Genomic DNA, 285,866 nt, shown 5'->3' on the forward strand with positions numbered 1-285,866 from the left:
GACGTGTGGGAGGGTTTCCCCGACCATGAACCTATTTAATTCATCAGTCTGACCTTATAAAAATAAACAGAATGGCAATGGACTGTTGCAGATTCAGCCAAGTGGTAGCCCTGACCACAGGTGCCGTGCAGGTGTCATTGCTAGCACAGACAGATCAGCACAGCCTCAGGGTATAGCCTTCCATCTGATCACCATACTTTTTCATCCCTATCAAGGACCATTTGCATTCACAGGAAGGGCCAACAGTACACACATATGGTCTTGTCCCAGGCCAATGGTACCGTTCCCATCCTTTGTCATCACAGAGTCTGAAGGGGACTGGGCCATCTGAACGTCTTGCAGAACACTGCACTGGTTCACGGTGTCAATGACAATGTGCTAATCAGGATAGATGAGCAGGTGGTGACAAGTACATGGAAAACTTGATGAGACATATGTGCTCCAACGGGCAGAAGATTAAACCCTATGAAGAATTAGGGGCTTGCCACATCAGTGAGATTTGTAGAGGTCTGGTGGTCTGGGGCACACCAGAACATCCCCCCGCACACTGCATCCCAGAGGAGCAAGCACAATGCTTAGAGGCCTCTTTGGGTTCTGGAGGTAGAAGATTCCACACCTGGGAATGCTGCTCTGACCCACATATCTCGGGGTCACATGACATCAAAGGCTGTCCCTCAGGCTATGGGACCCACAGCTCCCATGATACTAGAGGCATACCCGGTGGGAAGACATGCTGTGTGAAGCTTACAGCAAGCTCTGGTGGGAAAACCACAAAGTATACCCCCTAGGGTTCTGGAGCAAGACCAGGCCATCTATAGTAGAGAACCAGACAGCATTCACAAAGCAGCACTGCCAGGCTACTGGACCCTGGTAGAGATGACTGGGGGACATCAAGTGACCATGAGGCCAGAGCTCAGAGCTGCCCCTCGTGAACTGGGTTCTGTCAGGCCCTCTAAGATGTAAATTCAGGTGGGTAGGCCTAGTAGCAATCCACTGTGAGACTAAGCAATCCATTGTAGATCCACGTCACCTACCACTGCCACAGCAGCTCCTCTGCCTCAGTTCACACCCATGCCCATGGGCAGCTGGCTCATTACATGAGCTGAGCTGGTTCATTACATGGGTCAGATGTGGTGCCTGGATGTGCAGCGGTCGCATGGAGCCCTTGAGGATGAAAGCCGCAGGCTACAGATGGTGGAACCAGAGAGGGGAGGAGACTTGTCCTCAGCGATGTCCTGAAGCAGATGCCCCAGCAATGGATGCCTAGTGATGTGGGAAGAGCAAACCCCAAGGTGATGTGTCCTGGAGCAAGTCCAGCATGACTGTTGGCCGGGATCCCAGCTCCTCACTCCCCAAGCCTGTCCCAGGCTGCCCGAGTGTCCTCAAGACAGGGATGCTGCCTTTCCTCAGAGTAAGCAAAGCTGCAGTCTTTTTGTAACTGAATGTCCAAAGTAACATCCAACCACATTTGTCCTATGCTGTTGGGAGGAGACCACACAAGCGTGTGAATACCAGAAGGCGAGGGCCATAATAGAGGCTGCCTACTCACCCCACCCACCTTTCCATCTCTCCTATCCTGCCCCCCTCCACCAGTGTTTAAACATGCCCAAGAACCTCTCATCTGAGAAAAAGCCACATCCCACTCCAGTGCCTGTCCCAGCTCTCACAGTCCATTCCACACCTGGGAATGCCTCTCTGACCCATACATCTCTGAGTGACATAAAAGCGCTCCAGCCTCCAACTAGTAACTCACATTCACCTTTCTCACTTCCCTGTATCCTACCTGTCAACACACTTCAATGTGGTGTCTGACTCTAGACACTCTAGACATCCCAGATCTGCTATCGCCAGGGCCACTAACAGCTCCTAGTCCTCATCAGATGACCTCTGGGCAGCCAGCTGACCCCATCCACCATCTCGACTGCTGTCTTCAGTGGCCTTTGGAAGGGCTCCTGATAATCCCCAGCCCTGCTAGGATCTCCTCTCCTTGAGTGTGGGCCGGACATCAGGACTCACTTCTACCTAACAGAATATGGCAAAAGTAATGGAATATCACTTCCAAAACACGGCATCTGTCTTGAATGGCCTCTCTCTCTTGTTTGCTTGCTCTGAAAGAAACCAGCTGCCAGGTTGTAAGCTGCCCTGTGGAGAGGCCCCCACCCAAGAGCCAGTGGGAAGCTAAGTCTTCAGTCCAACAGCCTATGAGGACCTGAATCCTATGTGAAGAAAATTGGAAGGGGATCCTCCTCAAGATGAGCCTTCAGATGAGACCGCAGCCCTGGCCCATACCTTGACTGCAGCCTTGAAAGACCTGGAAGAAAAGGCACCCAGCGGCATCATGCCCAGATCCCTGACCCACAGACACTGAGATAATGTGTGCTAATTACTTCAAGCTGCTAAATCCCAGGATAATTTTTTTTTTTTTTGACACGGAGTTTCACTCTTGTTGCCCAGGCTGGAGTGCAATGGCGTGATCTCAGCTCACCGCAACCTCTGCCTCCAGGGTTGAAGTGATTCTCCTGCCTCAGCCTCCCAAGTAGCTGGGATTACAGGCATGCGCCATCATGCCTGGCTAATTTTGTAGTTTTAGCAGAGACAGGGTTTCTCCATGTTGGCCAGGCTGGTCTCTAATTCCCGACCTCAGGTGATCCGCCCACCTCAGCCTCCCAAAGTGCTGGGATTACAGGTGTGAGCCACCGTGCCTGGCCATCCCAGGATAATTTTTTATGCAGCAATAGATAACTAACACAAGCCCATGGAGTCTCTTCAACTTTACTCTCAGCAGCTCCTAGCATCCCAGGTGCATCCTTCACATCCTTTGTTGGTGTCTCTTAACTGTTGAGGTTTCCCAGGTCTCAGGCTTAGACCTTCTCGTCTCCCTACACTCACTCTGGATTATACAACCACTCCCAAGGCAATCTACAGCTGCAGTCCAAACTCCCCCTCAAGTCCCACACATGGATATCCAACAGCTTCCTGGATATGTCCCCTCGGCCCACATTCAGCACAGCCCCAAACAAACTCATCTTATTCCCCCTTATTGTTGGTCTTCCTGTGTGTTCCCATCTCAGCTATCATTCCCCTAGCTAAACCAGGATCCTGGTGTCATCCTGCATGCCTCTTTTGCTGTACTCAATCACCAACACCAATAGACCCCACCTCCTGGCTGGGCACGGTGGCTCACGCCTGTAATCCCAGCACTTTGGGAGGCCAAGGCAGGCAGATCCACTTGTCAGGAGTTGGAGATCAGCCTAGCTAACAATGGTGAATTCCCATCTCTACCAAAAATACAAAAATTAACCGGGCATTATGGCGTGCATCTATAATCCCAGCTACTCAGGAGGCTAAGGCATGAGAATCACTTTGGGAGGCGGAGGTTGCAGTGAGCAGAGATCGCACCACTGCACTCCAGCCTGGGTGACAGAGTGAGACTCTGTCTCAAAAAGAAAAAAAAAAAGAAAGAAAGAAAAAGAAAAAGAAAAAAGATCCCACCTCCTAAACATCTTGTATTTCCAGTTCTCTCCATCACTCCTGCCCCTACCCTGGGTCCCATGCAGAGATGCTTATTCACTGCACAAAGTGCCTGGCTAAGAGGGCTGCCATTCAGCCCTGCCTCTGCTCACTAAGGCTGCCTGTAACTAGACAAGAACCACAACAACCTCCTCATTTGCTGCCTTCAACCTCGTTCAATCCACTTCCACCTGGTAGCAGCCGGAGGGATTCTAAAACACACACCGGTTCACGTCTCACCCTGCTCAAAATGCTTCCATGGTCTTCCATTGCCTTCAGAATACAGAATAGTCAAACTCTCTAGAAAAACATCTAGCTCTTTTTTGATCCGGATTTTCTCTCCCTCAAGTCTTGTCCATTGCCCGGCATCATAAGCTCCTAGCCTTAGTTCTTAGGCAGGGGCTTGCACATCCGGGCCGTGCCATACCCTCTGCAGCTTTGCACATGGCATCCTTCTATCTGTAACATTCTCCCTGCGTCTTCGCTCCCCTGGGCAAGGATAACTCCTACTAAAGCCTCAGATGTGACCTCCTACAAAAATCCCAGAGTTGTCCAGCTGCTTGAAGCATTGAGCCTTTGAGCTTTGGGAGAAGTTAAAACATTCTGCTCCTAAGACAGTAAGAAGGCGTCAGAAAACCAGGCTCTGGACCTCTGTTGCCTTGTCAGTAAAATGGCCCTGGTGTGATCGAGGTCACGTAGCTAGCAAGTGTCGTCGGGGGGCCCTGGAACCACAGCTCCTACCTCCACCCCGGCTCCCACGCCAGCTCAGGAGAGCGCACGCGCACAGCGCCCCGCCGCCCACCTTCAGGCTCTGGGCGGGACCTCCGGGCGGCGTGGGCGGGACCTCCGGGCGGCGTGGGCGGGACTCGACTCTTTGGCCCACCCCTCCGTGTCCCCGCTGCTCGCCAGTGGACGCCGACGTCATGACGTCGCGTTCCGTAGGGCTCTTACCCGGCTTTGGTGGGTCACGTGAGCTACTTTTCGCGCGAAACCTGGTTGTTGCTGGAGTGGCTGAGAGGATCGTGGTACTGCGATGGCGGTGAGCGCGCTGGCGCGGGGCGGGCGGGATGGTGCGGGCGCCGGGGTCATGGGTGCGGAGGCTGCGCGCTTCCCGTACTCTTGCCCCGGCCCGGGTCGGCGCTCTGGGTGAGGTGGGGCCCCAGGCTCTGGGGCGCAGCTGCTTTCTCGCCTGCACCCCGCGTGACGCTAGGCCACCTGGCGACTCGTCTCCCCACCACTGACCTGGGGCCCTGGGCTCCCTAAGCCGCGCCCGACCCGCTCAACCCCTGTCCTTTATTCACCGCACACGTGCTTATTGAGCGCCATCTGTATGTCTGGCGCTGAGTACAAAAGACAGGCCCCCATCTCACTGCACTTCTTAAAACTTTTTTTTTTTTTCAATTTCCCGATGATCCTTGTTCTGAACGCTACACTTACTTTCGTATTACCTTCTTGTCCCTTTGTCTTGTGTACTGTCTGTTTCACATCTGAGTTCCAGACCTCTTGTTTTGGTGGCTCTTCTATGCCATCTCTATCACAATACCTTGCACACTGTGTGTGCTGAAATAGCTCTAATGCTTAAGGGGGAGATAGTAAACAATAAACAGGTAAATAGGCAAATGACATAACCTCAGTGGTTTTTCATGGAGAAAGCACGGTGATGTGGGTGACCCGCTATTTGAGCTGCCTCCTATTTGTTTGGAAGCCACTGGCTCGGATTGCCCAGCAGAGAGCATTCCAGCTGAGAGAACAGCAAGGGCAAAGATCTGGAGGCTGGAAGGGGATTGGTGTGTTGGAGGACAAGAGTCACAGGTGGAGAGAGAGGAGGGAAGAACCCTGATAGTAAAAAGGAAGCTGTATCATGCCTCACCAGCTTCTTAGGTTTCTGACAGCGGCACCTTCTCTTGCAGGAATCATCGGAGTCCTTCACCATGGCATCCAGCCCGGCCCAGCGTAGGCGAGGCAATGATCCTATCACCTCCAGCCCTGGCCGAAGCTCCCGGCGTACTGATGCCCTGACCTCCAGCCCTGGCCGTGACCTTCCACCCTTTGAGGATGAGTCTGAGGGGCTCCTAGGCACAGAGGGGCCCCTGGAAGAAGAAGAGGATGGAGAGGAGCTCATTGGAGATGGCATGGAAAGGTAATTTCAATCAATGCCCTGGACTCAGCAGACAATTTTGCAGAGAGCCCATTGTGTGTCTGGTGGCCTGGCTTTGGGAGCTGGGAACAAATGAATCTGATGGCATTCTTGCCTTTGAGCACAGGTTGATCCAGGGTTCTGGGGAGACAGGTTTACAGAGCCGTGACATAGGTTTCTTTAACTTACTGTATGTAACTTGGAAAGACTAGACCCTAAGGGTTGGATAAGCCTAACTCCATAAGCACCCCAGGTAATGCAGAGCTCTCTAATCTGGAGGACTGCAACTCAAAAAGACAGGAAGCAGGAAGCCCAGTGTTTCATGGTAACTTTTCAAAGGAAAGGTGCATGGGGGAGGAGGGATCTGATAAATAAAGTTTTAGAGTCAATCAGCAACCGTTTATTATACGTAATGTGCACCATGCCCTTTGTTAGGAATGGTCTTGTTTGTTAGTAAACATGTGTTGGCCGGGCATGGTGGCTCACACCTGTAATCCCAGCACTTTGGGAGGCCGAGGTCGGCGGATCACCTGAAGTCAGGAGTTTGAAACCAGCCTGGTCAACATGGTGAAACCCCGTCTCTACTAAAAATACAAAAAATTAGCCAGGCGTGGTGGTGCATGCCTGTAGTCCCAGCTATTCAGGAGGCTGAGGCAGGAGAATCGCTTGAACCCAGGAGGCGTAGGTTGCAGTGAGCCGAGATCACGCCACTGCACTCCAGCTTGGGCGACAAGAGTGAAACTCAATCTCAAAAATAAATAAATAAATACATAAATAGGTTATCAAGACTTAATGCTAGGAGAGTGGAGTAAGCTCTGCGCATGAGCAAGGCTAGATTTCTACTCCTGCCTTACTCTGCGTTTCCAGCTGGGATCTGGTAGATATGTCAGTAGCGGAGTTGTGTGAATGCCCAGGAGCCTCGTGGAGATGCTCCTTTTGTGCCTTTCCAGCCTTAGCGTGTGTGAGAGTACTGTGCAGGGCGTCCTGCCATCCCTAGGATGTCAGACAGCTGAAGGGCTTTCAAGGGCACTCCAGACTGGATGGATCTTTGCTGTTACCAGTACCACCCCCAACGATGAGACTGCACATGCTGTAGACTGTAGAAGGAATGAGGAGTCTTTGGATAAATCCGCCCTGGACTTGGGGTCAGGGCATGGGGCCTGGACAGCTTCCCCATTCTGCTCAGTGGAGTTGTTCAGGCCGGATGCTCCTCCTCCGCTGTGTCCTCTCCCTGTCTTGACCCTTTCTCTTTGCTTCTCTTTTTCTTCAGAGAGTGAGAGGCCCTTGGCAGGGGGCTTCTGGGTAGAGGTAGCTGAGGGATAGCTGAGCCCAATTACATTTGTTTTTGTGGTTTTTCAAAAAAATTTTTATTGGGCTATAGTTTTTAGAGTTTGCCCCTTGCAAAAATACAATTCAATGCAAATTCAGTGTAAATTTCCTGAATTATGCAGGCTTCACCACAATCCAATGTAAGAACAGGGCCATTGTCCCATTGATGTCCCTCCTGCCTGCTTATAGTTCATTCTCAGTTCTTACCCAACCCACGGGCAACTGAGAATCCACTTACTGTCTCTAGATTTTCTAATCTGGTAATTTCATATAAATTGAATCATATTATATATGCCCTTTTGTGATGAGCTTTTTTCACTTAGTGTGGTTTTAAGGTCTTTCTGTGTTGTTGCATGTGCAGCACTCCATTCCTTTTGGTGGCTGAATCATATTTCTTTGTGTGGAGATAACACATCCATTCATCAGTTGATGGACGTTGGGTTCCTCAAGCCTTTTGGCGATTATGAATAATGTTGCCATGAACATTCATTACAGGTGTTTTTTTTTTGTTTTGTGTGTGTGTGTTTTTGTTTTTGTTTTTTTTTTTTTCTGAGTTTTGCTCTGTCGCCTAGGCTGGAGTGTACTGCCACAATCTCAGCTCACTGCAACCTCCGCCTCGCAGGTTCAAGCAATTCTCCTGCCTAAGCCTCCTGAGTAGCTGGGATCATAGGCATTTGCCACCACACCCGGCTAATTTTTGTATTTTTAGTAGAGACGTGGTTTTGGTTTTGCCATGTTGGCCAGGCTGGTCTTGAACACCTGACCTCAGGTGATCCATCTGCTTCAGCCTCCCAAAGTGCTTGGATTACAGGTATGAGCCACCGCACCTGGCCTGTTACAGGTTTTTATGTGAACAGGTCTTTAATTCTGTTGGCTATGTAGGAGTGAGATTGTTGGTCTTGTGTTGAATCTTTTGAGGAACTGCCAGACTGTTTTCAAAAGCAGCTGCACCATTTTGCATTCCCACCAGCAACACACAAGGGTTCCACTCTTCCATGTTCTTGCCAACACTGGTCTTTTTAATTCTGGCCATCCCTGCAGGTGTGAAGTGGCATCTCATCCCTGATGGCTAATGATGTTGAACATCTTTTCGTACGTTTGATTGCTATATGTGTATCTTCTTCAGAGAAATCCTGGACCCACTTTTTAATTGGGTTGGTTGGCTTTTTATGATTGAGTTGTAAGAGGTTTTTTACTTATTCTGAATATAAGTCCTCTATCAGACATGTAATTTGCAGTTATTTTCTCCTCAATCTGGCTTGTCTTTTTCATGTTTTTAATGTTTTCTTTTGAGGTGCAAAAATTGAAATTTGATGTCCAGTTTACCTTTTTTTTTTTTTTTTTTTTTTTTTTTTTTTTTAAAAAATTTGAATTTTTTTTTCGTTTTTTTTTTTTTTTTTTTTTTTTTTTTTTTTGGTATGAACCAATTAGAAGTTTGCTGAGGGCATTTTGTGTGACTTGAGATCCAAGGAGAATTGGACCGATACCTTTTCCCTGAGAACACGGAAGAAATCAAACCTGGTCAACTCTGATATCTGCCTGGCTAGGTTCTGTTTGGGGCATCAACAGCATAAAAAGATGTGTTCTGACAGTAGTTTGACAACATTTATTGCAGAAAAATAGTAGCAGTTTCTCTTATCACCATTTAACTTGAAAAAAGGAGAATTCAAGGGGATTGTCTTGGGAAGGTGGTATGGCATGGGAGAAGGAGCTCTGGGCTTGGACTGTATTTTGACACCCAGGTCTGCAGAGCGACCATAGGCAAAAATCACATCTTCTCCTCAACTACCCATTTCCTCATCTTTCAGATGGAATAACGGTATCTCCCTCTCAGGAAAGAGAGCACTGCAGGGAAGTGCTTTGCACTCATTGGGTGCCTTATTAAGGCATTATTTCTCTTCGGTATCTGAAGGAAGATAATGTGGAAAATGTGTGTCTGATGATCTTGGAGTAGCTCAAAGGGTTGAGACAGTGGGTGGCCATTTCAGAGGGCTGGTTTGACTGACTGCGTAGAAGCCAGGACATCAGGTTGTTGAAGGCAGCATAGTCAGAGATGGGGAAAGTACAGGGAGAATTCCAGCCCTCGCAGGGAGTTGGGTTAGCTCTCTGAAGCCTTTTGGTCTAATGTTTTGTGGTTCCTTGAATTCTTTTATCTTACTGGGTGCATAGAACCTCTCTGGAGATCTACCTCCCCTTTTGTAATTGTGGTAAAATACACATAACAAAATTTACCTTTTTTTTTTTTTTTTGAGACAGAGTCTCACTCTTGTTGCCAGGCTGGAGTGCAGTGGTGCAATCTCGGCTCACTGCAACCTCCGACTCCCTGGTTCAAGTGATTCTCCTGCCTCAGCCTCCCAAGTAGCTGGAACTACAGGCGCCCACCACTGCGCGTGGCTAATTTTTGTATTTTTAGTAGAGACGAGGTTTCACCATGTTGACCAGGATGGTCTCGATCTTCTGATCTTGTGAGCCACCCACCTCGGCCTCCCAAAGTTATAGGCATGAGCCACTGCGCCTGGCCTGAAATTTACCATCTTAACCGTTTTTGTTTGTTTTTCTGTTTTTTGAGATGTTTTTCTGTTTTTTTCTTGTTGCCCAGGCTGGAGTGCAGTGACGCTATCTCGGCTCACTGCAACCTTGCCTCCCGGGTTCAAAGTGCTAGGATTACAGGCATGAGCCACTGCGCCCGGCCATTTTGTTTGTTTGTTTGTTTGTTTTCTGAGACAGGGTCTTACTCTGTCACCCAGGCTGGAATGCAGTGGCATGAACATAGCTCATTGCAGCCTCAAACTCCTGCACTCAAGCAATCCTCCCACCTCAGCCTCCTGAGTAGCTAGGACTATAGGCATGTGCCACCAGGCCTGGGTTATTTTCTTTTTTTTTTTTTTTTTGAAATGGAGTCTCGCTGTGTCACCATCAGGCTGGAGTGCAATGGCACAATCTCAGCTCACTGCAACCTCTGTCTCCCGGGTTCAAGTGATTCTCCTGCCTCAACCTCTCGAGTAGCTGGGACTACAGGCGTGTGCCACTACACCCAGCTAATTTTTGTATTTTTAGTAGAGGTGGGGTTTTACCATGCTCGCCAGGATGGTCTCTATCTCTTGACCTCGTGATTTGCCCACCTTGGCCCCCAAAGTGCTGGGATTACAGGTATGAGCCACCGTGCCCAGCCATTTTCTGTTTTTATAGAGATGCGGGTCTCACTATGTTCTTTTTTTTTTTTTTGAGACGGAGTCCCGCTCTGTTGCCCAGGCTGGAGTGCAGTGGCGCAGTCTCAGCTCACTGCAAGCTCCGCCTCCCCGGTTCAAGTGATTCTCCTGCCTCAGCCTCCCGAGTAGCTGGGACTACAGGCGCCCGCCACCACGCCCGGCTAATTTTTTTGTATTTTTAGTAGAGACGGGGTTTCGCCGTGTTTGCCAGATGGTCTTGATCTCCTGACCTCGTGATCCACCCACCTCAGTTTCCCAAAGTGCTGGGATTACAGGCGTGAGCAACCGCGCCTGGCCGGGGTCTCAACTATGTTAAGGCTGTCCTTGAACTCCTGGGCTCAAGTGATCCTCCTGCCTTGGCCTCCCAAAGTGCTGGGATTATAGAAATGAGCCACGGTGCCCAGCCATCTTAACCATTTTTCTGTGTATGGTTCGGTGGCATTAGGTACATTCATATTGTTGTGCAGCCACACCGCCATCCATCCACAAAAGTCTTTGCAGTTTGAAAACTGAAACTCTGTCTCGGTTAAACACTAACTCCCCATTCTTCCCAGTCCCTAGCAACCATCATTTTACTTTCTGTTTCTATGAATTTGACTGCTCAATGAGTGGAACCATACAGGATTTGTCCTTTTGTGCCTGGCTTCTTTCACTCAAAATCACGTCCTCAAGGTTCATCCATGTGCCAGCATGTGGCAGAGTTTCCTTCTATTTTAAGGCTGCATCATCCATCATATGGACAGATTGTGTTTTGTTCATTCATTGGAGATATTTTCTGAGCCTTCTGTGTTTCTGACCTGGAAGTGCTGAGCCTACCCACATTGGGGCTCCTGAACCTTACTCAACAGGCCCAGTTCCTGGATGGGGTTTGGTGCTTCGGGTTTTTCTTTTGGTCAGTAACCACATCTGTTTTGGGGCTCCCTCAGGGACTACCGTGCCATCCCAGAGCTGGACGCCTATGAGGCCGAGGGACTGGCTCTGGATGATGAGGACGTAGAGGAGCTGACGGCCAGTCAGAGGGAGGCAGCAGAGCGGGCCATGCGGCAGCGCGACCGGGAGGCCGGCCGGGGCCTGGGCCGCATGCGCCGTGGGCTCCTGTACGGTAAGTCCAGGTGCCTGCCTGCCCGAGGGGCTGGGAAGCTGGGAAGGAGTCCGGGAGGGGAGTAGAGGTGCTGGAGATGACTACAGTAGCAGGTGTCTCTTGCCTCCCCAGACAGCGATGAGGAGGACGAGGAGCGCCCTGCCCGCAAGCGCCGCCAGGTGGAGCGGGCCACAGAGGACGGCGAGGAGGACGAGGAGATGATCGAGAGCATCGAGAACCTGGAGGATCTCAAGGGCCACTCTGTGCGCGAGTGGGTGAGCATGGCGGGCCCCCGGCTGGAGATCCACCACCGCTTCAAGAACTTCCTGCGCACCCACGTGGACAGCCACGGCCACAACGTCTTCAAGGAGCGCATCAGCGACATGTGCAAAGGTGTGGCTTTCCTCAGCTCCCGCCTCAGCCCCTGTAGTACCTCCATAAATCTTCCCACAGAAAGTTTTCCCAACCCAGTGAACACGTGAAGTACAGGGCATGTGACTGAGAGGTCTGTCAGAGAAACCAAAAGGATTAAGTTTTGCATCAGGGCTCTCCTGCTGGCTGTGCAGTGACCACATCTGGGCCACCAAAGCATTTTTTTGATAAGCTTGTAAATGGACAGATTTTATATAAAAATCTGGATTACTACTTTGATATATGTAATAGGAATTGTCTTTTTTTTTTTTTTTGTGACGGAGTTTCGTTCTTGTTTTTGTTTCCCAGGCTAGAGTGCAATGGCACAGTCTTAGCTCGCTGCAACCTCCGCCTCCAGGGTTCAAGTGATTCTCATGCCTCAGCCTCCCAAGTAGCTGGTATTACAGGCATGCGCCACCACACCTGACTAATTTTGTATTTTTAGTAGAGACGGGGTTTCTCCATTTTGGTCAGACTGGTTTGGAACTCCCGACCTCAGGTGATTTGCCCACCTTGGCCTCCCAGAGTGCTAGGATTACAGGTGTGAGCCACCGTCCCCAGCCAGGCATTGACTTTTAAAAGGGACGTGTAGATCTTGATTCCTGCAATTCCTTCCCCTGCTTTTGTCCTGTGTTTGACAGTTTATTCATAGGTTTTCTTCTAGGCTCTTGTAAGGCATTTTGTGTTTATAGTTCTGTAGGCACTCTGCTCGTGTTTAACCCCCCAGCAACTTTGTGCACCATGTGACAGGCCCATTTTACGGAGTGGAGAGTTGAAGCTCAGGCTATGTCACAGCGGAAGTGTGGTAGACCTAGAAGTGAAAGCTGGACTTTCTAGGTCAAAGTCAATGGTCGGGGTGGGTAGGCCTCACTTCTCACACAGACATTGTTGCCGTCCAGCCCTGTTCTCATGCTTCTTTAACTCTCTTCCCACCATGCCTCCCTCTAGAGAATCGTGAGAGCCTGGTGGTGAACTATGAGGACCTGGCAGCAAGGGAGCACGTGCTGGCCTACTTCCTGCCCGAGGCGCCGGCGGAGCTGCTGCAGATCTTTGACGAGGCTGCCCTGGAGGTGGTACTGGCCATGTACCCCAAGTACGACCGTATCACCAACCACATCCATGTCCGCATCTCCCACCTGCCTCTGGTGGAGGAGCTGCGCTCGCTGAGGTGAGCTGAGGGCAGGTGAGGATGGCAGGTCTGAGCTCAGTGCTGGGTAACTCGGTCGTGATTCCAGAGCGCGCTCGTGGTGTGGGCGGGGCGGGGTGCAGCCAGCAGCACCCTCATCGCAGGTGAGTTGTGGTTGCGCAGGAGTGTGATGGGAGGGATCTTCCCAGGCGGGGGCTGGGCCCAGTTTCCAGGACAGTGTGTTGGGACACCCTCGTCTGCAGCCTGGCCTCACCCTAGCTCACGGCTTCTGATGCTCCCTCTGCCTCTGCAGGCAACTGCATCTGAACCAGCTGATCCGCACCAGTGGGGTGGTGACCAGCTGCACTGGCGTCCTGCCCCAGCTCAGCATGGTCAAGTACAACTGCAACAAGTGCAATTTCGTCCTGGGGCCTTTCTGCCAGTCCCAGAACCAGGAGGTGAAACCAGGCTCCTGTCCCGAGTGCCAGTCGGCCGGCCCCTTTGAGGTCAACATGGAAGAGGTGAGAGAGGCCACAGGGCCTGCTGCCAGCTCTCCTTAGGGGTGCCCAGTATGCAGGGCCTTACTGGCCTCTCAGGCTGTGGAAGACCAGTGTGGGCAGCCTCAAGAAGCAAGATAGAATTGTGTGTTGGCCACACCCTGGGGTGGACCCAATCTGTCTGGCCAGTGAGCTTAGTTTGGCCCACACGGTGTTTTTAGGAATTCAAGTCAATATTTAGGTGGGGCAATTTTGTTTAAACCATTCAAGTTTATGGCTCCTCTTGAAACATGGGAAGATCTGGCAAACATGGGAAGAAGCAAACAGGTCCTGCTTCTTGCTAAGTTGCTCCTTCAGAATGTGTGCTTACCAGTCTCCAGGGGGCCATCACTTGCGTGGGGCGGCTGCAGTCCTATCGGGACTTCCCCTCGGCTTGTTTTGGGGACCTGCCTGGCTCATATGGGGCCTCTGGACCATACCAACCTCTTGCACCATATTCAGGAGATGCTGCCAAAGCCTCTGGCCTTAAGGTCTTAGGCACATTACATGTGCCTTTGTACTTGAGCTTCCCTGTCTGTAAATGGGCTTGTCGTAGTCCCTGTGGTGGCGCCCAGGCCCCCTGACTGCCTTGCTGCTGTGGCTGTTGGCTGTCCTCTTCTCACCGCTCTGCAGTTCTGAGAACTGTCCCAGCTCGAGGCGCCTTGCCAGAAAATGCCTCAGAGGTCCCACCTGTGGCCATCTACAGCCAAAAGCTGACCCCTGCCTCAGGTGGGACAGCTGCAGGCCAGATGCCTGCTGAGCCACGTCTTTGCTCACTCTTCCCATGCCCTGTCTGTCTCCCTCAGGCCTTGCTTCTAGGGACCTGAGATAGTACCTGGTAGAGGGTTAACAGTTACAGCTATCATTCATGGAGTACTTATCAGTGCCAGGTAGTGGGTGGTTTATTACCTGGTCCTTTTTCACAGCTTGTGAGGCAGGAACTGTTACTGGCCCCACTTTTCCGAGTGTTTAGAGAACTGGCTGAGGTCACCCAGCTAGAATGTGGATCAGAGGTCCACAGCTCAGGCATCTTGATCCAGAGCATGTGCTTTTTAACTGCAGTGCGTGTTGTGAGATAATGGACACGAAATGACATGGCACAGTGCTAGCCTGTGATACTTGACAGTGACAGCCAAGACTTCCTGTAACTTACATTTATCAGATGCTGGATTAGGTTGATGTATGTTTGACTTGCTTTAATTCTCATTGTGAGGTTGCAGAGAAGGCACAGAGAAAGGAAGTCACTTGCCCAAGATCACACAGCTTAGACACAGAACCAAGGCAGCCTGGTTCCAGCATTGGTACTCAAGACAGCTCAGCTGTACAGCATAGAGCAGGTGCTGAGTCTGGCAGTCAGAAGGCATCCCAGAGGGATGGTGGCAGGAGTGGGTACTGTCCACTGATGTGCTAAGTAGCCATGAACTCATTCCTTGCTGTCTTTGGCTCTCCATTTGCCACTCAGGAGTCGGAATCCTGCCTGTTGTCCCGCCTGGTGGGGGGTCAAGGTTGGGTGACATAGTAAGTCAGTGCTTTGAGGCCTTCTCTGTGTCCCTCGCAGACCATCTATCAGAACTACCAGCGTATCCGAATCCAGGAGAGTCCAGGCAAAGTGGCGGCTGGCCGGCTGCCCCGCTCCAAGGACGCCATTCTCCTTGCGGATCTGGTAGACAGCTGCAAGCCAGGAGACGAGATAGTAAGTGGCCAGGGGTAGGCTGGAAGGGAGCCAAGTTGCAGAGGGAATTGGCAGAAGCAGTTGTGGCTGGGCTGGTGGAGGTGTGTATGGTCGCAGGGGCACTCAGGCTAGCATCTGTTTTTGCATGGCTGAGGCAAAGAACTTTATCTCCTCTGGTGGATGGGTTGTTGGAATGGTGGGTTTAGGAGGGCTTTTACTGAGTTACTCATCTTGATGTCTGTAATGTGGAGCACTTGCAATAGGAGAAATTGGAGGAAGGCAGCACGGAGGTGGGCCCCCACTCTGCCTGTGGCCCCTCGGTTAGGCTCTGACTTCTTGGCCCCTCCCTTTCCCCAGGAACTGACTGGCATCTATCACAACAACTATGATGGCTCCCTCAACACTGCCAATGGCTTCCCCGTCTTTGCCACTGTCATCCTGGCCAACCACGTGGCCAAGAAGGACAACAAGGTCGCTGTAGGGGAACTGACCGATGAAGATGTGAAGATGATCACTAGCCTCTCCAAGGATCAGCAGATCGGGGAGAAGGCAAGTGGAAGGCAGGGGCTGCCAGGATGCTGTGAGGGGACATGGAGGTTTGCTGGGGGTGTGGCAGGCATCTAGGGCTCACTGCTCAAACCTTGCCTTATTCCCCTGGAGCTCAGTTAAGCTTGTCTGGAAGGGAGGCCCTGTGCTCCAGGGAAGAGGTAAACTCGCATTGGGGATGGGTGAACCTGGTTCTGGTTCTACCATGGGCCAGCGAGGTAGTGGGATAACTTGGATGACCTCTCTGAGCCTGTGTGGTGGGGAGGAGTCCCCTGCTGAGGATAGGGTTGCGACGAGAAGAGCTCTTCCTTTAGCAGATCATTTCGAGCTGTGGTTTGAAATTGGAACAGAGGCAGGCAATAGGATAATTTGTGTCATGAGGGATTCCTAGGGATCCAGTTGTGGCCAATGGGAGATTTTTCAGAAAAACAACCCAGAATGGTGGTGGTGTTTTGTTTAGTTTAGTTTTGTTTTGTTTTGTTTTTAAATAGAGATGGGAGTCTCACTATGTTGCCCAGGCTGGTCTCAAACTCCTGGCTTGTCTCACACTCCTGGCTCAAGATCCTCCCACCTTGGCCTCCCAAAGTGCTGGGCTTACAGGTGTGAGCCCTTGTGCCCAGGCAGTTGGGCAGTTGGTTTTTAATGTAGACATTCTTACTGAAGGATGAGGAGATGGGGGTTTATGTTGCAGAAATATGGATTACTTAAACAGAACGTCAAATTTTTGTTGATAAAAGTCCTTTGCTGTTTCTCCCACAGTACCTCCATCCTGCCCCAGAGCACTGCATGTTCTCAAGCTCACTGCTCTCCCCTTTCTCTTCCTTCCTTCCTTTTTTTTTGAGATGGAGTCTCTGTGTCACCCAGGCTGGAGTGCAGTGGCGCAATCTCAGCTCACTGCACTCCTGGGTTCAAGTAATTCTCTTGCCTCAGCCTCCCGAGTAGCTGGGATTACAGGCACGCATCACCACACCTGACTAATTTTTGTATTTTTAGTAGAGACAGCATTTCATCATGTTGGCCAGGCTGGGCTCGAACTCCTGACTTCAGGTGATCCACTTGCCTCAGCCTCCCAAAGTGCTGGAATTACAGGCACGAGCCACCACGCCCGGCCTTCGAGTCAACTTGAAGTTCAGTTTTTAATGCAGAGCAGTTTAGTTTGCCCTTTAGCCTCCACTCTTCTGCTGCCCTCTGGCAACATAAAATTCAGATCCCATTTGGCTTCTTCAGCGAACTGGATGATTTCCTTCTGATGTATGTTAACCCCCCAGGGACAGGAGCCATCGCTGGCTTAATCACCTCTGTCCCCAGAGCCTGGCTGCAGGAGGCCCTGAGTAACTCTGAAGGAATGGATGGTGGGGTAAGGAGAGCTGCATCCAGGCTGCAGGCCAGCTGATAGGTTGTTTTGGTTGTTTCTCTCCATCCACCTTCCCCTGAAGCCTGTGGAGCCCCCTTTCTTGGTTTCTTTGTGGCATGGCTATGGTTGTCCCTTCCTTTTCCTCCTCACCCATCACATTTACCCATGTCTGCCTGCCCCTTAATATTCCTACACATGCATGGTTTGTTCTGTTCCTTTCTTTACTCCTTGAGGCATGTTCTGCAAGTGGGTAGGGTAGTTTTATGTCTCGGTTCCTTTCCTCAAGTGTATTGCATGTCTTTGCATCTACTGTGAGAAGCTGCTGCAGGCTAGATGCAAACCCAGTAGGGGCAAAGCATCCAGCATTTGTGGGCTTATACATTACTGTCATTGTTCAGGAAAGCTCCAGAAATGCATCCCTGGCATGGGTTGGTATTGGTGCCATTCCTTCCCAGCTCTTGGCCATCTAACCTAGTCTGTGAAAATTTGGGGTTCCCATAGGAGAGGTGGGTGTTTCTCAGCCTCAGGAGGCCAGGAGCTTCAGTTCAGCCAACACACATTCATTCCTGGAAGACCTGCTAGGGCCAAGTTCTGGGGATACAGTGGTGAGTAAGTCAGATATGACACTTGTGCTCAGAGCTCATCTTTTACTAGGGTTCCCAATAATAGGAAATAGACAAGATCTTTTCACGTAGTTTTACGTGCGATCAAGACAGTCACACAGGCAAAGAAAGCCAGGACCTCCTAGCCTTCTACCCTCACCACCTGCAGAGGCTCATGAGTGCTACCACGGTGGACACCTTTGCAGAATTTCATCCAGATGTTTGAGCCAATTTCTTCAGGCTTGGGTGGACTTGGCCCTGTTGGGGTCTTGCAGTCCCTAAGCAGCTGGGCCACCTGTGTCCCACATGCTTGTCTGTGTCTGTGCCTACCACGCCAAAGGAGCTGCATGCTTCAGGAACACCCTTCTGGCACCTTCTCTTTGCCGTGATCTTCAGCCACTAATCTCCCACTCTGTTGATTGAAGAGGTGAGAGACCCATAGGTGAGCGTGTGGTGGGCATGGCATGCCTGGGCACTAATATGGCATCTGCCAGGGCCATCCCCATGTGCCTGTGGAGCCCCAGGTTCCAGAACGACTTGTTCCCCAAATGGAGGCAGCCCTGCCCCACTCCCGTGTCTTGATGCCTGCTATTTGTGTCTACATTGAGCACCTTCCTCCTTTACTTGTCCCCAGCTGACTTCTGTCTTCTACAGATTCCACCTCCAGCAGGAAGCCCTGCAGACTTCTGCAACTGACTTTTCGTATTTGTTTTTATTTTGAGTAGTTATCCTTGAGGGATCAGGAGGCTTCACAAAGAAATCCGGGTGCTTTTTGAAAATCCAAGATCTGTGGGTGCTGGCTCTGTGTTCCTCTCTGGTAGTGCTGATGGAGCTGAGGCATAGCTGCCCTTGCGGGCGGGACCTGTGTCCCCAGGTTTACTCTGTCTCCTACTCTGTCAGTTTCACAGCCCTGCCTGCCTTCCGTGGGCCCTGGACACTGATTGGGTAAAGTATTAAAGAGATCAGGGTCATGCCCAACACTTAGATTTTAAAGAACTAACAGAAGCAGCATGCAGTCTGAAGCCAGATTTTTTAGGTTTGAATTTTGGCCTAATCCTTAGGATGGTCAGATGAGTCACCCTTATCTATAGAAATGAGAGGATGAGAGTAAACACTCATAGAGATGTTATAAAGATTGAATAAATCAGTGCATATAAAGTACTTGGCTCTTGGCGAGTGCTCAGTATCTGGCTGTTATTGCACATGGCTACAAGAGTTAAACTATTTGTACAAAAACTGGATGGAAGAGCCTGTGACAGGCGTGCAGAAAGCATAAGCAGCCAGTAAGTAGGAAAAAAATAGCTTGGAGCCTGGTGCTTTAGGAATTTTACATAACGTTATCTCAGGCTCATGGTACCCATGCAGGTGGGTGCTTTCTCTCTATTTGCTGGGTGGCACTCACAGTACCCACTCAGTTGGGCACTCTATCCCTGTTTGCTGGGTGTGGAGACTGAGGAGTGCTAGGAAGCAGCACAGCTAGAGCCATGAGGAGCATGAGCTTTGGCTTCAGATGCATCTGGGGTCAAGTCTTGCCTCTCTTCTAGGAGAAAATGTTTTGACCTGAGCCTTGGTTTCCTCTGTAGGATGGAGAGAAACAGGGTTATTATGAGAATTACATGAGGTAATTCATGGAAAGCACTGTTATTCCCTGGCAGGTCTGGGATTTGATTCTGCCCCACTTTCTAGCCATTAAATTAGCCTGTTACTCTCTCCTGGAGTAACTGGGTCAGCAGTGGAAGGCACAGCAGGCAGTGTAGGCATTCGCACATTTGCGCTCCTTGCCCTCCAGTCCCACGGGGAAGTCCCCCTGGATGCAGTGGTTGCTTTACAGGAGGGGGATTGAGTTGGGCAATCTGCCCTGCATAGCAAGCAGGAAGCGTTTGGCCCTGGAGGGAGACATTACCTCATCCTGCAAGGTTGCTCGCTACAAAAACTACACAGGGAAATGAGCTGGGTTAAGAGGAGTCAAGGACTGGCAGTCTTGGCACATCCAGCACGAGGTGTTTTGGGGCGTGAGAGGTCCGTGGAGGTTTGCCCAGCATCCGCAGCACAAAGTAAGGGTTTCATAAGGGAGTCATTATACTTACTGAAGACTTAGTATCTGCTTGGCATTGTCTAGGTAATTTCTAGATAGCAGTGGTCCTATGAGGTAGGTTTCATCTGTGCCCGTTTTACTGATGAATAAACTAAGGCACAAGAGGTTAGATAAGTTGGCCACAGTCACATAGCAAGTGGCAGAGTCAGCAGCCTGGCTTGAGTCCATGCTCCCAGTGACTGTATTGTGCCAATAGTTGGTGAGTTTATTTGGTTATTGTGAGTTCCGTGGGCACTCTGTGGCATAAGGCCTGGCCCACATTTTAAAACACTGTACAGAAAATTTCAAACAGGTATGTGGAATGGTGTAATGAACTTCGACTATTTGTCTTAGTCCATTTTCTGCTGCTACAACAGAATACCATAGACTGGGTAATTTATAATGAACAGAAATTTATTGGCTTATGGTTCTAGAGGCTGGGAAGTCCAAAATTGAGGGCTGGCATCTGGCGAGGGCCTTCTTGCTGTGTCATCCCATGGCAAAAAGGTGAGAGTTAAAGAGACAGTGAGAGCCCAAAGGGGGCCAGACTCATCCTTAAGGACCTACTCCCTGGATAGCAGTGCTTTTATTTTCCATTCATGAGAGCAGATCCCTCATGGCCTGATCACCCCTTAAAGGTCCCACCTTTTAATACTGGTAAATGGGGGATTAAGATGCCAACACATGCTTTCTGGGGGGGTACATTCAAACCGTAGCATGCTACCCAGCTTCCACAGCTGTCATAGTCACAGCCAATCGTGTTTTCTTAATGCACCACCCATTCACCCTTAGTATATTTCAAGGCAAATTCCAGGCATGCTGTTTTTTTCTGTAACTACATCAGTAAGTATATGAAAAAGAAAAAGCTCTTTTTGAATAAAGCTAACCACACTACCATTATCTCACTTTAAGAGATAATTAACAATTCCTTAATATTCAGTATTCTGTTGGTGTTCACATTTTCCTGATTATCTTACCCCTTCCCCCTGTTTTTTGCAGCTTCTTGGAGTCATTATCCAAATAAGGTCCATAAATTGTGATTGGTTGATGTCTCTTAAGTCTCATAATCGTTAGATCTTTTCTCTATCTCTTTTTTTCCTTGTAATTTTTTTTGTGAAAGAAACTGGGTCATTTGTCCTGTTGAGCCTTGCAGTCGAGATGTTACTAATTATGTCCCCATTAGACACATGCCTCTGTCGCCTGTGTTTTCTGTAATTTGGCAGTCAGGCACTGAAGCCTAGTCAGATAAATGCCTGCTTATTTTCTTTGACTTACTAGTTTTAAAAATAATGAATTGGTTCCCAGGTGACCTGGGTATCATAACAGATGAATAGGCCCACCGGGTGTTGAGGTTTCCACGCTGCAGGTGTCATCCCTACGATGCTCAAGTGTCCCTTTTTTGCCAGCGTGAACCTATTCATGTTGGCTCCTGAGTTCTGTTGACATGACCTTAGTTGTCTTTGAGTGCTTTTTTGCTTTCTGGTAGAAGATAACGCAGGCTTCTTTTGTACATTTCCTGCCCCAGACCTGGAATCGGACATTTCTCCAAGAAGCCCTGTGGGAAGTGTTGCTTTCTTTCAGAGGGAGATACCTCTAAAGCTGTATGAATTTGGTGGTGCAGGCAGGACACAGGATGGGGGTCTCCCCTACACCTTCAGGGCTGGTTTTCCTGCCTTAGTGCCCTCTCCCCAGGGGAGGGCCAGTGCTTTCTGAGCTCCTTTGTCCTGTAAAGAGGGAAGGATGTGGGTGTGGCCAGTGCAGGGGGGTATGAAGGATGAAAGTCATCAAAACACGGCTGTGCTGCAGGTAGAGTTGGAAGCAGTCTCCTACAAGCAAGAAATGTCTTTGATGTCTCTGATTCTATCTTTAAAATTCATGAAGATTTTGCTCTCTCCCTGTCTCTTTCTTTCTCTCTCACACACACACTGAAATAGAGAGAAATGTTCCAGTGACTCACCAGTTAGAATTACTTCCTGGTGGACACATCTCCCAGATGTGCCACATTGAATGCGTTGATGAGGCAGGCACTTGCATGAACTGTTGCATTTGTACCCACCCTTCTGTGAGTTGGGTGTTGCCATCTCTCTTTCCATCATGAGGAAACTGAGGCTTGGGGTAGGCCAGTGCCATGACAGACCTGGTTCTCGTCTCATTTCTTCTCTTGGTCTGTGATCTTGGGAAAGGCCTTTCTGAAATATGTCAAGATTAGGGGTTCAGATTAAGATTCTTCTAATCTCCAAAGTTCTGTGATTCTTGGGAAGAGCAAACTAATGAAAAGCTTTAGAGTCGGGCACGGCTTGATACCAGGGCCTGATGCAGTTGCAGCAGTTGTGGAAGTGGGTATCTTTGAGCTGGGGAAGTCCTGGTTCCCTGATGCCAGAGCGTGTGGGTGACCTACTCTGTGAGTATCTGTTCCCATTTCTGTCATTCTCCCTCCCTTTCTCAGATCTTTGCCAGCATTGCTCCTTCCATCTATGGTCATGAAGACATCAAGAGAGGCCTGGCTCTGGCCCTGTTTGGAGGGGAGCCCAAAAACCCAGGTGAGCACCCGCCTTTCCTCTGCAGAGGTGTTAGCAGCTTTCTCTTTGAGGTGCCAGCATTCGAAGAATGAATGACACGGTGTTTTTAAAGCCTGGGTGCTGGGGAGAAAGAAGGTATTAAAAGATGGTCTGGCTAGGTGTGACTTGTTCTTCAAGGGAGAGGGTGGCCCTGAGTTGGGCATTCTGGGTGTCGGGCTGTTGGTCAGGGAGCCAGTGTCTGCCTGCTTTTGTGATTTAAGCAAATGAGTCTTTGCTTCTCTTCTATTTAAAAAATACTTTGTCTTTTAAAAAACTGTTTTAAGTACAAAAATACTATTGACACATGGGTATGTATATTTATATTACACTTTTATAGAACACTAAAAGTCACAGGTGAGGCTGATCTCCCCATCGACCTCCCCTTCTCATCCTAGTCCCTCCCTTTGTGGCCATTTACAATTACACAGCAAACACAGGGTTTCATGACTACACGCATTTATGTGTACAACCACAGCATCCCCTGTGTGTGCCCAGTGCTGTGCCTGTGCGAAGCGCACCCCGCCAAGCTCTCCCGCTCAATGCCACACTGCGGCATCTTTTCTTGTTAGTGCATACAGAGCAAGTGCATTCTTTTAAATGACTCTATCGTGTCACCGGATAATGCAGTTTATTTAGCTCTCCCTTTGGAGAACACCTAGATTGTTTCTGGTATTTCACATTCGCCAAGGACATCTCATGCATCCCTCCTCTGCACCCATGTGTGTGTCCCTGGGAGTGCCCAGAGTGGGACTGCATGGCGTAGGGTATTGTATCCCTTTCGAGAGAGACTGTGCCTTACCATTCATAACAAGTAGACTGAGGAATTGGTGGAGGATGCAACTGTGCCCTCCTCCTCTCACTTCCCACTCTCCTCCTCCCCCGCTTCCACTCGTCCCCTCCAGGTGGCAAACACAAGGTACGTGGCGATATCAACGTGCTCTTGTGTGGAGACCCTGGCACAGCAAAGTCGCAGTTTCTCAAGTATATTGAGAAAGTGTCCAGCCGAGCCATCTTCACCACCGGCCAGGGGGCGTCAGCTGTGGGCCTCACGGCATATGTCCAGCGGCACCCTGTCAGCAGGGAGTGGACCTTGGAGGCTGGGGCCCTGGTTCTGGCTGACCGAGGAGTGTGTCTCATTGATGAATTTGACAAGGTGGGTCCCTGGGTCATGGAGGCTGATGGGACTCGGGGTGTGTATGTGGGATTGGGCCTTAGCGAGGGGAATGGTGTTAATGGGATGCATTGGGACCTCATTGGAGACTTAGTGGTAGGAGCACGAACCATGCTAAGGGCCGGCCATTTTAATCTTGCAGATGAACGACCAGGACAGAACCAGCATCCATGAGGCCATGGAGCAACAGAGCATCTCCATCTCGAAGGCTGGCATCGTCACCTCCCTGCAGGCTCGCTGCACCGTCATTGCTGCCGCCAACCCCATAGGTGCAGCAGGCACCCTGACTGCTGGGGCTGGGGTGGGACACAGGGAGGTCCCACCTGCTTGAATCGGGAGCCCACTGGGTCCCCAGGAGCCGATCTGAGGAAGTCACTGGGCAGCAGAGGGTTCCCCTCTTCTGCATATCCTGCCAGAGTGGGGAACAGTGAAAGTGGGACCTGGGACACCTGGGTTTCCTGTCGAGTCATGTTCCTGGATCCACCTTGGATGTTCTCAGAAGGCATGGGAGGAGAGCCCAGTACCCCACTGGCCGGGATGGAGTTGGCTGTTGGTCTCAGCAGCAAATGCTTGAAGAACCCAGGCTCTGTCACCCACTGTGTTCTTGGTTTTTCCTTCCGGGGAAGCAGTTGTGCTTTCTGTCTAAACTAGGCTATTTTGGGCATTGCTTGGGGTAAGCTCTTTGCTGTCTCAGACAGCAGGTGCTAAGTACCCACCCATGTCTTCCTCTTCCACTGCCCTTACCCCCTTCTGCCATCAAAGTGGCCTGGGGTCGCTGAGACGGGAGGATAGGGGAATCCACCCTGATAGAGATGCTCCCCTGTGTTTTAGGAGGGCGCTACGACCCCTCGCTGACCTTCTCCGAGAACGTGGACCTCACAGAGCCCATCATCTCACGCTTCGACATCCTGTGTGTGGTGAGGGACACCGTGGACCCAGTCCAGGTACAGCTCGCATGTGCCCGGTTTCCATGCACTGTGGTTTGGGGACCTCAGGTGAGGCTTGGTGTCATAACGGTGTGCCCAGCACAGGGGAGGGGCGCTGCAGGGGCCGTAACCTGTTTTCCAGGCCTGTTCCCTCAGTCTCTTCTCATGTCCAGAAGTCACCCTGATTTCTCTTTCCTTCACAGCACTCCCAACCCCCACCCGGAATAACCCACAATCCACCAAATCCTGTTGTCCCAACTTCTGAACCTGCCCGCCTCCCTCGCTTCTGCCTCTGACCTGAGGCACTACCATCATCTGAATTGGCCTCCTGGCACCCACGTAGACTGTCTTCCAGCTGAAGGCATAAATCAGATCAGCCCCATCCTTAACAACTGCTCAAGGCTTTCTGCTGTCACCAGAATAGAATCCATGGTCCTCCCCTCCAGCCCACACCCACCCTCTGTGCAGCTACCTCCTCCTTGCTCCCTTCTCTCACCTGCACCTGCCCTTCTGTCTCTCAAAAGGGCCAAGCGTTGGGGGCTCTCTTACGCTCCTTGCTCCTGGCACATGCGCTCCCACACTGTCACGTGACTTGCATCTCAGCATTGTCATCTCAGTTCTCTGTCCTTCAGGGATGAGCTTTGCCGGGCACCTTTAGCTAGAGGCATCTCCTTGGTCCCTTGATCCCATCACTCTATTTTTCTTCTGAGCATACTTTCCATAATCAATTTTTAAGACTATTTGTTTCCCCTTGTGGAGGTGGGCCCTGTGGGGACTCTGTCCCATTGTCTGGTTTGCCCCCCACACCCAGAACTGCCCTGCACATGGTCAGTGTAGTCAGTCTTGTTGAAAGAGCGTCACCCTTGTAGGGCACACATGCAGCTCTTCTCCAGCCACTGACCTCCCCAAGGTCGCGCACACCCACAGTCAGACCCACCCTCTCATGGCTTGTCTTAGGATGAGATGCTGGCCCGCTTCGTGGTGGGCAGCCACGTCAGACACCACCCCAGCAACAAGGAGGATGAGGGGCTGGCCAACGGCAGCGCCACCGAGCCCGCCATGCCCAATACATATGGTGTGGAGCCCTTGCCCCAGGAGGTCCTGAAGAAGTACATCATCTATGCCAAGGAGAGGGTCCACCCAAAGCTCAACCAGATGGACCAGGACAAGGTGGCCAAGATGTACAGTGACCTGAGGAAAGAATCTATGGTGAGAGCCCAGGAAGAGCCGGGAGGTGCGGTGCAGAGAAGGAAGTGCAGTGTGAGCCTTCTGACCGATGCAGCAGGGGCGGCGGCTGGTCAGTCCAAAAGGTGCCAGAGCAGGGAGGCATTAAAAAAAAATGAAGGTGCCAGGCATGGTGGTTCACGCCTGTAAATCCCAGCACTTTGGGAGGCCGAGGTGGGAGGATCATGTCAGGAGTTCGAGACCAGCCTGACCAACATGGTGAAACCCAAAGAGGCAGGAGAATCACTTGAACCTGGGAGGCAGAGGTGGCAGTGAGCTGAGATCGCACCTCCGCACTCCAGCCTGGGTGACAGAGTGAGACCCCATCTCAAAAACAAAAAACGAAGGTTGGGTACAGTGATTCATGCCTCTAATCCCAGCACTTTGGGAGGCCAAGGCAGGAAGATTGCTTGAGGTGAGTTCAAGACCAGGCTTGGCAACATAGTGAGGCCCTTTCTCTACAAAAAATGTTTTAAAACTTAGCTGGGCCTGGTGGTTTGTTCCTGTAGTCCCAGCTACTCAGGAGGCTAAGGAAGAAGGATCTACTTGAGCCCAGGAGTTCAAGCTACAGTGAGCTATGATGGCACCACTGCACTCTAGCCTTGGTGACAGAGTGAGACCCTGTTTCAAATAAAAATAAAAACAAAAAATGATAGGTATTAATATATACCTTAACCATTTTGTTTCAGATGAAATTTAAATGTGCATTCATTTGTCTCGGTATAGGGCTGGGGCCTTAATTGTTGACGTGCTTATTAAGTTCCATATTGACTTTGTGTAAATGTCATGCAAATGAACAAAAGTTCTTTGGCTCATTCATAGTGGAGCGGAAACTTAAAGGCAGCTTGCAAGCCATGGGAATGCCGAGTTCTTGTAGATTGCTGCTTCAGCCACACCCAATCAACACAGCAGCTTTTTAAATTTCTGCCTTTTAATTTTACCAAGTTTTTTCAGATCATTCCATTTAGTTTTCCTAAAAACAACTACTTTTTTTTGCACTTACATTGCACAGGATTATTCGATATTTAGTGTGTGACAATAACCAATACAGCTTGCCACAAATATAACAGCCTCTGAGATGTATAGAAGTCAGCTGGCGGGAGCAGAACTGTGCAGGTGTGATGGTGACAGGCGGTAAGCATGCAGCGTCCACCGGCATCCTCCAGTTTCGAGGAGGGATAGGAAGTGTGCATTCACTGGGCAGCGCAGTCAAGCATTCTGCATTTCTGCTGTGGCGCTGTCAGATGGGTCGTCTTGGCTCTGGGTGCTAAGAGCGCCGATGTTTTATTTTCCTTGCCTCTCTTTCCTGCCCGTAAAAGACCTGACGTGCTTCTCTCCAGGCGACAGGCAGCATCCCCATTACAGTGCGGCACATCGAGTCCATGATCCGCATGGCGGAGGCCCACGCGCGCATCCATCTCCGGGACTATGTGATCGAAGACGATGTCAACATGGCCATCCGCGTGATGCTGGAGAGCTTCATAGACACTCAGAAGTTCAGCGTCATGCGCAGCATGCGTAAGGTGTGTTCCGAGGTAGGGGCCTGACGGCAAGAGAAGGAGGCCGATCACACGTGGGTATCCGAGGCTCTGGCCTGGACGTGAACCCAGCAGCGGCAGCCTGTCTGACCTGGGTGCTAGCACATCGGGTAAAGGGAGTGTGGCAGGCATAGTGGGAGCGGGTGTTTGACTGAGGCTTTTTTCCTGCAGACTTTTGCCCGCTACCTTTCATTCCGGCGTGACAACAATGAGCTGTTGCTCTTCATACTGAAGCAGTTAGTGGCAGAGCAGGTGACATATCAGCGCAACCGCTTTGGGGCCCAGCAGGACACTATTGAGGTTCCTGAGAAGGACTTGGTGGATAAGGTATGGGCCCAGAAGGGAGGTGAGGGTCGGGGTTTGCTGCCTTGGGAGCTGCCAGTCCCCTGAAGGGGCTCCGTCATACTGGGTCGTGAAGTGGGTGGGCTGTTCATTGAATGCTTACAGTCTGTTGAGTCCAGTTCTGTGCCTGTAGTCTGACAGCAGGGGAGTGAGGTGAGTCTTGTTACTGCCTTCCTGTTGTACAGAGGGGGAGACAGATACAGGGCAGCCAAATAACTTGTCTCAGTTTACACGCGCAGCTTGCACAGCAGAGATTTGAAGCCCCTTAATCGGCCTCTCCACTCCTGTATATTTTCCTCCCATAAATAGAGGTGATGGTGTCTGAAAGTGCATTGTATATGGGTGCTCTGGAAACAGCCTGTTCTCACACCACTGATGGTTCACTGGACACTTCCTCCTTGCAGGCTCGTCAGATCAACATCCACAACCTCTCTGCATTTTATGACAGTGAGCTCTTCAGGATGAACAAGTTTAGCCACGACCTGAAAAGGAAGATGATCCTGCAGCAGTTCTGAGGTCCTGCGTCATCCAGAAAGATTTGGTTTGAGGCAGTCAGACTGAGTGATCAGTGCCCTCTGTGCTTTATGGGCACAAAACCAGAGCACTCCATGAACTTGGGGTGCTAGGGTCAGGGCTTGTAGCAGGATGTCTGGCTGCACCTGGCATGACTGTTCGTTTCTCCAAGCCTGCTTTGTGCTTCTCACCTTCTGGGTGGGATTCCTTGCCAGTGTGTCTTACTTGGTTGCTGAACATCTTGCCACCTCCGAGTGCTCTGTCTCCACTCAGTACCTTGGATCATAGCTGTGAGTTCAGGATGCCTGCACGTGGTTTAGGTGTTAGCCTCCTTACGTGGATGTCAGGAGAGCTGCTGCCCTCTTGGTGTGAGTTTCGTATTCAGGCTGCTTCTGCAACCTTTGGCCAGAGACCTGGTTGAAGATGTTTGTAATCTTTTCAGTCTCCTGCAGGTTTCTGTGTCCCTGTGGTGGAAGAGGGCACAACAGTGCCAGCGCAGCAGCCTGGGCTCCTAAGTCGCAGGGATGGGATGTGAGTCATGTGGATTATCCACTCATTACCAGCTGCCATTGCTGCCTGTTTCCCCACTCTCTTATTCGTGCATTAAGTTTGGTTTCTGTAGTTTTAATTTTTAATAAAGTTGAATAAAATATAAACGCTGGTATCTGTTGGCTTCCATTCTGCTTTAATAAGTAACCTGGACTTCCTCTGAAGGCCCTTTCCACCTTCTCCCTTTAGAGTTCTGTAGGAGATAGGTTGGGTTAAAAAAGCTGTTTTGTTTGTGGATGTAGAGAAAGCAAAAATGATATGGATGTCCCCATGGAACTTGGTTTGCTGTTACTGCCTCTGTGATATCTAAGTGGAATTCATGGAAATCTTAGTTAGACATATGTATAGAAGGACTAGAGGTGGTGTAGCCCACCTCCCAATGGGGCAGTACCATCCACCACCTCACCCAGAGATGCTGATGGGCTACCAGGATTGCAGTTCCCAGATGGGGTTCTGACATCTGTCTTGTCCAAGTTTTCCCTTCTTGAACTTTTTTTTTTTGAGGTAAGTTCTCAATCGCCCAGGCTAGAGTGCAATGGTGCAGTCATAGCTTACTGCAGCATCGACTTCCCGGGCTCAAGCAATCGTCCCGGGTAGCCTGGACTACAGGCATGCACCACTACGCCTGGCTAATTTTTTTAAGTTTTTGGTGGCAATGAGGTCTCACTATGTTGCCCAGGCTGGTCTTGAACTGGGCTCAAGCGATACTCCCACCTTGGTCTACCAAAGTGCTGGGATTACAGGCCTGCGCCACCATGTTGAGCCTGGAGTGACTTTTTAAAGGAAAAGGTGCTGGCCACAGGAAAATGGGCTGAAGTATAGGGCGGGGCAAGAAGTCTGTGGCCAGAGTCTGGGTCACACAGGACTTGTGCTCTAAGGAGGTTCTAGTCCGGCACAGCAGGCAGCCAGCAAGAGGGTGTTCAGGACAGCAGCGGTCCAGCAGTCTTGGAGAGCTGGCTGGCTACCAAATCATACTGAGAGGAGAAAGGGCGAAAGAGTGGAGACTTGGGTGATGGTGGAGATGGGGGAAAGTGGACATAGGTGTATTTTGCAGGTAGATTAGACAAGATTTAGTGATGAGTAAGATGTAGGGGTGGAGCAAAAAGGAAAAACCCCGGATGACCAGGTATGTGGCTGGGGAAATAGGTTGAAGTTTAGTAGGGAAAGCCGGGAGCTTCGTTTCAAACATGTTGGCTAGACAGGCCTTTTAGGTCTCCAAGTAGAAATGTGAAGTCTGCAGGCAGGTTGAGTCTGGACCACTGAGCAGAGGTGTGGGCATAAGGGGCAGTCATCATAGCTGCCACAGAGGCAGGCCACTGAGGAGAGGTGTGGGCATGAGGTGCAGTCATTGCAGCTGCCACTGTGGGGCTGAGTGCCATCACCCCCAGAGTGCATAGAGAAATGATCCGGGCTGGGTACGGTGGTTCATGCCTGTAATCCCAGCACTTTGGGAGGCTGAGGTGGGTGGAGCACAAGGTCGGGAGTTCAAGACCAGCCTGGCCAACATGGTGAAACCCTGTCTCTACTAAAAAAATACAAAAATTAGTTGGGCATGGTGGTGTGTGCCTGTAATCCCAGCTACTCGGGAGGCTGGGCAGGAGAATTGCTTGAACCCAGGAGGCAGAGGGTGCAGTGAGCCGAGATTGTGCCACTGCACTCCAGTCTGGGCGACAGAGCAAGACTCCATCTCAAAAAAAAAAAAAAAGAAATCTGGAAGGCTACGTGACACCCATCATTTGAAACAGCAAAGGAGACAGGAGGAAAATGTGGCAGAAAAACCAGGGGAGAAGGGTGTTTGTGGAAGCCAGAAGAAGAAGAAATTTCCAGAAGATTGAGGTCAGTTGGCCAATGTAGCTGAAAGATCAGGTGAAATGACAAACCTGCCCACTACCATGTTTCATTGAATGTAAGATGCCATTGAAGATAACAATCACCATTTTATGTGCTTCTGAAGAAAAAATGTAAACATTTATAATGATGTCATCAACCTTCAGACATCCTTATTTATTTATTTAGAGACTGAGTCTTGCTCTGTCGCCCAGGGTTTCTCTGTCACCCAGGAGTGCAGTGGTACAATCTCAGCTCACCGCAGCCTCCACCTCCCAGGTTCAAGCAATTCTCTTGCCTCAGCCCCCTGAGTAGCTTGGATTACAGGTGTGCGCCACCATGCCCAGCTAATTTTTTTTTTTTTTTGTATTTTTAGTAGAGACAGGGTTTCACTATGTTGGCCAGGCTGGTCTCAAACTCGTGACCTCAAGTGATCCACCCACCTCAGCCTCCCAGAGTGCTGGGATTACAGGTGTGAGCCACTGTGCCCAGCCAGACATCCTAGTTTAGATGTGCACCTTTGAAATACAAGCTTTGTGGTAATGTGGGAGTTGCTGTGGCCTCGTCCAGCAGTTTCAATCCCTTGGTGACAGTAGAAGCCAGGTTGGAGTGCAGGTAGAATAAACGGGAGGTGAGGAGGTAGAAATTGCACATGGAGAAAACACATGAGAAGTTTGGCTCCGAGGAGCGTGTGAAATGGGACAGCCAACAAGGTATACAGGACCACAGTGAGGCTTTTCCATTGGTGTTTACTCTAGGACTGGAAAATTAGATTTTTTTTTATTCTTGCGATAGAATTTATTAATGGATTAATTTGAAAGATAATTATGAGTGAAAAAACAAGATGCTGAAGGATGTGATACATATATGTAAACATTTATAATATACCGATATTACATAATATGTGTGTGTATATATGTGTGTGTGTGTTTGTATGTTAAAGATAATATATGCCAGCGAGGTGGCTTATGCCTACAATCCTAGCACTTTGGGGGGCCAATGTGGGTGGATCGCTTGAGCCCAGCCTGGGAAACATAGTGAGACCCCATCTCCACAAAAAATACAACAGTTAGCTGGGCGTGGTGGCAAAAACCTGTAATCCCAGCTGCTCTGGGAGCTGAAGCAGGAGGATCAGTTGAGCTTGGGAGATAGAGGCTGCAGTGAGCTATGATGGTGCCCCTGCACTCCAGCCTTGGTGACAGATCAAGACCCTGTCTCAAACAAAAAAACCCAAGATAAAATGTGAGCTTGGGTATTCTTGTGTTTTTTTACAGGTTGATTGAGATATAGTTTACATACCACATAATATAAAATGTACAACTTGGCCGGGTGTGGCAGCACACACCTGTAATCCCAGCTACTCAGGAGGCTGGGGCAGGAGAATCGCTTGAACCCGGGAGGAGGAGGTTGTAGTGAGCCAAGGTCACGCCACTGCACTCCAGCCTGGGCAACAGAGCAAGACTCCATCTCAAAAATAAATAAATTAATTAATTAATTTAAAAATGTACAACTCAATGGTTTTAGCACATTTGCAGTTGTGCAAATTATCACACTTTTACATTTTCATCACTCCCCTCCTTCCCAAAAAAACCCATACCCATTAGCAGTTACTCTTCTTCCTCCCCCACCAGCCCTAGGCAACCACTAATCTGCTTTCTATTGCTAAAGATTTACCTATTCTGGACATTTCATAAAAATTGAATCATATAATATGTAGTCTTTTGTGATGGGCTTCTTTCACTTAGAATAATGTTTTCGGCCGGGCACGGTGGCTCAAGCCTGTAATCCCAGCACTTTGGGAGGCCGAGACGGGCGGATCACGAGGTCAAGAGATCGAGACCATCTGGCCTGAGTGAAACCCGTCTCTACTAAAAATACAAAAAACTAGCTGGTGGTGGTGGGCGCCTGTAGTCCCAGCTACTCGGGGAGGCTGAGGCAGGAGAATAAGCGTGTGAACCCAGGGCTGGGCTGCCCAGTGAGCTGAGATCCGGCCACTGCACTCCAGCCTGGAGTGACAAGTGAGACTCGTCTCAAAAAAAAAAAAAGAACCGCGTTTTCAAAGGTTCATCCATGTCGTAGCATGTGTGTCAGTACTTTATTTCTTTGTATTGCTGACCAACATTCCATTGTATGGGTATGCTACATTTTATTTATGCATTCATCAGTTGATGAGAATTTGGGTTGTTCCACCTCTTCATTATTATGACTAATGCTGCTATGAACATTCCCATAATGTATTTGACTAGACATATGTTTTCTATGCTCTTAGGTATGTATTAGGAGTGGAATTATGAGATCATAGAGGTAACTCTTTTGAGAAACTGCCTATGTCCAAAGCAGCTGCACTGTTTTACACTCCCATCAGCAGTGCACGAGGAGGGTTCTTTCTCTACATCCTATATAACAAGTGGTCTCTCTTTTTTATTCTAGCCACCCACCTTAGTGGGATGTGAAGTGGTTTCCTTTTTTTTGAGACAGAGTCTTGCTTTGTCACCCAGGCTGGAGTGCAGTGGTGAGATCTCAGCTCACTGCAACCTCCGCCCCCTGGGTTCAAGTGATTCTCGTGCCTCAGCCTCCTGAATAGCTGGGATTACAGGCATGAGCCACCACACCTGGCTAATTTTGTATTTTTAGTAGAGATGGGGTTTCTCCATGTTGGTCAGGCTGATCTCGAACTCCCGACCTCAGGTGATCTGCCCCCCTTGGCCTCCCAAAGTGCTGGGATTACAGGGCATGAACCACCGTACCCAGCCTGAGAAGTGGTTTCTTACTGTGGTTTTGATCTGCATTTATCTGATGGTTAATGAGATTGAGCATGTTTTCTTGTGCTTATTGACATTTGGAGGAATGTATATTCAGATCTTTGCCCATTTTTAAAAATTGGGTTGTCTTTATTATTGACTTGTAAAAATTCTTTGTATATTCTAGATACATGATTTCCAAATGTATCTTCCCATTCTGTGAATTGCCTTCACTTAATTTTTGTTTTCTTTTTTTGAGACAGGGTCTCACTCTGTCACCGAGGCTGAAGTGCAGTGGCACAATCATAGCTCACTGCAGCCTTGAACCCCTGTGCTCAAGCCATCTTCCCACCTCAGCCTCCTATGTAACTAGGACTACAGGTGTGTGCCACCATGCCTGGCTAATTTTAAAATTTTTCATAGAGATGGCCTCTTGCTTTGTTGCCCAGGTTGGTCTTAAACTCCTGGGCTCAAGTGATCCTCCCACCTCAGCCTCCCAAGTAGGTAGGATTACAGACATGAACCACCACACCCGGCTAATTTATTTATTTAGAGATGGGGATCTCACCAAGTTGCCAAAGCTGGTCTCAAACCCCTAGCCTCAAGTGATCCATCCTCCTGCCTCAGTCTCCCCCAGGTAGCAGGGATTCCAGGTGCATGCCACCATCCCCGGCAGCTTTAGAGTTTTCTTCATTTAGATCTACATATCTGGTTTGGTTTATTTCTGGTTTTTAATAATTGTTGCTGTGATTGCAATCTTTTCTCCTACTACATTTTCTAAGTAGTTATTGAGGATACACAGAAAAGCTATTGATTTCTGTATGTTATCTTGTATCCAGCAATCTTGCTGAACTCATTGGTTTTCAATTATTTTGCCAACTGATGATCTTGCATTTCCTAGATAAACCTGCAAATAATGAGTTTTACCAAGTTTTCCCCCAATACTTTCATCCCATTTCTTCTATCAGGCCTTGTTGCAGTGTCCCTTATAGAACATCGAATCATTGTGATGGTAGTGAGGATTCTTTGGTTCCATTCACTTAAAAGAGAAAGTTACTAATGTTTCATCATTAAGTATGGTTTCACCATTAAGTACGATAATAAGGGTTTCTGGGAGATACCCTTAATGGAATTGAGGATGTTTCCTTACATTTCTTGTTTGCTTCTAAGGTCTTTGTTTCTTTTAACAGAAAAACAAAACAGAAAACCAAAGGAATGCTCCTTTCATCCTCAGAGGAGGAAAGAAGAAGAGGGAAGCTGGGTGGACACACCCTGGATTTCTCTTTTCCAAGCCCAGCCGACAGCCACTTTTCTAGTACCCCTAACACCCATCAAATAAAAGGTGCTATATTTTGCTCATGTTCTTTCTTTTGCCTGGAACCCATTTCTTCCCTATGCTCCTCCACCCCCAACTCCTATTTTTCCTAAGTATTAATATTTAGCCTGGAAGAGTCCCATGAGATCATCTCCAATGTCTGATGCTATCCCCCTGCATAGGGGGGTGAGGATATACTTTGAAAAAGCATATTCAATATAATGATTTGTTATTTTAAAGAAATGTTTTCCTAATATGCTATATATAAAGTAACATTCCACAAAATTATGGTTGCTGTATATTTAAGCTGCAGTAATTCTAAAAGGGTAGTCAGGGCTTTTCTCTCCCTTAAAGAGGCTGAGCTTCTTTCTCACTCAGGAACTCTATCAGTGGGCTTTCCCCTCTGCCTTGTACGTTCTCTCCCAAAGCCAATCTCCTGCCTAATACCCACTCATCCTTCCAGATGCCAGCCAGCTTACCTTAAATGCTGTTTCTTCAAGAAGGCAAGCATAAGGTTCCCCTCTGTGCTGTCTCCCAGCCTCTTACATTCCTTAACAGACTACCAATTGCAATCATAGGAGCATTTTGTTTTGTGTATCCATTTTGTTTTTCAGTCTGTTTTCTCTACTAGCCGAAACTATGAGGACAAGGGATGTGCCTGTTTTATTTACCACTACAGTGCTTGGCACATTAAGGAGCTTCAGTTGCCAAAATGGAGCGCATGTTAGAGAAGTCAGCACTGCTCTCATAATCTAAAATCCCCCAGTTAGCAAATGGGGCAAGTGGGGCCCAGAGGTGAGAAGAGATTTCCTCAAGGTCTCGAAACCAGTCTGAACCTGAGCCGGACTGCCTGGCTCTAAACTCCAGTTCTTTGCTCTCAGGTTCGCCTTCAGGGCTCGCCCAATCTAAGTACCCTGAGAAGTCTTTCCTTACCCCATGCCTCTGTCCACCCTCAGTCATTTCCCCGCGTCGTCCTCGTCCCATCAGTCCCATCTGCTGCAGTTGCCCACTCTGCTTCCCAGGGAACGGGTGACGGCTCGGGGAGACAGAAGCACCCGGGCGCGAGGTGCGAGGCCCGGGTCTGCGGGCGGCCGGGCCAAGCCCCCGAGCCTCCGCGGTGCTGATTGGACGGCCTGGCGTGGGGGGGACGGGCGGAGGGGCGGCCACCCGCGCGTCCGCTTAGTCTCCGCGGGGGCGCGCCCGCGGCACGCGGCCGGGCGGGGCCGGGCCTGAGTGACGGCCACGTGAACCAATGGGACGGGCGCGCGCCGCCGCCGCCGCCCGCGGCCCCGACGCGGGCCCGGGCGCCGCGCCGCTGCGGCTGCGGGCGGCGACGGCTGCACCATGGGCGAGCTACTGCGGGCCGCCCGGCTGCCGCCGCTGCTGCCGCTGCTGCTGCTGCTGCTGGCTGGGGGTGAGTGCGCTCCGGGCCCGGGCGCGGGCGGGCGGGCGGCGGCGCGGGCGCGGTGCTGGACAGCTCCCCGGGCCGCCAACAAAGGGACCAACGTGCGGCGAGGCCGGGAGCGAGCGTGTCCCGGCCGGGCCGCGGCGCCGCCCCGACACGCGCGCACGCGGAGTGGGTGCGTGGGGGGCCGCGGCGGGCGCCTGGCGTGCGGGGCGACCCCTTGACCGAGGCGCGGCGGTGAAGCTGGGACACAGCACGGTGGTCCCCACGCCGTGGCTCGCAGGGGCAGGTGCGCAGGCTACTGCCTCGCAGGCCGGGGGGGCGCGCACGTGTGGGTGTGCATGTGTGTGCGTGTGCATGTGTGTGTGCGAGTGTGTATTGTGTGCCTGCGCACTCGGGGGAGGGGGCGTGTGTGACAGCTACGCGGGGAGGAGGCTGCATTGTGAAGGTCCCAGGGGCCGCCGGCGGAGTGTGGGGCGGTTCGCTGAGGCGCGGGTGGCTGTTTACGCGTGGCGTTGCCGGGAGGGAGTGTGAGTGTGTCACGGTGAATGGATATTCTCCACTGTTCTGGGCGACTCGATTAGGAGCTGACAAAAACGGGCGTACAGCCACGGAAGGCCCGTGACAGCACACGGCGGGAGGCTCCCACGCAGCTCACACACGAGGGAGGTGTGAGACTCGGATGTGTGGTTTCCATTCAGCAGCGACGCCGGGCGGCGGGCCGTGTGGGTGCGTGGCGGGCTGGGGGTGTGGCACAGGTGTGAAAGGGATCTGTCTGCCTGAGAGAGAAAGAGACGGGCCTCCTGATGGCTTCCAGTGCAGACGGGGATTTAGTGGAGGGGGTGTGTAGGGAGGTGGGCATGGGGTGTGACAGCCCATGAGGCAGGCGGCCACTATGGAAATGGCGGGGAGAAGGGCTGTCTGCAAAGCTGGGTCAAATAAGGTCATAGCTGAGCAGCTCCTGCACACACTGGCGCAGCAGAGGGAGTGTGTTACGGTGTATGTTAAGGTGTGACTGGTGCTGCTGGAGGAGTACCCGGGTGAGCAAGTGTGCATGTGTGCCTGTACACACTCCGGATGAGCAAGTGTGCATGTGTGCCTGTACACACTCAGCCAGCTGTGAGTAACTTCACTTCTAATGCACACATCAGAATAGCGCCTTAGTATGATGTGTGTATGTGCATGTAGGAGTGTGCACAGGACATTTCCCACACAGCCGGCCCATGAAGACACAGGCACTTTGTGTCCAGATGTGTGCGAGTGAAAGAGAAACTACTGAAAGGTCTCTATGGGAATGGAGGAACAGTCTTTGCTTGAGATGGGCCATGACCCTGGGGCTCCGAGTGGCAGAATTCCAGGGTAAATGGCTGGGAGAGGAAAGCAGTCCCTCACACATTCCTGTGCATGTCATGGGAAGGCTCAGTTCAGGGAGGGTACACTTTCTCCACGGTCAGTCTAGGGATGAAGAAAGGCCCTAGGTGGTGTGCACAGAAAAACATGTCCATCAGTGTTGGCTCAGACACTCACACAAACCCACCCGTTCCTTCAGCCTTAAATCCTCTTTGGAAGAAGGCGACTTTCAACAAACAAACATCAATCGATCGATCTGCTACTTCTTTGTGTGACAGTTGTAAACCAGAACTGGCCAGCAACATCCGTAAGGACCCAGGCCCAGCTGTAACTGCCCATGTGCTTATGTGACCAGCAGTGAGGACTGTGGGCAGCCTGCCTCCCTGCTCCTCTCTCCCATGCATGCTCTTCATGACGCACTTCTTAGCCCATGCTTGGAGGCCATGTGTGTGTGTCTAGCAGTGTGTCTCTTTCTTACACACCTTTGTGTGGAAGCTCTTCGGAGACCTGTCGGCGTTGTTTCTCTGGTGCTTACGGAGTGGAGGTAGCGTAACTGCTCGGCAGTTCCTGTTGTCGCTGACACTCAAGGGTAAGGAGCTGTGTGACAGATGCTGCATGGCCCCTCCCATGTTGGTGTCTGCCAAGAGCTTAGGGAGACTGGACTTCAAAGCCCCTGCTTAGGGGAGAGATGGGGTGTAGCTAATGGTGAAAATCAGAAAGGAGGTTTGCACCAGGAGCAGATTGCAGGGACTGATTTGGAAAGGTACAATAAAACATGAGGATGGCTGGGGTCTTGTTTTTTTCACCTCTCCAAATGTCAGCCTGCTTCCTTTCCCTCTTTCTGTGTTTGTTTGGGTCGGATTTTCAGTTCTTTGAGGCTGATCCCCTAATCCTTTTCATGTGCCGTCTTTTTCTCTCTCCTCTGTTGGGTGTGATGATGTAACAGAAAATTATAAGTGCTGAGGGAAAAAGGAAATCAATCACACGCAGAGTGTAATTCTGAAATTTTAAGTCAGGTGGGGTCTCAATTAAGGTAGATTAATTATTAAGTGCAAAACTAATTATACACAGAATGGCTAGGTCTCAGCTACTATTTTGGTGTCATCTTATGGTGGGCAGATTTGAAAAGAAGTAACCTCTTGTAATTACTTAAATAATTACCCATTGCCAAGGCCTTTGAAAATATCAAGGTCTATATAAAGACAAAACAGTTATTAGAGGGAAAAATAACTTTAAGAAAATGAAACTTTTTACTGGAAAAGGAATGAAAAACCAGAAAATACCAGATTCCTTTTTCTTTAGTAGGGTTTTCAAAATCTTTGCCAATTCCTATCAGACCATTGGTAAGGGAAGACAAAGAAGGAAAGGGAGAGATGTTAGAGGAAGGTTGTGGGTTCCTGGCTTGACAGCTGAGAGAGCCTAGAGAGGTGGGGGCTCACTGGAGCCATGGAAATGACAGGGAAGAGGCCTGGCAAACACACCAGACCACAGTCCTGTGCACAGAGAGCTGGACTGACTAGAAAGTTTTATCCCCTAGAGTGGGGAAGGAAACAGGCTCCTCTGGGCACACTGACCTGGAGAGGGCAGAGCAGTCTTCTTGAGTTCCAGGCCACTCCGAGGAGCCAGAGTAGGGTGTAGACGGCAGCAGCCTCCCCCTGCCATGCCACAGCCTCTCCCTGCCGTGCCACAGTTCAGCTCTGAGAGAGAGTGCCAAGGTTTGAGAGACAACCCGTGTTTAATCCTTCAGTGGTTGTAGAGAGTGAATTTCAAAATTCTTAGGGAGAATCAGTTTACCCTTTTCTAACAAGGCTGAAGTAATATCTTTCCCAGCATACCTGCTGGAGGTTGGAGCATGCAGATAAAGATCTCTAGTTCATGGCCCTCTCAAAGGCAGGCTGCCCGGGTGCCCTGGGAACCTATACAGTGCGTATTATTTAATTGTTATAAACGTTTTCCATCAGTTGACTTTTTTCTTCCTGGAATGCATAAATGAGTTTTTCCAGATCTGTTTCTTGTATTTTGGCTCCCTGCCAGCCCTGGGGATACTGCTTTTGCAAAGCAGTCTGTTGCATCGGCTGACATCCCCTAAATAACTTAGGATTTCACTTCCCAAGAGTTGGTAATTTTCCTGAGGGCAAAGCCTGTCTCTTGTTCATCTGTCTCTTGTTGCACCCCCAGGAAGGGCCTAACACACTGTTTGGCACAGAATAGGAGCTCAGGAGTGACTATATTTTTCTTTGTAATCGACAGTCTAATAGAAATTTTACCTCTAATAAGAGCACAGCCCACCTGAAACCAAAGTTCAATTGTAATTGGTATCACATCTGATTGGCAGTATTACATGATTCTGATTCACTTTTCAAAAATTAGAAAATAACTATTAAATAAGTACAGTTTATAGATGAAAAATTTCCAAACACAGGAGCCACCTGGAAATGTAAATAAAGAGATTCTTGCTGCTGAAAACATTGGGAGTCACTTTACTAATTTGGTCTTTTTCAAGAGAAGAGGTTCCTTCAATTGATTGGATTGGTTGTGGGGACCCTGGGCAGTGTTTGGAAAGGGGTATCTGCTAGTTTTCAGCTCTGGCTTCTTTCCCTGGCCCTTAAAGCGCATGAAATATTTAAGCTGTCTTACATATTATCTTCTTTCTTGTATCCTTTGGAGGAAGGAAGGTACCCAGCCCCACAAGTAATAGCTTTCCATTCTTCCTCCTGGAGCATCCGCAAGACCTTTTTGTGGGGGAGAAACCAGCTAATTTCAGCTCCTCTATTAACTAGCTGTTTGACCTTAATCCCACAAGGCCTCAGTTATTTCATTTGTAAAACAAGAAAGTTGGACTAGACTACTAATTATTTATTCATACCTTTATTGAGTCCCCAGTGTGTGTAAAAGGTTGTGCTAGGCACTGGAATTCCAGAGTGGAATTGACACAAGGGACTTCTCATTTACAGTGGAGGCTCTGTGAAGGTCGTTACAATTTGGTGAGAAAAGTGGAGTGAGAGTAGTTTGTTGAGAAGGCTGTGATAGAGAGGAGTGGTGCCTCATCCAGACTTGGAGTGGCCACAAAAAGCTTCTTGGAAGCTGAGACTGGAGGCAGGAGTGAGAATTAGCAGGTGGGTGGTGGGACAGAACAGAGATAGGGAGATATGGATGTTCAAGCAGAAGAGCATGTGCAAAGACCCAGAAGGCAAAAGAGACGGCTGTGTTCTGGAAATTGCAGGTAGTCAGTTTGTCTGAAGCATAGAGTATGATTGGGGAAGGTGGGGACAGAGAGGGGAGAGGAGGTAATGGTCAGTTTATGAGAGCCTTCTCTGCCTTTTCAAAGGATCTGACCTGTATGATAGAATGATAGAACCAGATTTGCATTTTAAAAAGACCTCTTGGCCGGGTGTGGTGGCTCACGCCTATAATCCCAGCATTCTGGGAGGCCAAGGTGGGCGGATTACTTGACGTCAGGAGTTTGAGACCAGCCTGGCCAACATGGTGACACCCCGTCTCTACTAAAAATACAAAATTAGCCAGGCGTGGTGGCACATGCCTCTAATCCCAGCTACTCCGGAGGCTGAGACAGGAGAATCGCTTGAACTCGGGAGTTGAAGGTTGCAGTGAGCTGAGATCGCGCCATTGTACTCCAGCCTGGGCAACAAGAGAGAAACTCCATCTCCAAAAAAAAAAAAAAAAAGCTGACCAGGCGCAGTGACTCACACCTGTAATCCCAGCACTTTGGGAGGCCGAGGTGGACAGATCACCTGAGGTCAGGAGTTCGAGACCAGCCTGGCCAACATGGTGAAACTAAGTCTCTACTAAAAATACACACAAAAAAATAAGCTGGGTGTGGTGGCAGGCGCCTATAATCCCAGCTACTCAGGAGGCTGAGGCAGGAGAATCACTTGAACCCGAGAGGCGGAGGTTGCAGTGAGCCAAGAATGCGCCATTGCGCTCCAGCCTGGGCAACAAGAGTGAAACTCAAAAATAAATAAAAATGAAAAAATAAAATCAGTAAAAAGACCTTTCTGAGCGTTGTCACTCAAAGTGTGATCCAGGGACCAGCAGTATCACTCACACCTACTGTGTCAGCAGACTCGGGTGACTCACACACATTTCAGTCTGAGCAGTGCTGATTAGAGGGCAGTGTGCGGGACAGATGGGTGCAGGGGGAAATGCTAGGGGTTTGTAAAAGAGCTCTCTTTTTCTTCCAGCGGTGAAGCACTATGAGGACTGTAATTCTAATGGAGGCGTCTCTCATGTCTACACACTTATATTTCCATATCTTCCCTGCTATTTTCTTTATCGTGAAGTGTGGGGCATTTCAGCCGTGTGGCCCCCTGAGTGGCATGGTTGTCTATCCTAGAGAATGGGAAACTGAACACATGTTCCTGAGCTCCCGGTGCTGTTATTTCCTCCAGCCTCCTTTCTCCTTCACAGTGTACTGAGCACAGTCAGTACAGTGCCATGAGCAGCTCTGTTAGTAGCTAACTTTGAGATCTCTCTCCCTGCCCTACTAACCCTGTGGCTCAAACAGAGTTATATGGTCACTGTTACACTATTGCATAATGATTTGTTTTCTTGCTGGTCTCTGTAGTAGAAACTGACCCTTCTGGGGGCAGGGACTATATCTTTCTTATTTCTGTACCAACATAGCCTTGGATCATGCCTGGTCCAAAAAAGCATTTAATAAAGGCTTTTCGGTTGAAGAATGAATGAATGAATGGATGAATGAATGAATGGAATTTAACCATTTAAACACTACTCTGATCCAAAAGGAGAACTCGGTTTATAATTTTTCTTAATGTATCAGTTGGCTATTTCTGTGTAATAAATCACCCCAAAATTTAGTGGTTTCAGATTCTCAATTCTCGAGATCTGGTCCCTGGACCAGAAGCATCACCTGAGAACTTGATAGAAATGCAAATTGTTGGGCCCCATCACAGACCAACTGGATTCAGAACTCTAGGGTGGGCTTAACAGTCTCTGTTTTAACAAACCCTCATGTTGATTCCATGCTGGTTCGTTTGAAAGCTATGGATTTAAACAGTAGCCATTTATTTAGCTCATGATTCTGTAGTTTGGCAATTTAGACTGCAATCAGCTGGGTGGTTGTGGTCTCAGCTGAACTCCTTCAAGTTTGTCATCAACTGTTTATCACCTTTGCTGGTCTTGTCTGGCTCTCTCACTTTGGGACTTCAGCTAGGACACTGAGCTGACCTGGCTGTCTTCTGCATGGGCTCCCGTTTTCCTGAAGGATAGCCTTGAGGAAAATCCTGAGAGAATGGAAGCATTCAAGGTATCTTGAGGCCTAGCCTTGGAAATGGCACATCATCTTTTCTCCTGCGTTGTCTTGTGTAGTAACTCACAAAGGTAGCTCAGATTCAAGGAGTGGAGAATTAGATTTCATCTCTTGATGGGAGGAGCTACAAAGTCTCATTGCAAAGATGTGTGTTATTGTAGGTTATTAATTGGGACATCATTGGATAACCCCTCTCAGGAAGAACCTTAAGAAGGTACTGTTTTGTGGTAGGACTTGGCACACTGTCTCTTTCCCATCTATCTAGTAGGGGATAGATACTGCTTTCTTCTGTAATATTTGGGCTAGGAAAAAATCCAAGAGTAGCTTAGGGTCCCCCTATGATGGAAAGAGGAAACTAGAGTGGAAGAGGTCATGGGAAAGTCTGGGCTAGAGGGAATCCAATATTCTTAATTCATCCTCTCCCAGGAACAAAGGGGAACTTCAAGGGGAGTGGACCCAAAATTGATTGTCTTGGCTTTCTCTGGCTTTTAAATGCCTTTGGCTCAAAGAAACCACAAAATATGAGATGGTTGTTTCTCTGTTTGAGTCAGGGATTCAGACACAGGCTCCGGGAACATGGCTTCAGCTTCATGGAGCCAGGGCCTACCTGGAAGCAGAATCTTTGACCATGGACGTGGTGCCGAGGCGAACAGAAGACATTCTGGATGGGGTGTGATGGCTTCTTGGTTTGGACTTGGCAGAAGGCATTCTCCTGTGAGCAGTCCTCAAAAGCATTGGCAACACAGCAGTGCCATTGGCTCCCACCTGCCCAGGGACACAGCATGCCCGCCCTTTAGTTATTTTTTCATTTTTATTTTTATTTTTTTGACAGAGTCTTGCTCTGTCGCCCAGGCTGGAGTGCAATGGCACCATCTTGGTTCACTGCAACCTGTGCCTTCGGGGTTCAAGCGATTCTCCTGCCTTAGCCTCCTGAGTAGCTGGAGACTATATGTGTGTGCCACTACGCCCAGCTAGTTTTTGTGTTTTAGAAGAGATGGGTTTTGCCATATTGGCCAGGCTTGTCTCAACCTCCTGACCTCAAGTGATCCTCCCGCCTTGGCCTCCCAAACTGCTGGGATTTATAGGTGTGAGCCACTGCACCCAGCCCCACCCTCTAGTTATGATGGTACTTTCTAAAGCTCAGAGTTGGACGTGTGAATTATTTTATTGAGAGACAGAGCTTCACGGGATCTTAAAGGCTGGCACAGATGTTACTAGCCCTGGTCAGATGCTAAGGCTCTGATGCCTCCTTAGCCCCAGCGTTGGCTTTGAGGCCACATAGAATCACTCTGATCTTCTTATTCACATCAACCTTTTAATGTATTTGAAGATACCATGGTGTCTTTTAAAATTTTTTTTCCCCAGGCCATGAACTTCACAGGTCTCTGTTTTTTATAAAGGATAATAACACAATATTTGTAGAATACTTTGGTTTGTGAAGCTCTTTGTAGAGCAGCTTTCACACATGGCTCAGGAATTACCTCATTTGGTGCCCCTCACACTGGAGGCATGGTAGGAAGTGCTGTCCTTATTACACAGAAGAGTAGAGCAAGGCTGGTGGTGATGAAGTTGCTCAGCCAGAGAAGCCAGAGTGTAACCTATTTCCTGGTACCAGCCTTTCTCTCCTGTTATAGAATATCTTCCTGTCTCTGACCTCAGGGCCTGTCTATCTTCCCCTGTAGTCTCTACTCCCTGTCCGCCATCCACACAACCCAGAATACACCCCTATGGCTGGATGTGGCGTTCTTGGCTGAGAGTTGTCTGGCTGCTGCACGGTGTGCACAGACTCCCTCATACCCAGACTCACAGGACAGTCTGAAACGCTCATTTTTTTCAGTGGCCAGTCACAGTATTGGCACATATCAAGCTTAGGGCCTGCTCAGCAAAGCACATGGCACCAATAATATTAGCCCTATTTTTATTATAAACATCACTAAAAATTGCCATGTACTACAGTCAAGTCAGGTCACAGTAGGCATCTGGTGTAGAGCAAGAGGAAGACTGTGAAATTCCCTGTTCCCTAGATCCTTAAATGTTAGTCTTAGAAAATAATTCAGAGGTCATTTCATTTAGCTTCCTTGCCTTTCTGGTGAGGAGACTGAGACCCAGAGGTCTTGAGCAGCTTTCCAGGAGCCTCACAGCAAGTTAGTAATTTGTGTGGTTAGGTCATTAAGTTAGAGGTTAAGTTGTGAAACTGGCAAATAGGGCTATATTCCTGTCCTTAAAGAATGAGAGTGAAAGAAGAGGAAGAAGGCCTCCTTTAATTTGTTTTCCTGTCCATTTATTTGCTTGTTTTGGTAAATTAGGAGAGAGAGAATCCAAGATTCTAAACAAATACATCAAATTACCAGCACTGGGTTGGGTTTGAACTGTGTGACCTCATGTGGTTTTTTAAAAGACTACGTTTAGAGGCTGGGCTCAGTGGCTTATGCCTGTAATGCCAGCACTTTGGGAGGCTGAGGAGGGCAGATCACTTGAGGTCAGGAGTTCAAAACCAGCCTGACCAACATGGCGAAACCCTGTCTGTACTAAAAATACAAAAATTAGCTGGGCGTGGTGGTGGGCACCTGTAATCCCAGCTGCTCGGGGGGCTGAGGCAAGAGAATCACTTGAACCTGGGAGGCAGAGATTGCAGTGAGCCGAGATTGTACCACTGTACTCCAGCCTGGGCAACAGAGCAAGAGTCCATCTCAAAAAAAATCATAAATAAAAAAACTAAAGACTATATTCAGGATACTGTATTGCTGAAATACAAATCATATTCTTAATTCAGTTTTGGAGAAATTTCAGCCAAGGATGGAAGCCTGGGGAACACCATGTTCATCCAATCATACAGCTAGGTCCTTAAAAGCATGGGCCCTGTCTTCACTTCTGTTTGTAGCCCCAAACATGCAGCACAATTGCCAGCAGAGAGGGGGTACTCAGGAGGCGCTTTCTGAGTGAGCACATGCGCAGTGGAACGCTGACTCAGTGATTCCTCTTTCTCCCCTGCCTGTCTCCATCTGTCTCCCCTTGCCCCTGCCATAGGGAAGTCTAAGCAATTTGGCCTTTTTGAAATGAAAACAGCGTCTCGGAATCCCCGCAAAGCCTCTGGGTGTTCAGGAGTGTCCACTGAAGTCTCCCCCTCCCCAGGACCTTTGTCATTTGAGACATGCTCTAACCTGGCACCAGTCTTTGTCTTCTCTTGCCTCCCCTGACTGTCTGGCTTTTATGTCTGCACAGGAGCGTTCCTGGGTGCCTGTGCGGCTGGGTCTGATGAGCCTGGCCCAGAGGGCCTCACCTCCACCTCCCTACTAGACCTCCTGCTGCCCACTGGCTTGGAGCCACTGGACTCAGAGGAGCCTAGTGAGACTATGGGCCTGGGAGCTGGGCTGGGAGCCCCTGGCTCAGGCTTCCCCAGCGAAGAGAGTGAGGAGTCTCGGATTCTGCAGCCACCACAGTACTTCTGGGAAGAGGAGGAAGAGCTGAATGACTCAAGTCTGGACCTGGGACCCACTGCAGGTAGCTCTTCTTACCGACAGAGCATGTGTTGAGTGCCAGCCAAGTGTCTAGGCAAAACACCAGGTGACCATTTCCTTGCCAGAACCATCTCTTCTCTCTCCCTACAGTTTTTACCATGCTGCTGCTGTTTACCTGCACATCAGAGCTAAGGCTCTGGGACCCTGAGTGTCTCACAGGCCCAGGAGGCCCTTTCTCTTTAATATTAACCACTATTTAGGGAGCCTTTATTCTGTGCTCATTTAATTCAATCCGATGCTTATAACCTGAGAGATAAGTAATATGACCCCCCCTTGTAGACAAGAAAACACTGAGACTGAGAGGTTAAAAGCTGGCCTGAGGTCAAACAGCGGCTCAGATGCTCAGTCATGATTCAGACCTATGGCTTTCCAAGCCCTGGGGCTCATTGTTTTGTTTTTCCCTACTGCTCTATGCTGTCTCTGTTGAAGATTGCCACGAGGTCAGCTGATCCGTGTTTCCTTGAGTCTATCCGACCAGCAGTTGAGGCATTCTAACTGCCCTTCCCTCAGTCATGCACCAGAGCTGGTGTTTGGGTTTACAGAGCCCAGCTGGTGAACATTTGGGTCCTGAAGCAAGCCTGAGGCCTAGGGCTCCGGGCTGAATGCCCGCCGCCATAAGCTGACCCTGATGCAGATGTGCAGGAGCTTGCAGGCAGCGCTGCCAGCCATAGCCGCTCCACCAACGTCCTGGGCCAGCAGGGGCCCATCTCTCAGCAGGGACTGAGGAATTGGTGTGATTGTGTGTGCACATGGGGCAAGGTGTTACAGAACTTAACCTTAATGTTTCTTTTTAAATTAGATAATATTTATTGGATATACTTTTTCTAATTATGAAAGAACACATGAACATTGTAGAAAATCTAAAACGCACAAAAATAATAAAATAAGGCTGGGTGTGGTGGCTCTCATCTGTAATCCCAGCACTTTGGGAGACTGAGGCGGGTGGATCACTTGGGGTGAGGAGTTTGAGATGAGCCTGGCCAACATGGTGAAATCCCGTCTCTACTAAAAATACAAAAATTAGCTGGGCATGGTGGCAGACACCTGTAATCCCATCTACTCAGGAGGCAGAGGCAGGAGAATTGCTTGAACCCGGGAGGTGGAGGTTGCAGTGAGCTGAGATCGCACCACTGCACTCCAGCCTGGGCGACAAGAACAAAAATCTGTCTCAAAAAAAAAAAGAAGAAAATAAAAACCACCCATAACCTGATAATTAAAAGATAATTACCATTAGTAGTTTGGGGATACATCGTTCACTTTTATATTCAAAATAGGATTCGCAAGAACATTTTGTTTTCACTCAATATATTTCATAAGTATATTTCTGCATTGTTAAATATCCATTTGTAACCTGATTTTTAAACATGTTATTATTTATTTATTTTATTTTTTTTGAGATGGAGTCTCGCTCTGTCACCCAGGCTGGAGTGCAGTGGCATGACCTTGGCTCACTGCAACCTTCATCTCCCGAGTTCAAGTGATTCTCCTGCCTCAGCCTCCCGAGTAGCTGGGATTACAGGCATACACCACCACACCCAGCTAATTTTTGTATTTTTAGTAAAGACAGGGTTTCACCATGTTGGCCAGACTGGTCTCTAACTCCTGACCTCAAGTGATCTGCCCGCCTCAGCCTCCCAAAGTGCTGGGATTACAGATGTGAGCCACCTCTCCCGGCCAACATGTTATTATTTATTTATTTATGTTTAGAGTTGAGGTTTTGCTCCATTGTTCAGGTGTGATCATAGCTCACTGTAACCTCGAACTCCTGGGCTCAAGCGATCCTCCCACCTCAGCCTCATAGGTAGCAGGGACCACAAACGTGCCACCACGCCTGACTAATTTTTTCATTTTTTTGTAGTGATGGGGTCTTGCTATGTTGCCCAGGCTGGTCTTGAACTCCTGGGCTCAAGTGATCCTCCTCCCTTGGCCTCCCAAAGTGCTCAGATTATAGCTGTGGGCCACTTTGCCCGGCTTGTAACCTGATTTTTTTTTTTTTTTCTTGAGACAGAGTTTTGCTCTTGTTGCCCAGGCTGGAGTGCAATGGCGCCATCTTGGCTCACTGCAAACTCTGCCTCCCGAATTCAAGTGATTCTCCTGCCTCAGCCTCCTGAGTAGCTGGGATTATAGGCATGTGCCACCATGCCTGAATAATTTTGTATTTTTTTTAGTAGAGACAGGGTTTCTCCATGTTGGTCAGTCTAATCTCGAACTCCCGACCTCAAGTGATTTGCCCGCCTCAGCCTCCCAAACTGCTGGGATTACAGGCGTGAGCCACTGTGCCCAGCCCTGATTTTTAACAACTACATAATATTTCATCATGTGGGTCATCAAATTTATTAAACTGGTTCCCTACTGTTGAATACTTAGGTTGTCTTCAGTTTTAATGCTGCGACAAATATCCTTATACATTTTCACACCTTCCTGGTTGTTTCCTTAGGATTAATTTCTGGAATAAAATTGGTAAGTCAAAATATGTATCAGGGCTGGGCATGGTGGCTCACGCCTGTAATCCCAGCACTTTGGGAGTTTGAGGTGGGCAGATCATGAGGTCCGGAGTTTGAGACCAGCCTGGCCAACATGGTGTAACCCCGTCTCTAATAAAAATACAAAAATTTAGCCAGGTGTGGTGGCGGACGCCTGTAATCCTAGCTACTTAGGAGGCTGAGGCAGGAGGATTGCTTGAACCTGGGAGGTGGAGGTTGCAGTGAGCTGAGATTGCACCACTGCACTCCAGCCTGCGGGACAGAGCAAGACTCCATCTCAGAAAAAAAAAAAAAAAGATGTATCAGTCAGCATCCCACACAGAAACAGAAGACACAATCAAATTAAGACAATCTAAGGAGAATTTGTTTATAAAGCAGCAGATTTATGAAGGTATGGGCTGGATACGGGTGAACCACCAAAGGATCTGTGGCTAGCAGCAGCTGAGCGCTTACCATCTCTAGGCACAGGGAGACCAGGGAAGGGATGAAGATGGGAGCCTGCAGGGAAAGTGGTGTAAAGAGGTGGCCAGATACAGGAGGAGACCGAGAGAATGAACACCGCATCCCCCACCAAATGTTCTCTCTTTCCCTTGTCAATTTGATAGGAAAAATTATAATGGCCTTTGATTCTAGTAAATTTTAACTCATATATGTACAAAATATATATGTACATTCATTATATATAGAAAAAAAATAGCGACCACTTATCACTCTTCTTTTTTATTTGAAGCACAGTGTAGTTAAGAGAACAGGCCTTGGAGTCAGGAAGGCTCCAGTGCTGTCATTTAACAGTGGCACAATTTTTTGTGAGTAACTTACCCTAAGCCTCAGTTTCCCATCTAGGAATTGGAGATAATCATATACCCACCTCACAGGGTTGTGGGGTTCACACACCATCATATATTTCGAGCACTTAACTCAGTGCTTGGCACATTGTTAAGTGCTCTGTGAGTATTAGCTATTATTATTACTTTTCTATTTTTTTCTATTGAGTCTTTAATTTTTTCTTATCCCTGTACAAATCTGAAAAAGGGTACTAACTTTCCTCTGACATACATAGAAAACATTTTTCCAGTTTGTCAACTGCTTTTATTTTGATTATAATTTTTGGCGTAAAGAAATTAAATATTTTATGAGCTTAAAATTACTTTTTTTTTCCCTTTGAGATGGAGTTTCACTCTAGTCACCCAGGCTGGAGTGTAATGGTGTGATCTTAGCTCACTGCAACCTCTGCCTCCCAAATTCAAGCAATTCTCCTACCTCAGCTTCCCAAGTAGCTGGGATTATAGGCACATGCCACCACACCCAGGAAATTTTGTATTTTTAGTAGAGATGGGGTTTCACCATGTTGGCCAGGCTGGTTTCAAACTCCCGACCTCAAGTAATCCACCCACCTCAGCCTCACAAAGTGTTGGAATTACAGGTGTGAGCCACTGCACCCAGCAAAATTACTTCTTTTAAAATGTTTTTATGTGTTTTTCTTTACTTTATGATTAGAAAATACTTTCTGCCCTTGAGATACATGCACCTTTCTTCCTTCTATTCTTTTTTTAATGTAAATTCTTTTTTAAAAATTGTTTTTATTTTTTGGACACAGGGTCTCGCTCTTACCTCAGGCTGGAGTGCAGCAGCACAATCTTAGCTCATTGCAGCCTTGACCTCCTGAGCTCAATCGATCCTCCTGCTTCAGCCTCCCAAGTAGTTGGGACTACTGGTGTACCCCACCATGCCTGGTTAATTTTTCTGTTTTTTGGTAGAGATGGGGTTTTGCCATGTTGCCCAGGCTGGTCTTGAACGCCTGGGCTCAAGCGATCCACCTGCCTCAGGCTCCCAAAGTGCTGGGATTACAGGTGTGAGCCACCACGCCCGGCCCCTTCTATTCCTTAGCTTAATTTTTTACATTTAAGTCCAATCTAGCTATAATTTATTTTTGTGTATGGTGTAAGATAAGGATCTAATTTTATTTTCTCCATACAGATCATCTGTTGTCATGGCAGCATCCATTGATAAATCTGTGCTCTTATCATTTTAAATAAATGGTATTTTGTTGCTGCTGTTGTTTTGAGACAGAGTCTCACTCTTGCCCAGGCTGGAGTGCAGTGGTGTGATCTCCGCTTACTGCAATCTCTGCGTCTGAGGTTCAAGTGATCCTCCTGCCTCAGACTCCCTGGTAACTGGGATTACAGGCGTGCCACCACACCCAGCTAAGTTTTGTAATTTTAGTAGAGATGGATTTTACTGTGTTGCCCAGGCTGACCGAACTCCTGACCTCAAGTGATCCACCTACCTCAGCCTCCCAAAGTATTGTGATTACAGGTGTGAGCCACTGTGCTTGGCCAAGAAATGATTTAAAAGAAACTTTTACATTGTACCAGACAATTCTTGGATCTTTGTCTGGCCTTTTCCTTTTGTTGAGACTGTTGAGCGTCAAGTGTGGGGTAAGCAGTCACACAGAGAGCCTTGGCCTCAGGACCACAGTGGAGAGCCCTGAAGCCTTGATGAGCTCAATTTGTTGTCCTCCCCCCTCCCCAGGGGATTCATTTCCCTTTCTTTTTCTTTCAGTTCATGTCTCTTCCTCCCCCATTGGCTTCCCTAGGTCTCATAAGAATAAAAATAGCTCTCATTCATTCAATATGAGCCATGCATAGGCCTTTGCCTCCATCGTCTCTAGTCCTCACCACAGCTGCACATGGCATGGCTGTGAGGTGGGGATACCAGTCGCCCTACTCAGGATGGGCAGGAGGCCAGGGAGGTACAGGGAGGAGGGCAGGAGGCAGAGGAGGTGCAGGGGGGGAGGGGGGGAGGCTGGGGAAGGGAAGGGAGAAGGGTGAGAGGCCAGGGAGTGGCAGGGAGGAGAGCTGCTTCAGTCCTGTTCCTCATTGCTCTTCTCCAGACTTGTCCACTTGACCACAGCCCTTACGTTTCCTCAGGTCAGTCTCTTCTCCATACCACCTGACCATGATCTTGTGAAAAAACTGGAGTTGCCCATCTTCTTCTCAAACAGACTAGCGAAGAAACCCCTTCTCAAACCCCAGTGCTCACAGGTTAAAGGCTAAACTTCTTAGCATGGCAGAAAATGCTCTTGACATTCCAGCCCCAGCCTTCCCCAGCCTCTTCTCCTTCCCTGCTCCAGCATGCATCTGATTAGCTCATCATCAGCTTGTTCTCTTCCTTGCTTGGCAGAGTTGAACTGAGGTATGGGGAAGTGGGGTGCTTTGCCCAAGGGCACATGGTTTGAATGTAATGGAGCTGGATCTAGAGTCAGTGTCTTCTCACTGACAACAGCCTGGCCTATTCCCTAAGCCTATGAGGCACTTCTTCCTCTTGTCCCATCTGCTTGGGAAGCTCTTCTCCATCCCAATGTCCTAGTGGAGGTGTATTTGACCTTCAGCACCTAGCTCAAGAGGGCTAGCCTCAAGAGGCTTTTGCCAGCTCTCCCCAGTGATCAGGACCACTGCACGTGGTCATGCTGGTGGTGCCCTGTCCAGGGCTCCTGACCGAGCATGGGAGTTGGAGCTGAAGTCCAGCATACGCCCTGCCCATCAGGCCATGGGCTGGGTGGGAGGAGTACCTTTTTCTAATTCATCTGCCCAGAGGGGACATCGCCATGTACTGGCAGTGGCCCTGAAATCAGGCTAGTCACTCACCCCTGCTTCTGTTTTCTCGCAGCACCTTGATGGCACGTGATTAGGACATGACAGAGGAAAGAAAGTGGCTAAGGTGGCAGGCTGACAGCAAATAGGCTGGTCTAGGAGGCAGCCCAGGGGACAGTGGCGTGCCCCACCCCACTATTCTCTTCTGCTCTTGTACCCCAGAGTCACAGGCTTCTGTCTAGGGGTTCTTGGGGAGAAGGAGGTGGATCACCTCTTGGGGGTTGGAGGAACACAAAGGAACCTTGAGAGGCCTGCCTGGGTCGGGAGTCCTGCAGAGTCCAGAGTGACTGTACCAAGTGCTATCCTAACATGGCTATTAGGGACATTGAACTGCGTGCAGCAGTAGGAGGGACTGTTGAAAACTATGCTGCAAACAGGTCAATCTCAGATTGTACCCTTTTAATAATTGTGACATCAGTTCATGTATTCAACACTAGGTATGTGCCTAGCACTATGTTAGGGGTTGTGGGTTCTTATTTAACCTCCACTGAAAAATGTTTAAGTATATATTCTTACTTCCATTTAGCTGATAAGCAAACCTGAGGCTTAGGGAGTTTGAATTTACAGCCCAGCAAGTCAATGTAACAATCAGGATTCAAACCCAAGTTGTTACACTCCAAAGCCTCTCTGCTCTGTCATGTCACCTCTCAGCACAGTGATTTTACTAGAGACTAGCACTAATGTCATATTCTGTATAGTACTTGTCACCATTTTTCCATAGAATTTTTTTGTTTTTGAGACAAAGTCTCACTCTGTTGCCCAAGCTGGAGTGCAATGGCGCGATCTTGGCTCACTGCAACCTCCGCCTCCCAGGTTCAAGTGATTCTCCTGCCTCAGCCTCCTGAGTAGCTGGGATTACAGGGGTGCGCCACTATGCCCAGCTAATTTTTGTATTTTTAGTGGAGACAGAGTTTCACCATGTTGGCCAGGCTGGTCTCGATCTCCTGACCTCGTGATCTGCCCGTCTTGGCCACCCAAAGTGCTGGGATTGCAGGCGTGAGCCACCATGCCTGGCTCCATAGAATTTTGAGTTAGCTCATTTGAACTTCACAACCACTCTGTGAGCTCAGCCAGGTGGCAGTTATTCTCTTTGCTTGACAGATGGTGAGCCGGGCCAAGGGAGGTTCAGACCTTTGCCCAAGGCCACACAGCTTGTGTGTGACAGAGCCGAATCTGGAGTTGGTGTCCCTGAGCACTGATGCCCTGGGCCTAGCTTCTTGCCAAGGGAGCACATTGATGGCACATGTGAGACAGGAAACCAGTCCATTCTGTTACTAGGACTTTGTCATACATCCCATTTCTAGTGTGTTGGGCCTCAGGTAGAGCTGATGCCTTCCTTCTCCATCTGTAGTGATGGTCCCCAGGCCCAGTGGGAAAAACAGCTGGTGGAGTTTCTGCTTGGTGGATAATGAACAGTGTGACCTTGAGTGGGTTGCTTTTCTAATGTTGGCTTCAGTCTCTTCATCTGCAAAATGAGACCTGGGAATAATAGATTGAAATGTTTCCAGCTTGAAAATATTATGATTCTATGACATTTCAAGTGAAAAGAGCGACCTCAACAAAGCAGGGAAAAAGACATGGAATGCGAATTGCTGCTCCACCAGCTAGCATCAAGCGAAGTTACAGCCTGATCAGTTAATTCATGCACAATTATTAATGATTAGGAGCAGTCTGTCAGTTTACCTACTCATTCGAGACTGTCCCCACTGTCCCCTCCAGCCCTTTCATTTTCTAAGCTCCTTAAGGAAATTGTCTTGCATGCAGTTTTAATTTTCCTAGTGAGTGAGCAAATTAAAGTGTTCTGCAAGAAACACTTTAATCTTTGGGGTTGGCAAGTCCTAGATACCCCACTCAGATGGGCTCACAGGCCTGTGTGATAAAAGGGGACTTTATTGGCTGAAGAACGGGGGTCCAGGAATGGGCTTCCTGCTCCAGCACTCAGCGTGCCGCCCTCCACGTGCTGGAGCCTGCCCTGCCCCATCATTCGTGCTCAGCTTTCCCTTGCTGGCTTCGTTCTCAGGCAGGCTGGTCCTGGGTGCTGGCTTGGAGAGCCCCAGTAGCTGCACACTGTCGTCCTATCACTCAGCACCCTGCAGAAAGGGAGGTCTGCCTTCCCATCACTTCAGGAACAGTCTCTGGATGATCTCGCTGAGTCCCGAGCTTGGGGATGGAATTTGACTATCCATGCCCATGTTGAGCTGTCCCTGAAGCCAGGGGACATTCCAAACCAAAAAGAGAGGAGGAGTGTCCCCCAGAGTAGAATTGAGGTGCTATTAACAGAAAGAGAGCATGAGACAACAGTACTGCACTTGAGTAGGGAACACTCATAAAGTGCCTATATGTCATTTTCACTTGGATTTCTTTTTTTTTTTTTTGAGATGGAGTCTTGCTCTGTCGCCCAGGCTGGAGTGCAGTGGCGCAATCTCAGCTCGCTGCAAGCTCCGCCTCCTGGGTTCACACCATTCTTCTGCCTCAGCCTCCTGAGTAGCTGGGACTACAGGTGCCCGCCACCACGCCCGGCTAATTTTTGTATTTTTTAGTAGAGAGGGGGTTTCACCGTGTTAACCAGGATGGTCTCGATCTCCTGACCTTGTGATCTGCCCGCCTCGGCCTCCCAAAGTGCTGGAATTACAGGCGTGAGCCACCGCGCGCGGCCCACTTGGATTTTTTTTAACCTCACAGCAACCTGATGAAATCTGTAAAAGCAGGCATGATTATATCACTGTTTTACAGCTAGAGAAGCCGGCTTAGAGAGATTTAAAAGTGGCTCTAAATGACACAGTGGCAGAACTAAATCTCAAATCTGAGTTCTACTTGAAGACCTGCTGCTCCCCTCAATACAAAGTCCTTCATTAGGCTACTTTAATTATCATTGCTGTAATCAATTTTGGAGAAAGCAGACCAACAGAGCAGCTGTCTGCTGGGACCTGGAAGTGGTTCCTGTACAGCGAAGCCTTGTCGTGATTGTGTCTGCTGTAGAATGATTTGACCTTCTGGGTCATTGCCCACACATCAGGCGTGTCCATATCCTTAGGATGGGCTGATAGCTGTGGAGCCTGTGGACAGAGCAACAAAGAGAGCACTTTTACTTAGCCACCAAAACAAAAGCCTTGTCATTCTTGTTCTATGCTAGTAATAAATATCAACATATAAAAATTTAAAACTGCAACTAAAAGAAGAAAATAAAAATCACCTATGATCCAGTCATTCAGAGTCAGTGAATGTTAATGTTTTGGACTATCTCTTTCTGGACATTTTTTTTTTTTTTTTGAGACAATCTCACTCTTTGCCCAGGCTGGAGTGCAGTGGTGTGATCTCGGCTCACTGCAACCTCCGCTGCATGGGTTCAAGCAATTCTGTCTCCTGAGTGGCTGGGATTACAGTCATGTGTCCCTATGCCCAGCTAATTTTTGTATTTTTTTTTTTTTTTTTTTTGGAGTCTTGCCCTGTCGCCCAGGCTGGAGTGCACTGGTGCAGTCTTGGCTCACTGCAACCTCTGCCTCCCAGGTTCAAGCAATTCTCCTGTCTCTACCTCCTGAGAGCTGGGGCTGCAGGCATGTGCCACCACCCCCGGCTAATTTTTGTATTTTTAGTAGAGCCGGGGTTTCGCCATGTTGGCCAGGCTGGTCTTGAACTCCAAACCTCAGGAGATTCACCTGCCTCGGTCTACCAAAGTGCTGGGATTACAGGCATGAGCCATTGTGCCTAGCTCTTTCTGGACTTTTTTTTTTCCTTTGTAGGCCATATATAAAATATACTTTTACAAAAAATGGACAATAGTGGACACTGTGGTGTACACATCTTGCTGTTTCACTTAGAAACCTCTTTCCAAGCCAGCACACACAGCTCTGCAGCCTGTTCAAGGCTGCCATGGTCTCCCAATATAAGGCAGGTCTGTCATTTCTTTGGGCAGTCCCCTGCAGTGTGGGTGCTGGACCCCAGTCTTCTGTTACATGGACTGTGCCATGATGGGGATCTATGAAGCCACATGACTGTGAGCATCCCTAATCGTCTCCTTAGGGTACCTTTCCAGAAGTGAGATTATAGGTTCAGAATATTTGTCTTTAAAGCTTCTCGTTCCTATGACTCAGTAGCCCTCCAGAAATGTGACCTGCTTTCCTTCCCATCTTACACCCTTCCAATACTAGGCATGAATGACCTTGAATATATACATATACTTGTCAGGTTGGTAGTCCAAAGACTGGCATTTTGCAGTTTACTTTATATTTCTTTGATGACTATTGAGGTCGACTATCAAAAAGTAGTTTAAAGCCAGGGGACAATTTTCAGTGACTTGACATTAACCTAAAGGGACATTTAAGGTGATCTTTTAAGGACTCTGGCCCTTTTGCCTGTTCATTGATATTTCAGCCTGTGCTGAAGTTCATCCCTGGGGTTATGGCTGCCCTGAGAGACAGAAGAAACGTCCAGTGTGACCTTGATAAATTGGGGAAAGAAACCTATATAGAACTGTGATGAAATATAGGAGGAAAAAATGATCTATTTAGGGAACAAAGCCAGCACCATAATGAGTTTAAAAGAAAGGGGACAAATAAGGCCTGGGGGACCCAGGCCTGGTGCTTCATCAGGGTGAACTGGAGCTGCATTTGAGCCAGCACCGACCCATCACAGGGGGCGTGGGAGAGCTGACCTTACCAGCTGTGATAAATGACAGTAGTGCCACCGGAGTGGAGAAACCCCTTTACATTTTGCATCGGTTAGTCTCAAGTTAGTGAATCTTGTTCAGTTTTCAATAGTTAATTCAGCAAATGTTTATTGTGTACCCCCTGTGCTGATTTTGTAACACTCTTAAAACTGTGGTGAGGCTGGGCACAGTGGCTCACGCCCATAATCCCAACACTTTGGGAGGCCAAGGCGGGTGGATCACCTGAGGTCAGGGGTTCGAGACCAGCCTGACCAATATGGTGAAACCCCGTCTCTACTAAAAATACAAAAATTAGCCAGATGTGGTTGCGGGTGCTTTAATCCCAGCTACTTGGGAGGCTAAGGCAGGAGAATCACTTGAACCCAGGAGGCGGAGGTTGCAGTGAGCTGAGATCGTGCCATTGCACTCCAGCCTGGGTGACAAACCGAGACCCTATCTCAAACAAACAAACAAACATACAAAAAAACCACTGTGGTGAATCCAGAGTTTTCACAAGGGAAGGATGAAAACAGGAAGGTTGAGAATAAAGAATAATTACAGTTGCTTAGCCCCAAGAAAAGAGGCTAGGTTTGGGGGCAACTAAGAGACTATGTACATTGTTTCCTGTGAAGGCGATGCTAGCAGGTGCTGCTCACTTAACATATGAAACAGAGATGGACTTGAGTTGTAAAGGAACCATCACAGCTGGGTTTAGGTAAATGGGGGTGTAGGGGTAAGTCAATAACACAGAAATGCCTCTCTAAAGAGACCCAGCCATATTCTTGAAGATAATTGCCAGCTCATCTTCTCTAGACTCACCAATGTCTGCCAGAGGGCTGAGGCCTCATCAGGTAGCCTCCTGTGGTCCCTTCCCATGTTAGGACCCTGACCCTAACCACGGATACACCTGCCATGAGCTGGGCTGTGTGGATGCTGAGAGGAGCAGAAAACATGGAGGGTGACAGAAGGAAAGTGTGCCTTCTGTGGGGTGGGTGTTTTGCATTCCTGATGCCACTTCATCTTTGTAACAACCAGAGGTATTAGCCTCACATCATGGAGGGGTGGGTGTGCGGCACACAGAGGCAAGTGTCCACCCAGAATTCCAGCCCGTGCCTGCAGAACCCTGAAGCTTGGCCTGGGGCTCTTAACGCCAACCACTCTTGTGAGTCAAGCCCAGCTTTAAGGAGGCCGGCTGTGGCCACAAAGATGCGGGCAGACTGGGAGGAGGTCATGATTCTGCTTGTCAGCTTGCTCCTGTCTAGCATCCCAAGCCAAGCCTGGGTGCTGGACTAAATGACCAGGATGTGTCAAAAGACACTGGCTTTAACCACACAAGAGTCTAAGAGTCTTACAACTTTACAACTGTGACAAGTCTAATATCACAACTTAGAGCAGGTATCCTCCCCTCCTGTGCTCCCTCATCTGGAAAAGGCGAGAGATGGGCCCTTTGCTCTCGCAGGGCCTCTGTCTACCTGTAAAATCCCCAAGTCTGGGATTTGGAGACCCAACTGTTCAGAGGGCTCTGGGGAACATGTGGTTTCTGTGTAGAGCCACCAGGGGGGGCTGTGACTTCACAGTGCCATTCCCAGCAGTTCCAGGAGGGTCAGGAGCCCAGGAGCCTAAGGTTATCCTGCAGTCAATCCAGGAGGTGCTCCAGGGCTCTCCTGTGCAGTGAGGGGGACAGCCCCAGGTGACTTCCGAGCTGCAGCTTAGACATTCGTGGCTTCCCATGCTCCGAGGCCCAGCCCGAGCCTCTCCCTCGAGGGCCTGAGTCTTGGACGACCTTTCTCATCCTTCAGTGCCCCAGCTCTTCCTGACGACAGGGACAAATCCATGGAACCAGCCCTTAGACTTCCACGTGTCTCCAGTGCGTCTCCCGGGCGACTCTGCTTGCTTACACCTGTGTCCAAGTGTGGGGCTCTGGAGGTACACCTTGGTCCCAGACATGCTTTTGGGGTTTGGCTACAAACTAAAAGGGCTTCATGGAGGAACCTCTCTCCTGAGCCTAAAGTGGATGGAGTAGGAAGGTATTCCCTGGAGCGCTCAGCTGGTCAGACCCTCCCTCTGGAATCACAGCTGTCCGCAGCAGCAGGGCTGAGGGTGCGGGTGTCAAGGACTTGCCCTGGGTCACTGAGGGCGGGCTGGGAGGGCAGGGAGCCTTGTCGTTGTCCCCTCTCTCCTCCCTCTCCTCTTGCCTATCCCCTCTCTTTACTCTCCTCATCTCCATCTCCCTCCTTTTCCTGCTCAGCTTCACTTCTTTGTTTCTCTTCTTCCATTGTCGATTTGATCCTTTTTCACCTCCAAAGTGCCTGCTGAGGCTTCCTCTCCCCTCTCAACACAACGAGTTCCTGGAAGCCTGATCTGTATTCCTTGGACACATGAGTGGGAAAAGCACCTTCCTCCCTGTCTCTCAAGACTGTCTTACCTGCTTCAGGGCGGTGTGGCTCCTTCCTGCCACAGGGCTCTGCGCTCTCAGCCAGGATAGCCTGCCCTGTCCCTTGCCATGTTTCTGTGCCCCTCTTGACAGCTCAAGCGTGTTCACTGGCTTGTAGTGAAAGTCAGTGTCTCAGGACGGGTGCAGGGGCTCACTCCTGTAAGCCCAGTATTTTGGGATGCCAAGGCAGGCGGATCACGAGGTCAAGAGATCAGGACCAGCCTGACCAACATGGTGAAACTCCATCTCTACTAAAAATACAAAAAATTAGCTGGGCATGGTGGCGTGCGCCTGTAGTCCCAGCTACTCAGGAGGGTGAGGCAGGAGAATTGCTTGAACCCAGGAGGTAGGGGTTGCAGTGAGCCAAGATCGTGGCACTGCAGTCCAGCCTGGGTGACAGAGCAAGACTACATCTCAAAAAAAAAAAAAAAAAGAAAGTATCTCTCACATGTGCACACTCTCTCTGTTGCTCCTTATTTAAAAAAAAATTTCAATTTATAGAAAAGTTGAAAGAATAATTCCATCCACCCCTTGCTCAGATTCCCCCATTATTAACGCTTTGCTGCATTTGCTTTGTGACTGTATATGTGTGCATGTATGCATATGGAGACGCAGATCTGTACTTCTTGCTGAACCATTTGATGGTAAGTTGCAGTTACTCCTTTGCTCCAAATACTTCAGTGTGCATTTCTTAGGAACAAAGCATTCTGCCAAAAACCACAGCAGGATGATCAAAATCAGGAAATTAACACTGATATAATATGCTTCTGTAATTACAAACTTTATTCAAACTTTGCCAGTTTTCCCAATAGTGTCTTTTATAGCAAAAGAAAAAAAGAGCAGGATTTCATAGTCCACTGTCTGGTCCAGAATCATGTACTGCATTTAGTCAGCATGTCTCTTTTGTCTCTTTTATTCTGGAAAACCCTCTAGTCTTTCTTTGTCTTTCATGACCTTGACATTGTTGGAGTATAGGCCAGTTATTTTGTAGATTGCCCCTCAATTTTAGTTTGTCTCAAATTTTCCCATGGTCAGATTCGGGCTCTGCATTTTTGGCAGGCATATTGTGGACGTGATGCTGTATCTTCTTTTTTATTTTTATTTTTATTTTTTTAAAAGAAGTCTCGCTCTGTTGCCCAGGCTGGAGTGCAGTGGCACGATCTGGGCTCACTGCAAGCTCCGCCTCCCGGGTTCACACCATTCTCCTGCCTCAGCCTCCCGAGTATCTGGGACTACAGGCACCCGCCACCTCGCCCGGCTTGATTTTTGTATTCTTTTGAGTAGAGACGGGGTTTCACCGTGTTAGCCAGGATGATCTCGGTCTCCTGACCTCGTGATCCGCCCGTCTCAGCCTCCCAAAGTGCTGGGATTACAGGCTTGAGCCACCGCGTCCGGCCGATGCTGTATCTTCTTAGTGAATCGTAAGAAGTTAACTGAGTGTTTACTCTGTGGACTGGCTCTGCTCTTGGGTAAAGCCTGGCTTCTTCACTCTTTATTCTCAACTCACATTTGGATCCAGTCTTACGGGCTCTCTCCTGGGACCCCTGCTTTCACACTGCTGGTGTTTGCCCTGCAGCTGCCCACACAGACGCCCCTTACCCCACTGGTTCCTAGTGTGTGCTCCCATCAGGCCTCCCAGTAATTCTGCTTCTATTTTAAGAGACATTTGTAATATTAAGATCATATTTACACTTGTCAACAGATGACCAATCCCCTCCTGCCTTACCCTTTTTCCTGGATTTTCTTTGACTTAAAACTCAAGTGCTTAGGCTTTAGTTACCTTCAGTATAAAAAATGAAAAATAAAAACTCAAGTGTTTATGCTGCTCCTCATTCTGTGGAGAACACTTCTACTTTTCCGCCATTTACCAGGTGAATTGCTTTTATCATACGAATGGCAGAGATGTCAGCTTTTAGTGGCTTTTGCGCCTATAATCCCAGCACTTTGAGGGCGTGAGCAGGCTGGATCCACTTAGCTCAGGAGTTTGACCGGGGCCTGGCTAACAGAGAAAACCTCACCAAAAACATGTCTTTTCTTTTCTCTTTTTTTTTTTTTTTTTTGAGACAGAGCTCACGCCCCAGGCTGGAGTGCAGTGGTGCAATCTCGCTCACTGGAACCCTCTGCCCCCAGGTTCGCTTATTTCCTCGCGGCCTCAGCCTCCCTTCAGCAGCTGGAATTACAGGCACCTACCACCACACCTGGCTGATTTTTTGTATTTTTAGTAGAGACGGAGCCATCATGGCTGTGGCTGGTCTTGAACTCCCACCCCAGGTGATCCACTTCTGCTCTCCTGCCTCCTCCCCTTCTGGATTACATGAGCCACCATGCCCAGCCATAATACAAAGTAGCCAGCCATGGTGGTAAGCTTGCATCCCAGCTTCTCTGTAGAGGCTGAGGCAGGAGAATTCATGAACCTGGGAGGTGGAGGTTGCAGTGAGCCAAGATCACACCACTGCATTCCAGCCTGGCAACAGAGCCGCAGACCTTGCCCAAACACACACAATAATAAAAGCAGGAGGAGGGCGGAGGACCCCCACAGTTAACTGAGGTTTACTTGTGGACTGTGCACAGGGTCACCTCACTGAACCCGACCATGCAGCCTGCAGGTACCACTGTTATTCTACGCTTGGCAGTGGAGACATGTGGAGGTAAAGCAACATGTCCAAGATCATACAGCTGATAAGCAGTGAAACTGAGACCACATAGTAAAAAGAAAAGGAATACCAGATCTTATACCTGGAAAAGAAAGGAAAAGGACTGTTGACTGCTAGTGAGCGCGTTTATGATTTGTCGTCACTGGAGTGAGAGGCTGGAAAAAAAGCAGGGGCTCTGGAGAATATAAATTAGAGCCTTTTGGCATAGAGAAAAATAGATGCAGCCTGTGAATAAGCACTGACCAAGGAAGAAGGTGGAAAATGATGAGTCAGAGGCTGACCCTGAAGGGACTGCATTTGAGAGGCAGGAGGAATTCATAGAGAGAGTAAAGAAGTCTGTATAGTGACAGGTGGCCTCCTTTTTTTTTTTTTTTTTTTTGAGACGGAGTCTCGCCTATCACCAGGCTGTAGTGCAGTGGTTGTGATCTCAGCTCGGCTTGCAAAGCTCCTCCGGCCCGGTTTACCATTCTCCTGCCTCAGCCTCCCTATAGTTGGGACTACAGGCTCACACTGCCACCGGGTTAAGTTTTTATTTTTTTTTTAAATGGAGCCCAGCTTGTCACCAGGCTGGAGTGCAGGGCACAATCTGCTCACTGCAGCTCCCGGCCCCTGGTTCACGCCTATTCTTCCTGCCTCAGCCTCCCAGTAGCTGGGACTACAGGCGCCACACTGCTACCGCTGTTTATTTTAGTAGAGACGGGTTTCACCATGGTCTCGATCTCCTGACCTTGTGATCCGCCCGCCTCGGCCTCCCAAAGTGCTGGGATTACAGGCGTGAGCCACCGCGCCCGGCCTGTATTTTTTTTTTTTAGTAGAGACGGGGTTTCACCATGTTAGCCAGGATGGTCTCGATCTCCTGACCTCGTGATCCGCCTGTGTTGGCCTCCCAAAGTGCTGGGATTACAGGCTTGAGCCACCGCACCCGGCCGACAGGTGGGCCTCTTACTCCCTGGAGGCACAGGCCCTGGTGTTTAGGAGGCAGAAAAGTTCAACAAACACACATTGCTCTCCTTTCTACTCTGGACCAGGCACTATGTTAGGTGCTGGGAATGTGGGAATGAAGAAAATCACTTTGCTTGGCAACAAGAATTTGTAATCTAGTGAATCCTGTTTTATTCTTATTTAAGACAGTAGAGTTGTTTGTAATGCCATTGTGTTACATAAGACACATTTATCAGAACTATATCCAAAGCTTAAAATACCAGCGATATAAAGAACCTTAGAAATCATATATACTATCGTCTTCGTTCCACATAAAAACTGAAGCCCAGGCCAGGTGCAGTGGCTCATGCCTGTAATCCTGGAACTTTGGCAGGCCAAGGCAGGAGGATTGCTTGAGCCCAGGAGTTCAAGACCAGCCTGGGCAACACAGGGAGACCCCATCTCTACAAATAATTTTAAAGAATTAGCCAGATGTCAGGCGCGGTGGCTCATGCCTGTAATCCCAGCACTCTGGGAGGCCTTGGTGGGTGGATCACGAAGTCAGGAGTTTGAGACCAGCCTGGCCAACATGGTGAAACCCTGTCTCTACTAAAAATAGCTGGGCGTGGTGGCGCATGCGTGTAGTCCCAGCTACTCGGGAGGCTGAGGCAGGAGAATTGCTTGAACCTGGGAGACAGAGGTTGCAGTTGAGCCAAGATCGTGCCACTACACTCTAGCCTGGGTGACAGAGCAAGACACCATCTCAAAAAAAAAAAAAAATTAGCTAAGTGTGGTGGTGTGTGCCAGTAAGTCCCAGCTACTCAGGAGGCTGAGGCAGGAGAATTGCTTGAGCTCAGGAGTTCGAGACCAGCTTGCACAGCGTAAAGATACCCTATCTCTACAAATAATAACAAAATTAGCTGGGTGTGGTGGCACATGCCTGTGGTCCCAGCTGCTTGGGAGGCTGAGGTAGGAGGATCACTTGAGCCTCGGAGTTTGAGGCTGCAGTGAGCTGTCATGGCACCACTGCACTCCAGCCTGGGTGACAGAGTGAGACCCCGTCTCAAAAACAAAACAAAATATCAGTGATACAACCACTGCATGCACAGATAAGTTAGTGGCTGAGTCCCAGATCATGTTGCCGACAGTGTGACCGATGATGCATCTCTGAAGAGGCTGTACACAGTTTAGGGAGTTCTGTTGGTGCCCTCTGGAGATGTTGGTGCTCTCTCTGACTTTTGGAAAGTCAGCACCAAATTGAGTAGAGGGATTGTTTTAGTCAACTTGCCCTCCCAGGACCTCCCTACCCTGTGGGATTCTGCTGATGGGTGTGTCACCATCCACCATATTCCTGCCATATCCTAGGCTTCATTGAATCCATCAGCTATTTTAAGTGCGTCCTGAAGGTTTCCAATATGCCTTTCCTCTGAACTTCACCATCTTTACTAATGGCTTGGCTACTCCGGCAGCTTCTTCCTGTTGGCCCTCCAGCTCACACATCTGATTACTTCTCCTTCAGAGTCATCTCTTAAATCTGCTCTTTTCTCATCATTTCCAGTGTCGTCACTGCCATGCATCTCTCCTGAACCACTGCAGCAACTCCCTGACTTTTCTGTAAACTTTCATTCATCTACTCCTTCACCTAATCTTGTAAATTGCTGTCAGATTAATCTTCCAATAATGAAATATGCTTGTAAGGGATTTATGTTGTATTTCCTAGGCACCCATCTGACTCCTATTCTGTTACCCAGTATTCCTATCAAGTAATCATCCAACCCATTTCAGTTATGTTTTCATGCATTATATTTTAATTTTGAATAGATCTGGCTATTATAAAGTTGTTACATTGAAGCAAAATATTTTTATTCTTCTATATACTTGTTTTATGGGTGTGGTTTCCTCCTGAATCTTTCTGAAGATATTAACAAGAAACTTTTCTGAATTCTCTTTTGTTAACTAGACTGACTCTTCCTAGAGGTCAGTTGCTTTACGGTCTCACCCTCATGCTTCTTCATCAGGCTGGCTTTCTTAAAATATCTTGGGAACCTTGGTTGTTCTTTCTTTCTTATTTATTTATTTATTTATCTGTAGTGACCTCACTACAGAGCATGACATCAGGTGGAAGAGGGGGAGGATCTGCTACTCAAAAAGTCTAATTAACAGAAGTAGATTGGATAGAATATTCTAATTGTTGAAATACTATAGTGAGCTTTCAGTTGTCACTAGGATTGTTCAGCTTCTAAGTCATACTTTTTATGACAGGGAATCAGTTTTTCTTTTTGAAGTAATCCTTCTCAGAGCTCTCTCTCTGTGTTCTAATTTGAACCAATTGCTTTCCAGACTTACTGCACAGTTTCCATCCTGAGATATATTTTCATTACATTCCTCTCATGTTTCTTGATTTCCCATGTCTTCTTTTTTGGGTTTCTTAGAGAACTTACTTAGATCTCTTGGAATCTGTGGATAATAACACTTTTAAATCTTTGCATGTATGAGAATGTCTTTATTTTGCAATCACACTTGAGTAGTTGTTTAGTTGGGTATAAAATTTCAGGTTCAAAATAAACATCCCTCAGATTTTTCAATGCATTTTAAAATTCTTCCTCTTGGCTACTGATATTAATTAGAAGCTTCGTGATAATTTGATAATCTATTTCTTATTCCTTTACAGATAACCTCTTCTTTCTCTGAGAGCTGTTAAGATTTTCTCTTGCTCCTTAGAATTCTAAAATGACATGAGAATGAGGCTAGGTGTGAGCCTTTTATCATTCACCCTGATGATATAGCCTTTCAATGCGAAGATTCATGTTGCCAGCTCTGGAAATTTTTTTTCTTTGTTTCTCTCCATTATTCTCCATTTTATTGCTTCTGTCTTTCTGGAAATCATATTAGCTAGGTATTGGATCTCCTACATTGGTTGTCTGTATCTTTTAACTCTTCTCTATTGTCTTTTCCCTTTTGCCCTAGAGGCTTTTCCTTGACTTTTTTTTTTTCGAGCCATTAAAAATTTGAATTTTCAATCTGCTGAATTTTTAAATTTCAACAATCAACTTTCAATATCCAAGAAATTTTTCTTTTTTAAAGATTACTTGATTTTCTTAGTGGCCTCTTATTTTAGGGATGCAATAGTTTTGAATCTTTCTGAGGATACTAATTAGATTTTTTGAAATTACCTTCTGTTCTCTGAATTTCCTGTGTTCTGCATCCTTGCTCCCACAGTTGTGCCTCTTCCTAACTCTGGGTAAGAAAGCCTGCCCTCCCCTGCTGTTTTTTCCTATGTTTACTTTGGCTGAGGGGTTATCTGTTCCTATAATCTCAAATGCTTGCCATGTTCCCAGAAATTTCTCTAAAATGTTTTTACCTTCATTTTGACCGTTAAAATTTTTCTTTTGTCGTTTGATAAAAATTTTGGAGGAGGCAGTAAATGAATACCCTTAGTTCACTATCTTAAAGTGTTCCCACCACTCCCTTTCTAAAGAGTATTTTAAAACTACAATATTTATTATTTTGAAACAAAATGGCAGCCAATAAAAGTTGCTTCCTAGATATAGCTTCTGATATTTTGAATGAATTTCCAAAAAACTTGTTCTGTAACTTTCATACATAGTTATTCGGAAGAGGCCTAGGGTTCATTGAAAAGCCAGAAAACAGTCTGATCTCCAGGAAGTCTCCTAACTTCTCTGCTTCAAAATGTAATTCCCAAGGATGACAGGGAGAATAAAATCCCCTCTCCCACTGCCAACAGTGACCCTGAACATTCTGGGAGGCCCTGGAAACCTCCGGGCTCAGCCCCTGGCCTCTCTCTGGCTCTCCCTACATCTTTTTCATTTCCTGTCTGGGCCTAAATTACAGAAAAAGAGCACAGTTTAGGAACAATGGTCATAATCGAGGGGTCTCACTTCTGTGATGAGAGGGCTGTCAGACCTCCTTCGGGAACTCCACCAAGAAGACTCTCATAACGACTCACTAGAAAAGGAGTAGGGGGACCTTTCCTAGTGGGTTGTTGTGGGATCTTCTTGGTGAAATCCCTGGATGAGGACAAGCGAGCACATTACAAACACAGTGGAGAATATATACCTCAAACTACTCATGGCTCTTTTGGAGGGATGCAATATACAAAACTTTCTACATTCCGCATTGAGTTTTGGTGATAAATTTGTATTATTTTATCATCATAAAGGAAACAGTGACTAGCCTTGTCCCTGTGTCCCTCCACAGTCTGCTCCCCTGGCCTCACCTCTTGGTCATGACCTGATGACTTCTGCCCCGTCAGTGTATTGTGGTTCTTTTATGCCATCTGCCCAGTAAATATTGAGTAAAGCAATAAATGATGAAACAAGTGAATGAACTTTTCATCTCTGTCCTTAGATTATGTTTTTCCTGACTTAACTGAGAAGGCAGGTTCCATTGAAGACACCAGCCAGGCTCAAGAGCTGCCAAACCTCCCCTCTCCCTTGCCCAAGATGAATCTGGTTGAGCCTCCCTGGCATATGCCTCCCGGAGAGGAGGAAGAAGAGGAAGAAGAGGAAGAGGAAGAGGAGGAGAGGGAGAAGGAAGAGGTAGAGAAACAAGAAGAGGAAGAAGAGGAGGAGCTGCTCCCTGTGAATGGATCCCAAGAAGAAGCCAAGCCTCAGGTCCGTGACTTTTCTCTCACCAGCAGCAGCCAGACCCCAGGGGTCACCAAAAGCAAGCATGAAGACTCTGGGGACCAGGCCTCATCAGGTGTGGAGGTGGAGAGCAGCATGGGGCCCAGCTTGCTGCTGCCTTCAGTCACCCCAACTACAGTGACTCTGGGGGACCAGGACTCCACCAGCCAGGAGGCGGAGGCCACAGTGCTGCCAGCTGCAGGGCTTGGGGTAGAGTTCGAGGCTCCTCAGGAAGCAAGCGAGGAAGTCACTGTGGGAGCAGCTGGTTTGTCTGGCCAGCAGGAGGAGGTGCCGGCCTTGCCTTCATTCCCTCAAACCACAGCTCCCGGTGGGGCCGAGCACCCAGATGAAGATCCCCTTGGCTCTAGAACCTCAGCCTCTTTCCCACTGGCCCCTAGAGATGTGAAACTGACACCTTCCTCTGCTACCTTGGGGCAAGAAGATCTCAACCAGCAGCTCCTAGAAGGGCAGGCAGCTGAAGCTCAATCCAGAATACCCTGGGATTCTACGCAGGTAAAGTGAGGGGCATGCGGGCCACCACCCCGCACCTTCTTCACGGAGCCTGGCCATCCCCAGGGCTGGTGTGGCATGGGGGCAGGATCTGCCAGGTTGAGGAGGGAGGCCCTTTCCATGGCATGTAGATCCCCATGGAACTTGTGGGGATGCAAACCTCAGGGCCAACAATGGGTGTTCTCCCCACACTTCTCTGCAAAGGCCTTCGGAGAAGCTTGGTGGCCTGGCCTGGGTTTCCTTTGTTCAGGTGTTACCACTACCACCCTTAGACTTCTTTTGTTTTTTTTTTTCCAAGATGGAGTCTCACTCTGTCGCCCAGGCTGGAGTGCAGTGGCCATGATTTTGGTTCACTGCATCCTCCACCTCCCAGGTTCAAGCAATTCTCATAACTCAGCCTCTTGAGTAGCTGGGATTACAGGTGTGTGCCACCATGCCTGGCTAATTTTTGTATTTTTAGTGGCGGCGAGGTTTCACCATGTTGGCTAGGCTGGTCGGGAACTCCTGACTTCAAGTGATCCACCCGCTTTGGCCTCCCAAAGTGCGGGGATTACAGACATTAGCTACTGCGCCCAGCCCACCCTTAGACTTCTGCACTGATTCTACCAGCAGCTAGAGCTAGTGGCTGACCTGTGCTTTCCCCATCCCATCTCACCACCCTCCTTCTCCCCACCGACACCCACGTGCACAGCAGGCACAAGTCAGTGTTCACACCCACTGACACCACAAGGAAAGGAAAGGAGCCCTAGAATATTAACGATAAACTTGCCCTTGAAAGCCAGCATGTGGGGCAAGCTCTCTGCAGCCTGGCCCCTTTGATATAGCCCCCTTTTTCCTGGGAATAATGCCTGGCCTCCTGCTCTCACTCAACACATTCCCTGCTTGGTCCCCAAAGACATTCGAATTTGTACTCCTCGGCATGGTGCCTCACAGAGGCTGTCAGCAGCCCCTCGCTGTAATACGCCTCTGCTGGCCTCCACCTTCCAGCTTCCCAGAGGGCCTCCGACCGGGGCTCTTTCCCCCGTGCCTTTCCTATGCCTTCGTAACTGTCGCCCTGCTTTCTGTCTCCTCACACAGGTGATCTGCAAGGACTGGAGCAATCTGGCTGGGAAAAACTACATCATTCTGAACATGACAGAGAACATAGACTGTGTGAGTGCCCAGCCAGGCTCCGAACCACAGGGAAAGGCTGCAGGCAGTGGGCAGGGTGGGGGGGTCCCAAGGCTGCGGGGACAAGCAGTGCACGGGAGGAGGCTTAGTTCTTCAGTTGGTGGCCCAGGGATATACCAGCAGCCACCAACATTACACACAGAGAGCTTTCGTATTTTAAAATTTCCGAAGGCTCTTTGGTTCTTGCCTCCCTCTCTTTTTAATTTAAACGAATACTTTGTTCATGTGTGCCCTATCTTATCTCTCCAGTGATATTGAAACCTTTCTGTCTTTTTTAGAGTTGTTTTCTCCCTGTATAGGTTGCTTTTCTCCGTTTTGGGTCTCAGCCTTTTCATATATATACATGCTCTCCACACGTCTGGTGGAGTTTGTTCACAGCTTTCTCTATCAAAAAACTGGCTGGAAGCTTTGAGCATGGTGCTAGGGTTTGTCAGCTACGGCTTCTCATGAGAGTGGTCTGGCTAGGCCGTATCACTTAGAAATTTGTAATGGCAGCATTGTTAGGGCCTTCCTCCTGAGGTGATTAGAGTCTTTGAAAAGGGAACTTCTGTTCTGTTGGAAGTATAACAAGTTGGTTGTCAGTGTTCTGGGAGCCAGGGTGGAGAGAGAGGGCTGGGTGTTTCAGTATTATAAATATGTATCCATAAATATCAATATTCATGTACCGTCTCTTCCTGTTTGCAGCGTGACCTTTTCCCTCCCCAAAACACACACTTGTGTCTGATGCTCTCTAGGTCAGAGACCCTCTGTTTTATCCTTTTTAAAGAATAAACTTCCAGTCTTCTGCCAGGGAGAAGGGACATTTCTTGGCTGTGCAGCATTGCAGGAAGAACTAGGGACCCAGCCATTTCTTAAGCAAACTTTTTACCAGTTTATATTTTTAGTAGCCCTGATCTCAGCTCACTGCAAGCTCCGCCTCCCGGGTTCCCGCCATTCTCCTGCCTCAGCCTCCCGAGTAGCTGGGACTACAGGCGCCCACAACCGCGCCCGGCTAATTTTTTGTATTTTTAGTAGAGACGAGGTTTCACCGTGGTCTCGATCTCCTGACCTTTTGATCCGCCCGCCTCGGCCTCCCAAAGTGCTGGGATTACAGGCGTGAGCCACCGCGCCCGGCCTTAAGCAAACTTTTGACCAGTTTATATTTTTAGTAGCATTTTCATCCCCTCTTCCAAAGGTAACCAGGGCCCCTATTCCAGGGCATCTGGGGAGTGTCAATCAGTATGCATCTGACTGCTTCTCAGCTTTCCTCATTTTGGCTTAGGGTTTGGCTCTTTAGAGTTTGCTAAATTAGGAAATTCTAACTCACCCATCTGCTTCCAGTGTCTAGATTTTGTTGCTCTTGTCTCCTCTTCTGTTTTACTTTGTCTCTGTGGTTTTAGGCCTTAAATTCTTTACTCTTGTTAGTGGGCCTGGGCAAGACTGAAGGGACATACATGCATTTAATCCAAAAGTCCCCAGCAAGGTTGGTTTCCCCCACCATGACTATACTGATGGATCTTCACCTAAGTGATGTGTGTTTTCATCCATTGCAGTTATTATTTTTACTGATGCTCAATACCTCATCTTTGGTCAGGGAAAGCCTCTTTGAGTTGACCTCTGAGTCCTTTTGACCAATCTATTAAGTGTCTGATTGCCTCCTTGCTTTCTGGAATAATAAGACATTCCAGGCTCATCTTCCTCCCCAGACATGGAGCCCTCTCATTCCCTTCATTGGGAAATGGTACGTACATAAAGACCACAGTATGGGTACTTAGGACCCTTGGGCATATTGTGCGTATTTGAACAATATAGCCTAAAGTTCATATCTTTTTTCCAATCAATACATAGATACTAAGATGCTTTTATTCTGTTTTCCCTGTTTTTGTCTTCTGTGTTATTCTATTATGTGACCTCCACTCAGTCATTATTTTTTATGGTAGATTTTTTTTTATTGTAGTAAAAAACATAAAATTTCCCATTTCATCCTTTGTAAGTATAAGTTCAGTTGTGTTAAGTATATGTACATTGTTGTGGAACCGAGCCCCAGAACTTTTTCATTTTCAAAGCTGAAACTATGTACCCATTAAATGACTATCTGTTCCCCAGCCCCGGCACCCACCATTCTCCTTTTGGTTTCTATGAATGGGACTACTTTGGATACCTAATAGAAGTGGAATCAGACAGCATTTGTCATTTTACATCTGGCTCATTTCACTCAGCATAATGTCCTCAGGGTACATCCATTTGGTAGCATGTGGCAGAATTTTCTTCTTAAGGCTGAAAAATATTCCATTGTATGTATATGCCACGTTATTTATCCACACAGCTGTCCACGGACACTTGAGTTGCTTCCCTCTTTTGGCTGTTGTGAATAGTGCTGCTGGGAATGTGCTGTGCAAATATCTCTTCAAGACTCTGTTTTTAATTCTTTTGTGTATATACTCAGAAGTGGGGTTGGTGGATCATGTGGTAATTCTATTTTTAATTTTTTTGAGGAATCTCCATACTGCTTTTCGCTATGACTATACCATTTTACATTTTCACCAGCACTAGGGTTCCAGTGTTTCCACATCCTCATAAACACTTGTTCTTTTCTGGTTTTGTTTGTTTGTTTGTTTTGTTTTGAGACGGAGTCTTGCTCTGTTGCCCAGTCTGGAGTGCAGTGGTGCGATCTCGGCTTACTGCAACCTCCACCTCCTGGGTTCACGCCATTCTCCTGCCTCAGCCTCCTGAGTAGCTGGGACTACAGGCGCCCGCCACCTCGCCCAGCTAATTTTTTTGTAGTTTTAGTAGAGACGGGGTTTCACCGTGTTAGCCAGGATGGTCTCAGTCTCCTGACCTTGTGATCCTCCCGCCTCAGCCTCCCAAAGTGCTGGGATTACAGGCGTGAGCCACCGTGCTCAGCCCTTTTCTGTTGTTTTAAACAGTGGCCATCCTGAGGGAAATGAGGTATTTGGTTGGTGCAAAAGTAATTGCTCTTTTTGCCATTGAAAGTAATGACAAAACCCGCAATTACCTTTGCACCAACCTAAATGGTATCTCATTGTGGTTTTGATTTGCATTTTCCCTGATGATTGGTGATGTTGAGCATTAGTCATTATTATTAACAGTCAATGCTTACTATATTTTATCAACATATTTGTTAGTTTCTTTGCCAGATTCATCACTTGTTAGAATTTTTTCAAACCATTTGAGAAAAAGTTGAAGACATTATTTCCTTTTGTCCCTACCCCCAAATACATTAGTTTGTATTTCCTCAGAACAAGAATATTTTAGATAACCACAATGCAATGGTCAAAATCAGGAGTTAGCACTGCTACAAAACTATTATCTGATCACCTACCTTATTTCTATTTCACCATGTTTCCAATAATGTCCTTTATATTTTTTTCCCTCCCAGTCCGGGATAGAATCCATGGTCATGCATTGCATTAATTGTCTTGTCTCTTTAGTCTCCTTTAATCTGGAATAGTTCCTCGGCCTTTCTTTGCATTTAATGACCTTGACTTGTTTGAAAAATGAGAAGAATAAATGTGCATTAAAAACGATGGGCTATACAGAGAGTACATATTCAGAAAAAGACAGGGAGAAAAGTGCTGGCAGTCTCTTGGGGAAAGTTTTACACGTTAGAACTACAGGAGTTCCAGGAGTTCGGCCCTCAAGATCTAGAGAAAGTGATGCAAACTCAGTGGCTTCTATTTTACCTAGATGTCACAGGTAACACAGAAGAAACTGGAAAGAAGTCTAGTAAGGAAACCTATAAGAGGAGGCAGAAAGATAAAGTAGTAAATCCAGAGGTGGTGTTTTTGAGTTCTAGAAGGCAAAAGAAATCCTTACTGTAGAGATGCAAGGATCTGAGCCTTTGAGGCTCAGAGAGGTACTTTTTTTTTTTTTTTTTTTTTTTTGCTCACATCACAGAGAGCTGACAAATGGCAGAAACAGGATTTGAACCAATGTATTTATTTATTTTTATCACCCAGGCTGGAGTACAGTGGCACAATGTCAGCTTACTGCAGCCTCAACTTCCCAGGCTCAAGTGATCCTCCCACCTCAGCCTCCCAAGTAGCTGGGACCACAGATGTGCACCACCACACTTGGTTAATTTTTTTGCATTTTTTGTAGAGACAGGGTTTGCCGTGTTGTTTGTGCAGGAGTTGGAACTCCTGGGCTCAAGTGATCCACCTCCCTTGGCCTCCCAGATGTTGGGATTACATGAGCCACTGCACTGGCCAGAGCCCAGATTTATTTGATTCCAAAGTCAGGGCTTTTCCCCCTTGCCGTGGACATTCAGTTTTCCTGTCTACATAGTAAGTGGTATGACATCTGCAGTCATCAGATCCTCCCACACTGATGTTGTGGATCTCTGGGCTTAAGCCAGGCTGACATATGTACCCAGGAAAATGTGGGGTGTGCAAACACAGCAGATCACAGAGCTGCAGCACAGAGAACAGGCACTTCATGTGGCAGGAGAGTGCTTGTTTTGTAACCAGGGGTCTGTGGGTCATGGTGCACATACCCTTGCTCCGGCAGAGGTGGGCATGCTTCTCCCCCGATACTCAATCAGTGAAGAAGGTAAGAACCATCACAGAACTAGGGCTTTCCTAGCTGCTCTGTGGCCATCTCCAGGTACCCATCTTCTCCCACATTTAGAACTCAGTTGGCTGGCTGTTAGACCAGTGAGTGCCAAGGCTTGAGCCTGAGCCTGGCATTTGCCATGGTAACAAAGAACAGAGGCCCAGCACTTCAATCCCCCTGGTAGACTTTAGGTTGGCATGACAACTAGGGAACAGCTCATTAGCCTGGGCTCTAACAGAAGGGAGATTTGGAGTGGCAGGGGATCCTGCAGGGCTGGCCTAGTGAGATGCCTGTGCCTCCCAGTGGCACTGGCTCTCAGCTGCATAGCAGGGCACTGTGAAAGAGCTGAGCACCTGGGAGAGAGGTATCTGCAGCAGGCTGTGGAGGCTAGGAGCAGGGAATGTGCGACTGTGCATGTTCAGGAGGGAAAAGGCTGCTGGGGAGGAGCCAGAGTGAGGAGTAGCCACAGGGCCAAAGGAGGGTATCTTCCTAGATAGGGCTGGGCAGGGACAAACGGCAGGACGTGAAGCAGGAGGCAGGGTTCTGGCCTGTACCCCAGCCTGGGCTCCTGCCACTCGCTGAGTTTCTGTTTAAGGCCAGGCTCTTGTTTTTGTTTTAAATTGTGGAATTACATATATATATATATATACATGGTCAAGAAAACCTCAATACAAGCGATGAGAAAAGGTCTCCTCATGCCCCTCCCTCTGTCCCAGCCCAGCTCCAGGGGCTCTAGTTCCCATCTCTGTGTTTGCTTTTTTGGCCTCCACCGCCTACACAAGAGCACACAGATGGCTTTCCCCACTCACCAGCTTGGGGCTGCATCTCTGTGATGACAGGCGAGAGGAGAGCCAGGTTCTGCCACTTCTGGCCCCTCCCCGATTTTTGGTAGTTATATGGTGCACACCTCTTTGTCCATCACCACTCCCACCCTCCCGTGTGTTCATCCCCAGCACCACACACTTGAGCACTAGGCACAGGGAGCAGTTCTCCCATAGGCCTTACCACTCTGTGTACCTAGTTTCTGGGTTTGTCACTGTACATGGCGTGTGTGTGTGTGTCCCTGCACCACTCAACTGCATCTGTCTCTGGGACGGGCCCCTTGACTTTCTCATGGCTAGAAGCCAGGGCAGGAAGGAGCACCTGGTGTAAGTGAACAAATGGGTGTACATCTTGGGGTTCCCACATTCCCCAGCTTGCAGCTCTCAAAGGGTCTCCAGAGCTGACCAGAGCTGCCTCTCTGGGAACAGCCAGAGGGTTGAGGGTGAGTACGGAGCTGGGCCTAGAGGCAGAGGGCTTAGTAGAGCCCCTCTCCTTCACTGAACCCGGGGGGCTCTTTCTGCCCTTGTAGGAGGTGTTCCGGCAGCACCGGGGGCCGCAGCTCCTGGCCCTGGTGGAAGAGGTGCTGCCCCGCCATGGCAGCGGCCACCACGGGGCCTGGCACATTTCTCTGAGCAAGCCCAGCGAGAAGGAGCAGCACCTTCTCATGACACTGGTGGGCGAGCAGGGTGAGTGAGGGCAGGTGATGGGAGGGCCCAGGAGGGCAGTGGGAGGTAGGCGGCCCCTGAGGGCCATGGGAAAAAAGTACACGCATAAGGGCTTCGAAACTTGGAACTCCAGGACAGTAGTTTGAGCTACTTAGTTTAGGGGTCAAGGTGTACCCACCAGCTTGGGTTCTGGGGACAAGGAGAGGGGTGTGAGAATGAAGGATGGGAACAGGAGGCAGGGGAAGAGGTGTGGTCCAGCACAGGTGGGAGATGAATGGACACTGTACCTGGTGTGGCAGGGGAGAAGGGGTGTGTTCAGAAGGCAGTGTGTGGCCTTCGCAAGTGGCTGTCTGGTATTATACAAATCGATGTTCTAACAAATCGATGCAGTGAAAAGCATGTCTAGGAGCCCTCTCCTAGGGGGAGGCGTGTGCCTTGAGGATCTGTGTGCAATTTGAGCCAGGAGGGGAGGCAGAGGCTCAGGCCAGCCATTGGAGTGCGGGGCCAGAGCCCTTGGAGGGGCACCTCAACCATGGCTGCACTGATAGTGGTGTTTCTTACCCCCCAGGGGTGATGCCCACTCAAGATGTCCTTTCCATGCTGGGTGACATCCGCAGGAGCCTGGAGGAGGTAAGAGTGCAGGGACCTGGACCTGTTAGCGTCTAATATGCTCCCTCCTGTCTCTGTTCCTCAAAGTCCCAGGAGGCTGCCCACATCGTGAGGTTCAAAGGAGCATAAGACAGAGCGTGCTCTGGGTGGGTCCCTTGCTTCAGGCCTTCCTTAGACATGGTTTTGTGGGAAAGACGGTGCACGTGCATGCTGCCAACCAATGGTGCAATGCAGGCAATGGCCAGGGGCAGAAAGGGGCCATGGGGGTGCGGGGGGCTGTGCTAAGAGGCTGACAGGAGAGGGCCCAGAGAGGAAGGGTCTGGGGGGCAATGAGGGTTAACTGGGACAGTTAACCGGGTGGACAGTGGCAGAGACGCCATGCAGCCTGGTGGGAGGGGACAGTGTTATGGGTTCCAGAAACCAAAAGAGCAAGCCTGGGAGACCTGGACATGTGACTTGGCGTGGATGTGTGAGTCTGCTGGTGCTTGCACAGCCAGGCTCTGCGCTCCTGCTGCGGTGAGATGCGGCACCTGGGGGCCAGGAGGCAGCCCTGCCATCTTGGGAGGTGCCCCCATCCAGTGCAGTCTGCTGGCTGCCTGGCCCAACCCGGCCAACCTCTCCTACCCAGCTGCCACACAAGCTTGGATGGGATGGCAGGGTCCCCAGTCCTCCTGCTCCTCACACCACCTTGCCTGTGGGGTCCTTCCGTTCCTCATCTCGCTTCTTCAGGACAGCCACCATCTCCAGCAAAACTGCCATTGCTCACTGTAGAGTCCAGTGCCCTGTCATCAGCCCTCTCCACTCCTGAAGGTGCTGCCACTTTTGGCAGGAGAGATGAGTGGCATAATCCTGGCCACCTCCTCATCCTTGCGTGCCAGGGGAGCGGAGGCCCTGGTGGTGGTGCTTTTCTGGTGAGCATGTCGAATGCCCACTGAGCACCACACCGTGCAAGGCTCTCTCCCTCAGTCCTCGCCACCACCCCTTGGGGTTGTGAGAGTTAAGTGGGGCACCTGTTGAGTACCAATGGCGTCCCCATGGAAGATGAGAGCCGAAGCGGGAGAGGTTAGGTGACCTGCCTGAGATGGCACCTCTGGTAAGCAGTAGAGCCAGGCTTTGCAGGAAGCCTGATTCCGGAGCCTGGGCCTTTCACCACACTGCTCTACTGCCTGGAGGGCCACTGAGGCCCTTCCCAGTTCTGGAATCGTGGGTCCATGAACACTGGGGCTGCTGGTGGAAGTGTGAGCTAACCTTGACCTTTTATACAGTCCTCACCCTGCTTTTCACTGCCCCTGAGTATTCTGGCCTTACTGGTCACTTAATTCAGACTGACTTAGCCAAAAGTCATGCTGGGTCTTTGGAAATATACTCAGGTGAATCTAGCAAGAAAAACTGACCCTTGATAACAAAAAATTGAGAAAAGTACTGGAGATACAGATGGTTCACAGAAACTAGGGAAGAGCTGCAACGTGGCCTCAGAAAGCGGGGCCTGGTGCAATCTAGGCCTCAGCACTGGGAAATGCCCTGACCCCTCACCTGAGGAGTCCCTGGTGGTACTCGCCTTCCTGCTTCTCTCTGCTGAGATGCTGATCTGTGGAGACAGCACCTGCCTGGCCCCTGGCACCGATCTCCTTGGCCAGAGAAGGCAGGACTGACCATGACAACCTGCAGTGTGGAGGGGTGCAGGCAGCTACATGCCAGCAGTGAACACGCCGTGGGAAGGGAGGAAGCTGGGTAGCCAGGGTGGCCACGCATGTGGCCTGCATGCCCTCGGTATCCCTCCCTGCACTGGCCCTGGCATCGGGAAGGTGACTATCCCACCCCTCCCCACCGAGGTGGAAGCGGTTGTATGGTGGAAGATGTGTGGGGGGCTCTCATCTTCTTGTCTCTCTAACTGGTTAGGGATAGGTGTGGGGGATCTCTCTAGTTGGATGGTGTCCAGCAGCATGGGTCCACTCTCACTGGGGGGCTACGGCCACAGTGAGGTCACACTCAGCGGTTGGGGCAGAAGCTGTGGTGGGATGTGAAGGAGGCTGGGAACATGGGCATGGGGTGGAGAGGCCTATAGCTGTGCTGAGACGAACAGGATGAGCATGGGGTAAAAGCAAGCCCAGGCCCCAGGGAACTTCAGGAATTGGGAGTGCCAGCACCTTCTAAGCCTGCTCCCCCATCCCCACCCCTGAGCCCAATGCAACCACCCCAGAGAAGCCATGGCACCCCAGGACCTCAGCTGAAGAACCTGGCCCCTCCTACCCCCAGATTGGCATCCAGAACTATTCCACAACCAGCAGCTGCCAGGCGCGGGCCAGCCAAGTGCGCAGCGACTACGGCACGCTCTTCGTGGTGCTGGTGGTCATTGGGGCCATCTGCATCATCATCATTGCGCTTGGCCTGCTCTACAACTGCTGGCAGCGCCGGCTGCCCAAGCTCAAGCACGTGGTGAGTGTGGGGACAGGTGGGGCTGGGGGCCAGTGGAGAGGAGAGTGCCCATCGATAGGTGTCCTCATCTGCAAGGGGAGGCAGTGACTCTCCTGGGAGCACAGGGTCCCTTGGGTGAAGCAGCTGGTCAGCCTAGCACTGCTGCCTGCTCTGCAGGCCACGAGCCCCAGGACAGGTGCTGGAGGTGCAGGGAGTCAGGGGGCTGCTAGCCCCACCAGGGGGCCCCTCCCTGGCACCACCAGCCCCTTTCCAGGGCAGGCACTGCAGGGCCTGAGCACCTGGATACCTCACCAGAGACAGGCTCTGCATTGGTGATGCCCAGGGGTCAAGGAGAGGCTCCAGCAGCCTGGAGGCCTCCCCAGGAGGAAGAGAGCAGTGCCCTAGTGATGCCCCCTGCCCACCTCGCAAGTAGAGTCTTCTTAGGGGGCTGTTGGGGTATCGATGACGTCAGGGAGACCACGGGGCTCTGTAGTGCCAACGATTAGTAGATTTATTTTGAGAAAGGAGTTCAGCTGCAGCAACAGAAAAGAAGGATGTGGCACCTGTGAAGGCTGCCGCGGGGACCCTCTGGGTGGGGTTGCACAGACGGCCGCAGGCCTGGAGCCGTCTGGGGGCCGGCTCGCTCGCCCACGGCCTCTCCCCACCCCGCCGCAGTCGCACGGCGAGGAGCTGCGCTTCGTGGAGAACGGCTGCCACGACAACCCCACGCTGGACGTGGCCAGCGACAGCCAGTCGGAGATGCAGGAGAAGCACCCCAGCCTGAACGGCGGCGGGGCCCTCAACGGCCCGGGAAGCTGGGGGGCGCTCATGGGGGGCAAGCGGGACCCGGAGGACTCGGACGTGTTCGAGGAGGACACGCACCTGTGAGCGCAGCCGAGGCGCAGGCCGAGTGGGCCGCCAGGACGAAGCGAGGTGGACCCCGAAACGGACGGCCCGGAGCCCGCACCAGCCCCGCGCCTACCCGGGCCGCTCCCGCAGCCTGGCCCTCGGCGCGGGCTCCTCCTCCCCGCTTCCCCCGACTTCACACGGTGGCCTCGGACCAACTCCCTCACTCCTGCCCGAAGGGCCGGCCTCAGAGCCCGCCTTGGCCCCGCTTTCCTGCCCCTGAACCCCGGCCCCGCGGGCGACGGGCGACGGGCGGCGCTCCCTGCGCCCCAGGACTCCATTAAACCTGCCCGGAGACCACGCCGGGCCCAGCACGTCTGCCTGCCCGACTCTTTCTTATTTCCGGGGTTGGGGCGGGGCGGGCGGGGGACCCCGGGGCAGGGGCGGGGCCGCGGGGCGGGGCTGGGAGGCCCGGGCGGGCGGGTCCTCCGGACGCCGCTGCGGAGCGGGGCGGGGCTGAGCTGAGCGTGTTTACATCCGCCGGGTGCGCAGCGTCGCCGCCCGAGGTCGTTCGGCTTGGGTACGAGCCTCAGCGCCATGGACACCAGCGACCTGTTCGCCAGCTGCAGGAAGGGGGATGTGGGCCGAGTGCGGTGAGGACCCCGCAGTCCCGGGGAGGGTGCGGGAGGTGAGGCGCCCTCGGAACGCCTCGGGACCTGGGACGTGCGGCTGGACGGCCGCGGAGAGAGGCGGGCGCCTCGGTCGGGTCACAAGCCTTCGGAGCGCCCCCGCGAGGCTGACCGCCTAGACCCCGCCGCAGCCCCCCAGCGGAAGCGCGCTGGGGCAGGGACAGTGATGGCCATTGACCCCCGGAGGGCTTCCTGGAAGAAGGGACTGCTCCACGGAGGCCCGAAGGCGCAGAAGTGGGCGGAGAGAAAGGCGGGCCACTGTTAGCCCTGGTAGGGTCCGGACGTCAGACCCCCGGGCGCGGGCCGCGGGTATAGGTCTGGGACTCCAGACGCGGCCCCTTACTCTCATGCTCTCTGGACCGGCGCGGGGAACACCTAGAGCCCATAATCGGCCTCCGGTCCTTGATGATTCGGAAACTCCTGACGCAGCTAAAGTGAATCTGGCGCTGAGATGGCACCTCCAGGGGCTGGACGCGGAGGGAAGGGGTGCCCAGTTGGGTTCTGGGGCCCTTCCCCTCCTTGGCCTTCCACTATTCCGTTTGACCTCCTTTTCCCTTGGCCCCTCCTCCCCCTTGACCTGGTGCTAATTGACTACTTCCACCTCCCCTGGGCTGGCCCCAGGCTGCTGTACTCCCGTAGCATCCCTGGGCCCCTCCCCAACATCCCGTGCCACTCGAGAGTTAGTGCATAGTGTCAACGGTGCTTCCACGTGCAGCCTGGAGGCCTCCCTCGGGCTGCCCCCACCTTGGTGGGGCTACACTAGCGTTGGCGACTCCCCTTGCTCACCTTCCGCATCCCATCAGTTGCTGTATCCCGCTACTCCTGCCTTCTAGAATTATGTGCCCTCCACACCACCAGGAGGCCTGCAGCAGCTTTTCCCCAGGCTCCCTGCTTCTAGCAGGGCCAGTTTCTTCCTGCAGTAGAGAGCTCTGGTGGGAGCGAAGGCTCCATCACCTCCTCTCTCTCCCAAACGCTGAAAGGTCAAAGGTCCAGCCCCAGCACTGGCGCTGGCCTCTGCCCCTGTAGCCCATCGTCCCCCAGCACTGATGGCACACACTGTTTGCCTGTCCGACCCCACCTCCACACCCTTGCCTGCACTTTGCCTCGAGTGCCTCTCCTGCTGTGATCTGCCTGTCACCTGCCCTTACCTGGGGGTGGCTTCCCCAGACCAAAAGGGATGTTTTCCCTCGGCTCCCTTCCACGGGCCTTCTTTCTCAGACCATGAACCCGTCCTGACCCAGGCTCTGACCTCCTTCCTGCCCAGGTACCTGCTGGAGCAGCGAGACGTGGAGGTGAATGTGCGGGACAAGTGGGACAGCACCCCCTTGTGAGTGCTGGGGAGAGGGGTGCAGAGGGTGGGGGTTGGTGTACCCCTTCAGCGCTGAGGACTTGCTCCCTCCCTTCAGGTACTATGCCTGCTTGTGTGGGCACGAGGAGCTGGTACTCTACCTTCTGGCCAATGGTGAGAGCAGGGAGCCGGGCTCAGGGGTGTGCGTGGGTGCATGCATGCATGTGTGCAGCGTTTCCCCCAGCTCCCTGCTTCTAGCAGGGCCAGCTTCTTCCTGCAGTAGAGAGCTCTGGTGGGAGTGAAGGCTCCATCACCTCCTCTCCCAAACGCTGAAAGGCCAAAGGTCCAGCCCCAGCACTGGGCCTTCATACACATTTGCAAAGCACCACGATTCCTCTCTTACCACTCAGTAGAATCAGCAAGTACTGTTAGCGCTACTTTAAAACCTTTTCTCTGTCCACCCTCCCCATCTCTACTTCTATGACCTGGGCCCAATCCTCAGCATTTCTCCCCGGGCACAGTGCCTGTCTCCTCTCTTGCCATTGCAGCCAAGTTCTAATTCTAATCTCCCTCTTTTCACAATGAATCTGAGTGGCTAAAAATCCTCTAGCGAGTTCCCACTGCCTCTAGGACACAGTGAGCCTGCCTGGCCATGCCCAAGGCTCCACAGGGTCTGCCCTCCTGCTGGCCTCACTCCCTCGGCTCTCTCTGCTTGCTTGCTGCTATACTGGCCTCACTGGGGCTTCACTGCTACGCATGTGCCTGTCCCTGCCCCGGGGCCTTTGCACCTGCGGTTCCTCCTGCATGGACTGCCCTTCTGCAGACATTCACATGGCCCACTCCCCCACTTCATTCAGGTCTCTGCATGCTGCCACCATCACAATGTGACCTTTCATGACTTTCCTTCATCCAGTGCCATTCTTCATCCTATTTTGGTTTTCTTTTTCTTTTTTTTTTTTTGGAGACAGACTTGCTCTGTCACCCAGGCTGGAATGTAGTGGTGTGATCTCGGCTCACTGCAGCCTTAACCTCCCAGGCTCAAGTGATCCTCCTGCCGCAGCCCCTTCAAATCTTCCAATAGCTGGTACTACAGGCGTGTGCCACCGCGCCTGGCAAGTTTTTGTTTTTTTTTTTTTTTTTTGCAGAGACGGAGTCTCACTATGTTGCTCAGGTTGGTCTCAAACTCCTGAGCTCAAGCGATCCACCTACCTTGGCCTCGAAAAGTGCCTGGATTATAGGTGTGAGTCGCCATGCCCAGCCTTGTTTTTCTTAATTAGTCCCTGCCATCGTTAGGTAGTGCGGTCATTGTCCTGCCTCACTAGAGTATAAGTTCAGCAGGACAGGGACCTGTGTCTCGTTCACTGCTGTGCTCCAGTGTGTGGGACAAGCCCAGCCACCGAGTCTGCTCTCTGTTCTGTGTAGTCTTGTCTTCCGTGTGAGCGAGTATGTGCCTGTGTGAGTGCGCACAGACATGCCCATTCGTCTAGCCCTTGACTGGGAGGATGTTGGGTCAGAGTGGGCCCAGGGTAATTTGGGAAGGCATTGCCAGAGATTCGGAGCACCATGTGTGGGAAGGTAGGGAGGAGGGAGAGGGAGATTAGAATTTCCCCAGGCCCCTTCCCTGCTAACTGGTGAGCGCTGCATCCCCCAGGAGCCCGCTGTGAGGCCAACACCTTCGATGGTGAGCGCTGCCTCTATGGGGCACTGAGTGACCCCATCCGCCGAGCTCTACGCGATTACAAGCAGGTCACAGCTTCCTGCAGGAGGCGGGATTACTACGATGACTTCTTGCAGCGGTGAGTCAGGGCACACGAGGGGTGCAGCATGGGGTGCGGTGGCCGTGGTGAGTGTGGAGGGGTCTGCTCTGTGGCCTGCCCTGGGCTCTGGGTGCTTCAAGGAATGGGGTGGGGGCTGTGCCAAGCATCCTCCCTCCCGGCTTGTCCCTCCCCAGGCTTCTAGAGCAGGGCATCCACAGTGATGTGGTCTTTGTAGTACACGGAAAGCCATTCCGGGTGCATCGCTGCGTCCTGGGTGCACGCAGTGCCTACTTTGCTAACATGCTGGACACCAAATGGAAGGGCAAGAGTGTCGTGGTTCTCAGGCACCCACTGGTATGTCCCTTCAGGGTGGCAGAGGGGCATGGACTGCCCAGGAACAGCAGGGGGTTGTGCTGGGTGGCTGCCTCTGACATTCCTTTCTGGCTTTCTGCCCACAGATCAACCCTGTGGCCTTTGGGGCCCTGCTGCAGTACCTGTACACAGGTGACCCCCTGGGTCCAGGGTAGGAGGAGAGGGAGTGGGCTGTCCTTCTGGACAGCAGTACACCTAGGTGTCGCTGGGCTGACCTTTAACCTCTAGACACTTCATGGTCCCCCAGGGTGGTTCCAGCTGCCCCTCGCGTTGGGTTGCAAGAGAGGACTAGTGTGTCTGTTCAGGAAGAGCTTGTCCCACCCATATGCTGAGCCTTTCCCGTCTGTTCCCTGGGGCCTGTAGAACTCAGGCAGCAGCTCTTGATGGGGAAACCAAGGTGGCAAGTGGGTCCAGGAGTCCTAGCCCTGCGGCCAGGTGGCCAGGTGGGAGGGGATCACTGTTTTTCTGTGGGCCTGATGACAGCTCAGGTCCCGCAGGCCCTCATCCTCCCCACTGCCCCCAGGCCGCCTGGACATTGGTGTAGAGCATGTGAGTGACTGTGAACGCCTGGCCAAGCAGTGCCAGCTGTGGGACCTGCTCAGCGACCTGGAGGCCAAGTGCGAGAAGGTGTCTGAGTTTGGTGCGAGCAGGTTTTGGGGCCCGGGGCCATGGGTGCCGCCTGGTAGGGCTGGCCTGGCTCCCTGAAGTTGTTCTTCCCCTGTAGTGGTGTCTAAGCCAGGCACGTGTGTGAAGGTGCTGACCATCGAGCCCCCGCCTGCAGACCCCCGCCTCCGGGAGGACATGGCGCTGCTGGCTGACTGTGCTCTGCCCCCTGAGCTCCGAGTAGGTGCGGGGCTGGTGGGCAGGAGGGGCATTTTGGGATGGCAGGCTGTGACAGGCAGCCCAGATACTTGGGCTCAATTTCTTGTGTGGCCTTGGACCAGTTACTTCCCTTTTCTGAACCTAGTCATTCACTTCTGTGAACAACTGCTCTGATGGGGTCACACTCTTCTGTACCCCAGGGTGATCTTTGGGAGCTGCCCTTCCCTTGTCCTGATGGCTTCAACAGCTGCCCTGACGTCTGCTTCCGAGTGGCCGGCTGCAGCTTCCTCTGCCACAAGGTGCCTGCGCCCTCCTGTTGCCCCTGGCTCCAACCCGTTGCCCTGAGCCCCGGTCTAGCTCCTCAGGAGACAGACCCTGGCCCTCACACTTCCTGAGCCCGGCCTTCCCCAGGCCTTCTTCTGTGGCCGCAGTGACTACTTCCGGGCCCTGCTGGATGACCACTTCCGAGAGAGCGAGGAGCCGGAGACCTCAGGGGGCCCCCCAGCCGTCACCCTGCACGGCATCTCACCCGACATCTTCACCCACGTGCTCTACTACGTGTACAGCGACCACACTGAGGTGGGGGCTCAGGCAGAGCTGGGGACGGCACACAGCCTGTGCTGCCATGGGCTGAGAGGGAGCGCCAGGGCCTTGGGGGTCTTTGGGAGGGCCCAGTTGGCCCCATGATTGACATTTTGAGAAGGCTGGAGGGGAAGGATGTGGGACTTTGGATTTTTCTTTCAGGCAGAGGGAAGCCTTGTTAGGCTCCAGAGAGAGGGTAAGTGACAAGGCCTATGTCACAGGCACTCCACACTTGTCAGCCACTTGGGGTCCTCAGCTTCTCCAGCAGGAGGGTGGAGGCTGGGTGGGGACAGCTTCCTCCCTCTGCGATGCTGCAGATCCCTGGGGTTCTGGGTTCCTAGTCTCCTCTTCCCTTGCTGCCTCCCTCTGTCTCCAGCTGCCCCAGGGTCTCCGTAAGCCAAAGCTACAGGGCAGCAGCAGGGTGCTGAAGGTTTGATCTGCCAGGGTGTGTGTGTGTGTGCGCGCGCGTGCATGCACGCTATAGAGACCCCCATATCTGGTGGCTTGAAGAGGGGAGTTTGTTTCTCCTTCACATCTGACTGAGGTGGCTGCCCCAGGGCAGGTGACTTGCTGAAGACCAGGTCATCCCTCCATCTTGCCCCTGTATGCCTAAGGGTGAAGGTCAAAAACCCTTGTCTCTAAAGGTGAATGGTTCAGGTTCTGTGGGCCATATGGCCCTGTTGTAGCTAGTCAACTCTGTAGTGCAAAGGCAGCCAGAGACAGTACAGAGATGAGTGGGTGAGGCTGCATTCCAATAAAACTTTATTTGCACAAACAGGCTGGATTTGGTCCGCAGGCTGTAGCTTACCCACCCTGCCCTGGGGCATTGCCTTTGGCCATGGAGATTGGGTCCTAGGTAAACTCATGCTCTAGGAGGAAGAGGAACACAGGGCAAACAATGTTGTTTTTGTAGAAGCTACAGGAAATTGCACACACCACTTCTTATGTTCCCCTGGAGAGAACTTCGTGCCTACCTGCCAACAAGGGAGGGTTGGAAAGTCATTCTGTGGCCAGGGCCCTGTTTTGTGGGGGAAGGGTTTGAGGAAGCATGCTGGGGGACAGAAGGCAGTCCCTACTGCTGCTCTACCTCCAGTGGCAGCTCCCTTGTCCATCCCTCCCTGCGACCTAACAGCCCCTCAGCCTCCGTCCTTCCCACCTCCTCTACTGGGCAACTCCTGCAGCTCAGCCCAGCTCTCTGGCCCCTTACCAGGGGTTACCTTTGCCCACCCTGGAGAAGCTCCCTCCTCAAGGAGCCTCGCCACCCCAAGGGCACCTTGTCTCAGAGTGTGGCTTGGGCTCCTAACCTGGGTTGACACTGGTTGAGCTGTGTGACACTGGGTGAGCTTTGTGATCTTGGGCAAGTTACTTAACTGCTCTGTGCCTCTAGAACATGGGGATAGCACTCATTGTCACTTCCTAAGGCCTTGTGCAGATGAATGGGTTACCCAGGTAGAGGAGGTGGCATGGCACATGGCACAAGGCCTGTAATGTGGTCGCAGAGCTTCCCTCGTCTCTGTCTGCAGCTTGTTCCCTGTGCCACCCAGGCTCTGGCCCGAATATGAAGGCTTCAGTCTTGCTCAGCACAGGATGTACCTGTAGGTGGGCTCTGTGTCCCCACAGCCTCTTGAGAGGGAGGGAGCGGGTAGACAGTCTCCCACCCCAGCAGGGTCCCTGCATGGGTCTTGACTAGCTGCCTCTGCCCCACCATTCTGACAGCCCCCCAAGGTAGGCATGGTTATCTGTACCTCATGAACGGGAACTAGAGGCACAGGAGGTGCAGTGACTTGCCCAGGGCCCCACAGCTAGAAGCGACAGACCCAGGTCTATGTAACTTGGAGCTCAGACCCTGGCTCCGGCGAGGGCCCTGCCTCCCACCCAGCCTGCCAGCCTGCTCAAGGCTTGAGAGCACACCCACCCCACAGTCTTCTGCCCCCTGTGCGGTCCTGCAGTTCCCCTTACCCCCTGCCCACACATGCTCAGGGAACTCGTACTCCCACTGGAAGCCTTCCCACCACTGCCCCACAACCCCCACAGGCCCTGTCCTTGGCCATTGGGCCCTGGGAGCCCTTGGTGACCTCGGGGGGCACCTTCATCCCTGTCTCCACTGCAGCTGTCCCCTGAGGCGGCCTACGACGTGCTGAGCATCGCCGACATGTACCTACTGCCAGGCCTGAAGAGGCTGTGTGGTCGCAGCCTGGCCCAGGTGCTAGACGAGGACAGTGTGGTGGGTGTGTGGCGCGTGGCCAAGCTCTTCCGCCTGGCGCGGCTTGAGGACCAGTGCACTGAGTACATGGCCAAGGTCATTGAAAAGGTGGGCCAGTGGGCTGCAGCTGGCGGGAGGGAGTGGTGAGAGGGCGGGCACCCCTGCACTGAGCTGGCCCTTCCCGCTCATAGCTGGTGGAGCGGGAAGACTTCGTGGAGGCGGTGAAAGAGGAGGCAGCGGCTGTGGCGGCCCGGCAGGAGACGGACTCCATCCCGCTGGTAGACGACATCCGCTTCCACGTGGCCAGCACGGTGCAGACCTACAGCGCCATAGAGGAGGCGCAGCAGCGGCTGCGGGCGCTCGAGGACCTGCTCGTGTCCATTGGCCTGGACTGTTGAGCCCCTGGCTGGGCAGCCCCAGGGGCCAGGAGCTCCCTTGGAGACAAGCATGTGTATGTGTTTGTGTGCAGCTCATTTTCCTGCTCCCTACACATTGAGGGCTTCATGGTGGGTGCAGGGGGCTCAGTGGGGCTTCTCTTCCCTCCATGAGCCTGGAGACCCCAGGGGAAGATGCATTTGGGATGAGCCCCCTCCCCCCAATGCACAAGCCAGCCCCCAAGATCCTGGGGGTGGGCACCACTCAGGGAAACCTGGGGTGGGGGTGGGCTTTCGTCTTAGCACTTTCCTTCCCCAGATCCCCCTCCCCACACCACCCCAGTCCCAAATCCAGTCTTGTAGCCCTCACCCAGCCCTGGATTGCTTCTCTAAGCCGGTGTTCCCATGCACAGGGCCATTCAGGAAGGGCTGGGGGAGTGTGTGTGGCAATAAAGCTTGAAGGCATTGTGGGAGCATGAGCCTGTGTCCTGGGGTACAGCTTGGGAAGACTGGGGACTTCTGGAACCAAAGGAGCTAGTGGGACCAAGGAAAGAAGCTCCAGAGTTGGGGGCTCCCAGCAGAGGCTGGCCCAGAGCCCAAGGGCCAGAATACCTGGCTGAGCAGACTTAGAGATCTGCCACTGACCCCAGCGTGGCCTGGGCCCAGCCTGGCTCCCTCCCTCCCTGTGTCCATGGAGGCTGGTTGTGGTGGGCCTCATTCCAGGAAAGGGCCAGGACCAAAATGACCATTTTCTCTCAGCCCAGTGCCAGTCTTTTCCCCAGGGAGGCCCTTGTGGCCCTTCCTGCAGGGGCTGCCACCTTATTACGGGAAGGTGAGCTGCAGGGGCCAAGGGAGACCTTTCTTCTTGGCCCTCTGAAGGTTCACTGAAAACTTGAGTAAGAGGAGAAAAGACATGCAAATTTATTTAGCATGTAGACATGGGCATCTTCAGAATGAAGACCCAAAGACGGGAAGCTGTCATTGTTAAGCTTAGGCTCAGCAAACTGTGGCCAGCTGAGTAGAAATGGGATTGGCAAAAAGTGCAGGATCCAATGCTGACAACAGGGAAACGCAGTCAGGCCTGTCTGGATTCTTCTTGGTCTCTCTGAGCAGCCTGCCTGCCTGTCTTCTGGGTGTGGGGCAGGACCCCCTGGAATGGGGGGGGGTCTTACGACCTATAGTCAAACAAGGTGGGTCAGACGCTTATGGCTACTTTTTACACAGATAAGGCAGAGGGAAAGTGAGAGTCCTGTTTTTAGGTTTTGTGGCTGGCTCTGGGGAACAGGGGCTCTGGTTTCTAGGGCCCGCCCTAGGGGAGGAGGGATTCTAGTTTCTGTGGCTAGCCTCGGGATGATGAGACTGAGAGACAGGGGCAAAAGGTCAGAGAGAAGCTCCTGCTTCTGAGGTTGCTGCTTGGGCCTTCATTTTGGGGTATTTGAGCCCCAAGGGGGTTTCTCACGATGCGCTGCGCTGCAGGCCTGTGGACCCCCCAGGCCTCTCTACCTTCTAACCTGGTTAAACTCAGTCACGTCACGGCCCTGGGGGAGGAAAGGAAGGCTGGTTCTTTCACAGGGCTTCTAATATCGGGGGGTCTCCACCCTTCCTGCAGTTATTTCACAGCTCTTCATGCCTTTTTTTCTTTTTTCTTGAGACGGATTCTCGCTCTATCACCCAGGCTGGAGTGCAGTGATGCAATCTTGCTTGGCTCACTGCAACCTCCACCTCCCGAGTTCAAGCAGTTCTTCTGCTCAGCCTACCAAGTAGCTAGGATTATAGGTGCACACCACCATGCCCGGCTAATTTTTGTATTTTTAGTGGACACAGTTTCACCATGTTGGCCAGGCTGAGCTTGAACTCCTAACCTCGGGTGATCCGCCCCACGAAATGCTGGGGTTACAGGTGTGAGTCACCGCGCCCGGCCTCTTCATGCCTTTTTACTATGTTATTTTTAGATTTTTTCCTTTTTCCTCTCCAGTGCATTTTCAGCCGTGTTGCACTGGCATGTTGATCATCGCATGGGGGAGATTGTAGGTCTGAAGTGACCACTAGTGAAGGATGAGCTGGGACAAGTCATGGTGCAGCCTGCAGGAGGTGATGAGTGTGTTAGGGAGGTGAGGAGGGAAGGAGTCCCCGGGAGGGCCTGTGGGTGGAGGTTGTAGCTTGTGCAAGGGCCTAGGAGCCTGAAAACAGCCTGAGATGGGATGGGCTGGGCGGGGTCTGCGCATTGCCAGAGCTGAGCTGCAGCCAGAGGCCCAATCCCCGCTGCTGCTCTGCCTTTCACTGCTGGCCACAAATTGGGGGTGATTATGGCAACTCCCTCTTAACTAGTGTTTGACCTATCCTAAGCCTGGTGTGTTTGTTAAACAAAAGCTGAGTCCACCTGGTGGGTGGGAGGTGGGAGCAGGGGAGTGACAGGGGCTCACTCTGGTTGCCCTGGGGCATACAAGAAGGGAAGGGTGAGGCCAGGCTAGTGGCCTAACACCAGCGGGTCTCACCTCAGAGCACACACAAATCCTGGTGTGCCAAGAGATATTTAAATATTTAAAGAAAAAGTTTTATTTCCTATGCATTTCTTTTCATATGCGTTAGGGGAGAAAATGAGCTACTACATGAAACCTTTTTTTTACAGATGTTATTATTTGAAATCATGAAAGTTTCCAATCTTGAACAAATTTTAAATAAAATCCCTAGTGAGAGGGCAGTTTAAGGAAAAATTATCTGGAGTTGGGGTATTTTAGTGGTTCACTGATACAGCGGATACAGCCAGGTGTACCAGCTATGGCATCTGTTCGGAGAGAGCTGTAATCTGAGAACTACCACCCCTCAGGAGCTAGGCTGTGTGGTTGTGGGGGCAGCATTCCCCAGCCACACCACACCGTTCCTCACTTTATTTTATTTATTTTTTTGAAATGGAGTCTAGGTCTGTCACCCAGGCTGGAGTATAGTGGTACGATCTCGGCTCACTGCAACCTTCACCTCCTGGGTTCAAATGATTCTCGTGCCTCAGCCTCCAGGGTAGCTGGGACAACAGGTGCCTGCCACCATGCCCAGCTGATTTTCATATTTTTAGTAGAGACATTGTTTCACCATGCTGGCCAGGGTGGTCTGGAACTCCTGACCTCGAGTGATCCGTGCACCTCAGCCTCCCAAAATGCTGATATTATAGGCGTGAGCCACGGCGTCCCCATTCCTCACTTTAGTCTCAGTCAGAGAAGCCAGCGCGATGGGGAAACACTTGTGTAGGAAGGTGTCCAATGCGGTATTGCAAATCAACAGGAAACATTGCCAGCAGCCGCATCGAGCAGCAAGTGGGGAAGGAAGTGAGAGAGCATGGACGCGCAGAGCTTCCTGTAGCCATGAGAGTGGTCAGTGCAGCCTCCGCATCCACAAGGAAAAGGTGGAGGACATTCAGGCACTAAGGGGTGCTCCCCAGGCTTATATGAGAAACCTGTGGCACAGACAGCCACACAGGAGTAGTGAACTACAACCATGGAATTTGAAATTTAGTGTCTAATACTTGGTTCTAAAATTGGGTTGATTTAAATTCAGAAGTGTGCCCTACTCTGACAAATGTTAAAATAGACTAACAGAAGACACATTTTGACACAGAGACCCTGGGTTTGAGACTCCTCCATTATCCCTAAACCAGAGGAAGAGTTACTGTGTGAGAGCTGGGGATATTTGATCTGATTTCTGTTTAGTTTCTGTAATGTAGCTTGGCTACCTTTAAAATTAAAAAAATAAAAATAAAAACCATGTTTATCTCTTACTTTAATTCATTCCTACTCCCAGGTGAAAAAAAATTATTGTTGAATGAAAAATATTTCCATCATGTGTTATTGGAAAAATTATATGTGTGCTCTCTCAACTCAAGATACCCCCAAATTTTTAACAGATAGAAAAATAGACTCGGTGTGGGGGTTCACGCCTGTAATCCCAGCACTTTGGGAGGCTGAGGCAGGAGGATGGTCTGAGCCCAGGAGTTTGAGACCAGCCTGGGCAGCACAGTGAGACTCTGTCTTTCCAAAAAATAAAAAATTAGCTGGGCATGGTGGCACGAGCCTGTAGTCCCAGCTACTCTAGAGGCTCGAGCCCAGGAGGTTGGGGCTGCGGTGAACTGTGATTGCACCACTGCACTCCAGCCTGGGCAACAGAGTGAGATGCTGTCTTAAAAAAAATAAAAAGAAAAAGAAAAATCAATTGAACAATGACAAAATGAGCAATGATGGAAAGGAAATAAACTCCATTTTGCACAGGAAAGGTAGTGTAGGGATGGCTTATTGACCCACCAGAAGAGGAAGAGGAGTGAAGGTGGAGCTGGGCAGCCCTCTACCTAAAGCCCCAACCCTGACAGACTGCCCTCTCCCACAGCAACTGCTGCTCTGGGGTTCCACTCCCTGCTGTGGCTGTTCGTGGACGCTGTGTCATCCCCTGCTGACCCCTTTAGTGACACCATCCTCGGTTAGGTGCAACCGTTTCCTGCAGGGCCCCGAATGAACATGCCCTTCACCCCTGTGTTCCAGCCATCCTGAGAGTCTCTCAGTTTCGGGGCCACCCTGAGCTCTCTGCACCTCGAAAACTCCCCCCCCAAGACCCCTCTGCTGTGCCCCCAACCCTGGCCCGCTCCTGCTCACCTTTAGCTTCTGGAGGGCTGTGCTGGCAGCCACTGGGTGCCCATCACTGTTAGGCTCTGGGGTGAGAGTCTGTGTTGCCCGGGTCCTCGTTCTGTGAGGGCGGCCCACCTTGTTCTGCCCTGGTCACTGTTCCTCCCAGCACTGGACACCGTGCCTGGCGCATCACAGACGCCCAGTAAGGAGCTTGTGATGAGCCTGAGTGTTCATGGAGGAGGCTGGAAAAGCCAACAAATGCAAACATTGTTGACTCTAGGTTTGATACAGTGAAGTTCCGGGCAGAATTTGGTTGGCCGTAAATAGAGCATGAGGGCCTGGAGAAAAGGGGCTGTCCTTCAGGTCTGTGCATCTTTGGGGGACCTTCTGCACAGAGGCCAGGTGCCACCCACCCAGGGCCTAAGTGGTTTGCAGGGCCCACTGCAAAACAGCACGTAGGGCCCTTGCTCAAAAAGCATTAAGAATTTCCAGAGAGCAACAGTAGAGCATTCACCCAAACGCACGGACCTTCTAGCGTGGGGCCTGGGTCACTGCATGGGTGGCCAGGCTGCAAGGCCAACTTGCATCCACACCCAGTTTCCAGCTCAGTGCCTGGCCCAGATAAAGCCTTCCTGCCTCCTTCCTCCCTCCTTCCATCCCTCTCTCCCTCCCTCGGCCACTCATTCATTCCTTCATCACTCCATCACTCATCCATTCTCTCACTCACTCATTTCCTCGTTTATTCATCCCCCTCACTCATGGACTCATCCATTCTCTCATTCATTCAACCCCTCACTCATTCCATCATTCATTCTCTCTCACTCATTCTTTATCATTCTCTTACTCACTTCCTGTCATTCATTCCCTCATTACACATTCCCACGCTCACTCATTCCCTCATTCATTCATCCCCTCATTCCCTCATTCATTCATCTCCTCATTCCCTCATTCATCTCACTCATTCTTTCATTTATTCACCCCCTCACTCATTCACTCATTCATTATTCACTCACTCATTCATTCCCTCATTTATTCATCCCCTCACTCACTCACTCATTCTCTCATTTCCTCACTCATCCATTCTCTCACTCATTCACCCATTCATTCACTAACTCATTTCCTCACCCATCCATTCCCTCATCACACATTCCCTCACTCACTCATTCCCTCATTTATTCATCCCTCACTCATTCACCCATTTATTCTCTCATTTCTTCACTTGCTTATTCATTCCCTCACTCATCCATTCTCTCATTCATCACTCATTTCCTCACTCATTCATTCCTCAATTCATCCCCCTCATTCACTTTCATTCACTCATTTCCTCACTCACTCATCACTCATTCAATTTCTCACTCACTCATTCCCTCACTCTTGTTCCTTCATTCATTCATCCTGTTCACTCATGCTCTCACTCACTCATTCATTCCCTCACTCATCCGTTCGCATTCCCTCACCACTCATTCCTTCATTCATTCATCCCCTCACTCATTCACTTACTCATTCTTCTCTCACTCGCTCATTTCTTCAATCACTCATTCAATCCCTCATTCATTCACTCACTTCCTCATTCATTCCCTTGCTAATTCACTCCTTCACTCATTCCCTCATTCGTTCACTTATCACTCACTCATTCCCTCATTCATTCATTCACTCATTCTGTCATTTCCTCATCCCCTCACTCATTCGCTCATCCATTCATTCACTCACTCATTCCTTTATTCATCCCCTCATTCATTCATTCATTATCTCATTTCCTCACTCATCCATTCTCACTCACTCATTCACTCATTCTTGCATTCTCTCACTCATTTCCTCACCCATCCATTTCCTCATCACACATTCCCTCGCTCACTCATTCCTTCATTTATTCATCCACTCACTCATTCACTCATTTATTCTCTCATTTCTTCACTTGGTCATTCATTCCCTCACTCATTCATTCTCTCACTCAGTCATCACTCATTTCCTCACCCACTCATTCCCTCAATTCATCCCCTCATTCGCTTTCATTCATTCACTCATTTCCTCACTCACTCATCCCTCATTCATTCACTCATTACTCATTCCCTTACTCATCCATTCTCATTCCCTCACTCACTTATTCATTTTCTCACTCACTCATTCCCTCACTCTTGTTCATTCATTCATCCCCTCATTCACTCATGCCCTCACTCACTCATTCATGCCCTCACTCATTCATTCTCACTCACTCCGTCATCACTCATTCCTTCATTCATCCCCACCCATTCACTCATTCTCACTCATTTTTTCATTAATTCCTTCCTTCATTCATTCATTTTCTCACTCACTCCTTTCCTCATTCATTCATTCCCTCAGTCATCCATTCTCTCATCCCCTCACCACTCATTCCTTCATTCATTCATCCCCTCATTCACTTACTCATTCTTCTCTCACTCACTCATTTCCTCATTCATTCCCTCATTTCCTCATTAATTCCCTTGCTCATTCATTCACTGTCTCACTCATTCACTCACTCATTCATTCCCTTGCTCATTCATTCACTCACTCATTTCCTCACTCATTCAATCCCTCATGCATTCATTTTCTCATTCATTCACTCACTTGCACAGTCCCTCACTCACTCATGTCAGTGCATTTTTTACATTTTTCTCCCTCAAAGAGGAACCAGAGAGATAATATGGGGCTATGGTAGGTGCTCTCTGTGGGAACCTAGGCTCAGTCAGCACCTGAGCCTTCACCTGCCCTGCATGGGATGGGGGCTTGGCTCCTCCTGAGGGAGAGGACAAAGAGAACACATCATTCTGTCACTCACTCATTTATTCACTTACTCACCCACTCCTTCCCTCCCTACCCTATCAGGCAGGTCTTTCCAGGGACCCTCTGGGAAGCAGGCAGAGGTGTAGTGCAGGGATATGCCCTTTTGCAGTTCACATGGGAGGGGACAGAGTGCTACCAAGCAGACAAGCAGAAGATCTGTCATGTCAGATGTCAACAAATGTGCTGGAGGAGGAGAAGGTAGGGCAGTGCCTGGGGGAGGGCCTCACTGAGAAGATGGCCTGCGAGGAGGCTGGCATGATGAGGACCGAGTGGACATGGAGGATTGGGAGAGGGGAGGCAAGGAGGCCAAAGGCCCAGCGCCCGTAGGCTTCAGCAAGAACCATGGCCTTTATTTAGGTGAGATGGTGGCCACCGGAGGATGTTGAGCAGAGAAGGGCCACAGTCTGACTCATACTTTAACAGCCCTCTCGCCTCCATGTGGAAACAGACTGGGTGCAGGCGAGAAAGCAGGGCCTGCCAATGAGGCCGCTGCTGCCGTCCCTCAGACGCTGGTGACAGCTGTGCAGCTGGAAGGAAGCTACAAGATCTTGGTCACACTTAGGGAGAGTGGCTGGGCCAGGTGTGGGTGTGGAACGGAGAGGGGCATGGAGGATGCCCAGCAGCAGGAGGCCGGGTTCCCTATGCTGAGGAGGGAGGGCTGAGTTCGGACAGAGCCCAGCTTGTGTGGGGATAGGTTTGGCATCTACATGGGGCCCTGGAGAAAGCACAATCCACCTGAAGCTGGCGCGGGGAGGGTGGCCTGGGCTCCGTCCGCCCCAGCGGTGGGGCAGGGTCTGCAAGTGGATGTGTGTGTTTAGAAACCTGCTTCAAGCGTGGATGGGAGAAGATAAATTCCACACGCGCTGACCCAGGCTGGGAAGCACTGCTGGAGTTGGTATCAGGTGACAGGAGTGGCTCGGGCAGGGATCAGCCTGTCTGAAAAAGGGCCTGCTGTGCTCTCGGCAAGGAAGATTGCCATCCAGGGTCAGAGGCTGCTGTGACGGACAGACAGACGCCATTCCGAAAACATCGGATTTATTAGGATTAGCTGTAGTGTACACTGATTCCTTTAGCTCTAAACGGATACGTATGTGCCCCGCAGACAGTATACACACAGGGATGTGACTGAGCCACAGTGACATAGCAAACCCAACAGCTGGCTGTGAAGCCGTCGTGATCCCAACAAGGTCTATGTTAGCAATTGGTGAGAGAAGAGAGTGAGATAGGACCCAGGTGGGCCTGGGGGTGGAGTCCGAGCAGAGCCTGTGGGTTTTCAGAGTACCCACCAGTGCTCCCTCGGTGAGCCCAGCACCACCTGGAAGCGGGGGAAGCTGGGTCGCTGCTGGAAGGGAGGGAGGCTGACTCTCTACTCCTCGCGGCTGTCACCGGCTACAGGCGGCATCTTTCTGTAAAATATTTTTCAGGCATGAAACCCATTTCTGTATGGACTGGGCCGTGTTGACGGTGGTGCTTGGGCCTTGTGTGCCAGACCTCTCTGGGTCCTCTCCCTGACCTTGGCCTTCCTCTCACCTTCTCGAGGCCAAGCTATGTGAGACCTGGCATCCCTTCCAAACCTCAGTTCCTCCACGGCCCTGCGCCAGTGCGACTCCAGAGCTCAGAATGTCAGCACAGAGCCGTCGATATCGAGAAGGAACTCAACGCAAGACTTCACAGCTTTCCAAGGACGGGGACCAGCTCTGGAGTGGCCACGCGTGAGATGTCAGGCTCGCTCACGCACAGGGTCCTGTGCTGGCTCCTGACCCAGCAGGGGGACACGGTGGGCAGATGTACCAGCCCTTCCGGATAACGTGAAACAGTCTCAATTTCAGGAAAGTTTTTCTTTTAAATATTGGTGATTCTTTAACCAGGAATGCAAATGCTACTAAAGTGCTGTGTGTGTCTCTGTGAGAGCCTTCATATAAATAAATTCATGCATCTAAAGAGTCCCTGGTCAGGCCGCATGCCGATACTTAATTTGGGGAATGGCGATGCCATCACATGCGTCTGGGGGAGGTGGCAGGGAGGCGTAGGGACTTTGTGTGACCTGCTTTGTCACAGCTCCTGGGAGAATTACAGATCTGAGCCCAGGGCATCTCTTGGCTTTTGGAAAGGGTTCCTGCTTTTCCCGAGCTCCCATGGCTGCCCTGCTGCCGGTGCTGACCGAGCAGGCGGGGCTGGCTTTCTCTCTCAGTGCATATTTTACATTTTTCTCCTTCAAAGAGAAGCCAGGGAGACAAGCTGGAGCTACAGAAGGCGCTCTGTGGGGACGTGGGCCGGGTCAGCACCAGAGCCCCCACCTGCCCCTTGTGGGGTGAGGGCTTGGCTCCTCCCCCAGGGCACAGAGTGATCTTCAGCAGGGTGACCCGTTCCTGGCTCTGTCACGGTGTGATCAGGGCTGCTGGAGGGAGGGTGGAGGGGCACACGCTCCAGGAACCAAGGTTAGCCTCCAGAACAGGGCCTAGGAGAGCAGTGGCAGTTCCCGCTGCTGGAGGAAGAAGGGCGGGAGCCCCCAGTGCCTAGACTTCATGTTGGGGTCCTGGTGGGAAGTGGCCCCCTCCTCTGTGGCCCCAGAACCCCTAGATTGCACCTTCTGCAGGGCTTCAACGGTGGCAACGCCCTGACCAGGGTCACGTTTGCACTAAGGAGCCTCCTGAGGTAACAGCAAGTCCCATTTAGAAGGTGAAAGTATTCCCCAGGCGGGTGGTGACCCCCACTTATTGCTGGGACCAAGTGAGGCCAAGGGCAGGGCTGGGGTGGTGTTGGCACCTGAGATGGGCAGGCTAGGGCCAGGGCCTCGACTCCGAAAGAGTGGCTGATGCCAGCCTTGGCCTTGGGTGAGGCCTGTCAGGGCTGGGAGTGCCTCCAGTCCCTGCTCTGGGTCACCGAGTGCTCCATGTAGACCTGGGCAGGAAGGCCTGACCTGCCACTGTGCGGGGCCTCTCTTCTCCTGCCACCAGAGGTAGCTGTGCTGCTAGCACTGACACTCCCAGGGTAGCTCTGGGCCATAGGCAGGCCCTGGCCCAGGCCCAGGGATCACAGCCCCATAGGCTGTCACTGCTCCATGGTCCCCGGGGGACAGGGGGTGGCACAGGAAGGGCACTGGGCCTTGCCCATAGGAAAGGCCCAGCCAAGTCCCCTCTTGGGGGCTGCTGGCTTAGCTCCTGGAGCACAGGGCCCTCTGGCCCCACCACTGCCGGCCTAACCTGTCCAGTTCTGTACAATAGCATCAAGCTCTGATTCCTTCAAACTCCCCTTGCTCCCTCCCACCTACCCACCAAAATAGTCTCTGCTTTAAAATATATATTATATATTAGACATTTCATCTTCAATACGATTCTCTAACAGCATCAGGTAAAATTAGTGACTCCAGAGGAAAGGCAGCCTTTGTGACTACAGACAGCACTCAGGGGCCAACCTGCGCCTCTCCCTGGCAGGAGGGGAAGGGCAGAGGACAGAGAAGAGGCTCGGTTTCCTGCTCAGTTATATTTCTGGGCTAAGCCTCACCCTCCTCCCCTCTGCAAAGCCTGGCCTCAGGGTAACAAGGAGCCCACAAAGTCATGAGTGGCTGCTTATTTTGAGGAAGGGCTGGGCATTTTCTGAGCCTCAGAGGGGCACGTGAGTCTGCCCCGGGGAGCTGGCCCCTATGGAGACAGCAGCCACCTCATCACACAGCCAGAGGAAGGCCACCAAGTGGAGGCCGGTCAGAGAGGGCGCTGGGGCGCGAGTGAGGGTGGGCAGGAGGGAGGTGCCTCCAGTTATTGCAGTCTGGTGTCCTGGGAACACCAGGAATTCCTGGAACCCCTGTGGGAGCTGGGAGAGGCGGGCAGAGGCTTGGCTTTGTTTTCAGTGGACATTTTAGCACATTCTCTGTGGAAAATTACCTGGGACCTTTCTCTTTTTTTGCATAAAGTGTCTACCCATTAAGATAGATCCAGTGTCTGATAGCGTAATGTATAACAAAAATGTCTTTTTGTTATTTTTTAGTAAATTGTGCTAGAGATTTCTCCAATTTCTGATTTTTTTTTTTTTTTTGCAAGCCACATCGGAGAAGCCATCTCTGCCCTTCCCCTGCCTGCGTCCCCCAGACCATGAGCCGGGCACCGGCCAGTGCATTCAGGGTGGGGATGCAGTTCCTGCCGTGGCTGTCCTTTGAGAGACCCACATGTTTATTTCATGGAAGACGGAGTTGGTGACTTCAGGAAGCTCTTTGTGGAGAACGTGGTAGGCACCTTCATAAATCTGCAGTGAGGAGAGACATGGAATCAGAGCTGCACCACCAGAGGCAGGTGTGGGGAGTGGAGACTGCACGCAGTGGGCAGGGTTAGGAGCATTCTCCAGACCCTCTCCCTATGCCCGAGGACCTGGCCCTGACCTCCCATTATTAGGAGGCCAACACCTTTCTATCAGATGATGGTTCAAATGCGTTACAATGTCCCAACATGTTCCCGAACTTCCTCTCTCAAATGCAAACGTTCCCTTACTCCACATCTCTCCCCATCCCTGGGCCCGTTTCTGTGTCTGAGTCAGGCAACCTTCTCAAAAGAGGGGGTTCCACTCCTGGCCTCACATCCTGACCGCCACGGGGTCCTCAGCTCATCCCAAGCTGACTTCCACCCCTGCCAACCCACAGTGGCTATCCTGGCGAGGTCTCCAGGGACCTCTATTGCCGTGGCAGGGGACACTGCGCTGGTCATTCATAAGCTGCTCACTCTCACCTTCTAGAAACACTTTCTTCTTGTGGTTCCATGGCTTTAACTTCTGATTTTCTTTCGACCTCGCCAGCAACTCCTTCTCAGTTCAGGCTTATCCCACCCACTGGCCTCTGCAGGCAGCTGGACTACGGGCTTGGCTGTGCCCTCCTTCACTCTCCCTGGTCACCTCGTCCAGTCCAGTGGTTTTAAAATCCATCCTGGGCTGATGACTCTGGAATTTACATCTCCAGCCAGACCTCCCTTCTGCCTCTAGACGGCTGACCTGCCATCTCCATCTGAATTCCTGGCAGGGACCTCCAGACTTCAGTGCAATGCTAATGGGCATCTCCAGGTAGACTCCAGCCATTGCTCACATCAGTCTCTCTGCCTGGCATTTCTCGTCTCATTACAGCCTCCTCATTACTGCAAGCCTGAACCCAGGGTTCATCCTTCATGACAGTGATCTCACTCTCTGCCGTCCTACCTGGCTTCCCCTGCCTTGGTTGTCACTGTCCCCTACCTCCTTCTTACCCCAGCTCCTGTCTCCCCAAGGCCACTGGGGGATGCTTTTAACATGAAAATCAGAGCATGTTACTTCTTGGCTCGAAATGTTCAGGTGGCTTCTCATCTAACCCAGAGATGAAGTCTAGATTTCCCAGGTGGTGGGGCTCCCCTGCCCCCCTACCAGCCTCCCTGCCTGGTGCATCCTCACTGGCTGCTCTTCTTGTGGCTGCGTGCCTATGCCAGCCTCAGGTCCTCAATCTCTCTCTTGCCTCAGTCTGGAAGGTTCTTCCACTGGCTGTTCTCACCAGCAGACTACAGGCCTGGCCGTCCCATCTAAAGTGTTGCTTTCCCCCCTGTCCCCCTCTATCCCTACACTACACTCTGCTGAGTTTCCTTAGGGGCACTGAGTTCTCTCCATCATCATCCTTTTCATTTATTTGTTGATTGCTTCAGGATTCAGGTTCCGGGGGGGCAGAGCAGAGCCTTTGCCTGTCTTGTTCTCTGGGCCTGACAGAAACTTAGGGCCCCATAAATACTTGAATTAAAGAAGGGATGAATGGCTAGCTGGGTAAATGAATGACTAATCTTAGTGGACTCCTTTTGCAGGGATTTACAAGGGTTCACATTGGTGTAAGGGAGGTCTGAGTGATGCTCTCACAGATGAATGCAGTGTTCCACTGTGGCTTTTAAAAAATCTATTTTGCTGGGTGTGGTGGCTCATGTCTGTAATTCCAGCACTTTGGGAGGCTGAGGCGGGAGAATCACCTGAGGTCAGGAGTGAGACCAACCTGGTCAACATGGTGAAACCCCATCTCTACTAAAAATACAAAAATTAGCCTGGCATGATGGCAGGTGCCTGTAATCTCAGCTACCCAGGGCGCTGAGGCAGCAGAACCGCTTGAACCTGGGAGGCAGAGGTTGCAGTGAGCCGAGATGGCGCCACTGCACTCCAGCCTGGGCAACAGAGGGATACTCTGTCTAAAAACAAAAACAAACACAAACAAACAAAAAAACCCAAAAAAGATATATAGTCTTTATGTCTAATATTGCAAGCCGCAGGGCCTGTCCTCAGGGTCCCTGTCTGCAGGGCTAGCTCTGACAGCTCCCTTCACAGAGCAGGCTCTGCCAAGTCCTGCCAGCACCTGTGTGCTCTGAGCCCTCTGGTGGCCATGGCTCCCGGGCTACTGCAGCCACCGCTGGTGCAGAGGGAGGCTTGGGCATTACACGTGTCCTTGGAGCTTGGACATGCCTCTCTCTCGGGATATTTATTTGCTCAGTACCCAGTTGCAGATTCTTTTCTTGCCTACAACATCTTTTGATTGTTCTTTTTTCCTTTGAGGCTCATTCATGCAAAACAATTAGCAAATGACTCGTGTGTTCTCTTGAAATTCATAGGCTCCTGGGATTCCTTTTATTTATTTATCTCTCGGTCAAGCAGGCTGTTCCCTATCCTGAGATCTGGGAGGTGGTCCTCGGGGGTCTTGGCAGATGTGCCCCAAGGGGTGCTGCCTCACCATCCTCCCTCCACCTTTGGGGGAAATGGGCAAGTGGCAGCCACTCACCTTGAGAGTCTTGTCCTGGCTCTTGGCTGACTCCATGAGCAGGTAGGCCCCTTTGCTGTCACACAGGCGATCGGCAGAGCCCTGGAGCAGCAGGAAGGGCACTGTCAGCTTGGGGAGGGCGCGCTCCACCCGTGAGACGGCATTCAGCAGCTGGATGCCAAAGCACACCTTCAGCCCTGCCCGGCAGATCAAGGGGTCTGAGTTATAAATGTCGACCTGGAGAAAGAAGGAGAGGGTTCCATCAGCATGGGCAGGGCTCACTTCCTTAAGCCAGACCTATTTCCTGGTAGATTTCCTTCTGCTCTGGCCTGAAGGGTTGATTCCATTCAGGTCAGCTGGGCTTGGGTGTGGCTCTGAGGGCCAGCTGTGTTCACCCACAGACTTCATCTGCACCACTGGCAGTGCGTCTCCTTTCAGGCTTGAGGGTTTCACATACACACGGGTGCCTGTAGAAAATGTCAAGTATTGGCCGGGTGTGGTGGCTCACACCTGTAATCCCAGGACTTTGGGAAACTGAGGCGAGCAGATCACCTGAGGTCAGGAGTTCCAGAGTAGCCTGACCAACATGGCAAAACCATGTCTCTACGGGTTTTTTTTTATATTTTTGTAAAAATACAAAAATTAGCTGGGCATGGTGGCGGGCTCCTGTTATCCCAGCTACTTGGGAGGCTGAGGTGGGAGAATCCCTTGAACCTGGAAGGCGGACTTTGCAGTGAGCCGAGATGGTGCCACTGCACTCCAGCCTGGGTGACAGAGCAAGACTCGGTCAAGAAAAGAAAATAAAATTTCAAGTATTAATTTGTATTTTTAAAAATATAAGCGACAACATATTGTTCACATCAATTATTTTATTAAAAAGTAGCTCTGCAGCTGTTTTAGCATTTGATTTTTGTTCTCTGTCTCCACTGATGTGGTGTGCACCTGGTGGAGTGGATGAGGGGCAAACAGTAAACTGCAGGAACAGTTTACTGGGGTCTGTGCTGGAAAGCGAGGGCCTGTGCTAGGAGCCCCCGGAGGGGCTTCAGCCAGGCACTGATGACGGGCTTTGGGGTGAGGGACACCCAAGTGCAGGTCTGGCTGTGGTGGGCTCAGTCTCTGTGAACCTTAAGGCTACACAGGATGGTCAGAGGCTCTGACAGGGAGGCCTGGGCCCTGGCTGTGCCCAAGGCCATCTCTGCCCCTCTACAGGACGTGAGTCCTCCCTCCTCAACCACCGGCCTGTGGATCTTGCCTTTCAAGGGGCTGCTCTCTCCCCTGTCCTTGCTGTCCTTGGCCTGTCTGGGTTTCTGGCTTCAGTCTTCCCGCCTCGGTAGGGACAGCTCAGGCTCCACTGCCCTGATCTCTAGCATCTGCCCGACAGGATCAGGGGATAAGTTTCTAGGTCTCTCTCAGGCCCATAGGGGGCAGGAGTGAGCCCCGATGCTTTTTTTTTTTTTCTCTTTTGAGAAGGAGTCTCGCTCTGTCACCAGGCTGGAGTGCAGTGCTACAATCTCGGCTCACTGCAACCTCCGCCTCCAGGGTTCAAGTGATTCTGCTACCTCAGCCTTCGAGGTAGTTGGGATTATAGGCGGTGGTCACCACACCCGGCAAATTTTTGTATTTTTAGTAGAGACAGGGTTTTGCCATGTTGGCCAGGCTGGTCTCAAACTCCTGACCTCAGGTGATCCACCCGCCTCAGCCTCCCAAAGTGCTGGGATTATAGGCATGAGCCACTGCGCCCGGCCCCATGATGCTTCTTCACTCACGTTCATCATCCTTGCCAGTGGGTTCTTGGTGGGTTGGGGAGGGTCCACGTGGTGAGGACTGGGTGAGGGTCAGAGAGCATGTGGGGACGAGGAAGGAACATGCTGCCAGCTGCTCCCCGGGCAACCAGGGTGCCCACTGTGTCAGGACTCAGCATTTCCAAGAACTGGGCTACACCCCTTCCATTACCACCCCTACAAGGCCTTGGCCAGAATTCCGGACCACACCAAGTGGGAGAGGCTGTCCTGCAGTCACCCCTGCCATCCCTGGATTCCTTCCCATGCTGGGGACTGAGCACCAAAAACCAGACCATTTGTGTAAAGCCACACGAGACAGATTAGCCACTTCCTGCAGCTGAGCTGGCATGAGTCCTGCTGGGCCAGGCCATCTGCTCGGAGCCTGAGAGGACACGGGACTGGCAGGGTAGTTCATGGGGGCCCATGGCCAGGCCCAACCACAGGGGGTGCTTCCCCAGGGTCAGCCAGGAGCCATGAGGGAAGGAGGGCTGTAAGGCCTGCAAAAGAGCCCGGGGCTTGGGGTCAGTGGAGTCCCCAACAGCAGCGCCATCTACCAGCTTGTGCTGGGCTGTGACATGCAGGGTCTCACTGAGTAATAAAATAATAGCTACATCTGAGCTCTGTCTGTCTGCCCAGCACTAAGTGTTTTTGCGTGCAGTAACTCACTGGGCCTCCATAACTCCCCTGTATAAGGAATTGCTCTCATTCTCTCCATTACACAGAGGAGGAAACTAAGGCACAGAGAGGCTTGTCAACCTGCCTGCTGTTAGTTGCCCCAATTCTTGTTCTCCCCTACAGAACCTTGATGTTTCTTTGGGTATACAACTGCTCAGAATAAAGACTATATTTCCCAGTCTCCCTTGCAGCTAGCAATGTGACTTGTGGTCACATGACCAAGTTCTGGCCAATAGAAAGTAGGCAGGCAGGGGCTGTGTGCACACTCTGGGTCTAGGTCTTATTTTCTCCTTGCCCCATAGAAAGAGTCAGGGCCATGTGGACAAGGTTCGCCCCTGGAAGCCAGAGCAACAAGATGGGTGTCCTGATGCCGAGAAGTCACACCGTCTCTTGGTTAAGCTGCTGTTGTTGGGGGTATGGGTTCCAGCAGGCTGGCCATGCCCTGGTCTGGGCCACCACAGGGCTTCTGTGGGATCTGTGGGGTGGGGGCCACACCCTCGACCCTGCTGCCAGCAGTCTTACAACCGCCTTCTTCCTGCAGCAGGCCTGCTGCTTTACCCTGCTGACCCCGAGCGTCCTGGGCACAGCAGGCCCTTGGGGACTCTGCTTCTGAGTTTAATTGCACTGATGGCCAAGCGGCTTCCTGCTCTTGGCTTCATTTTCCATGTCTTGATCACGTAGGCCCTGTTTACACAATGGCCTATTCTGGGCCTGGGGCCCAGCCACCAGATGTGTCAGGGAAAGGGTAGGCCCCTCATGTGAACCACAGCCCGGACTGGGGGTGAGGGGCAGAGGGAAACTGGGACCAGGAGGTGGGGGAGGGCTGTACCACATGGGGAGATTGAGACACAGAGGGGCCAAACCCTCCCCTCAAGTGGCAGTTCTGGCCCAATCACAATGGCCTTGATTTTTTGACAGCTTAAGATCTCAATCCACCAAAAGTCCTAGGAATGTGTCTTGTGGCTCCCAGGAAGGAGATAGCCAGGCCCCTTCCTCCCAAACCAGGCCCAAGCCCAGAACATGAGCCCATTCATTCAATATGGACCAAAGAGTCAGTCCCCAAAGATTCCACACTGCATGATTCCACTGATATAATGTTCTTCATGTGACAAAACTAGAGAAACAGAGACCAGACTCACAGCTCAAAGGGCCGAGGAGGGTGTGGGGCGAGTGGGGAGTGGATGCGGCTGCAAAATGGCAACATGAGGAGTCCTTGTGGGGATGGAGCCATCTGTGACTTGACTGTGTCAAGGTCAGTATCCTGGTTGTGATACTGTCCTGTCATTTTGCAAAATATCACTGCTGGGGGAAACTGGGTAATGGATGCATGGAATCACTGTATTATTTCTTACAGCTGCTTGTGAGTTACAGTGATCTTAAATGAAAAGTTTAACTAAAAACTAATAGCAAAGGCCCATGTTTAGCTCACCATGGCTCCCACCAGCTGAGACCAGGGTCTGCTGGGGACCCGGCAGCTGGAAGCAGGAGCCCAAGCTGGGGACCCAGGTCCAAGTGACCACTCCACCGCGGCTCTAGAGAACTGATTTCCTGGGGAGCCCCCACTGGCTGAGAGCTGAAGCCTTTTTTCCCCCGGGGTGGGGTTGGGAGTATAGTAAGGCTCTACTCCTTCCTGGGCCTCAGTTTCCCCATCAGGGGACCCCAAAGGCTCCTCTTGGGTGTTAAGTTTCACAAGCTGGCCTCCTGTTGAGCTTGACAGCCAGGAATACACCAGCTGGGGCTTCTGAATTTCCAGCACCGTCTCACTGTGGGAAGAAACTTTGCACTAAAGCGCAGTAAATACAGCTGCAATCCTCAGCTGGGAGTTTTCTTACACTTATGGTTGAGCAAAATCGAGACACAACCCCTGCAGTCAAATCTCTTGACCCATTTTTTTAAAAGCATTCCCTGATGAAATGCAATATCACAGTTTAATTAGAATACTATGAAAAATAACTCATGCGTGGAGCCCTTGACTCTTTACTAGGTGCTGTAGTAAGTGCTTCACTCGTACTTGCTCATTTAATCTTCACAGGAACCCTGTGATGTAGGAACTATTATTATTACCTTTTTACATATGAGGAGACAGGCTCAGAGAGGTTAGGTGACTCACCCAAGGTTACACAGCAAGTAAGAGGCAGAGCCAAGGTAAGAAACTAGGCACTCTGCCACTGCCATCAGCATTCTTAGCCACTTACCATGCTCTGCTGCCTGTCTCAAGAGGAGAAGGTGAAGGTCAGTGCTGGGGTATAGACAGCCAGGAGCTGTGCAGGTGGCAGGGGCACTAGCGCTCTCAGAAAAGGCAATAATGGTCCCTGATGAGGACCATAAGTGGATGGGCCTGAGAGATGGTGAAGTGATCTGGTGGGGCCCAGGGGTTACCGCCCTTCACAGCCAGCCAGAGGAGATAGGGGAGCCCCTCTGGGCACAGACAGGCATGTGTCCCCCTGGATGAACCCCTAATCACAGAGAAAGACAACCCAGCAGGCTTCGTCCCTGTAGATCTGTCCACAGCTGGCTCTTCCTGCCTCTCCTTCCCTGCAATCTCCTCCCTTTTCCTATGGAAGCCTCACCCTTCCATCTGGGCTTTAGAGCCCATCCCAGAATTCCCACCTTCTTCCTCCGTTGTTTAGATCTCTCTTAATCCATCCCTTTCCAATACAGGGAACTCGGATAGCCTTCTCTGGCATAATAGAGAAAGAGTGCACGGCCGGGCGCGGTGGCTCAAGCCTGTAATCCCAGCACTTTGGGAGGCTGAGACGGGCGGATCACGAGGTCAGGAGATCAAGACCGTCCTGGCTAACCCGGTGAAACCCCATCTCTACTAAAAAATACAAAAAACTAGCCGGGCGAGGTGGCGGGCGCCTGTAGTCCCAGCTACTCACTCGGGAGGCTGAGGCAGGAGAATGGCATAAACCTGGGAGGCGGAGCTTGCAGTGAGCTGAGATCCGGCCACTGCACTCCAGCCTGGGCGACAGAGCGAGACTCCCTCTCGGGGAAAAAAAAAAAAAAAAAAAGAGTGCACGACAACTCTACCTGAGTGATCTCTGTGAAATTTAGAAACCTGCAGGAACCCTAACAGGAACTGGCAGGTCTTTGTAGAGACGATGTCATTTCCCACCTTTGTCTTGAATGGCCAGAGACATAATTTGTGGTGGAAAGAGCTGGATGAGAGAGAATCCTCTTGTGATGGCTTCTGTCTCCCATCACAAACGGCTTTTCAGCCCCTTGCTCTTAGCTTAATTAACATTGTCTGCTCCACTTTCAGGCCTCAGCTCAGCCTTCCCAGACCCCCACAGACTCTGCTGCCCCAAAGCCCTTCTCCCATGCCGCACTTGGCCTGGTCTGCAATCAGCCCATCTCTTTCCACGTGTCTGCCCCACTTGAGGGTCAGTGCTCTGTCCTGCCCTCTGCATGTCCTGCACAGTGGCTGGCACAGGGAAAGCCCTTGGTAAACTCTGGTGCTATGGATGAAGAGGCAAACCATTCCCTAATCCAGCCCAAGAAGTAGCACCTTTGGGTACTGAGAGACCTCACTCATGGCAGCTGAGAACTGCTGGCCGCCTCCTGGCCAAGCGAGTGTCCACAATGGGAATGAGACTTGGGACCCTCGAAAGCAGAGGCCCTTGTCATTTCATTCAGTGAACGACTTTTCTGCGTGCACACATGGAAAGCCCCCACAGCACGCTTTTGGAGCTGCTTGGCATTGCTTTCCTTCAGTGCATCATGCTGAACCCCAGGCCCATGGAATATCCTAAACGCAAATAAGAATATTTATTAGGGCGTGATGGTGCATACCCGTAATCCCAGTACTTTGGGAGGCCAAGGTGGGCAGATCACCTGAGCCCAGGAAGTCAAAACCAGCCTGGGCAACATGGTAAAACCCTGTCTCTACAAAAAATACAAAAATTAGCCTGGTGTGGTGGTGCACACCTGTAGTCCCAGCTACTGGGGAGGCTGAGGTGGGAGGATTGCTCGGGCCCAAAAGGTGGAGGCTTCAGTGAGCTGAGATCACGCCACTGCACTCCAGCCTGGGCAAGACAGTGAGAGTCTGCCTCAAAAAAAAGACAAGAAACAACAACAACACAAAAAAACAGCAACAACAAAAAAAAACAATGTCAATGTCCTGTGGAAGTTGGCCTGAATTTGGAACATGCTGAAGGCTGGAAACAGCTGTGCTTGGCGTGGCTCTGGTGTGCTTCCTCTCCCACACATCCCCTCCCAAGCCTGTAGCACCCTGGTCACTGCTGTCAGCTCCCAGAGGGCTCACGGCATTGGGTCCCTGCCAAGCAGAGGTGGGTCCCTGTCATGCAGGGGTAGGTCCCATTTCAGACTCTCAGATCTGTACCTGTCCCCCTCTGTGAAGAACCCTGTGGTACTTCCCACAGGGGCTGCAGGGCAAAGTCCTAACTTCTTGGTATGGCCTGCGACACCGCCATCCCTGCCCTCCCTTAACACTCCCCACTCCCCTTGACCCCAGGGCACTTGCACAGCATGTCCCCTCAGCCTTCAGACCCCTTCCTTGGCTGCCGGTGGAGTTTCTCCCTCCCTATCAACCCTCGGCTCAGCTGCCCTTCCTCCAGGCAACCTTCCCTGGTCCCATGTGTGTCATCCCTGGACCCCTTTCCTCATGTGCTTGTCACCTGCACTACAGACTGGCCCCGACACCTCCATTTCCACCATCCCCTTCCATGCCCTTTCTCTTATCTGCCAGCAACCCTGTTTCCTCTCTTCAAGGCCCAGGTTAAGCGTTTCCTCCTGTGGACAGGTGCCCAGACACCCTTGCTGACATCTGCGCTTCTCTCCCCGGGCTCCCGTATCTTTGCCAACACCTCCTTCAGTGGGCCTCTCTCAGAGCTGTGATAGCAACAGCTCTCACTTGTTAGGGTCCACACTGTGCTAGGTGGCTGTGCAGTCATCTGGAGGGATCTGAGGAAGGGCAAGACTGAGTGTGGCTTCCAAGGTCACACTGAGGAGATGGAGCAGGGTCCAGACTCAGGTCCTTTTGGAAGGCTGTGCTCTTCCCACTGAGCCCACCGCCCCTTTCCCCTCTGCGCCACCGCAGCTGATGGGCCTGGCCGGCAGGGACAACAGGGCAGCCTATAGGGTGTCACAGCCTCCAGCTCTAGCCTGGCCGGAGTGGGAGCCCTGAGAAAGTTTGCTGGTGTGGTGAGCTGCCTGCAGGGTGCCAGAGGGGAGATAGGCCCTGCCTGACTCAGCAGAAAGCCCCTCCGGCTTGATAGACCCAAGCAAGCCCTGCCTACCAGGAGGCCTGAGTCCCCACAATGACCTTACCCTGCCTTGGGCCAGCCCTAGCTGGCAGCCAGCCTCGGTGGCTGAAATTCCTGAACCACACCAGGGCCATTTGGAAAGAAGATGTTGCTGCACATTCTTCTCTCCTGGAAGCTGCAGTGCCATTTTGGACAGAAAGAGGATAATCAAGGATCAGCCTACATTTCTGAGTTGCCACTTAATCAAGGGTGTGCAAATTAATGAGCATTCTTTCCTCCAAATTACTTTTTACTATGAAGGCTTGAACTTCTGGACATCCTGGCATTTGTTTGTTTGTTTGTTTTTGAGACTCCCTCTTGTCACCCGCTGGAGTGCAGTGGTGCGATCTCGGCTCACTGCAACCTCTGCCTCCCAGGTTCAAATGATTCTCCTGCCTCAGCCTCCTGAGTAGCTGGGATTACAGAACACGCCACCATGCCCCACTAATTTTTATATTTTTAGTAGAGATGGGGTTTCACCATGTTGGCCAGGCTGGTCTCGAACTCCTGACCTCAGGTGATCCACCCACCTCGGCCTCCCAAAGTGCTGGGATTACAGGCATGAGCCACCGCACCCGGTCCTAGCATCTGCTTTTAAGAGCAGTGAGCTAGGAATGGCTCTGCAGGTCGCAGCCCTGGCAAATGGGGAAAGCTGTTTGCATAGCCCAGTGCCACCACTGTCTGCTCCCCCAGGATTCCTTCTGCAGGGCTCCAGAGTCTTCACAACCAGAAGTGACGCAAAAAGTCAACCTCTCTTTGTCCTTTGGAGTGGAGGGCCCTGGAATGTGGTTCTGAACACAGAAGTGCTCCTGGGTGACCACCAAGGGAAAGGAAAAAGCAGCCACCACATTCTCCACCTTCTCACAGGCTCAGGGATTTGAGGAATAATAAGAGAAACAAGAAAGAATTCCCGGGTCTTGCAGGATCACTTTCATAAGTACTGATCACAGAACAGCAAAATCATGCAATCTCGAGTCTTAAAATCAAACGGTGACAACTGTGGAAATTGGAGCATGGACTAGATCGAGGACAACAAGGAGGAATGACTGTTACTTTTCCTAAATGTAAAAATGGCATGGGGTCCTGTGTGAAAGCCTCGTTTTGAGTCCTTCCTCTTGGGCAACCCAGGCTGAAGTATTCAGGCGCATTCAGGATCATGGTGTCTGCAGTTTACTTTCACGTGGTTCAGCCAAAACACGGTATCCACATCATGACATTGGATTTGGCAATGACTTCTTGGACATGACACCAAAAGCACAGGCAACAAAAGAAAAACAGATAAACTGGACTACGTCAGAAAGAAAAAAACCCTTATGCCTCAGAGGACATTATCGGCAGAGGGAAAAGGCAGCCCACAGAATAGGAGAAAATATTTGCAAATTATATTTATATGTGGGGTTAATATCCAGATAAGGGGTTAATATCCAGAACATATACAGAACTCCTGCAACTTAACAACAAATAACAAACAACGCAATTAGGAAATGAGCAAAGCAAACAATGGGCCAGACAATCCTAAGCAAAAAGAACATAGCTGGAGGAATCATGCTACCCAACTTCAAACTATATTCCAAGACTACAGTAACCAAAACAGCATGGCACTGTTACAAAAACAGACACATAACCAATGGAACAGAATGGAGATCTCAGAAATAAGACTGCATATCTACAACCATCTGATGGTTAACAAACCTGATGAAAACAAGCAATGGGGGAAGGACTCCCTATTTAATAAATGGTGCTGGGAAAACTGGCTAACCATATGCAGAAAATTGAAACTGGACCCCTTCCTTTCACCATATACAAAAATTAACTCAAGATGGATTAAAGACTTAAATGTAAAACCCAAAACTATAAAATCCCTGGAAGAAAATCTATGCAATACCATTCAGGACATAGGCACGGGCAAAGATTTAATGATGAAAATGTCAAAATCAATTGCAACAAAAACAAAAATTGACAAATGGTATCTTTTTTTTTTTTTTTTTTTTTTGAGACAGAGTCTCGCTCTGTGCCCCAGGCTGGAGTGCAGTGGCGCAATCTCGGCTCACTGCAAGCTCCGCCTCCCGGGTTCACGCCATTCTCCTGCCTCAGCCTCCCGAGTAGCTGGGACTACAGGCGCCCGCCACCGCGCCCGGCTAATTTTTTGTATTTTTAATAGAGACGGGGTTTCACCGTGGTCTCGATCTCCTGACCTTGTGATCCGCCCGCCTCGGCCTCCCAAAGTGCTGGGATTACAGGCGTGACAAATGGTATCTAATGAAACTAAAGAGCTTCTGCACAGCAAAAGAAACTATCATCAGAGTGAACAGACAACCTACAGAATGGCAGAAAATTTTTGCAATCTATCCACCTGATAAAGGTCTAATATCCAGAATCTAAAAGGAATTTAAACAAATTTGCAAGAAAAAAACAACCCACCAATAGTGGGCAAAGGATATGAATAGACACTTTTCAAAAGAAGAAATTTATGTGGCCAAAAACATATGAAAAAAAGCTCAACATCACCATTCATCAGAGAAATGCAAATCAAAACCACAATGAGATACCATCTCATGCCAGTCAGAATGGCGATTATTAAAAAGTCAAGAAACAACAGATGCTGGTGAGGCTGTGGAGAAATAGGAACACTTTTACATTGTTGGTGGGAATGTAAATTAGTTCAACCATTGTGGAAGACAACAGAAACACCATTTGACCCAGCAATCCCTTTGGGTATTACTGGGTATACACCCAAAGGAATATAAATCATTCTATTATAAAGATACATGCACACATATGTCTATTGTAGCACTATTCACAATAGCAAAGACATGGAATCAACCCAAATGCCATTCAATGATAGACTGGATAAAGAAAATGTGGTACATATACATCATGGAATACTATGCAGCCATAAAAAGGAACAAGATCATGTCCTTTGCAGGGACATGGATGGAGCTGGAAGCCATTATCATCAGCAAACTAATGCAGGAACTGAAAACCAAACACCACATGTTCTCACTTATAAGTGGGAGCTGAACAATGAGAACATATGGACACAGGGAGGGGAACAATACATACCAGGGCCTGTTAGGGGGAGGGGCACGGGGGGAGGGAGAGCATCAGGATAAATAGCTAATGCATGTGGGGCTTAATACCTAGGTGATGGGTTGCTGGGTGCAGTAAACCACCATGGCACGTGTTTACCTGTGTAACAAACCTACACATCCTGCATGTGTATCCTGGAACTTAAATTAAATTAAAAAAAAAAAAGAAAAACAATAGACAAGAAATAGGAAAAAGAAAAGAAATGGGCAAAGGATCTGAAACAAACATTTCTCTAAAGAAGACATACAAGGTCCCAGCACAGTGGCTCACACCTGTAATCCCAGCACTTTCGGAGGCCGAGGTGGGCGAATCACCTGAGGTCAGGAGTTCAAGACCAGCCTGACCAACATGGAGAAACCCCGTCTCTACTAAAAATACAAAATTAGCCTAGTGTGGTGGCACACGCCTGTAATCCCAGCTACTCAGGAGGCGGAGGCAGGAGAATTGCTTGAACCTGGGAGGTGGAGGTTGCAGTGAGCCAAGATTGCACCACTGCACTCCAGCCTGGGTGATGAGAGAGAAACTCCGTTTCAAAAAAAAAAAAAAAAAGAAGAAGAAGATATACAAAAGGCCAAAAATCACCTGAAAAGACACTCAGCATCACTAACCATTAGGGAAATAGAAATCAAAGCCACAATGAGATGCCACTCCATACCCATTAGGATGGCTACTATCAAAAAACACAACCTAACAGATGTGGACAAGGATGTAGGGAGCCCTTGAGCACTATTGGTGAGAATATGAAATGGCACAGCCACCGTGGAAAACGGCAGCGTGGTTCCTCCAAAATTACCAGCGGAATATGGCCCAGCAATCCCACTTCTGGGCACATGCATACCCAAAAGAATGGAAGCAGGGTCTGGAGTCGATATCTGCACCGCCACGGGCACAGCAGTGTTATTCACCTCTCAGCCAAGAAGTGTCTTTGGGAGAGCTTTGCTTAGGCTATGTTCCCGCGGGAGCCCAACTGAGCCCACATCTTCTTTCTTTCCTCCACTGCCAAGGCCCTACAATGTGCATGTCCCATGTACCCACAAAGGTACTTGAGAAAGAAGCTCAGATGGGCCTACTGGACACAGAGAACTCCTCAGTGTGTCCTGTATCTTGGTGGCAGCTGGGGCTTCCCTGACAGTCTCTGCAGTCCCTGGTTTTCTGCTGCCATTAAAGCATCCAACTTCCAGGACCTGCCTCTCGTGAGCTCAGAGCCGTTTCTCCCAGCCTTGGTGGCTAGTAGGAGTGGGGCTGGGAGCAGGTCCGGAGCTGGAACATCTACAGAGGGTGGTGCAGGGTGCAAAAGCAACGTAGCGCAATTCACACGCTCCCCCGCCACCACCCCACATGGAGCCATATGCCCAAGAGACTTTCTAGTCCTGTTGTTTTTTTAGAGCATTGGGAAATTTTTAGCTGCAAATACTGGTAATAAGATTGTCTCAAATAGACAAGTATGCTGTGGGGAATGTAAGTGATGAACGATGGAGAGCCACAAAATAAAATCTGCTAGCCAAACCGAGTTTGCTAGAAGGTTCTTAGCTTGTTCTCGGAGGGAACTCCCATGGGAGGCTGTGTCCTGGGGACAGGGTGGGAGGCTGAGGCCCATCTTTAGCTGTGGTTACGTTTAAGTCGAAGGCCTCAGCACGGCCGAGCTTTCTGAGACCAGGCAGGAGCCTTCTGAGGGCCTCTGGGCAGCATGGGTGCAAGACAGGCAGGCAACAGGGGGACCTGGAGCCGACTCCCCGACATTGGGCACATCCAAAACACCAGGCAGGGGAGACAAGAAAGGAAGCTGAGTGACCACTCCTTACGGCACCTGGGTGCTCAGAACTCAGCATGTGGCCTGTCTGAGGGAATATAAACTGGCAGATGCACAGGGAGGGCCTCCAGGGTGTTTATAAAGAACAGAGACTGGGCTCTAGAAGACAAGTGGCCTCAAGAGACAAGCAGCTGAGGTTCCTAGCGCAAGGTGTGCTCAGAATCATGGCCTCTTTGCCTCCTGCCTCCACCCCTTCCACAGCCTGGGAGAGGAAGCAGTGCATTCCCCTGAGTATATGGATGGCTGAGGGCATGGGCAGATGCTGAGCAACCTCTTCTCCTCACCTCCTCCCACAGCGTCCTTGGCCATAGAACTCTTTAGAATCACATTCAAGGCTTCTCAGAGTAGGAGGGGATTCATCACATTCTGATAAAGCCTTTTTTGGGGGGAATGATTAACATGTCAGTATTCTGATGTTCTGATCGGGGTCCCTAAATGCATTGACAAACATAGTAAATGTCTGTGTAGCAACTTCTTTGTTCCTTGGGTTTGAGTGCCAAGGGCACTTGGCCCGGAGTGTGTTCTTGGGCAAGTGACTTGCCTTCTCTGGGCCCACACTTCTACAACTACAAATACTGGTAACAAGACTGACTTCCTGGGGTCATGGTGAGACCAGAAGGGCTCTAGTGTCTGGTACAGAAGAATGATGCCATCATTGTGCATTGGGTAGTGCTGAGACAATAAAAAGTCTTCTCATGCCTTTTTTCCCAAAGGCTTCACACATGCAGGGAGAATGTGGCTCTATAGGGTGGCAGCTGCGGGGCAAGGCAAGTGAGGAGAGCCTGCTAGCAGTGCTGGGTGGGTTGTGAGAACGCTTGTCACAGCAAACACCAAACATTCTGCTTTTGACATTCCGGCAACAGAGCCAACCTGATTCCCTTCAGAGAGAATTCCAGATCTTCCCTGGGACCTGTGCACCCTCCTGTCCCAGGCCCCTGCACCCTCAATTGCCGGCCAGTGGCCCATCCCCCGTAGTCCTGCTCACTCAGCTTGTTAGGCAAACATTTCTTTGCGGTTTGAGGCTTTTATAGCTGCAGGGTTCCATGGGAAATGTCTTAGCTAAAGATGTGCCTCAAGACACCCTGATGTTAGATGCCTTTCCCAACACATTTTCCCCTCGGCGTTGCTATTTTTAAAGCTCAGCAGAACGTTCAGAGGGAGATGCAGAGCTGCAGCAGGCGAGGGAGGGAAAGGCGTGCTCTTGATTTTTTCCGACTGCAGTCCAACTTTGGGGCTGACCGGCCACCTCCCTTCCTCATGTCTTCTCAGCAGGGACATTTATTAGTGTTTCTAAATAAGTGATGACCTGGCCAGCCAGAAACCTGAGGCAGGAGGGCTCGGACAGGGGGCTGTGAGTGGGGCAGGAACAGAGGAGGGGAGCCCCACCAGGCACTTCTGTCCTGAGTAAGGCTGAGGAATATCTCATTATTGCAAAAAGGAGAGAAAAGATCTGAAATTGGATGCTTTTAAACAGAGAGGGTTTGGAATCTCTTTTTAGTACCTCTTTTTTTCTTCCTCTTCGCCCATGTATTTTCAGGTGTTCAGATAAACAACTTGGATTTGCACCTGAGTGCTTTGTCTCAAAGGGAGGCCCCTCCCTCCCTGATCCATCTTTCTCAAACCTACTGTTGTCCTGGCACCGCTGCCACAAAGATCACTGGTTTTACCAGAGACCACGCCTTCAAGCAGGAGCCCCCGCCCCACACTCTGTTTCCCTGACAAAGTGGGTCCCATACACAGAGCAATGGCTATGGGATGCGTGGACCAGCAATCAATTGTAAAACAGGAAACAGAGCTTAATTATCATAATTACTAGCTTGAGGGAGGCACCAAAGCATGGACTTTTGAATAAAATGGGCTAAAATCCCACCTCTGCCCCTGACTAGTTGTGCCATCTTGAACAACGTTATTTCACCTCTCCAAGCCTCAGTTTCTTCATCTGTGAAATGGGGTTAATGTCTATCTCATTCATGTCAGGATTAAATCAAACAGTGTATATTTGGCTTTGGTCTTTCTAGGTCCTAAAGTTGTGCTCTTTCACCGTATGAATCTGCTTTTTGGAATTAAAGATTTTTCCTTTACTCAGATATTCTTTCAGAAAGACCAGGGGCCACACATTGGCTCCTGATGGGCCCAACTTGGCCCCAAGATGTGGGTTTGGGAGGCACTGTGGGCTTTAGAAACCAAATTATATTAGAATTTTAAATTAACGTGGATGGGTTGAACAGATCAGATGCCCTCTGGCTCCGCACAGGCCTCATGGCTCGCTAGTCTCTCACCAGTCTGATTTTTAAGCAGTTGGCCCTCAGAGGCCTGGGAGTTTCAACCCCTGATCTAGAAAGTCTCTTTCCTGCACACCACGGGCTATTCCTCTTGAGTTGCCCACTCTCTAAGTGACTCAGAGGGCCAGGGGGCCACATTTTATAATGAAACTAGAGTCCAACAGCCCACGGAAGTTTGGGAACATCCCCAGAATGCCAGAGCACTGCACTCCACTTCCCAGGGCCCTTTAGGGAGCCAGTGATTCAATGATTTCAAACTCCTAAAGCAAGAGGGCAACTAAGGCAGAAGAGTGGCAAACTTATTTGCTTATTCATGAAGATTATTCTGGTGTCTTCTGGATGCTTCCTACCCACTAGCTGCAAGCCCACAGGAACCCTCTCCCATACCTAGACAGAGCACAGCTGGAGACCACACCTACCCAAGTTCCCAGGCTAGCCTCACCACTGGCTGACCCCAGGCAAGTCCTCCCATGTTATGGGGCTCAGTTCGCTCATCTGCAATATGGGTCTGTCCTTCCTTTGCTACCACTATTCTGAATTACTCCCAGGGATCCCCTTCCTCTACTCTCAGTGGGTGGGGATAATACTACCCTCCTTTCCTGGACAAATAATCTAGGCCTGGACAATCAGTCAGTAAGAATCAGCCCTGAGACTTTTGCTGGAAAGAGGTGCTGTTTTTCCACTGGGGTTGCTCAGATAAACCTGCTGGTGGCCCTCTTGGCCTTCACTGGGGGAAAGCCTGTCTGGGAATGAAGCCAAACCAGGGGAGATGAGAGCTAGGGAGAGACCGATGGAGAATAAGACTTTCGACGCCCTGGATTCAGCCATGTCTGAAGCCTTCAGTTCCATTCACCACAAAATCCCTGCTTTTGCTTAAATCACTTTGACTTGGGTTTCTGTCTCTTGCAACCAAGAGACTTGACTGGTACATACTCAACTTCCGTTGTCGGCTCCTTTCATGTTTAGAACACAGCTCAGGCATCATAGCCAACCCACCCTTTTCACCCAAACCTGAAGCCAACCATGTCTCACGCACCACTGTGTGCTCGTCACTTTGCATGGGGCCTCGGTGAAAGGGCAGTAGAGAATGCCAAGGCTGGAGCCAAAACTCTGATTCCCTATGGGGGCAGCCACCCAAGCTACCCCTGGGGTTTTGGAAAGTCTCTCACCTCTGTCTTATTCCGAGAGAGCACGCTGGAGTCGATGGGCCCGAGGGACAAGTTTGGCAGCACAAGGTTGAGCACTTTCGCAGCAAGGACCTAGCAGGGGAGGGAAAACAAGAGCTGTGAGTACAAGTGGCATCCACGCCCGGCTCTTCCGCAGTGACAGTTTACAGTACATTAAAAAGAGTGACGCCCAAACTGAACATCAGCCAGGTTCATCTCCCAAGCCTGCATCCTCAAGCCTGCATGCCCAAGGACTCTCCCTTCTGACTCAGCCTCTATTCAGCCTGGCTCTGCTCCACCTGGGAGAGCTGGCCAGGCAGCCACCATGCCCAAGGCGGGAAGCCACGTCTGAATTTTGCCTGCTCTATACCTCCCCATGATTGCTCATGGGTTGTAATTTTGCATCACTGGCAGCAGCTGTCCGGGCTGAGCTCTGGTACCCAGGCCATTTCTCTGGGGTACTGAAAATACACAGCAGGCGCAGAATCACCCAGATCAGCTGAGCACGAAGCAGGACAGCGCGTAAGGGCCCACAGGAACCACACAGAGGATCTGTGCATCCATTTCTCTCGGGGGGCAGTAGAAATAGCACCATCTCGATGAGAAGGCTGTGTGGCAGAGGGAAGGAGAGCTGGGTTTGATTCCTAGCTCTGCTGACTCGTGAACATGGGCTGGAATCTCCACATCGCTGAGCCTCCATTTCCTCAGCTGCCAGTGGGACCTTGACCCTCCCCCAGAGGACCACGGGGAAGGTGAATAACACCCTGTGTGCAGAAGCCCAGGGAACACAGCAGGAGCTTAATACATGCTCACTGAACTTGAGCCTGATTCAGGCCCAAACCTTCCCACCCCCTCCCCCTTTTCTCCTTCTGGATCTCTTGTTTTCCCAGGAAAACAGAGAACCCAGATCTCACACTTCTGCCTTCAGAGAGGGACAGTTTTCATTTCTGCAATGTGCACAGACATTTGGGGATGAAAGATGCTATTTCAAAAGTGAGCCGTGAAATGCTGAAATTAGAATCGGACGGAAGGTGGCAAGCAGTGAATTCTCAGTGCACATCAAGGGCACAGGGCCCATGCTCAGTACCCTTGGCAGAGGGCAAGGGCACTCATGGGCACCGAGGAAGCACCTTCTGGTGCATTGGGCACAGTTTCCCGAATTTTTTCTTTTTTTGAGACATAGTCTTGCTCTGTTGCCCAGGCTGGAGTGCAATGGCACAATCTCGGCTCACTGCAACCTTTACCTCCTCAGTTCAAGTGATTCTCCTGCCTCAGCCACCTGAGTAGCTGGGATTAAAGGCACGCGCCACCACCCCTAGCTAATTTTTGCATTTTTAGTAGAGACGGGGTTTCACCATGTTGGTCAGGCTGGTTTCAAACTCCTGACGTTGTGATCTGCCCGCCTCGGCCTCCCAAAATTCTGGGATTATAGGAGTGAGCCACGGTGCCCGGCCAGTCTCCCGATCTTTATAAAAACCCTGGGAGGTGAGGCTTCATCTCCACTGAACAGGTAAGAAAATGGAGGCTCAGTACCACGAGGTCCATGGGAGGGGCCCCGGGCTGGGGGGCCACTTTATGTTCTTATGCCACATGGCCTGCATTACGCTGTCTCTGTCGCTGTCTATGTCTCTCTCCGCAAATGTGACCCAGAGCTCTAACCTTCCCGTGGGTCTCAACATCAGCGGCCGCTGATGTTCTTTTGGGGGACAAGATTGCTGTGCTTGCCCACCCTCCCTGTAGGCCAGGGCTAAACGTTCCTGTGTCCTTGGCCTGTACAAGTGCGGTGTGACCGCCCACCACGATTGTTTCTCAACCATCTAGTATCAGGCAGACAGCAAAAAACGGGCTTTTCTCCTAAAGGGCTTTGCTCCACATGCATGAACCTATTCAGAGTTCCATGCGGTCAACTCCCCTTTTCTCAAATGGTGGAAATCAGTAATTCCTTCTTAGTGCAAAGGTGGCAGCCCCCTGCCTCTGAGGAGGAAGCTCACTGCCCTCCAGCCTTGGCATCCAGGCAAGCAGATCTCATTCTGCAGCTGCCACGGTGCCAGGTGCTTTGCTGAGCCCTGGGGTCTGACTTTGACCATCTAGTGTAGAAGCATGTGGCAGCCTGACTTCGAGCACTGTGCAGGGGCATGGTGTGTCTGCACAATCAGAAGCCTTGCAGCGTGGCCATGATGGGTCGGGAACATTCAAGAGTCCAGCTGGTGTCATGGGCCAGCTCCAAGAACAAGCCTGGGAAAGGAAAACTTGGAATTCTGGGAACTCTGCACAAGGATTAGGGTATTTTCAAACACGGCTCAAATGTCTGTGAACTCCAAGAATTGGGAGCTCATCTGCATTGGGATCTGTGCTTTCAAAGGTTGAAACAATCTAAAAATGAGAAAATGGAGTGGATCAGTGCATAAAGGCAGTGGGCTGTGGCTCTGTGGCCTTCACTAGACTCTGGCTGTGTAAGGACGAGTGTTCCAGGGCCTCAGCTCTCTCCTTCAGCAGTAGTGATCAAGGGCCACACTGTGAGGGAAGACTTTTGTGTTCCACAGTTATGATGAACTCACTTCTAGATATTCTGCTGTTCTCCATACCCCATCCCTTCTGCCTGACACTGACAGTGTGTGTGTGCATGAAACACCACAAACACCTCCTCCCAGTGCTGCCCTGAGAGACTCTGATTGTATCGGCTGAAGTGGGGCCCTGGCATCAGTGCCTTTTAGCAATTCCCTAGTGAATCTGTGTGCAGCCAGGGCAGACGTGGGGCTGCCAGCTGTGGGGGGATCCCCGCCACGCTCAGGGACTGCAGCAAGGCTCTGTGTGACAGGATGGTGTGCAAATGCCAGGTTTGCAGGCGCTGCTCCCAGGTCAGCCCACCTGCCTGCTGGGGCCTGCACAGCCTTCTCAGGGACATGGCTGTTTTATGTAAGCCAGCTTCCTACCCATTCCCTGACCAGATGGCTCAGAGCCAAGAAAAGGCCCAGGGACCCAGCACCTCAGCAGTGCCTGCCACAGAGGTGAAAGCAAGAGACCACCCAGCATCCACGCCATTTCGTTCAAGCCCACCACCAGATTTCTCATTGTGCCACCATTTGTGTTTTGGGGACCCATCACCTGATTCTGCGGGGACCTGGGCCCGGAGGTGCCGGTCCATTTTCAAGATCGGTCATTTGTGAAGACAGACTTACCTTCATCCTTGAACATATGTTTCTGCAGCTGGCACCTTTTAACCCAAAAGTTTTATACCAAAAAGCAACAAGGCCTCTACTTCCAGGCTCTGGAGAAGATGCTGACAGCTTAGGATCAGCGCCTCAAGGATCAGCACAGCTTGAGCCATCCTTGAAGTGGTTTCACAGGGGATGGGGAAGGGGGAACAGAGAGCCAGAGAGAGCCTGCCTCCAGGAGAGAATTACAGCAAGCCCTATTCTGTCCTCTCACCCAGCAAGCCTGATTTTCTTCCTCCATGAACAGAGGAACTTTTGCAGTTAAAGGAAGCTTTTAAGAAAAGAGCTTCATAGGAAAAAAAAAAAAAAAAAAAAAAAAAGAGGAGAGCCACTTCCTGAGACGTATTTGCTTTAGAAAATGAACAATGCAAGGGGCTGCTCCCTGGAGGGAAGGAAGCGATTCCTGGCAGCGGAATGCCTCACCATCCCCTTCCAGGTACAAAAAGCCAAGGCCCGGGGGCCTCCCCCTCCTATAGCTGTGAATGATCTATTGCTGAAAGCGCAAACAGGAGATGTGGGGAGAGCACATCCTGCTCAGGAGTGGAGGCAGAAGGTGACTTCCGCTGCATGCATCCAGCTGAGCGCTGGCTGCCCAAGGACTGATGGGGCAAGCAGCCACCTTGCTCCCCTAAAGGAGCTGCTGCCAGCAGGTTCAGGATGAGGGAATGCGCCTAAAAGGACAAGCTTGTAACAGTAAAACTCCTGTGGCTGATAGTGTAGATGAGGCACTGGTGTCCTAGTGATAACAACTGGTTGTTCTATCACGAATGTAGATGGAGGAACACGCCCTCCAGGAACGCCTGGTGCAGATTCTGCAGACTTTTCCCAGTGAATGCGCACACAGGCGTGTCCTGGCACTAAATCCCTAGGAATGCCACCCCAAGAACAGAAAGATCTCAGTGCATAGATGGTTGCTGAACCCCTGGGTGCAAATTACACCAGAGAGAGTGTACAAAGAGGCAGGAGGGGACCCAGGTGGATATACCATTCACAGGAAAGGTACAGAAAGAGAAACCCATGAAGGAGACTTCTAGAGTCCTGGGATTCCCTTAAAACGATCTGTAATTCCCTGTCTTCCCAGGAAGATGGAACCGTCTGTACTGTTCTGTTCCTTCAATCCAGTTGGCATATGGCAGCGGGCACAGCACACCCATCCCAACATCCCAGGGCCTCCCTGCTCAGTGTGGTCCTCACACCAGCAGCACCAGTGGCTCCAGGGTCACCCGGCTTCTGGGTCAGGGTCTGTAGCTTTGCAGGGCTCCTGGGCATTCGTGTGCGTGGTGAAGTTTCAGGGGCTGGCAGTGTGTGTGTCCATGAAACACCACAAACACCTCCTCCCAGTGCCGCCCTGAGAGACTCTGATTGTATTGGCTGAAGTGGGGACCTGGCATCAGTGCCTTTTTAAAGTTCCCTAGTGATCCTGTGTGCAGCCAGAGCAGAAGTGCTTCTGACAGGCACTGGCTAGGATGGGGGTGCACACGTTCATGCAGGGCAAGCTGCCCTTTCAAAGGAGCCACCATAAGAGATGTTTGCATGCCCTGACCTTCAGCTCTTTTTCTAAAATTGCATAGTAAGTTCCAAGCCACATTTCCAACAAGACTCAATTGTGTAGAGGCAAAACTTTTAATGATAACTTCATGGCTTAAAAAAAAATTAAGTGTTTAGCCTCTTCCCCACAAAAGCCCCAAGAAAGAGGAGAGCTGCCACTCAGGGGCAGGATGCTTTCAACAACCGCAAAAGAGATCCCCTTTCCCTGCTGCTCGTTTAATATTTGTTGATTTCATGAGCCTAATCTCTCTTGAAGGAGGAAAGGGTAGGATGGGAGTAGAAAGAGCTAAGCAGAGGAAGTGGATTGATTGTGCACGAAGGAAGGCAGAACGGTTGAGCAGGGGACACTGAGGTCACATAACGAGGAAGCAGCGGGGAAGGAAGGAGTCATGGCAGGTCCCACACCTGGATGGATCACATTGCCAAGGTTGATCAGATGACTACTGCTCCCGCTCTCCCACAACCTCCACCCTGAGCTGTGAGCATACCAGGGAAGCCTCAGAGGGGAGTTGCTCACCCAAAAATGATTTGGAATCCAAAACTGTAACGTTCTTGATGCCTTTTCCATCGAATATTTCAAAATCCCCGAATAATCCTACAAGAGCATTAAGAGAGCCTTGGATCCAGCTCAGGAGAGAGGAGCCCTTGAATGGCTCCCCCATTGAGGTGAGACCCCCTGCACCTGCCCCATGACCCTGGCAAAGCCAGGTTTGTGCAACCACACAGCTCCCAATTATGCCAGCTCAACTCAGACCCCAGGGGTCATCGCCTGAGGATAAACTGGGACCAAAACCCATGACAAATGGCTACACAGTCACTGGACCCCAACCCCGGAAGAGACAGGTGATGAAATGGAGAAACCAGACTCGGAGACATGAGGCAGGCACATTTGGATTTGAACTTTGATCCTGAATCCTTGAGAAAGTCTATGATCTCAGTTTCTTCATCTATAAGACAGGGATAATTAAACTAACTCTGATGGGATGCTGGGAGAGCCGCATGAGACCCAACTGCTCTGGAGCAGGTCCCTAACTCTCTTCCTGGCTTCTGGCCCTAAGGAGAGGCCCAATAAATAGGTGTTGGTTGACTGAACGAGTGAGCAAATGTCATTCAAAGTAGAGGCTTCAGGAAAAGCACGTGACATGCAGCTTTGCAACAAATGATGCAGTCACCCACAAACAGGGCAACTCTCCCACAGCTGAAGTCAACATCTTGATGAGCAAGAGGCTTGAGGGGCGTTCCTGCTGCACCATCGTGCCTGTCACTTTAAATACTAGAGACAGGCACAAATGCCTTTATTGATCCAGAAGGTTTTAATGGCTCCCTGTGATCATTTCTAAGTGAATTTCACTTCTGCCAGTGAAAGCCTTGCCATGAGGAAGGCAATTACAGATGCTGTTTCCTAAGTGGCTCCCCCAGGCTGACCTGTGCACAGGAGGCTAGGACCCTCCCGCCTTCCACGGGGCAGCACTATGACAAGGGTCATGGGACGGCCATGCGGGGGACACAGCAGGGACCCTCGGGGTTGCACCAGATTTTCTTGAGAGCGAGAGGACACCTTAAGGCCGTCATAAAATAGAAAGTGCTGTGATCCTTTGCCAGTGACCCTCGCTGGGAAGGCCAGGATACTTGTTTTCTGATAGATCAGGGGCTCACCAAAGATGTGTGGCAGGAGGCTTGCTAGGAAGACAGCTGGTTCCTGGAAGCACAGGTGTCTAGAAAGTCCAACACCTAGCTATTAGCTATTAGAGAGCAGGTGCCCGCAGGACAGAGGAGAACTAACCCCCATGGCGGCTCATTGCTCATTGCTGCTGCCCAAAGGGCCAGTGCATAGCTAAGTTCTGGGATCCTGGGTCCAAATTCACCTGAAGCTTGAAAGAGTGGCCATGTTCAACTCGTTTCCCCTCCATCCCTGCAACCTCCCACTGCCCCAAGGGCCTTCTGGATTCTATGGCTAAAACAGATGAGTGACATTCAGATGGGAGCGGGCTCTGTCAAAGGAAGCTGATTTCAGGTGTGTTTTGGGGTGAAAGGGAGTATCCTGGCACGCTCGCTGGCCTGAGCTCGTGCTCAAGCTGACCTTGAGCAAGGCATTTGGCCTCGTTTCCTTGTCTGTAAATGGGGAATAATTTCTCCTCCTTCCAGGGCAGTGCTGGAGAGGAACGGAGACAATGCACGTCAGGCACCGAGTACTGGGCTCCCAGTGGCAATCCCCTTCTCCCTACTGGGCGAAGTGCCCTTCTTGGTGGGGAGTGGAAGTATCTTGAAGCACTGGCTGACTCCTGCATCCCTGCCCCGGGAACCCAAGGGCAACCTTGGCAAACAGCGAGAGGTCATTTAGAACGATTACTCCCGGTAGGCTGAGACCCCCATCCCTCAAGCTTAGCCCAGGGGGATTTTTCTCTCCCAAGAGGCTCCCAGAGAAAGGAGGGGCCCTGCAGCCTGCAGTTGCTCCTGAGTGCTGTCCCAGACAAGTAAGGGTGGGAAATCTCGAGGGGCGCCTGGAGCTTGACACTCTTCCAGCTGGGGGGCCACAGTTCCACCTCTGTAGCCAGGCACGAGCCGCGAGCCACGGTGAAAACTCCATGGAGCGACCTCACAAATAGCCAGATTTGTTCTGATGCGTGGAGGTTTCGTTTCTGAATTTCTGCCTCTGCCACTTTCTCTGTGAAACCACTTTCTCAGCAGAGACAATGTTTGGGGCCCCCCATCCGTCCTCATTGTCTCATCTCCAGGCTAAATATATCCCAGCTTGTTGAAAACCAGCATCCACATAAGAACCAGATGGTGGCGAGATTTAGGAGGGTGGGGGCGATCTGGCGTTCTCACATTGCAGGGGGTGGGGGCTGGCTGTCTTCCACAGGCCAGGCTGTACTCATAGACTGGGCGTCTCATGCTGCCCCTTACTAACCGGGGGAGTTGCTCTAGAAGGTGCCTGGTGCCAGGAAACTGTTGAACGGCTTGAGGGATTGAGCACTGTCTGAGGAGTCAGGAGGCTGGGACTTGACTCTGCTCTGCTGCTACTCACAGCCACACTCAGGGAAGCCCCTCACCCCCACCACCAAACAGATTTCCCATCCAGAACGCAGGAGGGAGGAGGTGGGCTCTAGGAATTGTTCCATCATTGAGGCTCATAAGAGCAAACAACTGGAAATGACCCCAGGGCACCCTCCCTAAACCAGGACCTATCCCTGCAGTGGGACCCGTGGTAGGTCCTGATGGGGAAGGAGCACCAAAAGGTTGCTAAGTAAAACCACAAAATAAAACCCAAAACCCACAAAAACAAACACACCAACCAAAAGAACAAAAGCAAACACAGAGTACCCCCGACATGCATGGAGCAAGCTCCCATTTGTGTGAAGAAGAAGAACAAATGGAGTGAGCGTTGACGGGAGATGCAGAGACTCTCGCTGGTACCATGGGTTGCTGCCCATGCCAACGGGCAGAGAGACTCTCCCTGCATCCTCTTTCATATCTTTTGAATTTTGAACCATAGAAATGTCTTATTCTTAAAACTTTTAAATGACATTAAAAAATAGATCCTGTGAGACTTTCAGGAAGGTTGTCAGACAAGACTAGAAAATGTGCCAAGAGTGATGAAGCCTTCCAGGGGCAGGGTGGACGAACGCATCATGGACTTTGTCAGCCAAAATTGCCAGAGATGCAGGAGCAGCAACAGATTTCAGGGAGTGGAGGCTGGGCCCTCAAGTCTGGGGCAAAGGGAAACCTAATTTGTCTTGTTAATAAGAGGAGACCTGTATTCCCCCAGGGGCAGCTGGCTCCTGATGTCACAAGGTGATCCATTAGCACAAGGCTTTGAAAGGTCACAGTGGTGGCCTTGCCCAGAAGTGCCCCCTCCCCTGGTCAGTATGGAGCCCAGGGGGCTCTGGGAGGAAACCTTGTTCGTTCCACCTCCAGGACCACCTGCCAGGGTACCCTGGTGCACTTTATCTGAAAAGTCCTGCAGTCCCTGGCTTTTTTGTAAGGGAAAACACCGATTGCAGAAACATCACTTTCTCCCCTGGGGAAATATCCTAGATGCGGAGTGGGCAGCCCTGGATTCCAACCCATCACAAGGGCTGCACAATCCTGACCAGCCATTCATCCTTCCTAAGCCCAGGTTTTCCCATCCGGAAAGTGCTTCTATAACCTGCTCCTGGGCTGGAGGGGAGTTAAGTGAGACAATGCCTGGGAGAGGAGCACAGTGCATGCCTGGCATTGGCTGAATTTTGCAGACCTGCATACAGCAAATCTCATGGAACACAGCAGGAATGCCCTTGATGCTGAGTCTGGGCCTGCTTATTCTACTTAAATAATTAGAACCATAGTCACGGGAGATGTTGAGTAGGTCATGCCTCCCCCAGCATGTTCCAATGATGAGGTAGTGCACATCCAGGCATTGTGATGCTAAGGGACCTCGATCACTCTGTGACAGACCCCTGGTACTGTCCCACACTGCACTGAAATTCACTCATGATAGTCGATTTCAGTAAGTCCGTGATTTCCTTAAACTGGAGTAAAATTCAAATGAGATATCATCCATCTCTCTTGCAAACTAAATAAATCATCGTTCTCTGGCTAAACTATCAGATGGTCCCTGATTTCTCTTTTGCCAAGCCCAGCCCCATTTCAGATGGCTGAGATTTTCTGTATTTAATTGAAAGACTATCTCTAGAGCCAGGAGCAAGTCTGTGGTCATGGGCTGAAGGAAACCCTTTGAGGATGTTGTTATAAGGTTTTATTCCCTGTGCTGTGTTGAGGAGAGTGGGGTGGGGGAATAAGAGCTAATGTCATTATTTAAATGATCCCATAGTCCATAGGGTAAGCCTGTGGACGATGGCTGCCCAGCGCACCTGGCCCCATGACCTACTGCCTCCCCTCTTTCTCTTTTGAGAGTCTCTGGAACTGGCTCAGGAGGCAGCAGCCCCTGCCCAGCACTGGGGTGAGACTGAGGATTCCCTGTGGATACATGGATTCTCCACCCTCAATGGGGCTATGCATCTACCTTAAGTCTGATGCCCTCAAGGCCGGGTCTAAACCAATACCTTGTCAACAAGCCTGAGTCATGAGCAAGCAGCCCTGCTGAGGCCACTGGTTTCATCTCCTTTCTCAGGGAGAGAAAGTGCCTGCTCCACCTCTAGGTATCATTGTTGGTTCATTTGCCTTGGCAAAAGCAGCCCAGAGTCCCAGCACCTAACGGGGTATGTAATTTCTGTGGGTCATTCCAACCAGGAGAACAAAATGACGGATCCCTCACAGTCAGAGGTCGAAAGTGCCTGGGGCGGAGGAGCGCGGCAGTGAATGCGACTCCGTACTGCAGTTAGGAGTACCTGCAGTTCCTCTCACTGCTCACTTTCTGCTGAAGTTGGCAAATAGTCAATGAAAAACAGCCCAGGCCTTAAGTGTGACTTGTTAACAAATGTGACTTTGCTGGACTAATAACAAGTCTAACCTCTTCTCCTTTTAAAGTTCATCAACAAAACATGCACAAACAGGAAGGCATTATCCTTTGTCTTGGGGGAAAATGGCACCTGCCTTTAGAAATTACAGAACCCCGGTGGCAACAGTGTGGGATATTTGTCCAAACCCTTACGCAATACTGTCTGAGGTCCAAGGATGGCCTTTGGCCCTTTTACACAGACTCAGGCTCCAAATGGAAGCCCCATGTCCCGGGAAACCTGCAGGAATTGTACAGACTGGAAGGTCCTTTTACCTTGAAAGTTGTTGCAGATTCAGGATTGGCAAGAACCAGAGGTGAAATGAGTACCATGCCGGCGAAGTGGCCCGGCCTCTCTGCGGCCGTGAGGATGGCGATGGCACCTCCCTGTAATGCAGAACGGGCAGAGCTGCTGTGTTCGGCTTGCAACAGCGCACACAATTCTAATAAACATGACCAATGCCATAATTCTAATAAACATGACCAATGCAGTCCTCTTAAGCTGCAGTCCTGGCCAAGAGCCCTGAGGAGGACTACCTTGGAAGAGGCACCATCAAATGTTGGATAAACTAGATCTGCAATTATTTTATTACACATGTTTTTTTCTCTGGGTTTTCCAAGAGCAAACATTTCAGAGAGTTATAAATAAGGTTCCTGCCTGTGGGCCGCAAGTTGAACAATAACACATTCCCACTTCATTTCAAGCCCAAAGCTGGCGGAACCCCAATTCATCATCCCGACAGGCTTAATAGGAGGGTTGTTTTCTTTCTTTTTTTTTTTTTTTTGGTGGGGGGTAATGTGATCATAATAATAGATTGCTATACTATACTTTTTCCTGGTTTAGTAAAGGTCCTAGAAATTTAAATTCCAAGAAAAATGGGAGTGAATGTGGATGGTGCTGGAGAGAGGCCTCACCTGTTTGCTAAAGCACAAAGGTGCTTAAAAGCAAGGGTTGCAACTGCAAATGCTCACAGGGGCTGGACAGGTAAGAGAAACTTAAGGACAGAGCCAGGCAGTGACCAAGGGGCGAGAGGCAACGCCCACCCTGGTGAAATGTCCCCAGGGATATAAATTCAGGCAGTTCGATACCTCTTGGTCAGCCAACCAGCCTACTTTTTCTGTAGGTAGATTTGACCTGGAGGCTGCCAGTTTAAGGGCCGCGATTTAAGATTACATTTGCTCCATTACATTTTAAGACGATATTTGCTCGATTTACGTATTTAAAAGGTGGAAGGAGTTGGAATAAGCTTTAAGGAATTTTTTCCAAGGGGACCCTTTGTCCCTAGTTATCATTCAATTCTGAAAAAAGCACACAAGGTTTGGGGACATTTCGTGTGCTTGTTATTGATGAAGGAGCTATTCCCCCCTCCAAGAAGTGGCTCTTAGTAGCCTCACTATGAAATGGCACCAAGTGGGCCAAAGAGCGTTGAGAAAAAGATCAGTTTTCCAAAAGGCCACATACTCAAGCTGCTCAGTCAGGACCGGCTGGCAGCCTCCCTTGTTTCCTAAGCACGGAATCGCCCAGGAACTCCAAGTGCAGTGCACAAAGGGAGACATCATGTCAGCAGGCAGAGAGCAGGGGGAGGGGTGAGGAGTCAGGGCCACCCCCTTCCCCCTGCAAGGCTGGAAGCCAGGGTGGATGTGATGTGGGTCTTCTGTGGTCTGCTTACCATGGAGTGGCCCAGAAGGAAGACAGGAAGCCCAGGGTAGTCTTTCTGCATGGAATCCACATGCTGCAACACATCTCTGACGAAAACGTGGAAGTCAGACACTACCATCCTCTCCCCTTCGCTCTGTCCATGGCCAACTGGAAAGGAATGGGAGATGAGAGAGAGCTGCAGTTACCAGGTTGACTCCTGCCCAAGCCCAGAGGTCTCCTCACTGCAGTCACCCGCCTCTCTCTCCTGAGCGCCTGAACGTGTCACCTCATTTTAACTATTTCCGGCCACTCTTGAATGTTGGAATTCTTCTCTCCCACTTTTTATGGATTATGAAACTGAGGCACAGAGTGGTTGAGGAACGTGCCCAAGATCACACCACTAGGAAGCGACGAGCCAGGATGTAAATACTACAAAGCCTCCCTTGGGGTTGGTTTCCAAGGAAGGGAAAAAGGATAGGTGCACAGAGAGCCTCAGCATGCCCAGTTTTCTGCAAAGTGGCCAGGAGTAAGACGAAGATGGCTCAGAATTTTCCTGCGTTTTCCCTGTTCCTTGCCCCTGGCAGCTGTGCCTGAATATTGGCCTTTCACCAGGTAGAGTGGTACACTTAGCCCCTCATCTTACAGCTTTATGTGAAGATAACATGACGAACATAAAATAATATGCAGTCATTGGGTGTGCTTGCCAGAAAGCTCTCGACGAAGCTGCAGTGAAACTAGGTCACACTCTCTCCCTCTTGGGTTTAATCTGTCACCTATTTGTGCTGTTCACCCGCTTGTTCTTTCCTCAGGGCCCTCCACTTTCTCCCTCTTTGAAGGACATCAGTCGCTATAGAAACAACTCACTGGCTGTGGCTTCACATTCAGGCTGAAAGCAGCTGTGATGGTTTGAAAATTGCAAAAAAGAAAGCGCTTCTGGAGAACTGGGACCACACAGCCAGAGGGGCTGCCCAGACCTTCCCTGCTGAGAGCCTGAAGCACTCATTAAGCCTCTGCCACCTCTGGGGAGGCTGCTGCACTAATAACGGCCACCACCTGGAACTGACAGGCTGCCCAGACCTCCAGCTTGGAGACCCTCCTGCTGTCAGGCCCCGAGCTGCCGTGTTTCCCACTGGCCTGTCCCCCTCACCCACCTTCCCAGCCACCATCCCATGGTCTCTTTGACTATCCCACTGGGCCCGAGGGTCCCACTACCCTCTCGGCAACATTCCCCTTTTCCTTGCCCTTCTGAGTAGTTTTCTCTTTTAAAATTTATTTTTACTTTTTACTGTGCTATCATATCCATAACATAAATTTTGCTGTTTGAACCATTTTTAAATGTACAGTTCAGTGGCATCAAGGACATTATTGTGCAACTCTGTACTTTTTCACCTTCCCATGCTGAGACTCCACACCAATTGATATGGGTTGACTTGTGACCCCCAAATCCATATGTTGAAGCTCTAACCCCCAAGATCTTGGAATGGGACCTTATTTGAAGACAGGGTCTTAAAAAACGTGATTAAGTTAAATGAGGTCCTTAGGGTGGGCCCAAATCCAAATGACTGGTGTCCTGTAAGGAGAGGGGATTACAACCCAGATAGAGGGAAGATTATGTGAGGATGCAGGGAGACGGCAGCCATCTACAACACAAGGAGAGCATGCAGGAGAAACCAACCCTGCTGGTGCCCTGATCTTGGACTTCCAGCCTCTGGAACTGTGAGACAGTAAATGTCTGTTGTTGAGGCCCCAGTCTGGGGTCCTTCATTATGGAAGCCCTGGCAAACTCATACTAGCTATTAAACCCCAACTCCCATTTTCTTCTTACTCTCTCTTCCCCCACACCCCTGGCACCCTCTATTACACTTTCTGCTTCTATAAATTTAACTGCTCTAGGGACTTCATTTGAGTGGAATCAGGTCATATTTGTCCTTTTTGTGTCTGGCTTATTTCACATAGCACGGTATCTTCAAGGTGCATCCATGTAGTCATGTATGTCAGAATTTCCTTCCTTTATAAAGCTGCATCATATTCCATTCTGTGGATGGACCATGTTGCGTTTATACATTTATCTGTCGACGGACATTTGGGCTGTTCCCACCTTTTGGTTATTGCAAATGATGCTGCCGTGAACATGGGTGTGCAAATCTCTCTTCAGGTCCCAGTTTTCAATTCTTTGGGGTAATACCCAGAAGCGGTGTTGCTAGGTCAGATGGTGATTCTGTGTTGAATTTTTGAGGCATGATCCCCCATATCCATTGGAACATCTCTCAGCACACAGCCCCTACTCCTCCGCAGGGGCTGCTGCTCTCACTCTAAAGCCTGAGGCCTGGCTGCACACAAACGCTGAGCCAAGGCAACACCAGGGCTGCCCAGTGACAGGCTCCCTCTTCCCACAGGCTTGGTCTCCAAACAAGTTCATCTGGGCATCTCTTCCGCATGTTTCTATGCTCCCAAAACTTGCAATGCTACCTAATAATCCTGGGGACATAGTATCACTCATCTTTTTTGAAAACAAGGGGACAGTCCAAAACGACCCTCTATATTGGAAGCATCCCCCTTTCTGATTCCAACCACTCCCAGCCCAGCCTGCTCCCCGTGTCAGCTACATCCCTGTCCTCCCTCCTTCATCCACAGCCCGCAAGCCGCCCTCTTCCCTCCCTCTTCCCTCCCTCTTCCCCTCCCACTTAAGGGGTGATTCACACTCATGGCCCTTTCCCCACCTACATTCTCTCTTCAGCCCTAGAGGCTCCATGCAACCCTCAGCTGAGTCCACCCCAGTGGGCCTTTACCCCATTCTCTTCTGAGCTCTTGGCTCACTCAGCACCACATGCTCCTGCTGACCTTGTCATGGGGTGCGCCTGGAAATGGACTTCCTTGGCTCTCCTCCTTCTCATCTGGCTGTGTTGTCTTTGTCTGTTTTCCACCCTGGCTAATTTCTGTACTCATTCATTCATTCATTCATTCATTTTTAATTTAAAAATTGCATCTTAAAAGACACTCGATTCACATGGTACAAAATCAAAGTGATATGAAAGGTGTACACTGACGGTCCCTTTCCCACCTCCTCCCATCCACACAATTCCCCATCTTCCCCTAAACTCTTCTCTTAGTGTCTCAGCCTCTTTATAAGCAAATGCAAATACAAATACAATTCCTGATTTTTACCCCAGTCCTAAACACAAAGAAACACAAAACAGATCCTGCTCTGTGTGGGGCTTTGTTCACTCGACACTATATCCTGATCTTCCAACGTTTGAAATAGGGCTCCTCCCCAGCTTCTTACTACAAAACTTTCAAATGAACAAAAACACTGAAAGAATACGTTATCATTTTATTTGCTGTATATATACACATTTATGAATATAAAAAAGGCTGAATCTTGTAAAAGTAAGTTGCAGGCTGGGCAAGGTGGCTCATGTTTATAGTCCCAGTGCTTTGGGAGGCCAGGGTGGAAAGATCGCTTGAGCCCAAGAGTTCAAGACCCACCTGGGCAATATAATGAGAGATCCTGTTGCTAAAAAAGAATTTAAAACATTAACTGGGCATCGGTGGCATGGTGGTGCACACCTGTAATCCCATCTACTTGGGATCACTCGAACCTGTGAGGTTGGGGCTGCAGTGAGCTATGTTCGCACCACTGCACTCCAGCCTGGACAAAAGGGAGACCCTATCTCAAAAAAAAAAAAAAAGGAAAAACAGATAGTGAAAGAAAGAGAAGACAGAAAGAAAGAAAAAGAAAGAAAGAGAGAGGGAAAGAAAAGGAAGGAAGGGAGGGAGGAAGGAAGGAAGGAAAAGAAAGCAAGAAAGAAAGGAGGGATGGAGGGAGGAAGGAAGGAAGGAAGGAAGCAAGCAAGCAAGCAAGCAAGGAAGAAACAATGGACAAATCTGGGTAAAGGATCTACAGGGGTTCTTTATACTATTCTTGCAAACTTTCTTTGAAGTTGAAGGTACTTCCAAATAAAAAAGTGTTATAAAGATAATCCATAAGTACTATAACATTTCACCATAAACACTTCAGCATGCTTAGTGACATTCTCTTCTTAACTATAATACCATTTTCCTGCCTAAGTAAATTAGCAATAACTCTCTAATATCATCTAATATACAATCTAAATTCGAATTTCCCAGTTGTCTGCAAGTATTTTACAGCTGGTGTTTTAGAACCAGGACGCAAAATTCATATGCTGTATTTGTTTGCTATGTTTCTTTAGTCTTAGAGAGGCCAGGCTAGTAAATGCCCCACATCCTGTATCTGACTGTTTCCCCTCATGGTGTCATTTGGCTTGTTCCTGTGTTCCCATTCATTATCAAGAACTTCCCCTCTTCCTCAACACAAATGTACCAGGCTCACCTTATACTTTCCTTGTCCCAGACTTGGAATTAACCATTTCTCCAGGGAGCTCCAGTTCCTTTCAGTGTTTAAAAATCAAGATTTAAAGTTGGGAGTGTCCAATGCAATCGAGGTGCCCTTGCTTTCATGCCCTTCATTAGGCAGAGCTGGAAAACTTAATTCTTTTTTTTTTTTTTTTTTTTTTTTTACGTGAGACTTAAGAAAACTTAATTCTTAAAAAACATGTGTCCATATAGATATTTTCAACTATAAATCAATGTTCTGGCTAGGTGCAGTGGCTCATGCCTGTAATCCCAGCACTTTGGGAGGCCAAGATGGGCAGATCTCTTGGGCCCAGGAGTTCGAGACCAGCCTGGACAACTTGGCAAAACCCCATCTCTACAAAAAATACAAAAAATTAGCCTAGCATGGTGGTGCACACCTGTAGTCCCAGATACTCAGGAAGTTGAGGTGAGAGAATCGTTTGAGCCCAGGAGGTCATGGCGGCAGTGAGCCATGATCGTGCCACTGGGCTCCAGCCTGGGCAACAGAGCAAGGCTGTCAAACAAACAAAGAAACAAACAAACAAACAAAGAAGGAGAAATCAATGTTCTAAAGTTTTCTCTTACCTTCTATGATTTTGTATTTCATCTATTTTCTTTGGCATTGAAAATCTTGGTTCCTAATAGCATTAACATATTTACTTGTAGCATAGTGTCAAAATTACAATACCAATATTGCCACCAATAATAAGCCTATGGCAAGAAGCTAGAATCACTTTGCATTTTTTTGTCTTTAGAATGTAGTTCAATAATAATATGACCAGAGTATTCAGTTTGAAGTTCAAATTCTTACAAACAGGTTATAATTATTTTCTCTGTGCGCTTATGTTACTAATTTGATAATTAGATGCATTAATTTCAAATTAAATTTCTTTCCAATTATAGGTTTTTCCTTTTTGCTTTTCAATTTAATTTTCTTTTCCAGATATGAGAACATCTACCTGATACAACGGTCAGAAATATATTAAAAATTTCATCCAGTGAAGTCTCACTTCTACCCCATCTCCTCCATTTCCCCGCTCGTTCCCTAGGGTTAATCATTCTAATTATTTTCTGTTTTTTTCCTCTAATCATTTCTTTTTGCAAAAATAAGAAAACTACCTGTTTATCCATCCATCCATCCATCCATCCATCCATCCATTTATCCATCTATCTATCATCTATCTATTCTCTGTCTAATCTATTTATCCATCTACCCATCTATTCTTATTTTTCCTCCTTTCTTAGTTAAAAGATAGTACGCCACATATCCTACTCTAGAAACAGTCTTTTCTATTTCTGGATTTCTACCAGGTCTTTTTTTCCCCCCACGTTTAACACATTCTGGAGGTCACTCTGTGCCACAGACCCCAGACCTGCCTCCATTCTGCCTTACTGCTGCGTAGTACGCCTCTGTGGGGGTGAACCGTAGTTTCTTCAAGCACTCTCTCATTGGAAACATTTGGATTGTATCCAAGCTCTTATTTATTAAACACTTGGCTGCAGTGGATAAACTTGGACTATTTTATGTCATCTGCATGTTGGTGTATCTTCAGGGTATGTGCCTAGATGCAGGATTGCTTAGCTGAAATGTAAATGCATATGCAATTTTTGTAGGTATTACCAAATTCCCCTCCGTGTGGGAGCGTCGCATTTCACTCTGTGAGTGAGATGCCGGAGAGGGTCTCTTTCTCTTGGCGTGACCAGCAGACTGTGTGTTTGACATTTAGGTTTTTGCTCATATGATAGGAGACAAAGTGGGGTTGAACATCTCAGATTTTAAGAGCCATTACTTCTTTTTTAGTAAACTGAGTATTCACATCCTTGCTTATTTTTTTCTGTGGGGGTTTTGCATCTCTTCTTGACATTTAGGAGCTCTTTGTACATTAGTTGGTCATTTGTCTTTTGGCTTTGTTTACGTTATATTTAGCCAAGCAGAAGAATTCTTACTTTTGGTTTCTTTTGAGATTCTTATTTTTGAATAGTCAAATTATCAGTCTTTTCATTTTATGGCTTCTGAATTTTGATTCTTGGTGATAAAGGCCTTACCCACTCCGCAGTTACAAAAGAATTCAGCCATATTTTCTGTGACTTATATTTCTTTTGCAGTATAATATACATGACCTAAAACATTAACCAGTTTACATGTACAGTTTAGTGGTATTAAATACATTCACATTCTTGTGCAGCCATCACCACCATCCATCTCTAGATATAGTTTCATTGTTTTACATTCCAATCTTTGACCCATTTGGATTTTGGCTTGGTGTCGGGTAAGAGACAGCCATCTTTTACCAGACTTTTTTTCAATTCAGAAAATTCACCGCACATAAAATGAACCATTTTAAAGTGTACCAATTTAGTGGCATTTAGTGTATCTACAATGTGGTTGCAACCACCATCTCAATAGGAAGTTCCAAAATGCAGATGGTTCGTAATTGTCGCAGCAGAATTTATGAGCAAGTCCTTCACTGCTTCACTGAATTGCAGTGTCATCCTTATCATGTGTTAAAGTTCCCTTTTCACTCAAGCCCAGTCTATTTCCAGATTTCCGCTCAGCTCCGCTAGTTTGCTTATTCATAAGTCAGCCTCCATATTCTTGAGGCATTATAGGATCCCGCCCTTGACACACGTTACGTGCAGGAGGCCTCAGGTCACTCTGCGAGCTCTTCCTGGTCCAAGTGTATCACTCCCATGCTTTGACTCTGATGGTAATGTAGGCATCTCCTGGATAAACCGTTTCTGACTCTGGCTTCTTTCCAGAGCTACAGATCCACCCTGCCAACCCATGGTCAGACTCTCCTGGCTGTTCCACAGTTCCTCAGACTGCTTGCAAATAATTGGCTCTCTTTCTGGGCTTCATATAGTAGTTAACAGCCCAGTAAGCCTTCCAAATTATTCAGGCTCAAAACAGGGCTGTCATCTTTGACTTTAATTCTCTTTCCACATCCAATTGGTCCCCAAGTCCTTCTAGATTTCTACATCCAGTCTCCTTCTTTGCACATCATATCCTGGTAGGGGTGGAGACCCTTGCTACCTTTGAACTTGCAGTAGCTTCTTCTCCAATCTCCTTGCCCACCCCAAGTTCTCCATGACCCACCTCCTCTTCTGGAAGCTGCTCTGATGGTGTTGTAGTCCAACAGCCCCCACTGTTTGAGAATGCAGCCTGCACATCCCAGCCCAGTATTCCCAGCCTCCCAGGAAGGCTCCTACTGGTTCCTCTGCCACATTCTGAGCCACGTGCACACCCACCTGCCCACAGTTCCTGAAGCATGCGCACACATTTCTGCCCTGTGCCTCTGAACGGGCAGCCTCTCCTTGATGTCTTCACCCTGCCCCAGTCCTTTAAGGCCCTTTAAATCCTGTCATCCACGGCATCCACTGTAATTCCCTCAATGCAGGTGCAGCTTCCGGAAGAGGAGGTGGGTCATGGAGAGCTTGGGGTGGGCAGGCAGATTGGAGAAGAAGCTACTGCAAGTTCAAAGGCAACATACCCCTTCCATACCCCTGAAGCACTTCTTGCCCCTGTCACATGTGAGTTGATCACAGTCCTCCTCCAGCACCACCCTCCACCCTACAGATGGAGGGTCCTGAGAGCAGGGGTGCCACATGACTCTGGTTGGTGGCAGAGGCTGCCTGCTGTTCTGTGCTGCAGCGACTTCTAAGGCGAGTGTGGTTGGATGGGGCGCAAAAAAGTCCTGAGTGAACAATGATGTCTGCGTGGACTCAGGGAGGGAATGCAGCGTGCACGTGCCCATGTCTGCCACGGCCGTCTTGGAGAGCAAGGATCATACTTTATTCACCTGTGCATTCCCTAAGGTTCCTGGCACAGGCCTAGCAGAAGGTGGGTGTTTGATCAATGTCTGTTGAAATGAATTGTCGGCAATGTTTCCATAATGGCCACTTACCAAAGAAACTCAATTCCATTACTCTAGCTATAGCTGATGCATATGTTTCCTTGACCACCATGGAAACAGAGTTTGTTGAGAAGTAGCTTTGCATCTGCAATGAGAATTCTTTTTCTCCTGGTTTTATTTATGTATTTACATATTTGTTTTAGAGACAAGGTCTTGTTATGTTGCCCGGGGTGGATTCAAACTCCTGGGCTCAAGCAATCCCCTGCCTCAGCCTCCCAAGTACTGGGGCTACAGGCGTGCACCACCATGCCTGGCTGCTCTCTTGGTGTTTATTATTATTATTATTATTATTATTATTTTTAAAGAACCTTGCTTTGCAGACTTTAAGATATTTTTAGTTTTGTGTCTCTATGTATTAACTATATTTTTAAATTTTCTATACTTTGATGCTTTAACATCTCAAGCCTTGCTGATCCTGGAAAGACAGCCCCACCCCATGGTGGATGGGACTTCAACCACCTTTATCAGACTTTCCCGCTCCAGGCCACTGTCCCCCTGTCCTGATCACCTCAGGGCCAGGCACCAGACAATTAAGGACAGCCCTGCATCTCAGAGCCCTGAAATTCTTCAAACTAATCAAACCTAAACCTGCTCACTGCACCTCACCTGTTCTTCCCTTTGGAAGCCACAATAAAAGCCCCGGCCCACAGTCCCCTCTCCCTCTGGCCCCTGACCTGCCCAGTGCTCCCCTGCAGGGCCCTGCATGGAGTGCTTTGCCATCTGTTTCTAGGGACCTGTTAATGGAATAAACTTCTCCCCTCATGACAGTCATTTTCATGTCTGTGTGTCTTACCACACCCAATTAAAACAGATCCTAGGTACTCTTAAACACCCCAGTGCTGCATTTGATGAAAAGTATAATAAATTCATGATAATTCTTTGTTGAATGATTAAATAGTCTCCTACAAAATATTTCTGTCTGAAAATAACTTTCCATGTCATTACCATGAGCAAAGAGTCCCCCGGGAACCTACAGAAAGCTGGTGATCCTGTTACTGCTGGAATGGGAAGAGCTGACCTCTCACTTCACTTCCCTTTTTTCAGGGAACCAGGCTTACTTAGCATTCATTTTCTTACAGAAGAAAAAGCTGGTAAAATATAGCTTTGCATAAGGAAAGCGAGGTGAAGCCTTTAACAAGCAGTAAAAACAGCACGTGGTATTTGTGTGAGAGTTCATAACCCACAAAGCACTTTTCCCAGAGTTTGTTTCATTTGATCCCCACAAGCTTGTGAGGTAGGGATTCCTTTCCCATTTTCTAGCAAAGGAAACTAACCCTGGAGAGACTAAACGGTGGAGCTCAGCCCCCAGTGAGTGAGCCACAGGGAAGGGGCTTGAGTACAGGGCGTGAACTCCAGACCCAGGGTTGTCATTCTTACAGCTCAGGGCAAAACACAGCAGGAAGCAGGGGACGAAGATTGAGGAGGGAAAGGAAAGCCTTCTCAACAAGATAAAGAACCCACTGTGAAAACACAGGGCTGGTATCTTCCCTACAAGCCCGCCCGGATTTCTTGGTGATATGTGCCTGCAGTTGCTCACCCCAGGTGAGTCCTGAGAAGGGTCTGGCTCCGTGTCAGGCAGGGACAGGTTGTTTACACTCACCAGCACCTGCAGATGTGCAAACAGGGAGGCCACTGGGAAATGTTCTTTTGAAGACTTCACAAATGTCTAAGAGTGAGATACAATGGGAACAGAAGGGCTGGGCAGAGGCTGACCCTGACCCTGGAAGTAACCACAACAAATGGCAGCAAATGTCCACTGGAGACCTCATGTCTATGAGGCCACCGAGTGCACTGACGGACACCATGACTGGGTCTCAGGAGGTTCAGTGACTTCTCCAGCCCAGGGAGTTCTGGGAGGAGTGGGGGGTGGAAGGAGGGTGAGAGTACCAGAGGCATTTGAACCAGAGCAATTCCATCTTGAACAGGGGCTGGATAAAACGAGACTTAGACCTACTGGGCTGCATTCACAGACGATGGAGGTATTCTAAGTTACAGAGTGAGATAGGAGCTTGGCACAAGATACAGGTCCTAAAGACCTCGCTGATAAAACAGGTTGCAGTAAAAAAGCCGGCTAAAACCCACCAAAATCAAGATGGCGACAACAGTGACCTCTGGTTGTCCTCACTGCCACAGTCTCAGCAGAGCCATGACAGTTTACAGACGCCATGGCAACGTCAGGAAGTTACCCAGTATAGTCTAAAAAGGGGAGGCATGAATAATCCACCCCTTGTTTAGCATACCATCAAGAAATAGCCATAAAAATGGGCAACTAGCAGCCCTCAGGGCTGCTCTGTCTATGGAGTATCCATTCTTTTATTCCTCTACCATCCTAATAAACTTGCTTTCATGTTACTCTATGGACTCCCTCTAAATTCCTTCTTGCGTGAGATCCAAGAACCCTCTCTTGGAGTCTGGATAAGGACCCCCTTCCGGTAACAAGAGTGAGGGGGATTCAGGCCTGGGAAGCAAGGCAGATGCAGGCTCCTGCATGGGAGGAGAGGTGTCAGTGTCTTGGGAGGATGTGGCCTGAGACCATGGTAAGGATGCTGGCCTCTACCTGGAGAGACGGGAGGCTGAGGAGAGTTTTAGGCACAAGAGGGATGTTTGCATTTTTTTTTAATTTGGCCTCATTATATCACTGTCTCCGCAAGACCATTATAGAAAAGTCTTGTCAAAAGCTTCATCCACCAGCTCCATGCCTCCCTGGGGAGAAAGGACCCTATGCAGCCATCGCTCTGACTTGAAGGGTTCAGAGGGGGAAGCTTGGCCTCTGAGCAGAGGGATGGAGTGGCTGGGTGCGCAGCTGCACCTGGCTGGGTGTGCTGATGTGGAGCAAGTCACTGAAGAGCCCAGTAAAGAGGGCAGGGCGGCCAAGCCCCTCCAGCCTGCCTCCCAATCGCATGGCGTTGCGGCCCTGCAGAGGAAAGTGGGTGTTCCTTGCAGAGCAGGAGGCCCAGGCCTGAAGTAGAAAACCCTGCTGGAGCCCTTCCTGTGGTGGAGCCGGGTTGGTCTAAGGAGTCTAATTCTGGAGCCCGCTCCCTTAACCCTGTGGGCTCCATGGCTGCCTTGAGGCAGTGCTGTTTTCCCTTGAATCTACCTTGATCAGGTCTCACTTTTATAACCAGAGGAAAGACACAATATGTGTTATCCAAAATGCAGGAAAGTGGATTCAGGTGCTAACCTGGGACTGGTCTGGTCCCTCATCAGCTCAAAGACGAATGCCAGCGACGCCAGCCTAGAGTAAGGAGGGGCTGCCATGAGGCGCCAGGACACCTGGCTCCCAGTATTCCATTTCACCATGGAAACATCGCCCACTGCCTCTCCCATCGGGGTCTGCAGTGTGCCTGTGCCTTCATTTATCCTAACTCTGAGCCCACACGCTCTCCACTGGGGGTTCTGCACAGACAGACACTTCTCCTCATTTCTCACCCCTGCTCCTTTGCAGGTGCCAGCCACACAGTGTCTCCCTGACCCTCCAGAGTGGCCGCACAGGGGCCCTGCAGGATTTGCTAGCCTGCCAAATAAACCAGCTCCATTAAAAAATAAAAGAACACGTTTGAAAAAGGGCTCTTGTCTTGGCTCTGTCTCAACTTGACAGCCCCCAGGTGAAGAGGTCCAAGGAGCAATCCACCTTTCCACGGGCCGTTTATCCCCCTCAGTCCAGCAAATGCCTTCTCTCTGGATTTTCCTGGTCATCTCTCCTCGGGTGACTAAGGCAGCCAGTCACAGGAGGCACACCAGCTGAGGCTCTGGAGAGATGGGAGCACCTGACTGTGAAGAAGACAGACACTTCCCTCCCTTACAATTCGGCTGTCTGCCCTGCATTCCTGGCCAACCCACAGGAGGTCAGCCAGCACCAGAAAGGAGGAATCTTGCAGAATGTGTGGTCAGGGCAATAAGACAGACCATCACTGTGGGGCCTCTAGTCTCAAGAACCACACAATGGATCTGGAGGAGTCCAATGTGGGAGTCTTGGCTCATTCAGACCCAAAGGAAGAATTAAAGTCATTTGTTGATGAACACCAGAGTGGAACAAGCCTTTGTTTTAGGAGCAGAAAGGAAGAATTGCCTTAGTCCCTATTTTTAGATCTAAAGGAAGTCCCAAACTCATACATGTTGCAACAGGAGGGAGAGAAACTAGTACAACCTCCTTGGGAGAACAATTTGGTATCCAGTAAGGTTGAATTTCTATACTTTACAACCCAGCAATTCCACACCAGGATGTATGTCCAAGAGAAGCTCTTAGACACAGGAATGGGACTGTTGACAGCAGCCCCTGTTGTCATAACTAGAGAATGGATACATTGTGGCAAATGGATTATCACACAGTAGTGAAAAGCAAATAAACTAGAGCTACACAAAGCAGCACTGATGAATCTTAGAAAAGAAATACAAAGTGAAGAAAGCAAGTCATGGAAGACTGCGGTAAGTATGACGCCATTTTATAATGTTAAGAAAACAAGCAAAAGCCAATATACATATTTTTAGAGACCCATACTTATGTGATAAACACATAAAATAAAAAAGCAAGGGAATGAAACACAAATTCCAAGATTGTAGTTACCTCCTGTCACCTCCCTGCCTGTCTCCTCTTCAAGTTGTTGGGGGAATAAATGAAACAGCACAACATACCCAGCAAAAGGTGGGTTTCCAGCACGCGCTCGCTCCCTGCCTTCTCCCATTCCCTTCCTTTGTATGGTTTCAGAGGAGAAAAATGTATAAGTTCGGGCATTCTCTTGGTGCTTACGTCCTTCCAGGGGGAGATCCTTCTGAAAAATCTAGTCTGTATCTCTCCCACTTACAAGGATTTTGTCCTGTTCAACTCTGCAAAGAGATGGGGCAGCTGGTCTGCACCTTCAGTTAGAATCCTGACTTTCTTAGAGTGCGAGCGTTAAGCCATCTTTGGGCTCAGTTCCTTCACACTAAAAACTCCCAGGTTTAACATGGAAGAGATCTTTTTATTTTCACTTAAAAGCATTCAGTTAGATCTGTTGTCCTCCGTGAGATTACAGAAGTTCCCAAATAGTGCTAGTTCCATCGTTTGGAGCTTAGGGTCAGTCAAACCTAATAAAAGTACAGACACGTGGCAACCCAAGTTCCCCTTCGGCTGAAATCGTTGTATCACTTTAAAAAAACAAGGAAAATTGTATGAGGAAAAGCAAATTGCTTTAAAAAGAAACGGACATTCATTACTCCAGGATGTGAGATGCTACATTTTTTAACAATTAAGAAGTGAAACTTTTAGAAAGCCTGGGCAATATGCAACTAAAAACAACTGAAGTCAGGATCCCAGAGCTTCCAGAAAAGGCAGCAGTTAGGTCAGCGAAAGAGTCATGAGTCACAAAGAGTAAATGAGTCTGGTCCTAGAGAGAACACCTGTGAGAAATGGCTCCGCTGCCCTGGAGACTTCCGCTTCATGCATCCCTGCGCAGGCAGGGCTGGGTGAGGGGAGGGGCTCCTTTCACTGGGGTTTAATGAATGAATAAGCACCATTCCAAATTTAAACTCCGCTAAGATGTTATGAAGGCAAACAGAAAAGAGTCTCATTTGTTAAGGGCTTGCGGTATGCCTGGTCCCATGCCAGGCCACTGGGCCTGCTACTCCTCTTGTTTATTTATTTATTTATTTATATTTATTTCTTGAGACAGGGTCTCACTCTGTCGCCCAGGCTGGAGTGCAGTGGTGTAATCTCGGCTCACTGCAACCTCGACCTCCTGGGCTCCAATGATCCTCCTGCCTCAGCCTCCTGAGTAGCTGAGACCACAATTGCATGTCACCATGCCTAGCTAATTTTTTGTATTTTTAGTAGAGACAGGATTTCACCATGTTGGCCAGGCTGGTCTAGAACTCTGACCTCAAATGATCCACCTGCCTTAGCCTCCCAATGTGCTGGTATTACAGGCATGAGCCACCGCGCCCGGCTCTCCTCTTGTTTAATAACAACCCAAGCTGGGAGGGAAGAGTCCCCATCCGCCAGGTGGAAGATGAGGAGGCTAAGGCCAGCATCACTGTATCCTGGAGGTGGCCAGTAATTACAAATGACCCGGGCAGATGTTCCAGTGAGGAGAATACAGGGCCGCTTTGGTCCGCAGCCGCAATTTTCATAATGACCCTTATCACAGCACTGAGCATTTACTGAGTGCTTCCTGTTTACCCCACTCTGTGGTAGCCACCATCCATTCCCTTGCTCACTAATCCTCACAGCACCCTCTGATGTGTGACGGTAGTAAGGTGGAGGTCACCTCTGTGTGACCTTGGGCAGTGACTTCACTTTCTGAAGGCTCAGCCTCGTCACCCGCAATAAGGGGCACTCACAAGCCCACATCAGAAGGTGCTGTGAGGATTAGTGAGGGAGAGAATGGATGGTGGCTAGCACGGAGCAGGGCACACAGGAAGCACTCAATAAATGCTCACTGCCATGATAAGAGTCATTATGAAAATTGAGGCTGCAGACCAAAGCGGCCCTGTATTCTCCGCACTGGAACATCTGCCCGGGTCTTTTGCAATTCCGGGACATCACTGGCCACCTCCAGGATATAGTGAAATCATCAATTGCTTCTTTTTTTTTTTGAGACAGGGTTTCACTCTTCTTGCCCAGGCTGGAGTGCAATGGCACAATCTCGGCTCACTGCAACCTCTGCCTCCCGGGTTCAAGCAATTCTCCTGCCTCAGCCTCCCAAGTAGCTGGGATTACAGGCGTGCACCACCATACCCGGCTAATTTTTTGTATTTAGTAGAGATTGGGTTTCACCATGTTGGTCAGGCTGGTCTCGAGCTTCTGACCTCAGGTGATCCCCTGCCCCAGTCGGGATTATAGGCATGAGCCACCGCCCATCAACTGCTTCTTAAAACAGGCATTAATTATGCATTCACATACGGCACATGGTAATATTATCTAAGTAAGAATAACGTAAGAAGTGCTCGTGTGGCTGGGCGCAGTGGCTCACACCTGTAATCCCAGCACTTTGGGAGGCCAAGGTGGGCGGATGGCTTAAACCAGGAGTTCGAGACCAGCCTGGGCAACATGCTGAAACTCCACCTGTACAAAACATACAAAAAATTAGCCAAGCGTGGTGGCACACGCCTGTAGTTCCAGCTACTCGGGAAGCTGAGGCGGGAGGATCGCTTAAGCCCGGGAAGTTGAGGCTGCAGTGAGCCATGATTTCACCACTGCACTCCAGCTCCAGCCTGGGTGACAGTAAGATCCTGTCTCTTTAAAATAAAAAAAGTGTTCTTGGTTCCTGGAAGCAGGAAATGGTAACCTAGATCTTTCTTGTTGAATCCTCCAGCAAACACAGGAGCAAGCCACGCCTTGGGAGGCCTTATTTCTGGAATCACAACTCTACCTCCCAGATGCTGCTGGTGGAGGGGTGGAGTCTGGTCAGGCCTCCGGTGTTCAGCACCCACTCAGCCCTGGGTTGCTCACAACCATGGACAGACAGAGGGAGGCCCTGGGCAGGAGCCACCTGCCAGGCTGGAGCACCCTGCAGCCTGGGTCCCAGCCCTTGGGCCTGCCTGCAGAGAGGTTAGAAAGGGATTATCTGGCCCTCTCCATGCACCCTTGCCATCTGGGCACACTCCTCAGCTTCCAGCATAAGGGGAGAGGGCCAGTCCAGCCCCTGCAGGAGTGAGCGCTCCTGAGTACCAAGTGGCAGGGTGGTATGGGGGGCTTCTGCAGCAGGGCACAGAGTCCCTGGATGCCAACAGACAGTGTGACTGCATAAAGGAGAGGTCCCAATCTGCACAGCTGCACAGGTCAGCTATGCTTACATTTACATCAATTAAAATGAAAAAGATGGAAAAACTCAGTCCTGTAGTCTTACCAGCTACCTGCAAGTGCTCTACGGCCACATGCAACCAGTCACTTCCACACAGGTTGGGCAGAGGTAGAACATGTCCACCATCGCAGAAAATTCTAGCAGGCAGTATTGAAGATGCCTTCGATTCAGGAGGCACCAGGTGGAATGAAGAAAATGCCTGTGTCAGTTTGCCTGCATCTTAAATGATACACACTGCATCTCTGCTCTGATTGAAAAAGTAAAACATGTTCAAGGGAGCTACCTCAGAAAAATCTAGAAAAGCCTCAAGTAGCCACTAAGTGCAAAGACCCCAGAATTAGACTTCTTCAGATCAAATCTGGTTCCACCACAGGGAGGCCTCTTGTAGGGGGCTCAACTTCTTTAAGGCTCAGTCGACTCCTTTGCAAATTGAGGGTAGTGCAAGTCCCCACCTCTTTGGCTTGTTAGTGAGTTTAACTGAGATAATTGCTATAAAGTGCTTGGAGCAGCACCAGACACAGAATAAGTGGGCAGTAAATATTGGTTGTAGAAATAAAAACTAAAAGTCAAACCACTCCTGCCAACCAGAAATAATTAAGTATTATTAGTTTGGTCTCCTTTCAATAAGTTGCCAACGTGAACTGTGTGAACTGGCCTGGGAAGACCTCCAAGACCCACTGTGGATAGAAAAAGCTTAAACTGCTGAATGACGCCTACGTAGCTCACCACTGATGCTTTTAAAAACCCATAAAATACTACTGTTTCCTGTGGCTCATACGTGATATCAAAGCAGAGAGAAAGCTCTGGAAGGTTATACTGCAAACCGGCCATGCTGGTGACCTTATGGAGGGCTTTGGGTTGGAGCAGCAGGCCTGAGATTTCATTCATGGAACTCTTACATGGACAACTGAATGCCACACAGGGGTGTGGACCAGTGGTACTGTGCTGCTTCTTTGAGGCTTTGGGGGTTCCTGGAGATGCTTTCTACCATCCTCCAAGTGTGCACGCAGCCAGCCCCCAGCACACCTTTGCTAAGCGCTTGCTGTATGCTGGCCAGTGTCTAGGTGAAGCACATACAGAGACTCATAAAATGCAGGTGTGGGCCTGGGGCCAGACACACACACAGCAAGTCTGCTTGCATGTGCGGGGAGCCCGCTCAGAGGCCTGCGGAGCCGGTAGGCAGCTCTGACGGGGAAAGCCCTGGCATTGGCAGGTCCAGGCCACACAGGAATGTGGGTCCAGTGTGGCCCAGTCTTCCAAATGTTCAAGAGAAGCTAGAAATCCAGTTTTAAGGTCATTTCCTAGTTCTCTTTTTAAAAACTTGTGGTAAATGTGCATAACCTAAATTGACCGTCTTCACTGTCCGAAGTCACCATTTGCGGCATGAAGCTCGTTCACACAGACATGCAGCTACCAGCACTGTCCAGCTTCGAACCCTGCCATCCTCCCCAGCTGAAACGCGGTCCTCGTTCAGCAACTCTGTCTTTCCTGCACCCACCCCCTGGCAACCACCACTGACTTTTTGTCTTCATGAGTTTGACTGCCCTAGGACTTCATGTAGGTGGAATCATATAGTATCTGTCTGTATCAGTTCCAGTTTTAAAAAGTCTGAGTGGACTTTGCAAAAAGCCCTCTGAGGACTGCCGGGACCCAGGTCGCCGTTTGCCGGCCTCACCCTTCAGCTTGGAGAATTCAAGAGAAAGGAAGGCAGGGGCTCTCCGGGGGCCCTGAGGTTCCAGTTCTGTGGGGATTGTGCAGGGCAGCAGGGGGTACACCCCAGAGGAAGTGGCCTGTGGTCCGAGTCACGTAAACTTCAGGATGAAAATATATGCCAGGTGGAGGATGAAGTCACCAGTGCAGGGCCAATGGTGTGACGCTGGCCTGGAAGGAAACCTCCCCACACTGAGGGTGGAGGTGAGGCTTGGAGAGGACAAAATGTGACTGTGCCGACGTAGTGTGGGGACCTCCCAGGGCTGGATTCTGGACATCCGCTTTCATACAAGAACACAGCACGGGAAAAGTGTTCTGTTCAGCCAGGTAGGTCCCAGGAGAGCAGAACACCCCCACAGCAGTGCAAGCTTTCCCCGGAGCTGGACTGGCCCAGGCTGCAGGTACCAATGCCTGGCCCCAGCCTCAGGGAAAATGCTGCTCCCCACAGCCACCCCCAGTGAGCACAGAGCCTGACCTGGTAGTCCTAACCACTGGACCTTCGGCCACAGTGAATAGTGACAGCCTCTCTGTGGCCAGGTGCCTGAGCGCGGCTGTGTCCAAAGAGATACAGGACAACCAGGTCTCTGTGTTTCCTCTACATTCTATGGATAGAATGTTCTTCTTCATCACAGGAAACAGACCCAGCAGCACCTAGGATGTGACATCCAGAGACACAGTGGGGCGGAGTGAATGAGAATGGAAACATACAACACGGCGTGCATGATGACCTCAGCTGGAGGCCATGCCCACTCCTCCTGCTTTCTTGGGGGGGAGAGTGGACCTGTCCAGAGCAGACTGTGGGGTGGCCCCGAGTGTGGCTCTGGATGCCAGGGCAGGCTGGGTGCTCCCAGGGGGCATGGCCCTCTCTGGCTCTTCCCAGCCAGACCCCACCTCCCAGGAAAGACAAAGCCGCCTGGTGTGGGCTTACTCCTTTGTCAGCACGAGGCCCGCGCTAGGACACCACAACACATGTGTTACACAGGGGCAGAGGTTTGTGGGGAGCGGCCACAGACGAGCCTTCCAGCAGGAACAGCCAGGGAGTGTAATTTGCCTTCTTGCTCAGTCAACATCCCCTTGTCTCATGGTTCCCAGGGTGTGCGTTAGGGGCTGGGTGGGGACAAGGTCAGCCCTTCCACTAGACAAAGCCTTTTTCTATCTGGTTGCTACAGAAAGATCGTGCAAGCAGGTCACTTTCAATGTAACAAGCATTTCCTAAATACCTGTTTTGTGTCAGGTCTTGGTTGGATGCTGGGGGCTTAGAGTTGACTTGTAACTTCACATACATAATCTGTGAATATTTTTGCACATTGTTGCATCATTTGTATTCATGACTTACACTGACTGCATAATATCCTATCGGGGGATACATCAAGACTCAACTACTTATTGTGGAGCATTGAGAGTGACTTCGATTTTTTACTTCTTCTTTTTTTTTTTTTTTTGAGGCGGAGTCTCGCTCTGTCGCCCAGGCTGGAGTGCAGTGGCCAGATCTCAGCTCACTGCAAGCTCCGCCTCCCAGGTTTACACCATTCTCCTGCTTCAGCCTCGCGAGTAGCTGGGACTACAGGCGCTCGCCACCGCGCCCGGCTAGTTTTTTGTATTTTTTAGTAGAGACGGGGTTTCACCGGGTTAGCCAGGATGGTCTCGATCTCCTGACCTCGTGATCCACCTGTCTCGGCCTCCCAAAGTGCTAGGATTACAGGCTTGAGCCAAAATAACACTGAAATGAACATCTTTTTACAGATGTCTATGGAATTCTCGAGATAAACTTCCCAAAATGGGATTTCTAGATCAAAAGATACCAATATTTTTATGAGTCCTAATACATAAAACTAAAAATGCTTTTCAGCTTGACATTTCATTGCCATCAGCAAAGTATGGAAGTTTGAGTTTTGCCATATCCTTGTCAGCACAGGAGTTACCATTTGAAAAAATGTCCTTATTATATAATAGGGGGCAAAACCCACCTTCTTTCTACTATAGTACTTGGTTTACAGATAAAAGTTACAGAAAGCAGACCCGGCGCAGTGGCTCACGCCTGTAACCTCAGCACTTTGGGAGGCCAATGTGGGCGGATCACCTGAGGTCAGAAGTTCAAGACCAGCCTGGCCAGCATGGTGAAATCCCACCTCTACTAAAAATACAAAAATCAGCCAGGCTTGGTGGCGGGTGCCTATAGTCCCAGATAGTCGGGAGGCTGAGGCAGGAGACTCGCTTGAGCCGAGGAGGCTGAAGTTGCAGTGAGCTGGGATGGCCCCACTGCACTCCAGCCTGGGAGACAAAGCGAGATTCTGTCTCAAAAAGGAAAAAAAAAAAAAATGCTACAGAAGGGCTTGTTTTCGTGTCTAGTTTTTGGAATTTTTTTAGTAGAGACGGGGTTTCACCGTGTTAGCCAGGATGGTCTCGATCTCCTGACCTCGTGATCCACCCGTCTCGGCCTCCCAAAGTGCTGGGATTACAGGCTTGAGCCACCGCGCCCGGCCCCTTGCTTCTTTTCTTAAGGCAACCTGTTTTCTCTACCTTTGGTGGGGAGAGAGAGAGCCATATCACTATTATACATGACCCAAACGGTGGATCAGAACATAATCTGGGCTTTCAGCCTGCGGATTTGGAAGCCCTGATTACAGGAAGAGACCATGGGGCTGCTTGACCCATTTCTTGCTATGTCACCAGGCTGGCATGCAGTGGCGTGATCTCGGCTCACTGCAACCTCCACCTCCCAAGTTCACGTGATTCTCCTACCTCAGCCTCTCTAGTAGCTGGGCTTACAGGTGCCCACCACTAAGCCCGTCTAATTTTTGTATTTTTAGTAGAGATGGAGTTTTGCCATGTTGGCCGAGCTGGTCTCGAACTCCTGACCTCAGGTGATCCGCCTGCCTCGGCCTCCCAAAGTGTTGGGGTTACAGGCGTGAGCCACCGCACCCAGCCTGTTTGAGCCATTTCAAATGCACCCAAAAGTGATTTGACAGAAAACCAGCTCAGTGGCCACCTACATGCCAAGAAACAATCTTCCAGTTTCAGTAGATTCCCCTGCAATCGCTGTGTATTTTCAGATTCCATTCTTTAACCTCGATCCTTTATTGGAGAGAGGATGCCAGCATCCCCATATTTCCTTCCTACTTCAGGCTGCAACTTGATTATGCTTTAAAAAAACTTAGCTATCGTTGTTTCAAGCACAGTTTCCTAATGAAAGCCTGGTTTATTTTCTGTGCTTGTGTGACATCCAATAGCAGAAATTCCACCAGCATTGACACTATATACCAAAGTATAGGGAAATAAGACCAATGACAAATTAAAGCAAAGGAACCACTTCCTTAGATGAAAGGCCATATGTCTATCAATTTTTGCTGCCACTACAAAACTATGTTTGGCCATCAGCTGACACATTCCACTAATGCTAAAAAACAAAAACAAAAACAAAAACCTTCCAATCAGAGAATACTGGAACAAAGGGAGGCTCAAAGTCACAGGTAGAAGGGGCTGGAGAGGTGATGTGTTAGACAAGAACTGTTTGCCACCCCCACACGCCGCCCTTCCCTCTCCGGGGCAAGGAAGAGCATATGACCACGGGGGCTCTGCTTCTCTCGCTTTCTAAAAAATGTGCAGATGGCAAAAAGTCCAAGATCACAGCTTGTTGGCCTGGAGAACAGTTTGTTTCCCTCAACAAAAGCCATTTCCTTCTCTTCTGTTTGCTGATGGTCCCAGTTTCAATCCACGGCCAGTGAGCACATGTTTCGTGCCCCCACTACCACTGCACTGAGTTACCTTGGAGTGAGGAAGGATGTCTCCCTTTGTGGCTTTCTGCAGCATCCAAGTACAAGCTCGGCTTTACAAGAAAGATAAAGGCAGAAATTAATTTCTTTACTAATTGACAACAGCTTGAAAAAGGTATAAAGATGCCAGAATTTAGCATATGGGCTCTGGAAACACATTTCGACTCAGATTTTTTTTTTAAGCTGTTACTACATGCTTTATAATGTAACCAACTAAAAGGCTGCTAACGGTGCAGCATTTTCGAAGTAATGCATTCTCAGGATTTCATATTTAGAAGGTTTATTTGAAAACATCCTACTCTCCACTGTATAAATAAGAGGAAACAGCATGACAAAAAGTGTCATAACTACAGTTCTTGGCATCTAGCAAGATGATCTTCCTTTTGTATCACGCTGCAGGATGACGATCTGGGTTTCAGAGAGTGGCAAGAGGCTGGTTCTGTGGGGTTAGTGATCATGTTGCCACGTGTCATGCCCACAGTGGCCATTCTCCTGTTGATTTTCTCTCTCATGAAATGTTAGGGCTCTGTGCAGCTCTGGGTTGGCCAGAATCATCCAGAAATGCCAGACCTTTCTCTCAGAGCTCTCTGATGAAAGTTGAATATACAGAAAGTGCCTCTGGCTTATAAATAAGTGACAGCTGCGGAGTGGGGAGAGGCTTTTGCCACTAGAAACTTCCAGGATAGGATGCATGAGATCAAGGAATTATAACAGGATGCTCTGTGAAGTCCAAAGAATGCTTGAAGCAAACTGCAGAGCTCCACAAGATCAGCAACCCCACGAGCTTTTACAGCCCAGGAAAAGGTTTAATAGGAAAAAATCTCCCATACTGTATATTTAGAACCAAATGAAGGGAAATGTCAAAGGGGCCGGAAACAATATGTCAAATTAGGCAAATTCCTGACCTGACTCAGATTTTGCGGAACATTTGATCCTAAACTACGCTGTCCACGTCCCTAAGATCACCTCTAACTGGGTTAGGAAACAGATGACAGAGATTGTGTTTTGACTAATATATATGCTTCTGTCATACACCTGCTGACTGGCAGAGTCCCTGGCAGGCAGCAGAAAGCACACAGGCAATGGCATCAGATCCGGGGACAGACCCCAGCTGCTACTTTGTAGCTGTGTGACCTTGCAAATGACTTCACCACTATGATCCTTGGTTTCCCCATCAATGAAAGTCGCCATCAGGGGCCAGGGTATTTCCTGAGTGGGTTGCTGAAAGGGTTAAATGAGGAGGCAAGTGAAAGTACTTGTCATACAGTAGGCGCCCAAAAAATGCTAGTCTTCCTTCCTCCACCTTTCATACTTCATCCTTGCAGGAATCGACCTGAGTGTCCATAAACAGAGGGCTGGATAAAGAAAATGTGGTGGTGCATTTATACATCGAATGCTACTAGGACCTCAAAAGGAGTGAAATCCTGTCATTTGCAATAATGTGGATGGACCTGGAGGCCATTATCTTAAGTGAAATGACTCAGGCACAGAAAGTCAAACGCCGAATGTCCTCACCTGTAGGTGGGAGTGAAATAAGGTGCACATATCGACATAGAAGGTGGAATGACAGACACTGGAGGGCTGGAAGGATGGGGGGTGGGGGATGAGAGATGACTTGTGGGTACAATGTACATTGCTCGGGGAACGGTACACTAAAAGCCCAGACTTCGCCACCACGCAATATATCCATGTAACAAAGCTGCACTTGTGCCCCATACATTTATATGAATAACAATAATAAAAAAGAAAGCCTGTTTCAGGATGCTGGGGTTCCTGATGCAGTGTCCATCCATCCTCCGGGATGCAGCCGCCCTGCTCAGGCTACACAGGCCTTTCCCAAAGCTGTGCCCTGAAAGAGTCCCAGCCTCTGTACTGGTGTCACACCTGCCATCCCTGCAAGTGGGGACAGATGGCACAGGGGCGGGGCATGGAAGGGGAAGGCTGCACAACAGACTGACCCCTCACAAGACTGGCGCTGGAACTTTATATTTTTGTGCACCATGTTAACAAAAGTTATTTTGACTTTACTGAAGTGAAGGCAAAGAACAGAGTTTGAATAGAACGAGAGACAGCAGCTTGAGAGATGGGGGCCCAGAGAGAAACAAGGAAGGTGGAAATGGAAGAGATGGAAGATTGAGAAACCAACAGCACCGGCCAGGCGGGCTGGGGAAGAGGAGACTGCGAGAACGCCGGGGATTGTGAGGATGGAACTGAGGCCAGCGGGAATGAGCACATCCTCCGGACTCTCCTGCAGGGAGAAAACAAGCCCCAAACATGTGGCCATGGCCCCTGAGTTTTCTAACGTGGCAGCTCTGCACAGCGTCCTTCCTACAGCTCTGGCTACCTCCAAGCAGTTCATGGCTCCTGGGCAGATGGCAGTCCCCTCTGCACTGCTCACAGCACTCTCTTGTCCTTGGCTCACAGATCCACCCTGCCTCATCTGCCCCCAGGCGGTCCCCCTTTACCCCCACCATCTTCCCTTCTCCACCCTGCCCATCCTTTTCTCTCTGGCCCTGGAGGCCTCATCCACATGGAACACTTAAAGACACCCTGGTGTGATCCCTGGGCTGGTTTCTGTGTCATTTGGCTCTGGATCCCACCCCCACGTTTCCCACCTGTCTGGAATCAGTTATGTCCCCTCCCAACCTGGCCCTCTAGTCTTTATGGGGGTAGAACTGCAGGCTCACATTCCACTCTTCCGTCTCCCTCTGCGTCCACTCCCTCCAAAGGCATGCATGCCATCCATCCTGTCTTCTGCCACTCCCGTAGGAAGTCTCCCTCTCGTCTACTGGGGCTGGTTCCCCCGCCTTCCAGCCTTTCTCCCCACCCCCAGCTCCCACTCTCCCTCCAGCCCAGTGCATTCCACAAGATCCACTCAGTCTGTGGGCCTGGGGAGGAGATAACCCTGCCCCTTCCTCCTCCTTCCTGAATTTTCCTCAGGCGATGGGGTCTAGGAAGCTGGTCCCTGGGGTGGCTCCCAGACTCCTGAGCCTGCACAAACAAGTGACTCAGCCCTGTTCTCGATTGCTGATGGAGTCACCTGAGGTCACAAGTGGGTCATTCTGTGTCTGCCTTTGTGTGTCCCTGTCTATGTTCCCTTCTCTTGTGCTGTGTCTGTCCCTCCTAAGTGGATGTAAGCAGCTCCTCAGTCCCCTCTTCAGTGCCTGCTCTTTGATGGGCTATTGGGAACATCTGGAGATTTGGTCTGGGACTCAGGGGAAGTGACCCAAGGCCACCATCCCAGGCCTCCAGGCAGCACCCACTCACCCATCCTTGCACTCCTGCACACCCCGGGCCTTGCACACACACCTGCTCCATCTGGAATACCCCTTCACCCTGTGGAACATCTGCACTTCTCAGCTCTCCCCTAGAAAAACCCCAGCCTTCTCCTGTGTGTCTAGAGGTCTAACTCCAGTGTTATCACAGGATGGCATAATCAGGGTCTACTACAGACCCCCACTGGACTGTGTGCTCCTTAGGGGCAGGGTGCCTTGTGATGTCTTTGTATCTCCAGCACCTAGAAAGTGCCAGGCCCTTCACAGATTCTCAAGAATAAGAGAACTCATCAGGACAAAAGCTTGTGGTTTCTTAAGTCACAGAACAAGAGATTCCCTCCAGGGCAGCTAAGAGGTAACGGAGACTTGTGAGCCCAGGGTCTCCGGTCCAGCCCAACCCAAATGGGCACAGGAACGATCACTTCCATCAAGTGGCTGTCTACAGACTTGGGAAAGAAAATCTCAGACTCCCTCGGGACACGAGCTTCCACGGTAACACCTATTTGAGCTCCTCAGCGGCTGTCTCCAAGGTGATGCCCAGAAACCGTGACTGGAGCGGGTTTCTCCTTCCACACCTGTTGTCCCTGGGGTGGCTCCCAGACTCCTGAGCCTGCACAAACAAGTGACTCAGCCACATCCTAGGGAAGGGGGTCCTCCCACTGGAAAAGGATTTGTTGACCACAACCTGGCACTCGGGGACCTGGTGTTGAAATGAGCCAAATGGGGACAGATGCTCTCTCTTCCCAAGTCCACGTGGCATTTCACGTGGGGAGGAGCCACAGTATCTGGTTTAAGTAAAGGAAAAGTCATTAGCAAGAGACTCAGAAGCATTCTAGGACAAGTGTTGAAAGTAATCCCAAACAGCTGTGAAACAACTTACAACTCCCCTCACTGGATCTGACTAACATGGGCAGGGCTGTGCTTTTTTAATGCTTTTCCATAAAAGCATGCCTACCCAGACTCGGGTGGCCTCCCCTCCACACCACAAAGAGGCGCCTGGCACTCAGAGGACCATCCGAATTCAATCCGAGTCATTCTCAACTCAGGGTTACACGTCACAGTCTGTTGACATTGTTCTGTCCTTGATCATTCCCCAGAGAGACAGAACACACAACAGAGGTGGGAGAGGGAGGAGGGGGGAGGGAGGGGGAGAGAGAGAGAGAGAGAAAGATTCCCATTACAGTGTTACGGGCTGAGCTGTTTCCCAAGATTCACAGGCTGAAGCCCTAACCCCCAGTACCTTCGAATGGATACAAGGTCTTTGCCAAGGTAATGAAGTTAATATGGGTGGGCCCTAATCCATTATAACCCAAACGTACACACTAGAGGGGGAGGACCACGTGAGGACACAGGGAGAAGACGGCCACTTATAAGCCAAGGAAAGAGGCCTCAAAAGGAACCAGCCCTGACAACACGTTGATCTTGGATTTTCAGCCTCCAGAACTGTGAGAAAATAAATCCCTGCTGTTGAAGCTCCCCAGTCTGTAGATTATTTTGTTATGCTGGCCCTAGCCGACTCATACACATGGCGTCTTTCCATTTATGCTCCAACAGCCCCAGGTGGTGTGCAGCTCCCTCCACACCTCTCACTGCCACGTGACTCCGTTCTTTTGCAAATGTAATTATCTTTGCTTGGAATGATGCCCCTCTGCCCACCTCACAAACTTCTATTCAACCTTCAAAACCCCTTGTAGATAGCACATCCTCTGTGCAGCCTCACCTTGCCCTCTGCCCTCTTCCCCAGGGAGTGCTGCCTCTTCTCTGTGTCCACAACCCTGATCACTCTCTTACTAAGCATGCTGAAGCCTGGGTTTGGCAATGTGTCAAGATGCCTGTGATCTGGGCAGTCTGAGCCTCTCGACACCGGAATGAGGACTCCTCTCTAGGGCTGGCACAGGGCCTGGCGTGCCACAGACTCTCCATGTATTCATTCAAATTCTCAACTCTTCTATTTATTTGTTAGTGACTGTCTTGACTTTGGATCAGAAAACTTCATCCTGGAACCTTCCTATCACTCTGAAATAAAGAACATTTTCATTAGAACTTGGGAAGTGCAGCATCCAGCCAAGATCTCCAAATAAACACCATTTTCTGATGGAAAGAAATAAAGCAAATGTTTCCCAGAGCTTTCTGCTGTAAGGACTTAGAATTTACAAATTCAGATACCATTCATCATAAAAGGAAAAGTGCACAGTGCCCTCTTGTACTCCTTTACTTCTAGCCCTCCTGCATTCCACATTCCATCCTTTACTCATCCTTTCTTCACTGAGCACTTGCTGTGTGCTGGGGGGATGGGTTTGGCATTCAGCAGTCGGCAAGATGAGCACAGATCTTCGTCATGATGGGGGTCAGACAAGAAACACAGAAAATCTAAAGTGGGTCTGACCACTGGTAGTCTGGAGGGAGCGGGTACGGGGTGCGTGTGTATGTGTGTTATGTGAGGGGGTTTACTGTTTTAGAGGAGGCCTAGCTGAGAAGGTGATATTTTAGTAACGACCAGAAGGAGGTGACAGAGCAAGCCATTCAGACATTTGGGACACATGTTCCTAGCAAAGGGGACAGAAAGTTTGAAGACTCCAATGGGCCCAGTAGGTGGGAACAGAGGGGAGGCCAGTGAGTTGGAGCCAAGGACAGGGAGAGATGGGACCAGGTCACAGGGGTCTTTTAGGCTTCTTGGGGACTTTGACTTTGACCCCGAGGGAGGTGGGAGCTACAGGGGGTGGTAGCTGAGGAGGGCCATGGTCTCACTTGGGCTGAAGGGACTCCTCTGCCCGAGTGTGGGGACTAGACTGTGGGGGTGAGGGTACAGCCTCCCTGCTGAGAAAGCTACTTCTGTGTCCTGTTCGCCTCCTGGTGAAATCAGGGCACCATTTCTTCTGGGTTTGCTGTGGAGAAGGCATCTGAGTGACAAGGAGGCCATAAAAGGTAGTCTGGGACACTGGGCTAGGAACTGAGATCCAGTTCTGCCCCCAGCTCGCTGGGTGCCTTGGGCAGGCCACTTGCCTCTTCATCTGTGCAGTCAAGAAGATGGTCTCCACATCTTCTCCCGCCACGCTTCAAAGGCTGCACTCTCATTCTCTAACTTCAGAAGCAGCTTATTAAAAAACAGAGGGTAGTGCAAAAACGAGGGAGAGAGAACCGCGGTGGAGAAAACTGAGAAAGCCCCAAACAGCAGGTGGAGGCCAGGCCCTCCGGGACTCACAGGGAACAGATGTCCATTCTGTTGGCAAACCACAGGTTTCAGTCATTTCCACTCCCGGGCAAACACACACTGGCACACACACACACACCACTGAAAGGATATGCCACAAAATGGGGTACTGTTTGTCTCTGGGTAATTGAGTTAAGGCTAATTTTTTTGTCCTTTGGGTTTTCCAAGATTTCTACAATGAACTGGTATTTTGTCATGAGGGGAAAAAAAGACTTCCCCACCCACAAAATGCAACTGTACATATGCACAGTACAGAAAGCATGAAAACAAAATCAGCTGGCTCTGAATCAGCCCACAGTCATATCTGGTCTTGAGAAACCACTGTAATTGGAGTTAGTGCCTTCATGCATTAAATGGATGTGCCAGGGGCAAGGCTGGCAGTTGAGGATGTGAAAATGAATGAGTTGTGTGTGTGGAGGGACCAGAGGTGAGGATCACTGATCTGGCAGAGCCCTGCCAGAGCAGTGGTGTTTCTGGGGGTCTGGATTACAGCATCAAGACAACCACCACTACCACTGAGACATCCCTGGAATGGAGAGAAGCAGTGATCAGAAAGAGCTCCCAGGAATGGTTTTCATTCTCTTCCGCCATTGTTGCCTTCTCTGAAACACACTGCTCTCAGTCATTCGGTAGGCTGACTGCAAAAATGGCTTCAATTCTCCCTTCTCCTTCCCCTTGCCCCTGTCCATGCCCCTCTGCAAAGTGCCCTGCAGCTCCTCCCAGCAAGGCTGGAGTCTGTGCTTGTGACTTGCTCGGACCAACACAATGCAGCAAAGGTGATGCTGTGCCAGGCCTGAGCCTGGGCTTGAAAGGTCTTGCGTCTTTTGCTTGGTCTCTTGAAACCCTGCTGCTACCAGGTGAATAAGCCCAGGCTAATCAACTGGGTGATCAGAGACAAATCCCAGCCAACTTTCTTGCATCTGTCACCTCAGCCAGCAGCCAGATGATTCCCAGACACAGAGCTGCCATGCGACCTCCAGCTGACCACACACGTGTGAGGGGCCCAGTTGAGATGAGAGAACGGCCCAGCTGAGCCCAGACTCACGCACTGGCTTGAAGCATCATGAGCTAGATAAATAGCTGTTGTCTGAAGCCAGTAAGTTTTGGGGTGGTTTGTTACACAGCTGTAGCTAACTGATTAACTGGTTACTGTCACAGATGTACCTGAGCAAAAACCAACCAACCAACCAACCAACCTTTGGCTTGATTGAAACCGTCCCTCAGAGAATTTCATTTTAGAATCTGTGGCTCTGGCCAAAAGGGTGGTTCTACCATGATGGGCATCTGGGCTTTCCAATTTAAGGTGGGCCTTTCAGAGGTCAAGCACGGTGGCAGGTGAAAAGCCATGAATGATGATTGGTTAACATGCACTGCGTCTACTGCTTTACAAATTGTTATTTAAAGTAACAAAATAAATGAACGCAGTCTCACTACTCCCTCAGGTGACCAATTCTCTCACTTTGATGTGTATTCTAGACTTTTTCCTACACACTCACACTCATGTCTCAGTTCTGTGTCAATTTTTTTTTTTAGATGGAGTTTCACTCTTATCCAGGCTGGGGTGCAATGGCCAACGTTGGCTCACTGCAACCTCTGCCTCTTAGGTTCAAGCAATTCTCCTACCTCAGCCTCCCAAGTAGCTGGGATTACAGGCACCCGTCACTACGTCCAGCTAATTTTTGTATTTTTAGTAGAGATGGGGTTTCACCATGTTGGCCAGGATGGTCTCGAACTCCTGACCTCAAGTGATCCACCCCCCTCAGCCTCCCAAAGTGTTCGAAATACAGGCGTGAGCCACCACGCCAGGCTGTCATTTTGTTTTATGGTCTTCTTTTTCTTTCCATAAACAGCACTTTATATTTTTCCCTTAACAACAGGTCTTGGAGGCCTTTCCATAGCCAGAATTATAGACCTATCTCCTTCTTTTTAATCATGGCAAAGGATGACAGTACCTTAGTTTATCTGACTCTTCCTGTGCTCATGGGCATGTGAGTTGTTCCCAACTTTTCATGATAATGAGGTTTATCTCTCTGTACACATGTGGCGGATCCCTTTAGTGAGCAAGCAGAGATATGGCATCCCTGGTCAAGTGAGCATTTAAAGGAAAACGGTGGCAGATGGAGCCTTTCCAAAATCCACAGACCAATAACTGACCCTTTCCAAAACCGGCTGAGCTTCCCCAGCCCCGGGTCTTTCACCTTCCACCACTTTCAGGCTGCCTCCTTACCGTCTCTTTCCACAACCTGAAATGTACCTAGCATGGGGTTTGTCAGGTAGAGTTTTCCTGCTTTAATCTAAAGTGAATGTGCATGGAAGTGGCTATATTTTTCTAAGAGGGGAAAGAAATTACCCTCCATTTAGTCATTCTGTTGTGCCCTTGATTGATTTTTTTTCTGAGTCAATGGTCCTGCACAGGGGGAAAAAAAAGATTTTCTACTGTTGTATTATAAAAGGAATACCTGATTTGTATGGACAGAAGGCTATAAGAGGAATCATTACAAAAATGGGAGACACAATAGTCAAAGGTGTAAATACAAAAGAAGCCCCAAAAGAAAACAAGAAGCCAGAAGAGAAGTAATGACACAGGGAAAGCTGCAGAGCAACCTCCCCAGCGCGTCTAGGAGCCTATCACTCAGTCACTCTCCTGCAACTGGGATGGCGAGTATTCCGGAAAGGTGAGGGGCTGCAGGTGTGAACAGTGAATTCCCTTCACCCAAAGCAGACCATATTGATAATGTGCCCTTTTCCCTGCTGATGCTGGGTCCTTGATGTGACCAGTTTTTAATGTACTCTCAGAACCCATGGATGTTCTCAGGGGTTAGGTGTGAGGTCATCTGTCCCAGCACAAAATGGCCCTTGCCCACGGGTTTCCAAGTTGGCATAGCTCTTTGTTCCCGCAGTCACATTCCATGGATTCTACCAGCATGTCAACTGACGTGCTGGGCGCTTCTGCAGACCTTGCCTCATCGAATCAGCATCAGGCACTCCAGGGCCTGAGCTTTGTCTCTGTGATTGGGTAGCTGTGCACAGACAACATAACCTCTGTGGCCTTCACTTTCCTCGCTTAAAATGGCCACACTAATAAGGTCGGCACATAGTCTACAGGGGGTAAAGGGAGCAGGAGATGCTCCATCTACAAATGTTCCTTCTGCATTGGGCTCAGAAACAGCCCGATGACTGAATCAAGGCCACACGACTAGAGATGGCAAAGGAGGCTGGTCCAGAGCACAGGCAGGTCTCCCCCAGTCCCACAGGACCCCAACACACGTCCTTGGTGATGGGTCTCCATTCCTACCCTTGACTTGGCATGGGAGGCACCAGATGTGAGCCCTGTCTTCCTCAGGGGTCACTTCCTTCCACGAGCCTCATCACAGCCTTCAGCGCCCCGCACTCCTAGCCCATTCTGTAGCTGCAGTAGCTGTTTCTGTTGGCACCCTGTTCTGTTTTGATCACTTTTGGGTGGTGGCCCGCTGGGGCCTGACACTGCACTCTACAGAGGAGGCCACAGCCTCCCGCTCACCCAGGCCCCGGCTTCACTCTCCAGCTTCCTCCTTGGCAGGGGCTTCGCTCTGTGAACTCAGAGGTCACGACCTGCCAAGCACTGCCACCCACTCCCCACCAAGCTCACTCCCAGTTCCCCTGGAAAGAAGGAGGTGCTTAGACTAAGCGAGAAAATCTCTCCCTTTTAGGGAATCAGTCCTGCTATCACCCCCACAACCATAAAAGGCAAAATAAGAAAGAAAGAAAGAAAGAAAAAAAAAACCAGATCTATCAAAAGCTCCACACCAGTGCCTTCCAAGACTGCAAGCCGTTCTTCAGGCAGCGGCCTCCCCTTCTGCTCCACGCGCCTCAACTCTACACAGGGCCTCATCCCTCACCAACATTCACTGGATGAGTACTTGCAACGGCCCCACTAGGCAGCAGTACTGCCTGTGTCCATTTCTCCAGGGTGGACGCTGAGGCACAGAAAGGAGAGGGGGCTGGCGGGCCGGGATCCACAGCCACTAGGTCTGTTCTCACCACTCAGGCTGTTGGTCCCAGTCGGGGGCGCCTACAGGTGTGCTCCCGAGGCTGGGTCAGGCAGGAGGACGGGTTTTTCTTGTCGGAGGGCAAGAGAGTGTAGGTTTCACACTGGATCTCCACCCAGGCCTCAGTGGCCTCCCCATGTGCCTCCCACTCAGTTGCTGAGAAAACCAGACCAGAGAGCAAGAATGTCATCAGAGAGGGGTGTGGGGTATGCGTCTTGGGAGCTGTATTTCTAGGTGTGTGTGCTCATGCCAACGTGTCCCAGGCTCTTTAGAGGGAAGCGTTCCCTAGGTACGTGGCATTCCCTTTCAAATTCACCTAGCGCCTCAGCGAAGGGATCGTGTGGGAGAAACACGGGTTTCCATGAGATGGTAGGGATGTTTTATGTTTGTCTTCTTGGCATTTTGTGGTTCTGCAGTCACGAGCTGTGACATCCCTGGGGGAAAGGTCCTTGCCAATGTGGGGGCTGCTCTTTTTACCCACACAGCCTCGTCAACTAGGGGATGCCCCGTGCATTGCTCAACCCCAGAGAGAAAAGGAGAAGATAAAACCTGAATTCAAATGATTTCACTTCTCATTAGCTACTGTGACCTGGGAACAAGGGAAAAACCAAAGATGAAACTGTTCACGTTAGCTAGACTCGATGTTCTCGTAGAAGGAGGAAGAGGGTGTTTAAAGAAATAGAAGGGTTTAAACATTTGCTCACAGCTTTATAAAGGATAACATGCCTCTCCCACCCAGCCTGCCTTCTGGGGTCTCAGCTCCTTCCCCTACCCAGCAATCCACCGCTGCAGGCCCCCAAACATGGGAGGCACAATATGCCAGTTGTAGGTGAATGGGTATTTCAGTGACAAGGACAAGGAGAAGGTTGCCTCTGCATGCATGTGGGTGGGAGGTGCATGGTCACAAGAGCGGACCACATGCCGCGGTGAGACTCAGTGCCACCAGGACACTGGCACATGTGCCTGTTGCTCCGAACCAGGACAAGTGGCCCCACTGCGGGCCCTAGAGAATGCATCCAACCTTCTGTCTCCCCAAACATATGGAGCAGAGTCACCCAATCTTCGCACACCCCCTGTATTATTGTTTACCTAATATACTTCTTAATTACATACTCATGTTCGCTCGTCCCCTTAAATCGATGTATTTATCAAAGACACTTTCTATGACTATTGTTTGTAGAAAATCTGTCACTTCCTGTAAACACAGAGTAACTGGTGGAGATGGCCATTTGTCTACTCAATATCCACTCTCTCTTTTCTTCTTAGTAACTGAAACCTGATACTATTCAGACTGGCAATGTGCCTGGGCAGAGCACTCTACCTCCCAGCCTCCCGAGCAATCAGTGTGGCTATGTGATTAACTCCTGGCCACTGAGATACAGGATGACATGGATAGATGGAACTTCCAGAAAGGCTTCTTAAGTGGAAGATAGGTATCAGTTTTTAGATCTGAAATATGAATGTAATGTGATGGCTGGAACTCTTACAGCCATCTTGGGCAAAGAGGTAAATGAAGCTGGGTGCTCTAAAGGTTGGGCAGCAGATAGAAGAAGTTGGTTTCTTGATAAAATAATGGAGCTGTTATCCCAAGCATTAAGTATGTCTTTTTATTCTGATATTTTGAGATCTAAGGCCTTGCTGACTGGGGAGATTACCTGTTCTAGGGCTAGCCAATTACTAGAGATAGTAAAGGTCTTACAGGGAAGCACATCTTTCCTATGCAAATTAACTGGTCCAGAGCCCACACCTCCACTCCAGGCCAATATTTCTCTGCTTTCATCACCCCAGGGCCAGATGCCAGACAGCCCCTACACCCCAGAGTCCACAAAATTATTCAAACTGGCTAATTCTAAGCCTGCTCACCCCATCTCACCCATCCCTTCCCACGGAAACCACAATAAAGATTCTTTTCCAATTTTTCCCTTTGTTCCCTTTGCCTCCTGATCAGCCCTGGTGCTTCCCCACATGCCCCTGTGGCATGCTGTGGCCCCTTCTCTTGGGAACTGAGAAGAACAAACTCTCTTTTCAATGGCAGCCTCTCCTGATGTGTTGGCCTTACCATACCTGAATCACAATACAACCTACATTTTCAAACACAGGCGTGGCCCATCTCCAGACTTCTTTTCAGAAGAGAAATAAACCTTCTTCTTGTGTAGTTGACTGTTACAACTAGTCTTTATTTCTAGCAGTCAAACTGAATTCCTAGCTGATATAGAAATTGTAAAATAAATACATATACATAAGAAAAAAGTGATTGCCTACATACTATCTAAAACCACTATGGCTGCTACCCTTGATGACGCAGGCCTAGGTCAGTAGCAGGACGGGCCCTCGTCTTCCTAGGAAGACCTCCTCCATCCATGCTTCTTGCCACACATCCCTGCAGGTCCTCCCACCAGGCGAGGAATACCTGTCCCCACTGTCCCCATCCTGTAAATAAATGTTGGGCTTGGCCATGTGACATGCTTTGGTCAATGGAAGGTGGACAGAGTGATGGCAAGAAAGTTTGAGTGCAGACTTTAAAAAGCATCACCATCCTCATGTTGTCTCAAAAAGAACATGACTCTTCTAGCCCACTGTTGCTGGAGGCTGAGAGACACGTGGAGAGAGCTAAACCAACTTGAGGCCTGGAGCCACACCCAGCCAAGCCCAGTCTAAAATAGGTGACCTACAGACACAGGAGAAAGCATCAGTTGTTGTTTTAGGCTGTTGAGTTTCGGGGGTATTTGTTATGCAGCATTATTGTGGTAACTACTGGCTCAGTCGGGAAGGCAGCAATCTATATATATTTATTGATCTCTAATTTTTAAATTAGAAACTGCCTTAGGCATATCCCAGCACCTGTATATAATATATAATACACACAGACACACAGGCACACATAACACATATATGTATATAAGCAGTGAGATGGCTTCTGACTTCAAGAAATTGATGACTTAGCTCTGGAACTCTCCGCTTTCAAAGACCACTGAGATTAGCTAGATGCCCAGTTGCCAACTCCAGCAGGAAATTTAACTCCAAGTGAATTGACTACACCAGAGAAAGAAACTCTTCATTGAACTCCCTAAAAGAAAAAGCACCCAACGAGCCTTGGGGACAATGAACAAAGCCATGACAGTGTCATGAAGCTGGGGGAACCTGCCTCTGAGAGAGCGTTTCTTGACCCCAACCAGGGTAGATCTGAATCCTCCTGACCCAGTCGTGTTCAGCCACGTGTCACCAACACCTTGTAAACGGATTGCTGATACGGGAGCGCCGGGAAGGAACGCACACTTGCTCACACTGGTGGGGAACCTAGCACACCCGCAGGTACTTGGCTGATGTTATTCATCAAATCTGTATGGCAGCTGCCTGGGGGCTTCTGTTCCTGTTTTATAGAGGATAAAACTGAGGATCTCTGGGCCCCGCGTGGCCAGCTGCACACCACCTCTGTTTCCTCTCCTACGGTGCCCTCCTCTCACCTCAACTCCTGTCTCCCGATTGTTCTTCATGAGCCAGGCACCCTCCTGCCCCAGAACCTTTGCATTGGCCGCCCCTTCTTCCCCTAGTCATCTGTGAGGCTCCTCCTTGCCTCCTTTGGGTCTTTGCTCAACTACCACTTTTTCAGTGGGGCCAGCAGCTTGAGCGTGGCTCCCTGCCCCCACTGCCCCACCCTCCTCCTCCTAGGTTTTATTTTGCTTCGTGGCACTTATCTCCCATGGACATACCCTAAAGTCATTTATTGCTGCTCATGGTCTGCCAAGGGCAGGGGCTTGTGTCTGTTTTGTTCACAGCTGCATCTCCTGTGCCTCGCACCATGTGTGGTGTTGGTAACTGGGCATCAAGCTAATACATTATAGACTGAATAAATGAATAGATACATGAATGAAGCTTGGTGATGTGAAAAAGCTTGTAAAAAGTCAATAGCTAGAAGTTTTTCAAGCTAGACAGAAGCCTAGGTCGGCCTGGCCCTCTTAGAGCAGCCCCTGAGCCTTGTATAATTAAATGGTGTGTTCCGTTGTTAGTGCTGACAAACTGCCAGTCTCCTTTCCCAACAATTCGGCTGTACCAAGCGAGGAGAATGGGGGAAGCCACCTGTAATTTTCTTTTCTCTCTTGCTCTTTTAAAGGGCCTTTAAAAATCAGATGTGTGTTATAAAAAACAATAGGAGAATTGGTCAATTTATCATGTCATGACAAGCAATTGCTAGGGAGAAAAATATCATTCTTGAAAATGTGCAAAAGTGCGCTGGTTGTAAGTTGTAAACATGACCCTCACAGGTCAGGATGTACAGTGGTGTGATCTAGGCTTACAGCAACCTCTGCCTCCCAGGTTCAAGTGATTCTCCTGCCTCAGCCTCCTGAGTAGCTAGCTGGGATTACAGGTGCATGCCACCATGCCTGGCTAATTTTTGTATTTAGTAGAGATGAGGTTTCGCCATGTTGGCCAGGCTGGTCTCGAACTCCTGACTTGGAGTGATCAACCTGCCTCGGTCTCCCAAATGCTGGGATTACGGGCGTGAGCCACTGCGCCCGGCCCTGGCAGCTATTTCTAACAGCATCCATTATTATAAACCAGCTCTCCTATTGTGCGACCCCAGCAACTGAGACACACAGAGTAAGGCGGCTCTCAGTCCTTCTCTCTGCTACGTGTGACCCTGGCTAACGTCTCCAACCTCTCCGGGACTGTCCTTACCCCTCCCTTGGTCCCCTACCACACCTGATGTGACCAAGGCTCTCAGCACCATGCCTGGCACACAGTAGATGCTCAGTGGAGGTGGGTGTGTCTCTTCTGAATCACGTGCTCGAGAGGGATGTCTGTGTTCACCCGCAGTCATTTAAAAATCTCGGCTGTGGGCAAGTTCTTATGTCTCCCTGCACCTTCGCCTGCTTAGAGGTCATTTTCCAAGGAAGGGAAGAGAGAATGTAATTCACAGAAGCAGTGCCACTTTATAGAGATGCTTTGAGCCCAGGGATCCCGATGACTTCAGAGATTCTTGGTTCTTGTGTCGACTGGGAGGAAGGAGGGGTCTGATGTAGAGCTCCCACCTGCTCAGATCAGCCCAGCTCCTTCTCCCTCACTCAACACAGGGTCCTTGGAATCGGTCCCTTTGGCCTTCAGATGATCCTCCTTTTTTGGTAAGAAAGCTTCCACTGAATAAAACCTTTAAGTGATTTTTCCAGTCTGGTGGCATCTGCACAATAACTGAGGAAAGAAATAATTATGATTATGGGGCCTGAATGATCCAGCACTTCTCCACGACTCTGGGGAGGAGGCAGCTGGCCCCTGCCTCTCACACTGACTGTCTGCGGGCAGGCCCTGCTTAGACGGCTTGGTTTTCTGCATTGGAGAAAGGAAGCCAGTGGTGTAGCAGGGTGGGCGCTGGATGTGCACACAGCTTTCAAAGAAAAGCAAAGGAAAGTGGACAGGAGGGAAGGGCAGAGCCACACAGGGATGGAAGCGTCTGTTTATGGAACACTGAGTTTGTGTGGGGTCCTATGAGCTAACGTTTCCATAGGAAGCCTCAGGCCTAACATATAGATGGGAAACCTGAGGCTCAGAGAGGTCAAGTGACCGTCCTGGCCACACAGGTACAAACAGTGGGCCAGGCCACTCTGCCTCTGCCCAGCAGGTTCACATAACAGAACTCTCTGGGCTAAGCTCCAGTTGTCAACAGGGGACCAACCCCTCTGGGCTCACACCATGCCACACAGGGCACACGGGTGCTGAGGAATGAAGATGGAAGCAACTTGTTCTCCCCCTGGAGTCAGCCCTGACGCTGGCTCTGTCCCTTGGCCAGGCTCAGGCGCCACCTCTGGGAGTCAGAGCATCTCCTAGCAGAGCCTTGGCAGAAGGCGAGGTGAGGAGCTGGCACGGCACCCCCGACAGACTGCGAGTCGCAAGCTATTCCTGGAGCCGCTGCGGCACTTCTGTCAGATGATGCAGAAACCCCAGGGCCACTCGCCTGGGGGCTGCGCCCCACGCCAGGCTGCTCAGACGCACAACACTGACTGGGGGGCTGGTCTGATGGAACCTGCGGCTCTGCACCCCAAAGCATCTTCCCAAAAGTTAAAACTGTAGCAACGTGCAAGAGTGTAAGAATTTCAGTCCGACTTTGCCCCCTGATGAGTGTGTGAGCTTGAAAAAATCACGCAGTATCTCTGAGCTTGTTTCCTCCATAGGGACGTTGCCTGCCTCGCTCTGCTGCCGTAGGATTAAATGGGGTGATCCATGGAAAAAAATTATTAGCACAGAAGTCATGGATTTTTCCAGCTCGGCAAGCGTTATTTGATTTTCTTTAAACAGGGCCCATCCTCCAGGCCAAATTCATACCCACACATACAAGATTCACGAGTGTGAACTTGAGCATATCCAAAGAAATTGTCATTTCTGTGAAATGCCTTGTAATTCTGCAAGCCTTCGCTGAGCAGCTGCTATGAGCAAGGTGCCACATGGATGTGGAGAGCAGAGGCCCCAGTTGCTGTGTTCAGAGAACCTACAATTCCCTGTGGCCATCCGGACTCTTCGCACTAGCAAGGGGCCTACCGCCTGGGAGGGAGTTCTGGGGGTGCTGATGACCCGACTACTTCGCTTTCCAGGGCCCACTGGGCAAACTGGGCTTCTCCACTGCTGCTGTGCCTTGTCAGAGCCACTGTGTTGGGGGTGCTGGCTTAGTTTAGGGTGGGGTTGAAAAGCTTTGAGGGACCAGGTGGAGGCCTCCCCAGGGCTTCTCCTTCTCCAGCAAGCAGTACTAACCTCCACAGCCAGGGTAGAAGCCACAGAACACTCAGAGACAGCAGTCAAAGAGGCCACTTCTGTACCGCCTGGACCAGAGACTGCAAACTGCCCTTCAAGCTGCATTTCAAGTGCCTTCTGTGTGTGTGTCCACGTGTTCCCCTAAGCAACTGGGCTACACCAGTCTATCACAAAGCTACTGTTGGTTTCCTCTTTTGGCTGGTGAGGACATGGAGGCACAGAGAGGGCTGGCGCACAGCCGGCCGTAGGCAGAGCTGGACTACCACGCAGGCTGCCTCCCTCCCGGCACGTCCGGTTCCTGGCTTCACCAGCCAGGCCCTTGGGAGCCCAGCTCTCCGGGGAGGGACTCCAGGCAGAGCTTCATTCTCAAATGCCCAGACAAGCACTAAATATGCGTAGTGTACCCAGCGCACTTGCCAGGGAGTTGTGACTGCATCTGAGGATCCCATGCAAGGTTTGGGTCCTCCATTTGCTTTTTAATTTCTCCCTTTATCTCTAACAGGGGAGAAACCTAGACACTGAGAACACAGCTTAATAGAGCTGTGATTTGGAATTCTGATCCTGGCTCTACCACTCCTAGCTTGTTCTCTTTCCTGTGAAACGAAAATGACGATGGCTTTACCTGCCTTGGAAAATGAAATTAAATAAAGAATATGAAGCCCTTCAGAAACGGCAGCCTGACAGTTCAATGGTGGTTTATTACTTCCACATTAGTGACACGTGAAGCACCTTGTCTGCTGGCATGCGGTTCTTTTTTCATTGTGAGGAGGTGCCCGCTGGGCACTGCTCTGCTCGCGAGCTCTCCGCATCCTCCCCGCCTGCCCTGACGGTTGGCAGCATTACAGCCGTTTATTTTTAGTTCTTGGTGGGCCAGCCATTTCCTGGTCACATGCTGTTTGAGCTCCCACTTCAGAAAGGCTCAGCTCACAAGACAGACTCTGCCCATCCTCAACCCCTCAGCCTTTCTCAAGGGCAGTGTCAAAGCGAAGCCAGCCCCGGCCCTACCTGTTTTAAAGTTCCTTTGAGGAGCCCTTTCTTCTGGCCCACTTGCAGCCAGAGTGATTTTGAAGTTTAATTTACGAAATGGGCAAGGTAGCTGTTTCCATCTGTGGGGAGAGGTGCACAGAACCTGGTTCTGGGAGCTGGGGCCTGAGATCCGGGTCCAAACCTGCCACCAACTGGTGGGACCTCAAAGTCTGTCCCTGACCCTTGTACAGTGAGAAAGGAAGGTATGGAGGCTACCTTGCGGCCCACTGCTCTGTCAGTGAGCATCAGATGAGAGCAGTTCTGGTCACTGCTGCAGCTTCAGTTATGAGTATGCACGTAGTAACAGGTGCACCTGCTGCATGCTGCCCTGGGCCAGCCCTTACCAGCAATTTATCACTGGTAAGTTTACAGATGGGAGCTCTATACCTAGGTACCATTATTACCATCTCCACTTCACAGACAGGAGATGGGATGGGGACGCCTCAGGCCAGGTCTGTGTTTGTGCCCTGTAGCTGGGACTGGAACCCAGTGTCACTCCAGACTCTGCCTTCCCCCCATGGCAGCCTCCCCAGCTTTGCCCTTGATTTCCATGTGTGCTGGATCACAGTGTGTCACTCTGACTGGGGAAAGATGGGTGATCCGCCCTCCTTGAATGTCTTTAGGGAAATGCTCAGTATTTGGAGATAGAAGAAAAACCAACCATGCAAGGTCCTTATTACCTAGGCGGGTGCAGCGGTGTGGCTTCATAGGGTGTCAGGTGTGTGGTGAGTGTGCATGCAACTGACATGCACCGGCAGGTCCAGGCTGCCCCAGCAGCCAGGGGACAGGTGTGCTCGAAAGAAAAGGCTCCAGAGGGTATATCGTCTCCAAGATGGATCTGAAGATGCCAGTCTGAGGGTGATAGAGACTACTGCTAAAGATCGAACGGCTTCTTCTGGGGACCTAGAGTGATGTCTGTTTTCTTCTCACCCTCTGGTCCCATGAAGCCAGGTTGGACACAGAAAACACTGGACTGTACCCAGTTGCTGTGGTAGCATGGGCTTCTCAGGCTGAAGACCAGCTCTGCCTCAGCAGAACGGTAGCGCCTCACAAGCATGCCAGGGGTGTGGCTTCTGTTTGCCAAGGGGTGTGCCGCAGCAGCCACGGCCGTCTGGATCTCAGACCCTGCCCAAGCAACCTGGGTGGGGACATCTCCCTGGAGCCCCACCTGGACCTGTCCTGAGGCCAACCCAGCCCCTGACCCTGGCTGGAGTGAACCTCTGCCTGTGCCCCAAGCTCGACCACTGGGTCCTTCCCTCTGTGCCGCCTCTCTGAGCTTCCTTTCTTCCCCTCCCTGCCGCCTCTCCTTTTCCTATTGCCCTCTTGTCCTCAAACTCTCCCAGAGACAGAACCACTGTGCGGGGGAGGGAGACATAGGGCTAAATTGCAGATGGGACTTGTCCTCAAGGAGCAACTAAGTTTACTGATGTCGCCATAGTCATTACACCCACCTCAGTGTGCAGTCTCAGCTGCGTGCTGAGAAGATAGGAAAGGAAGATCCAGGTTTCAACATGGGTGGAAATAAGAGGCTCCACCTCCACCCTCCTCCCTCCCGGCTCTCAGGCGCTCTTTCTGGCTTCTCGGAGCTTGTATGTCACCATCTAAGCTGCAAATCCCCAATGCCCATCACGTGGCCTCTCTGGGTGGCACCCCATGCCTGATGCTGAAGTTGCCTGAATACCACCCGCAGTTGTGCTCCCCTCTCCTCTCAGATTCAGGAACCCACCTCTGACATGATAAAGATGGGCCCTGGGAGGGGCACACACCATCCTCTGTGAGCATCTGCTCCCACCACAGACTCCTGGGGCTCTAGGAAGCCTAACAGCCTGAGGACGAAGGGCAACCCTGTGTCTCATTCGGGGAAGAAGTGGTGCTGGAGCGAACGGGGCTGCAGACCTGGAGTGGAAGAGGTCCCACTGGCCTCTCACAACCGTATGACTTTACTATGTCTCCCTGACTGCAGAATGGGCATACAGATATCAAGGCCATATACTTGTGGTGCGGAATAAAAGAGAAGAACAGAAAGTCCCCAGGAGAGGCCCGCGCCGCAGTTGTGCTCTGCTGTGGGTGAGAAGAGGTGCATGTTTGGGAAGCTCACGAGCTCTCCTCATCTATAATAATTACCACACCTACTCCAAGGCTGTAATGAGGGTCAAGGCAATGTTTGAAAAGCTTTGCATGGATAATCAGGCATATAATAAATATTAATTAATATTTAATATGAGTATCATCTCTCTCTCTCTGAGAATTCTTATCAATACTCTATGACATAGGTAATATTACATCACTTTTCAACTTTGGAAGCCACACTAGTTAGCATGAAGCTGTGACTGGCATCGAATCAGGTTTTCCTAAGGTGAAAAAGCAGTCACCCCAACATAGCCAATATTTATGGAATACTCTCTGTGGGCCAGGCCCCCTACATAGAGGAGCTCATTTAATTCCCTTTTAATCCCCCTACTGAACCTATGGGGTAGAAAGAGACTTTGACTCATCCCTTACTGTAGATGAGAAAACTGAGGTGCAGAGAGGTTAGTAACTTGCCTGGAGTCACATAGCAAATAAGTGGTTAAACTGACTCAAATTCAGGCCTTTCAGACAACAAGGACTATGGATTTGTTCTACACTCAAATATAACCTACATATCTGTTATAATTAGCTACATCTTTTCTCAGCTCCTGAACCACAGCAAATAGCATCCCTGGTGCCGAGAAGAATTTCCTTTCCTACCAGTCTTTCTTTTTAACACAGTAATTTGACTTTTTTTCTCCTCCAACAAGTGACTCATTCAAACACTTCAGAAACGGCTTCTTCTGGGGACCTAGAGTGATGTCTGTTTTCTTCTCACCAGGAAACCTTAAATATTTTCATCTGAGAGACCATATGAATAATTTTGAATGAATAACTACGCCTTTGGGGTAAATTCCTTCTGAAAGATAACCAGGTGGCAAATTATCAGGCCGCCGGGCGCTGGAATGAGCAGAGACGGTGCTGGGTCTCCAGGAGCGTCCATGTGGCTTCCAAAGACTCCAACACAGAACTGCAATTCGGCATTCAGACGGCACACTTGCTGCGGCCCTCGGAAGAGCCACGTGTTCTTGTCACTTCAGTGAAGCTGAGTGAACAACGTGCCCGATTCCCGTGTGACTAGCTCGGGGTTCACATTGTACCTGCCACAGCAATCACTGTGCAAAATTTTAAAAACAGTTCAACAGTGGGTAAAAGAACAGAAACATGTACCCCCAACGTCGCTGAAGGCTGATGAAGAGCATTCCTGCAGGAGCAGCCACACTGTGGGCCGCATCGCTTCAGATTAGCTAACACGGGAAGCATGAACTTTCTATAGAAAAGATGGGAGCTGTCTATTTAATTTCAGGGAACTGAAAAAAAAGTTTCTCTTCTCAGCCAGTGACTAATGTGTGGTGAGGAGAGCAGGGATCTGTGTGTTGGGGAAAAAGACAGTATGGGGGCTTGTTGAGCACCTACTATGTGCCCAGCAGCCACTCTGCCAGCAGCTAAGATATTCATTTAATCTTCACCGGGTAGAAACTATGACTTAGAGTTACAAGTGGGGAAACTGAGGCTCAGTGAGGTTTAGTAGCTTGTCCAAAGTCACAAATGTTATGTCCTATGAAGATCTTTCCCCATGATCACTCCCCAAGGTAGTCTGGGCCCTTTCCCCCTCCCCCATATGTCCCATGCACACTTCTGCCAGACCCCCATAATGGCCCCCCACCAACTACTTTTGCTCTTGAAGTACGTCTGTCTCCATGGATTCTCCGAGGCAGTAACCAGGTCTGTGTGATTTCCTAATTCCATACCCAGCATTGACCCAGCACACAACAGGTTCTCATATAATAGCTGTTGAATCTGTTTATTGCAAATATTGTGTGTATATTTCCCATTTTAACTATGTAGACACACGCCTTATTGAAAGTAAATCGTACCCAGAAAACACTCGTAGTGCCCCTGGCTCTTTTCTCCTTAGAATCTGCCAAACTCCTTTCTTGAGCGGGAGCCCCAATCCACTTCCTCAGTTGCACACAGGGTCGCCTCCCAACTGTGCCTTCCTGGCCTGTTTATCAGTCAAGCAGAAGCACTCTTACGAAGGGTGCTGTGTCCTCAAAAACAGCATCAAAGAACTCCGAAGACAGTGGCTTTGTTGGTTCGTTATAGAGGATTCTGGAAGTCAGTTGTGCCATAATCAATGTAAAACCATATGACATAAATTTTTGTGACAAAAGATATTTGTAATGAGATCTTCTCTTTCAAATATGAAGCCTTAGTTTACCTCTTTAAAAACACTAGTTACAGCCGGGTGCAGTGGCTCACATCTGTAATCCCAGCATTCTGGGAGGCTGAGGTGGGCGTATCGCTTGAGGTCAGGAGTTCAAGACCAGCCTGGCCAACATGGTGACACCTCATCTCTACAAAAAATACAAAAATTAGCCGAGTGTGGTGGCATGCCCCTGTAATCCCAGCTACTCAGGAGGCTGAGGCAGGAGAATTGGTTGAACCCAGGAGGAAGATTGTGGGGGGCCGAGACTGCGCCACTGCACTCCAGCCTGAGCCACAGAGCGAGACTCTATCAAAAAAACAAAACAAAACAAAACAAAAAACAAAAAAACTAGTTAGGAAATTATCCTTTAAGGCTTACCTTCCTTATATTCTCCATCATCACCATCACCATCACTCTCACCAATATTACCATCACTATCACCATCACCATCTATGGGTGCCTGTCATGGAGCCTGGATTTATTTGATCCCTCAATATTTGTACTATTGCACCCATCATGTTAGATGAGGCAATGGAGGCTCAGCGAGGTTAGGAAATTTCCCAGGGGTCACATAAGCAGTCAGTGGCAAAGGCAAGGTGACATTCTTGCCTGCCTGGTTCCAAAGATTGTAAACAATTCACTAATCAATGGGGCAGTCATAAAATCCCATATTTCATGATTCGTGGCAAGGATCAAATAATTCAAAAACACATTTGGGGCTGGACCTTAGCTTGTGAGAGTCTCAAGGGCAGAAGTACGGTCTCATTCCTCTTTCTATCCCACAGTGAAAGCACATGGTAAGCACTTCTTGAATGAGTGAATGAACGGATTATTTAAGAAATTATAGACTATCAGAGCCCTGGGGCACTCTGTTCCATAAGAGTGTAAAATGTTCTCAAATAAATTTTGAAGCAAGTTTAACTCTAGAAACAGAATAGCAATTTGTAAACTTAAAGTCTCAGAATGATGCTTTTGACAATATCCAATGTGGCCAGGTTTTAGCTATTAAGAAATAGAATTCAAACACTTTTCAGTACATGTCTCTGGCAGGTAACTGGAATGTGGTGAGGCCATCAGTAATAATAATGAGCAGGTGAATACATGCTATATGCCAGAATCTTTGAAAAACACTACACCTAAATTATTGTTTAATCCTCACAACAACTTATGAGGTAGAAATTTCAATACCTTCATTTCATAGATGAGGAAACCAAAGCTCAGTAATGTTCCAGTAACTTGTCCAAGGATAACAGAGGATATTATGGACAAGCGTATGCCAATAAGTTTGACGTCTTGGATGAAATACACAAACTCCTTGAAAAACACTACTAAAGCTGACACAAAAAGAAAAAGAAAATTGGGATAGTCCTATTAATAGTTAAAGAAACTGAATTTATAATTAAAATCCTTCCCAGAAAGAACACTCCAGGTCTTGATAGCCTCACTGATCTACCAAACATTGAAGGAAAAAATAATAATGATCTTACACAAATTCTTTCAGAACTAACTAAGAAGGAGCACTTCCCAATTCATTTTATTAGCCAGAATATCCCTGGTACCAAACCTGGAGAAGGACATAACAAAAAACAGACTGCAGACCAAGGCCCTGCAGCTAGTAAATGACTGAACCAAGATTTGAGCCCATATCTGATGCCAAAGCCTGTGTGTTTAACCATCACACCACATTGCCACTTTCTGTGCCAGTTGCTTTTGTATAGCTGATGTGTGGTTTAAGGATCACAGCCCTCATTTTGGGGATGTGTAATGACTACTGGAGTCTTAGAACTAAAATGTTAAGAACCGAGGCCTGACCTACATTACTCTGACATCCAAGACAACTAAGTAAGGGAGTATTTCCCAATAGTTTCCTGACTCTGACTCTCCCTTCTCCCTTTGGCATTTCCTTCCCCCTCCCCCGTACTGAGATATCCTTTCCTCTCTTTTTCCTACTGAAGCTCCCTGTCCTGTCCATCCCTCCAGCTCTCCAAGCCCCGATGCTCACCTCCTTCAGGGAACCTAGCGCATCACTCATGTGTCTACCCCTGGGCAGTGATTCTAGGCTGTAGTGTCCATCAGAGTTGCCTAAGGGCTTGCTAAACACTGGCTGCTGGTCCTACCCTGGAGCCCAAGAGTGTGCATTTCCCACAAATCCCTGGGTGGTGTTGCTGCTACTCCTACTGCTGCTGGTTTGACCAGAACCACACTTTGAGAACCACTACCATACTCACAGCCCCTCACATCTAGAGATGGTTCCTTTCAGCTCAGCATATGGAGTCTCTGGGTAAAACCCTGCTAAAAAGAATTGGATTGTCAGGCCAGGAGTGATGGCTCATGCCTGTAATCCCAGCACTTTGGGAGGCCGAGGTGGGCAGATCACCTGATGCCAGGAGTTTGAGGCCAGCCTGACCAACATGGTGAAACCCCATCTCTACTAAAAACAAAAAATTAGCCAGGCATGGTGACGTGCACCTGTAATCCCAGCTACTCAGGAGGCTAAGGCAGGAGAATCGCTTGAATCCGGGAGGCAGAGGTTGCAGTGAGCTGAGATCGTGCCATTGCACTCCAGCCTGGGCAACAGAGCAAGATTCCTCTCAAAAAATAACAGAAAAAAAAAAAAAAAAAAGAATTAGATTGTCTTTGACCATAGGCTTCCTACAAATCAATTTTTAAACAACTGGCATTTCAAAAGTTCAACTAACCTGCATCACCTAGATGTTGCCCTCACTTAGTGCCATAGTCCACACTAAAACCCTGTGACAGAGGTAGTGCATCCTCCCCATTTCTCAGATGAAGACAGCAAGGCCCAGGGAGGCTGGTGAGGGGGAGGCTGCCATCGCAGCTGAGGTCTTCTCCTTAGAGTACTGAGGAGTCCAGTACTCAGAGTACTGGACCCTGAACTGCCGGCCCCGGTGGCTTAGCCCTCCAGGGACTGAACATATTTAAGTAGCAAGTGAGCTCCAAGAGGCTGTGAGTTGATATCTGTTTGGTTCAGCATTTCTCCAGTGCCCAGACAGTGCAGGCACATAGTGAGTTTCAATAAATACTTGCTGAGTGGAGGGAGAGCAGAGCAGCCTCCTTGCCTCCACCCCACATCACCCCACCCCTGAAGCACCATCAGAGTCCTGGGGGTCTGTCCTGAGGATGGAGCGGGGCTCCTGTGAGCACTCAGCTCAGTGCCTGGCATGCGCCATGACTGCTTTCCTCTTCCACCCATCATCTTGACATCAGCCAGCCCTTCCCCAGGCCACTCTGCCACAACAGCAATAAGGTGCCTCTCTTCATAACTATCCGCCCTTGTGGTTAACAAAGAGCTTTCATAGCTAGTTTCTCATTTAGAATCAGAGAATTCTAGAAGTGGAAGAAACTTCCTAAATCCTCAATCTCCTGGGCTCAAGTGATCCTTCCACCTCAGCCTCCCAAGTAATGGGGTCAGGTGCACGCCACTGCATCCAGCTAATTTTTGTATTATTTTTGTAGAGACAGAGTCACATCCTATTGCCCAGACTGGTCTCAAACTCCTGGCCTCAAGCGATCCTCACACCTCAGCCTCCCAAAGTGCTGGAATTACAGATGTGAACCACTGCGCCTCACCCTGAAAAAATTTTTTTGAAGTGAATCCTTTAATCAAATGAAATCTTCTATAGAAAAAGAGCTGAGTGGCCCTGCATAAGGTGGGAAAGAAGGCGGTGCCCAGCCCTCTCGGTTTCGGGGACACTCCCCACAGCCCCTTGGAGGATATAGACTCTCCAGGGCAGGTCTCGTCCACTCCAGGTCTCTTCACCTTTCAGAAAGAACCAAGAGAGCAGGAGGGAGAGTGCCATGTCCAAGCCATGGCGTGGGTTGGTCAAAGAACTAAGGCGTGAGGGTCAGGTGCAGCTGCACAGAGGGAGTCTTGCAAATGAACAGTGAATATCTAAGAATAATGGAATAGACTCCAGGAGGCAGGGCTGTATGGAGCAAAGCCAGGCCACAAAACCCTGTTGGAGTCTTTAAACATCTTTAACCACTTGGCCTGTGATCCAAGGTGAGAGGCTCAGTGACTTGCCCAAGGTCACAAGGCTGGTTGCCCAGGGTTACAAGGGTGAGTGCCAAGGGTCACAGACTGAGTGCCCAAGGTCACAAGGCTGAGCACCCAAGGTTATAAGGCTGGGTACTCAAGGTCACAAGGGTGAATGTTGAGGTCATAAGGTTGAGAGCCCAAGGAAAGGCTAGGTATCTAGGGTCACAGGCAGGGTGCCCAGGGTTACAAGGATATGTGTCCAAGGTCACAAGACTGAATGATTTATCTATTTCCTCTTTCCCTGTATGCTGCTTGTCCCTAATTAGGCCCCAGAAGCCTGCTTAAACCCCCATCTGCCTATGTCTCAACCCTACGATTTGTGCTAGCCAAGCCCATGTAAGCAGGAACCACAACTGCTCATTGCCTCAGGCAGTTACCCTCCCAATCCTGCCTCCTTGAAGGCCTGGCAACTGGTCCAACAGGAGCAGAGGCAGCTGCTCTCTGCTCACCGTGAGCTTTGTGGCCCCAGAGACCATCTTCCCTCTGGTCCTGCTCATCACAAGGCAACCCTTTACTATTTCTGCCTTCCTCCAGTTATGCATTTTATTTTATTTTTTGTGATAGGGTCTCGCTCTGTCACCCAGGCTGGAGGGCAGTGGTGAAATCACAGCTCACTGCAGCCTTGACCTCCCGGGCTCAAGCGATCCCAAGTAGCTCCCAAGTAGCTCCCGCCTCAGCCTCCCAAGTAGCTGAGATCATAGGCATGCACCTTTAAGCACTGCTAATTCTTGTGTTTTTTATAGAGACAGGGTTTTGACAGTTGTCCAGGCTGGTCTCAAACCCCTGGGCTCAAGCAGTCTTTCCCCATCAGCCTCTCAAGGTGCTGGGGTTACAGGTGTGAGCCACCATGCCCAACCTCCTCCATTTATCTTGGAAGGTTTTCATCTGCCTTAGGAAGAAGACAAATGTTCACCACTGGCTCTGCATCATTCTAGGACTTAGTGCCATACTTACCATCTGCAGTTAACTCAAGGGGCATTTGAAAATTATAAAGAGAAGCCCTACGTTAATTTTAATCCAGGGTAGTAGAACACCAGGGGCAGCATGTATGTGGGGAGCAGACAGGTGGGGGACCTCAGCCTGGTGGCAACAGTCCTGGCTGTCTTGGGAAGGACGCCTCCTGGCCTCCATGAGGTTCTGTTTCTCAACACAACAGTGGTGCAATGGTGGGTCTCACACCAACGTCTCTCAGGGCATCTGAGCCTCGCACTTTCCTACCGTCCCTCAAAAAGCAAAAGAGGTGTCATAGGAGGAAGAAAGAAAACCTGTGTTTACCAAACCCCTGGCTCCGAACCAAGCACCCTACATACTTCACCTCATTGAATCCCTGGGATAACCCCAGCAAGCCTTATCAGCTCTACTTTTTCAACTTAGGGGATTGTGCAGACTTGCCAAGGCCGCATAGGTAGTAAAGGATGAAGCCACAATTCGAGGCCTCATCTGTCTGGTTCCAGAGCTCCTGCTCCCCCAACCTCTAAGTGCAGACAGCACGCTGCATTGGTAGTTCACTTCTGACAGCACCCCACAGGCTGGTATTGTTAGCTCATTTTACAGAGGAGAAGTGTGAAGTCTAGCGAAGTCAAGTAACTTGCCAAGGCCACAGAGCAAATTAGAGCCAAGGTCTGTCTCTCTAAAGCTGAGCCTGTTTCACATCTGTGCAAAGGCTGGTGGAAGGAAGGTCACGTGAACTGTCCTGCACACTACTGCATGCCAAGCGTTCCCATGGCACTCTTGAGGGAGTAGTCTGGCTGCTCCTCTTACAAGCAGGAAAACTGAGGTTCCTGTGGGGTTAAAGCCATGGACTCCAGCTGACCCAGCAACTAGGGAGAGGCTGGATTTGCAGGGGGCTCTGTATGCATCCAAAACTCTGCTCTCTGCTGTGGTGTGAATGTTTGTCTCCCCTCGGAATTCATGTTGAAATCCCAACCCCAAAGGTGATGGTGTTGGGAGGTGGGGCCTTTGGGAGGTGATAGGTCATGGGGGCAGAGGCCTCATGAATGGGGTTAGAGGCCTTATTAAAGGGGCTGCAGAGCTCTCTAGCCCTCTTCCCACCATGTGAGGACACAGTGAGAAAGCATCATCTATGAACCAGGAGGTGGTTCCCTCACCAGACACGGAATCTGTCAGCACCTTGACCTTGGACTTCCTGGCCTCCAGAACTGTGAGGAATAGATCCCTGCTGTTTCCCAGCCACCCAGTCTAGAGTGTTCTGTTACAGCAGCCTGGGCGCACTAAGGCACTCTCAGCAGATTTGAAGGCAACAACTGGGCTCCAGCCTGGGCTGGTTTCCTCCCAGGGTTACTGAGATGGAATGAGATGCTTGAGGAAGCCCCTTATAAACTGTGAGGTTCTGTGCTTGTGACTATTGTTATTTTTGAGGGGCCCAAGAATGCTGTGGGCTGCTGCTTAGAGACCAGGGTCCCCCCAGGGGGCCAAGTTCTAGACCCCTTGCACTCTAGAGCCAGACAGCTTGGGCTTGAATCTAGGCTCTGCCACATAGCAGCCGTGCCACCTTGGGCAGTGGCTTAACCTGTCTGTGCCTCAGCTTCCTCAACAGTAAGAGGGGGACAACAGTCTTGCCTCCTGGTAGTGCTGTGAGGACAAGTCAGATAAGGTGGGAACACATAAACACAGTGTTGAGCACATGCTGGGGGCTCAGTACTTGTGTCTTCTTAGGACAGGCCATGGGGGTCACCACAAGACAGAAGAGGCCTAGGCAGGTGGGGTGGATACAGGCTGTGCCAGGCTGGCTCTGCACCGGGACAGCGTGATGGGGACTTGTTAAAGGAGTGCACCTGCTCTTATCTCACTGCCTTATGTGGCATCCACAACATGTGGACTTGGGGGAGGGACCCTGAGACATCGTTCAGTATGATGCAGACTAGAACTCAGCCTTCCGTTTCTAGAGGCAGATGTCATTACAAAGAGACTCAGGCTCGCCACTGTTGGGCCTCCCCTGTCTCTCACCTCTCTGCCAAATCTTGTTGCTTTTATCTCTGCGTCTCTCCACTCTGCTCAGGCCTCTTTATTCCTAGGGTCACCACCCAAGTTCATGGCTCAGAGAGGTCTCGTTGACACTGCCACACAGCACACGGCAAGTCCCTCCCAGCCTGGCAGCCCAAAGTCCTCCCCACACTCCCTGCCTTCGCCTTGCAATCTGTCTTCACACAGCAGCCTCGGGTCGTCAGAAGCCACACACGTCACAGCATATTGCTCCCCTGCTTGCAGCCCTCCCTCCAGTGGCTTCCAACATCCCAGAGCAGCCTCTGCTCCTCCTCCTTGGACCCATAAGGTCCCTATCCACCGCTGCTCACTGGCTGCTTTGTCTAAGCTCTGGACATCCTGGCTTGCTGGCAACCTGGGAGCACCCTGCTAGCCCCTGCCCCCAGGCCTATGCACTGACTGTTCCCAGCTCTAGACTCCCTCTGCCACCTGGACCTTGGCAAGAACGGGTCCAACTGACTGCCACAGGCTCTTGAAAGGCTTCCCGAACTGCTGGGCAGAGGGAGCCCCTCTCCCTGGCAGCCTCCTGCCTCTTGCCTCCCCTGCACTGGGCAGGACATAACATTTCTCCTTATTCACTCATGTCTGCCTGGCTCACTGCTGGACTTCTGTGCCTAGAACAGTTAGGAGTACAGTTGGGCACTCAGTGAATATCAAAGAATGAATGAAGAAGAGTTCCTTCACCTGAATGCTCTTTCTCCGTATTTCCCTGTTCAATCTCACCTCCTTGAGGAAGCATCCTTTTGAAGTCTGGGCCAGAACTTTCAATAGCTGCAATGTCTCCCTGCACCTTGCTTTGCAGGTGAGCTGGCAGGTGCTGCATGTCTAATAGATGCCTGGCGTTGTGTATGGTTTTTTACACACACTCTCTCAGGGGTCCTTAGCAGCAGCAGCAGCAGCATCACCCCTGGCGGCCTGTTAGAAAAGCATATTCTTTGGCCCCACAGCAGACCAACTGAATCTGAATCCTGGGGTGGGCCCAGCCATCTGGCTTTCAACAGGCCTTCCTGGGGATGCTGCTGCCACTGGAGTTTCAGGCCCTGTGCTATCTCATTTCGTCTCCACGGCCACAGAGCAACCTTGTTATTATCACGGTCATCATTTTACAAATGAGCAACTGAGCCGCATGGAGGTTTTTGTTTTGTATAACAAAGAGGCAAATGACCTCATATCAGAGAGGGCACACAAACTCAGATCCGAGGTTTACACCAAATAAACTCAACAGACTTTCATCAAAGGTGGAGCATTCGCTATGCTTAACAGTGAATGAAGAGGGAAGAGGAGGAGGCAGGGAGACGAAGGGAAGGAGTTGGCAACAGCAGAGACCCTGCGGGTCTCAGGGTGGCATGGTCCACTCTCCCACACTCTACCAGTTGCAGCAAGTTCACTGTCACCCACCCTCGGAGTTGGGCCCCCATGAACTCTTGAAGCCTTAAAGGGCAACTCACCCTGTTATTTTAATTCTCGTATTTACTAAGGCAAGAAAAACAGTTAACGCATTTTTCAAACGTTTCAAACAAAAATATATTACTTGTAACCGATGGCAGTTTATTTTAGAGTACTTCCAGCAAGAGACCTTGACTCAAATCTGTCTCCCTGGATGAAAAACACTCGTATACAATTATTCCCCCTGAATTTCCTAAATACTCTTCTTCTGACTGGGTAGGACCCACCCGCCAAAAAGAACCACGCTTAACTGCCGCCCACAGACATTACCTCAAAACTTCCTCTTCTCACGTGCCCCAGCTGAGTTGAAACACACACACACACACACACACACACACACACACACACACAGAAAGCCCTCTTTAACACTTTCCCTCAAATATTTGCAGATAATTAATTCACTGTTAATCAGTTGAGGATGGTTCCTTTATACTCTGTAAATACAGAGGAGGCGTCTCTGGCCCCAGCAAGTGCGCTTGGAGCTGAGCGTGTGTGTTAGGAAGTCAGGGGGCTGCTCCCTGGGGAAGGGCCCTTTCCAGCAGGACTGCAGGGAGCGGGCCTGCTGGCGCCTTCCAAGGTGAAATGGGCCTCAGATTCTCTCGCAGCAGCACCTCCCGGGTGGGGCCGTGTGTGCCCTCCTCTCGGAGTCCTCCTGGCCCCCTGGGGGTGAGACCGGCCCTTCTGCCTGCGTGGAAGGCCGAGGGGTTTCCAGTGAGTCACTGCAGCAGCTGGCAGACCCAGGGACCAAGAGAATGCCAGCCCTGGTTTTCTCCCTGCTATATTTAGAATGTTGCAGAAAATCCCATCTTCTGGTGTCCCCACCTGTTCACACATGGCAGCAGCCCCTCTGTTTCTGTCTGCCCATGCACCTCTCCCTCATGGGCCCTGCTCTGGGGCCCCTCTCCTGAGAATCTCCACAGTCTCCTGGTGGCCTTCCACCCTTCCAGGCCCCAGAGTTCTTTCCAATAAATCCTGTCTTCACCGGCCCCAAACTGTGCCTGTGTGGCCTCCCCTGCTTGGTGGTGGTTCTCAACCTGGGCTGCACATGAGAATCGCCTCGTGTATCTTTTAAAATCCTGATGCCCAGGTCACACTAAAGACCAACAAACCAGGATCTCTGAGGGGTAGGGGAGGGGGAGTCCAGGCTTCAGGATCTTTTGACTCCCCAGTGATCCTGACCGTAGCCAAGGTGAGAACCATGGCTCTCAATGATCGGAGCCCTTCCTCCTGCTGACAAGTTTCCACTCTCCTGACAAGACCTGGCCACCCTGCCGGCCCTCCAGGCGCTGAGGATGCCTTGAGCCCCGGAGGTGCCACACCCCTGTCCAAGCTGCTGGCCTGGTGGCGCCTCTGTCCCAGCAGTGCCTCCATGGCACTTACAGGCTCTCCACCTGCTTGGTCACCAGACTCAGGTCCAGTGGCCACGTTCCTGGACCCTCTCCTCATTGAGGGGACCCAGCAGTGCCCTGCTTACGTGGATACCTTAATGTGGATGTTCTACCCTTAATATTTAAAGCATTTCTGGTCTGATCTATTTCAGCTTATAAACTCTTCCAGTCCTTCAACAAACACTGGTGATGCCTCCACTTCCTGCTCAGTCCAGGAATGGACTGCGCTGTGCAAAGATGACGAGAAGGTTCTTGGGGGAGGGAGACAAGTGAATGGACAACACAGTGTAAGACACTGTCTTTGCCTGCCTGCAGTGGCTGCCTTGGCCTAAAGGAATAGTTCCCACACAGGATAATACATGCTATAAAAAGCTATGCCCTTAGAGAGGGACTGCTTGCTTTCTCTGGGGAAGACAGGTCATGTTCTCATTAGGACAACAGTTACTGTGTCCACGCATTTCTCCTTGCTTCACACCTCACCCAGAACAAACACCCAATTAGGAACTTCAATCAATACTTATTAATGATGTCAATACTAATAGCCTTCACACCAAAACCTTCAGAAAGAACGCAAGGATGGGTGAGAAGAAAGGAAACCCTGTGAGTGAGCTGAAATGCCCAGAAAATACATAAAGTAGAAACAATTGGGGAAATGCTCATTTAATAATAAACCCGGGAGTGTGGTGTGGCAGAGATGAATAGCCATCAGTAATGTCCATTCTCTGTGTCTACCTTACCAACAGAAGTTTCTGTTGTTTGGCTCAGTAGTTAACAAATTACAGTTCCTGCCTCCCTTGCAGCTAGGCAGAGCCCTGTGAACAGCGCTGGTCAATGCGGTGTAGCTAGAGCCTTCTAGGATTTCTAAGGAAGGTTTGCCTTCCTGATAGGAGCCCAGCCCTTTTTCTCTGTCACTTCCTGCTTCATCTACCTGTTAGAACATGAGGCCGGAGGTAGTGCCCACACAGATGAAAGCCACATGCTAAGTAATACCAGCTGAGCAAACTACAGATGGAACCCTGGGCACTGATGGTGCCATGGAGTCCTTGCACCTGTCTCAGACGTCACATGCCCTGGAAGAACACGAAACTTCCCTTTGCTAACACATGTGCAGTGAGAATGAGTCTGCTTGCCTATACAGCCACAGGTTCCTCACTTATGAAATGGGGATAATAAGATTAATTGTTATGAGAAATTAGAGATCATATGAGAAAATTGCAAGGTACCGAGCCTGGCATGCTGTTGACACGGAATAAATGACAGGAATCACAATTTTCACTGCTGGCAAGCTGTTCACACCCATGAGGTCATTCTGTACAAATTCTGAGGTTAAAATGGAAAACAAAGTTAAATTAGATGCTTACTGAACGTGACTGTGAGCCCACCAATCTACCAGGCATGCTGGAGACACAGCCAGACTGCCACAACCACAGCGCCTAGAGGTTTCTGTCTGAACAGTGAAATACTGTAATGCATTGAGCAACGAGACCCATGGTAGTAAAATCAGTTAGCGTCAGATTTACAGAAGCCAGTGTTTCCATAAATCGTGTCATAGAAACTGGCAGTGAAACCACTGTAGGCAGGTCTGTCTACTTTGTAAAGCATTTTCCTGTCTATTGCTTCACTGTATCTTCAGAACAGCCTGTGCAGGCCTGAGGGGTGACCCAGCCCACTCAGGGCGGCCACACCGGGACAAGAACCTAACTCCCAGCCTCAGTCCTGCTGGTCTTGCTCAGAGCCCTGGGGTCACGCCCACCTGGGTACACAGCACAGCAGCCGGTCTACATTGTAGCTGGAGGGGACTTGGACAGGGTAGAGTGAAGGGGAAGAACGCAGCACACACTGCTGGGCCCTTGATGCATTATCTCACAGCAATCTGTCAAATAAATGCCCTGACATTCTCCCAATATTTGCTTTATTTCAAATTTTTTTTTGAGACAGGATCTTGCTCTGTCCCCCAATCTTCTGCCATAGGACAGCATTATCTTGCCCATTTGGTAGATGAGAACATTAAGACTGGTGATAGTTTAAAAAGGTCCAGATCACACGGCTTGAACTCCCTGTTGAGTGGGCCCTGGACTGGGTGTATTAGTGTCTGAGCCCTTTTGCTGTCTGGAATGAAAGCTGCAGTGGCATGCTTCCAGCGACACCCTGGAGTGCAGATGACAACATGGCTAAAGACATGGGAGGTTTGGACATTGGAGCGGAGGTGCCATGGGCCCTGCAGCAGTGTTTTCAGCTCTGTTTTTAGTTTTCAGTGTATCTCCAATGGGCACAACTGTTATGCCCAGACCGTTTGATCCCCAAAGAAGACCACCAGAGTCCAGTGTCAAAGCCAAGCGGCAAGGATCTTTACTACAAGTTCGAACTTGGTCCCTCCATTCCACAGTATACAAGAGGGCCCCGAACAATGCGAGCGTTTGCTTTTTATAGCCCGAAAGTTGCAGGGGAACAAAGAAATTCTTTTGGCTCCCGTGCTTTCAGTAACCTTGAACGGCTGTCCCCTTATCGGAGACTTTCCAGGTGGTGTTTGTACTGGGCTCAGGGAGTTTGAGAGATATATGGTGGTATGTGGTGGGATGGGAGGATGGGATGTGTTTGTACTAGGCTCAGGGAGTTTTGAGCCCGGGACTGAGGAATGTGCCCAGCTCCTTTCACAACAAATGCCCTGACAGTCTCCCAATATTTGCTTTATTTATTTATTTTTCTTTTTGAGACAGAATCTTGCTCTTTCCCCTAGGCTGGGTACAATGGTGTGATCATGGCTTACTGCAGCCTTGAACTTTCAGGCTCAAGTGATCTTCCCACCTCAGCCTCCTAAGTAGCTGGCACTATAGGTACATACCATAGTGACCAGCTAATTTAAAAAAATGTTTTTTTTGTAGAGACGGGATCTCACTCTGTTGCCTGTGCTGGTCTCAAACTCCTGGCCTCAAGTGATCCTTCCACCTCAGCCTCTCAAAGTGCTGGGACTACAGGTGTGAGCCATTGCACCTGGCCTACTTTATTTAAATTTAAAAGCTATGTTGGGCTGGGCACGGTGGCTCATGCCTGTAACCCTGGCACTTTGGGAGGCCGAGGAGAGTGGATCACCTAAGGTCAGGAGTTCGAGACCAGCCTGGCCAACATGGTGAAACCCCATCTCTACCAAAAACACAAAAATTAGCCGGGCATAGTGGCAGGTGCCTGTAGTCCCAGCTACTCAGGAGACTCAGACAGAAGAATCGCTTGAACCTGGGTGACGGAGGTTGCAGTGAGTTGAGATCACGCCACTGCACTCTAGCCTGGGTGACAGAGCGAGACTCCATCTCAAAAAATAAATAAATAAATAAATAAAATAAATAAAAGCTATGTTGGAAAGAATGCAGTCTGTAATGGAGCAGCTCAGGAACTTACATAATCTCAGCAATGCATCAGGTGACACATCGTGGATTCCAGACCTTATTAAATAAGAGGGTTTGCTGTTAAAATGCTGAACAGTGAAATACTATAATGCATTGAGCAACGAGATCCATGGTAGTTAGTGTCAGATTTAGCATCCATTTGCTCCTCTCCCTCCCCAACCTTCTAAGGAAGTTTTGACCTGGGTTCAAATCCTTCCTTCTTCACTTACTAGCACATTTCTCAGCAAGAAGGAAATACAGCCAAGATCACAAGCCACCAGTACCTGCATCGCCAGCCTGCACAAGATCCCTGAAATGGCAGCCCACTTACTTGGCTTCCTTCTACTAAGCAAGCCACAGTCATTTTCATCCATAGACAACAAAAGTCACACACGCAAGCCAACAGGGTTCATTTCTTGAATTAAACACTTTCCTTAAACACTTGCCAGGGAGATTTCCATGAGTCATTCAAAGAGCTTGAAACAGGTGAACACCAACAACCACTTTCGTACTATATTTAGAATGTCACAGAGAGCTCTGCCTCAGCTTTAGATGTTATTCTGGAAACATCAAAAGGTGAGCTGTTTCTTTTCTCCCTTTATTCTAAGAAAGGAGGCTTTTAAAATTGTTTCTCAAAGTGCCACAGTCAGACAAAATAAACAAGGAGCAACATTTACTTAATCCCACAGATTTGGCCAAGTTTTATCTGATAAGAAGGTGGTTGGTGCTAAGATACAAAATAGATTCTTGGGACTCTAGCTGCATAGTACAAATATTCTTTGCCTTCAGGATGTCTCTAGAACATAATGATGATGAGTGTAACAAATTTTAAAGGACGCAAATGCAATAGGAAAAAAAATTCCTATCTGAGGCTTTTACATGTAAGAAGTCCCAAAGTTAATAATGACACAGTCCCCATACTAAAAGCCTCAGAGATAATCCTCAAATATCATTCCTCAAACAGTCTCACAAATATTACTGGGACAGTTTGCAAAGCACTAAAGAATGTCACAACTATGGTAAGAAAGAATTAGTCAATACTGTCAGTTATGAGGATGCTTGTATACATCCAGCTGAATAAGAGCTCCTGGCAAATCACATTTGCAGCTCTTTACCTACAGAATGTCCCAGCAAGCTTTTCACCTCCCGTGCAGCTTCTCTGTACAGATAAGGCTTTTCCGCATTTACAAGGACTCCCAGGCCTTTGTCACTGCTCCCCTGTCCCTCTTTTCAGAGACATCACTTAATTATTATCAATTTTCAAATCAGATAAAACAGAAGCAACATTTCTGGATCTGGGTCACAATTATAGAATTTTACAATGAAGCTGTGGGGAAATCACCATGTTTAGTCACAGGGAAGTCTTAATTTTAAAAAGTGTTAGGCAAAGAACTAAACTGGGAGACTTCCCAGCCATAGAGAATGTTGCAAACATGATTATGAAACTACGTACCGACTCAGGCAACGAACACTGGATTTTGATGGTTGTGGATTTTGCTGCAGGACAAAGAATCAAAGTCCTGGCCTGGGGTTGTGTGTGTGTGTTTGTGTATGGATGTATGTTTATGTATGCATGTATATGTCTATATGTATGTATGAATGTGTGTATATGTGTGTAGGGGTGTGTGTGTGCGCGCACATGTGTATGTATGTGTGTGTGTGCGTTTTATGTGTATGTGTATAGGTACAGGTGTGCATGTGTGGGTGTATGTATGTGTGCATGTGTATGTGTGTGCACATGTGTGTATGACTATATGCATGGGTGGGTGTGTGTCCCCGTATATGTATGTGTGTTGGGTTTTCTTGTGACCAATATGGCCTGTTGAGGCTTCTACTATTCTCCTGGTCTGAAATGCTTGGTAAACCTCGTGTGGTTAAACTGGGATTTACATTGCACTTGAACTGACTACATCATGTCCATTTGAGGGCACTTGGAGAAAAACCAGGGCCCATTTTGAGAGAAAGCACTTTATAAATGCAGGAAAGAATTCCTTGGCCTCGGGTAAGTTCTGAGATAAACATATCCGACTTTGTTTTCCAGTTGAGGTTTCTAATCAGCCTGCATTCAGTCTCAGACGCTACAGAATGTGCCCCTCAGACATTTTTTTTTTGTTTATGTAACTACATTTTTTTACTTAGAAACATCCATGGGGAATAGAAGAATTGAGAAGGAAGGATGCTGGTGGTGAGATGGACTAGAGAGGGAGATCTCCAAATTGTCAGGGCCCGGCCAGCTCTGACGGCGCCCTGGGACACTCACCATGGTCGTGGGCGAACACCAGCAGGTCCAGCCCCATCAGCATCTGAGCCAGCTCTTCATAGCGGCCACAGTGCTCTCCGGCTCCATGGGACACAAAGATGAGGGCCCTGGAGGGACGAGAAGGGAGCCTGGTTAGGAAAGCCCAGATGGGGCTAGGCATGGTGGCTCACGCCTGTAATTCCAGCACTTTGGGAGGCTGAGGCGGGCAGATTGCCTGAGCTCAGGAGTTCGAGACCAGCCTGGCCAACATGGTGAAACCCCGTCTCTACTAAAATACAGAAAAATTAGCCGGGCGTGGCAGTGTGCACCTGCAGTCCCAGCTACTTGGGAGGCTGAGGCAGGAGAACTGCTCGAACCCAGGAGGCAGAGGTTGCAGTGAGCCAAGATGGCGCCACTGCACTCCAGCCTGGGTGACAGAGTGAGACTCCGTCTCCAAAAAAGAAAAGCCCAGATGGCTGCCACTGTGCTGCAGCAGCACCAGAGCTTACACAACCTCAGCAACACCAGGAGCCACACCACGGGCTCCAGGCGTTGTCAAATTAGAGGAGTTTGCTGTTAAAATGCTGAACTTCAGAGTCACACAGAATGGAGCCCAAATCCCCGCTCTTCCTGTGGGGTCCTCGGGCAGAGCTCCGGTCCCATGAAGTTTCATTTCTTCGCCTGTAACATGGTAAGAATAGCATCACTCTGCGGGTGCTTGTGAGGCTCATGGGAGCTAATCGATGCCAATGGCTCAGGCAGAGTGCTGGCGCGGGGCAGGCAGGTCCTCCACCAGGGTCTGCTTCCTCCCTCGGGGGCGAATGCGGCGGCATTTAGATTCCAAACTATCCAATTTTCAAGACCTATATTCTTAGCAGAAGACCCACGGAGAGCTAGAGTCTCCTTCAGGCATGGAGTAAATGCCATGAGGGATACCCACCAACTTCTGCTGCTGCTAATGGTGATGGGGGGAGACAGGAGGAGGAGGAGAACAAGCTGCCACCTTCCTGAGCGTTTACTATGCACCCGTTCCTCTGCAACTCCACATGCAAGATTTCTAACCCTCCAGTCATCAGATGATTTACCTTCTTTACAGATGAGAGTGAAACACATAGAAGTTAAGTGAGTTGGGCCAGGCAAGGTGGTTCATGCCTATAATTCCAGCACTTACGGAGGCCGAGGCAGGCAGATCACTTGAGACCAGCTTGGTCAACATGGTAAAACCCCATCACTATAAAAAATACAAAAATTCAGGCGTGGTGGCACACACCTGTAATCCCAGCTACTTAGGAGGCTAAGACTGCAGTTGCAGTTGAGCCAAGATTGTGCCACTGCACTCCAGAGTGGGACTCTGTCTCAAAAAAAAAAAAAAAAAAAAAAAAAGAAAGTAAAGTAAGTTGTCCAAGTCACACAGCAAGTTGGCAAAACGCCATTCACAGTATGTTACCACTGGCTTTCTGGTCTCCAAGAAGCTGCTGTAGGGCTCAGAACACAAGCCATGGAGTCAGGACAGACGTTGCCTTGGCAGAGGCCCCCCGTGCCTGATCTGGCAACCTCTCCTGGGCCTTTCTGCTTGGCCCTGGCCTCTCCGCACACCCCCGCTGACCGTCACTCTGGTTCCCCTGTTGCCTGCCTGCTTCCTAATGCCCCCACCTCGACGTCAGCCCACAACCCTCTGAGGACTGGACCCCAGAGCTGTATCCCAGCCGAGCGACATGAACAGGGTCCCAGCTGAGGACACAGACACCTCATTCTACAACTGTGTTCTTCCTATTACTCTTTTCGGCCAGGCTGTGTAAGGGCAGAATGGCACCAGTTTGTTTTATGGTACTTCAATTAGCCCCATTTTTCAAATCACCTTTGCCATCTGTCCTTTTCCTTTTTCCTTCCTTTTTCCTAAAAACAGCAGACGAATGTTCACACCTTCTTCACTGCTCCATGGAATGCCCAGCCACCTCCACTCGATCAGATGTGTACTTGTGTAAATGACACCTGCCCGCCTCACATTTCTGGGGTTGGCTGATGGGATTTCTTTCCTGCATTTCCCTTGGCTACTGAGGAGCATGGCTGGAACCTCTAACTAGTCAGCATCTTCCGTCTTCAAAAGGGGCTGTGCTTCCAGAAGGGATAGCTTAAATACTCTAACCCCCTTTGGGAGCACAGCCACTGCTGTCATAATTCAGGCTACTGTTAATGCAGACAGACAAGTCGTTGAGCTGGATCATGCAACTCTCCAGCCTCTCACCGCAGCCAGGGGCCACCCAGCAGAAAAGGACTTCGGGGTTCCATTTAGCAACCAAAGAAATGGCACAAGACATTGCCATCATGCCTGGAATTGCCTGTCAAGAGAATCCAGCACCAAGTCAATATGTGCAAAAACACGTGGTCTCTTACTCTACAGCAATTCCTTCTAATCCAGAGGTTCTCAACTTTGCCCACATATTAGAGTCACCTGGGGAGCTTTCCAAAAGGCTGATGCCTGGGTCCCACCCCCAGGGGACCTCTGGGTTTAATTGGTCTGAGGTTAGAAAAGCTCCACAGTGGCTCCGATGTACAGCCAAGGTGGAGAAGCACCTGTTCTCATCACCGTGTTGAGCTTAGGCCATGGTGCTGCTCAGAGGCTAAGTGGCACTTAAGCATGGTGAGAATGCAGCCATCGTGGAAACTTAGAGCATGCTTAGAGCCATCAATCTCCCTGGGGGGTATGCTGGGTAGACCACAGGTTCTAGCCATAAAGGTTGACCGATATAGCCATCCCACTGCAGGCGGTGGGGGCCACTGCCACCCTTCTCTCTGCACAGGAAGAGCCCGTTGGCAGCACCTGCAGGCTCAGCCTTCGACAGCCCCACACTTCCACCCCCAAGGCCTGGTCAGCACCCTGAGAACCCATCATTGGACACCTGGACTCATTCTGATCTTCAGCTTCTGTTGTGGTAAGTAGGTTTCTCCTTAGTGCCTGGATTCAGATCCTGCCTGGACCCCGATTCTGATAACTCAATCTCCCCTTCCCCCTGGCTGCCACATTTACATGTTCCCAGGACCTTAGTGTGTTTTGTAAATCTGTCCAGCAAAGTGAAATCAAATCACGTTACTCTTCTGCTTTAAGCCTTCCAGAGACTTTGCACTGCAACAGAACAAAGCCTGTGTGCCTCTGAAACACCTCTTCCCCTCTGCCCTGCTCCCAAGCTCCGAGGCCTCCTTTCTGGTGCCCAGATGTGCCAGGCGATGGTGTGCTGTTAAATGTTTAACAACTGGGTGTGGGGGTGGTTCTAGGGTTCCTCTGCCCACTGCAGTGCCCAGGGCAGAGCCTCCTGGAAGCCCGCCTGTGCTGTGCTTACTGGCACCAGGGTTTCCACGTGCTTCACCTCACCCCCTGTGAGCACACCCCTCCTCCTGCGAGACCTTCCGCCTCCTTCCCCACACACCTGCTGCAGGCGGAGCCACTGCTGCCGCTCCCTCCTCTCTTCAGACCTCTTCCCAGCCTGGCCCCGCCCTTCCCAGCTTCCCGCCCTATTTCCATGAACACAGCCGGCCATATCCTGAGCTATGTGTGTCTGCATTTGTCTCTCTGGGTAAATGGACAGACCCCAGCTCCAGGCTTCCTGATGGAAGGTCACATTCACCACTGGATGCTGGGTGCTGCGTGGAAGCTTCCCCTTCAGAGTTTTACAAAACATTGTGCTTCTATTTCTGCTCTAAAAACATACATGACCGAGCACTGAGAAACCCAGATGTGGAGGAAATGCACATCCCAGTTGCTGGGAGGCTGTGAACAGACAGCAAAGTTCAGCCAGAACAACCTAGTTGGACTCCCAGTGTGACCACGCAGGACCCTGGGCAAGTCGCCTGATGGCCCTCAGCCTTTCTCCTTGGTGTTGAAATAGAAAGAATGGGATGGCAGCAACAGTGGGTCCTACTTTCCTTCAGCTGAGTCTGCAAATGTGAATGAGAGCTTATTACGTGCCAGGTCCCCAAGACACTGAGATGAACAAACAACGTTGTCCCTGCCCGCACACAGCTTGCAGTCACTCAGCAGAGAACACATGTATGATTGTGTACTGTGAGGAGCACTGTGAGCACCACGAGAGGGTCGACAGATAAGGGAGCCTGACCTAGACTCCAGGGAATCGCCAGGGAAGGCCCTTGAGTGTCTGAGTGACTGGGAGTTGTCCTGGTGCAGAGGTCCTGCTGGGGACACACAGGTGTGCCTACTCCAGGCACAGAAGGAAGGCCCTGAGTCCAGAACACCATGTGGAGGAGGAAGGTGAGAGGTGCACAGAAGGCTGGGTCCACAGCCCCAGGGGCAGCAACGGGGCGCTGGAGTTCTCCTCTGTGCAGGGAATGGTACTCAGCAGGACAGCGACCTGATCTGACTTCAGCTTTGTGAGGACTGCAGGGCTGCTGCGAATGGAGTGGGAGATGAGAGACAACATTCATCAAGGGGCTGACAGGGCCCTGAACAGGTGCCAAGGAAAGTGGTTGGTTTCTGCCCTTCCTCCCTTGCCGTTCTGCAACCTCAACAACACGCAGCAGCAGCAAATTAGCAGAGCCATTTATGCAGACAAGGCAATACCCACAGCAGCAGAAATTAGGTTGCAGAGGAGGCTGGCTAAGATCTTTTTCCTGGAACTTCTTTAACGGCTGCAGCCAGTTGGGAGCCAGTCGTTCAGGGAGAAGGCAATGACTGTGGGAGGGGCGCCCAGCCCCAGAAGCAGATGGCCTGCCTGGCATCCAGCCCCGGGAGGTGGGGCAGCTCCCAATAAAGCACACACAGCCCTCGAGATGAACAAGCCGCAGAGCCTCTCAGAATGTACAAACCAGGCTACTTTATCCTCTCCATCGAAAAACGAATGCCCCCTTTATGCCTTTGTTCATTAATCAGGTGACCTAACCTCTCACCTGTGCCTCAGTTCATTCACCTGTGAGGTGGGGATAATCCCAACACCACCCGCCTCGGAGAATGACGTCGCGAGGTAAATAAGGAAATGCGGATGGGGCAGGGGTCTTGTCTGGGCTAACGAAAGCCCCCATCACTGTCCGCTAGGAAGCCCTTTGCTCCAATGGCACAGGTGAGCCACTTGCCAGGTGAGTCACTTGCCATCTGGAGGTGTGGGGTGAAGCTCTGGCCCTCCCATGAGCTAGTTCCTAGACCCCCGTGGGCCTCAGTTTCTCCACCTGAGACACAGGAACACTGCAGCCTCCAGGGGTTTGGAGGTAAAATGAGACAATGTGTGTGCAAGTGCACCGAGGCCCTGCAGCTCAGGATCCAGGCTTCTGCCTTCATGACCATCTGCTCTGCCTCACCTGCCTCCTGCATGAGGAGGAGGATTCGGGGCCAGGGACAACTCACATTCTCATGGTCACTGCCAGCCCCATGGGCAAGACGCCTGCAATACACCAGCAGCCACCACTGCCTTGAAAGGCAGACCAGAGCTGAGATGAAAGGGGTTCACCTCCACCGAAGAGGCTGGCCTGTTCTGGCCAGACTCTGGACTTGGCTGGACTTGCTGGCCCTCGACTGTTCATCCACAGAGTGGGGATGACGGTGCCTCCCTAGGAGGCCGCCAAGAGAATTAAAGGGACAGTCCCCTAGAGCATGTGGAACGGCCAGCACTGAGGGGAAAACGCTAGCCTCCTTCCTGCCTGACCTTGTCGAAGCAACGCCAGGCTCCCTTAAAGGAAGAACGGAATGCCCAGCTGAAGGAATGTTCCCTTCATTTTCTTAGAAAAAATCAGGAAAATGAACGTTTTGTTGGAGGAAATGTATGGTCAGAGGGATACAGTGTTTTTTCCTACCACTAGGTGGGTGGGGATGCCGCCAGTCCTGGGCGAGGGGAGCCTCGGGGACACTAGTCCCACAACCCTTGGGGTGTCCTCGCTGGAGGGGCGGGAACATCGCCTGCCTCTCCAGGGCAGTGCCTGTTCTTGATTCTTGCTTATTCCAGAGCATCCCACTCATTCAACTGGATCCCTCACTTCATCCTCCACTTCTACCAAACTCCTTCCTGCCAAATTTTATGACTTTGACAAATTTGACCAGCACATCTGCCGTCGGGGCTGCGTGTGGGCTTGTGAGAGTGAGTTGGATCCCTTTCCAGTAATTAAAGCAGGAGCATGATGGTTCTGTGGAAGCCCAGATCTAACTTGTCCTTCCTCTTGGAGTTCCAGGGGGCTTTGGTTCCTCTCTGTCTCTGGCAGGGCTCCCACAGCGACAGTGCGCAGGGGACAGAAATAGAACAGAGCCAGTGAAGGAGCTAAAATCTCACAGAGGAAACTAGAAATAGACTTCTTTGTATAATAAAACAGATCAATAACGCCTGCCTCCCAGGGAGGGCCTTGGAGAGGACTGATTGAGAGAATTTATGGAAAATCACCAGCATGCTGCCTGGTGCAGAGTTAGGCATTAAATAACAGCCAGGGCTGACAGCTGACACCTCGGCCAGATACAGGTCAAAGTGTGTTATTACATATTAACTCATTTAACCCTCACAGCACCCCCATGATGTGGGTACTGTTATTTCCCATTTTACTGATGAGAAAAGTGAGGTCCAGAGGCTGGACAGCTTGCCTGAGGTCACACAGCTAGTAGGTTTTGAGCCCAGCAGAATTTTAACTCAGCCAGGCTGGCTGGTAAGTCTGCCTTCTTGATCACTATAATTAAATAATAAGACAACACCATGTAATGGTCAGGTTGTGCCCCAAAGGCCCCTCACCCTGACCAGCTTCTCCTCTCTCTGGTCGCCTGCCCCGGCACCCCTACCCTACCCTGTACTCCAACCACAGGGAAGGACGTGTGGTTCCTCCACACCCTGCCTCTGTCTATGCTCCCATGATTGGGCAGAGGCCTGTTCTTGCCCTCTGTGCACTTCGCAGTCCTTCCACGCTTCCCCAGCACTGAGTTAGGTGCACCCTCCTGGGGCCCTGCGGTACTCTGTTCATGGCTCGTATCCAGAGTTCATTGTCCAGGGTATGTAGACCCTGTGTTCTTTGAGAAGAGATCATGCTTTATTCATTCATCCTGGTGTCCTGTCCCTAGCAGCCAGCACTGCCTCTGCTCCATGAATGCTGAACGAACGAATGAATGAAATACATCAGAGATAGGAGAGACAACTGTGGACTGGAACAGTCATGAAGCATTCCTGGAGGCCTACAGACCACTCCCGCAGTGCCCAACAGTTTTGAAAGCACTCAATGCCCCAGGTTAAATCCCTTTTTGCTTTGCCTGGCTAGAGAGGCTTCTGGTACCTGCAGCTGAACCTGGTTATCCAAATGCTCCAGTGGAGAGGTAGGAACTCTTTTGGGCTCAAGAGGTGTGGGGGGATGTGAAAAGGGCATTAAAGGTGGGGCAGGAGGGGGTGGAATGGCAAGGGACACAAGGCCCTGAGGCACGTGGTGGCCAGGAGGAGCTGGGTGTGAGTGTGAGCAAAGCCCAGCCATGGTAGGAGGAGCCGCTGTGGACCATCCCCTGTGGGCTCAGCTTCAGGAGACCTGGGCTAGAATGTGAAAAGGCCCAGGACCCATCTATGGCTGGAAGGAAAATTTGAGATTTGGGAACACAATGGGAATTAGACTCATCATCCCTGACACCCAACACAACCTTAGCTTCTTCTTAAAAGGCATATTTTGGGGCGGGTGAGGTGACTCACGCCTATAATCCCAGCATTTTGGGAGGCCAAGGTAGGGGAAGACTGCTTGAGGCCAGGAGTTTGAGACCAGTCTGGGCAACATGGTGAGACCCCATCTCTACAAAAACGTTTTAAAAATTAGCAGAGTGTGGTGGCGCAGCTACTTGGAAGGCTGAGATGGGAGGATCACTTGAGCCCCGGAGATTGAGGCTACAGTGAGTCATGATCATGCCACTGCACTCCACTCCAGCCTGGGTGACAGAGAAAGACCCTGTCTCAAAAAAGAAGAAAGAGAAAGAAAGAGAGAAAGAGAGAAAGAGAGAGAGAGAGAGGGAGGGAGGGAGGGAGGGAGGGAGGGAGGAAGGAAGGAAGGAAGGAAGGAAGGAAGGAAGGAAGGAAGGAAGGAAGGAAGGAAGGAAGGGGGGAAGGGAAAAGAAAGAAAGAGAGAGAAAGCAGACCTTTAATAGAGGCATTTTCCAAGAAGAAAACAAAATTGTAACCATAATAAAACAAAGCCACGGCACAGGTAAGCATTCTTTGATCTAATACTCCTTTCAGAATGGGCACAACTCAGACCCAGAACAACTTTGCATCCAGCATATTTTAGCACAAATGCTGCCACCCACCTCAAGCTATGTATTTTTTTTACTATCATAAAACACTACAAATCAGAAGCCCTTGGTTACGCCAAGGTGGGTAAAGTGACAATCACCCTGATTAGTGGTAAGTGTGCTCGTTGATTAAGAAGCAGTATCCTGTGGGCTGGGGCCCTGGAATCAGATTCTTTGGACTTGAATCCTGGATCTGCCCCTGACTGGCTGCAGGCCTAGGTGATAAGTGACTCAATCACTCTGTGTCTCAGTTTCCTCATCTGTGAAGTGGGTACTTATGGTAGCACCCACCTCCCAGAGGCTCCGTGATGATTACATTGGTAATGAGTGAAACATGAGCCCAGTGTGCGTTGGGGCACTCTACCCACATGAGCTAACATCGTCTCCCCGGATGTGATCTCAGCATTACGTAACATTCTAAGCCATTTGACAAATTAGGAATTGGGCATGGAGCTGTTAAGTATTTAGCCAAAAATGCACACATGCCAAGCTTGGAGGGAGGGAGATCTGATTTGAAGACTGCCTTTCTTAACCAGTACACTACATTGCCTGTCGTGGACAATTTACCCCCACTGTGACCTCATGGCAGCAGGAGATAAGATGGAGAGAGGGGTGATAGATTGGACAATCCTGAAATAAAGGCACTGTTAGTCCTTCCTTTCTTCCTTCGTCCTTCAGGGGTTTACTAAGTGTACTTTGTGAAGCCACCTCAGAATCCTGAGTTGAATGAGACCTGGTCCCCTGCCCTTAAGGAAGTCGCATGGGAAATAATTTCCCTGACTCCCTATTTTCCCATTAGCACAGCCTGACACCAGCCTGCCCCGCAGCCTCTTGCCTCCCCCACGCTGGAATGCCTGGATTTCTAGCTCAGCTCTCCTACTCAAGTCCAGCCAGTCTGCCCACTTCCTGAGGGACCCCAGTCTAGGGGCCTGATCCTTCTCCCGCTCACACTGACAGATCCCACCAGTTCCCCTGCAGGCTGGCGTGTGAACCTGCTCTGATGGAAATCCCAGGGGGTAGCCAGCCCCAGTGCGGCGAGGCCCAGTCCTCCATGTCACCCAGTCCTCCATGTCACCTGTGCCACTGAGACTGCAGCTGAGGTTGCACTGTGCCTGCCCAAAGTGCGGGCTTAGTTAGGGTGTGGCCAGCCCAGTGTCTGGGGAGGCTTCCTCTTCCCTTGGTGCAAATGTCCTGCTGAAACAAGTGCTCCCAGAAATAGAAGAAAACTGCAGAGCCTGACTCCCAAATTCCCTGTGTGAGGAGCTTTACCTTTCAGTATGAGCTTTCTTCAGATCATTGAAAGATCAGAATCCTACAGGAGCCTGAAAGCTCCTCCCGCACACCCCTCTGTCCCGGGCACTAGAGGGCCACCCTGCCTCCTCTCTCCTTTCTTTCTCATTTCTTGCTTGTCTTTGAGCCATCCTGCTTGAAAGCTCTCTGAGAAGCATCTGCAGCCTCCAGGCTAACCACAGTCCAGCTCACATTTCGTGTCCTGATGATTCTACGTGGTTGCAGTTGATTATGTTTTGTGTATATTGGGAGTATCTGTGCATCTCTAAGCTCCCCCTACCCTGACCCCTACCCGAAAAGGGGAGGAATGCTTATTGAGCTAAGTGCTTTACATATGTCATGCTGTGGACTGAACTCCGTAATTATATCATCCCCAGCCTCCTCCCAAAACTGTGAAACAGGATGCTCAAATATTAACATGGGCTGTTTATCTCAGTTTTAAACTCTTGAGGCCAGGAGTTCCTTCCTCGCCTTTTATGGAAATTCCTTGAACTGCACTGGCTCCCTCAAGGCAAGAGGAGCATGAATCCTTTAATATGCAGCATCGGTTGAGCTCAGTGGCTCACACCTGTAATCCCAGCACTTTGGGAGGCCGAGGCGGGTGGATCGCCTGAGGTCAGGAGTTCGAGACCAGCCTGAACAACATGGTGAAACCCTGTCTCTACTAAAAATACAAAAATTAGCCGGGCGTGGTGATGAGTGCTTGTAGTCTCAGCTATTCGGGAGGCTGAGAAAGGAGAATTGCTTGAACCCAGGAGCAGAGGTTGCAGTGAACCGAGATGGCACCACTGCACTCAAGCCTGGGCAACAGAACGAGACTCTGTCTCAAAAAACAAATGAACAAACATGCAGCGTCCCCACCCCCAGAGGTCACTCACTAAGTTCAAATCTATATGTCTAGGTCTCTCTCTCTAGAAGTTTACGTCTATCAATCTGGCTTTCAGATTCTTGTGTTAAATCAACACATCCACTTTTTTTCATGCCCAGACCAACACTACAGGCAGAAGTCCATTGCTGTGGTCCACACATGCACTTCTAAGATCTGAGGGACAGGGGTTCAAGAAAGGCTGGAGTAACGGCAACGGGCTTGCTGTGTGATGAACCCTGCCTTGTTATTTGAGAAAGTCACTCACAGCCTCAAGTGTCTCACTTGGAAAACAGGAATAATAATCCCTGCCTTGGTGGGTCGCAGTGGCTCACGCCTGTAATTCCAGCACTTTGGGAGGCCAAGGCGGATCACGAGGTCAAGAGATCAAGACCATCCTGGCTAACATGGTGAAACCATGTATTTTGTAAAAATACAAAAATTAGCTGGGCGTGGTGGCACACACCTATAGTCCTAGCTACTCGGGAGGCTGAGGCAGAAGAATCGCTTGAACCTGGGAGGTGGAGGTTGCGGCGAGACGAGATTGCACCATTGCGCTCCAGCCTAGTGACAGAGCGAGACTCTGTCACAAAAGAAAAAAAAAAAAAAAAGAAATCCCTGCCTTGCAGAAAAGCTTTGAAGATAAAAAGCTGCTGGTAGGTACCAGTTCACTTCTCTTGGCTTCCTCTCCTGCGTGTGCATGTTAGGGTTTCCTCAGTCAAGCCACTGGAGAACATGCAAAGCTATGTGGGCCCTTGGGAAGACCACTCCAGACAGCCTCTTTAGACACATGGCAGGTTTTCTGGCCTGTGTTTTGCTTTTTAGCACATCTGGTTCCCATGAAGCAGGCACATCTGGGCAGAAACTGACGGGTTCCAATCCCACCCAGGGGCCATGACTCAAAACATTTTTTCTTGGGAGCAGTGATGTTGATTGTCAGCCTACCTAAGTCTGAAGGAACTCTCCATTCCTCCTTGGCTATGAGCCAGATGGAACTCTTCCCAGCTCCAACATGTGAACCACAGTGGCTCCACCAGAGAAATAAAGCGATCGGAGTGGATCCAGGCACCTGGCAGAATGGCAGCCACCCTGGACTTTGGCTGACTCAGCAGTTCCCAGGCCACATTCAGGTCTCACTCTGTAACTTACATGAGTCTAGGGAGATGCAGCGAAGGGCCTAGCTTGTCAGAATTGCCCAAACTGGAAGTTAAAAATCCCCAATTGGCATAAACCCTAATAAATCAAAACATTAGAAAAATAGGTTGTGTGTGAATATAATTTATTTTAAGAATGATAACAGTAACATATTTTGAGAGCCTATGGGCCAGGCACCCGGCTAAGGGCTCTCTATTCACAATCTCCTTCCCCATAATTAGAGAAGCTCTAGATCCCACGGAATCTTTTCAGATGTCAGTTTCTACCCCTCTGCATAAGTGGGTCTTATTTTATAGATGACAAGTTTTCTTCTTCTTCTTTTTTTTTGAGACGAAGTCTTGCTCTTGTCCCCCAGGCTGGAGTCTGATGGAGCTATCTTGGCTCACTGGAACCTCCGCCTCCCGGGTTAAAGCGATTCTCCTGCCTCAGCCTCCTGAGTAGCTGGGATTACAGGTGCATACCACCACACCCAGCTAATTTTTGTATTTTTAGTACAGACGGGGTTTCACCATGTTGGCCAGGCTGGTCTTAACCTTCTGACCTCAGGTGACCTGCCTACCTCCGCCTCCCAAAGTGCTGGGATTACAGGCGTGAGCCATCACACCTGGCCAAGTCTTCTTGAAGTGTGTTGGAAGTTACTGGAAATTTTCTAAACATCTTGAAGTAAGGCTGTCTTCTATGATGTAAGACTATCTTCTATGATGTCGGGCTGTCTTCTGTGATATAAGGCTGTCTTCTGGCCAGGTGTGATGGCTCACGCCTGTAATCCCAGCACTCCCGGAGGACAGGGTGGGTAGATCACTTGAGGCCAGTAGTTTGAGACCAGCCTGGCCAACACGGTGAAACCTCGTCTCTACTAAAAATACAAAAATTAGCTGGGCATGGTGGCGTGTGTCTATACTCCCAGCATCTCAGGCGGCTGAGGTGAGAGAATTGCTTGAGGTCAGGAGCTCCAGATCAGCCTGGCCAACATGGCACAACCCTTTCTCTACTAAAAATACATAAATTAGCTGGGCATGGTGGCATGCTTCTGCAATCCCAGCTAGTAAGGAGGCTGAGGCGGGGGAAAAAAAAAAGACTGTCTTCTATGAGGTAAGACTATCCTCTATTATGATGCCAGACTGTCTTCGATGATGTCAAACTGTCTTCTATAACGTCAGGCTGTCTTCTATGATGGAAGGCTGTGTTCTATGATGCGAGGCTGTCCTCTATGATGTCAGACTGTCTTCTGTGACATAAGGCTGTCTTCTGTGATGTCAGGCTGTCTTCTATGATGTCAGACTATCTTCCATGATGTGGAACTTTCTTTTATGATGTAAGACTCTCTTCTATGATGTAAGATTCTCTTCTCTGATGTAAGACTGTCTTTTATGATGTAACACTGCCTTCTATGATGTGAGACTCTCTTCTACGCGTCGTATGTAGGCCTCCTCAGAAGGATACCCATCTCCTTTGGGCTACAGAGTCTTTCAGATTTCTGTTGAGTTTTGATCTTTTGCTCATCCTTTTGGAAGAAAGTTAATGTGTGTCTAGTATTAGAAACTGAGGTAGTTAAGCCACTATGAAAAGTAGTTTGGAGATTGATTCTCAAAGAACTACAAACAGAACTGCCACTCAACTCAGCAATCCCATTACTGGGTATATACCCAAAGGAAAATACATCATTCTACCTAAAAGACACCTCCACTCACTTGTATGTTCATCACAGCACTATTCATGATAGCAAAGACATGGAATCAACCCAGGTGCCCATCAACAGTAGATCGGATAAAGAAAAGGTGGTACGTATATGCAACGCTATACTATGCAGCCATAAAAAGGAACGAAATCATATCCTTTATAGTAACACGGACGCAGCTGGAGGCCATTATCCTAAGCAAATTAATGCAGGAACAGAAAACCAAACATGGCAGGTTTTTGCATGTTCTCATAAGTGGGAGCTAAGCATTGAATACACATGGACATAAAGTTGGGAAAAATAGACACTGGGAATTACTAGAGGGAGAAGGGAGGGAGGGGGGCAAGGATTGAAAAACTACCTATTGGGCACTATGCTCAATACCTGGGTGAGGGGATCAATCATACCCCAAACTCAGCATCATGCAATAAACCCATATAGCAATGTACATGTATCCTCTGAATCTAAATAAAAGTTGATACTTAAAAAAAACAAACAAACAAACAAAAAAACTGAGGTGATGATGAGGTTGCTGTCCAGACCTTTCAGCCCAGATGAAGCAAAAGGCTTAGAATTACCCTAAGTAGTGACTTAAAAATTATGTTGAGGAGGAGTAATTAATGTTCCTGGTGAATTTATAAAGTGAAAAAAGTATGCCACCAAATCTGCACATATGTAATATTGAAGAATGCACACACCAACTCACACTTATAATTTATGTGTGCTTAAAAAGGAATATGGGTCATTGCAGAAAAATAGAAAAATATAGATGCGCATAAAGGAAAAAGCAAACTCTATCCACAATCTTATCACCCAGTGATAATAATTATGAACATTATGATGTATTTCCTTCCAGGTTCTTCTTTTCCAAATATATTAAAATTCATTTGTAATTATTTATACATTATATGTTTCTTTTAAATCCTGCTTTTGATTCCATAACATCTTTCCATGAACATCTTCCCATGGAAATAGCATCAACACTTACTTCCAGAGTTGCAGTGAGGTTGAATGGAGAGAACATTGGAGAAAGCCCCTCCCTGCCCCACAGCTCCCTGCACAGAGCCCAGAACTTGGGCAGTATCTTGAAAATGGCTAATTACAAACACATGGCATTTGGGCCACTGTCCCTGCTCCCGAACTCAAAGCAGACATTACTAACCAATCCCAGTTCCCTTTTCTGAGGAACCCAGAAGCCCTCTGACCCTTTTTCAGCACCACACTCTAGACAGTCACATACTATCTTCCTACATTGGGGCTTGGCTTTGAGAAGCCTAACTCTGAGACAATCTTCAATTCACAATTTCCCTGCAGGACTATGTCACCACTACTTAGAGATTCAAGCCTTTAGTGCACAATGAATCTGCAGTTGGATCTTTCATATTTAGCTTGGGCTGTCATTAAAAAAGCACTGTGGAGCCAATGCATTAGGGTTGCCAAAATCAGTCTGGCTTCAGAAACTCCTGGTTAAGTATCCAGTAGATGAGAAACCTCCCTGCTGCGTGATTAATGGCAGGGCAGAATTTAGTTTGAGACCAGTCCATCTTGACTCCTGGGTCAGCAGGACATAAGAACACTATCATACAACCCTCAAAACAGTGATGTACTACAGCCAACGGTGCCCTATGGTGAGTGTTACGAGATGTTTAGAATCGTGCACTGAACCTCAGCAAAGCTCTCCCAGCATAAGGATAATTAAATTCTAAAGTAGGCCTACCCTGAAGTTATTCAACTAGAAAATTACAAGCCACAGCAAAGATGTATTTCCATATAAATGTGCAAAAGCAAATCCAGCATCCACCAGCCTGAAACAGAGCAGGACGGACAGCCTGGTGCATTTACCACCTGATTTATCATGCTGCTAACATCTCTCTTTGGGCACTTACCACACTCCCCCGGGGCCAGTGCCTGCCTTACCCAGCCTGCTAAGCTGAGAGATTCTGGAAGGCGGATGCCTTACCCACTCTGCAGAGCCCCGTGGGAGGCCTGCAATCCACTGGGGTGCTTGAGGCCAGGGTGGCAGAGGAGAAGCCTGTGATGCCGTGTGGTCCCCAGGCACAAGAGGCCATGCTGTGCCGCACACGTGACTGTCACTGTTGGCTGAGTGACCACATCAAAATCGTCTCCAGTTGTCTCTCACCATCCCTCTGCAGAGGGTATATCCCAGGACTGCGTTCCACTCCGCTTCTGGGACATTCTGTGTGGTTGTCCCTGAGAACACCTGGGCAAAGCTGAGAATCCTCCTGGCTTTTTGCAGGCAAAGAAAAATGTTCCTGAGGCAAATAAGAGAACCATGTCTCCTAAGTAATATTCCTCTCCACCTGTCAAGACTCAGGCTAGTCTTGCTCTGCACGCAGCCTATTTTCTGAGCTGGAAGGCTCCTGAAAATAGAAACTCAGGGTGAAAAGATGGAGATGGAACACAATCCTTTTATTATGGCTGTCTATGATTCCTTATTTATATGCCTAAGACTATATATCCAGAATGTCACTAGAATCCTCAAATATTCCAGATTAGAAAAACAAACAACATAAAAATCAACTTTTTTTTTTTGAGACTTGGTCTTCTTCTGTCACCCAGGCTGGAGTACAGTGGTGCAATCATGGCTCACTGCAGCCTCAAACTCCCGGGCTCAAGCAGTCCTCCCACCTCAGCCTCCTCAGTAGCTGGGACTACAGGCACAAGCCACCACTGCCTGGCTTCTTTTTATTTTTTGTAGAGATGGGGTTTCACCATGTTGCCCAGATTGTTCTTGAACTCCTGAGCTCAAGTGATTCTCCCACCTGGGCATCCCAAAGTGCAGGGATTACAGGCATGTGGGCCTACCATACCTGGCCCACTGTACCTGGCCCAAAATTCTTCATATAGCATATACCTCTCCAATGTATCTCCAACCTTCATCTCCAACTCTGCCCAGGTTGATGTCATCCAGAACAGCAAAAGGTGTGTGACATTTCATTGTGAAATAGATATAGGTATTAAAAAGTACAAACAACTCATCTGTGCAGGTCAAATAATCATGACAGGTGGAAACCCACATACCTACTAACAGCCGAAGACACAGAGCACATGCCAGCACCTTGCAAGCACAGTGCATACCTTTCTCCCTGCAGGAGCAACCCACTGTCCAGGGTTTTGTGAGAATCACTCTTTTGCTTTTCTTCGTATCTATGTGTGTAGGAAAGCAGGAGCCTGTTCAGGTTCTCTATGCATCAGACTAGCCCATGAAGTGAATTCTTGGGTGCCATAAAACAGGCAGCACATCTCTCTGAGCTCCCACCTTTAGCTTCAGCCTCTGCTTTGCTCTGAGTCACAGTCCTGGGGCTCCGAAGTACCCAGCTGGGACCCCAGGGCCCTGTTCTTGCTTCTGTGGCCCCTGCCTGTCCTCCTGCCCTTGGACTCTGCCCCTGGACTCTGGGTTGCAGGACTTCCTCCTTGGCAGGCCCTTTGCTGAGTCCTCACTTCTCTTGGATTTGTTCTTTCCGTTCCCTCTGCTGTCACTCCTGGCCCTTATTACCCCAACAGCCTGAACAATCCCAACAGCCTCCCAACTCCACACCCTGCCCCCCATTTCCCCCACTCAAATCTGTGCTTACACAAACGCCATATTCCTGTTGTGTCAACAGCCAAAATCACTGATGGCTCTGCTCTTACATCATCTCTCCGCACCTTTGCTGTGGCCTCTCCTCCACTCAGGATGCCCTTCCCGTCCTCCTCGCCTGCAGGAAGGTTCCTATCGGTAGGAGGCTAGGCTCCACAGCCTTCCCAGGTACCCCAGTCACTGGGGCCCTGGTCAGGGTGTGTACAATGAAGTGAGGTCACAGGCGGTGCGGCCAAGCTGGAGAGCATCCGAGGGAAGCCGAGGGCAGAGCAGGGGAGCAGTCTCAGGAGCACTGCCTTTTAAGCCTGCAGCCGGATTCCCATGACGAAGGGAGAACTTGGAGCCAAACACCAAAGGCCTAGACAAGGCCCTCTGCCCAGTGTCGAGTCCATGGACTCATTGTTCTCTCGAGGACACATTCTTGGGACATCATGGAACATGCAATGCAAATTGCCAGGGACCAAGTGCTCCTAGGAAGCCAAGGAGAAGGACACTCATGGCTATGGAGTGTCCACATGCCCCAGAGACTCACCCATTGTCTCAGCAGGTCCTCCTCATGGCCCTTTGACATAAGTAGCCTGAGCACCAGTTTTCCAGATGGGGAAACTGAGGCTTCCAGGGGTGAGTGAAGCTATTCGTTAGGATCAGAAGAGCTGGGCCTCGAATGTGGACTCTCCCAACTTCGAATCTGCGCTTTGCTCTTTCTGCTGCCCTCATGACCAGCTTTGAATCCTGCCCTTGCCGCTCACCAGTCATGGGATTTCTGGTGCTTCCAGAACTCTTCTGAACCTGCCCTGCCTCCCTCAGGGTGGGTGAGAAGGTGAAAGAGATTACGCACATGAACAGCATTTTGCCAGCTGTATCCTACTACAAGTGGGCTACCTCAAGTCCTTTCTCAGCACAAGACGTGTGTAAATAAACCAGGTTGAATAAATGAATGAAATCCACCAGTCAACTCTCTTTCCTCTTTCCTGTATCCTGGCTGATGTCTCATCTCCCAGCTGTGCCTCAGGAAGAGACAGTGAATCAGGCTTCTTGGCAGCCCCCAAGCAGCTCACTACAGTAGTACCAGCAAAGGAAGGGCTTCATATTTATGAAATGAATAGATGACCCCATGTCTGCATATGATAATGAATGCATTTAACACTGTCCTTGTGGTAGACCAGTCTTAACATTCACAAAAGAGAAGATGGTCTTTATGGCAGACTGCAAACTGATTGCCCCAAACTGCATTCTCTCTTCCATAGTTACAGAATTTTATAGAATTTTAACTGTTCATATGGCTGCCCAGATAAGGATCATATTTCCCAGCCTTCCTTGCACCCAGGTGTGGCCATATGACAAAGTTATGCCAATGGAATACGAATAGAAGTGATGTATGCAATTTCTACAACACCTACTTGAAACAATCTGCTTGCCTTAGACTTGCTCTTTCTCCCCAGCGTGGTCTGGAACACAGAGACGGCAATGACCAGCTTTGGTGACTGAAGCACACTCTAAATGGTGGTGGGACAACAAGATGGAAGGAACCTAGGTCCCTGGATGGCCATGTGGAGCACAGTGACCCTACCGACTTGGACTGCTCACCTCTGGACTGCTACGCGAGAGCAAAATAAACCTCTCTCTTATTTTGGCCACTAAATTTTGAGGTCTCTGTGCTCAGCCTGTACCTTAACAAATGAAGACAAAATAAGACCCCTTACATAGGGAAGAGCCAGTTGACTTGAGTTCAGATCTACACTCTGTGACTTCCTACCTCTGTGAGTTTGGGCAAGTTGCTGAACTACTGTTTCTTCATCTGTGAAATGGGGAGAACCACAGGACCTATAGTGAGAATTAAATAACATAGAATATACACAATAAAGTGGGCTACTGTTATGGCTACTCTTATCATCATCTTATCAAAATGTTTTCCTGCCTGTGGAGCCCCAGCCAGGCTACCCGTGCATTAGTCAGCCTGTACCAGAGGAAATAGCTTTTATGTTGGTCCCCTGTGTGGTTAGTTATGTGTCTTCCTGCCACAACTGATCTTATGTCCTCACATCCATTTTAATGCAAAAGCCCTAGCAAGCCAAGTGTGGTAGTAAGAACTACCCACGGGTTGGCCCGGGAACTTACTGGTAACAGTCTGAAAGCATGTGCTTCACCCCCTAAGGTGTCTAAGCATTGTAGCCAACAAGAAATCCCTTCAACTGCCTTTTCCTCCTCTAAGCTCAGCTCAGAGTCCCATAGCTCACCAGGTACCAGGCCAGCTTCAGAAAAACCTGCTGATAAATTTAGAAGTCAGAGAGAGTACGTACAGTCAGAGAGAGAAGAGCAATGTTACTAATTAAAAAGAGGTAATGAGCCAGGTGCAGTGGCTCACGCCTGTGATCCCAGCACTTTGGGAGGCCAAGGCAGGTGGATCGCCTAAGGTCAGGAGTTCTAGACCAGCCTGACCAACATGGTGAAACTCTGTCTCTACTAAAAATACAAAAACTAGCCAGGCCTGGTTGCAAGCGCCTGTAATTCCCAGCTACTCAGGAGGGTGAGGCAGGAGAATCGCTTGAACCTGGGAGGCGGAGGTTGCAGTGAACCAAGATCACACCACTGCACCCCAGCCTGGGCAACAAGAACGAAACTCCGTCTCAAAAATAAAATACAATAAAACAAAACAAAAAGGGGTGACATTTCCAAGAAAAGTTCAGATGCATGCAAGGTTCTGGAGTACTCCCTAAAGCATTTATTTCCTTTAAAAAAGAAAGAAAAAAATATATATGTATATGTTATGTATTTTTAAATATGTATTTATAATAATATAACGTATTTTTATAATATATAATATTTACATATATATAATTTTTTTCTAGAAAAGATGAAGCCCTATGAAAGTAGCTGGAAGGCTGCTGTGGCCACAGCTGTAACCCAACAGGAGGAACGCATGCTTGTCACCAACCAGAGGCCCACACAGCTCACAGCCCTCTATTTCTTCTTTAACAGAGAGTCCTTGAGAGCTCTGTCTGGCCAGTCACTGGGTTAGGCTCTGGGGACACATCTGAGTTATACCAAGTCCCTACCCTTATGGAACTTCCAGTCTACTGTGGACCGAGAATAATTAGCAGATGAGCATATGCCAGGCTGGGTTGGGCACCCTGAGCCAAGCATGTCAGGGTCAGGGGACAGGTGACACCCGCTCCATACCACACAGCACAGGCCTGCTACCTACAGGACTGGAGACACTGGAATTGTGGAGTGTAAGAGATACTAGGTTCAAGCGTTTGGTCTTGAACTTCACTCATTTAGGTGCATACTTGTTTGCTGCTCATAAAATGCAAACAGGACCAAAGTGTGGAGGCCCACTGAGGGCGGTCAGAGCTTGACAGCCCTGGTGCCCAGGTGCAATAACAAGCAGAACTGACATCCTGCATTCCCTAATTAAACCTGATTAGCCTCTCCCACGCTTTCCCATCCGCCTGTAATCTCCTACAGGTGCAGAAATATGTCAGTGCCAGTGGGGTGACATGGATAATCGCCCCCCTTGTACTAGGCTGGAAACTTAGATGGCCCTTATTACTCCTCCAACACCAGATATCTACTGCCTCAAAATTATTTCATATGCTTTGGGGATGCAAGCTCCAGGAGTGATTTATTTTTAATCGAAAAGCAGTTCTGCATTATAGGAGGCCAAGAGATTAAGAACCTTTATTAACATGTGCTATCTCTTCAGATGCCTCTTCCAGGCCAGCCGGGGCCCTGGCCGGTTTTGAAAAGGTTCTTATGCCAAAGGGCTCCTCTGAGGCGACATTTAGATCAATATTTGGAACTGCCCTTCTGGGAAATCACTGATGGTCTGTGGAAGGCACATGGTGTGACTTTTAGAGCAGTCCATTAGTGAAGAGCTCCACAGCTGTCCCAAGATTTCGGAAAAGGACCAGATGCTGGTATGACTGACCTCGCTTCTATGCAAGAGCTTGGAGCACTGTCTTTCAAGCCTGAGTCTCTCTCTCTCTTTTATTTTATTTATTTTTTGAGACGGAGTCTTGCTCTGTCACCCAGGCTGGAGTGCAATGGCATGGCTCACTGCAACCTCCACCTCCTAGGTTCAAGTGATTCTCCTGCCTCAGCCTCCCGAGTAGCTGGGATTACAGGTATGTGCCCTCACACCCAGTTTATTTTTGTATTTTTAGTAGAGACGGAGTTTTGCCATGTTGGCCAGGCTGGTCTCGAACTCCTGGCCTCAAATGATCCGCCTGCCTCGGCCTCTCAAATTGCTGAGATTACAGATGTGAGCCACCGCACCTGGCCCAAGCCTGAGTCTCTTTACTGCTGCATGGGGAGGGCCTGTGTTTGCTCTTGTTCTGGCAGTGGGCACCACCTCCAAGCCACCTGAAGGACAAAGCAGTGGGGTGGGGGTGAAGATATTCTGGCCCCATCTGCTGCTTCTAATTCTCCTTGGTGCCAACCAGCCTCACAGCAAACCATGGGCAATGCTGGTGCGCTCACACCATATGGGATCCTTTTACTGTACAGGCATGTTCCACAGGAGGGGAACAGTACACTTATTTATGGGATGGCTTTGAATGAAGATGTGCATATATGTTAGGGCAAAAAAAAAAAAGAAGAACGCTACATTCTAAATCACATAGAGGGTTGTTAAAAACCCTGCACATTTACTAGCTGGTGTGATGAGCCCTGAGTGTGCAAAGCATGAGTCTCTCAGCCTGTAAGACTCCCACAGCTGGCTGTGCCTGGGATGAGTTAGGGAAGTTTGAGGTCACAGCATGAAATGCCATTACCTTGTACCAGGAAAACATTACTCATTCCCTAGTTCATTCCATTCCAATCCTCTGAGTACATAAGAGAGAGACTCACTTAGGTGCTGTCCCATTGTAAGCACCTCTCAGGCACTAGCTCACCACCACTTTCAGGACGGGGTGGCTCAGGGCTCTTGAGTGCGCCCCAGTGCAGAGCTGGAATACACTGTCGTCTTGTTTTCTCCTTGTGGTCACCTATTTACAGCCCCTGACACTGGTTTCTACTTCTTGTGTTACAATAAAGTTTCCTCTTAAAATAGATTTAAAGTAAAAAAGAAAGTTGATTTTTAAAAAACTATGAAGAAATAGTAAGAAATTTAAGTAGCCACTATGAAAATCACAAAGGTGGTGTGTAAACAATCAAGGTTTGGGAAAAGCTGATCTGGAGCCATTTAGCAGGAATTACCACCCAGAATGTGAGGTGGCCGGTGAGGAGGTAACATCAGTGGGAGGAGGATGGGGCCATGGAGCCAGAAAGCAGTGTCACCCAGGAGGCTGGCAGTGAGCAGAGGGTTGCAGGGCTGCGGGGCAGACCAGACCCGGCTCAAATGTCACATCTGCTTAAAGCCATCCTGGCCACATGGCAGAGTCCACTGATCGCTTCTGCTCACTTGTCCGCCGTCCCACAGTGACTCCCTGAGTAGGACTCCCAACTCCTGCCATGGCCACCTACAAGGGAATGAGTGAGCGTAAGTCCCCTGGGCCTCAGTTTCCCCATGGTAGAGCCCACAGGTCGAACTATAATAGATCATCTTTAGGGTGCTTTCCAACTCCTCAGAGCCTGTGCACATCAACATTAATTGTCCTGGAGCGGTCAGCAGTCATATATTTCTACTTCAGTTTCTCAAGGTTTTGTAATGAACATGTTTCCCCAAAACACAGAGCCAGTTGTATTGACAATAACCAAATAAAATAACCTAAGATGAGCAAGTAGAAGAAGAGCCTGTTCTACAAAGAAGAAATGGTAATAGTTGGGCCAGGCCTGCCACCCCAGAGAGGCACTAGAAGGAAGTGGGCCAGGGTCCTCTGGGGGTCTGCAGATACCTCGACCTCTGGAGAGGTCTCCCACCCACACCTGAAGGACAAAGGACAAGGCCACCAGCACAGGCTCTACTGGGGACAATGCAGTGGGAGAAGACTTTCCTCACAGAGCCCACGGGGGTCTTGGAGAGACAGCCATTCTATGTGAACACAGGGACAGTATGGAGCTCTTTTTAAAGGCTCTGCAAGAGAGAATGTTTAAAAACGGCAGCTGCCGTGTGATTGTGGACCTGGATAAAATAGGAAGCAAGAGGCAGAGATAACAGGGAGCTGTTTTAGTCAGAGAAGTGGTTTCCTGATCTTCTGTAAGAATGTGCTGGGCTCCATCTTATGTAACATTCATTTTTCTTTCCTGGAAGGAGAACAGCTTGAACTTTCCAAGGCTGCAGATGGCTCCAAGTTCCTCTGGGTGGTGAAATGCCAAACGGATGGCGATAAATGATCAGGAATTTATTGAGAATGCAGGGAGGTGAGATGAGTGTCGAGTGATGAATTTAAGGAAAATGGTCACAATTTCAAAGGCACAATGAGGCCTCTGCACTCCATTATGACCTGAAGGGGCATCTGCAGCCAGGCCAGCATCATCAGCGGGAGCGGGAGCTGAACACCTATGGAGGGTAAACAGGGCATGGGCCACAGGCTCATACCACAGACCTGGCATTCCTAACTGTGAGACATCATCAGAGCCACTGAGCCTTTGTGGGCCTCAGTCTTTTCATCTGTAAAATGGGCTTATCACGCCCACCCCACCCCTCCCCCCCCACACTCAGGGTTTTTGTGAGGGTTAAATAACATCTGTACAAACAGCTGAGTTACAGGCATGGTTCTGCAATGTTTTACAAGGCATAACTGGGTGTTGGAATTTCAATGGTGCTTTTAAAGCAAACAGACTTGGGTTCAAATCCTGGCCCTGCCACTTAATAGCATGTGGCTGACACTGTCTATGGCAATAAAACAGCAAGAATGGCCGGGCGCGGTGGCTCACACCTGTAATCCCAGCACTTTGGGAGGTCGAGATGGGCGGATCACGAGGTCAGGAGATCGAGACCATCCTGGCTAACACAGTGAAATCCCGTCTCTACTAAAAATACAAAAAATTACCCGGGCGCGGTTACGGGCGCCTGTAGTCCCAGCTACTTGGGAGGCTGAGGCAGGAGAATGGCGTGAACCCGGGAGGTGGAGCTTGCAGTGAGCCGAGATTGCACCACTGCACTCCAGCCTGGGCGACAGAGCAAGACTCCATCTCAAAAAAAAAAAAAATTGCAAGAATGAGGCTAGGCATCTCATGGGTGCTATGAAAGTCAGGGAGGTAAAGACAGAGAAGTATCTAGCAACGTGTCAGACACAGGTTTGGGCCTTCCTAAGAGATTGGTTTCCTTCCCCTTTCTGACGGTGATGCAAATAAAAAGTGGTTACAAAAGAATTTTAAGAAAGTCATGTATTCAAGGAATAAATGCTTCCCTGCAGCCCTCTGAGGTTAAGCCATGGAGATCAGCAGGCTGTCTCCCCCATTCTTGGCTGGGGCCTCAGTGGAGATAGAGCCTGACAATGCCCATCTTGGATCTGGTGCATAGAATTCTAAACACACTGAATGGCCAGGCGGGGCATAAGCATGGGACTATGAGGGTCCTCTCCTCTGGGAAGCTCTCTAGCTTCTCCAGGCAAATCACCCAGTCTAGACTCCAGACCCTGGCACATGCACTAGTGGCTGGCCTGCCTGCCTTTCTCCTTGTGCTGTGAGCCGTTGGAAGGCAGAGACCATGGGGTCTTAATGATTTCTCTGTCACCCAAGACCCAGCACAAGGCCTGCCATAAAGTTTGTGCTCAGTAAATATTTACTGGATGACACTAACGGATGTATGGATAAGTAAATGTGTGGATGGGTAGATGAATGAATAAATGGATGGATAGATGGATGGGTGGATTGGTGAATGGATGGGTGGAAGGGTGGATGAATGGGGTGGCTGGGTGGATGTATGGGGTGGGTGGATGGATGGATGGATGGATGGATGGATGGATGGATGGATCGATGGATTGAAGGATAAATGAATGTATGGATGGGTAGATGGTAGGTGGATGGATGAGTGGGTGTGTGAGTAGATGTATGGGTGGGTAGATAGATGGAAGGATGGATGGATGTATGGATGGGTAGATGGATAAATGGATGAATGAGTGGGTTGGTGGATGGACGGGTGAATGAACGAATGGATGGGCGTATACATAGGTAGACAGGGCCGGATGCGGTGGCTCACTCCTGTAATCCCCGCACGGGGAGCCAAGGTGGGTGGATCACCTGAGCTCAGGAGTTCGAGACCAGCCTGGCTAACATGATGAAATCCTGTTTCTACGAAAAATACAAAAATTAACTGGGCATGGTGCCACGTGCCTATAATCCCAGCTACTTGGGAGGCTGAGGCAGGAGAATTGCTTGAACTAGGGAGGCAGAGGTTGCAGTGAGCTATCACGCCACTGCACTCCAGCCTTGGCAACAGAGTAAGACTCCGTCTCAGAGAAAAAAAAATTAAAAATTAAAAAAAATAGGTAGATGGATGGATAGATGGGTGGATGGGTAGATGGATGCATGCATGGGCATGTGGCTGGATGGATGGAAGGATGAATACATGTATGGATGGGTAGATGGGTAAACTGATGGGTGGGTGGGTGGGTGGGTGGATGGATGGATGGATGGATGGATAAATGGGTGGAGGGATGGCTGGCTGGCTGCTGACTGGCTGGCTGGCTGGATAGGTAGATGGGTAGATGGATGGGTAGGTAGGTGGATGGATGGATAGGTGGATGGATAGATGGATGGTTATAGCTACACATGCCTCTTCCCTTGTAGATGCTGCAGAACATCCAGGCCTTTTGGAAGCTGGCAGCCTGTTAACATCCAACACCCATCTCTCTTCAGGGAGTCCTTAAATCATTCAAGGGAAAAACTATAGGGAGGAGTGTTGTGATGAAGCCATCCCCTTAGCAATCTCCTCCCATACTTCTTGTTTTGTAGCTGGGACCAGCCCAAGTTAGGGAGAGGAGGAGACTGCCTGGCTAGCTGCAGGCCCACAGCAACTGTGCTCTGACAGTCCCCCATTGCCCCTTCTGTGACAGTGTTCTCTTTTGGTGCTCTCTCCTCTCTACTGTTTTTGGTCTCTCCTTTACATGCTTCCTGATGCTGGATCTGCTGTTGATACAGCAATGGGGTCTCTACTCTTCTCCCTGTATTAACTCCCACATACCCCCCACCAAAGGAGTCCCAGAGGCCTCCCATTGCCCACAAGATAAAGCCCAAACAAGGCACATGAGGCCCTTTCCAGTTTCGTCCCCTGTGCTCCAGCCATGTGCTCTATTCCCCATCAGGCCTTCTGATGCTGTCCAGTTCTGCCTAGAACATACTTTACTTTTTATTCAAATCCCATCATCCTTCAATACGTGGCTTAGGTATAATGTTCTCCAAAGTCTTCCCCCAAACTGCTCTTTTTAGAAAATGTTGGAAGTACAGAAAAATATGAATAATAAAATGAAAATTACCCATTATAATTCTGAAGCCTAGAGATTACTACTATTCATATTTGTAGTCTTTTTTTCCATGATTATAATTTTAATATGGTTGAGATCACAAAACCTCCAGCACAGTGTGGTTGGAGGTTCTAGTCTCTCCAGTACAATGTTGGGTAGAAGTGATGAGTTAGATATCTTTATCTTGCTTCTAATCTTAGGGGAAAAGCATCTGTTAAGTATGATGTTAGCTTTAGGTTTTTTGTAGATGCTCTTTATCAGATTGAGAAGGTCTTTCCTATTCTTTGTTTTTTAAGTGACAAAATTATGGTATTGAAGAAAGGGTATTGAATTTTATCAAATACTGTTTCTGCATCGACTGAAATGATCATGTAGGTTTTGTATTTTACTCTACTAATCTCATGCATTACACTAATTTATTTTTAGACATTAAACCACCCTTACATTCCCAGGATAAATCTCACTCAGTCATGGGGGGTGTGTGTGTGTATATATATGTATGTATGTATGTGTATATATATGTATGTATGTGTATATATATATGTATGTATGCGTGTGTGTGTGTGTATATATATAGTTTGTTTTGTTTTGTTTTGTTAAGATGGAGTCTTGCTCTGTTGCCCAGGCTGGAGTGCAGTGGCGCAATCTCGGCTCACTGCAAGCTCCGCCTCCCGGCTTCAAGTGATTCTCCTGCCTCAGCCTCCTGAGTAGCTGTGATTACAGGTGTCCGCCAATACACCTGGCTAATTTTTTGTATTTTTAGTAGAGATGGGGTTCTGCCATGTTGTCCAGGCTGGTCTCGAACTCCTGAGCTCAGGTGATCCGCCCACCTTGGCCTCCCAAAGTGCTGGAATTACAGGCATGAGCCACTGCGCCCAGCAATACGTTTTTAAATGTTGCCAAATTCAGTTTGCTAGTATTTTATTAAGTATTTTTGCATCTCTATTCATAAGAAATACTGACCTTTAGTTTTCTTTTCTTGTGATGTCTTTGTTTGCTTTTGTCATCCAGGTAATACTGACCACTTAGAATAAGTTGGGAAGTGTTTTCTCTTCCTGTATTTTTTGGAAAGGTTTGTGAGAATTGATATTAATTCTTCTACATGTTTGGTATATTTCAACAGCAAAACCATCTGGGCCCGGGTTTTTCTTTGTTGGTAGTTTTTTTGGTTTTGTTTTTGTTTTGCTTATTAATCCAATGTCTTTACTTGTTTTAAGTCTATTCAGATTTTTTATTTCTTCTTGAGTCAGTTTGGGAAGTTTGGGTCTTTCTTAAAGTTTGTTCATTTCATTTACATTATCAAATTTATAAGGACACAATCGTTCATAGTATTCCTTTATAACCCTTTTCATTTTTAAAAATTTGGTAGTAATGTCCCCTCTTCCATTCCTGATTGTAGTAATTCAAGTCTTCTCTCTTTTTTTCTTGATGAATCTGGCTAAAGATTTATCAATTTTATTGGTATTTTCAAATAACCAACTTTTGGATTTATTTCCTCTATTGTTTTTCTATTCTTTATTTCACTAATTTCTGCTCTGATCTTTATTATTTTCTTCCTTCTGCTTGCTTTAGGCTTAGTTTGCTCTTCTTTTTTCAGTGTCTTAAGGTGAAAAGATATTTGCATCTTAAAAGATAATTTTATTAAGTGAATCTCTGGTTGGTAGATTCTGTCAGTGATGAGAAGAGAGAAGGGAGGTCTGTTGGCCTCCAAAGTCACAGTTGTACAAGAACAGGGGCTGTAACTCAGAACTTCATTTTATGATGCTTTCTGACACCTACTCTGGCTAATTTAGACACACTGTGAAAACTCTGCTTTTTTCTCTGCTCCAGAGTCTAGCTTTCTTATCAAAAATTTTGTTTACAACCTCCAACATGACCATAGCCTCCAATGTGACCATTTCCAGATCCATGATGATTCTTTCAGTTGTGACAGAAAGTGATTCCCATGCTCATTGGCTTATGTGATTGTTGGGCTCAGTGCTGTTAGGTTTGATTCAAGGGGTCTGGCAACATGACCAGGAACTAGTTTCTCTTTCAACATTTCTTAGCTTTGCTTTTTTGAGGTAGGTTCCATTCTTGGTCAGACTTCCCCCTTGTGGTCTCAAAATGGTTGCCAGAGTTCCCAGGGTTCACACTTCCAGAGTCAACTTCAGAAGAGAAAAGTGACAGTCTCCTTCCCAAAAGTCCCAGGGGAAATCTTATTGATCACTAACTTGCACTGGGTACTTGCCCATCCCTGAACCAATCACTGTAGCTGGGGAGAATGTAAAATGATGATAGGCTAAACTTGTCACATGATCAACATCTCACCAGGGTGGTGTCAACACCATCAGAAACACATGAGCTGAAAGTAGAGGAGAGATGCCTCTTAAATTTAAGGCACTGTGGGTGGAAGAAGAAGGAAATGGATACTGGGGAGACAACCAACCAACGTCTACTCAGGCTCCAAGCTCATCTCCCACTATTCTCCAACATCAGCCTCTCTTCTCCTGCTCATTCCCATCTCCAGTGCCTCTACTCAGGCTGGACATATGCCTAGGATTCCTTTCCTCCTTCTCATCATGCTCCTCCACATCTGTCTTGGGCCATTTTGAGACTCAATTCAAGCATTGGCAGCCCAAATACTCACCACCATTTGGATCTTCCATCATTTGGATGCATCTGGCTGAAAGAATCAGAACACACCTGGTGGTTGAGACATATCAGTGTGGATTTTTGTCCTATCAATCAAAGTCTATTTATAGGCAGATCCAAGGTTGCCTCAGCTATTCCATCAAGGACCCAGATTTTCCCAGCTTTCTCCTTCACTCTCTGTTGGCATCTCTTTCCATCTCATGACTACAACATGGCTACTGCAGCTGCAAGCATTATGCCCACAAAGGCAGAATGTAGGAGTGAGGGGAATTGGGGCAGAGAGAGAGATAGATCTTCTCATCTTGCTCTCTCTTGCCTTTTATCATGGAACTAAAATCCTCCAGAAACTTCTACTGTGTCTCATTAGCCATCACTAAATCCTATAGCCAGCCCTAGCTGCAATGTCACTGGGAGAGAAGAATGGGATAGCCATGTCTGATTAAGACCAATCATGAGGCCAGGTGCGGTGGCTCACACCTGGAATACCAGCACTTTGGGAGGCTGAGGAGAGAGGATCATTTGAGGTCAGGAATTTGTGACATGCCTGGGCAACATAGTGAGATCCTGTGTCTACAAAAAATGTAAAAGCTATCTGGGTATGGTGGCACATGCCTGTAGTCCCAGGTACTCAGGAGGCTGAGGCGGGAGGATCACTTGAGGCCAGGAGTTGGAGGCTGTAGGGAGCTATGATTGAGCCACCGCACTCTAGCCTGAGTGACAGAGCAAAGCCCTGTCTCTTAAAACAACAATAAAAAAAAGACTAATCATGAGTGATATCCCTGAGGACAAAAATCAGCATGAAAGAAGTGAGGATGGCCACAGTTCTCTGCATGGTGCCCTTACTCTGTAATGACAGAGTTCATTCCTGGCACGCTCCCATGTTGTGCTGGCTCTGCCCTTGAGCCAGGTGGCTTGTGGGGCTTGCTGAGACTAGATGGTCTTGGACAAAAGACATCAAGGCAAAGGATAAACCAACAGCAACTTCATGCAGGCTGGGGCACCCACCATGGAACCACAGAGAAGTACAGATGTGAAAATATGGGATCCTCACCCAATTCTAGACATTTAGCCACATGAAATCTTTGAAGGAATTTCTCAGTTGCTCTGGATGGATAGACTGTAAACAATTACCAACCCACATGGCCCCTGACTCTATCATGGTTCCCAGCACAGCCTATACAATGAAGCCCAAATTCCTTAGCAAGTCAAAATGGCCATTGCCAACTGAACTGAGTGCACAAAGGAAAGGCCACCCGAGGACAGAAAGAGTGTTGGCATCTGTGAGCCAAAGAGAGAGGCCTCAGCAGAAATCAACCCTGCTGACACCTTAATCTTGGACTTCTAGGCTCCAAAACTGCGAGAAAATTAATTTCTGTTGTTGAAGGCCTCCAGTCTGTGGTATTTTGTTATAGTCCTCCTAGCAGACTAGACAACAGCCATTCCAATCCAGGCTCCTGAACCAGCCATTCCAAACTCACATTCTACCATGCAGTTCAGACTCCAGTTTCCAAAGAATCCTTGTCATTTTCAGAGCACACTGTATCCTTTCTCACTTCCATGCCTGTGAGAGTGATTCCCTTCAGCCCAGAATGTCCCTTTCTACCTTCAAGATCCAGCCGAAAGTCACCTAAACATCTCTCTGAAATCCAAACACAGTATCCACAGCCTTCACAAGACAACACCCATGGTGTGTGGCACTGCCTCCCTGACAAATGTATGGAGATGCCTTCAAAGGCAGGGGCAGGGCGACTTCATTTCTGTGTCTCCAAACTGGAATGAGACCTGGCATACACGAGGTGTTCAGCAAGAGCTAGTGCCACGGAGAGGTCAGAAGTGAAAGGGGCCACATCTCCAAGCTGTTTGTGGACCCTCCATTGCTGTCTAGCACAGTGCTGAGTTTACATTTGGAGCACAATTAATACCTGTTGAACCATTCTCCCACCCAATCAAAAAAGGATGTAAAACCCTCTAGATTCTGACATCCATAGCAACTTCTGTGCTAAAATGGAAAACACCTGCCATACTGCAACTCCCACTCATAGATGCATTTCACACAGAGTTTTACACCAAAGCTAACTAAACTGGTGAAAGCACAGTCATCCAGTATCTCAAGGGGTAACCTGCAGGGAATATTCTTCTTCCAGGTGTCGCTAACTCCTTCAGTGATACTTATGGATTTAGGTCCTCCTTTTCCTGCACAAAAGGTTAATGCCTTGAAGCCCATATACAACCGAAAAGCCTTTATTCTTTTCCTGGAAAACTATGGCAATAGAGACTTCAGGAATCATCCTCTCTCAATCATCCCATTGTAAATATGAGGAAGTTGAATCATCCATGCAACAAATGTGTTTTGATCCCTTATTTTGTGCCAGGTATGAAACTCTACAAGAGGCCTGTGTTGGAGAAGACAGAAAAAAGCTAAACATGAATTCTGCCCTGGTTGGAGAAGCTAGAAAAAAGCTAAACATGAATTCTGCTCATAGGTTGTTCTACTCCTGTGAGATGCAAACTATCCCAGAGTTATAGCAAAAGAGAAAACTTCTGGGAACTTGCTGGACAGTCTAGAGATGGTACCTTGTCTAAAGTTACTCAGAGGCAGAGGTAGTAATAAGACTTCAACCCTGGTCCCAACTCTTAATACAAATATATTTTCCCCCATGCAGTAGATTTCAAAAATGACCACAAAATATTCTCTCCTCCATCCTCGCTCCTTGGACATGCCTTCACATACTGCCTCTGGGCTGGCCTCCTGATGTGCTTTGGCCAGTGGGACATTCACAAACGTGATACAAGAGAGACTTCAAAAGCACTCGAATACTGGCATCTGTTCTCGTTGCTCTTGAAACACTGCCAACTTAAGAACAGATCCAGGCCAGTCTGAGAAAGCATGATAAACCACATGGACAAGAACTGAGGTGATCCTACCAACAGCCTGCCAACACCAGACGTGGGTAAAGCCATCCAAGACTGGCAAGCCTCTAGATGGCCTGCCAGTGCCTGCCGATCCACAACTGACCATAGATACATGCGGGAGCCTGGCTGGAAGCAGCAGAAGACCCGCCCAGCTGAGCCCAGCACTAATCGCCAACCCACAGAATCAAGGGCTGAGTAACAGCAATAGATTCCTAACATACCCTAGACTATCCTGTCCACTCTGGATCCAGCACATGGCCCTTGTAGTAACAGTCTCACTCTCTGCAGCATAAACATTTCCACCAACCACGATAACGTAATCAGGACCAAAGGAAAAACATATGCCAAAGACCAGAGTACCTTAAGACATGGATTAAGGTATTCTTAATTTTCTGAAATTTGACTGGATGCTCTGAAAATTGGATGCTCTAAGGAAGGTTTATTTGAGTTGACTTCCAGCTATAATAGCTAAGGGTTGTTTGGTTCTCCTTCCAGTCAAGAGTTATGCCACAAATCTTGTACTGAGCTCCACATAAAAGAAAAGTGTTGAACTAACCTTATTATGTGTTATTTCAAAAAGAATTTCGCCACCAAAGGCCGGCTTCCTTGTGGCTTTTTTGTTTTGTTTACTTTGTAAAAGAAGCACCCAGCAACTGCAGAAGTTTATTAGGGAGCCTGAAATCTCCTTGACATAGAACTGAGTTTCATTTGAAGAAACAAAAAAGTTAAGAAAAAAGAAAGGTGAGTAACTTGAGCCCTGGGGAAAGCCTGTGGCCTGGTGTGGTGAGGGCAGCAGTCAGGTTGGAATCTGTCAAAAGCATGACTGCTTTCACACTGGGTCCTCTGTGACTGGTGCTTGCCATGAGGGTGGAGGGAAGTAAGGGGTAATGGTGGGCAATCGACAAGCCTGGCACAGGTCCAGAGTCCCCAGAACGATGGTGCAGGGAGATGAAGTGGACAAAGGAATCAGGAGAGTTTAAATTGACCCCTCAGGGAGCCCACATTTCTCTCTCACCCACACCACCCATGTGGGAAAGGTGCTATTAGTCCTCGTTTTAAAGATGAGAAAACTGCTGCAGCGATGGGTCAGTAGCGTCTCTGGGGGCCCATACCTGGCCAGTGTCAACCAGGGTGTGGTCCTGGCAGTCCTGCCCCAGGACCTCCGCTCTTCTCCATGCACCATTGGCTTTTGCTGTTCAGAGAGGCAATGTTTCCCTGAAACACGTTTCTTTAAGATTGACGGAACAGGATAAACAGAGGGGAACTTCTAAAATGTCTAAAGGCAGCAATTTCCTAACTAAAGGTTTTCAATCTCTAATCCAGTAGACTGTCAGTGACCTGGGAAAATTGACATGCCTTGATAAGGAGACATTAACCAGAGGCTGTATGTGGCCACATGTGCAGTTTTTTTGTGCCCTTCCATCTCTTTCCCTTTTCATTCTTTTTTCCCCTCCTTCCCTCCTTTTTGTTTGGGGCCCCCTCATAAGAGTCTGCCACTTTCTTCTGACTCTTGTTCTCCCAGAGGCCTCCTGGGCTCCTGTTCCTCCCACAGTTTCTCCCCTCCTCCCACCTATCTCCTGGATGCTTTAAGTAGGTCTCTGGTCATCTCTTCTGAGGTCCATCTGCCCTTATTAGCAGCCTCGGTGGGCATCACCTAAGTGCCCTAATACTTCTAACCACTGTCAACAGACCCAGCAAAATGGAGGCTGGCCATGGGAGATAGGGAGCTGGTACCTCTCCAAGCCCTGCTCCAAACCGGACATTTGCTCAAGTCCTTCCTGGGGAGGGCTAACTTGTAGTTTAAATTGATCAGAAGAAGGCATGGGGGAAACTTCTGAGGAAGAGCCCAAAGCAGAAGCAATGCATAATCAGGAGGCTGCCCTGCAGCCCTGAGCCAGCCCTGTGGCAGCCTGAGAAGCTCCTTTCACCCCCGGGCCTCAGTCTTTCCTTCTATGAAATGACGAAGGTGGCAAAGAACTCTGGGGTCACTGACCCCCATTTTGAGAGTCTCGTGGAGCCTGTGATCCATCTTCCTTTTCTAGAGAAGTGTATACACCCCTTTGAGGTCAAAAGCCCCAGACTCTAACCCCCTAAAACTATCCACGAACCTACTGTGAGTCCCCAAGGTCAGGGACAGCTGCTGATGTCTAAAGATACCTTAGTGCTCAGTCTGTTGTTTTCCCACCCTTCTTTCTGTCCTCTATCCTTCCTCTGCCTTCTTTTTTCTCCTTCCTCTCTTCTCTTCTTTCTTTCTTCTCTCCTTCCTTCCTTCCTTCCCTTCCTTCCTTCCTTCCTTCCTTCCTTCCTTCCCTCCCTCCCTCCCTCCCTCCCTCCCTCCTTCCTTCCTTCCTTCCTTCCTTCCTTCCTTCCTTCCTTCCTTCCTTCCTTTCCTCCCTGCCTTCCTCCCTCTCTCCCATCCTCTCTTCAGACTGTCACTAGAGCTATGACTCCCTGAGAAGCATGTGGTTTGAATCTTTTTGGGGGAAGGTGAGGCATACCTTCTCATCATCATATACAAGAGACTGTGTGGAACACCATGCACAGGAACAAATGGTCAGCGTTAGCCTGGGAGCAAGGCATGTTAGCAGACAGCCACAAAGGTCAGCTTGGGCCAGCTGCAAGTGGAGGGACACACAGCACACAGCTCTTCTTACAGCTTCAAACACACAGAGAACAATGTCACCCCGTTTCACTCGCCGACCACCGCTGCATCCCCACCCCCATCCCCTAATGAACAAGGCTATGTGAAATGAAAAGAACCTCCTACCAACAAGAACCTTGGATGACCCTGCAATATGGGACAAGGGTCATCTTGTCATCTCAGCTGTAAAAATTTGCACCAGTAAAGACCATTTCCTCCGTGTATACAATGACCAATAGTTTGGTTTGCATTCATGGACAAAGTGCATCTGGGATTAAGATCTAAACCCAAAAGGTGCCAATAAATAGACAATGGTGGACAAAGGTTGCTATTCAGGAAGCAGCTTATTCTGCTATTTTTTTTCTTCGACTCTACTGCAAAATAAAGCCAGATTTGTATCAGCAGAACATTCTTACAGCAACTGGAAGAAATTATCCCTTAACGAAGCTGTTGAAAAACTCAACTGCAAGAATAGCAGCCGGCCTTGCCTCTTGCCATCAAAAGATCTTTTCTATTCGAACAGTATTTTTAAAAAGCCCTAAAGAAATGCCCTCTTTAAAAATAAAACAATTTGCTATGCTATCACAAAAGCAGAAGCATCAGAAGGAGAAATAACAGCTTCATACAAGAAAAAGAAACTTCTGAAAATTCTTAAAATGGACAAAATAACATACAGGTGCTACTAAAATGCAATAATCTGACTAAAAATAATGTCATTGCTAGAAAATGCATGGTAGGGCCCATTTTCTCAGAGTTTAAGAGTAAATTTTATGGAACAACAGACATAAGTCAAAGGTGCTTCACTTTTGATTCCTCCTTGTAGGGAGAGAGTGTGAGCTGATTCCTTCCTTCCCTTCAGCACAGTCACTCGTGATTCATATTGATTCATATTGTATGGTGGCGTCTGAAATGTAATCAGTTCATTGGCCACTGCTCCTTCTCCTCACTCCCCTCCTGGCTTATCCCAGGGCTGTGCCAACAAATGACCCGCAGCCTGCGGCGATCCCATGCGTCCTCCTTGCCACACAGCAGCCCCACCGTGTTCTGAGCTGAGAATATGCTAAAGGTGTGTGCTGTGAAGGAGAATCCCACATTCCCACACCCTCAATAACACCAGCTCCTTCTGCCATGACACCAGAGACACCTGGGAATCACCTTCCTTCTCCCTCTGCTGCCCATGCATCCTCAGGCACGGTCCCTGTTCATCTCTCCATCCCCCGCTACCACGAAGTGCTATGTCTTTGCCATGACTCGGCCTTCTTCGCCTTGCACCTAGATTACTATGAACCTCTCCATCTGGCTGGTTATTTGAGATACAAAGCTGGGACCCCTACACCCACCCTTTGGCTCATGCTTTTGTGTTTGGGTCCTCTCCCCCACGTGCCCTTTCCAAGGGTGGAACACCATCCAGGCCACGAGACAGAAGGGCAAGTAGGAGCTGCAACCCAGCCCACACTTTGCTCATCAACTCACGGGGCAGCCTCTGCCCAGTAGGCACTTCTGTCTGATTTGCACAAAGGCTCTGCATGGCATAGCAGCAGCCCTGCCTCTAGGTCCTGGCTGCATCATATTATAATTATCCACGTGTTGGTCCATCCCCACCCCTTCATCAGATACATGATCTTTGCCACCCTTTCCCCACCCTGGCACCCAAGGACCATGTAGACATCAATAAGGAAGTATTTGCTGAATGAATTGCTGCTTTGGATCCTGGGAGAGGAGAGCAAGGAGCCGTATGGGGGAGCCACAGAGCTGCATGCGAGGGGCGCTGAGTGGGAGCCAGGCCGTCCTCACCCTTGCAGAGACTGACAGAGCGGAGTTCAAAATGGCCACCTGAAGGGACAATAAGTTGTGTGATTTAACTGACCCCAGGGACCATCTGTGCTACACCAGCTGGTTGGTGATGCGGGAACACCTGGTCGCAGGTGGCATGAGTTCAGAAGGGCCACAGGGTTCAGCAGCTGCGGCCTGGGGAGATGGAAATTCACACTCCCTTCTACGCTCAAAGAAGAAAACAGGACGTGCAGAAGGCTTCCCAGAACACTGAACAAACCCCCAAAGCAGGGGGTGCGAGAGAGAAAGCACTAAACAGCCGGCTGACAACCTGGTTAGAAAACCTAAGGGCGGGGAAAGAAAAGCCAGTCCCACCTTTGAGGACAAAGTCTCCGGAAGGCCGTGGGGATGGAATTATGTCCAAGCAGATGGTGAAAATTCTTCACCTCCGGATGGATCCAGATGGCTGGGAGGGGCCCTTATTTCCTAGAGCCACAGGTGCCACACCCGTGTCTGACTGGGGGCTGATGTGAGGAGGACATTACAAGGACGCAAGAAGGGGGGATGTTCTATACCACTTAAATCTACCCAGGCCTCAGGGCATGGCCTCTCCTCCAGGTAAACTGGCATAGGTGGTGGAAGTGCCTGAGGATGGCACTGCCCATTGCTGCAGACACACACAGGGAGTGAAGACTTCATGGAGAAAGGGATCAACATGGGCCTGGAACAGGAGGGCTGTGATGGGGGCCATCACTGAGCCCCACTCCAGGAGCAAGGGAAGGAACAGCAGGAGTGGGGAGCCCTGTCTTATTGGTTCTAGATCCACTGAAAGCGGCCACAGTTCTGAGAACTTGGGCAGGTTCCAGAAACGATGCCAGATCTCCCTTGCTAGTTCCTCCCCTGCCTGTGTTCCCCTTGCAGCACCTAGCTCCACGTCACCGGCAGGAAATTCCTGAAAGCCATGCAGGCTGCACCTGGCCCCGAGGCAGCTCAGACCGATGGAGCAGACCAGGTGGGAGAGGAGGGAGCCATGGGGAGGGGGTGGTTACAAAGTTCCTGGAGGGAAAAAGCCACGTGACCGAGGTCTGAGGCGAGAAAGGACTAAAAGGCAAGGCCAATAAGGTTCAGAGAAAGGGCTTCTGTTCCAGAAGGTCTCCATAAATGCAGGCAAATTGGGAACAAAATGCAAAACAGAGATTTAAAGGAGGAAGCACTTGCTGGAGGCCTGAGGGCAGGGCTCTGGAGGAAGTGGGGAGGGCTGGCCTCCCAGGGATGTGCCTTGGGACACCAGCGAGGGAGGGACAATCAAACTTTGAGCCAGTTCCTTCAATACACCAGTTGTTATCATCTTAACAGAAGCTACAGAAAAGAAAGTGGGCCAGTTCTTCAGAGTTGAGGGGCTGCCGGGAAGGCCAAGTGCGCGAGCGGACGGGTGCACTAGCGCTAGAGAAAGATGGGAGTGAGATGTGTCCACTCGGTACCCCTCTACTCAGCACCTCCTTCACACCGGTCCTTGCAGATGAACAGCAAATATGGTCTGCTCCATACCTTGAACTCACTGCCTGGGAGGGGTCAGAGTTGTACAATCATATAATTACAGCCTGCTCTCCCTCTCCAGCCTTCCTGGTCATTCCAGTGTCAAATGAGGATACTTTCGGAGTCTAAGTCATCAAATTGCACATTGTTTTCACACCACACCCTTTCCCCCACCCAAGCACTGCCATTCAGTCATTCTCATGGGTAAGGAATTCTCACAGTTAACTTCCAGGTGTCCTTTCTATGAACTGAGAGCCACTTGGTGGGCTGAATTCAAAGGTGCTAAATATTTCTCAAAGAGGCACAAGAGCAACCGTGACTTCCTAGCTCAAGAGCCCACAAAGCAGCTCGCCCTCACCCATGGGCCAGTCTCCATCACCCTGTGATAGCATCAGTGGACATTTGCTCATGATCCAGTACCCATTTTTTTTTTTTTTTGAGATGGAGTCTCACTCTGTCACCCAGGCTGGAGTGCAGTGGCGCAATCTCGGCTCACTGCAACCTCTGCCTCCTGGGTTCAAGCGATTCTCCTGCCTCAACCTCCCGAGTAGCCGGGACTACAGGCGTCTGCCACCACACCTGGGTAATTTTTTGTATTTTTAGTAAAGAGGGAGTTTCACCACTTTTGGCCAGACTGGTCTCGAACTCCTGACCTCAGGTGATCCACCCACCTCGGCCTTCCAATGTGTTGGGATTACAGGTGTGAGTCACTGTACCCAGCCAATATTTTTAAATTCCAGCATGCTGAATTGGATGAGGCAGCTAGTCAGCCAAGGGCATAAATTCCGCTTTTTCGTTGTTGTCGTTGTTTTCAGAATAGACACATATCTCTGATCTATTTTTTTTTTTTTAAGAGACAGAATTTCAACATGTCGCCCAGGCTGGTCTCAAACTCCTGGTCTCAAGGCATTTCCCACCTCTGTCTCTGGAGTTTCTGGGCCACAGATGTGTACCACTGAACCCAGGTCATTTCCCACTTTTAATATATCATGAGCAAACGATTAGGGAGAATTCACTATTCTCTTCCTCTTTACCCTAGGAAGTGATCTTTACCCCAACTCAAAATCTAAAAATTTATCAGGAAAACACTACCTATAAACACAAAATCTGTCCTGCTTGGTGGTGTAAGGAGAACCACTGGATTTGGTCCACGTCAGAAGAATGTGGACCAAATCCCCCCCCCCCCCCCCCCCCCCACTGCCAGCAGGGGTCATTTGTAGAAAGATACTTTGTAACATTGGACTTCTGTTTCCTCATCTGTAAAAATGGGAATAGTAAGAATAATAATACTTGTCTCACAGATTGATGTGAAGGTAAAATGAGATCATGTGTGCACAGAATCTAGTCCAGACCCTAGAACATACTTGGCACTCAATTAATATGAGATAATTCTGCCATGCCTTAAGTATAAGATTTGTTATTACTGTAAATACTACAGCATGAATTTGCCTTGGCACTGCCAAATGGAGTTTAAGCTCTGATTCCTGATGATGAAATACAGAGACTCTGGCCTGCTATGTTAAAAACAGCACTGACGGTAAAGGCTAACCCAAGACATGCTTTCTCTTTCTCAGGGTCCAGTCTGAGGAGGCTGGTGTTTGTACGACAGAATTTGCTTCCATAAAGCGGGTTAAGCCAGGTTCCCAGTGCAGCGGCTGACACCTGTGGCTTGGTGTTGCTCTGAGCCACCTGCAGAGCCAGTTCTGGAACCCAGCAGGTCCTCTGAGGGCAATATGTCCTTGTAGGTGCTCATGGCAGGCTCCAGGAGCTGGAGGTAACTGATTGGCCAGAAAATCCACCCAAACCAGTACTGACTAACTGAGGCTGGCACAGATCCTTCTGCATAATAAGATATCCACGGGCCCCCGGGGTGGCTTCTGAGGTCCCGAGGGCCTCTATGAGAAAGAGAGCAGAGGCGGGGCTGGAGATGAGGTGCTCTTAACCCAGGTTTTGCCCACAGTTGGTAGAGTAGTGGGGGAGGGTTCAGTCTCCTCTTTTTTAGCCCCTTGCTTTTCCTCCCTTCTTTCTTCCTAACTGGGAAGAGGCAGGATTGCACAAAGCCAGGCCCTGGTTTTGCTGAAGAGGGGTAAAGAGACTGGGGGGAAAGATTGAAGCCCTGGTGACTTGAGGTCCCCTCCCTCTTCCTAAAAGCAGAATGAATGATTCTGTGCAGGCAATAATAATAATACTTATTATAATGATGCTGCGGGGGTCTCCCAGATCATGCAAGAGGGCAGGCATGCTGAGCAGCTGCTCTCGGTTATGAAGATACAGAGGTGTTTCATGCTGGCTGGCACAAACATCTGCCCTGAGCCCCCACACTAGGATCCCCAAGACTGCCCCAAGATCCAGCAAGCACAGGGTTAACATGAGTCATGGCAAGGGGCCTCCAGGACCTCCACATCATCTCCAGGGGCTGGAGGCAGGGCAGGTAAGACCTTAGCCAGCCCCTTCCTCTTTGGTAAACTGAGGAAAACACAACAGAAAGTGTTCATTGAGCCACACATGCTCATGGTTCTGTTGCTGTTTCTATTTCAGTAGTCCTGCCCTCAATATTTTTTTCCCTTGACCTTTTCTAGACCCATACGTTTCTTCCAAATTCTGGGGCCGAACTACCTCAACCATCCACCCCTGTTCTTAAGCCCATCAGCAACCACCATAAGGCGGACGCTGACATCCAAGAGGCAGCCCAGTTTAAATTAAGAAGTTGAGTTATCATTTCTAACTAGAGCAAAAGCAACGGAGCAGAGAGAGCTCCCTGCAATGCAACTTCAGCACAGAGATTGTGAAAACCACTCGCAGGCGAGGAGAGGGCAGGGCAGCCAACTTGACCATTTCTAACCCACTCACCCACCGCCCTCCCCCTGTGCCAGGACTGCAGAACCTCTTTATTTTTGTTGACTTCGAACTAGGACAACCTCACTACTTAACCAACAAAGCCCCCCAAGTCTGAGACTCAGATTAAAAACTTCTATTTTCAATTATTTGTCCTCTTTCTGTATATTGATCAAATTACCACAAACCACTAATCTGTTAGAAATTAATCCAAGATTGAGCAATTCTACAGCCAGTTAAGACAGAGTGGAGAATTAATGATTAATTAGCATCATAATGCTCGACAGCCCCCCACACTTCCTCTAATGCATATGCACGTACAGACACATTCTTTAAGAAATGTATTACCAGAACTGGTAGGAACCCTTCTCAGCACATTACACACTTCAAAACACTAGAGAGAAACCATAGTCAGTATGTATAGCTGCCCTGAAGCTGTGACTCTACGCCGGGTTTTAAAAGTCCGTATCTCTGTGTTTTTGATGTGAGGCTCCCTGAATCATACCTTGATGAAGACAGAGAAGAAATTTTACACCTGTGTGAGGGTTGGGTGATTACTGGAGCACAAAGAGAGACATGATCCAACCACACAATGATCCCTAGGAGACAAGAGGCCTACAAAACAGGTAAAATGTCCCTGGAACAGGAAATGTTCACTTGTCACCAGGCCAACTGGTTACCACAAATAAATTCTTTTTCCAAATAACACAAACAAGCAGGGTTTTCCTGCTTCATCCAAGAGGAGGGAGCAGCAGCAGGAGACCAACTGTCTTGTGTGTAGTCCCAATGCCTGCTTCTAATAGCAAGACAAATCCTTGATGGAAAATGTACAAAGTAATTGAGCAGGCAAGGAATCGGAAGGAAATACCCAGGCCCCTGTCTTCCTGGTGACACATGTATGCCATCTTCTGAAGCTCAGAAACAAGCAGGAAAAGAGAGCAAAGGTGAAGATATGTGTATTACTTCGGGTTTCTCATCCATCTAGGGGATTTTCTTTAATTGTTGGGTTTGATTTTAAATGAATGCCTGTACAACAGGAAATCAACTCCAGTACAAAAAATAAAGTCATGTGGAATTTTTGAAAATTGCCATACAGTAGGATCCATATCTGAGTTGTTATAATGGAAAAAGAATTCCTGCTTCTTAATTTAAAAATTATAAAGTATACATTTTAGCTTTGTTAACATTGCTCAGCCTAACGTTAAAATAGCAGGGGAAGTAGGTCATAGAGAAAGCGGCCCCGCCCCAGATGACACATGATAACGACCAGAGGAGAAGCAGGGGTCAAGCTCCCCTGTCACCTGGGGTGACTCTTTAAGGAAGACTTACTTGGGTGTGCCTGTGGGTTTCCAGTACCTGCAGAAGAGGTACTGTCCGTCTGCATTGACCAAGTGAGGGAGATCCTGGTAGGGAATGCTCTGTGGGGTCCGCCTGGGGGAACTTTCCTCTGGCATTCTGGAAGGGTCTTCAGATCCTAGAAGGAAAAGTGACATATTCCAAAGTCAGAAATATCTCAAGAACATGTATGGATAGGAGAGAAAAGCCTAGTTCAGAGTCAGTAACATTTTTTTAAAAGCAGTTTTAAAAACCCCTCCGTTTCAAAGGTTTAAAAAATACATATATTTCTTGCAAACCTCTCCAAGACTGAAAAATCCCATTTGTTCTTAAGAAAATGCTCACTTTATTTTTTAAGTGCCTCATTACAGCTTTTCCCCCTTCCCATCTGTGTTTATTTTAAATCATTTCAGGAAACTTCATCTTAAAGACTATTTTAGCTGTAATCAAGTGGAAATTACAGTCAGCTCTATGGGTACAAAGACCCAGCTGCAAGAAGACCCATCTATCTTAAAATCTCCAAGGAACAGTTTCAAGTGGGCACAGTAATGAGGTGGATGATACTCAGATTATTCCTCCCATCTGAAATTCCAAGGATACATGACAAACCTGTTTCCATTATGTGCTGGCGTTTGCATTCCACAACCACGACAGCCTGGAGAATCAGAACCAGGCAAACCCGGCTGTTCCCTCATCTAGGCGGCCCCAAGGCAGCATGAAGGCAGCTCCCGAGCCCTCTTCCCGCACCCAGACCCTGCCTTTCGTGCTGGGGCGCTCAGCCGGGAGCCTGCTTCCAGCTCCCACTGGCAGGCTCTCCGGGGCTCCCCTCCCTCCCCAGGGCGGGGAGCGGCGCTGCGAATCTCCACTACTAGTTCATGTCATCACTTTTCCTAAACAAATCGCTGGAGGGGCTCGGAGCAGGGAGGGGCCCGGGAAACTGGGAAACTAGCTCGGCGCACACCGAGGCACCTCGCAGACGCACAAATGCGGGTGCCCGAGGCAAAGTCGCCCCCAAGGTTTCTCACAAACTTTGCTTCCTGCGCGTCTCCGACAGTACAGGACATGTAGCCCCGCAGCTGTCATCGGAAATGCCCCTGGGAAAACCGGGGGGCGCTTCGCCGGTGTCTGCACCGGGGAAGGTGGGGACTAGAAAGATGGAGTTGATGGGGACAAGTTGGTTTGGGGGCTGGTGCGAGGGAGCAGGGAGGGCGCGCGCGCACACACACGCGCGCACACAAGGACACGCGCGCACACACACCGTGAACACACACACGCACACATGGGTAGCGGGAGCTCACGCCGGGTGTTTCCGGGACCCCGATGCTGCTCCCCACCCCTGACGGCGGCACCGGCGGGCTGGGGCGGGGGCCGGGAGGCAGTTACCGGGGCCACGAGCGCTGCTGTCGCGTTCCCCGAGCGCCGCGGATCTTCGTTCGCGGCGGGCTAGGGCCGGGACGAGCTGCGCGCGACCGGCTTCGCGGCGACAGGGTGCGGCGTCTGCGCCGCCACTTTATCCCCGGGCCGGCTCGGCGGCGGGGGCGGCCCGAGGTGGGTGGGGACGCGCGGGACCCGGCGGGCGGCGGGCGGCGCGGGGAGGCGGCGCCCGGGGCCCACGTGTGCCCGGCCCGCGGGGAGGAGCGGGGGCGCCGCCCGCCGACCCAGCCACGCACTCCTCTCCTCCCCGCCTCGTGGACAGCCGCGCCCCGGGGTGGCCGCCCGGGGACTATCAGGGAGGCCTGAACTGAGCTGGGTTCATCGGAGCCTCAGCGCAGGAGGACACACCACATCCCCGGGCACACGCGCGCACACATACCCACAGGCACCGCACGTACACAGACAACGCGCGCAGGGCCGCACACATACCACACGTGCACACATGTGCACTCCCAAAGTCACTACACTGCATGGACATACCGACACACATCCCAGAGATACTACATGCATACAGACACACACAGACCACACATGCATGCACACACACAGCCCCAGCGACACAGACACCTGACATCCACAGAGACACACAAACTCACTTAGATTCACATAGAAAGTAATGCAGAGACAGGCACAGACAACCCACAGAGACACAGACGTGCACAGACATCTGCAGACTACACACCTGGCCCACACATATACACAGACACACTCACATCATACACCTGCAATGATACACACACATCATACACACGCAGTCGTACACAGACACACTCACACCTCATGCAGTCAGACACATACAGTACTGGAGGGGGAATCAGTCGGGCGTGGTGGCACGCGCCTGTAGTCCCAGCTACTCAGGAGAATCGCTTGAACCCGGGAGGCGGAGGTTGCAGTGAGCGGAGACCACACCACTGCACTCCAGCCTGGGTGACAGAGTGAGACTCCATCTCGGGGGAAAAAAAAATGCTGGAGGGGGTCCACGTGACTCTCGGTAGTGTAAAAGCAGATGGTGTATGCCTACAAATGCCTTGTCCCTTCCCGGCAATCCCCAGCAACCCTCCCATGCCCAGTGGCTGTGACCCCCAGATAAAACCTCTGGTGCATCTACACAGGCCAGGGCACAGTCTGAGCTCTGTCCAGTATAACTAGCAACGTGGCCGTGGAGGATACGGCCACTGGACTGAGACTCCAGACCACCTGGGTTGAACATTAGCTCTTCCGCTTGCTCTTTGAGCCTCAGTCTACCACCTTCAACCTGTGAGTGATATACCTATGCCCCAGTGAAGTGTCCCTGACTCACACTGACCTCAAGAGGCCTTCCTGTCTTTCCTCCTCTGCAAAAAATTCTACACCATAGCAGCATTGAGAACTGTGTCTCAGCGTCACACTGTGTGTGTCCAATGAGGCCCAGGTTGTTGTAGAGCCTGTGGTCTAACTCGAGAAACAAAACAACAGCCTTTGAGCAGTGACTTGAGTTGTAGGCACTGCTGAGCGTGACTCACCCACTCTCTGGCCTCCGGCAGGCCACCACGCCTGGAGCAGAGGAGTGGCCAAGTGACTTCTGGTCCGGGCAGCTCTACAGAATCCATGCAAGAGAGGTTGAGGGGCAGCAGTCTCAGGGGCAGGAAGCTTGGGGGCTTCACTCAAAGCTGGAAACGCTAAGTGCACTGGATTTCTGTGGGTTATAATTCATTGAAAGGAAGGGTGGTTGGGGGTCTGATGGATGCTTTTATCAAGCCATTATTTCACATGCTCCTGGCTCTAACATTTCATGATTTAAAATACACAGCTTGAAAATTTGGAGGAGAGGCCGGGCTCAGTGGCTCATGCCTGTAATCCCAGCACTTTGGGAGGCCAGGTGGGTGGATCACCTGAGGTCAGGAGTTCGAGACCAGCCTGACCAACATGGTGAAACCCCATCTCTACTAAAAATACAAAAATTAGTTGGGTGTGATAGCAGACACCTGTAATCCCAGCTACTCAGGAGGCTGAGGCAGGAGAGCCAAACCCAGGAGGCGGAGGTTGCGGTGATTACACTCCAGCCTGAGTGAAAAAGCAAGGCTCTGTCTCAAAAAAAAAAGGTTTTGAGGAGAGCCTTAACTGAAGTTGTCAGAGGGATCTCAGTAGAAGTGACATTTGCAAACTTGAAGAGATCCCCAAAACTTGGTTATGGACAGAACTGAGACTGTGGTGTGTGGCCAGCCAACTGGGAATTTGGGACTTAAGAGACAGATCCTATTGTTCTGTATCTGGCTTTTTCTTGTAATTAAACTTATTCTGAGATAATTGTAGATTCTTATGCAGTTGTAACAAATAATACGGAGAGATGCTATGTGCCCTTTACTCAGTTTCCTGCTGTGGCAACTTCTCACAAACCACAGTAAATATCACAACAGGATACTGACACTGATGCAGTATCTGTAGTCAAGCTACAAAACGTCTCCATCCCACAAAGTGGCACCCTTTTATAGCCACATCCACTTCCCTCTCATCCTCACTTCCCTAGAACCCCTGGCAACCACTATTTTATTCTCCATTTCTAAAATTTTGTCATTTCAAGGATATTTTATGAATAGAATCATAAAGTACATAACCTCTAGGATTCACCTTTTCATTCAGCGTAATTCCAGGTGGTTGGGTGTAGCAGTCCACAGTATGGAAGTACCACAATGTGCCTAACAAGTCATCTGCTGAAGCATATCTGCGTTGTTTCCAGTTTTTGATGATTAAGAATAAAGCTACTGTAAACCTCCATGTTCAGGTTTTTGTGTGAACCTAAGTCTTCATTTCTCTGAGATGAGGGCCCAGGAGTGCAATTGCTGAGCTGTATGGAAATTGTGAGTTTTTAAAGAGAATGCCAAAATGTTTTCCAGAGTGACTGTAGTATTTTACATTCCCACCAGCAGTGTAGGAGAGATCCAGTCTCTCAGCATTCATGTCAGCATGTAGTGTTGTCACCATTTTAAAAATTTTAATCTTTCTGTTAAGTGTGTAGTGATGATATTTCACTATGGTCTTTAATTTGCTTTTGCCTAATGGCTAGTGTTATTTCATGTGCTTATTTGCCATCTATAGATCCCATTCAGTGAAATGTCTCTTCTTGTCTTTTGGCTATTTTCTTGCCCCCCCCACCCCCCCTTTTTTTTTCCTGAGACTGAGCCTCACTCTGTAGCCCAAGCTGAAGTGCCGTGGCGCCTTCTTGGTTCACTGCAACCTCCACCTCCCAGGCTCAAGCAATTCTCATGCCTCAGCCTCCCGAGTAGCTGGGATTACAGGTGCAGGCCACCATACCTGGCTAATTTTTTGTATTTTAGTAGAGATGGGGTTTCATCATGTTGTCCAGGGTAGTCTCAAATTCCTGAGCTCAGGTGATCCACCTGGCCTCAGCCTCCCAAAGTGCTAGAATTACAGGCATGAGCCACCATGCCCATCATTTAGGCTATTTCCTTCCTTCCTTCCTTCCTTCCTTCCTTCCTTCCTTCCTTCCTTCCTTCCTTCCTTCCTTCCTTTCTTTCTTTCTTTCCTTCTTTTTTTTTTTTTCTTTTTTTTTTTTTTTTTTTTTTTTTTTTTTTTTTTTTGAGACAGGGTCTCACTCTGTCACCCAGTCTGGAGTGCAGTGGTACGATCTCCTCTCACTGCAGCCTTTTGGCTATTTTCTAATTGTTTGCTTGTTGATTTTTTACTGTTGAGTTTTGAGAGTTCTTGGTATATTCTAGACATTAGTCTACTAGATACTAGATATGTGATTTGCAAATATTTTCTTCCAGTCTGTAACTTGTCTTTTAATCCTTTTAACAAGGTCTTTTGCAGAGTAAAAGTTTTCATTTTGATCAGAAACAATTTATCAATTTTTTGTTTTATGGATTATGCATTTGATGTCAAGTCTAAGAACTCTGTGTAGTCTTACCTCAAGAGATTTTTTCCTGTTTTTCTCTAAAAGTTATATAGATTTACATTTTATGCTTAAGTCTGTAACCTACTTTGAATTACTTTTTGTCTGGAGTGTGAGATTTAGATCAAGGTTCATTTGTCTCTACATGTCCCATTGCTCCAGCACAGTTTGTTTGAAAGGCTGCCTTTCCTCCATTGAATTGCTTTTGCACATTTGTAAAATTCAACTGGCCTGCTTGTACAGGTCTATTTCTGGGTTCTCTATTTTGTTTCCTTGGTCTGTGTCTATTCCTCCACCAATACCACACAGTCTTGATTATTGAAGTTCTCTATAAATCTTGAAATTGAATAGGCTGGTTGCTCTCACTTTATTCTTCTTTTACAAGACCTTTTTTTTTTTTTTTTTTTGGTAGAGAAGAAATCTCTCCATGTTGTCCAGGCTGGTCTTGAACTCCTGGCCTTATGCTGCCCTCCCACTGTGACCTCCCAATGCACTGGGATTATAAGTATGAGCTACCACACTCAGTCTACAAGATTCTTTTAACTATTCTAGTTCCTTCACCTTTCAATATAAATTTTAAAATAATCTTGTTTATATTCATTAAAAATCTTGCTGGGATTATTATAGGAATTTCATTAAACATGTATATTTTTCAAGAACTGACATTTTTACTATTAAGTCTTCCAATCCATGAACATGGGTATATACGTCCATTTATTTAGTTGTTCTTTGATTCCTTTCATAAATGTTGCATAGTTTTCAGCATACAAGTTCTATACACATTTGGTCAAATTTATACCTTTTTAAAAATAAGTAATTACAAATGTTAGGTATATTTAATTTCAGTTTCCACATGTTAATTTCTAGCATATAGAGATAAAATTGATTTTTGTATGTTGATCTTGTATCCTGTAATCTTGTTGAACTCACTTATTAAATACAGAGATAGGGTTCTTTTTTTTTTTCCTGTTGGCATCTATTGTCTTCTGTAATCCAGGAGGGTTTGGGTTTTTGGTGTTTGGTTTTATTTGTAGCTTACTTGGGGTTTTCTACATAAAACATCATTATGTTTGAAGTGAGTTTCTTGTAGACAACATATACTTGTATCATTTTTAAAAATCCATTCTGCCAATGTCTGTCTTTTAGTTGGTATATTTAGACCATTTACCTTTAATGTAGTTATCGTATTGTTATGTTTTAAGTCTGCCATTTTATTTTTATTTCTGTTCTCTTAATTTTTTTTATCTGTTTTCTTTTTCTTTTCTTCTTCTGGGTTACTTGCACAGGAATTTTTTCTTGTTTTGTTTTGTTTGATTTGGTTTGGTTTTGAGACAGAGTCTTGCTCCGTCGCCCAGGCTGGAGTACAATGGTGACATCTTGGCTCACTGCAACCTCTGCCTCCCGGGTTCAAGCAATTCTCATGTCTCAGCCTCCCAAGTCTGGCTAATTTTTGTATTTTTAGTAGAGATGAGGTTTCACTATATTGGTCAGGCTGGTCTCGAACTCCTGACCTCAGGTGATCCACTGGCCTTGGCCTCCCAAAGTGTTGGGATTACAGGCCTGAGCTACCATGCCCAGCCTGTTTTGTTTTGTTTTGTTTTTGAGACAGGGTCTCACTCTGTTGCCCAGCCTGGAGTGCCATGATGTGATCACAGCTCACTGCAGCCCCAACTTTCTAGATTAAGTCATCCTCCCACCTCAGCCTCCTGAGTAGCTGGTACTACAGATGTGTGCCACTGTGCCCAGCTAATTGTTTTTTTTCTTGGCAAAGATAGGGTTTCACTATGTTGCCCTGGCTGTTCTCAAACTCCTAGGCTCTGAGCCTGCCTGCCTTGGCCTACCAAAGTGCTGGATAATTATAGGCATGAGCCACCAGGCCTGGCCAGGAACATTTTAAAATTCCAGTTTTATTTATTTAGACTGTGTTTGAGTGTATTTCTTTGTATAGACTTTTTATTGGTCGCTCTATGTACTGCATTTTATGTATCACATCTTACTGATGTCACTTTACTAGTTCTAATGCAATATAAAAACCTAACATCTTATGTCCCTTTACTCTGCACCATTTATACTCTAATTGCCTTAACTATTTTCTCTACAAACTCTGAGAATCACATCAGATAGTATTAAAATTTTTGCTTCAACCATCAAATATAATTTAGAAAAGAGGAGAATAAAAGTCTATTTTATTTGCCCATAGTTTTGTTCACTGTGTTCTTTCTTCCTGATAGTACAAGTTTTCTTCTTTTATCATTTCTTTTCCGTTTAGATAAATTCCTTGAGCCATTCTTATGGGTCTGCTGGCAAAAATTTTCTTAGTTTTGCTTTGTCTGAAAATATCTTGATTCCCCTTCATTCCTGAAGCATATTTTCACTAGATAAAGAATTCTGGTTTAAAAATTATTTTCTTTCAGCATTTGAAAAATATTGTGCCACTGCATTCTGGCCTTAATGCTATCTGATAAGATATCCATTGTCATTCAAATTTTTTTTCCTTATAGGAAACATGCAATTTATCTTTCCCTGCTGTCGAGATTTTTTTCTTTGTCTTTAGCTTTCAGAAGTTTGACTATGATGTTTCTTGCTATGGGTTTCTTTGGGTATATTTTATTTGGAATTCATTCAGCTTTTTAATTTATAGTTTTTTTGTTTTTTTTGTTTTTTTTGTTTTTGGTCTCCTGACAAATTTGAGACATTTTCAGCCATTACTTATTTGAGCACTTTTTCAGCCTCACCCTCTTTTCTCTTCTCTTTTTGGGACTCTGATGACATGAATGTTTGAGCTTTTCTTATAGTTCCATAGGTCCCTGAGGGCTCTGTTCATTTTGGGGTTTTTTGGTGTTTTTTTTTAATCCTATTTTATCTCTGTTATTCAGATGAGTCATTTCTATTGTCTTATGTTCCAGCTTATTGAACTGTCCCCTCTATTTCACTTTTGAGCCCATCCATTGAGCTTTTTATTTCAGTTATTGTATTTTTCAACTCGAAAATTTCCATTTGGTTCTTTATATCTTCTATTTCTTTGCTAAGAATGTCTATCCCTTTGCTGAGACTTTTTATTTTTCATTTGTTTCAGGCATGTTTATAATTGCCTGTTGGAGCACTTTTTATTCTGGCTGCTTTAAAAATCTGTTTGTTTGTTTTTCTGTTGGCATCTATTGTCTTCTCTAATCCAGTGTTAGATCTTTCTGGTTCTTGATAAGATAAATGATTTTCTATTGAAATTTGGTTGTTTTTGTATTATGTCATCAAACTCTGGATCTTATTTAAACCTTTTGTTTTACCTGTTTTTCTCTAGAGTCACAGATGTGTGAGGCAAAACAAAAAACCCAAGGAACTCACCATTATGTTGTTCCTCAGGTCCTGAGGTCCACAGCAGGTTTGGCTTTTATCTCTACCTTTCAGCATCCTCTTACATTGGTTTTATACATAATGTCCAGGGTTTTTAGTCATACTTAGTGGGAAAAGTAGGGAAAAGCACATCTACTCCACCTTTGCAGATGTAGAAGTCTTGTATCTGGCTTTTTACTTCAGTAGGGAAATCAGTGGGCCACCAGGCCCCTACTTGCCCATGTGTCCACCTAGATCTCTAGGGCAGGATTATTCTAGATGCAGTGATCTCCAGGACAAGTGCTGGTTGTTAGGCTCTGCTCCTACAGCCTGGGATGAAAAGGTAAGGGTTGCAATTCAAGTAAAGGTGGCATCTTTCTGCCCCCACAAGTTGATATGATTTGGGTCTGTGTCCCCACCAAATCTCATTTTGAACTGTAATCCTCCATGTTGAAAGTGGGGCCTGGTGGGAGGTGAATGCATCATGAGGGTGGATTTCTCATGAATGGTTTAGTGCCATTCCCCCTTGGTATTGTCTTGGTGATAGTGAGTGAGTTCTTGTGAGATCTGGTTGTTTAAAAGTGTGTAGCACCTTTCCCTCTCTCTTGTTTCTACTCTGACCGTGTAGGATGTGCCTGCTTTCCCTTCACATTCTGCCATGATTGAAAGTTTCCTGAGGCCTCCTAGAAGCAGAAGCCACTATGCTTCCTGTATAGCCTGCAGAATCATGACTCAATTAAACCTCTTTTCTTTATAAATTACCCAGTCTCAGGTATTTCTTTATAGCAGCATGAGAATGGGCTAAAACACAAATGTTCTTGTGTGGCCTTCAGAGATGCTCTGAGGTTTGAGGAGAGTGGAACACACTGGAAATACCTGTGAAGAGAAAAGGAGAAAGGGCAAGCTAGGAGACAGTAAGAAGACCAAGAGTTTCTCTTATTAGCAGTTTTAATATATGTGAATATTGCACAAGAATTTAGGTGGTTGTATACTTCAATTATAAACCACTTCTAATGGGAAAGGAGTGGAGGCTGGGAATGAAAATGGTACGGAAAGTGAATGATAGAGAAAAAGCAAGACTGTACCATCAAACTTAAGGGAAAATAAAGTTGGGCAAAAATACATAAGCTTCAGAAGCAAGTTCCACTGACTAGTGGTGCTACTTCCTGGTGAGTTACTATACTTTGCTAAGCCTGCCTCCTCACCTGAAACAGGGGAATGTGGATAGGAATACCCTCTCTAGGGCCTTGGCCAAGAAGGACTGAACATGTCTAGGGAGAAATCAACATGGTGCTTGGTGGCTAGTCAGCTTGCATTAAGTCAAGGGTGGCAGCTTGGGGGCCTTCACGTTAAGTCTGACCCAATAAAAATTATTTCTATATCTGAAATGGTTTTTTAAATGTGGGTTTTAAAAATTGGTGATTTCACATGCAAATCCAGATTCCTAGCTTTTCTCAAAGAGCTGAAGGATATGGTCACACTGGTCTGTTAGTGTTGGATGATGGGTTGAGCATAAAGTGCCTGCAGGGGCAGCTGGATTTGAGGATCTGGAGCTGAAGAAGAAGGTCAGACTGGAGACAGAGATGTAGGCATTGGCCAGAAATGGCCCTTGCGGCTGTGGGGGAGAGTGTGCTGACCCAGGAGAGTGGGCAGGTAGAGGTGTGACCTGGCAGCCTGCATACTGCACCTGGTCAGCAGGAGATTTGGCCTGCACAGTGCTTTATTGATATTTGGTTGAATTAGTAGCCAGTTTCTGAAAATCATGGCATTTCACATAGCAACGCTGGTTGTGTAAAAGGCCAAAGGTCTGGCAACATGGGTTTCCATCTGGACTGGCAGTGGCCTGCACTGCGGCTGGGGGGAGGCTGCCCCCTGCAGGCGGTGCATGCATCTGTCTATTGGCCCACTGCTCTGCCTGGCCCACCTCCAAAAAAGCTAACTCTCAGATTTCTGGTTTATTTTACTGGGTGGAACTTTTCTGATTTGTGAAACATGAAGGAAGAAGGGGAAGTTTTGATGGTGATAGGCAGAGGTGTGATGTCCAATTCATTCTAGGCTTTCTGAGTTCTCCATGACAGCTAAGTGGAGGGGCCTGATTGCCAATGGAAGATGCAGCAGGATGCTCAAGATGGAGATGAAGGTTTGGAAGCCATTGGCCATTTATTAGCACTGAAATCATGGGAATGAATTCAATTGCCCAGGGGATGTAGACTGGAAGGATAAGCAGGCCTAGGAGAGATCATCGTGAGGAGGAGGAGAGTGCAAAGGTGATGGAGACAGAGGTGGATGATCCAGAAGGTGTGACTGCAGAGAATCCAAAATTGCAGCATGTTCCAAGAAGAAGATGTGGCCAAAAGAGTCTAATAGCTCCCAGCAGTCAAGCAAAGGACAAACTGAGAAATGTGCAATTGACTTAATGACAAGGTCATTTTTGACCCTGGAGAGAACCCAGTTCATGGATTAATCAGGGTAGAGATCAGCTTGTGCTGATGTATGAAGTGAGTGGACAATAAGTGGAGACAGCAAGTGTAGATAACCCTTTCAAGATATCTTCTGTGGAGTAGAGGTAAGAATGCAGTGGCAAGGACAATGGACATTCGAGGCAGACAGCCTGGGTTCAAATACCAGCTCTGCTAATGTTTAACTACATGATCTTGGGCATGTCACTTACCCTCTTTATATCTCTGTGAAACAAGGTGAATTAAGATTATTGTCTATTTCACGGGACTAAATGGAATAATGCTGGTCAAGTACTTAGCACAACGCCTAGCACATGGTAAGAAGAGTGCAATAAAATTTTGTTGCTATTAACTTAAGGTGATAGATGCATGTGTTAAAAATTCAAATGAGAACCAAAATGTTAACAGTGAATTTTGAGTCTCCATCCCGTCCCTGTGCCTTGGTTCCTGTCCCAGGCTCTGTGTGGCCTTCCAGAGATCCTGTGAGGTTTGAGGAGAGTGGGACTTCACTGGAAATACCTGTGAAGAGAAAGGGAGAAAGAGCAAGCCAGGAGACAGTAAGATGCAAAGGCATCAGGGGAATGAAAGTAACTGGCTTCCTGGAGACTCCAGTAGCCAGGCTGCTTAAAGAGGCAAGACATGAACTGGAGAGAGCTCGAGAAACATCTCCTCAGCAGGGGTGGAGATTTGTTGCATCAGTGGCCGCAGTAAATGGCCTGCTTGTTCCCATGCTCTTTGTACTGACTTGGAAGCTCTTCCCATCAAGAGGTGAAGTCTAGTTCCCATGCCTTGAACCTGCATTGGCCTTGACTTGTTTTGGCCAACAGGGTGTGGTGGAAATGACACTGTGCCAGTTCTTGATGTAAGGCATCAAGAAGCCTTAGGTGTCAGTCTTTCTTCACTCACCCCAACCCTTTCCTTTGTCATGTAAACCAGCCCGGGCTAGCTTGATGGAGTGATGAGGCCCATGGAGGAAGCCAAGGCTCTCCATCAGACAAGCAACCAATCCCCAGAAGCAGATCTGCCCTTGTGACCTGCAGCTGCCCACAGATGCATAAGGGTGCCCAGCAGAGACCAAAAGAACCACCCAGCTGAGCCCGGCCCATGTTGCTGCCCCACAGAATCATGAGATAAATAAGTGGTTATTGTTTTAAGCTGCTAAGTGTTGGGGTGACGTTATGCTGCAGCTGCTAGCTGGTGCAGCAGGTTGTGCATTGCATTTGCCATCTCACACATTATGGTTATCCCATCTCTACAATCACTGTGGGACCTGGGAGGTGGAATTCAACAGTTCTAAATCAAAAGATGTTTAAAATTACTGAAAATTTGGATAGAAGAAGAGAAAGGAAAGAAGTACTTTGTATGACATATAATATCTTGTAGAAGAAAGTTTACACGTGACAGACAGAACAATCAAATTAATCAAATAGGATGTACTCGGTGCTATAACTAGAGATCATAAATGTTCTTAATGTTGATATGGCAGGATTTATTGACTCCATTATTCTACCTTGTTGAAGTGTGTAGGAAAATTTTCCCCAAATCATTTCTACCTTGGCACACTTTAGCAATTTTTCCATGAAGACTTTAGTTCTTTCTGCATAAATTCTTTCTGCATAGGAGATTTGGGGCCATTAACGAGCATGGTTGAGAAAGGAACTATAGTCATTAGCGGCCCCCCAAACTGCTAGGTATTAAATATGAACATAAACTCTTAAACAATGTGTGTGGGTGCAGAAAAGCTCATTTTCTCCCGTTGAATGCTCCTGAGAGTTGACTTGGCCATCAAATTCTTCTTCCATGAGGACACAGTTGTAGATGTCATTGGAAGGGCAGGTGTGGCAGTCAAAGGCACTCTCCTGCCTTTCTTTGACCACTAAAGGTCACATGGGAAAAACCAAACAGAACATTTTGAGTATTTTTAGTGTAGTTCCTGCAGAAATTGCATCAATGGGAATCAAAATAGGGAAGTAAATTAACAGGTGCCCATGCCAGTGATGCCCCTATCATCCTATGGGGTCAGCACTATCATGAATTTTACAGCTGAGGAACTGCACAGCAAAGAAGTTCCTTTGCTTGCCCAATGCCCCGCGAGGAAATGGCAGAACCAGTCTGTGAACCCGATCCATCCACCTCTCATGCTTTCTCCATTGTAGGGCGACCTTATTGTGTGGGAAGTGTTCATTTTCTATTTAAAGAAATCTTTCATAATAAAAGAAGTTTAAAACACGGGTTGATTTAAAGAAAGGTATTACCTAAATACCTTGTGGGTCATAGATATGGCAAAGCCATCATGTAAGCCATCATGTAAGTAGTGTGGCCTTCCCGAGGCTGGAGACACACAGGGAGGAGTCCAGAAGGGAAAGTTGGGTGTGGCCCCCACTCTGCCTGTCCTGCCCACAGCCCCTCCTGGCTGAGGCGCCCTACATACTAGCATGATTTTTCACTTCTGGGCTTCAGCGTCCTGGGGGTCAAGATAAAGCTTGGCCCAGATGGTCTCCAAGGGTCCTCCCAGCTCTTAGAAACAGTCATGCTGTGAGCAGCTATTTTTGCTCTGCATTTAAGCACAAGGGCCAGGCCTATTGGGAAAGGCCATTAAGTACAATCAAATCTACCAAGATGAAAATGTAGGTTTCCACCCACATGCCACCTTCTTTAAATGCATTTGGCAAGTCCAGAATGTCAGCAATTAGTAACCGGGCCCAAGCACTGTAATGAGATTTGGACTCACCAGTGAAGGAGAAATTCTTTCCCTGACTAATCTGGTTAGTGAAGCAGTTCAAAGTTGCACACACTGAAAAATGTTCCACTAAGGTCATTATAAGTACAAATGAAATAGCCTCTGCTCACAAATAAAAGTGGTGGGTCACATATGTGTATCTTTCTACATTATTTTTTGAAAAAAAAGTTTTTTTAGACTTCTTTTGAAATAGATGCCCTTGACCTCATACTAAAGTTTCACCTTCAGAGGCAAATGAGGTGGTGGTTATGTTTAGGTGGGGAAAGTCCTGTGAAGGGTTGGGTAACTGCAGAGACTGCTACATATATATAGATATTTCCAGATAATTTAAGCAAGGTTGTTGGGGAGGGAAGGAAACTACACAGCCTTTCTAAACAACAGCATTTGTATGTGTATGGTCTGTTTTTTAATTGACTACTCTGAGTCAGAGAAGCTACACGGTGTGTGCTAGTTAAGGGTACTGACCCTAGGGGCTGAACCAGTTCTTGGACTTACAAGTTCTGTGGCCTTGAGCAAGTTGCTTAATCTTTTTGTACCTTCATTTCCTCATCAGTAAAATGGAGGTAATAAGAGTATATAATTCACAGAATTATCATGAAGGTTAAATGAATGAACATATTAAAGTGCTTAGAGCAATACTTTCCGTATAGTAAATGCTTTATGTGTGAACTATATTCTTATCTGTGAAACAGCATCACCTTTCCCTCTAAACTTCTTTGGAAACACCATGTACCTAGTAACATGTGTCTTACAAAGCCAAGCTATCTTAAGCAATGCTAAGTGCACATTCCCTTGTATGTTAAAGCAAAACTGGAAAGGCTTGGGAGGAACTTTATAGCTAGAAGGTGTCCGGGACATCATCTAGCCTAAAAGTGTCATTTCGTAGACAAAGTAATTGAGACAAGAGAGGTGAGGTGACTTGTCCAGAGCTATGGAACAAGTTGTAACCTGGTGGCCAAATCCAGATGAGAACAAGGGTACTATTTACATTACGTCCTTTCATTCCCAATGGATTCTTAGTGTTTCAGGTATGAAAAGAAATTAGAAACCAGGAATTAGGATGCTTGGGATCTCTCACTCACACTCTGCCACAGGCCTCCCTCCTAGCCTTCAAATCTGTAGCAGGTCTACGTGAACATTTGTTTTCTTTGTTTTTGAAACACTGGGCAACGCTCTCTCTCTTCTTAACCACAGTTGTACTTCCTTTTAGGGAACTCTACATCGCTGCGTGTTCCTGGTTCAACTGTCAATCCAAGTGACTCTCCCAGCCTAGGGGTGGCCCAGGGCCTGAGAAGACTGACAGGACTCCCTCTCACATGGACTGCTGAGCAGAGCACTGTGACCTGAGGGCACAGGCAGAGCTCCCCCATTCTAATGTGTGTTCCAGGTGAGGTGGCCAGGTGCTCCTGCTGAGGGAGGCCTGCTGCATGTCTTAAGCCCTGCGCTATTGTTTCTGAGCCTGGTCTTACAGTCTTCTTTATGAGCTACACAAAAGGCCTACAATAAAGTCTCTTTTGGCTTAAGATAGCCAGCTTTGATTCTGTCACTTAACCTATTGACTTAGCCATTGTGAAAGCTCCTGGCAGGTAGAAAGATGGCGGGAGGCAGTGGAGAATGTTAGTAGAGGGGCCTGCTGAAGAGAGGGGCCCGTCTGGGAGAAGAAAAGCCCTGAGCTGTGAGGTGAATAAAACTAAGGGATCTTTTTGGACCAGCAAAAGCAAGGCTCAGCAGCAGGAAGAAGGGGAAATAGGGATTCCATCAAGCCAAGCAGTTGGCACATTGAAGTCCCTAAGGGGGCAAGGGATGTCAAGGAAATAGGACAAGATGTTGCCCTGTACTTGAGGATTTGGAAACTGAAAAATGAGAAACTGAAAAAGAAAAACATCCAAGGACTCAGTAGGGGCTCCACCAATGGTCAGAGCAGAACAATACTTTAAGGCACCCCTTAAAAGTGAAACAAAAATTGTTTCCAGGACAGTCTGGACAGTAGAAGTCAGTATTAATTTACCATTTCCTTTATTCATTCAGCTTCCATGCATCTGCTAAGCACCTGCCATAGGCTGGACATCGAGCTAGATGCTAGGTACCGAGATCACACCACTGTCCCTCCCTCCACGTTATTTGCCATCCGACAAGGAAGAGGGATGAGAAGGCAAAATCATCACAGCCAGAGAAGCAGGTTAGTGGGTGTGGAGGGGACACAAAGGTAAAGAAGTGGTTCCCACAGGAAGCCAAGTGGTGGGAGCATCCAGCTCCAACAGCAGGAGGAGGGCCTGCGAGGACTCCAGGAGAGCTGCCTGCATGTGCACAGCAGCGTCACTTTCCTTTAACTCTGGCTCTTGTCTCATTCTGGGCTTTAGTGTCAGGGAAAGGAGCACAGGGAGCCAAGTTGGGCTTTGCTCTGGTTCCCAACAGCTTGTAGGTTTGACAGCCAGGGCCCCCAGGGATATGTGCAAAACTCTCCTACCAAACTGTAGGCCCCAGACCAGTAGCATAGACCTCGCCTAGGAGCTTGTTAGAGATACAGAATTCAGGCCGCATGCAAGACCCACTATATCACAGTCTGCATTTTAACAAGGTTCCAGGTGACCTGTAAACAGGTTAACATTTGAGAGCATCAGTGTGATGATTGATGCTAGCGAAAAAGCACTTCACTAGTTAAACCCTTAGCGAACTACTGAGATATTCATTTAAGGGTAGGTTATTTGGAAGGACTAAGGTCAGGAACTGGGAGCAATGGTGCAGGGGTTGGGGAAGGCGAGAAGATTGAGCAGGACAGGTTCCTTTGGGTTGGATATACCATAGGGCTACCTGACAAAATACAGAATGCTCAGTTAAATGTGAATTTCAAATATGCAATCAATAACCTTTTAGTATAAGTATGTCCCAAATGTTGCATAGGGCATACTTATAATATTATTACTATTTTGAGACAGAATCTTGCTCTGTTGCCCAGGCTATAGTGCAGTGGTGTGATGTCGACTCACTGCAGCCTCAACCTCCTGTGTCCCAGCAATTCTCCCGCCTCAGTCTCCTGAATAGCTGGGATTATGGGCATGTGCCACCATGCCTGGCTAATTCTGTATTTTTTAGTAGAGATGGGGTGTTGCCATGTTGGCTAGGCTGATCTCAAACTCCTGACCTCAGGTGATCTGCCCACCGCAGCCTCCTAAAGTGCTGGGATTACAGGCATAAGCCACCGCGCCTGACGGACATACTTATACTAAAAAAGTTACTCATTATTTTTCTGAAATTCACATTTAACTGAGGATCCTGTATTCTTATTTGCTAAATCTGGCAATCTTAGTTTACCAGGATGTAGGTGTTACCTCACAACATCTAAAAGGGCTTGATGCTATTAAAATAAAGGGATTAATGAAGAATAACTGAAAGAATTGAATGGATGATTTACATTTAGGCATGCCAAGCAAATTAACTTGGGGACATGTGTATACTTTTTTCCAATTTTTTTTTTTTTGAGATTGAGTCTCGCTCTGTTGCCCAGGCTGGAGTGCAGTGGCGCAGTCTCGGCTCACCTCAAGCTCCGCCTCCCGGGTTCATGCCATTCTCCTGCCTCAGCCCCCCGAGTAGCTGGGACTACAGGCGCCCACCACCATGTCCGGCTAATTTTTTTTTATTTTTTAGTAGAGATGGGGTTTCACCATGTTAGCCAGGATGGTCTCAGTCTCAATCTCGTGATCCACCCACCTCGGCCTCCCAAAGTGCTGGGATTACAGGCATGAGCCACCATGCCCGGCCAATTTTTTCCAATATTTTCAATGCATATATGAATCTAGTTGAATCACTAATATCTCCCCACAAAAGAGTAACAACCAGAGGTGGCAGGTGGTTAAGTAAATGGTATTGGAAAAATAAAGCTGAATCTCTACCTAACACTATATGGATTAAAGACCTAAAAGTGAAAGATAAACCTGAAAAGTTGATATAGGAGAATGAAAGAGAATACCTTAGTTACTCAGGTGAAGGGAAGAACTTCTTAAATTAAAATTTAAAAACACTTACAATCCAGCAGTCTCATCCCTGGGTATGTGTCCTAGAGAATTTAAATCCAAAGGTATGTCAAAGAGATATGTGCATTCGGTGTTCATTTCAGCATTATTCACAATAGCTGAGAAATGGAAGCAACCTAAGTATCCATCAGCGAATGAATGGATACGTACGTACAGTACGTACATAGCCATACAAAGAAAATGTGATGTGTACATACACACAATGGAGTACTATACAGCCTTCGAAAGGAAGGAAATCCTGTCATGTGTGACAACATGGATGGAACTGGAGGATATTGCACTAAATGAAATAAGCCAGACACAGGAAGACAAATACTATATAATCTCCCTTATTTGTGGAATCTAAATAAGTTGATCTCATAGAAACAGAGAGCAGAATGGTGGTTGCCAGGGGCTGGGGAGAGGGAGGAATAGGGAGAGGGAAGACGTTGATCAGAGGGTACAAAGTTTCAGTTAGGTTGGAGGAATACGCTTTAGTGATCTTTTGCACTGCACAGTGACCATAGTTAGTAGTAATGCATTGTATATTTCAAGACTGCTAAGAAACAGATTTTTATCATCACAAAAAATAAGTTGGTAAAGTGATAGATATGTCAAGTAGCTTGACTTAATCTTTCTACAGTGTGAACATAGATCAAAACATCACATTGTGCCCCATAAATAACACAATTATTGGCTGGGCATGGTGGCGCACGCCTGTAATCCCAGCACGTTGGGAAGTGGAGGCAGGCTAATCACTTGAAGTCAGGAGTTTGAGACGAGCGTAGGTAACATGGTGAAACCCTGTCTCTACTAAAAATACAAAAATTAAACGGGTACGGTGGCATGCGACTATAGTCCCAGCTACTCAGGAGGCTGAGGCACAAGAATCGCTGGAACCTGGGAGGCAGAGGCTGCAGTGAGCTGAGATTGCACCACTGCACTCCAGCCTGGTTGACAGAACAAGACTCCATCTCAAACAAAACAAAACAAAACGAAATGCACAATTATTATTTGTCGGTTAAAAATAAATTTAAAACAAATTTAAAAACAAAAACCGTAAGGCAAATAAACAAATTTGGTTACGTAAAAATCAAGAATGTCCTTCCTACAAAGGACACCATGGGCCTGGGAGAAGACAAAGAAGAGGTGAAAATATTTGCCAAATACAAACAGAAATTGATTTATAAAGGGTATAAAGAACATTTGAAAATCAACAAGAAGGAATAATTAGAATAGCGGTCCTAACAGGAAAAAAAAAAAAAAAGGCCAAGTGTGGTGGCTCACACTTGTACTCCCAGCACTTTTGGAGGCTGAGGCGGGCAGATCACCAGGAGTTTGAGACCAGCCTGGTCAACCATGGCCAACATGGTGAAACCCTGTCTCTACTAAAAATTAAAAAATGAGCCAGGTGTGGTGGTGGGCACCTGTAATCCCAGCTACTCAGGAGGCTGAGGCAGGAGGCTGAGGCAGGAGAATCTCTTGAACCTGGGAGGTGGAGGTTTCAGTGAGCCGAGATTGCGCCACTGCACTCTAGCCTGGGCAACAGAGAAAGATTCCGTCTCAAAAAAAAAAAAAAAAAAAAAAAGACAAAGGATATGAATAGGGAATTTACAGAAACAGTCTCAAAAAGCCAATACGCTCATTGAAGAGAGGCTCAAAATCATTAGTAGTCAGAGAAAGGCACAATTAAATAGCACGGGCACATCACATTATAGCAGACTATGCTAGGCTGCACTGGACTGGGGCGTGGATAGCTCAGCAGTGGGAGTGCTGGCAGGTGGGCACTGTGGGGAAGGTCCTGCCTCTCTGGGGGTGGGCAGCCATGGCTCAGTGGAGGTCAGTGCACACACCCCATGGCTGGCATCTCCCTTTCCAGCTCACACAGGTCCAGAGGAGCAGCACATTCTTTGTGGTTGGATGTCCATGTGTCCTGAACGTCCATCTTCGTGGGAGTGGAAGGTATGATATGCTAGACACACCATGGAAAGTCATGCAGAATTGGAAGCAAACATCAGAGGTACCCAAAACAATAGGATGGATGTTATAGACAGGGTGCCAGGGGACAGAGTGAAACACAGAATGAAATCTACAACACAGTCCACTTACATGTATTTAAAAACATAGGCATCCCAAACAAAACATATTTTATGGAGAACATGAACTATAAACAGAATAGATGGGTTGAATTTGCTTGGAAGGAGCATGGGAGAGGGATGCAGAGATACAGAAAATGATAAGTAAAAAATAGCAACAACACTAAATAATAAAAGGATAATAAAAATGATAGTACTAAGTAAATAGTAGACAATAAAATAGTAAGTAAATAAGAAAAATAGAAATAAAATAAAAGAAGAAAATAACCATCCCTGAGCCAACCACATGAAGTGGCACAAAATTAGGAGGGTAATTTGCTCAGCCCTCTGCACCTGAAGTCCAAGAGTAAACATGTGAATATGTAAATAAGCAGCCAGGCACGGTGGCACACACTTGTAATTCCAGTACTTTGGGCAGCCAAGGTGGGTGGATCACCTGAGGTCGGGAGTTCGAGACCAGCCTGATCAACATGGAGAAACCCCATCTCTACTAAAAATACAAAATTAGCTGGGTGTGGTGGTGCATGCCTGTAATCCCAGCTACTCGGGAGGCTGAGGCAGGAGAATAGCTTGAACCCAGGAGGCGGAGGGTGTGGTGAGCCCAGATCGAGCCCTTGCACTATACAGCCTGGGCAACAAGAGCAGAACTCCGTCTCAAAAAAAAAAATTAGCCAGGCGTGGTGCGGGCACCTGTAATCTCAGCTACTCCAGAGGCTGAGGCAGGAGAATCGCTTGAATCCGGGAGGCAGAGGTTGCAGTGAGCTGAGATCGTGCCATTGCACACCAATCTGGACAACAGAGGAGACTCTGTCTCCATAAACAAATAAGTGAGCAACCACAGGGATCTGAAGTCACTGTCCTCACACCTTTGGGGGCTTACCTTAAGGATCTCACTTCCTAGTGCTCAGTTCCGCTCTGGAGCTCCAGCTCTGTTGTCCACAGTTGCTATTGCCATTTGCAGTCCCAGTCTCTGTGCAGTTTGCATATCTATGCCTTGCTTCTACTGCTGAGAGGTGGTTCTCTCCTTGGTCCCCTCAGGCACGCAATCCAATAACTCACAGGGTGCTGAGCCCATTGCTCAGCCTAGCCCCACTCTCTGTGACTCCTGTATCTGTGCTGTTTGCAGTCTGGGTGTTAACCAATGGGATTTGACCAGAGAAGGGGAGCACATAAAACTCTCTTTCTTCCCTGACATTTTCCTGCCACCTTGGACGGGGAAGGCAGTATCTGAATCTGTATTTGAAGATACTCCTCAGATGTCTCTTAGGAACCTCACAGGTTGAAAACACTGAGGTTCAAAAATAAAGAAATAAAAATTTGTAAGATATAGATTGAACATCTCTAATCCAAAAATCCAAAATTCAAAACTTTTTGAGTTCTACCATGACGCTGCAGATTGTCAATATGGGTGGTTGAGAAAGTAACCCATTTGCTTTCTGATGGTTCAAGGCATGCACGCTTTGCTTCATGCACAAAATTATTTCAAATATTGGCCAGACATGGTGGCTCACGCCTGTAATCCCAGCATTTGGGAGGCTGAGGCAGACTGATCACTTGAGGCCAGGGGTTCAAGACTAGCCTGGCCAACATGGTGAAACCCCATCTCTACTAAAAATATCAAAATGAGCGGGGTGTGGGGTGTGGTGGCACGCGCCTGTAGTCCCAGCTGCTCAGGAGGCTGAGGCATGACAATTGCTTGAACCCAGGAGGTGGAGGTTGCAGTGAGCCAAGATCATGCCAGTGCACTCCAGTCTGGGTGACAGAGAAAGACTTCCTCTCAAAAAAAAAAAAAAAAACAAAAATTCAAATATTGTGTAAAATCACCTTCAGGCTATGTGTATGAAGTAGAAACGAAACATAAATGAATTTCATGTTTGGACAATAACTGGTTAGAGGATATCAACAGAGAGAAAATCTCCTTTACAATACAACAAAGAAGATAAAATATTTAGGAAAAAACTTAACAAGAAATATGCAAAACCCATATTAAAACCCCCTGAAAGACACAGAAAAAGATATGAACGAATGGAAAGATATTCTTTATTCTTGGACAGGATAACAACATCAGAAAGATGCCAGTCCTCTTTAAGTTACTTTATAAATTTTAAACAATCCCAATAAAAATAGCAACAAACTCCTTTGTGGAGCTAGGTAATTGATACTAAAGCTCTTATTTTAAAAATGCAAGAAGAGCCTTTAATGTCTGGTAGGCAAGAATGCCTTACCAGACATGAAAGCATACGTTTTAAACAGTGTGCTACTGGCACATAAATAAACAAACAGACCAGTGAAATAGAATAGAAAGTCTAAAAATAGACCCACACTCATATAGAAATTCAGTATTTCATGGAGGCGGCATCTCAAATCAACTGAGTCAAAGTTAGATTTTTAAACAAATAACTCCAGACAACTGGTAAGTTTTTTGGAAAAAGATCTTTGGAAAAAGGTCCACACTTCATATCTTCCTACTACATGAGCAAATTCCAAATGGATCAGAGATCTAGATATAAAAAAAGAATCCAGGCCGGGCATGGTGGCTCACGCCTATAATCCCAGCACCTTGGGAGGCCACGGCAGGAGAAATGCTTGAGGCCAGGAGTTTGAGACCAGCCTGGGCATCATAACAAGACAAAAAACATTTAAAAATTAGCTGGGTGTGGTGGTGTGCACCTGTAGTCTTAGCTACTGAGGAGGCTGAGGCAGGAGGATTGCTCGAGCCCAGGAGTTTGAGGCTGCAGTGAGCTATTATCTCACCTCTGTACTCTAGCCTGGGTGACAGAGCCAGACCCTGTCCCTTCTTTTTTTTTTTTTTTTTGAGACGGAGTCTCACTCTGTTGCCCAGGCTGGAGTGCAATGGCGTGATCTTGGGTCACCACAACCTCCGCCTCCCAGGTTCAAGCAATTCTCCTGCCTCAGCCTCCCCAGTAGCTGGGATTACAGGCGCCCACCACCACGCCTGGCTAATTTTTTGTATTTTTAGTAGAGACAGGGTTTCACCATATTCACCAGGCTAGTCTTGAACTCCTGACCTCAAGTGATTCGTCCGCCTCTGCCTCCCAAAGTGCTGGGATTATAGGCGTAAGCACCGTGCCCTGCCAACCCTGTCTCTCAAAAAATAGAAGAAAAGAAAAGGAAACCATGCAACTACTAGAAAACCATAACAAATAACTCTCTAGTCTCTCTAGACTCTCAGATGCTGGGATTTAAATAATTCTTGGCAAAGCAACTTAGAGTGTCCCCCTAAGAACAAATCCATTCTTTATGGTTTTCAAACCACCCCTTGCTCACTTAGCTGTGCAGCATGGAACAAAACCATGATTTCCATGACATATTAAAGCCATATTTGTGGCAGGGATTGCCAAGGTTCTTCCTCATGGCCGTTCTGCTAGACTACAATTTCCAGACACCCTTGCAGCCTCTTGGGCTTGTGAGGCTGAGTTCTGGCCAGTGGAGCATGGAGGGAAGTGCTATGTACTGTCACCAGGTCTGACCTAGAAAACCTCTCTCTCTCTGTTGTCCCTTGTCTATCAACCAGATGAAGAGTGGAGGATTCCTAGATGGTGTGGAGCCTCACAATGGAAAGAACCTGGGTCCCTGAGTGACTACATGGAGCAGAGTAACTCTTACCACCACCAACCATTTGCATTAGTCTGTGAAGCAAATAAGAGATAACCTCCTAGTTGTGTTAAGCCAATGAGATTTGGGTTTGTCTATGACGGTTGCTAGCGTTCCCTGCCCTGACTAATATGGTATTTGAACTGTTGCTACTGCAGCAGAAAACTCTTTCAATCCTTCAGAATCTTTTAGTTCTCTTCTGCCTCGGTATATAATGTGATATGTCAATGCAAGAACATGCAAATTTTCAGCCGAATAGAGAGATGCATACCAACCCACATCTAGGCTACTGCCTGACAGTGCTGGAAGGACCATAAGAAGAGAGGGCCGGGAGGACCTGGACATGTGACAAAGAACAAAATGCTGGAAAAGACAAAATTCTGGCACCAAAAGCAGTTCACAAAGACCAAGTTCAAAAATGTTGGAAACATGTAGTTCTACCTCTAAGTTAAAGCTCTCTATGTTTATTGGGAGATGAAACCAAAACCTTGGGAGCACTGTGACAGGTGTGAAAATGCTACTGTATTGAAGTAGTGCAACCAAGTCAGATTATGAAGAGATTGGGCAGCCTCGATGGGAAGGGAGCCAATTACTCAGGCAAAGCTGGTATAGAGGGTAGTAACATTTATAATTAGTTTCTCTTCTTTAATGGCCAGGCGCGGTGGCTCACGCCTGTAATCCCAGCACTTTGGGATACCAAGGTGGGTGGATCACCTGAGGTCGGGAGTTGGAGACCAGCCTGACCAACATAGGGAAACCCTCTATCTACTAAAAATGCAAAATTAGCCAGGCGTAGTGGCACATGCCTGTAATCCCAACTACTCGGGTGGCTGAGGCAGGAGAATTGCTTGAACCCTGGAGGTGGAGGCTGTGGTGAGCCGAGATCACGCCATTGTACTTCAGCCTGGGCAACAAGAGTCAGTCTGTCTCAAAAAAAAAAAAAAAAAAAATCCCTTCTTTCCTCCCTCCCTCCCTCCCTCCCTTCCTTCTTTCCCTCCTTCCCTCCCTTCTTCCCCCTGACTTCTTTCTTTCTTTTTTTTTTGAGAGATCCTTGCTCTGTCACCCAGGCTAGAGTGCAATGGTGTGATCTTGGCTCACTGCAGCCTCCGCCTCCCGAGTTCAAGCAATTCTCCTGCCTCAGCCTCTTGAGTAGCTGGGATTACAGGCGCCCACCACCACGCCTGGCTAATTTTTTGTATTTTTAGTAGAGACAGGGTTTCGCCATGTTGGTCAGGCTGCAATCTCCTGACCTCGTGATCCACCTGCTTCAGCCTCCCAAAGTGCTGACATTACAGGCATGAGTCACTGCTCCTGGCCTATTTATATATATCTTTATTATGTACTATATCTGTATTTACTGACTTGCTTATTGTTTAGAATGGCACTGTCTGATGTGGTAACCTCTAGCCATTCATGGCTATGAGCACGTGAAGTATGACTTGTTTCAAAGGAGATGTGCTGTGTCAAATACACACTGGATTTTGAAGACTTAGCCTAAAACAAGAATGTAAAATATCTTAATCATTTTCATATTGATTATATGTTGAAATGAGAATGTTCTGGATATATTGGGTTAACCACAATGTATCATTAATATTAATTTTGTTTGTTTCTTTTTACTTTGTTAATGTGTCTACTAGAATTTTTGTTGTTGTTTTTTGAGACAGAGTCTTGCTCTGTCACCCATGGTGGAGTGCAGTGACACAATCACAGCTCACTGCAGCATGGACCTACCATGCTCAAGCATTCTTCCCACCTCCGTCTCCCAAGTAGCTGGGACTATAGGCACATGCCACCACACCTGGCTAATTTTTAATTTTGTAGAGATGGGGTCTTGCTATGCTGTCCAGGCCTACCAGAAAATTTTAGAATGCCATGTGGCTTGCATTTGTGATTCCCACTCTATTTCCACTGGACAGTGGTGATGTAGGATGGATGTTCCTAGAGAACAGGGATCTTGTCTGTCTTGTCCTCAGCATCTAGAAGAGCACCTGGTGCAGAGTAGAAGTTTAATAAATATCTGTTGAATGGGACTCTGTGTCTGTTGAAAACTTGGCAGTATGCAGTCTCTCTCCTCTTCTCTCTCTCTCTCTCCTTATGTAACAATAGTATCATTGTATCAATGATATCCTTGTCCCCTGATATCACTGTTACATAAGAAACTGACAGCCTTCCTTGTCTGCTTACTTAAGACTGTCCTGATTTAGTCCCTTTTGAATAGAAAAACATATTTTTGTCACTATCTTCTGAAAATAACCTTAATTTTTTGTTTTTTAGATGGAGTCTTGCTCTGTCACCCAGGCTGCAGTGCAGTGGCACGATCTCAGTTCACTGCAACTTCCACCTCCTGGGTTCAAGCAGTTCTCTGCTTCAGCCTGCCGGGTAGCTGGGATTACAAGCACCCGCCACTATGCCTGGCTAATTTTTGTACTTTTAATAGAGACAGGGTTTCACCGTCTTGGCCAGGCTGGTCTTGAACTCCTGATCTTGTGATCCACCCGCCTTGGCCTTCCAAAGTGCTGGGAGTGCAGGTGCGAGCCACTGCGCCCAGCCAATCTTAATTTTTGTCCAGAGTAGTTAAGGCGTTTAAAATGATCCATGTTATGGACAAATTGGTTAATCTAATTAACCTGAGGGAGTGCTTGAAGGAAATCAGGGAAACAAAACAAAAATCACGAACCATAAGGGGAGACAGCGTGTGTTGGTGGCAAGAGCAGAGGCCTGGGGATCAGCCTGGTGCCACATGCTTGACAGAGGGAAGGAGGAGGAGTGAAGACAGTAGGGCGACAAGCACTCAAAACAAGCCTCTGCTTTTCCAGTAGCCCAGGCATGGCCCACTTGAGTGATCACCTGAGGCAGCAAATGCATCTACACAAGAAGACACAATCATGCATTCACTTCACAGATCCATCGAGTGCCTCCCACGTGCCAGGTGTTGGGGATACAGCGAGAATGAACAGGTGCCCACTCTCACTGAAGCTTACGTATTAGCTCAAGGAGACAGCAAATAAGCAAAAAAGCACATAAATGGATCATATAGGCATTCTATAGTTTAGTAGTGCATGCCCAGAAGAGGGAATCCGTGTTCTCAGTTGATTTTAAAAATTCTCAGTTTGAGGGATGAGCTGGACAGTGGAATTTTTTCTGAGAATAATATCAGGATTTTTACAAATTAAGGATATTTAAGATAAACCTCTATAAAAATAAAATCCATGCTCGACATGAGAACAGAGAGGCCATCTATAGGAGTGTTTAAAATGGGGCAGATTCCGTCTCAGAGGGTTTCCAGATGAGTTCGGAGACACATCCAGCGGCATGCCATGGGCAGGGAAGGGTTCTAAGACTTGCACACAAGTTGTGTCAAAACCTAGAAAATGCTAGAATTCTATTTCTAGACAGGGACAATTAATTTTGAATAACAATATTAGTGTAATTACAAAATTAGTATAAAATGCACTTGCAGACTTGCTGGAGTTGGTGTGATATCTGACACAGAATCAAAGCAAAGCATGACACTCACTGGATCAGAACACTCTAGCCTCAGAAGCCCTTGAACTCTCCAGTGTTCCAGGGCAGGAAACAGCGCTCAGCTCTTTGTTAGCTGTGAGCACGCCTGAGCATTTTCTGGAAACTGCTAGTACTGCAGTCCAGATTGCCTGCTCTGAGCTGAAACGAGACAGAGAGAGACTGAGAAAAGGCTTTGATTTAAAATCCTGCAGTCGCTGCAATACTAGGGCGGGTGAGTCTATGGCAGGATTGTTTTGTTAAGGAGACCTGACAAATCTACAAAGCAGGTTTTCATGCAATGTATGATGAATCTCCTGGCTTATATATTATGTAATAGTAGATTTGTGCTCACTGAGTTTCTGTAGGAGGAATAGGTGTGCTATTTACAAGTGTTGTCTTAGCAAAGAAAGAAACACTTTTTAAAAGAATGAGGATCTGTATGGGTACACATGTAATTATATCATCTGTGTTCATTCATCCAGTCCTAGTGCCTTTTACAAAGTTAGTGCTGGGGATTCAAACCTGAAGAAAATCAGGTCCCTGATTCTAAGGAAACTTCAGTCTAGTTTGAGAGATCAACACAGCAGCAAATAATTAGGGCACCGCATGGTAAATGCTAAGAGAGCTACAGACACTTTCATATAGGCTCAAAGAGGAAGAAGTAATGAATCCTGCCTGGCAAGGGATGGGAGGTAGGGGAGGCTCCAGGAGGAGTGGGTATCTGGGTTGAGTGTGGAAGGTTGAGCAGGAGTTTACCAGGCAGAGGAAAAGAGGGGAAGAGAGGAAATGGCCTATGCAAGGCTCATCAGCAAAAGCATGTGTGGAGGTGCCAGCTGTGCTTAGAATGGCAGTGTAAGTGGACAAGGAGAGTTGGGGGAAGATGAAGTTGATTTGGTCTGGGGTGTTAGTTTGGACATGGGTTCAGCTGTCTTAAACAATGTTCCCAAATCAGAGTGGCTTTAGAAAGAAAGATGTGTATTTCTCTTACATAATAGTATAGGCATGAGCAGTTCAGGGCTGGTAAGAGGGTTTTCAGCCAGAGACCCCAGCTCCTTTAGCCATCCCAGGACATGGCCCCATCCACATGGTCCCACGTGGGGCCCACTCACCCTTGCACATCTGTGTTCCACCCAGCCATATCCCTAGTCACAAGGCATCCCTATTCACCTCCACCATTGCTATATTCACAGTACAGTCTATATTCACCTCGTCCACCTTCTACGCTCCAGATGAAAGCGGGAGAGGAAGGACAGGCCTCTTTCCCCTAAGGGTGCAGCTGGGAATTTCACATGTGGCTCACATGGTGTGCTGACGGGATGGAGCCTGGCTATAAGGAAGGCTGGGAAATGTAGTTCTTATTCTGGGCCGCCATATGGGCAGCCATCTGACCAGCTAAAAATGGGAGGTCCTATTTCCGTGTGAAAGAAAGGGAGCTGGGATGCCAAGAGGCCACGAGCAGCCCCGCCTTTTTGTGCCTTTGAGTGTTCTACGAGTGATCTCTAGAATGCCTTTGGGAAAGCCAACATAACGTGCTTCAATTTTCTGCTTTATTTATTCTGACATGCTGACTTGTTAGTGACTGTCTGATTTCTCACTAGAATTTTCAGGATTTAAGAGGTTACTTGATGTTAGCAAGTAATCAATGAATGCTGACCCAAACATGTGCTTTGGAAGCAGGAGCTCTGACATGGTTTTAAAGACTCTTTCCACCATGTCTGGCCAGTGGAGGTTTGCAGAGCCCCAGGGTATTCCCATTGCCAAAGTTGACAGAAACAAGTCAGGCACCATTTCCACTGCCTCAGACTAAGGAGATGGAAACAGACTTCTCATTAGGGCAGGGCAGGGAAATGAAACAGATCATGCATCTGACTCCCAGTATACCTCTTAGGGTGCCACCTAATCTTTCTCAGCTTAACTACCTCATCCGTAAAATGGGGATAACGATAACTCTCAGGTTGACAGAATTAAGTGAGATACTATATGTGACCTGTAGAGAAAGCCCAAAAGACTTTGGGAGGCCAAGGCGGGCAGACCACGGGGTCAGGGGATCAAGACCATCCTGGCTAACATGGTGAAACCCCGTCTCCACTAAAATACAAAAAATTAGTCGGGCGTGGTGGCAGGTGCCTATAGTCCCAGCTACTCGGAGGCTGAGTCAGGAGAATGGCGTGAACCTGGAAGGCGGAGCTTGCAGTGAGCCGAGATCGTGCCACTGCACTCAAGCCTGGGCGACAGAATGAGACTCCGTCTCCAAAAAAAGAAAAAAAAAAACAAAACAGAGAAAGCCCAACGGATGTTTACTTTTCTTCTAATTTGACTGTCAGTTACTATGTGCACAGCACTTGGATAGAAACTACAATGCAAGAAAGGATTTAAAAGCCTGGTTTCTTGCAAAGAGGGAGGGCCATCTCTATCTCTACTGATACCTTAATGAAGTGATCAATCCTAATTTTTTTTTTTTTTTGAGACAGAGTTTTGGTTTGTCACCCAGGCTGGAGTGCATTGGCATGATCTTGGCTCACTGCAACCTCCATCTCCCGCGTTCAAGTGATTCTCCTGCCTCAGCCTCCTGAGTAGCTGGGGTTACAGGTATGTGCCACCCCACCCGACTAATTTTTGTATTTTTAGTAAAGACAGGGTTTCACTATTTTGGCCAGCCTGGTCTCGAACTCCTGACCTCAAGTGATCTGCCTGTCTTGGCCTCCCAAAGTGCTGGGATTACAGGTGTGAGCCAACATGCCCAGCCAGAGCAATCCTAATTTGGGCAATAAAGGAGCAAAGAGACATCATGTCCCACCTGTTGAGTTGCACTGGAGACAAAGCATCACTTCTCTGGTATTCTTTTCAAGAACATATAACCCAAATTTAATCACAAATAAGCTTCAGGAAAACTCAAATCCAGGACATTCTGGAAATCAACTAGCCTGGGCTCTAAAAATATTAATGTCATGAAACACATACACAGGTGCACATAAAGGAAGGGGAACTATTCTAACTTAAAGGAGATGAAGAAGTACAGCAAATGGAAGCCATCTTTGATTAAGTTATTGATCAAATAAATCTGTAAAGGATGTTGCTTGTACAATCAGGAAAATTTGAATATAAACTATATATTAAGCAACACTGTGTATCAATAATGTTAAATTTGCTGAGTGTTGTGCAGGAGAATATCTCTTAAGAAATACATGTTGATGTATTTACAGGTAGAATATGACTGAAATTTAATTTCAAATGAGTTTTTAAAATGTATATGTGTGTATGTGTATGTATATGAAGAGAAAAAATGCTAAAATAAAATGTGATAGAATGTTAACAGTTGGTGAATTGACATGTTATATCATTTTTCATTATATTATTCTTTTAATTTTGGGGTGTATTTGAAGTTTGTCAAAATAAAAGTTGTAGGAGAAAAAGATGAAATGATGAAGGGAAAGAGTTTGAGTTTTCTGTAAGAGGGTTAACTTGAGGCTACACATTCAAGAGGGTCTCTGGTCTGGCTGACCTGTTGCTTCTTCCAGGACAGTACAGAAAATAAAACATATAGTTGCACATCTACATTTAAAAAAGAAAAAAGCAAGGGTCTCTTGCTCACGCAGGCCCAGCACTGTGGGTGGGCCTTGGATGAAGCCAGGGGAGAGAGGGCTATCAGCTTCACCCACCCTTGGAGACAGCATCAGCTTTATCACTGGTGACAACGTGCAAAGGAAAGCGCAAACGCTGAGGCAGAAAAGTAAGGGGGCAGCTGTCTTGTAAAATACAGTTACACAAACGTGAGTTTCTGTGGGTGAGATCAAAAGCCATAGAGCTGCTGATGACCAGGCTGGGCCTGCCGGCAGATGCTCAAGATTCACAGGTGGGCCTCGGGCTGCTCGAGGAGGGAGGAGCTGGCAGAGCCAAGGAACACAGAGGCCTCACAGGGGGTTAATCACTCCCTCCACCTGCCATATGGCCAGGGAAATCATCCACTCTCATGGAGCTGGATGGGAGCGGAAGCTGCTCCTGAACTTCATCAGAGGAGGGGTTTTGATTTCAGCATTAAACTGAAGGTGCTGGTAACATGGACTTGCCTGACCTAGTGGCAGTGAGCCAACATGACCCAGAAGAGGACTCCGTTAAATATGTATATTAAGAGAACAGGTAAAAACTTCCTACTGCTATCTGGAGGATAGTGGGTGGTCAAAGAATTTTTCATTAAAAATGTTTTTTTAGAATTTCTAGAATGTGACATATGTCCTAAGGGCAGTGCAGTGGAAACAGTTGCCCCAGATTTAGGGATGAGGAGGCACTGACAATGGAGACATTTTTTATATATATATATATATATAAAAACACACACACACATTCAAATTATACATGTATTTCAAATTTATATATAGAATAAATGTATATTTAAGGAAACATATAAAATCAATATGTAATAAAACATCCTAAATTTTCAGTGTGTATATGCACACTTTGAATTAGCACATTTTTATTTCTTACCCTTTAATCAACAACGCATGCTATTGGAAGTTAATTCAGAGAACTCCCAGTTACAAAGTTGGCCCCCAGTGCCGGCAGACTCAGCTGCACACATTGCTTGTAAGTTTGGAATCAGGTAAGCTCTCTCTGAACTCCTATTTCCAACCTGTCAATGGTCTGCACACAACGTGTTCCTGCTTTTAAGCAGTAGATTCAAAATAAACAATGCTAACAGTGATTCTGCAGGGGAAGAAACAGAACTTGAATTACTTCAGTTCTGTTACTCTTTTATAGGTAACTTGAAGTTTTTATTCCTATTTAAAATATTTATTTATTTATTTACTTGAGAAAGAAAAATAAAAAATTGCTCATTCATTTACATATGTAAATATTAATATATGTAAAGAAAACATTAACCAATAATGGTGATTATATCTGGGGAGGAAGGAGTACAAGGAACTTGCTTTCTAAATTACATATTCCTGCGATCTTTGCTTTTTTGTTACAATGAGTCTCTATTGTTGTGAATAGAAATACTTTTTATCGTACTGATGTTTATGAAGAATTTATGTAAAATGCCAGATACTAAATACCTCCAAAGTTTATCCATTCTGGACAAATGCTCATGCTACAACTTGAAGTTAAAAGTGCAAGAGGCAGGCAGATCCCTTGAGGTCAGGAGTTTGAGACCATCCTGGCTAACATGGTGAAGCCCCATCTCTACTACAAAAATTAGCCAGGTGTGGGGGCGGGCTCCTGTAATCCCAGCTACTCAGGAGGCTGGGGCAGGAGAATCACTTGAACCTGGGAGGCAGAGGTTACAGTGAACCGAGATTGCACCACTGCACACCAGCCTGGGCTGCAGAACAAGACTCCATCTCAAAAAAAAAAAAAAAAAAAAAAAAAAAAGAGAAGAAAAGAAAAGTGCAAGATGAAGAGTATACCCGGAAAATGAATCCAAGGACATAAATATTCATAGAAAATGACTGGAAGGAAATCCACTAAAATGTTAACAGTAGGTGTTCTAGGCAGTGAAGTCATGGATAATTATTTCTTCCTTTCTAGTTTTTAATGCTTCCCAATTTTCTATTATAAGTATGTATTATTTTTATAATTGAAAAAATAAGCACTATTTTTATTTTAACTGAATGTAATTGCCAAGTGTACAGCAGTATTCCTGTCAACGGGTTGCCAAATTTTCTTCCCGGCAGGGAAGCCTGCTTGAAAAACAGTAAAAACCAGAGGTGTTCTTGCCGAATATGGGTTCCAAGAAAAAGGAATTTGAAGATGCATGGGTGAGAATGAAGAGACGGTGTCATTTTATCATTGAGGAAACCGGATGGCCAAGCCGACAGCCTGTCAAGCCTGGTCACAGTGGGGTGAGTCCTGCCCAGCGACCAAACACCCAGCAGCATTGACAGGGGACCCACCCTGGCCCATGCTTAACACGTGCTAATGAGCTGCTATTTTCCATATAGACCAGATTTCTGGTTCCTATATTCCTAACCTCGCACACCTCTTCAGCCCCATGCTGTGTGCCATTCCCAGCAGGGGGCTTTCTGCTTGCTTCAGAGGGGGTTTCCCCTGTCAAGTTAATGATATGTTTCCAGTAGATGTTAGTGGATATTCTCACTGCTTAGGAGAACAAATGCATGCCTGAGATGCAGCTATCACCACACAGGACTCCCCAGACAGACACGGCTGTGACATTTCAGCCCCTCCCTCTTTTCTGCAGTCCCTGCCCCAACAGTTCGAGCTCCTGCTTCATGCAGGGTGCTCTGGAACAGCTGAATAGGCAAAGGCTGCACCAGCCCTCACAGAACTCACAGCCGGTGAGAGATGAGAAGTGTCCAGAAAAGGAGACTCCATGGAACAACAGTAAGAGCCGTAAGAAAGGTCAAGGTCGAGTGTCTCATGAAAGAGAGACTAATTTGGAAAGGGGTGATGAGGAGTTTAAATGGAGGGAGTGAGAGTTGAGGTGTGCCTCAAAGGATTGGAGAATTTGTTCATGGTAAGATGGGAAGAAAAAGCAAAAGTATTCCAACCCACTCCCCAAAAAGCAGCATGAACAAAACCATAATTCTCTATGACTCTTCAGGATCCAAAGTATTACTCACCTGCACACTGGTCTGCATCAGGCCCACCTATGAGTTATTACACTAGGCCAAGATCCCCCGTTAGAGCAAGTAAAACTCCCCATCTCTATCCGAAGTGCTCTAATAAGGAACCAACAAAAGGGGTCTGGAACCTCAACCTTGGTCATCACACGAGTGGTGCAAATTGAAATTACACTAGGAAACCAATGCATGCTGTGGTGAGGCTGTGGGGAGACAGGCACACTAAGACATCGCTGGTGTGAGTGCAAAATACTACTGCCCGCCATGGAGGGGAGTTTGGCAATATCTGGCCAAATCATACAGCCTCTGAGCAGAGTTATCACCTCCAGGAAAAGCTGTGTGTAAACTCTATCTTGTTTAATTTTACAAAAATGACTAGAAGATTTTACATTTAAAAAACCATGTAGGAGATCTTTTGGGAAATAAAACATTATTTTATATCAAAAATAATTATTTTTTGCTTTCTTTCATTTCACATTTGAAAATATATTCGATACCTTTGTCTCATTGAAGGAAAGCATAGTAATGATGAAACAGACCCTGGTCACAGACAGTCCTCAGAAGCTGACCCTCTCAGATAAGAGGCAGTGTGACCCACAGCACAGGAGAAACGTAGGAAGGTAGCATTTGTACTGTTAATGACTTTGAGGTTCAAATCAAGATCCCTCACCTTCAAATGGGTCTTTATTTCTCATCAGTGGGCAACTCATTTACATATCTTTTGGGGTCACATCTTAGTTTAATCATTTTGGTCTCAGGGTACAACAGTTTAACATAGAGCCACATCCTAATAGAGCAGAAGAACTGCCCAAACCATCTGGTCCAATACCCCCCACTTTATGGCGAAATAAAACCAAGTGATATTTAAGTGAATTACTTAACATTACACAGCTAGTGAAAGGCAAGGCTCAGGCTCAGGTCCAAGTTTCCTAATTCCAAGTTCAGTGTCCATCTTATGATACCATATAGTCAGCTATCATAAAAAACCTTTTCCACTTCATCAACAGTAGCTTGCACCTCTTGAGATAAAGGTATAAATAAAAGTCAGTTTAAAACACTTTAACATTGCTGTTATTTTATAAGCTTTTTGTAAGAAGGCAGGGACCTTCATCTCTGTTGTAATGGATATAGCCCAAAAGCCTAGAAGAGAACAGCGTCCTTGTACATAGTAGATGTTCAATAAATGTTCGAATAAATATTTATTGAATAAATGAATAAATAAATAATGAAAAGTGGTATGAGTGGATCCATAGAGAAGAAAATGTAATTCTGATATTTCTCAACTATCAGATTGACAAAAATCTGAAAAATAACAAATAATTGAGTATTATGCAGTGGTGCTATCATAGTTCACTGCAGCCTCAAATGCTGGGCTCAAGCAATCCTCCCACCTCAGCCTTCACAGTAGCTGGGACCACAGGCATGCACTGCCATGTTTAGATAATTGCCCAGATAATTTATTTGATTTTTTGTAGAGATGGGGTCTCTCTATGTTACCCAGGCTGGCCTTGAATTCCTAGCCTCAAGTGATCCTCTTGCCTCAGCACTATTTCTTTAGGATAAATTCCTGAAGGTAAAATTGTTGCATAAAGGGTCTGTATAGTTTTTAAGGTGTTTTTTTTTTTTTATGAAGTTTCACTCTTGTTGCCCAGGCTGGAGTGCAATGGTGCAATCTCGGCTCACTGCAACCTCCACCTCCCTGGTTCAAATGATTCTCCTGCCTCAGCCTCCCAAGTAGCTGGGATTACAGGCATGTGCCACCACTCCCCGCTAATTTTGTCTTATTAGTAGAGATGGGGTTTTCCATGTTGGTCAGGCTGGTCTCGAACTCCCAACCTCACGTGATCGCCTGCCTCGGCCTTCCAAAGTGCTGCGATTACAGGCATGAGCCACCGCGTCCGGACTTTTTAAGGTTTTGATACAATAAACTGCCATATTGTTTCCCCCCAGAATATTGTGCTAATGGCTGGACTTGATGGCTCACGCCTGTAATCTCAGCACTCTGGGAGGCCGAGGCGGGAGGATCACCTGAGGTCAGGAGTCTGAGACCAGCCTGACTGATACGATGAAACCCCGTCTCTACTAAAAATACAAAAATTAGGCAGGCGTGGTGGCAGGCACCTGTAGTCCCACCTAGTTGTGAGGCTGAGACAGGAGAATCGCTTGAACCCCCGCAGGTGGAGGTTGCGGTAAGCCGAGATGGCGCCACTGCACTCCAGCCTAGGCGACAAGATCGAAATTCTGTCTCAAAACGACAAAAACAATTAAAAAAAAGTTATGCTACTTTGTAGTGCCTATTGCCTGAAACTTCACCTACCTTGTGTTTTATCCAATTTAAAAAAAATTCATGGAATAAAACTAAACAGACCTGGTATTTCACAGGTTTTTTGTTGTTGTTGTTGTTGTTTGTTTTCTTTTTTTGAGACAGAGTCTTGCTCTGTCGCCCAGGTTGGAGTGCAGTGGCACGATCTCGGCTCACTGCAAGCTCCGCCTCCCGGGTTCACGCCATTCTCCTGCCTCAGCCTCCCAAGTAGCTGGGACTACAGGCGCCCGCCACTGCGCCCGGCTAATTTTTTGTATTTTTAGTAGAGACGGGGTTTCACTGTGTTAGCCAAGGTGGTTCGCTGGTATTTTTAAATATGCATTTATCTTCAAGTAAAAGAAACTATTGTTGTTCCTTCTTTTTGTTACTGATCTGTTCATTCATTTTCTTTTTTTTTTTGGAGACAGGGTCTTGCTCTGTCGCCCAGGCTGGAGTGCAGTGGCACCACCTCGGCTCACTGCAGCCTCCACCTCCTGGGTTGAAGTGATTCTTGAGCCTCAGCCTCCCAAATAGCTGGGATTACAGGCATGTGCCACAGCACCTGGCTAATTTTTTTGTGTGTGTGTGTGGAGGCTGGTCTCGAACTCCTAAGCTCAGGTGATCCACCTGCTTCAGCCTTCCAAAGTTCTGGGGTTACAGGCATAAGACACCGTGCCTGGCCTATTCCTTCATTTTCTTACTGAATTGTAGAAGTTATTCACATATGGAAGATATTAGTTGTCAATTTTATATATGATGCAAAACTTCCCCAGTCCGTATTTAATTTTAATCATTTTTCTGGTGGTTTTTAACATACAAACATTTAAAATTTCAAGTAGTCACTTTTAACACCATTTTATTTTTCTTCTTCTTCATATGATAACGTGTCATATGATAAAGTCCTTTCCCTACTCAGAAACTGCTTATAATTTCTTTTTACTTTTTCTTTTATTTCCCCTTTTTAAACTCTTATAATTTTAAAATATTAAGGGTTTCTTGTGTTATATGTTCTGAGATATTATCTTATTTTTAACATCTGGACTTTTTTCTAAAATAACTTATTAAATAATCCCATTGATTTAACATGACATACCTTATGTACACCCAATTCCCATATAAACATAGGTTGGTTTACAGACTCCATTCTGTTCCAGTGAATTAGTTGCCCATTCTTCCTTCAGTAGCACATTGTTTTAATTTCTGTAGAGGCATTTTAATGTTTCAGCATTTGATGGAACAAGTCACCTCTCTTCACTGCTGTCAATTTCAAAAAAAAAAAAAAAAAAAAGACCCCAAAACTATTGATTCTTTGCTATGAAATGTGAAATTATATTCTTACACTTGTTTTCTTCACCAACATTTTTATTAGCTATATTTAATTTTCTATTTTGTCAAGTTTTATAACATTTACACTTAGTTCAATAAACATTCTCCAGTTGCTGAAATTTTTGTTTTTGTTTTTGTCTTTTTGATGGAGTCTTGCTCTGTCATCCAGGCTGGAGTGCAATGATGCAATCCGGCTTACTGCAATCTTCACCTCCTGGATTCGTGTGATTCTCCTGCCTCAGCCTCCCAAGTAGCTGGGACTACAGGCATGTGCCACCACGCCCGGCCAATTTTTATATTTTTAGCAGAGACGGGGTTTCGCCACGGTTGGCCAGGCTGGTCTCAAACTCCTGATCTCAAGTGATCTGCCCGCCTTGGCCTCCCAAAGTATTGGGATTACAGGTGTGAGCCACTGCACACAGCCCAGTTGCTTAGTTTTTGTTGTGTTCATGAGTTTACTATTTCTGTGATTAGATGACATAGCAATGGCCTTCTCTTTTTAATTGCATTTTATCCACTATTATTAATGAAAAAATTTAATCTCATCATTGGTTCTATTTATAGTCAAGTCATTTTTTAAACAAGTGCCATATGTGATATTTCTTAGATTCTTCCATGTTTGAGTATGACTTCCTGTTTCCTTTCTATTGAAGAACGCTTTGGCTGGCTATAATTACTTGAATCTCACTTTCTGCCCCTCAGAACATTACCAGTATTACTCTACTGCAATGTTTACTGGCATTGAATGCTGCTGTAGAGAAATCCAAGGCTGATTTTTGTCCCTTATAAATTACTTGTTTATCTACCTGAATGCCTGAAGAATTCTGTCTTTAGTCTTAAAGTTTAGTAGCTTAACCAGGTTAAAGGTATTGATTGTTCTGTTTTCCCTCAAACACTGTACCCCTTTAAACGGGTTTTATTTTTCCTCCATTACAGGGATATTTTACTCATTTTTATCTGTGAATATTCTTTCTGGTCAATGTCTTGGGTTCCGTATTTGCAGAACTCTAATTATCCTTATGTCGTTATCCCTTCAAATCTGTCATCTTTTCCTTAATTGCTTTAGTCTCCTGGTATTTCTCCTCTGCGATTACTGTGATTTTCTGAAACCTTTTCTCTATCAGGATTTTTTCCCCAGCCATGTCTATTCGATTTCTTGCCCTTCCTGTGTTATTTATTAATCCCTAACTGTGTTTGAAGTTTCTTTATTGTTCCTTTTCTCTGCAGCTTTGCTTCTCGTCTCTGCTTATTCTATTTCACTGCAGCATTAAGCTAGTTTATTCAGTTCATATACTTCTTTTTAGTTCTTTCATATCATGAAACACACTTGGAATTTACTTCTGTTTTTTAGATTGTATTTTCGTGCAGATTGAATTTTTTGTTATTTCTATGCAATACTGTATGCATTTTTATTGTTATGGGCTTTCATATTGGCGTGCCATTTCTTTTTATCTTACACATGCTTCTGATGGTTCACTTCTGCCCGGATCTCCTTTTTACTCTGCTCTTGCATGGAGAAGTCTCTCCTTCATATTTGTCCACTTAATCTGACACTCATTTGTCTTCCCCCTGAGCCCCAATATGTAGAGTAAGAGTTGCCTTTTACTAAATTTCAAGTGACTTGAAGGCATGGGGTGGGGTGTTGAGCCCGCTGGGGGCAGGACCCTACTGTCTCTTCTGAGCACTCATCACTGTAATGTCTGGAACACCCACCCTCACAGGGTGTGCTCCACTCCTATGGGCTGTAAGTCATTCTCTCCACATAGTAAAGAATCCTAGAAAGTCCTTCTGGCCTCTTTTCTTTGAGATTTTCTATTCTCAAAGTTTTCCTTCTTTCTCCCCAGAGCTGCATTATTCACACTCTCCACCCATTCTCCTTCAAATGGGAAGGTCTTTGTGAGAACGCTCTGTATTACCTTGTATAGGAGTACATGAAGAGGAGGATATTTATCAGCTTAAAATTCCTTTCAGGGGTCTCAGCAAAATACCTTAGTGGACTATTTGATATGTTGAAAGTCAGATCTCAGAGCCTATCCCAGATTAGTGAAAAGAGAAACCACGAAATAAGAAGGAGCATTGGGAATTGCCGCAAGCTAAAGAAGAGATGGGAAAAATATTCAAAGTAGAGAAGAGGGGGCCCAGCTATGTGGCCAGAGATTGGGTATCAAATGTAAAAAATGAGGCTGGGCATGGTGGCTCACGCCTGTAATCCTAGCACTTTGGGAGGCCAAGGTGGGAGGATCGCTTGAGCTTAGGAGTTCAAGACTAGCCTGGGCAACATGGCAAAACCGTGTCTACTACAAATACAAAAAATTAGCTGGGCATGGTGGTGTGTACTTGTAATCCCACCTACTCGGGAGGCTGATGTGGAAGGATCACTTGAACCTGGGAGGCAGAGGTTGCAGTGAGCCAAGATCACGTCACTGCACTCCAGCCTGGGTGACAGCGAGACCCTGTCTCAAAAAAAGGAGAAAAAAGGCAATAAAAGCTCCATGGACGTATGTTTATGATTCAATGTGCTATGCTGCAATATTAAACTGCCCCACTGCTTAACATTTCAGTCAAAGAGTCTCTGCATTGGACCTTGAATCAGTGGTCTTTGGAAAAGTGAAATCATCATGCTGGTTTTATGAGTATTGCCCTAAGAAAAGAAGCAGTGTGGACAAAGCAAAGAAAGTGAAATCTAGATCTGTGTTCCAGAACACAGATCAAAAGATCAGTGGAAGCAGGGACTTAAAAAGTCAGCAATGACCAAGAGAATTCTAAGTCCTGCTCCCTTACTACACCCTGGAAATACTGGCTGGGAGAAGTGAGATTTTAAGGTTTCTCACCAGCCAAATGGAAGATATTGACATATACTTACAAATGATTACTAACAACATTTACAAAATTTCCTTGAAATAACAGCCTCGGCCACACCCACATTTTCTTAGTTTTTATATATGGAATTGTATTAGTGCTCCCTAAATTAGTAATGCGAGATTTTGACTAGAAGACTCCTAAAGACATTTTATATGTAAATATTAGAAGCAACTATGATTCCTTGGGGAATTTTGTATTTTTTTTAATTGAGGTAAATTTTACATACAGTAAAATGTGCAGATCTTAGTGAGCAATTCAACACATTTTGACAAATATCTATACCCATGTAACCAACACTCAATCAAGGTACAGAATGTCTTGATCACCCCAGGAATTCACTTGTGCCCATTTCCAGTCAACCCTCCCACTCCAAGCAACCACTTTTCTGATACTGTTACTATAGATCATTCTGCCTATTCTAGAACTTCATATACATGGAATCATACAAGGTGTGCTCTTTTGTGTCTGGCTTATTTTGCTAAACACAGTATTTTTTAGATTCACAACATCAGTAGTTTGTTGTATATGTTGGTAGTTTGTTCTTTTCTGTTACTGATTAGTAGTCTATCGTATAGACCTGCTGCAAATCGTCTATTCCTCTATTGCTGGACATTTGCGTTGTTTGAAGTTTTTTACTATTTTGTGTGTGTCTTATTGTGAACATATATTTTTGTTTCACTTGGGCAAAACCTACAAGTGGAATCTCTGGGTAGATATATATTTACCTTTTAGGAAACCATCAGTTTTCCAAAGTGGTTGTGCCATTTGATGGTATAAGACATTTATGACATTTATGTGGAGCAACTAGAACTCCCACAAAACATTTATGAGAGTTCTAGTTGCTGCACATCCTTGTCAACATGGTTTTGTAGGTCTTTTTAATATTAGTCATTCTGTTGGGTGTAGAATGGAGCCTTATTGTGGTTTCAAACTGCATTTCTCTGGCAACTAATGAAGTGAGCATTTCCTCATGGGCTTGTTGGTCATTTGTATTTATTCTTTTTGAAGTGTCTAAGTCTTTTGCCTATTTTTCAAAATCGGATCCCAGTGTCACTTGTTGAAAAATTCATTGACTATGCGTGAGTCTATTTCTGGACTTTGGTCTATTCCAATAATCTATTTGTTCATGCCTACACCAATACCATGCTGTCTCCTGATTACTTAGCTTTGTAGGAGATCCTGACATCAGATTGTGTGAGTCTTTCAGCTTTGGGAGGCCAAGGCAAGCGCATCACCTGAGGCCAGGAGTTTGAGACCAGCCTGGTCAACATAGCAAAACCCCATCTTTACTAAAAACACAAAATATTAGCTGGGCATGGAGGTGCACATTAATAATCCCAGCTACTTGGGAGATTGAAGCATGAGAATCGCTTGAACCCAGGAAGCAGAGGTTGCAGTGAGCCGGGATTGCACCACCCACTCCAGCCTGAGGAACAGAGAGAGACTCTGTTTCCAAAAAAAAAAAAAAAAAGAATTCACTAATTCTAGCTTTAGAATTCATCCATTTTTGCCAAAAGAGTCTACTAGCCTTTGATTGGGATCAGATTAAATCTACAGATCAATTTTGGGAGAACTGACATTTTAACTTGCATCAAGTCTCCCAACTCATAAGTATATTTTTCCATTTATGTAGATCTTTAATTTCTCCCAGCCATGTTTTATATGCAAATGCATTTTGTATACATATGAAGTATGAGTAATTTATATGCAAAGAGTCAATAAAACTATGATTATATGATTTTTAAAAAAGTCTACCATTCTAAATGAACTGATAAAAGACCTCGCATGAAGGGGGAGAAGCACTCAGTAAAGACTGTATTAACAATGGGCACTGGACACTCAGAATCCTCAAGTACTGTCATAATAATGAGTTCAGTTTTAAGTGCAGTAGAAGCTGTTATGAAGAAAAATGATATTAGACACAAAGTTTAGTCTGAATGCAGTCTTACATCCCATCCAGTCTTAAATACAAAGACTTCTTCCAGCGCTCACCACCTGCACTACTCTGACATCTTTCTTCTTTGTCCATCAAGGCTGTCCTGTTGCTTCCAACTGACTGCCACTGCCTGGGCTCAGGTGCTCCTTAACTTGTTCCTGGACCATTGAAATAATGTCCTAACTGTTCTCTGTGCCTCAGTCTTTTAGCTGCCAATTCACCCCATGTGCTTGACTTCAAAGTTACTTTTTAAACCTGCAAATTTAATATATGTTTGTTTGTTATTTCTGTTAAATAAAAATGGTTCAGTACCCCCTTATTTGGGATATTACTTGTTTTTGTTTAATGTGGCATGACAAATATATTCTCCATATATCCATGGTTATTAGTTATCAGTTAAATTAGAAATGATTAATCCCCCATTAATTAAAATTTAAAGCATGTGCTTCAAATAATTTGTTTAAAATATCTGAATCATCACTCAGATTTCTGATTCAGTTATAAGATTATTAGCAGAAAATATATTAATTCACAGAGTGCATAAAACAGACTACATCTTCTACTCTGTGAAGAACACCCATTAACTTGCCACAAAACCAGACCACTAGACTGTACCCGCTGCAGAAAAACAAACAGCAAATTGAGTCTCCTTGATTAATGCTTTGAGTTGAGTCTTCCCGACTGTGAAATAAATCATGATTTAAAATGTGATTAGCCCTGACTTGATGTAAATAAATCCATACTACCTAGAAGCCATGTTCTCAAGATGGATAGTTTGCCATCGTGTAAATGACCTTAAGACCTCCATGTAATTTTCAAAATATAAATAAGCAACAGGAAACCTCTACTCAAGAGAACTATGGCTTTTTGCCTCAGAGTGGTATATCCCTTTTATTTTCATTACCGATGACCCTACGAGCCATTCTACAAACCTGACAAGAAAAAAAAATACAAAATGATGTGGTGTGTTGCTGCTTTTCTGCCTGCCAAATTGGAAGTGAAGAAAGAGTCGTTATGCTGCTTTGCTCCATTGCTGCATTCCAGCAGTTCAGACCGACAAAACAGCATCCATCATGCTTTGCATTACAATTTTCCTTTTCCATTTCCCCCCAGCTCATCATAACATAATTACGTTCCATTTTTTTCTAGCCAGGGGCTGGTATTTTCTTTTATACAGGACAATAGCTGCAAAGCTCAACCTTGATGCCTCCTTAAAATGGTGAAATGTGTTTGCTTTTATTCCAGTCTTGGTAATTCCAATTTTCACACTCCTGCTTGGCAGATTTTCTTGCTGCCAAAAAATGCATTCAGCCCTGAAACTTTCATAGGGATGTGCAAAGGAGCTAGCTTCCAGGGTACTTAGTACTTGTCTGTACTGTAATTTATCCTTGAGCCAACTTGTTTTGGAAATGTGTTGAGAAGACTAATGCTGCTCTCATTCTTTTTATAGCCTCATAATTGCTAAAGGAGAATTGTCTTTGTGTCGAATCGATCTGAACATTTTTATTCTTCTCTCTATTCGTGTCTACTCATGGATACTCACATCAATGCTTTCTGAAAGTTGGGAACATTAGGCCAAAATCTTGTCAATAAAAATCCTATGCTTCATGGCAAAAATTTTAAGATCTTAAACAAATGTTAATAATAACTAACAGTTTTGGGGGCATTACCCTGTGATAAAAATGTTCTAAGTAATTTGATGAGATACCTAATGTATTCCTCATGAAAACCATGAGGTAGGTGCTACCATGACCCTCATTTTTCAGTGGAGAGAAAGGAGACTAAGAGGGTTTGAGAAATTTCCTTGAGAGGCCACAGAGATAGTGCTGAGCTGGGAGTGAGATTCAGGCAGCTGGAGCCCACACCACTTCCCATCTTGCCTCCCCCTGTGGTCATCATCAGCTCCCAAATACTCAGGGGGCCCAGATTTACCTCGTTCCAAACCTGCCAGGAGAAGTCGGGACTCATGCCTCAAAAAGTAGCATGTCAATATGAAAACCCAACGACGCAGATGCCTCACATCGTATACACTGGATGCCTCGCTGAAGGCTTTCAAATTCATTATGTGGATTTTCAACTGCCATGGTCTCCGCCGTCCCGTTAACCTGAGCATTCACAAGTTTCCTTTCCTCTTTCCATCCATGGGATGCTGAAGAGCAGATGCAGAGGTTCGCAGGCCGCCTGTGGCTGAAGGCCTCAGGTGCCATGTCGGGAATCCGGCTGTGCTGAGGCGGCCGTGCTAGAGAGGCCACCGATGGAAAGGCAGAAGACAGACACAGAGAGATGCCTGGGGAGCCCCAGCTGTTCCATCTCCCCAGTCAGGGTGCCAGATGTGACTAAAGAACCTTTCAAGTTAACCCCAGCCCCAGGCAGTCATGGGTTACAACCTCATAAGGAACCCTAAGCAAGGACTGCTCAGCTGATCCTGTTAACTCCAGACTCACAGTCAAAATCAACTTTTGCTACTTTTCAAACCACTGTTTCAGGGTGATTTGTTACTGAAACACCATTAAGACAACAGCAGAGAACATCTGAGCAAATACACCTCACGGTCTCATATTTTTGCGCGAGATGTTTGCAGAAGGACCCACCATTGTGAGGTATGTGTAATGTCTGTTGTGTGGATGCTGTGGGTGCATATGGGTAGGTATTGTTACCTGTTGGAGTTGTATCCTGTATACCAGGTCTTACTTGAAGGATAACACAATTTATTGAGTCAGTTATAGAAGTTCTGCCTGTCACCTAGGGACTGAGAAAAGTCTGTCAATTCAGAAAGAAGACCAAGTAGAAAGGTCTTAGAGAGGCAGATAAATCAGAATCACTGTCTTGGCCGGGCTCAATGTGGGAGTCTTGTTTTGTTTAACCCGGGAAATCTAAGAAACATAGTGAGACCCCATCTCTACCAGAAAAAAAAAAAAAAAAAAGACAGGCAGCTCACATCTGTAGTCCTAGTTACTCAAGAGGCTGAGGCAGGAGGGTCACCTGAGCCCAGGAGTTCAAGGCTGTAGTGGGCTATGATTGCACAACTGCACTCCAGCCTGGGCAACGGAGTGAAACTTTGTCTCAAAAAAAAACAACAAAAAAAATCCAAATTATGCTTTTATGCTTTCTGTTAACTGCAGCCAATAGCATCTAATGATACATTTTTCATAATACTTTTTTTTGGAGACAGAATTTCACTCCGTCGCCCAAGCTGGAGTGCAGTGGCATGATCTCGGTTCATTGCAACCTCCACCTCCAGGGTTCAAGCAATTCTCCTGCCTCAGCCTCCGGTGTACTTGGGATTACAGGCGCCCATGACCATGCCTGGCTAATTTTTGTATTTTTAGTAGAGATGGGGTTTCACCATGTTAGCCAGGCTGGTCTCAGACTCCTGACCTCAGGTGACCCAACCTGCCTCGGCCTCCCAAAGTGCTGGGATTACAAGCATGAGCTACCATGCCCGTCCCTTTATTTTCTTCTTTCAACTTTTCTGTGGTTTAGCTTGTTCCTCTCTTTCTAGCTTCTTGGGGTATAACTAAACTACTGGCTTTAAATCTTCCTTCTTTTTAAAAATTTGGTTTTTTTTTTGACAAGGTCACGCTCTGTTGCCTAGGCTGGATAGCAGTGGCATGATCATGGCTCACTGCAGCCTCAAACTCTTGGGCTCAAATGATCCTCTTATCTTAGCCTTCCGAGTAGCTAGGACCACAGGCATGTACCACTGTGCCAACTAATTTCTTTTTTTTTTTTTTTTTTTGGTAGAGACAGTGTGTCACTACGTTGCCCAGGCTGGTCTTGAACTCCTGGACTCAAGCGATCCTCCCACCTTAGCCTCCTAAAGCTCTGGGATTACAAGCATGAGCCATCCTAAATTTTTTTATTTGTTGTATTTTCATTATCATTCAGTTAAAAGCATTTTCTAATGTCTCTTGTGATTTCTTTTTAAACCCATATATTAGGTAGATTAATTTCTGAACAGTTTATCTGATAATCTTTTTGTCGTTGACTTCCCTCTTGGTTCCCATGTGGTTAAGAAACACACTCCTTTTGATTTTAAACCTTTGACATTTATCCAAAATTATTTATGGTCCAAAATACGACCTATTCTGGTGATGTTTCACATCCATTTGAAAAGAATACATATTCTGCAGCTGTTGGGTATAATATTCTCAAATTTTGACCAATTAGGTCAAATTGGTTTATAGTGTGGTTCAAGTCTTATGTATCTTCATCCATTTTTTGTCTGCTTATTATTCTATCAGTTATTGAAAGAGAAATGATATAACGTGAATTTGACAATTTTTTTTTACCTTAGTTCTATAAATTACCGATGCATACAGGGTGAATACACTTTAGGGCAGTTAACACTTCCTGAAGAATTAACCCTTTATCATTAGGATGAAAAGTACATCCTTATCTCTGGAAATATTAATGTAGGTCATCAACTATATCAGTATAGCAATGATATGAATATAGCTGCATCTGCTTTCTTATACTATTTCTTTTTCTATTATTTTACTTTTAACCTTTCTGTATCCTTATATTTAAAGATAGTCTCTTGTAAACATTATAGGGTCAAGTTTTCTTTTTTCTGTCCAAACAAAGAAGTTCTCTTGTTTCATTGGTGGGTTTATTCCATTTACTTTTTGAACTACTCATATGGTTGTGCGTAAGTTTGCCATCTTTTTATTTTGTTTCCATTTGTCCCTTCTCATCCATTATTTCTCCTTTCCAGACTTCTGAATTAATCATGTATTTTTATTATTCCTTTTTATCTTTTCCATTCAATTAGTAATAACTCTTTATTTCATACCTAATTGTTGCTCTAGGGATTATAATATGCCTCCTTAACTTATCATACTCTACCTTGAGTTGATACACAACTTCATGTACAATGCTAGAAACTTACAACAGTTTAATTTCTTTTAACCACTCACTCCCCTTTAGGTTACCTATTATATATTTTACCTCTACTTATTACATAAATCTGCCCATACTCTGTTATTATTTATTTCAAGCAGTCAGTAGGCTCTAAAATGTATTTTTTGAACTGTTCTTTTCTATTTATCTAACCATTTCTGTTTCTAGTGGCCTTCATTCCTTCTGGAAGATATGAGCTTCCAACTGGGATTTTTTATCCTCACCCTTGTCTTAGTTCGGGTTACTATAACAGAATACAATAGTCTGGGGGGCTTAAACAATAGAAATTTATTTTCTCACAGTTCTGGAGGTTGGAAGTCCAAGGTCAGGGTGCCAGCCACACCGAGCCTTTGGTGAGGGCTCTCTTCCAGGTTATGTCCTCCCTCACACAGCCTTCCCTTGTGCATGTACACGAAGAGATCTCATGTCTCTTCCTTTATCTGTAAGGGCATTAACTCCACCTCTGAATATGATCCAAATGAGGATTAGGGTTCAACATACGAATTTGGGAGACACAAATATTCAATCTATAATGACCCCGAAGAACTTCCTTTAATATTTCCTAGGCTGGAGTGCAATGGCACAATCTCAGCTCACTGCAACTTCCACCTTCCAGATTCAAGCAATTCTCCTGCCTCAGTCTCCTGAGTAGCTGGGATTACAGGCACATGCTACCACACCTGGCTAATTTTTGTATTTTTAGTAGAGACAGGGTTTCACCATGTTGGCCAGGTTGGTCTTGAACCCCTGACCTCAGGTGATCCACGGCCTCGGCTTCCCAAAGTGCTGGCATTACAGGAGTGAGCCACTGCACCCAGCTGAAATTCTTTTTCCTTTCCATGCTTTACTTAGGTAATTTCTACAACCTGTTTTGTGTTTACTTATTCTTTCATTTATTGTGTCTGGCCTGCCGTTAAGCCCTTCTGATGAGTTCATCATTTCAGATATTTTTCTGTTCCATAATTTCTAATTGGTTCTTTTGTGGAGTTTCCATTTCTCTGCTAAAATTTTCCATTATTTCATCAACTTTTTCCACTAAGTTATTTAACACAGCAGTCCTCAATCTTTTTGGCACAATTTTTCCACTGATGAGGGTGAGGGGTGGAGATGGTTTTGGGATGTTTCAGGCACATTACATTTATTGTGCACTTTATTTATATTATTATTACATTGTAATATACAATGAAATAATTATACAACTCACCATAATGAAGAATCAGTGGGAGCCCTGAGCTTGTTTTCCTGCAACTAGATAGTCCAATCTGGGGGTGATGGGAGAAGACACACCCGAAGTGTGTTGCTTATATCCAGTCTATTCTCATTTTGTCCAGTATCTCATTTTGGTTTCTGTCACTGCAGAAAACTCTGCTTCACAAAGAGAGGATGCTGGAAATGGAAGCAGACTTTTCAGTGCTTTTGACAATCTCAGGATACTCTGCCTTGACCTTAATCTAGAACGTATGCGGATTTGAAGTTGTTTCAAACGTGTTAAGGCCACCAGATGCAGCTGTACAACTAAAGTACATTGACTCGCTTGCCAACCACCAGATGCAACTTAATTGTCACTTGTCACTCACTGATAGGGTTTTGATACTAGTCTGCAAGCAATGGATTTATTGTGGTCTTATGGTCTCTGTGCAGTGAAAACTGTCTGCTGATATTAATCTGTATTTGCAGCCACTCCCTAGTACTAACATTACTGCCTGAGCTCCACCTCAGATCATCAGGCATTAGACTCTCATAAGGAGTGTGCAACCTAGATCCCTCCCATGCACAGTCCACAATAGGGTTCATGCTCCTATGAGAATCTAATGCCGCTGCTGATCTGACAGGAGGTGGAACTCAGGAAGGAATGTGAGTGAGGGGGAGCAGATGTAAATACAGAGCTCACTTGCCCACTACTCACCTCCTGCTGTGTGGCGTGTTACCTAGCAGGCCATGGACTAGTACTGGTTTGTGGCCCCAGGGTTGGGGACCTCTGCTTTAACATATTTATAACAATTATTTAAAGACTATTCTCTGCTAATTCCAACATCTGATTCCTCTGTGAGTCTGTCTCTTCTGACCATTTTTCCTCCTTTTGATAAAGGATCACATTTTTTTTTCCTTCTTCACACATAGAACTGATTTTTCAGCATATGCCAGACATTGTGTGATGCCTAGAAACTCTGACTTTTGCTACCTTTCTCTAAAGTGGGCTAAGTTTTGTTCAGGGAGGCTGGGGAATCCCTTCAATTTTGCTGAGACTGGGCTTCTCTTTACATCTATTTCAATGTCTCCCTTAGTCATCGGGCACAGCCCTTACTTCAATGGCATGGTTCTTACTCTTAAGAGTAAGAGTTTCTGGGGTTTTAATGAAATGCCAGAGATGCCCACCAAGGTTTATGACTTGACTGGCTGAAATTCTTCAACAATGAGTTATCGCTGAAATCTCTGATCAACTCTCTGTTCCTAGGAGCTATTCTCCATTAGGCATCATAGTGTCTTGCCCCAGACATGTTCAGTTTAAGATTTAGCCAAGGACCTGAAGGGAGGCCTTATACAATGTTAAAGAACAATCTCTCAGCCGCTGTCTCTCATCTGGTACCCTGACACACAAATTGCCACTGTCACAGAAGCCACAAGCAATATTCCCTGATTCCCTGCCCAGCTTCCTTTCCCTGCTGCTCTCTTTGCTTGACTAAATTTTCCCCCACTGTGGTTTGGAAATGAACTTCAAGCAGAAAGCCAGGATAAATATCAAGTGCCTCCCTTGGTTCAAGGCGGCTCAAGGCTTTAAGCCACTGTCCAAGGCCTGAAAACCATTGTTTCATATATTTTCTGCATTTGTTATAGTCTCATGATAGGACGGTAAGTCTAATGCTACTCCATCACAACCGAACTGGAAGTCTTTGAATGAGTGAATATCCACACAAACAAGAGGATGATTCAAAGTTACCTAATGCAATGGAATATTAAAAACTCAATTATTGCCTGTCTCCCTCTGAGCCTACCCTGTAGCTGAGTTGGTCCCCAGCACAGGCCTCTGTTTCCTCCTCTTTCCCTGTGACAGGTCTTACAGCCTGTCACATTTAAGCTGACATTCTATTCATTTACCCTATTCTTCTCATTCTGAACCCTTCCTCAGACACAGGAGTTACAAAATTGCCATTATTGGAAGGAAAGCACAATTCAACAAAAAAGCTCAAAGGATCTCAAAAATACAATAGATTATATAATAAAAAAGGACAATGGCTTTTAAACATACGAATGTATTCTACTACACACCAAATACATGAGAAATTAGAGACCTTTGAATAGCTGTTGGCTTGTATTGCATTTTAAAAAGACAGAAGATCTTGAGAATACGCCCTAATGGAGGAATAGCAATGACAACTCAAAACAGACAGCTTTTTTTACATATATTAGTCTCTTGCATTTGAAATGGTAATGAGTGATATCCGCCCCACACCGCGCCCCCACAATCCCAGCTGAGGTTAAAAATAAAAATAAGAAGGCATGCTCCAGGTGGGCAGTCAGGAGGATCCCAGGAATATTCTGGGCACTTGCTGTAGCTGCCAAGAATAGGATTCAAGATTTATCACAAATAATCTATGAAATGGAAAGAAACACAAAGATAATAAATATTAACAATCTATTATATGCAATACTGGGCACACTACAGATGCATATATATATATATATATATTTTTTTTTTTTTTGAGACAGGGTCTCACTGTGTTGCCCAGGCTAGAGTGCAGTGGTGGAGGTTCACTGCAACCTCTGCTTCCCTGGTTCAAGTGATTCTCCTGCCTCAGCCTCCCGAGTAGCTGGGCTCACAGGCAGACACCACCACACCCAGCTGATTTTTGTATTTTTAGTAGAAGTGGGGTTTCACCATGTTGGCCTGGCTGGTCTCAAACTCCTGACCTCAAATGATCCACTCACCTCGGCCTTCCGAAATGCTGAGATTTCAGGCATGAGCCACTGTGCCCAGCCACTTTAAAATATTTTTGACTACATGTATATAACCTAAGTCTTTAACAGTTCATCATAACAGACTTCCATTTGTAAAACATGCTTAGATTCTACCCTGAGTCCCTTTATTGATTCGAGGTCTTATCAAGTCACCATGTTTATTAGTTTTGAAAATGTGTTTAACATGGAAAACACTGCTGCATCTCGCCACTGCATTTTATCTTCACATCTGGCTTGGGGACCATCAGCTTACCAAGTCCACTCACGCCCGCTAATGTTTCCAAAAGCTTTATTTTGGAAATTTGGTGCACTTTGGCTTTGAAACATGTGTATAGATGATTTTTAACATAAGAAGCCCTGCATTCATTGTTATTTTTAAATAAATGTATGCAACTGTTAAATTTTGTGTTTCTTGGGTTTTGTTTTCCACAGCTGACTGGGCACATTCCCAGTGAGAAAATAAGGTCAGCAAAACAGCTGCAATAGTGGAAAAGGGACCAGTGGCCATGAGAGAGAACCAATGAAAGAGCATCTGCTAATGTATTAATGTGATGTCGTGGAACAACTAATCATCTTAAAGATTATAAAATGCCAAGGTATGAGGCTTCCAGAAGATACCTCTTAAAGGCCCGGCAAATTATAAATATATTGACAACACTTCATAGATAGATTGACACATATAAATGTATCATATGAAAGATAACATTTATCTTAAATTAGGCATGGTTCTAAGTCTAATGAATATTCAGATGGCAGAGCTGGAAGAAATTGAACATTTTTCTTCCTGGAAAGCAGTAAACTTTGTTCTAATCTCAGTCATCCTTCTATCTAGCTGTGCAACACTATTTAGACAACCAGAGCCTCGGTTTCTTTATTTGAAACCAAACAATTCTTCAGAATTTTATTATTTTATCCTTCTTCCCCTCCCCAGTAGGATGGAATTCTCTGAAAACTTAATGTATCTGCTTCAGATACTTCTGTTCTTTTAGCTAAGTGCCAAGGATTGCGATGGAAGAATGGTAAGAAATATTTTTTCCATGGTAAGGGTGATGTTTAGAGCATAGAAAACAGCAAATGCATTACTCGGCATCCTGGCTATCCTCTTATTGTCAAGCCTAACCTTTTAAATTGTTTTAAACCAGATGCTCTGAGGCTAGTCACTTGATGAATTAACTCATAAATGACTACATGTCAGTTTGGATGTCCCTATATGGGCCCTGGCACAGGCTAGTGTTGCCATGGCTGTTCTCTAAATGAACATATAGATTTTACTTATTTATTTATTGAGATAAGGTCTCACTTTGTTGCCCAGGTTGGAGTGCAGTGGCATGATCTCAGCTCACTGCAGCCTCGAACTCCAGGTACAAACAATCCTCTCACCTCCGTCTCTCAAGTAACTGGGACTACAGGTGTGCACCACCACACCTGGCTAATTTTGTTGTATCTTTTGTAGAGATGGCATTTCACCATGTTGCCCAGGCTGGTTTTGAACTCCTGAACTCAAGCGATCCTCCTGCCTCGACCCTCCCAAAGTGCTGGGATTACAGGCATGAGCCACCATGCCCAGCCCATATAGATTTATGTTAAATAATTAATTAGCATATTTCTTAAAAGGCTGAAATCATCAAAACAATTTGCTAAAATTTATAGACTTACAATTATTTTCACTTAAACAACTTATCATATGTCCCTAAGGCTCTTTCATCGTTACGCACCTCTAAACACACAGCATGCCTGGATTCATCAGATACACAGTCACACACGTTCATGATCTATTGTTTCTCATACAGTGTACACTTTTCCCTTACAACTATATGATCTTTATTTATAATGCCTACAAAATAGTGAAATTGATATAACAATTTTTGTCAACTTTATCTGTGCTAGACAGAAACATGTAAATTAAGGTCTATTATTGGTGTGTTTTTGTTCATTTCTTCTTACATTTCTTTCTTTTGTTTTTGTTGAGATGGAATCTCACTCTGTCACCCAGGCTGAAGTGCAATGGCCTGATTTTGGCTCACTGTAACCTCGACCTCCCAGGTTCAAATGATTCTCCTGCCTCAGCCTCCCGAGTAGCTGGGACTACAGGAGTGCACCACCACACCCGGCTAATTTTTGTATTTTTAGTAGAGACAGGGTTTTGCCATGTTGGCCAGGTTGGTCTCAAACTCCATTGTTATTTAGGCAATAACACTGTTTTTGCGTCATGGGATCTTTTCATTCTTCACTGTTCTTAAATTTGGACAATATGATTTGTCAGCTTCACAGACAAGGTAGTGCACAAGCTTGTTCTGCTCTCTACCTGATTTAGACATTGCCATGGCACATATAACACTGGCATCCTGCATCATTTAGCTTTCTCTGTTTAACAAAACACCCCTAAATTTAGTGGCTTAAAACAATGAAGTCATTATTTCCCACAGTTTTGTGGGTTGGCTCAGTGGCTCTTCACATCATTAGTTCGGGAGGCGGCAGTGTGGCTGGTCTTGAGGGGCCTGACTGCCAGGTCTGGCTTGATGTCAGCTGAGGCCACAGCCATATGTCTGTAATCAAGCAGGAGGCCAGCCTGGGCTTGTTCACATGGGCACAGGAGGGCTCGCAGCAGCATGGAGGGGTGAGCCCCAACACACAAGCGCTGCTCAAGTCTCCACCTGCATTCATCTACTGTTGTTCCAGTGACCAGACAAGGGCCAAGTCCAGAGTCATGTGGGAACAAGGCCATTTCACAAAGAGTCTGCCCCACTCTATGCCATTCATCTGTTCCCTTTCTTTGTTTTTGCCTTAGGTCTGTTGTCAAATGTATTCAGCATCTAATCCTTTTCTGAGGTTTCCCCTGTCATCTCCCGGCTGGTTGGAGTTCATCCTCATGATAACAGGGACTGGGTGGAAATGCTGTCTTCTAATTTGCATAAAAGCACTGCACGTGCTAGCTGCAGCCCTGACCTTCAGCTATACTGTAGACAGCCTTGAAAGTGCCTTTGCAGAATTGTAAGTAATGAGAGAAATCTAACATGATGGACTCCATTTTGATTCTAACCTCACAGGTTAAATTGTTTTTTGCTTATTCTAGCCAGAGGCCAAAATAACCATAAGAGGAATTTAGTTAAAGTTTGAGGCAAGGAAAACTGACCACCTCCTTGTTCAGAGACTGAAGTTGCATTAATAAGATAAGATTAGAATTATGGCAGGTGCTTGAGCTTTGCTAAAGAATAGGCATAAACAATGACCTGCCATTGCTTAGTGTGTTTTCTACAAGTTGCTTATTGCCCCAGCGTCATGTAACCAAGGGTTACATGATTTAAAAGTTTCCCAAATACTCCTACACTATTGTGAAACCTAAATAACTAGTCTTTGAGATATTTTTTAGATTTAGCATTTCAACAGACCAACAGATGCCACCTGGTCCTAAGATCCACTCCCCAACTCCCAGGAACTGACTCAGCTACTAAAAGACAGTTTTAGACACACCTATTAATTTGTCCCCACCCATACAATTGTTCCAGTTCCCCAGCCCCATCTGCCAAAGTACCCTTAAAAATCCCTAGCCTCCGAATTCTCTGGGGGACAAGCTTAAGAAGTTTCTCCTGTTCTCCATGCTTGTCTGGCCCTGCAATTATTAAACTCTTTCTTTGCTGCAACACCTGCTGTTCTCATTTTTTGCAGGGCAGTGGGCAACAGGCAAGAAGAACCCATCAGCTTGTGACAGCCTGAGTCTACAAAGAAGGAGGATGTGGCTGGAATGCACAGGCTGGGAGATCAGCCTGCTCACCTGACCACACTTCAATCCCTGGTGTATTAGTCAAGGTTCTCCAGGAAGTGGGGGTTGCAGTGAGTCAAGATCATGCCACTGCATTCCAAGCTGGGTGACAGAGTGAGACTGTCTAAAAACAAAAAAGTTTTCCAGGGAAACAGAACCAACAGGAGATATAGAGTTATAGACGGATAAAGAGAGGGAGAGACTAAGACAGGAAAGATAGGAAGATGCAGCTCTCTAGGAGAATTATTATGGGAATTGTCTCATATGATTACGGAGGCCAAGAAGCCCTTCCATCACCTGCTGTCTGCAGCTGGAGAACCAAGAAATCTGTTGGTAAAATTCAGTCCCAGCCCCGAAGTCCTGAGAATGAGGAGGGCAGATGGTAGAACTCCTGGTCAAGTCCACAGCCCTGAGAACCAGGTGCTCTGATGTCCAAGGCAGGAGAAGATGGATGTCCCAGCTCAAGAAGAAGTGAATCCCCCCTTCCTCTGCCTTTTTGTCCTATCACGCCTTCGATGGATTAGGTGATGTCCAATTTGGGGAGGGTAGACATTCTTTACTCAGTCTACCATTTCAAATGCTAACCTTTTCCGGAAACATTCTTACATGCACATCCAGGAGTCATGTTTTACCAACCATCTGGGCATTCCTTAGCCCAGTCGAGTTGACACAC

General features: G+C 48.3%; 4 protein-coding genes and 2 long non-coding RNA genes across 25 annotated transcripts; 4 read left to right on the forward strand and 2 right to left on the reverse strand.

Annotated features, from left to right (window-relative positions):
• Positions 1 to 4,283: 4,283 nt before the first annotated feature.
• Positions 4,284 to 28,515, forward strand: MCM2 (minichromosome maintenance complex component 2). Its single transcript, XM_003906917.4, has 16 exons — positions 4,284 to 4,549; positions 5,421 to 5,650; positions 11,112 to 11,287; positions 11,399 to 11,659; positions 12,626 to 12,845; positions 13,117 to 13,324; positions 14,898 to 15,032; positions 15,369 to 15,560; positions 22,034 to 22,127; positions 23,048 to 23,298; positions 23,459 to 23,585; positions 24,148 to 24,260; positions 25,200 to 25,451; positions 26,807 to 26,989; positions 27,176 to 27,331; positions 27,751 to 28,515. Exons 1-16 carry the CDS (start codon positions 4,544 to 4,546, stop codon positions 27,859 to 27,861), a joined length of 2,715 nt encoding a protein of 904 aa, XP_003906966.1. The 5' UTR covers positions 4,284 to 4,543; the 3' UTR covers positions 27,862 to 28,515.
• A 7,064-nt stretch (positions 28,516 to 35,579) lies between these two features.
• On the forward strand, positions 35,580 to 79,255 carry PODXL2 (podocalyxin like 2). Of its 2 annotated transcripts, none has more exons than XM_031663064.1 (8): positions 35,580 to 35,705; positions 45,559 to 45,837; positions 67,013 to 67,803; positions 68,878 to 68,952; positions 74,876 to 75,032; positions 75,580 to 75,641; positions 77,802 to 78,056; positions 78,711 to 79,255. In XM_031663064.1, exons 1-8 carry the CDS (start codon positions 35,636 to 35,638, stop codon positions 78,921 to 78,923), a joined length of 1,902 nt encoding a protein of 633 aa, XP_031518924.1. In that variant the 5' UTR covers positions 35,580 to 35,635; the 3' UTR covers positions 78,924 to 79,255. The 2 variants fall into 2 exon arrangements, with proteins under 2 accessions (XP_031518924.1, XP_003906969.2); XM_003906920.3 differs by having other exon boundaries at positions 77,877 to 78,056.
• Positions 79,256 to 79,393: 138 nt separating this feature from the next.
• ABTB1 (ankyrin repeat and BTB domain containing 1) lies at positions 79,394 to 87,447 on the forward strand. 14 transcript variants are annotated; one of them, XR_004182079.1, is made up of 13 exons: positions 79,943 to 80,897; positions 80,977 to 81,032; positions 82,510 to 82,654; positions 82,810 to 82,969; positions 83,074 to 83,119; positions 83,511 to 83,627; positions 83,712 to 83,830; positions 84,010 to 84,108; positions 84,221 to 84,388; positions 84,554 to 84,587; positions 85,915 to 85,990; positions 86,502 to 86,702; positions 86,786 to 87,444. XR_004182079.1 is itself a non-coding variant. In XM_003906918.3 (12 exons), exons 1-12 carry the CDS (start codon positions 79,479 to 79,481, stop codon positions 86,990 to 86,992), a joined length of 1,437 nt encoding a protein of 478 aa, XP_003906967.1. In that variant the 5' UTR covers positions 79,394 to 79,478; the 3' UTR covers positions 86,993 to 87,447. The 14 variants fall into 14 exon arrangements, 11 of the variants coding, with proteins under 11 accessions (XP_003906967.1, XP_003906968.1, XP_021778421.1 ...); XR_002515747.2 differs by having other exon boundaries at positions 85,915 to 85,986; XM_003906918.3 differs by lacking the exons at positions 84,554 to 84,587; positions 85,915 to 85,990 and adding an exon at positions 79,394 to 79,534 and having other exon boundaries at positions 80,835 to 80,897; positions 86,786 to 87,447.
• A 7,948-nt stretch (positions 87,448 to 95,395) lies between these two features.
• MGLL (monoglyceride lipase) lies at positions 95,396 to 232,210 on the reverse strand. 6 transcript variants are annotated; one of them, XM_009181377.2, is made up of 9 exons: positions 231,871 to 232,210; positions 230,482 to 230,626; positions 188,667 to 188,773; positions 129,055 to 129,191; positions 127,661 to 127,771; positions 122,465 to 122,542; positions 117,188 to 117,277; positions 101,135 to 101,350; positions 95,396 to 98,616 (listed from the first exon to the last, which is right to left on the reverse strand). In XM_009181377.2, exons 2-9 carry the CDS (start codon positions 230,604 to 230,606, stop codon positions 98,491 to 98,493), a joined length of 990 nt encoding a protein of 329 aa, XP_009179641.1. In that variant the 5' UTR covers positions 230,607 to 230,626; positions 231,871 to 232,210; the 3' UTR covers positions 95,396 to 98,490. The 6 variants fall into 6 exon arrangements, with proteins under 6 accessions (XP_009179641.1, XP_009179640.1, XP_009179642.1 ...); XM_009181376.2 differs by lacking the exon at positions 231,871 to 232,210 and adding an exon at positions 231,097 to 231,700; XM_009181378.3 differs by lacking the exon at positions 231,871 to 232,210 and adding an exon at positions 230,833 to 231,076.
• LOC103875928 lies at positions 172,698 to 185,342 on the reverse strand. The gene is made up of 2 exons (XR_634943.4): positions 179,298 to 185,342; positions 172,698 to 173,032 (listed from the first exon to the last, which is right to left on the reverse strand). It is a non-coding gene; the product is annotated as an uncharacterized LOC103875928 (long non-coding RNA).
• A 12,784-nt stretch (positions 232,211 to 244,994) lies between the features above and the next one.
• LOC103875927 lies at positions 244,995 to 254,142 on the forward strand. Its single transcript, XR_002515746.2, has 3 exons — positions 244,995 to 246,521; positions 250,232 to 250,314; positions 253,984 to 254,142. It is a non-coding gene; the product is annotated as an uncharacterized LOC103875927 (long non-coding RNA).
• The last annotated feature ends 31,724 nt before the right edge of the window (positions 254,143 to 285,866 follow it).

This window comes from Papio anubis, chromosome 2 (genome assembly GCF_008728515.1).
Source record: "Papio anubis isolate 15944 chromosome 2, Panubis1.0, whole genome shotgun sequence".
Classification (NCBI taxonomy): domain Eukaryota; kingdom Metazoa; phylum Chordata; class Mammalia; order Primates; family Cercopithecidae; genus Papio; species Papio anubis.

Bases quoted from the DNA above. Each gene is read 5' to 3' on its own strand.
- MCM2 (XM_003906917.4), top strand. The intron at 11,288-11,398 runs GTAAGTCCAGGT...TTGCCTCCCCAG, and splicing joins GCGCCGTGGGCTCCTGTACG to ACAGCGATGAGGAGGACGAG. The intron at 24,261-25,199 runs GTACAGCTCGCA...GGCTTGTCTTAG, and splicing joins ACACCGTGGACCCAGTCCAG to GATGAGATGCTGGCCCGCTT.
- PODXL2 (XM_031663064.1), top strand. From the start codon at position 35,636: ATGGGCGAGCTACTGCGGGCCGCCCGGCTGCCGCCGCTGCTGCCGCTG. The intron at 68,953-74,875 runs GTGAGTGCCCAG...CTGCCCTTGTAG, and splicing joins TGACAGAGAACATAGACTGT to GAGGTGTTCCGGCAGCACCG. The intron at 75,642-77,801 runs GTAAGAGTGCAG...CCCACCCCTGAG, and splicing joins TCCGCAGGAGCCTGGAGGAG to CCCAATGCAACCACCCCAGA.
- ABTB1 (XM_017946088.3), top strand. From the start codon at position 80,617: ATGGCACACACTGTTTGCCTGTCCGACCCCACCTCCACACCCTTGCCT. The intron at 80,898-80,976 runs GTGAGTGCTGGG...CCCTCCCTTCAG, and splicing joins AAGTGGGACAGCACCCCCTT to GTACTATGCCTGCTTGTGTG. The intron at 83,628-83,711 runs GTGCGAGCAGGT...CTTCCCCTGTAG, and splicing joins CGAGAAGGTGTCTGAGTTTG to TGGTGTCTAAGCCAGGCACG.
- MGLL (XM_009181376.2), bottom strand. The intron at 127,772-129,054 runs GTAAGCAGACCA...TCTGCATTACAG, and splicing joins TCCTTCTGGGCCACTCCATG to GGAGGTGCCATCGCCATCCT. The intron at 122,543-127,660 runs GTAAAAGGACCT...ATGCTCTTGTAG, and splicing joins AATCTGCAACAACTTTCAAG to GATTATTCGGGGATTTTGAA.